Source organism: Solea solea, chromosome 12 (genome assembly GCF_958295425.1).
Source record: "Solea solea chromosome 12, fSolSol10.1, whole genome shotgun sequence".
Classification (NCBI taxonomy): Eukaryota; Metazoa; Chordata; class Actinopteri; order Pleuronectiformes; family Soleidae; genus Solea; species Solea solea.
In genome coordinates this window covers 17,317,712-17,606,069 of record NC_081145.1, presented here as the reverse complement: position 1 = coordinate 17,606,069, position 288,358 = coordinate 17,317,712, and the positions used below count along the sequence as shown (strand labels likewise).

Sequence of the window (288,358 nt, the reverse complement as noted above, 5' to 3'; positions counted from 1 at the left end):
AAAACGGCTTGTATGTGCCGCTGGAAAAATGATCCGCAGTTACTATTTTCAGTTATGATCACTTTATTTGATCATTTTTAAAAACATAATGTACATGAGCTGAAATAAAAACATATTGCTAATATGACTGTCATGTAATATACAAGCTGAGGCCTCTTTAAACTGTTTGTAGTTAACAGTGTATAGTTAATGTAAATGAGCTTAATTGGCTTTAGTGTGGATGAAATCAGGATGCTGTAGACTGCTGTAGCATTAACGTGACTCTCACACATGTTCTGTTTTGACTCCACAGGCTGTCGATGCAGTCGGAGAGATCCTCTTGTCGCTCAGTTATTTGCCAACAGCAGAGCGCCTCACTGTGGTCGTGGCCAAGTCCAAGAATCTAGTGTGGACCAATGGCAAGAACACTGCAGGTCTGGGACATGACTGTTTGCTGTGTGTGTGTGTGTGTGTGTGTCTGTTTGTCATAGTTGAACTATGCACTGTACCGGTCTGTTTGTTGTCTGTCAGCCAGGAGGTTCAAATGGTGGTGACCGTCACCTTTAAGAATCTTAACTCCTATTCTGAAGCCTCCAAAATAGCAGTGTTGAGGTTTTGCAAGCAGAGGTTCAGAGGCGTAGCCTGCACCCAGGTTCCTATTGGCTGATACCAGCTGTCAATCACACTGATGTTTGCTCATTACTTTATCGACTGTTTCCCTCAAAATGGGAACATAATCATGTGCTATTGACAGAAACACCCGAAAATAGCAATTGGGACTATTAACTTCTCAGGAAAATGTTTACTGACGTTATAAAGCAAGTGGGAAGTAGGTTCATTTTCCCCATAGACTTCCATTTAAACAGAGTTGCCCACTGGTTACTGTCCCTTATATTATGTATGTTCTATGATAGCAAGTCTTAGTACATCCAGAACAACATAATGGCAAATAAATGACTTGTGTGTGTTTATAATTGCACACGTGGAAGTTTGCTTTTATGTCGTCCTTAAATTCACTGTTTCTCATTCACAGATCCATTTGTCAAAGTGTATCTCCTGCAAGACGGCAGGAAAATCAGCAAGAAGAAAACGTCCACCAAGAGGGACGACACAAACCCCATTTTCAACGAAGCCATGATCTTCTCTGTGCCGTCCACTGTCCTGCAGGTGACACTTGGGAGTATTTAGGTCCTTCAAGGATTGGTCCACAATGAGGGAATGATGAGACTGAAAACATGTACAGTCACTAGGGCAATTTAGGTCAAGGAGAAAGATAAATAGTCATCTGGGGAGGTGAAGAAGTGAGGAAACGCTATCATGGAGCTCACAAACAGCTGCGAGGGAAAACGGGAGGAAAAAGAATTTCATAAAATGAAATAGATGAGTTCTCAATGCATAAAAGTAACTAAGTAAATAAATAGATCAAAAAGGGTATGATGAACTAGAACATGATAAAACAAATAGGTGCAGTGAAATAGAAATTAAAAATTCAGTAAAAAGAAAATAACGATAGAATAGAATAAAAAAGGTTCAAAAAGGTTAACATTTTCTGCTGCGCTCGTGTCCTCCTGTTCCAAAGATGAGCACCGTAATCACCAAATGTTTTACGTCTAACTTTGGGAATAATTAAAAGGCTGCTACCTGAAGACCGGGGGGTTCGTGAAGGTTCATACTGTAAGAGCAAATGATAAACCATTAAGAGCTTTAAAAAAACCAATAAAATAATGTTAAAATCGATTGTAAAAGAAATGTGATACTGAGCAATATTTCTTCTCGTAAGCAGCAGCAGTACTCACAGTTTATCATTATTATTATTATTATTATTATTATTATTATTATTAAAGCAGAACAGATGCACAGTTTTATGTTTGCATTAGGTCAGTTGCAGTTACATTGTGTTTGCCACACAAGGTTGTAAATGTTTTTATTGTCCGATCAGGATTTTGGTACTAGTCTCTTGTAAAAGAGATACGGTCTCTTAAGAGACGTAAGTAAATGTTAATTCAACATAAATGTCACATATCAATACAATAGATACCCAAATAATAATATGGATATACAAGTAGTAATACCTTGTTCGGTCCGGATGTTCACAGTGTCACACAGTCTTAACATGCTGAGGTATAAATCATCTTAAACATACATTAAAATTACTGGAATTGTACTTCAGGTCATAAACTAAAGTTTGGTCACATAGAAATGGTGATAGTGATATGGGGATAATGAAGTGATCTCATATTATTCTTAATGGGAATGAAGGGTTGTAACAAATGTCAACAACCAGTGGTTATTGAGATGTTACTCTGGACCAAGGTTTTTGGACTGACGCACAGGCAGACAGTGCCATATACACACTCACACTCCCAGTGTGGATTAAAAATACAAAATAACGAAGTCATCAAAATCCTTCTGCAGTGTTAAAGTGCTTTAAGTGTTTTAAAGGCATAAATCAGTCGATGGGAATGTTTAAAGTACAAAAGCTGTGATTGCTATTCCACTCCTAGGTGTTTAGAAAGTGGGCCAACCAGTAATAAAGTTTAATGTGAATGAAAGGTAATGAGGCTAAAATACCAAAGCAGTAAAGAAAATAGCAAATGTTCTTATTGAACATTGTCCATTAAAGTGATTGCATTCAAAATATTGTACTGTTAAAAAAAATGCTGAGTCATGGTTGCTCAGCATGTTATATAACCATGTGGTGCTGTTTGCAGGAACTGTCCCTGAGGGTGACGGTGGCAGAGGCCACAGATGACGGTAGGGGCGAGAACCTGGGTCACGTGATCATCGGCCCTGAGGCCAGCGGGATGGGCATTACCCACTGGAACCAGATGTTGGCCACTCTGAGGAAGCCCGTGTCCATGTGGCACCCGCTGCGCAGGATCTAGTCCAGTCAGGCCTCGAACACGTCACGTGTGTCTCAAGTAAAACTTTCTCTCCTTCGCGTTCCTATCAGCTGTCCCCTAACGCGGCCTCATGCTCAAGTCTATCCTATTGTTTTCCTTTGACAGGAGTTTATATTGCTCTTTACAGGAGGACACAGTGTGTGTGGTCTATAATCTAGTGTTGTTTTCTTTTTTGGGTAACAAAAAAAGAGACATGTTATATTGATGTGAAGGGGGAGGAGAAAGTGTTTGACCCCAATCTGGCATGTATCTGGATCTGTTATACATTTAAATCCTGTCTTTTATTTGGCTTCATTCTGGCTCAGATTCACCAAGGCTGACGCTGGTACTGTAGGAGAAACTACCTGAAAGACAGAAAGAAGGTAACGCAATGTACAACTTATATAGTAGTATGTAGTCATCCTTTTATATTGAGATTTGGACTGATAACAAATTATTTCTCAAAAGGCTTGATCAGAAATGATAGTTTGGACACTGAAGTTAGGTTTCATAAATAAAAGATAAGCACCCCCCCTTTCTGCATGGTGCCTACTCTGGTCGTTTATAGTTGTGTAGAGAATGAAAGACTGGATGGAGGGATGAGATTGCTGCCCTTTGTGGAAAAACTGTCTTTTCAAACTGTCACTTGATTGCGTCAAGTTAAGTAAGCTCTATTGGCTGCGTCATTTGTTAACAGTGAGACCGACAAATAATAGTGGTTTTGTTTAGTATTTATTGTGCTTTTGGAAAAAAAAAATCCAGGTTCTCTTATCCAGGTGAAATAATTGTAATTTGTAGCAGTTGTTACAGGGTGGCCAAATTGGAATTAATCAGCATATTAATGTCATGTCTCTGTTCTATTTTTTTTTTAACCATAATTGATGCAATACTATTTGCATATGCATATTTAACAGTGTAAATAGTGTAATTCAACGACAGTCTGCTCATTGACATTTTTTTTCCTCTGAATTCTTGGTGCAAATCACGTGTTTCATAGTATGACACTTTAATAATAAACTCCAAGTTCATTTACTTGACACTCTATTTAATGCCAATAGCATTGCTGATCACTGAACTATTATAAAAACACCTCTGGGAATTTAACTTGTGATGTAAAGTATACTAACCCCTTTGGAAGGGTTTAAACTTTGCTTTTATGGCAGAGAAAACACCTTAATATTCTTTTTCAACAGGCCCTTGTCACACTTAAACGTCCTCTTAGCAGTGAGCGGATTCTTGGTTGTTAGTGTGTAAAATTAAGATAATGTGACAAGAGTCTTGCAGAATTCAGAATGTCATGGTGAATTTTTATGTCTCAGATATTCTTTAAAACATTGTGCAATAGTGCTGTTTTGTTGTGACTTTTGAATGTGGATTATTACGTGAAATATTGCTATCTCTAAACGCATCATCAGCCTCACGCATCGTCGTTGTTGTTGTTCTTTTCAGCAGAGCCTGCTCTACATACTTGGGTCATGTTGGGACCACGTTCTTCACCTCACTTTGAAAATCAGTCCAAAAATAACACACCCGTAGTCATATAACAGACCATTTTTCCTACTGTGCCAAATAATGAAGCAATATTTTCATTTACAATCAGCATTTGCATTCAAAGTCAACAAAGCTGTAGCCTACATTCAACCATGCATGAAGTTATTTAGCACTCGATGTGAATGTGCCTCAAGAATACATTGTATTGTGTGAATGCTGTTTGAAATAAAAGCAATTCAACAGTAACTGTCGTGATTCTTGTTGGAGGGGAGAGAAATATAAAGATGATTCCCTCTGACATTATTTCTCTACATCATGAAAGCCATCTTGAAGTGAGTAACTCAAACATATAGTCTATAAAATATGATGGCAATAAAGAATCTATCTGAAAAAAGTACATTTCCTTATCCCACCCTGTCCCTCTCTAGGTTTTGGTATACATGATTTAAGGGTTATGTCACCATCTAGGACTAAGTAGGAGACTGCCAAGCTCCAGACTCCCAATAGTGGTAGGTTTAATTAAAGTTTTAATATTATTTTTAGAATTTTGTGTTGTTTTCATCATTAACTCGTATTAAGGTTGTGCAGTAGTTCAAAACTTTGAGTCGAGGCTTAACGACACATTCTACATGTGATTCGCAATACTGGGTCGTTTGAGAATCGCTGTTGTGGAGAAAACAGAATAGCACTTAAATAATTCTACAACATTGCATCACGTAAAAACAATTGACGATCTTGGTGCTTCGTCCTCACAAAAGTAGGTCAGCTCCTCTTTTCAGCCAATCACAGGACAGAGGTGCCAACAGAGGGGCGGGGCCTCGCCAAGCTAAGTCACTGGGACAGACTGCTAACAATATTCCCCCCGACTCAAGAACCTATTCCAGACGTGCGCTGTCACCGAGCTGTCGAGATGGCCGACAATAGAGATAAAACCACCGATCAAATGAAGATGTGGAAGGCGACCAGAACCTCCCAGGTGTGAATTTATCCTTCCGCTAGTGCAGAGTCTGTGCTGCACAGCTCTGTCCTTCGAGGGGGGAATGGGTGAGATTCAGTGGGTCGTTTGAGGTAAACAAGCTAAAGTTGAAGCTAGCCTGACTGACAGGCAAGCACTAGCAAAACGTTCACTAACGTTACAGGATAAATTCATATATGCTAACATTGACTGTTTATTTGTGGGTAAAAACAACAACAACGTGCGTGTTCATTATGTAAGTAATACAATATTTCAGGGATATGAAGGAGGACATTTGAACATTTGGACAGGCTGAACTTCGACCTGGTTCGTTATATAACCACCAGAGAAAACAACCGGGGTCATTAAGTCACGTCCAGTTTAACCACTTCATGTTCATTTGAAATTTCTACTTATTATTACTTTTTCCAAGTGTATTGTTTGTGCAGCTGTGCTCAACACCTGCTGTGTTCTGCATGTTGCCTTCAACTCTACTGCGAAACAGACTGCACCGTAATAACAAAAAGTCCACGTTATTTGAAGGTATAGTTAATGTGAACTAGGATTATCATTTGAGAGTCTTTTCATGCTTGATGCAGATCTTTAGAAATCATTGATTTAATTTTTTATGCCCATATGTTTTATCCTTGTGATCAAATATAACATTTACAGGAATAAGCGGTGCTCAAATTTACTTAACCTGACACTTACTGCAACACACTTGTGCTCCAGAATGTTCTCTAATCTGCACTACAGTGCACTTGTTAAGCCACAGTTGCAGTAGTGTGCACACCAAAAACAAGCCTATACAGTAATAGTGCTGTATAAATATTAAGTAGTGATACAAGGGTGTAAATACTAAGTAAAATGAACGAATAAATAACATTTACCAGTTTTTATGAAGTTTCTGAGAACTCTTCTATCTCTACCTCACCTCCCTCATTTCCTCTTCTTTCCCCCATTTTTCCTTTCAGCCCAAGGGAGGGGAGGCAGATGGCTACACATCTTTGAGTTAATTTCTTCCAGAGATTTCTTCCTGTTAAAGGGGAGTTTTTAATCTCAAACTGATACGGAGTGGTTGCTCTCTGTATGAACTGTTGGGTTTTCTCCTCTTGAGATCATGTCAGAAGATAGTCACCATGTTTGCCAAAAAATGTAAAAAGTATTATTAGCAGTCTTACAAACAACATAACACCTTATTTGCATAATGAATCAAAAGAGGTGATTTGTTCAGCCCAGGATTTGTGAAAATTATGTCAACGATGTATCTTGTGTAAGGCAAGTGAATTTGTTTGTGGTGTTTTTTTGTTTTTGTTTTTTCAATGCTGATGATAACACCAGCGGCCAGACACACTGACGACAGGGGCTGGTCATCCCGTTGGGGACAAGCTGAACCTGCAGACAGCAGGGCCCAGGGGACCTCTGCTTGTCCAAGATGTGGTCTTCACAGATGAGATGGCCCACTTTGACAGGGAACGGATCCCAGAGAGAGTGGTGCATGCCAAGGGTGCAGGTGAGTGTGCAGTAGTCGGCTTCAATAGGCAGAGATCGATCATTACTACTGTAGCGTTTTGTTTGCAAGAAGAATATTGTTGTTTCTTTCATCTCCACCTTCAGTAAACACTGATGATGCTAGATAAGTGGACCTAACCTCCAGGCCAATTTACAAAATAATAATACAGTGTATTATTACAGTGTACACTGTAGTAATACCCTGAGTAATCGTACTGGATTTGCTTGTCTGTATAAGGATAAAAGTTCACTGTCAATGTTTTTTTAATTTCCCAGAGGGAACCTCCCAAAGGGATTAATAAACTTGTCTGTCTGTTTATGACTGGCTTTGTTTTGTACCTTTTGAGGTATTCTGGTTCAATATCCAGCCCTATTGCTTCTAATCTGAAACTATAACTGCTTTGTATCATGATTAAGCATTTGTAGGGTAAGACGTTAAACACCCTTGGTAGTAGTTTCACTTATTTAATATTTGTAAGAACAAGAAGTTGCTGCTAGCTCAGTATTTTGTATGTGCTGCAACAGTTTGTTTTCATTAGCCTGGTGACACAAAGTATTACCCATTCATGCAGAGATATAGGCTACAAATATTTAAACCAGACCTGTCTTCAGTGATATAAACAAAGAAGCCTGTATTCTATTTCCTCCATGATGCAGGGGCGTTTGGCTACTTTGAGGTGACGCATGACATCTCCCGCTACTGCAAGGCCAAGGTGTTTGAGCATCCCGGCAAGGTCACACCTGTCGCTGTCCGCTTCTCCACTGTGGGTAAGAATAACCTTATTGTTTGTCAGAAGTCAGATCATATACAGTATGTCATATTTGTTTTTGCTAATGTTTACTGCAGTCGTGAAACCATGTGATGTGGAAAGTGTTAAAAGATTTAAATATTTGTGTTGGTTAAGGCTGTTTACATTCACCTCCTGGGTTATTTGATCATAATTTGCAGCTCTGAATACATCATAAGCACACTTATGGCACTTTTCCACTATACAGTTCCAGTGTACTCGGTTTGGTATCGTTTTCCATTACTACAGTACCTCCGGGTTGCCTGGTATATAAAGTATGCTGCTGGTTATATATTTCTATTACTGTGAACAGTGCCACATCCTGCCGAAATGGCATTGTTCTGGTTGTGTAATGTCTGTTGTCCAGTTATTGCGTGAAAGGGAGAAATACAGAGTGGAAGAGAGCAGAGTTATGGTGTGCCGGCTCTGTAATTCTTCTCTGGGTTTACTAATTACTGAGATTGCAACTACAACCTTGTTTTCATTTACTTTCAGCTGGGGAATCGGGATCAGCAGACACTGTGCGGGATCCCAGAGGCTTTGCCGTCAAGTTTTACACTGATGATGGAAACTGGGACCTGACGGGCAACAACACCCCCATTTTCTTTATCCGGGATGCCATGCTGGTGAGTGAGCACAAGATATCTGGAAGCCAGGAATAATTTTTCTTTCAGTAGTTTATTAACACAGTGTCTTGTGTTTTTCCTCTATAACATGCAAATGAATATAGGAGAAATGTATCTTTACATTTCACAGCATTTTCTGACTGTAAATCAAGTTTGAAACATATTGTGCTGACATATCACTTTGAACTCTTGCAGTTCCCATCTTTCATCCACTCCCAGAAGCGAAATCCACAAACCCACATGAAAGATCCCGACATGGTGTGGGACTTCTGGAGCCTGAGGCCTGAGAGTCTACATCAGGTAGCTGCTGCTGCTGCTGCTGCTGCTGCTGAGCCTGTGGCTGTTCTTGCAGACCATGGAATATTAAGAAAGACATGACACAAGTTTGTCTTCTGTCCTCTGTCCTCTGTCCCTTGTGCAGGTGTCTTTCCTTTTCAGTGATCGAGGTTTGCCTGACGGCTACCGTCACATGAACGGCTACGGCTCGCACACCTTCAAAATGGTCAATGCTCAGGGAGAATGTGTCTACTGCAAGTTCCACTTCAAGGTCAGTTGAGCCTCAGTTAACTTTGTGCCTCCTGGGATTTCGCAGTTGTCTAATTATGTTTCGTTTTGTGTGGGTTTTTTTTTAAGCCGGATCAAGGAATAAAGAATATGTCAGTGGAGGAGGCAGAACAGCTGGCATCCAGCAACCCAGATTATGCTATTGGAGACCTGTTTAATGCCATTGCCAATGGCAACTTCCCGTCCTGGTCCTTTTTCATCCAGGTCATGACCTTTGAGCAAGCTGAGAAGTTCCAGTTCAACCCCTTCGATCTTACCAAGGTACAACAACTCCCAGGGTTATAAAGCTATAAAAACCTGTGGTTATAAAAACACACATTATGCAATCAGATCATGATCTTTCCCTCATGTGTTTCTTGCATTAAAATGTTAATGATAAAAAGTGTGTTTGTTGGTTCAAAGTATGTATAGCATATTTTACTGAGACTTGCATCAGGTGTGATCAATCAGTTTGAATGTTAAATTATGATTATTGATACAAAAGTGAAATTAGAAAGGTTTTTCTACATCAAATGCAAATGCTATGTTTTGTTTTAGTATTTTTTTTCTTCATATTTTTCAGCTAATGGAGTTTTCTCTTTCAGGTTTGGTCCCATAAAGAATACCCTTTGATCCCCGTGGGCAAACTTGTTCTCAACAGGAACCCAGTGAACTATTTTGCAGAGGTGGAGCAGCTGGCCTTTGACCCAAGTAACATGCCACCAGGCATTGAGCCAAGCCCCGACAAAATGCTTCAGGTATGTTGCAGATGATGCTAAGTGACCAGATGTGTCTATATCTGTCGTTTACTGCCCTCATTTCACCTGTAGTGACAATGCAATGGACAACAAAACACTAACTCTAAATGTGTTTTTTGTGATTGTTAAAATTGGCACCTTGTTTCATTAGTTGGAACAATATATACTGTTATGTTTTGATCACCACAAATGACCAATTCCATGTTACCTGTGTAATTTATTAAATTAATGTTCAGCCATCTCGGTGAGGTAATTCCATACCACCGACGATGTGGATTGTTATCTCCATATTTGAAAAACTGCATCTTTCTATGAAGGTTTGCTTTTCACCCTGCCATCCACTGGTGTTACAAAACAATCGTGGAAACTGCCCTTTAATGTGAAGTGTTTGTTTGGCAGCACAGAGACCCCCCCCCCATTCACCACTGCTCTGTTCTCTAGGGTCGACTCTTCTCCTACCCGGACACACATCGACACAGACTGGGTGCCAACTACCTTCAGATCCCAGTCAACTGCCCCTTCAGAACCCGCGTGGCCAACTACCAGCGTGACGGCCCGATGTGTATGTTTGACAACCAAGGTAAGCTGTCGTCCACACTGTGTTTCTTTGTGCAGATATTAATGAGATGCTTAATTCTTAATTTTAGACAAATATAATTACTTTATTGTGCTCATATGTTTTAAACCAGTGGTTGTTAAACTTTTTGCCACCTGGGAAAACATTGAACTCTGGAAGTAACGCCATTATCACATTAAAATACAGTGGTGTAAATTGACCGAGCAAAAGTTAGCTATGGACTTTTCTCAGGAACCAGATTTATTCCCAATAAGATTATTTTGCTCTCTAAATTGGCCATAGGCGTGAATATGAGAGTGAATGGTTGCTCGTCTGTGTATGTTGCCCTGCGATGAACTGGCAACGTGCCATAATGGACGGACATTACAGATTTCAATCTGGTCCTTGCTCTGTCTGGTCTCTAGGTGGTGCTCCAAACTACTTTCCCAACAGCTTCAGTGCCCCAGAGACTCAGCCTCAGTGTGTGGAATCCAAGTTCAGCGTAACTTCAGATGTTGGTCGTTACAACAGTGGAGATGAAGATAATGTTACACAGGTAAATACGCCTCCACACTATTTTAATGACTTTTGAATTCAGAGATGCCAACATAAATGATCCAACCCAACTCGCGTCTCATCCATACAACTGTCCAAACTGTTTAACTTTTCATAATCACTCTCTGAATTATTTGTTGTTGTTATCATGGATCTGTTATTCTGTTTCTGTTCATTTTTACAGAAGTTTTAATATAGGTTTATTTTTTATTTTTTTGCAACTCATTTAAAAATTCAGCAGGCAGCTGTTTTTGTCAGAATGCTTGTGTCAGACACACTGTTACGTTTCCTGTCTGTAACTAAAACTAGAGTAAAGGAAGAAGACACGTGACTCTAAATAAATACTAGTATTACTTCGTTTTGCTGCTAAATGCTGATATGTTACCTATAATAGTTCAATGGTTTGTTGGCCAAAGATAGCCTCATTGGCTTTTGTTGGTCAGTCAGTCAGTCATCATCTACCGCTTTATCCTCCACCAGAGGGTCGCGGGGGTGCTGTGCCAATCTCAGCTACATCGGGCGATAGGGGGGGTACACCCTGGACAGTGGCTTTTGTTGGTGTAATCAAATAATAGTTGTCTCTGTGCTCGATTGCAGGTTCGTGCCTTCTACACCCAGGTGTTGAACGAGGAGGAGCGTCAGAGACTTTGCCAGAACATGGCTGGGGCACTGAAGGGGGCCCAGCTCTTCATCCAGAAGCGCATGGTGAGTCCAAACCAAGTGACCACTGAAGTTCACTATCATCGGTCCTGCACAAGAGGAGATGATAAACAAAACCTTCAGTGAAAAGTGATTTTGGCATGTAGTAGTTTTTTACACACTTTCATATTTCATTGTTCTGCAGGTGGAGAACTTGAAGGCTGTCCATCCTGACTATGGAAACAGAGTTCAGACCCTTCTCAACAAGTATAATGCAGAGAGTCAGAAGGTAAGCACAGATCCAGTCCAGTTGAACATAAAGTTTCCAACCAGTGTCAAGTGGTAGTGCTCATCTCCTCCACATCATGTCATAAAATGTCCTAAGACGTCAATCGAGATATTCTTGGAACTTCAAACACTGATGCTATTTCATAGACCGCTAGTCCATCGACCAGGTGTCTTTCAATCACGTAATAATCGATTGACAACTTTATTCATTCATCTCTCTATTCCACTTTGTCTTCCTCAGAACTCTGTGCATGTGTACAGCCGCCCAGGAGCCTCAGCCATCCCTGCAGCCTCCAAGATGTGATGCCTTAAATTTCTATAAAGATAATTTCTCTAATATGTGCAAGTGTGATGACCAACTGCTACTATCAGTGACAAGATTTCTCAACAAGATTTAAACATAAACCTTGTATTGTCAAGGTTGGGCTAAGTTCATTTTCAGTTCAGTCCAGTTGATTTTTTTTTATTCAACAAGCTTCTGGAATAGGTTCTCATTTTGACCAATTACTGTTTTGTTTGTACTGCTTAACATTTGCCACTAAAATCTTTCAAAGTAATGAATATATATTGATTGGGTGACATAACATTAATCAATCCTAACTACTGTGGAGTATTATGAGGATTATTTGTTTCCATTTCCTCAGGATGCGTCTAAACGACTCTGTTTATGATTCACTCCTTCATTTGACATGTTTAATGAATACAAATACACCGTCATTCCAATTTAAATCTGCTACTAAAAGAAACTGATATTGTCATATCATGTTGTTTAAATTTTGAATCAGGACTCAATTTATTAATTCAGATTAGTAACTTGGCAGTGGTTAACTTTTACATTTATTTGTTGAGAATGTCCGCTAGGGTTTTTCAACATGAGGTGTTTTCTCACAGCTAAAACCTCTGTGCCTTTTTTTTGTGTATAAGCTTCAAAATACAGATGACTCACCTGAAATAATCTGTTGTGAAGTTCTGTGAACATACAGTTTGAGGATTATATTGGCAGTTAATCAAGCATTGCAATTCATTTCTGATGTGAGATATTTACTGCTTAAAATGCCGTCCTGTTATGCTGTGTAACCCTAAAGAAACCATATTATGCATGAGAGGAGAATGAAATTGATGCCATCGATCACTTTTATCTTGAAGTAAACTGAAAATTCTTCCCAGAATCATGCAAACATATTACAGTCAAATTCTGTTTCATTGTAAAATAGCACTTTTTCATCTTTTTCTGATGATAATCTTCTGCTTTTTTTAAATTTATGTTGAAGTTGCAAAATATGTTTATTTTCTGTCTGCATTAATGAAAACAAAATGAATGTTATGAGCAGCTTTCATTTGCCTCATGTTTCTGTTCCAGTTGTCCCTTCAGAGCAGGTTTGCACTGCCACGACTGTTTGACATGGATAAAAAAATGAAAAACGTAGTTGAGCTTCAGGTTTCTCACGATAACGACAAAACGTAAGCGGCTCTGTGGTGGACACACGGTGGCCTGTGGGTTCCTGAATTGACACTTATGCAGTTTCTTAGTACACACGCTTATCTCTGTTACTGATGTACCCTGGTCTACATTATCAGTTCTAACCTCTCAATCTATCTCGACCATTCATGACAGTAAAAACGGTTATCTGTTTTACTTTTTGGCTGCCTTACAAATATTGAAGTACACATCTAGGTTTCCATTTCGTTGGATAAGGGGTGGAGAGAGCGACTTTAGACTCGAGGCTTCTACACCTTTATATAAACACACACTTGTTAAGTAAGTTTCTAAGTTTTTAAGAGGTTATTCTCCGTGCTATTTGATCCATATCTCAGTCTATTTTGTAACTACAAAGCTCAATCTACTCCTACACACGTTCAATGTTGTGCTGGGGACATTTTTCCCTCGCGTTAAACACAAAACAATGCCTACGTAAACGTCGATGCCAATTCTTCTGAGAAATGTTCCCTCGTCCATAGCTGTGTTGCTACATATAACATTTAATGAACTGATGTCGAACGTAGCAGAGTGGCGCAGCGGAAGCGTGCTGGGCCCATAACCCAGAGGTCGATGGATCGAAACCATCCTCTGCTAACGGTCATTTTCTTCCTTTTTATTTGAGAGTACAAAATTAACAAAAACTAACCCTGACAATTTATAATATTATGCGTGCTTCTTTGCGTCCGTACTAAGTATTATTCACATTTGCCCCACATTTTAGACACACCTTTTTTCACATCCTCGATTTATTAGATTGGTGTTGTTTTACTGCTTTTTTTTTTTTTTTTTTTTTGCCAGTGTTGCACACTCCGAGATGTGTTTGTGTTTCCATCTTTTCAACAGGAACTATGGAACGTCGAACTCGTCGGTGGGGGAACTTCCGGTTCTGCAACGCAGCATATGTTTGTTGCAAGATATAAAACATTAAGACCGTTATGAATGCTGAAGGGTCCCGCGAGCCATCATTTCAGCAGCCATTTGAACAGGTAGTTGTAGCACTGTTGTTGTCTTTCCTGGTATATCCATGAGATCCAAACAAACTACTGCACAAAACGTAACCAAACATCTGGCCTGAAATCTCAAGTCCTCTCTGGAGTGGAAACACTACAACTCCCCAAAGTCATCCCCGCATGACTCTGCCTGGCTGGAAGAGTAGAGTAATGCTGGCACCTAAACAAATGTTTGTTTTACTTTTGACTATTTTTGACTGCTTTAAAATATAAAACTTCCCTGAAGAGAGTTGAACATGTGTAGAGCATTAGATTCCAATGATGTCTTCATACTGTTAGTTTTGTCAGACCTACAGTCCTAACCCCTAAGATATATTCCAATTATATTATCAAAGACATTGTTGGTTAATTAAAGGTCCAGTGTATAACAATTGGGAGGAACAGGAAGTGAATATACCCCTGTGAGGATGTTTGATGTTTCCGTCGCCTTAGAATATGCCTTTCATATGTATTTTAGGCAACCATTTTGTGCCTACAGGTTTCTACAACAGCGCAAATGGACAAATCAGCCTGAGTGGTGTTTTTTGTGTTTTGAAGCAGAAGCTTACAGTGAAGAATGACATACTTTCTGGTATGCGAAGGCCACCATAGTTCCCTCAACTTGAGGCAAGGATGGAGGGGTAAGTGAAATACTTTTCCATTTGTTATAATCTGTAGTCTCACTAGTGATTTGTGACCTAGTGTAAAACATATAGAACATGTTTTATAACAACATTGGACACTGCGTCGACACCACACGACATCACACCAAGAAAGCTGAGGTGAAGAGACTGTGTTGCTCCCATACATCTATTTGCTGTCTCTTTTTCTGGCTTAACTCTCCTACAGATTTTTGTGTCTCTGTATCTCTATTTCAGTCTCTCTGTCTCTCTCAGGCCTCACCACATAATGACAGACCTTCTGTATATTAAAGGACCCTGCCCATGCGTCCTCTCCCGGGCCACCTCCCTCTCCATGGGCCTTTATAAGCCTGTCGTACATTGGCGGTGCCACTAATTTCTATCGAGGGACCATACACTCGTGTCTACGGGACCTGTCGCTTTGCAAAGTCGTCAACTCATCCTCAGCAGGAAGACACCTGATCAAAAAATAGCCATGGACAACCATTCGTACAACTTCCCCTCCGACTGCACCCCGCTCACTAACTGCAAATCTGCCCGTAAACCGGGTGGATCCACCGTGGTGAACATGGGCAACGCTGGCAAGAATCCTCCACGGGACTATCTGGTGTGGTCACTGTGCAACACACTGTATGTTAACTTCTGCTGCCTGGGATTCATGGCTCTTATCTACTCCATCAAGGTGAGTTCTTTGTTTTGACTTTTGTATTTCAAGTTTGAGGTGAACATGAAGTGCTCAACTTCTGTTTCATTGAGACGTCCAAGCAATGATGAAGAAGCTCTTTATGTATGTGATTCATTAAATAACCCAATCAACACAATGGTTTAGCCCGCAATAGCAAAAATATTAATAGAATTATTTTATTTCAGCAGCAGTTGCTATTTTAAAATCATTTGTTCAAATGCAATTCAGTGCATATGTTTTGAAATGGCCACTATAATGCAATCTATTCAGCAACTCTATTGATACTAAAGTCTCCTGTAATGTGAGCCAAGCACCAGTAGACAAGAGATGGGAAGGAAAGCCGAAAAACTATTGACATGGGTCAAAGCTATTTTAGGTAAAGCGTTGGGTGAAGTACAGAGAGTTTTAAAACACAATAAGTGGGACACTGATATTAGTTCTTGGCCAATGTCAACAAATAATTGGCATGGCTGCGTTTGGAGTTGAGCAACAGGTAGAGTGATGCCATATAACGGGGTCATATGGTGTTTGCTTTATCGGGTAAACGCTTAGTCTTTGTTGTAAAATGTTTAGATGGCGCACACACACACACACACATACACACAGTCGAAGGTTGGTGTGCCCTTCACCACAGGAATGGGGTTGTGCTGAAACAAGGAAGAACTGCAAAACAATAACCTTTCTCCCTGGAAAAACAGACAAAAAAAGATCCGTGAAAGTGCTATGTGGAAATCAGGATGAGACAAACTGCAGGATTATAAGATTCATTTATTTTTTATCTTTTATTTCTGTCTGCATAGTCAACTCTGAAACACAGGCCATGTTCTGGCTCAACACTCAAATTAAAGACATGGACTGGCTGCTTGTCTGGGGAGTTAAATACGGTGTAATTGGCATCTTCCTAATAGGCAAGTACACATGGGAAATTAGAGAGTGCTACTGGAAGATTTAGCCTGCTCTGTTCCAAAATAAACAGATAGACTTAGCTGCTCAAGGATTTTATATCTCTCCCACTGTGCACAGCCTGGAGGACTCAAGGGCAAGTCACAAACAAAAAACATGTATGTCTTTACATCTGATCTTTTGGCAAAGGTTTCACGGCAGTGTTTTCTACTCAAAACACTGAGTTTTCCAATAAGTTCCCGCAGATCATTTCCCCTGAGAACACTTTTACAAAATGTTTTCCTCACTGAGTCAAGTTTGGCTCCTTGTTTGGTTCACTGACCTTAGTCCTCCAGTGATAACAGGAGGCAGCTTCTTCATACTGTACCACACACACACACATGGATATAAACACAAACTTACTGTGTTTTTGTACATTTTTACCTTGAAATTATTGTAAAAATTGACTTTTTGTCCCCTCTGTGTGTGTGTAGGCCAGGGACCAGAAAACTCAGGGTAACCTGCAGCTGGCCCAGGAGTGTTCCGACAAGGCGAAGTGGTATAACATCCTGGCAGCCGGGTGGAACATGCTGATTCCACTGCTGGTCGTCGTTCTTCTCGTCCTCCTGCTCGTCCACTTGGGCTCATCCCAGGGCTCTTTCGACTTCCTCGGCGAGGACGGCTTTCAAAACTTCATGAAACTTTTCAGCTGGTAGAAAAATAACAACCCCCAACCCCACCGCACATCTAGTCTCAAAGTTAACCCATTCACACTCACCGTCAGGGAAGGGCATTTGATGAGATTCAGCAGATAAGGTGTGAGTCTGAGTGCTCCTTTCCTGTATGAAATTCAGAGCCTGTCCTGATTTGCTCAGCATTAAAATGATCCTTATCGGTAAAAGGAAACTAAACTTGAATTGTCTATGGTCAAAAAATGACCAATAATGACGGTCTTATTAGATATCAAAGGCTCAAAGTAACAGGGGATTTAACCTGTATTTGAGTTTTCCCAAAAATTGAAAAAAAATGACCTCAAATGAATAATGTAACTTAACGTTTTATGGGGGGAAAAAACAATTAACAGCTTTATACTTTATTATTATTATTATTATCATTCATAATTTGTATAGTGAGGGGGGGGAAAGCAAAAACATCAGTATCACTGCATCATCCCACATTATCGTGTCAGTATTAAAAGCTTTCACCTGTCGGTCTGGACAGTTGAGGTGTGAAGTGAAAGTTGGTGAAAGAACGAAGATAAAAGAAAGGGAGTAAAGAAAGGAAGAGTGGGAGCTGAGGCTAAGACAGCGACGATGCAGTTACTTTGGTCAAATGCCTTGTTATTTATTGTATTTATGATCACCGGAGATTTTGATGACAGCTGGAATTTCCTCGAGTCCGCAGAGATAGAGGAAAGAAGAGAGGACCGCGCAGCAAAAGTCTGAATACCGCAACGATCAGAAGCCACTTTACAAAAGGACAATCAACATTCACCTCTCATTGATAGTCCTTCACTTTTTTTTTCTTTCATCAACTTTTAAAATTTGTATTACTGTTACAACATTAGTTACATCTATATTATGTCGTTATTTGTGTATTTCTATCAGTATTGTTGTTGTTTTAGTGTAGATTCTACATCATTTTCATGCCTAAATAAACCAGATACTGTGAACGCAGTACTGAAAAACAACCATACCCTTATTTTTTCCCCCTATATTTTATGTTTATACTAACTTGACTAAACATCTATCTCTTGGTAAACACAGGGGAGGAAACGACGTTCAAACGGCTCGTGTGGTTCTGCTGCAGCACCTACACCCAGCTTCAAAGTCATCATTTGGGGTTTCATAGGTTTGACTTTTGGGTGGTGTCTGACAACCATGGCATGACTGCTTTCATCGCAGCTGTGTGAGCCTGCTGCTGTACCCGCTATACACAGAACATGCCATTTTAGGAAATAGCATGTGCCCTGTGCTCTGTTATAAAGCAGGGCCGCCCAGGCAGACCACTACAGAGGAGGTACCAGCAACATGAAGGACTGGATGGTTCACTTCCACCCAATCTGCTCTCAGTCTGTAAGGTATCATCACAGACTGGGTGGCGTGGATTTTAGTCTATCACAGGTGCACTCTCTCGGCTACGTTATCAGGTAAACCGGTTCAACTGGTTGTTCATGCAAATATCAAATTGCACGGCAGTGACTCGAGTGCGTTTAGTTGGAGTTCACAGTGAGCATTGCGATGAGGAAGAAAGGTGATTTAAGTGACTTTGAACACGGTTGTTAGTGTCAAGTTAGTTTTCAGAAGTTGGATTTTAACAGAAACAACAGAGAATGGTCCTAAAAAAAAGAGAAAACATGTTCTTTGGGCTAAAATGTGTCATTGTTGGTGCTGGAGGTCAGAAAGTGTGCACATTGTTTCAATATGAGGCTAGAGTAACGCACAGGTGTACACAATAAACTGTGAGTTTAATTTATTTTTTATTTAAGTGCAAGTCTAATTTATAAAGTATCTTGCAAGTTGCAACATGGAATTCAAGGAGGGTGTATGAGAAGAGAAGGATTCAAGCAGGTACATGCCTGAAAATACACTGACTGAGCTGCTCTTGGGCAATCCAGAAACTAAGTCTGAACATTAAATTCCCTCCAAGCTCTCCTGCTCTCCTCTCTTTGATGACTTGAGTCTCGCTCCTCCTGTCATCCCACCCTCTGCACTGCCATTACATTAGCAGCCTCTCCTTTGCTCGCAACTTTATTTATACTCGGCCCAAATCACAGCCTCGCGCTTCCAACTTTCTATTTTCCTCCTGTGGTCAGAGAGAAATACTCACAGATGTCTGAACCATGGAGAATTACAGGCTATAGCACTGCAGAGGGAGGGAGGGAGAGAGGGAGGGAGGGGGCGCTAACTCCTCACTGAGACCTGGGGAAGCAACAGGGAGACGCACTTAAAAGACACATGCAAAAAAAATCCTATTTATTTTTGCACTTGTTCAACAGTTTCAAGTTTAACTAACTGTTGCGTAACATGTGTATGATACAGAACACAAACAATTCTGATGAAAGTTCCGCTTGATTTCGTTGTTTTTCACTGTGTTTTACACAGACTTTCAGGGCCGTCTTTTAAAGGCAACGGCTGCAATGTGATCTAATCATCCGCTCGCACCCTGGAGCAGAAACTATTAATGACTAGTCACATTTCCTTGTCTCCGCTATCTTCTGCCCTGCACTGTTTACTTCCGACATGTTTCACGAGCTGAAAAATAACGTTCACTGTCCCGTCTGGCATTTTACACTGTCATCAGTGAGCTGAATCAGTCACTCTGTTACACTGAGGAGCACAATGCCTCTTTTCATTCCATTCATTGTTGGCAGTGAAGAAATGGCAGGAAAAACAGCGTCAGATCATTTATCTATCTTCTGAGCATTCCTGAGCACAAGGGAAGTCACAGCTGAGGATATTCTGTCGTGATTGGCCTCTAAATTTAGTCATTGTGTTCTACGTGCTGCACTCAAGCGCTCCATGTCATTACAGTAGAGCAACGATACCATAAAAGAAGCAGCTCTTTTGTAATGTGACAGATTGTGGTGAGCTGGTTCCTGTGCCCTTTGGTCTCATTGTATTGCACCAGAGTGGATATTAGGGGGGGAGGGGTTATAAAACAGCTGTAAATGTTTTCTTGCTGTGATTTAGTTGTTTACTAAGTCATGCTGAACTGTTTTGTAACCAGCAGAAAGGAATGAAGCTTAAATGAATTTGTATCTTCTGTCTCTGAATGAGAGCTCTCACACATGTGAGCTCTATGTGCTGCGCAACCTTACATAAGACAGCCAACATCTGGACTCCATTATTGAATTCCTACCACCTGAACAGAGTCTGCATGGAACGTTTTTATATGGTTTAAACCCGGTGTATTCAAATGGCGGCCCGTGGGCCACATGCGGAGCATAGCCAGCTTCTTAGTGGCCCAGCCTGTGGTTCCCCAAGAAAGAAACACTTTTCATTGTCCCTTAAAGGCATTTTGAGGTGTTTGTGGGTCATAAATGGCGTATGTTTATCTTATTTCAAAGAGAAACAAATGCTTATATTGTGCACCTTTTAGGACGTATGACCAAAATATTTGTATTACTCGTGACTTTTATTGTTTTTTAAATGCACTTTTTTCGAGCCCCGGTTGGAACAAGGGCCTTTCTGCATGGAGTTTGCATGTTCTCCCCGTGTGTGCGTGGGTTCTCTCCGGGTACTCCGGCTTCCTCCCACAGTCCAAAAACATGCAATGTGGGGATAGGTAAATTGGACACTCCAAATTGACCATAGGAGTGAGTGTGAGAGTGAATGGTTGTTTGTCTCTATCTGTGTGTGTCCCTGCGATGGACTGGCGAACTGTCCAGGGTGTACCCCGCCTATCGCCCGATGTAGCTGAGATTGGCACAGCACCCCCCACGACCCTCTGGTGGAGGATAAAGCGGTAGATGATGACTGACTGACTGACTTTTTTAAGTGCTACTGAGTTTAGAATTGAATATTTCTGGTTTAAACTTTACTGGGGAGCATGTGCCTGGGGGAAAGCCTGGCCCCTAGTGGCCTTCTCTGGAATTCCATCAGACCAAATATGATTTCCTGACACTGATCTTTCTATTGTTCAAAAAACACAACAAGACGAAAACATACACATGAAAACAATTGTTATTTCTTTTGATCTCTTTTTAATAACTGCCTTCTTCTTAAAAAAAGAAGCAACTCTCACGTGTCGTTTTATTGCAAAGGTTCACGTGATCTAAAACAGATGCTCTTGTGTTCTTTTTTTGTTCTTTAAGTCTCTGTCACAGATCAAGTTTCACAAGAGGGAGCAACGTGACCTCTTCCTGTTCATGTGTTGTGTAACAGTCTAATTTGTTTGTGTTTCTCACAAACACTCGTGACTTGAGATATGTATCAGACGGTGTCTGCAGTAGTCACTTTCTTATTCACCATTCAGATACTAATTAAGTTTAAATTACACTGAAAGTTAATTTAGTGAACCTGAAGTATAGGATAATAAAGGAAAAATAATCATTTGATGACTAAAAAAAGCATATCCTTAGAAGAGAGTGGTATTTTACAGGGGGAGGGGGGCTCAGTCTAAAAAGGTCGACTGTGTTGCAGCAACATGAAAAGTTTACATAACTTCAGGGAGCATACACTTCCCCAGACAAGAACCGACCTATGTGAAGGAGCAGCAGAGGAACTCCTCCTCCTTCCATGATCAGGTTTTTATCGTCTGACACGCCCACAGCGGCTGTGGATCATATACCTGGTAAACTTGGCAACACTGGGGCGTTTCCAAAACGCTGCAACAGAACCCGAAAAACGAGTGGGTGGAGTCACGAAAAGATCATTGACACCAGCTGCAGATCAGTAACTTCCACAGGCGAGATCACTCACTACAGTACCGACCACAATCTCAGACTCAGGGGCGAGACAACAGGACAATCATCATCATGACCAGGTAAAAAAAACCAAAAAAAACAACACTCTTTCACCTTTAAGCAACTCCTGCACCAGTAAAGCCACTTGTTTTTGAGCTGCATGGTGAGAAAGTGAAACAGAAACCTGTGACTTCATGGTATGGATGAAACGCATAGACACATTTGACTGCAGGCGGGTCCCCTGGTGTCTCTGATGAGGGGCAAAACTATTTGACTTTGCCACTCTTTTGTCTTTAAGTGACACTTTGGAACTCTGGCCCCCAGGACTTCTCCCTGATAACGTGCGTTGATTGAATCATTTAAGTCACTACAAGTTGTGGAGAATGTCTGCTTCTTTGTGCGCACACTCGTGCCTTTGTGCGCCACTTTTAGTTTAGTGTGACGCTTTTCATTTTCAAAGAGCAGAGGGGAAACAGTCTGAGACAGGCTTCACGAGAGCAGAGTCTTGCAGATATCATATCACATAATCTGAATGAATATAAAAGTCAATCAGGATTAAACACTATGGTGTGCCACAGTAGTCAGGTCTCAGACTGCCACATCACACACGTTATTGAAGAGGACAACACTGGAGGACGTGCACATATTTACTTTGAGTGTTTTCCAACTTCTGCAAACCCTGTATCTGTTGACTGGTTCACATTATCTATATCTATATATCTATATTATCTATTTACATCATAACATGCAGCAATAATAATATAATGGATAATTGATAATAAGACCAGTGTTTAACTGTAAACTGAACAAAGCAAGGCTGTTTATAATTAGGTAAGGCAGTTTCGGGCACAGTGGTGTCACTTTTCTCAAATGGAAGTAGTGCTCCCAGTGCAGAGGGGGTGTGGTTTTTGGTTGTACATGATGTTCTTTAGTGTTCTCTCTCCCCACGTATCATTTAATAATCATTTTCTTCATGAAAAATGCTTGGATGGACTTTCACTCATTGAGGTTGGAGCTTAGTTTAATGTTTCCAACAGAAATGTCTGGTTTTTGACTTTGGCTCTCAAGATTTATCATCATGTGTGACAGTGGGGGCTTCTTTTCTCACAAACAAACCAACGCTTTTTTTTAGAAGAAGCGAGAATCATAATAGGTTTGATACTGAATGTAGTTGTCGCATGACACCGTCACTCCCACAGACAAGTTCCTCACTTCTGATGTACTCACAGATTGTGAGTGAAGCTGCACAGAGCAGATACTTTGAAAAGGAAGTCAAGGGGCCGGCGTGCCGGCAGCCCCACGCTGGATCCAATTATGGTACATTCCAAAAGTTACAACACCAAGTCCTCCAGTCACCACCAAATACCAGAAAGCTCTAAGAAGTAAACATGGGGGAGTGTAGCAGACACGAGGAGCATGAGAACGTGCGGAACATCGCACCCTCAACTACACAAAGTGTAAAATATAAGCATGACATACTTTGGATAACTTATACCAGGGTATGTTTCGCTGAATCTCACCAATTGTGAAGGAAGAAAAGCCTGACTCAGACATGATGTCCTGCCAGAAGGATTTCAGTCTACTGAAAGTACAATTTCCATAAATAGAATCTTTTGTTCTTCGTCTTCTTCTTCCATTCATCTCTAGCAGGCTGTACACTGAGCGGTGTGCTGCCCTCCACAGTTCTTCCTTCCTCCAGTTCATCCGCTTTGGCATTAACACCTTTTAATTCCGGAGAAGGCTGCAGAGAATCAAAGGCAATGGAATGTAATTGGCTTTGATTCTTTCATTTTTTCCTCTTCCTTTCCGTCTTCTCTCTGTGTCTGTCTTCTCTCCATCTCTGTGTTTATTTATAATAATTCATAACGTTCGGCGTTCCTTCTTGCTGTTCTTCGTCTAATAAGAATAATAATTTGTGACTGGCAGCACTCTGAGAGGTGTAACGCTGCCCTCCACAGTTCAAAGTGCTTCATCACAGCTCAGAGTGCTGTCTCCTCCTCGCCTCTTTTCAGCCGTTTTTCAACAATTCATACGTAAACAACAAAGTAGATCACACAGATCAAAGGCAACAGCATGAGCGCTCATTGCTGACTGTAAGGAAAAACACACACAGACAGATATTTATGGTCTAGTTAACCAACTCTTTTTAGTTTGAGCTTTGTTTGTCGTTTTGTTATTACTCAGCTATCTGCTGATCTGTTCAAGTATCTTTCCTCGGGAGGGATGTTCCTCTACAAGAGTAAATAATTATGTCCAGCTTTAATACAGTTGCAGAATTGATGGTTCCCAGATATGTAAAAAGACACCGCGAGTGATCGCACCCTGAGGGAAGATTCCCGTGTTATCCAGCAAACACATGGCAGTCCGACGCAAGCTGTAAATGTCTCTCCATGTCTTTCCGACTCCAGCTAGTATCGTTCTGAAACACTGAAGGCCTCACCTGAACTTTATAAAGTGATGCTCATTCAACACGTCCTCTCTGCAGGTGTCTGATCAGCCATTTGGAGGTGCAAGGCTTCATTGAGCGATGCATGACGGCCGTGGGCACCAAGGCACACCATGCTCACAGCCTGGCAGAGGTGCTGGTGGAAGGAGACCACAGAGGCCACTACAGCCACGGACTTAACAGAATGGGTTAGTGGGTGTTTTTTTTTTTCTATCTTCAAGGTTTAAAGTGGTGACACAGCTGTGCCTGACGCTTCTTTGTGCTCTTTTTGACAGACATGTACGTGAAGGACATTCAGATGGGAATCTGTGCCAAGGACGGTGAGCCGGAGGTGGAGAAGGAGAGTGTAGCCACGGCACTGGTTGATGGGAAGAACCTCCTGGGTCCAGTGGTGGGAAACTTCTGTATGAATCTGGCTATTAAGAAGGCCAAAGAAGTTGGCATTGGTTGGGTGGTGGCACACGGTGAGTCGCTTAATGTGGTTTGATGTAGGATTGCATGTTCTCTCTCCCTCTCACAGTTCAAAAACATGAAGATTAAGTTAATTGGACGCACTAAAGGAGTAGGAGAGAAAGGTTGTTTATCTCTGTGTATGAATGTATGAATAATACCGCTTTTCCACTACATGGTCCCGGCACGACTTGACTCAACTCGCACGTTGCTTTTCCATTTTTTTTTTTTTTTAGTACCTGTTCTTGCGAGGTTGCAGGCGATACTATGCGTGACTGTCCACTGATTGGTCTCGTCCAGTGACGACTTTCATCGTCACTGGAAGAGGCATGAGCACGACGTCCGACACAAGAATCAAGCCGAACAATTCCGAAATGTAAATCAATTTAAAAGACTTACAAGTGCAGAAAACTTGTGTTAATCGCCAACATTTAGCACGGAAATGTCTAAAATCTCAATATTTCACAGAGGAGTCCGGCGTATTTAGAGACAGCACTGCTGAAAGCCTGCAACCGCGATCCTGCCGCTGTATTTCAGTTCAGTGACCGACGGAGTCTGTGCTCCGGGCATGCAGGAAGTACTGAACAAATCTTTTTGATTAACTGATTCTAATGATTCCGTTACACTGAAAACAACTGCTTATAAAACGAAGTCACAGCAGTTTCATGCAGCCGTGCTGTGATGACCACGCCCACATCGAGGAAGAACTGTATTGTAATGGAAAACCAACCAAACCGCATAGAGTCGAGGCGAGCTGAGGCGAGTCGTGCCTGGACCATGTAGTGGAAAAGTGGTGTGCAGTACTGCTTATTTTGTAGGATTATATTATTTATTAAGAGTGAATGTTTCACACTTGTATTGCACTAACACAACTAGCCTGTATTTAATCAGACTGAGCCCCTCAGTTATCGTAAAGGAATGATTTATTGTTTAAAGGTTAATGTGTTTAAAACTGACACGGGTCAATTTTCATTTTGTGGAAATACACCCAATATTGATATAACATTGGCACTTTTCTGTTTTTAGGTTCCAATCATTATGGTATTGCTGGATACTACTCCATGCAAGCTCTGAAGGAAAACATGATTGTGAGTGAAACGTATATCTGTCTACTTTACATTTAAAATGTTTACCCTACTGCTGTTGATGACGAAAGATCTGAAGATGCTTCTCTGCTTCACTAACAAAGACGTGGCTCAAACTAAGGTTAGCCAAGGTGATGTAGGAGGGATGGATTGATGCTGTAAGGGCCAGTGGATGATAGTGTGAAGGATAAAGGTAGGAATCAGGCTTTTATCAGCCGGTGGGGGAACAACTTTTATGACCTAGATAGATGACGTTTTACAACCCACTGTTCGGCAACAGTAAAACAGTCGACTGGTTTTAATGTTTATTTTGGGTGTGTGTCGCACCATGCGGTCATGGAGGATATTTGAACGACCAAGATGTATACTTTTAAACGACGTTACAGATGATAAGAATGAACTTTTAAAACAGGGCTAGTGGATGTGTATGGTTGAGTTATCGATTGTCCCTCTTTGCTTCCTGGATGTGTCAGAAATACTTCGCTCGCAGGACAGGAGATCTTTCTGATCAGTGTTAAAACGTAACCTGCTTCTGAGACTAATGTTCTTGGTGATTTGATTGGTTGCCTCTTTTTCTTTTATTATAATTCCCAGGAGACTATTATAGTATTATACTGAGTTGAACTTAGGACAGAATAGAACAGATTAAATCTTTATTGTCCACAGAGGTGGGAAATTGTATTTGACTCACCAATTACAGATGACAAAACGATACGGATTACACTAAAAACAAGGCCCAAAACCACAATAAACACATTACAATTATTTAAAATAAGAGTCAAAATGTAAAAGTAGAGCAGATACTTGTTTACTAAGACAGTGGTTTGCCCTGTTGGTGAGGCCAGATACAAATAAAGTTTTGGATTCCGTCTCGTCTTGATTTAATTGAACTAGTGAAACAGCAGCCAGAGCCCTCAGCACTGCACTGACTGGTGCTCTCATCGTTTATTCACAATTCTTTTTTAATCTCCCAAAAGGGGGCAGAAAAGGTTTTGGAACCCCTGGACTAAGGTATGAGGTATATAAAGGTATGTTTTTGGAATGGTTGTTTGTTTTTGTTGCTGCATTTGAGGTTCAAGAGGGTCGCGATACACAGAAGGTAGCGACCTCTTCAGCGTAGGATGGCAACTGGCTGCATCTTGTCGGACCATTAATGCTCCTTCATTGCGGCTGGTTTGATGCCTGGCTACATTTTTGCTGATAAAAAATTGAAATCATTGCTTGCTTGCTTCCATGAGAATCTTTTTCGTGTGTTTTCGGAGTCGCTGTATTTAAGAATGATCTCACGGGGCACAAACTTCCAAGGAAATCCTTGTCCATCGTTAATGCACATGTGTGCTACAGCAAATGTGTCGGAGGTCAAAAGAAGAAAAAAACAAAACAGACGAGGAGTAAATTGCAGATGTGGTTTTAGATTCTTATTTTCAGTTGAGCTTTTTCCAAGCTCCAATGCAAACAAATTCATATTGTACATGATATTAACAAAACAAATATGACTTCATAATACGCTGTTTATAAATGATGTTTTCCTAACATTGATCTGACCCCCTACAGGGCATGTCATTTACCAACACATCCCCACTGGTGGTTCCCACACGTGGTAAAGCGGTAAATGTGTTACTTATTCAATAAAACATAATGTACCCTCACGTCTCATAGGAGTTTATCCCTCTCGTAGTGTGGAAAGTGTTTGATTTTAATATACAACATATCGTTGACCTGCTGTTTGTAGTGCACTTTGGGCACCAACCCCATCAGTGTGGCAGCTCCTGCTAAGGATGGAGACAGCTTTGTTCTGGACATGGCCACATCAGCAGTGGCTCTTGGAAAGGTGAGACAATGGGGTCGAATGTGGGTTGGTTTATTTTTAACATCCATATGTTTGTCAAGTTAAACCTTTCCGAATTTGATATTCACACACCATTTTACTACATGTGGTCAGGTGGAGCTGCACGACCGGCGTGGAGACACCATTCCTGAGGGCTGGGGCTGTGATGCTGAGGGAAAGCTGACAACTGATCCTAAGAGAGTCCTCAGTGGAGGAGGACTGTTGCCCATCGGCGGCAGTGAAGCCACAGGTCAGAAACCAGGGGATTCAACTTGTGGCTTTTATCTCTGAGAATCAGATGATCATGTTTCAGCTCACGTGACCATTTAAATAAGAAAGCATTGCCCTTATCTGTGCTGCAGTTACATTTCAGACTAATCATGCTGCTCTTTCCTCACACTTGCTTTGTGTAACGATGAAAGGAGCGATTGCATAATTAGTAATTATCACACTGGCTGATCTGCAATCTGTACATAGTATGTGTGAGTGGGATGGCGCACCTTTAGAGAGGGCTCTGTCCGAGTTTAGTCTGTTGAAGGCAAACGTCTTATACACATATTTTACCTTATTTATATGTAATTGCCACTCAAGTACATTTCTCTCATGCTTCTTGTAGGAGGATACAAAGGCTACGGTTTGGGAATGATGGTGGAGATGTTCTGTGGGATCTTGGCTGGTGCCAACTACAGCAAACATGTCCGCACGTGGAAAGTAACAGACCAGGTTGCTAACCTGGTATGTTTGTTTTGTATTTTATCTTTTTGATGATGTTGTGTCTTATTATTTTTGACTATGTGGTGGCTTATTTTCATACTTTGTCTGAGAATTAGAAGCAACTGAAAAAAAATTGGTTGAAAATGACTTAATAGCTGCAAACAACCACATGAGGGCCACAGGGGGGCGCCGTTGCTAATCCAAACAGGTCACCAGGGCATCACAGGGCCACATAGAGACAAACAACCATCCACTCTCACACTCACACTTCCAATTTAGAGTGTCCAATTTGCCTAATCCAGTTTGTTTATATGTGATTAGAAAATGATTCTCAATTGTATTTTAGTCTAACATAGAATCACATTTCTGCGTTTTTCATAATAGATTTTCTTTGAGGCTGAGTTGCCCTAAACCAGGCATGTCCAACGTCCGGCCCCTCAGTGAGATTTTGAACGGCCTGCAGCTTTGGTTTTAAAATGTATTATTTATGGCCAGGGAGGGATCGCACACATGTTACCCCCCATTAGCTCAGCTGGTAAGGAGTTGCACTTTGAACCCAGAGTACTGGGTTGGAAACTGACCTGTGACTCATCTCATATTATGTTATTTGACTCCAGATGTGAAAGAAGGGCAATTTTTTCTCACTCCTGCGTGGCTTCGATTTAGTTACTTTTCCTTTTAAAAATTAAATTGCGACAATGAAAATTCTTTTTTTTATAAAACAGTGCATTTGTATGTTAATGTTTCTGTTAAAAAAAAATCTGAAATGACCATTGGACGCTGGAAATCTTCTAAACATCCTGACAATATCTTTTGAGTAGACTCATGTACAGTGGAGTTGCTTCACTTTAATTGGATGAGCTGAATCAAGCAGAATCCTGGTGATGGCTATAAAGAAAAGTGAAAAGTGGCCGTATGTACAGCGTGTCGTTGATGTCGTTTTCAGGGACAGTGCTTTGTGGCAATCAACCCGGAGAACTTTGCTGGCGGTTTCAATGACAGGATGTCAGACTTGATGTCCATCCACAGAGGAATGGAACCTGTGAGTAGATCCTTGTGCTGCAAAGTTACTACACATTTGATTGATCAAAGAAAGAAAGAAAGAAAGAAAGAAAGAAGGAGACAGGTGTGGTTTACTATTACAAACACAATGGAAGTGCAAGAGCAAGGTTTGTCCTTCTGTTCTCACAGGTTGACTCTGACAGTCCCGTTTTGGCTGCTGGAGACCCGGAGAGGACGAACATGAAGAAGTGTGAAGAAATGGGTGGGATTCCCTACCACATTAATGTTGTCAAGTACATGGTAAGACTTCAACCAATGAACAGTGTTGCATTATTTATTAGATTATAGATTATTTATTATTATTAAGTTAAATTAGTTTTTAATTTAGTTTTAATAGTTTTTAATAATTTCACTAATACTTCAAAAGAAAAGCCTGTCAGATTGTGCTGTCATGATTTCATTTCATGCATTTTTATGTCTGCAGAACAACTGTGCTGAGAAAATTGGGGTCAGCCCACTGCTGCCATGTGATAAGCTCGTCCCCGTGTAATCAGTCCTGTCACACGTTCCTTGACACGGGCACTATGGTTCATCCTGAAGCTTCACAGACTGAGCAGGAGCAGCCTGGAGGTGCTGCTTTCTTATTACGACAGCATTTTATTCATTTTAACTATGCACTTTTAGTTTTCAGGTTTCCATGGTAAAATTGTGTTCAAATATAACTGTAATCCTATGAAACGCAACAACGGAAACTATCAAAGGTCGGGGTTTATTTGAAAAGGTCAGGAGATGCTTCATCTACAAACATCTGCATTTAAACGGGTTTTCAAGTTGCTCTGACTTTGGTAGGGAGAGACGCACAATCTCTGTCTCAAGTGCTTCCTAAGCAGCTTTATGACTTTAAGAACACCTGAGCAGTGATGCTTAACAATGAACAGTCGGATAGTTACCTGTTGATAATTGATTTTATTTTTCTCCAGTTTTTACACAGTGAAATTTTGTTACTTTACAGTGTGAGTGATCGAAAATGAAAAGCCATTTAAGGCATGAAAGCAATCGTCTGAGGGACCATGTTTTGCTATTTACGTTCCAGAATCCAGATTTTCATTGTATTCTACGGTCATCATAAAGCATGATTTGTGCCTCATTAAAACAACAACATATCAACCAAATCTGGTTTCTCTGGCTTCATGTATCACTGACTTTTCCATCTTTGTCCATGAATAATATTCACTCGTCCATACAATCGACCATTGAATCATTATCTTAAATAAACTTTTTATCATCCTCCCATACTTTGGACTGATATTAAGTTATATATTGTACATTATGTTATGATTTAGGGCTGAACAATGAATTGAAATTTTATTGAAATGGGAATACAGCAATTTGTAAATCACAAGAGGTGCAATATTTCTTAAAGACAAAATGTGTGTCAGAATATAATTTTAGGTTAATTATTGTCTTGATCTGTACAAAAGAGAACATCGTTGTTTCTCACAGATCTACACAAATATCACACAGTAATTATACCTTTTTCCAATGCTAATGAGAATAATGATGTAAAAATGACCATTGAGACTTTATAGTTTATTAAAGGTTAAATATTTTAATGCCAAAGCTCAGGTTGAAATGAAATCAGTTTATTTTAACAATGCAATGCAACAGTAATGTAGCACAAAGACCGGTGTATTGTTGTTGAGTCTGTATTTTACACCACTAGAGGGAGACAAACTCAGTGAATTTCTTGAGACGACTTTCGATGTTACATTGTGTTTCTGCAGTGTTGGAGTCACTGGCTGCAGAAAAATAGTTTCTGCTTCAGGTTTAACAAACTCACGCGCCAACTCTGTGTGCTGATGAACTATGAGATCGAGAATCATAGTTCAATCAGTTCAATCAACAATGAGGACGTTGTCAATTTAAAATGAAGCCATCAATGGTAGATAGATAGACTATTTTATCCTATCGCGAAATATTTGCACATTTACAGTATTTTATGCTGTTGTTAATGTTCTCAGTACAACACAAGAACACGCCTGGCTTAAAACACGACCATTAAACTGCTGTTCTTCATCCTTATATTTATTTCAAATTTGTATTGTGTATATTCTCTGCTTTCATTTTTCATCCGTTATACCGTTCCATAATTTAACCCCCAAGATTAAAACACACATACCTTTTAAAGTTGTCCTGGCAACGCTGCATTTTTAAAATATATCCCACTTGTCTCTCTGAAAACAACGTCTTTATTTTATTAGGAAGTAAATTATTTCTTTGCGCTGTTTTAAACTGAGTCAGATCTGGAAATTTTAGAGCTTGTATTTTTACAAGTTCATTTGTGTGCTCTCTATATCCTGCGTTATTTATTCGTCTGATTTTCCTTTTCTGTATTATATATATATATATATATATATATATATATATGTATATATATATATATATATGTATATATATATATATGTATATATATATATATATATATATATATAGGTTATAGAAAGGTTATAAGATAATGGTGTAAATTCATCCTGAAAAATAATAGCTTTTTTCCTTATTCTTGCCAAGACATGAAGAAAGAGCATCTTCTTAGAATGAAAATGACAGCTGATCCTATGAAATGAGTTCTATCTGTATGTGTACCATGTGTGCGTACGTCCATATAATATAACGTGTGAGTCTGGCTCATGCTCTGTATGAATGTGTTGTGTCTTACATTAATCTTCATGCTGATGAGTCACTCAAATCCACTGCTGTTTATATCACCCCGTTCTTTTTGTAATCGTCTGCAGGACAACAGCTCTCCTCCACTGTTAGGATCAATTTATAGATTTAATAGCTCATTCTGTAAATGACTGGAGGAAAAAGCTTCTCTCAGAGACACAAAGGCAGACTGGGCAGTGACAGATGCCCAGATCAGGACCTTAATCTTCCATGCCAAAAGTCCTGGCACCAGTCCCCGGACCCTGGATGTCTCGTTAACACTCGATGGGCTGCAGACAATAGAAGAGAAATCAACAAATCAATGGGCTTTCAGTCCCACTGGGGAAGGGAAAAGGTGGAGTAGGAGGGGGGGCTAAGTGAGTGCAGGGCTGGGCTGAGCTGGGCTGGCCTGGGCTGGGTCAGGTCTATAAAGGAGATGCATGGGGATTATGTTTTCTGCTGGGGGGGGGGGGGGGGGGGGGGGGGGAGGAGGTAGGTGTGTGCTTGGGTGGAGGGCTCCATCAAGTCCAAGGATTAAGAGGACGATTCAAACTTGTTATTGGGGGCAGACTGAGGTGTGTGTGCATGGGTGGTGGGGGTCTAATCTTTGGCCCAGTGCCCTCGTGTGGATTAAACGAGGGCCCCAAAGAACCTTGAGTGTACGGCCGATGGCTAGGATTAAGTAGGTTCAAACAGGTGTTTTCTTTTGTGGTGCTGAGGAAGATCTGTCCATCATCCACAAATCCAGCAAATCATGAGACTTGCTTCAGAGAGCGGTTTTGTGTGTGTGTACAGTCGATGAACAAAATGCAGCAAATGAGTCGGATGAATGATAAAGCAGTTTTTTATGTTTGTTTTTTTGAGAAGGGGACATCCTTTATGCAGCTGATCCTGTTGTTCTGCATTCAAATGTGTACGGAGTTATAAAAATAAAAAAAACCCCACATGGATTCAGATGTTGTCAGATTGGTTTCTGGTTTGTGGAAATAAATCAGATATGAATCAAATATGTCTGAGCAATCTAAGCGGACACATCAGATATTCCCCCTGTCAATGCGATTTGTGTGTCCTTCAAAATGAGATGATGACTTTCTTTCAACTGGCGCAACAGAGGACAAGGGCTCCTGCTGAGGTTTCTACACTTCATAATAACACCACTGTCACTTCCATTCCGGCAACTAAGCATTTTCACGTTGTCTCCCCAAGTGTTAACCACTGTAAATGTAGATTTCAGACATGGGTGACTTTTGAAAGGCAGTGTAAGCAGGCCCTCCTCCCAAATAAGTAAATAAATATATATATTTACAGTAAACATTAGAATTGAGCATCAATATGTGATTGTGAAGCAGCGACTGTGCAGGGATCCACTGTGGGAGAGATTAGTGGAAAGAAGCACTTTCATACTGTAGGCGGATCAGATAAGACAAGCTTAGGAGTCACAGAGCTCGTCATTAACTGCTTCAGCTAAGAATTAGGAATACACACACACACACACACACACACACACACACTGCAGGCAGGTCTGTGAATAGGTAGGTCACAAGACATGTGTGGACACATGACAGGGAGTGTGTAAGTGTCTAAATGCTCTCAGTACAATATAATACAACTTTAAACAGAGGTGATACTACAGTTTACTGTCTTGTGTGACAAAGGTGGCCCTGAGCACACGAGATAAAATAAACATGAACACAGCAGTCATCACAGTGACTTAAACATACATAATCATAGCGTGAAAAAAATGATCTTGTTCCCATAAGACAAAAATATCCCTCCTTTAGACTGCAGTGTCTTATAACTGTAGTGAAAAAGTAGTGACAGAATTCATTCATTAAGAAACAGAAGAAGAAGTGAACTCTAATTTACTGTCCGATAAACTAATTTGGTTAATGGTGCTGTGTAACTGTGTGTGATGACAGACAGAAGGAGGAGTGGAGTGATGGAGAGAGTGGGAGGAGACTCACTAAAGCTCTGCTGCTGTCCTGCTGGGTCTTTAATGAGGTGGAGTAACTTCCTGGTTTGTTCCTTCCAGCTGTTGTCCCCACAAAGCCAAAATATTTGGTCTTGGCTCTTGGCTCCCATGCGCTCGGGCAAAACCATACCTCCAAATGTCTGAGTGAACACGTAAAGATGAAAGCAAAGCATCTGGTGCCTTGTTCTCTCCAACTGCTCGGGAATGCAAATGTCCCTCCATCTGTTGCCTCCCCCCTCCCTCGTTATTGGTTTGGGGTAATATTCAGATGATGACAATGGAAAAGTAGTCAATATTGTCTATTATCTTTGCCTCTCCTGCTTGTGTTTTTCGCCCACCGGTTTGGTCGCCTTTGTTATTCATTGAATTTATTGACATATTGTAACAAAACACTATTTAATAGTTTCTTCAATGAGCCCCAGCTATGTAACAAGGCACTTTATTGTAGTAGTAGGAGCAGCATTTGTACTAGTATTTGTAGTAGTTCTTAATTCAGTCACCTTCAGAAATGATTCAGTCACACAAATACAAACAGCGTAGATACACAGATTCTTGTTGTAGAATATAGAATACATCTTTATTGTCCAATGAGGTGGAAAATTGTCTTTGGCTCACCAATTAAAGACGACAAAAACAACACTGATTAAACCAAGAACAAGACCTAAAATCTAAAAGCACATTAAAATGATTTAAAATAACAGTACCTTTTAAAAACAAGATTAAAAGGTGAAAACTAAAAGCAGTTTAAGTGAATGTCTGTGGTTTGGTCACTGCGTTGAATTAAGGATATTGATGGCGTTTGGGACACAGGATTTTTTTGAAAACACCTTTGGCCAAAGGGAAACACAGTAAAATAGCAAAAGTGCATGTGAGCAGTCAGCCAAGATTTTTCCCGGCTTCTTCCTCATCCTTTATTACTGCAATGGTAATACTGTGTAGGCAAGTATACGTCTGACAATATGATGTGACACTGTAACTGATCACTGATCAATGCTTTATCAGCTAAAGATACAACTATGTAAATGATATAGAGTAACATTAGGCTGTCAGTCTTGGGAAAAATAGCAGAAGTCATTTATCATACAGTGAATTAGCAGTAAAAACATTGAAGAAGGGAAAGTTGCTGCATGTGGAAGATTGTTGGTCTTGCTGATTACTATCATCTACATTATAGAATAAACTTTGTTCATTTTCCGTCCATCCAATAAAGCAACACATTGTAACATTACTGCAACATCAGGCTTCCTCCATCACCTACACACCTGTCACACAGCCGTGAGTAAGACAGTTGATGTGTAGTCTGGAGTGTGAGGAAGACCTCATGGTTAATCTCACGCTGCTGTGGTCCTACATATGGTAAGAGGAGAACAAATAAGAAGCACAGCTCAGACAGGAAGATGACATCTAACGCCACGTCTTTGCAGGGATCACTTTGAGGTGATGAGTGGATTTGTAGTTTCTCTTGTGTGGTTTGCACACCTCTGGATATCATGGCCACCGGCCTCTGTCTCTTACACCCACATGCCAACAGGCAGTGGAGGTGTTGCATGTTTTTTTGTCTTTGGGAGGTCTTACTGACACTTCGACATTTGTATTCACCGCCATAATCCTGCATCCACTCACTTCTGTCACTTTCTCCGCTTCCCACTAATTCCCGTCGTGAACTTCTGTTTGATTTTCCTCGTGACATTTAAACTTCAATTCCAAGTAGGAATTCATGTCTAAATAAAAAAAAAGATCTTAATTTTCGTCATTTTCACTCATACATTTGACATCCGTTGTGTTGTTTACCGAGAGGCTACAGTGTAAAACCTTTGTTTTAGGATCACAAGGATTAGAGCGATGCCAATGTGAAGGTAGGCGTGGCTGGCAGGCGGCTGCAGGAGGAAGTGAAGGTGTGTGGATGCATCGTTAAACTGACACAGCTGGGGCTTGTTACTAATCGTTTGCTTGAAAATGCAGCCACGTGGCAGTTTCCCTGTGTTGCTTTTTTGTTTTTTCATGAGTGCCGAACAGTGTATGTTTCTGTTGATTGATAAAAAGGGATTTTTGTCCTGTCAGACTTGTAGGGGCAAGCGTCAACTTAATTCCAAAGCCACTCAAGGTCATTAGCTGTAGGCAGGTTCCTATGGGCTCGACACTGACACGGTCACATGACACTGTAACAAGAAAGACCTGCTGCAGCCAGAACAAGCATCAGTCAAAGTAAACTCAACAGAAGATACATGGATTAAAGAGCCTCATCGTTTACTGAACAGGACCATTTTTCCACAAACAAAGAACAATTCCAACAATAATAATTTTCAATAATTTTACAATAATTTTCAGTCGCTGTGCCAAGACTGTGGAACAATCTTCCACAGTATGTTAGACACGCCCCTTCACTGTCCACTTTTAAAACACATCTTAAAACCCATTTTTATGCTTTCAACCCAGTATGAGACGTTGGGTTTTATCTTTTTATAGTTTTATTGTATGACTTTTTCATTTGTGTTTTTAGTAATACTTTCTTTGTTTTATTGTTTTTAGTTTTATTTTATTTATCTTATTTATCTCTGTTGTACAGCACTTTGTTTCAGCTGTTGTTGTTTTATTAAGTGCTTTATAAATAAAGTTAGATTGGAATTCCACAAACTCTGGATTTTTCCTTAGTTTTAGTTTTTATTCCGTTTGGAGATTTTGTTTTTAAAATTAGTTTTAATTCGTTTTTAGAGAGGGTTTGCTAGTTTGAATGCTAAGTTTTAGTTCACTTTTTTATTAGTATTTGTGTTTAGTGTGTTTTGTAATATCGATCATTTGCCAGGTGCAAGATTTGAAGTATTGTGTCTCAAATACAATCTTCTACAATCTTTGAAAATAAATACACTACAATCCAAAAGGATTATGTCTAAAATGAATTTACAAAGGCAAAACTAAGCACATTTTCACTACAATTTTAATTTTTATAAACACACAATTCACTTTCAGTTAGTTACGTTTTTTTTTTAATTTCAGTTAACAAATATGTAGTTTAGTTTTTGGTACACACTGAAGGCGTAATGTCACATCCTGCTCTGGCAGACGAGGATGACCACAAAACTCTGTACAAAGTACAGCGTGCCTACAAATGCAGTGTGCATGGAAATAGACGAGCACACACACAGTATCTGAAAAAGAATAAACGACAGTGCTATGGTGAAAACATCAGATTCCCTAACAGGTTGCGGTTATGCACTGGCAGAGTTAACCCACACTTCCTGTCAGCAGCCAGCAGCTCCTGACAGTAGTGGGGATTTTGTCACTTAAAGGTGACGAAGACAACTTCAACCTCACAGCTACAGCGACAGGAAGTGGCAAAAGACACAGCAGCATCACAGAGCACCATGGTGCCGTGACTTTCCTGATCTCCTTGATGGCATTTGACAGGATCCTGCTGTGTCTGTTATGAGGTGACAGGTACGACACCAGGCGACAAACGGTCGTGATCTGATGCATTCAACTGTAATTATTTTGCAATCATCTGTCGTCAGCAGCAGCAGCAGCAGCAGCAGCAGCCAGCTGCCTTGTTGGAGAAGAGAAGAGAGAAAAGAGAAAATCCACAAGCTGCAACAAATGACATCCGTTGCATCAATACTTCTCCATAAAACCCACCCTGAAAACTACAAAACACAACAATAATCTTTAATTGAGAAGCTAATCTTAGATTATCTTTTAATCACCAGCGGATACAGACAATACTGCACCAGTGACATTTACACTTGATAGACAAAAACTCTTTTGAGGCACAAAAATACCCTTTAAAAGCACACCTGAAAAGGGGAACTCCTATTTATATCAAGAGCAGAGTCAGCTCCACAGACAGCCATTTTTGACAAGAGTTGTGTAATTGTCCATGGTTCTAAAGAATAAATGTACTTTGTAAACAGGAGGCACGGGTTTTCAATGAAGTGTGGATTAGGAAAGCAGGGAGGATCCAGTTAAAGGCAGCATTGAATTGTATTATAGCTAATGTAGTACTTTAGTTTAGAATATCCCAACTACTCAGTAATAATCCTTTAAAACCTCAATATGGCTTTTCTCTTTGTTGAGGTTTGATGTTTAACTTTCCCTCCGGTGTCCACACCAATTCCTCCCTAATATAGACAAAAGTTAATCCTACTGTTTCTAAAAAATATTTAATATTTCTAAAAAAACTCATTTTAACAGTTGTTAGTAAAACATACTGTTGGATTAAATAGTTCAAGACAAGAAAGTATAAAATATATAAAAGTAATGACTGAGTCAAATATAATATTGTTCACATCAAACAACATGGAAAAGAATCAGTAGGTTGACTTCAAAGCCTGGTAAGCTTTTGATCACTGACACTGGACCAAACAAAGAGTCATATTTCCGCCCTTTCCTTTCAAATGACAGCCATTTTCCTTTTTTGCTTAGGGGTCTAAAAGCCTCTTTTACCCCCGGAATAAAGGTGTTACACGTGCCATTGTGATCTGGTTCGTTTCTCCCCTTCGGGCAAAAGGAGCCTTCATCTACAGTAGAGAGGATTAGTGTGTGTGGGCCCCGGCATAAAACCGACCCTAATCACACGCACACAAGCAACCCCCAACACACAGGAAGCTCTGCTCTCCATTAGTGAGAGCAGCTGCTGCTCAGTTTACAGTCGCTAGTAAGAAGTCAGAGAGTTGCTGATGTGTGACAACAGCTCACAGGTGACAGGTGATGGAGGGAGTAGCTCACCTTTCTCTGTGGTAACTCACACAGGGTAAGTTTAGGGGCTCCTGGGCCAGTGCCCGGGGGCCTCTGTGATGGATGGGTGCAGCTGAGACAGCCATATTTGGCTGATCTCAGATCTGATGGTTTGGTGTTGGGTGATCCTGAGTGCACCCCGACCCTCTGTAGTCTGAATTCTCTGGTTATTGTACTCACCCGGTGAAAAGTAGAATCAGAACAAAGAATCACAGGGCAGTGCGTAAACTTTGTGTTTGATACAGATATCTGCTGACAGGTCAGAAAAGTGGACTTGGGGGTGTCAAACTCATTTTAGTTCAGGGGCCACATACAGCACAATTTGCCTTTAAGTAGGCCAGAGCAGTAAAATAATAGCATAAACACTGATCGAACAACAAGAACTCCGAATTTGTTTGCTTTGTTTTACATTTAATGAAGTATCTTTTTACAAAACAAGTGCAATTTCAACAATATTATGCCAAAGTTTACCATCTACACATCACAGTGGATCTATAAAGGCACAAACATTTAGTCGCAGATATCTGGAAGTGAAAAATATAGTATTTCACATTATGATTAGATTCTAATTCATAACAAATTCCTCCTGTGGGCCCGATTGGACCCTCTGGTGGGCCGGTGCTGGCCCGCAGGCCGTATGTTTGACACCCCTGGTCTAAATGATTCTTTTAGAGGCTGATGTTTGCTATGTTTTACCTGAAAGGATAACAAATAATAAATGAGATTACAGTTAGATGCCTACAGGATAAGCAGAGATGGCTGTGCGTTTACTCAAAAACCCAAGTTTGTACCATTTAATTACTGATATTTTGGAATTTTTATACTTAAGAATTCCAAGCTGTGAGTGTGTGTTTCACAGAAGAGAACTCACAGGGTGATATAATGTTATTACACTGGAATTTTCCAGTAAAAAAAAATGGACATGGCGCCATTGACGTCAGAGAGAAAATGAAATTACGCCCTAATGTTAATGATGTAATTTTGTTACATTAAATTAAACCGTAACTTCATTTGGCATCAGCTGGACAGATGGCCATATCAACAATGAGGACCATCAGTCTCCCACTATAGTGGCACGTTGCTGTGTTCCTGCAGCTCCAAGCCCATCATCACACTTCCCATCCATTATCCATCTGCTTGTGCTGGTTTGGTCTCACAAATGTGTCTCGTCTATCTAGAAAACAGAAACTCTGTATAGGACACGTGATTAAGGTGCTCCTTAAAATGAATCCCTGTTTCAGTTGGTTTGTTGCTTTTCATTTTGTTTGTAAAGCCACTTCTTTCCGCGTGAGCAGATAAGAAAGTTCCATCTCTACTCACAGACACAATCCATGATACGTCGATGGTTTAATCCAAAGTAGCGTCAAGCATACAAAACGAAGCAAAACAAAAAGCTCCATTGGACATGTACAGTCGAGCTAAAATGACAGTATTTAAATATTAGGCTCTTACATTTATGGCCTCTAGTTGGATGGCAAGTAGACATTCAACTACGTAATAAATAAGAATCCACTTGTCCCAAATCATGTTAAGTTTCTTTTAAATATAGCCTTCATACATTACTTGACATTACAAGTATTGTATTGCTCTTCTTGTCATAGTGAAGAGATAAATCAACACGCTGATCATCTCACCTGGGCTGTGGTAAGAGAGGGTGATTTCCTTGTATAGTAATTTAATACAGAGAATGAATTAAACACTTTTTTCTCTCTCTCTCTCTCTCTCACACACACACACACACACACTTTCCCCAGTAGAATGCAGGAGGAGCACAGGCTTTAAATGTGTCTCATGGTCATTCAGATCAACTGGAGACACTCAGGACTTGGTCAGGCCACACGTAGCACAACGCTGTCCTTTTGAAATACACCGAGACCTTTAATCTAGATCTTTATAGCGATTAGTTCCATGTAAATTCAAGCCTTGCGGGTTTATTAGTTGCAGCCCAGTGGTCAGAGGTCAAAGGGGACACACTATGCATTTCCAGGCTTGTTTTGTCTGGGTATGTGGTGATGGGGTGTTTGGAGAGGGTCAGCTGGTTCATACATTGACACTACATTGCACCACCTCCTCTCCATCCTCAGCCAACCACCGCGGTGAGGAAGTCCCCGGTCTGTTTGGTGCGATCATCAGGACAGCTGGTGCCTCGGCAGCTGCACGGCTGCGGGGTGGCTGGGAAAAAGCCCATCCCTGGTGAACCCAAGAGGGGCTTCTGCATCTGCTCAGCTGTCGACCCGCCCACCCCCACCTCTCTTCCTCCGTATCTCCCCATGCCCCCCATACTCCATCAGCTGAGTGCAGCAGAGGAGACAGCTGGCCAGTGCTGCCACTGAGAGAAGAGGGCGGAGGGTGTGTGTGTGTCTCTGTTTGTGTGTATTGCATTGAGTGAGAACTGACCGAGCAGAAATGACATCACAGCAAAGGAGATGCATTTAAACACATGCTCGCATATACACACTGTTTTGATCCTGCTCATTGGCTGCTGTGCTGTGGTATCAGCCTCTAAATGCCTTTATTTTAACACACATGGCCGAACTGGGAGTTTTCTTCTTGTCGTCATTATCAACATCATCCACTGATGAATAGGCCCTAACAAGGTTCATATATACCCACCCATCCATCTTCTACCACTTTGTCCTCCTCATGAGGGTCTTGCCCCAGTATTTTAAATTAGGTAGGATTAACAAATGGAGCAATGGCTAATAAATAAACGCAAACTCTTTGCTTTGGTTTGTCATGTAGCTGCTGCTGTACAGTATCATGTGTGTATATGTGGATCAATGCTTTAGGCAAATCCAAACATTCGCGTTTGTTTTGCCAGAACACGGCCTCTAACCTCAACAACCACACTATCTGTATACAGTACACAGCATACAGCTTTATAAGTCATGACCAATGGAAGTGTCTCCTGAAATGGTGCCCTTGAGGTGGCAGGTGTGTCAGTTCCTTTTGTTGTCATGGTAAAATAATTAACATTGAATGGAATGGCACAAAAACAATTTGTTTCCAGAATGAGTTGTAAAACCCCACTTGGTCGTCACGGTTACAAAAGCCTAATGAGGACACGGTAAATGTTTTGGAATGGTCATAAATAAAAGAAACAGTAATGACTGCTGGGTTTTTAAAAAAAAAGAAAAAAAAGGTGAACAAACAGCAGTGTCCTGTGTCAACGTCCTGTGTCCTGTGTCCTGTGTGCAGGACATGAATCAGCACTCGCTGACTCTGTACTACAACCAGTAGACAGTGTAGTGGATGACGGGGGAGGGGCAGAGGCTGTGTTGTTGTGTGTGTGTGTGTGTGTTTGGGGGGAAGGGGGAGTCTGGGGAGTTAAATGAGCAGAAGTTGATGGGTGAGGTGGGGGGAGGGGGGAAGGAGGTGATTGTACTAGAAAGCAGAGTTCCTTTGTCCTCAGAAAGTCCAGCCACGCAGAGGTCAGGAGCGAACCTCATTTCAAGAGAGAGGTAAAGAAAGGACGAGAGGTCGGTGTCACACTGAGTGCAGTTACCTTGTGGGTATTGTAAAAAAAAAAATCGACCTTAGAAAAAAAAGGATTTGAATGTCTGAAGATTAAAAAAATATTTATTCATAGTGGGACATACAGTTTGAAATGAGTTTTGGCATGGAATTAGGAATTTTTTTTTTAGGATCAGACAAGATGGTAAATGATGATAAAACAAATAATCCCTCTAAAAAAATTATGAGATTAAAGATTAAGACAATTCATTATCAAAAGGAATCATCACAAATTTTTCTTTATCATCCCAATCTCGGGAATAAAAGTGAATGAGCCGGTCAATGCTGAAAATAACTGTTTCTCATGAGCACAGGAAATTATGATCGTTCTTAATTTGTGATGATGAAGGAGGAAATAATAATTAAACTCGGGTTTAACTTAAAAATAAAAAAATAAAATCTTTTCCCTGGGGGAGTTGAAAAGGGGATGGGGAGGCAGAGGTGGAGGATGGGGGCAATACATATCCATCTGTCTGGGGAAATAAAGTGAGATCAGTTCATCTCCACTGTCATCCAGCTACAGTTTCACCTAAGTGGTCACAGGCCATCTGCTCCGAGCATTAAAGGTCGCTGGTGACCATTGATCCCTTATTGATTCGATCAATTGTTTAATGACCACCAAGGTCAATTAATTAACCATTTGCCGGGTGTTTTAATTGCCCTGGGCTAATTTAATCCTCTGATTAATTCTGGGTCCCTGACGGTAAAAAATTGACCTCATTGTCAATGGTGGGATTAAGAGCACAACAATAGATGACAGATGAGTGACAGAGCCGCGGAGTGGCTTTGGAAAGCTTTGCTGATGTTTGTATTGTAGATCTTAATGAGCATATTGTATTGTTGGTCTGTGATGATGAACTCACCATATTGATGTAATTTATTCCAGACTGCCAATGGAGCATATTGTACAATTTCATGTTATTTCTGTGAGGTCAAACTTGTCAAAGAGGTTTAACATTCATATTACAAAAAATGTGACAATGAAACTGTTTATGCAAATACAAAACTCCATGAGGTCTGTGTGAGTGTTAAGAAGTTTGACTTCATCTGACCAATTATGGTAACATTATAAACTACATACAATGGCCTGCCCTGCAACACAGTGGCCCCTATGATAAGTTTGATGATGTAAAGAATGTGGTTATTTTGTCAGTCCAGTTTAATTGAGTTCAGTTTAGGTTTACTACCAGACTCAAAGTCGAATATGACACAGGCAGAAATACAAGGAACAAAATGCATGCATAAAACATGCATAGAATAAGATAAAACATGTGTGACTGTTAACACAGCACTAAACCTGTGAGACCATGGTTCATTTCACTTTTCTCTGCATGGTTGGTTGTAATCTGTCTGATAATCTCAGAGTTAAGGGTCTAATGTGTAAAATTGAGGTGAATTTTCATTTGGCATCAATGTAAGTACAAATATTTATACTTCATTTGTGTGTACAATCACCTTGTATTGTGTGAACTGTATGTTCATTTCCCCAGAATTAAGCTTTCAGGATCAGGAACTGAGTCAGCTCATTTTGGACAACCCACAATGAACAAACTAAACATCTTGTGTTTTAATGCAAACTGAAGGCTGAACACATTTAAAAGGGACAGATGAGGTGAGGAATATTTAGCCGTCTATGTACATGTAATTTCACCAGTAAATGTCACAAAATTATACACACTTTATCTTTTTTAATGTGTCCTGTCCCTTTTGACTTTGTTTTTAAAAAATCCCCAAAATGAATGTATATTGAACCAAATGCAACCAACTCACATCTCATCTTTATTCTCATTGCCACACTGCTAACACCCACCACCACCACCCGCAGCACTGGTAGCACCTCTATTTGTGTTTGTCAGGTGTCAGTTCTTTCCAGTCGATTCCTACTTAATCTCAGTGTTTGGCGACATCTCTGTCACTTTGTGTTTGTTATCAAATACAGACTTCTTTTTATCAGACCCCGAGGCCCGGCGGGAAACTTCCACACTCAGTGTTTCACTGTGCGTATAAGATTGCCTAAGTCTGTGTGTGTGTGTATTCTCTCAGCCATGCTCAAATAAAAACAATAAGTTGCAATTTCTTCGGAACAGAGCTGACGGATGATTATCAGCACATTTCTTGTGTTTGATTATAGATTTATTCTGTCAGGATTATTTCTATGACCCAACATTCACATATATGTATATATGTATATATATACATATATATATATATATATACATACATAGACATATATATGTATATATATATATATATACATATACATAGACATATAGATATATATATATGTAATAATGTTGCATTGTTGCTGTTTTAGTGAGTTTATCTTTTTAAAATAGCCTCACTAAAGTTTAGTGACTTCAGCTTTGCTGAGTGTCAGTTGAGAGGAGTGATGCATTGTTTCATAAAAAAAGAGAGATAATTAACAGGTCCAAATCCTTTTTGTTTTATTTCTGTCTCCCAATTTTTTTTCATGGTTTTTATATCGTTCATTTCTTAAAAAATATTGTGATACTTCATGCATTAATATCCATGAATTATCTAAGGTTGTAAGAAAATGGTGAACCCTGTAACCTGGTTACTTTCTACATTATCTTTTCCTTTGAGTCTATGCTGTATGTTAATGTTTTTAAGCAATTTTTTTCTTTTATTATCTCAAATGTCAAATGTTTCCCCAGACTGGAAAACACAAGTTTATTATAATAAAAATGTTGACGTCTACATGCATTGACCACAGTCACCAGCAGGGGGCGATGTTAGCCTGTTAGAAGGCTTGGTGAACTGGATTGCTCCTATATGACTAAGACCAAATTCTTGATCTGTGGAGAATTGATCTTTATGCCAGTCAACATTCACTACAGTAGAGAAACATGTCATTTTAGCTTATCAGTCCGCTGAGTCATGTGTCAACAGAAGCATAAAGAACAATCTTACATCTGTAGCTCATCAGTAAGGTTGGATACAGACATTGCACTGATGAATACTTTGCAGTTGTTAATAAAAGTTGCTAAACATATATTAATGTTATTTTCCGTTATTATTGCAGCTCCCTTTTTCCATATAGTTCTAGTTATGCACCAAAACACCAAAGCAAATGTCTTTTGCAAACAATAAACTGCAATATTTGTATCTTGTTGTGTGTCAAACCAGTGTTTTAACACAAAATGATAGATTACATTCACAAGAGGTGGCGAAAGAAAACTAATTATACATAACTGTGTGCGAAAGTCTGAGGCTGAGGTTTGTTGTTTTGGCAGTGCTTTAGTGACCATACAGTGTCAATATTTCTCAATTATTTAATCCCTAATTCATGGAACACATCCAGAAAATACAGGGAACGTGTATGCAATTTTCAAATTACACTTTGAGGGGAAAAAAACAGCTTCTACAAGTTAAAGTGTCAAGTGTAAGTGTGACTTACACTTACACGTCAATAACAACACAACCCTGGAGCCATAATTAATGTTATTGGTGAAACCTGTGTTTGTTTTACTATTTGCCAACAAAATATCTATTATGCCACGTTTATTCAAGACATGCTTGAGCATTTGATACATGTTTTGAGAGTTTACTAATATAGAAGACCAACTTTCAGTCGCAGAGTTTGACTGACATAAAACAACAGAGCTGCTGGTGCCCTAAGACTTTTGCACAGTACTGTGACTAATATCATAATGAATATTTGTCATGACGTCAGTGATTAACATAACTTGTTTCTCATTGCAGTGAACCAAGAGCTTTTCCTCCCCGAAAATCTCATCAAATCATTTCACACTTAGCCGTGTCTGTCTTAACATATGAGCAGGTTACACACGAGCCACAGTGCAGCCTCACATCCTTGGACAGGGTCTCCCTGGCTGCTCCAAAGTCGAGGCTCCATTTTTATAGACTGGTATTCATGTGACCTTTTATTTTTATTTATCAATCTTAATCTTGACCCTTTATGTTTGATTGTTTTTTTTTAAATTATTGTATACTTTTAAACCTTTATTTATTGACTGTTCGAGTTGTTTTAAACCCTTATAAATACCAGTTTTAGTACCAGTAGAACACTTTTATTTGTTGTTGTTGTTCCTGTTCATTGATGCTTGTCGATTATCTTGTTTGGCTTCATATTACCATGTTTTTAAAAGGTGCTATGCAAATAAAGTCATCATTATAATTATTATGTAAATACACACACACAGGTTTGCTCAGCTGTTTTTCTCAGGCCTTCCATTCATTTGGGCAGCCTAAACAAACCTTAACCTAACCACAATTGAACTCCTCGCCCTAAATTTAACCAGTGCCTCAGACACATGCACGAGCGCACACACACACACACACACACACTCACTCACACAGAGCCCACCAGAGGTCAGCCACACCCTTGTTGGAGAGAACTAGCTCTTTGTGTGTGTGTGTGTGTGGATTGGTGGATGGTGTCGATGAAAAGCCACTCTGTGTAAAGTGGTGACTGTGCTTTTTTGATCACATGTTTCAAACCTGGTGTAAGGTAATGGGGTTCATTTCCTGGAATGATTGTGTGTGTATGACAGACGATGACCATCAGACGGCGGCAGTGTGTGTGTCTTTCCCATTGACTTTGTGCACAGTTCCTGGCCTCATAGCCAATGTAGTCACTAAGGCCTTGTTTAGTCTGCCGCCCAAAATCAGATTTTGAAGCATAATCCAGATTGTATCCAGCTTGATTTTTTTGGCAGTCTAAACAGCTAAAAAAACACATCCGGAGGTTGTTTTCGAATGCATTTTTTTACAGATCCGTTTCAATCTGAACATCTTGGTCTCTCACATAGGATTCCAATGTGTCTTCTGCCAGGATTCCACTGAATGTGTACCCATCGTGTAGCGTCTCCGTTGTGACATCAGAAGTGATACGTACCCACTTTAGTTGATGTGTCTGCTTCCTCTGACTCTGTTTGCGTTGCGTACCTGCTCCGTCGTTCGTCTGTTGTTCTGACAAATTATGCTACCCATCGATATGTGCTCTTTAGCTGTTCTTCCATCCATCGATCCATCTTCTACCACTTTGTCCCCCACATGAGGGTCACGGGGGGCGCTGTGCTGACATTGGGCGATAGGTGGGGTGCACTCTGGACAATTCGCCAGTCTGTCACAGGGTCACAGATAGAGACAACCATCCACTCTCACACTCACGATCACTTTAGACCAATTTACCTAATTGCATGTTTTTTGGACTGTGGGAAGAAACCAGACAACCCAGGGACAACATGCAGAAAGGCCCTGGTCTTCTTGCGGCTAAGGCAAGAGTGCTAAGCACTACACCAACAGTGTGGCACTCTTTACCAGTTCTGCACATGATAATTGTAATCCATTATAATAGAATTTTACACACTGCCCATCTAGTGACTATTATGTCATACACAGTGATTGTGTAGCTACTGGGAGCAATATATTTGATAGGGGATATTGATCTATCAAGATAAGCTACCCCTGAAATTGTTATTCAAAATAATATCAGTATCAAAACATGCTCTCTGTATTCTTATACTACAACCCAAAACACACAAATAACCATGTCACAAAACGGTGAGAGTCATACATTATAACTATAGAATGAGCAGCATATCTCCACAGAACACGTCAGTCCTTTCCTGCCGCAGAAAAATACGCAAATGTTCTATTTTTGACAGATGACAGAGCACATTAAAACGCTTCAAATCAGCAGAATTCAGCGGGACAGCAAGTCAAACACCGGTACAACATCCGTCCGTGTATTTTCAGAATAAAAGCCTCCGTCTTCACGCATATGGTGGAACCCACTTCCTTCGCAGCGCGACTCGAATGACAACAACAATGACGTAGATCAGGAGAGACGGAAGTTCATCGGAGGCGCGAAAAACGTTCGACAGAGTGGAAGACAGTAGTTTAAAAATCAGAAGAAAGTTTCACATAACCATTTAGGACAGAAGCAGACCCAGTCATCCATTCTGTTTATTTCATTAGACGACTTGTTTTTCCAGGGCCTGGCCTGCAACTTTTGAAATCCATGTGGAAGACGAGACTAGACAATGTCAATATGGACCCATGCTAATTAAAATGTAAACAGTTGGTCAGGAAGATCAAATTCTGATCGTATATGCTTACAAATCTTTGACACATTGACACTATCATGTTGCTATCCTTTTGTGAGAAGACAGACTACCGCCACCTGTTGGTAAGTAAAGTAAAGCAATTTCCTTTCACGCAGACACACATGCTACACATGTGCTGGTTGTTCTATGGCTGTTATCAATGTAGTGTGTGCCATAACACATGCTGAACTAAAGCAATAACATGGTTGGTTGCCATTTGTTGTCATCAGGTGTTTTGTGACTGTGGCCTAGTTGTGTGAGTGTGTGTGTTTGAGGGCTTGGACTTGATTTGATGTTATCATTATATTAGAATCTGAACTGGGTCACGGTTCGACTCAGCATTGTGAGTTTAAACAAAACTAGTTGTGATGGCTATAATTGGAATATTTATTAATATTCCAATTATAGTATTTAATTTATAATATTTTTTCCTACCTCTATGAATGTCTGATGTAATATTGATTAGCGTCTCCTCTCAACTGCTGCATAACCAAAACGATATAATCAGTTTAATGAAAATCTGTGTACAGATTACTGTTATATTCAATAATTTTCCACCATTGTTGTCCTTAAAAGAAATGTTTCTTACAATCCCAAGCAGTCGGCTGTTATTTGTTACTCTCTATGTTCAGCTCAGCTGCCGAGCAATGACAAAAAGACCTTCAAAGGAACTGTGTTTTATTTTTCCATAAAGATTTACCAAAAATAATGTTTGCTCCTTATGCACAGCTGTCACTGAAAATCATGGAAACCTGGGGACAGTTTCTCATTAGTTACAGACACTAGAGGACACCATGTGGGGACAGTAAAAGTCCGCCCCCCCAACACCCACACAATACAAACACACACACATACGTCTGTGTGTCAGTGTCACTACAACTTAGGTGGTCACGGAGGACTGAGGGGATGAGTTACGTTCAGGGTTCTGGGTGGTGATGGTCACTCTGTTTTTTTCCCCTTCCACCTATTGTTCCCACCTAAGGTAAAACCAACAAACAAATAATTTGGAATCACAAAATGCATCCAAAAATGTAGACTGTTGTCAAGGAAATGTCCAAAACTGACACATACAGTTAATGTGTGTGTGTGTGTGTTGAGCAGATTCCTGGAGGGTTGCTGCTTCACAGATCTGTGCACTTTCCTGTTAACAAGCAGAAGGTCAAATGCTCCCTCGTATGGTGTCACAGCTGCATTCATAGCACTGCAGTGTGTTTGTGCGTGTGTTCATCACAGCCTAGTTTTTCTGGAAAAGTGACATGTTATAAAGTGCTCTTCTTCAGGTAAAATGTCCTTCCAGTGATAATTATCCGGCACCACCTGGCCGTACTTGCCTCCAGTCTTCTTGACACACACACATATTTTTCATTCCCCAGAGTAATGGCTGCCTCGGGCTGCTTTTACTTCTAAACTTTTACTCACTCTCTGTAATTGCCTTTTTTTTTAAAAAAAAAAAAAAAATATATATATATTTCTTGTCTTTCCAGACTCCTTTGTTGATTACTCACTCTCTCCCGTGATCTTTCTCTTTTTTTCTTCTCTGTCTCTCTCTGACGCACACACAGATGTCCACATGATGTGACCTCTTTGACCTTCAGCTCACAAACCACACCTGTTAGCTAAACCTCCAGTGTTAAACATTTCGACGCAGACATGATCTAAACACAGACGATTTTCTCACAAGGCAAAAAATATCTGGATCACAACTTTTTTTACACTAAAATCTGAAAAGATCTCTAAAGTGTCCATCAACATTTCAAGTTCTGACCTGTTCTGTATTATTATTATTATAATTTTTTTTACTAGCCCACTTCCACTTTCTCTGGAAACTGAAGGTAGTTTGCTTTTAATCATTTCTATATGTGTACCGAATCTAGGAATAGTTGCATAAAACCCCATGAATAAACGTAAATATCCTTCAGGGTGATACTTGGACATTACCATAAAAATAAAACAGTACTGTTACCAAGCCCATGTATTATGAAGTAAATAATAATAATAATAGTAGTACTACATCAAATTTCTAAAGCGCTTTTCCGGACACTCAAATACGCTTAACAGAATAAGAAAAGAAAAGAGTAAAAAGAAATAGATGAATGAATGACTGTTGAAGCTATGGGAATGCCAGTTTGGAGAGATCGGTCTTGATCAGTGATTTGAAAGTCTGTAATGAGTCAGACTTCCTGATGTGTTGAGGGAGGGGCAGTGGCTGCGAAGGCTCGGTCCCCCAAGTTTTGGTGCTTGGTTCTGGTGATGGGGGTCAGGAGGTTGGAGTCAGCAGATCAGAGACGACGAGTGGGGGAATGGTGGTGGAGGAGGTCAGTGAGATAAGAGGGTGCAAGGTTATTTTAAAGTTGTAGGTCACATAAGATACATCTAGAGTAAAATCGCAGAGGCAGAGCTAATTGAATATTTAGTTGTTTCAACTTCTTCGTCTGGTCAAATGCCCATGTCTTTCAAACGTGACACTCCCAATTTCTCGTGCAACACTGTCTCTTTGTTGTAAATTTCTCTAAGCCCAACATAACTCAGCAGTAATCACCCCGAGGCTATTTCCTTTAGACGTGACAAAGATCCACCAGAGCTGCGGAACAAATCTTATAATTGACCCTTTACTTTATTAACATGTTCCATGATGGATGTTAGGTCATACGTACTGCATGACCACTCGATGCCTTGATGTACAAAAAAAACAGGTGAGGCAAACGATGTCTCAAGCATAAAGCAAGAAGGCATTTCCTCTGTCAAGTATAGTTACTCTCCAGCTTTGGGAATCATGCTACCATCAAGTTAAACTATGGCTGCCATATATAGGAATCAAGGATGTGCTGATACACGGTAATAACATGTACCATGTATACTCCTTTTTCCCCCTTGCATCCAAAAAAAAAGAAGTGCTCAGTGATGGAGGAAAATCTCCCTCCCTCTTCTTAACACGTCTGTGTGTGATTTACCAAACCATCTTGTTTAGAGGGAACATGGGTACTGATGTCTTCGAATTGGTGCGGTGATTTGTTGTGTACAACATGGGATGTCACTTATCTCTTACATAATTTAGCTTTAATTACAGTGTTGGAGGAATCCCACACAAACTAGATTCAGCAGTGCAGCAGTGAATCACTGTGACATTTATGAGTGAACTCGACAATGGAGCAGTGCAGTTGTCGGATTATTATTAGAACGTCTGTGTCGTAACTCAAGTATAAATTCTTTCAACTGCCCCTGACTCAGCCTGGAGATACCTGCGTGTCAATAGACACTTTTGCACCAAAGTTACTTTTATGTTCTATGGGAATTTGGGGGAAATTCCACCCTTTTTTGGCATGTCCACGGTGCACAGGAACTCCCATTTTGAAGCCTCAAGATCCGTGATTTGAACAGCACAATGTTTTTCAACCAGAGGTGGACAGAGGTCACCTGAAACCAAGCACCTAGCTCACAGTAACATAGGAAAAAATGTTTACTCATGTGAGAAATCAAGTGAGAAGTAGGCTCAGTTTCCATAGACTGAACAGTGGTGTCGTCCTTAACGGCTTCTCAATGTTTTGACTTCCTGGTTAGCTTCAACACACAGACCGGAAAGGCACCATCAACTTTTGTGACTATGCTGAAAACTATGCCATGGAGGTGCAAAAATGTCTCTGATGACTTCTTTGACACTGAAAGGCAGTCGACCAACTGTTACGCCCTGATTATTGTAAAATAAGCAGTTTAATACGCCTATATTATGATATATATTAAAAAAAGTTTTTGCTTTTTTATGTGTTGTTTGTTGTTTTTTTGAGAGCAGTCTGACCATAAATGGCACAGAAACACATTTTTACTTAAATACAGTGCACCTTTTGTGTGTATTCCCCCCACACTGCCATGCCTACCAGTCCTGTATTTATGATACTGTATTTATAAGTGTGAAATATGCAACTTTCCATGTCCCTGCTAAGCTCCTGCCAGGCTGCTGTCACTGCATGTGTTTGCACCTGTGTTGGCAGTGGACACCGTGCTTGATCCATGGCTGCCACTCTGCCTGGCAGGACCTGCAGAGACATCCTGTCCTCCTGCCACATCCGTGCCGGAATGGTGCCACCCTGCCTCTGCCTCTTTTCACCTGACGGCACAATCTATGAGGGCTTTCATGTCTACTGGGCCATGTCATGGGTTTAGCCATGAGTTCATTTCCCAAGCTGGGTAAGGGATGTTTAAATTGGCTCTGCCATCTAATAACTTCACTGAAGTGGAGGTGATGATGACATGTTTATACACGGCCGGATTCAAGGAAGTGCGGACTCCACACAAGCGTGTATTTGCTGCAAGTGCTAATATGGACATTATTAAAGGAGTTTGCTCATTCTTAAATACTGTGAGCTGAGTTTGTTTTCTTGTGAGAAATGGATGGATAGGAGAGAGTGTTTGTGTTATTTAAGGGTAGCATGGCAAGCACTGTGTCCGTGCCTAGCTAAAAGACTTAAAGAGTGATGTCATGTCATGTGTAGCAAATGTGTGAATAGCAGGGGACAAGGGTTGTGTTTTGTGCCCTGCAATTACACACACACACACACACAAAGAAAGAAAGTTTCCCTCCAATTTCCCCCTTTCTTCCCGGCATCTCCTAGTTTGTTCAAAGGTTTCAGACAGGATTAGTCAGTGGTAAGTGACATCAGGCTTGAAATGTGGACATTGAACTCTGCAGTCAGCGTAACACAGGCACACACACACACACAAAATGGTGAGTCATGCTTGTGCAGCAATGCCACAGAGGCAAAGAAAAATGACATCATCTTAAAGTGTTTGTGTGTGTGTGTGTGTGTGTGCAGGAGGGGGGTGGGTGAGGCTATTGATAGGTGTAGGCTGGTGTGTGTGAGTATGTGTGTGTGAGTGAGTGTGATCTTGTGTTTGTTGCCTCTTTAGAACCTTTTCTGGCATAATCGCTGACCCTGTCAGGACCAGTTGTCCTCTTGGAGACCAAAACCTGGAGACCTTGTGAGGTCATCTCCGAGGAACTGGTAAAGTTTAGGTCTTGTGGTTAGATTAAGGTGAGGGACATCTCTTTGCTTAGGCTGTCCAAAGGCATGGATGTCAGAGTCCTTAAAAGGATAGCTGTGTGAACCTGTGTGTGTGTGTGTGCGTGTGCATAGCTTTTAATCTTAGTCTTGTGCTTGTATATGACCATGTGAGTATGATTCAGAAGCTGCTCGTTGCTGGGCAGAAGCAGAAGCAGACTCTGACTCACTGTCTGTGTCCATGAGGTGACTTTCCAGGTCTGTCTCTCTTTTTCCCGCCAAAATCTCCCCCGCTGTTTGTTTCTCTCCCACCAACACCCCCCCACCCCCCCGCTTGTGTCCTGCTCTCCTTCTCTTATATCCCCCTGCCCTCCCTCTGCTCCTCCTCTTCTCTCCTTAGGCCTCATTCTATCATTTCTGACCTCTGACCTCCTGCCCCTGTTGACTCAAGAAGCCAAGAGAAGCCACTGAGCTCATCATGCCTATAGGACATGTAGAGTAAAGCTTGGAGAGAATGTGTGTGCGTGTGCGTGTGCGTGTAAGCAAGATTGAAGGACACTGTTTCTTACAATGAAAAATAAAGAAATTAGAATAAGCCTCAGACATGATACTATTATTTCAGTAATTAATAAGGTTTTGAAAGATCTTGTGTGTGTGATCAGCTCATTTTGACTTCATATTTTAATCTGTTCCAATTCATTGTAAATGGCTTTGTGTTACTAGTTTCATGTTTGTCAAATAATTGACCTTTAAATAAATATTAGTTTATGGTTTACAGCCAGAATACATCTCTGATAAGCTACCATGTTATAAACCAGCCAAACCCCTGTCTACAACAGGTTTACAACTATTTTAGTTGTTCAGGTGTATCTTATCGCCTCATGTGAGCTTCTTTGCCTTTTATTTATTGTGTCTTTCTTTCTTTATTACTCAGTACAGCACTTCGATCCACTGTGGTTGTTTTAAAGGGCTTTACAAATGAAGTTGGAATCAGAACTAATCACGGAGAGTCATTGTTCAGTTTATATTCTCCAAACAGAGAACTGCAACTCTGCTGTAACTCGAAGACTCGGATCATGCTTTTCATACATTCATTTCAACATGTCTACAGAGGTTCACCTGACTTAAATTTCATCATCCGGTCATTTCCGTTTCTGTATGGATAAGGTCATAGGGATTTGTTGACTTGAGTAGTACCTCAAGTGATCGTTCTTCGTCGCTGCTGACAGGACTCCCACGTGGACATGAAGTGTGGGTGTGGAGATATTTCTGAGAAAACCACGTGATAAATGAGCCAACATAAAGAGTGTTCCCATGCAACACATTTGCATTTGTTTGACATCATACTGTCTCGTGTTCCACAACAATACCAGCAACAACAGTGTTGATTTCCAGGTCAGGAGTCATATATCCAGCATATACATTTCATTTGTGCAACACAAACACAGTCACACAAAAGCTGAGATTACATCACAGTTTCTGATCATTTTGAAGGTCAAACAGAGTGAAGTACCATATAAAGTTATATCATGGCCGTCTAATTTCTTGTGTCCTGAATTACAAGTTGCCATTTAACCGGAACCATAACATTTTCAAAACAAAAGGGGGCAGATAAATATCTAATCTTCATATTACGAATTCATTTGAAAGCTGAAAACATTCAAACACATTCTGAAGCGTACACTGTCAATTTCACACAATCGCAGGCTCAGACACTGATAATGGCTTTGACCACACATACAAGTATGCACACACACACACACACACACACAAGTTTGCAAAGCGATTCTTTGTCCTAAACTTTACCAGATCCTCAGACATGAGGTTCTGCCTCATTAGGACCAGGTTTTGGTCTCCATGAGGACTACTGGTCCTGAAACGATCAGTGATTATGCCAGAAATTGTTCTAAATAGGTAAACAAAAAATACAAGCAGACACACACACACACACACACTGAGCAGCACTTCTCAGAGCAAACATACATTATTGTCCAGGCCTCTCACTTCTTAACAACTACTCTTTGCTAGTTTGAAAGTTCAATGAATAATCTTGACCTCCACGGTTCACGAAAGACGCACAAGTGCCAGTCATATGATGCCATCGGGGTCAAAGGGCAGGACTGCGTTGCCTACACAGCCAGACGGGCTAAAGCCTTGGAACAAACCTCAGCTTTATTCTGGTCAAACCGACCTACTGGTCCAGTTACTGGATTGTAAAGAAACAAAGAAGCTGGAGCCAGAAGCATAAAATTGACCGTTTTCTTCATAACTGTCGTGTAAAGCTTTCCCTCTGCAATACAATTCAGTTCAATGTTATTTGTATCGTGCCAATTCCTATATACATTATCTCAAGGCACTTCACATAGTAAGGTCAAGACCTTACAATTATTTTTATTATTATTATTATTATCATTCTGAACCAACTGAAGACAATGTAATGACTTTTTTCCAGAGGTAATAAAGACGGGACGTTTCATTATGTTGGCTGACTTACAGATGAGTCAAATGACAAATCTGAGTCAACAAAAGAAAGAAAAGATTCCTTACAGTAGAATTGGAGGCCGTGGTAATGCCATCCAGGGTGACTAAACGTTGCGTTTAGGTGTCGAGAACCTTCACCTCAGCCACCTTTGTTCTCTGTGTAGCCTAAAAATGGTTTTGTGAGAGGATTATCAAAGCAGATTTGTGACCTGCTGTGACCCAGTGGAACGTGGTGTATATATAATTATGCAATTTCACATGGGTTTGGAGTCAGTGGGTCACATGACGCGCAGGCAGATTAGGTTAAATACAAAAACATGTGAGGCTAAAAAGTTAATATATTAAAAAGCACTGAAATCCAATATAAGGAGGTATGTACTGGGCAATAAGAAGCACCCAGTCGATACTGACTTTTGAAATTTTTTGCAGTTGATATGACATAAAAAACTGATTTTAGCGTCAGTTGAACAAAGCAATTAATTGTAGTTTTTAATACACTTGTTATAATTTGAACTACATCACATTAAAAGTGATTTATGTATTTTATCACAGTGTGTAGACATTGTATTTATATGTGTTTTGAACCTCAGCTATAGCCCTTTGTCAACGACTGAGCAAATATCTCAAACTGTGGAAGTTTTTCTTTAAAAATCCTCATTATCTGAGTGATGCGAACTAAACAAATAACCCAGCTCATTTAAAAACAAGCACCAAAAAACAAGCTGTTTCTGGACAGCACATCATAGCGGTTTTAACCTACGATCAGTCCCCGCTAAAGTGGCTCAAATAAGCATGTAAAATTCACCGAGCAACTTTGAGATAAGCCTTTTACACCTTTTGGACTTCTATACTTGACCGGTCGACCTCATGTAATGCACTGTGATGCTGCTTAAACAAACACACACTGAGAGAGGTGAAGAGTAAAATGAAAGACAACATAATTTTAACATCAAAAATCACTGTGTGCATGAATAAAAAAGGTAAGAGAGACGGACCTGGAGAGAAATCTAACAGTAAGACACAGACAGAAATGACGTGGCGATGGAGGGGGAGAAGGGTGTGTCTCTGCCCTCTCCTCACACAAAGTCCCTTTGTCTTCTGAGCCCTGCACACGTCAACAATGGCTCTGAGTGACAGACAGCTCCCAAAATCCTCAGGGTCCGCAATGGTGCCTTTGTTGCCCCAGCTCGTATTGTGGTGGACAAAGAGTGCGCTGCAAGTGGCAGTGTGGGGGGAGGCAACTTTGAAAGTGTTACTTTACACTGCTAGAATTTGGTCAATAGAGAAAGAGAAGAAAAACAAATGCGGAAAGTTGCACTGATTGGGTTGTTGGATCACGCAATGAGACTAGAAGAGGAGGATGGCTCAAACTGAGGAATCATAGGAGAAGCAGTGGTTTGAAGATTAGGAGAATGTGGCTGTGTAACACTGGCAGTGTGTATAAGTTGTATAATAGAAATGTCATTGTTTCCCTTAAGTTTGGTGCTAAACAATTGAGAAGTAGGACTGTAAATACGGAAAATCTGCAATTGTTTTCATTGTACTGGTGCTTTTGGAGCCCTAAAGTGCTCTTTTTGGAAAACAAATCCCAAAGTGCAAATATTTCAAAATGCCACCCTTGTGTTTTCATGTACATAACCAATACACGACTTTGGTAAAACCATGTTCTTCTTTTTGTGTTTGTGTTCGTAGTGTGCGCAGCATGCCCCACGTCTATTTTTAGGGAGTTTCTGTGGCAGCATCACAGCGCCACATACGGGCCTGGCATATATACTACAGCATTTAGAGTCATTTTTGGGGGTTTGTGTATATGAAGACATTTCTTGAAGCAATGCCTTTATTTCATAAAAAAGATCAGAGAGGGAAAGTTCTGTTTCTTTGTGGATAAGGCACCTCTATTTTTCAATTAATGTAGGAAATGATGAACGGTCGATATTCAGCGGTGATAACGATAATCACAATAATAACAACAATAATGACAGCTGATTGTCAGAAAATACCATAGATTTCCCTCTGTAAGAGTTGCCCCTGTAGTAACCTGGTGCGTTCATCACGGTGACTTGTCTAGACTTGTCAGAAAGCAGCTTTATCTTTTCTCCCACATGACAAAACCACACTGTTGTTTTCCCTTTTCAGGCTAATTAGACTCACTATCAGAACACAGTGGTCATGTACCAATTGGACTGATAACACTGATAACACTTAGATTTGTTGCCGTTGTGGCAGAGCACAGATTATTCATCATTCCTATAGAAACATGAGGTCCAGCATCAGATGGTTCACAGGTCACAGGTGTGCATGTGCATGTGTGTGTGTGTGTGTGTGGCCTTGATACCAAAGAAGACTTGTTGGGAATGAACTCAGCAGAAACGAATTTCTCCGAGGCACTTTTAAGCATCGTATTTATGACTGTTACCTCTGCCAAAGAGGTTATGTTTCCACTTGTGTCAGCTTGTTGGTTTATTTTTGGCAGGATTAAGCTTGGTGGAGATATGGGGCCTGGGTCGAAGCCATTAAAACGTCGTATTTTACGACATGTTAATCTTTATTTGTGATCCGATTTTCACGCATCATGAAAGTGACTGTGACGATGCGTTAGTGTAATACCAGCTGTAATTTGTACGTGCTCGAGTCTCTTGTGCAAAATCAGCGTCTCATTCAGTTTAGTTTAAAGTGTGATTGACCGGTCAGGTCACATGAAAGCCGCTTGCAAAAACAACGACACTGAACACCGCTGCTGTAGCTCAAACCTGATCCACTTTTGCCAGTATGAGAGTGAAAGTTTGTCAAATAACAATTCATTTGTTTACTCTTACAGTACATTACAGTACAGGGGTGTTTGTTTTGTTGAGCAGTGTGTGTCTTTATTGTTTTTTTATATTCCCCTTGAGGGACAATAAAGCTCTAAACCTATATACTGTACTTTAATAGACTGTACTCATGATTTTATGCAAACAGGAGATTTATGGGTCTTATTTGACATCTACATGCTGAATACTAGAGCTTAACATTCCAGTGCTAAAGTGAGTTCCTGTGACGTCACAGTCATGACAGATGACTTGCATAAAGTCACAGTGTGAGAATTTGATATAATGCAGGTCAGGAACGCCTCCCAATGTACTCACTCCCTGAGGGAGGAAGGTCAGGTCTATGAGCAGACAAATTTGTAGCAACCATCTGCCAAAGGGTGTGGATTCGTTTTCCCTTAGGATCACATCCCGTACGCCCTCACACACACACATGCCCACTGACTCTACGTGGATGAGTGAAACTACAAAGTGCGTGTGTTGGTGCGTGGGGGACAACTTGGTAACTCCAGAGCTCATCTTTTGATAGTAGTCAGTAAACCGTGACACAGCTGGCCAACGAAATCCAGTGCCCCCGCCCTAGTCTTAGGCAACTCACTGATCCTGGGGTCCGCCTGGGCAAAGTCCTCCTGTCAGATGTGGCCCAGCCGAGTGTGGCGGAGCTTGCCTGGTTTAACGCAGCAGGCAGCAGCGGAGGCTATTGTGCATGATCTTGCAGCGCAGCAGGTATCCGGCAGAAGCCGCATGGTGGGAGCCTTTGAAGAGAAGCCAACAGAGGCCAAGTTTGTGGGGATAGTTGGGATGTACAGAAGAGAAAAGGAAGAGGCAGGGGGCTGAGGGGGCAGCCCCCAGAGCAGCAGTTAAATTAAGATATTTAATACCTCAGAGAGGCCCTGCTTTGACTTTTTGAAGGAACATGAGGATGAAAAAAGGAGGCCAGACAGCTGATTGTACACACCAAATCGAGAGAGGACAGGGAATTAAAGAAGGTGGGGAGAGGAAGCAAAGAAGACAAATGAGCAGAGTAGCATGCATTGTATATTGCGAGTATAGCCATTATTTTTGCATTGCAAATAAGCAATTAACCAGCTGTCAACTGTGTAAACTGACTTGCCCATGTGTACACGGATGAACTGACAAATACAAGGGCTGAATTTACAAATTGAGAGTAAGTGAGACAAACTATGTTGCTGAGCTGCTAATTGCATCAACTTTACAGACCCAGTCCATTTACTAAATTAGGAAAATAATTGTGGTTGTGATTTGAAAACTACTGCCGAGCAATCCCAGTCTACACTCAAACACACAACATGACACTGCTGGGACAGAGTCTGGGCTGAAAGGGCCTTGTTGTCTTGTGCCGTGGGCAGAATTTTCAATCTATGACCAGTCTTGATGTGCAATATGGGACAGGAGCAGGGCATTGTGCCCCCAGCGCCAACCCTCCTCCATATTCATACACCTAGGGCGGAATCTGATAAACGTAGGCTTAGGGCAACCGATTGTTTCACATGGGAAAAGCAGCAAATTGTTTGGCGTCACGGCCAAACAATGCTTCAGCTATGAGAACATGGAAAGACACTGCTGAATTTAAAATTCTGTCCGTGATATTTTGCTGTTGAGAGTGTAACCATCACAGTTGAGGGTGGATATATCCATGTGAATGCATCGTAAAAAGGCTCCGCTTTTAATCATAATCCACCTCGTCAAAATATATTGTTCCCTGTTTCCTTATGCTAAACATTCTGCTGTAGAATACACATGTTAGAATTCTCACCAATGGTAATGGCTGTAATGGCGTATTTCCACTGGCTCTACTCGCCTCGGCACGATTTAGGTTGCATCTCCACTACAATTAAAAGTACCTACTCAACGTGGGTGGAGGCATCACTGCACGGCTGCGTGAAACTGCGATGACTTCATTTTATACGCGAGACACACACACAGAAAAACGAGTGACTAGTGACTTTACACCAGACTCCTGGTAGTTGTTGGAGGTTAACCCACGTTTTTAGTACAGACTCCTACTCCACAGACAACAGCTAAAGGGTCTGTGATGCCGCTCTTGATCAACGGTTCTTTCCCTAAATACACCAGACTGTTAAATATAGAGATTTCCCTGGTAGTTGTTGAAGATTAACCCACATTTTTAGGATTGTTAAGTAGTTGTAACTGATCTACTGTTCAGCTTGATTTGTGTGTGGGACGTCTCTTCCTGCGACGACACTCTGGCCAGTCAGTGGCCGGCAGTCTGACCAATCATCGCATAGTACCTACTCAGCACGCTTTTGGAACCTCGCCGCAGCAGGAACTAAAAATAGTACCTGGTACCAGGTACCAGGTGATGATTGGAGGAACTGTCTGAAAGGCGGAGCCGGTTTTTGACTGACATCGTTGCAGAAGCATACACGACAGTGGAGCCTTTTCTGCCTCAGTCCTGTGTGGATTTTGTGAGAGAAGTCTGTAGTCAAATAGCTAGTTGTTGTGTGTTATTTGCTCTAAGATATAGACCATTTTCATCTGTACATATACAGTGCAAATAAAAACACTATTATAGCATTTGATTTTTACATAATTATCACATTTCCTTGTCCTAGATGTTGGTTTGCAGAATTTATTGAAGAACTTATGTATAAATGACTGGGCCTGAAATGAGCTTCCCCTGTTTCAAAGACCAGCAACTGCCACCAAACATCTGCTTGTTTAAACCATAACACAAGAATTAAGCTTAAAGTTACTGTGGTACACAACAAAATAAAAAAAAGCTAGAGTCATGGAAATGTTTTGTATTGTAGACAGAAGCAGCATATTGGGAGCCCTAAAAAAAAATATCTCAAAACGCCACACTTGCATTTTCGTGTATATAACCAATACACTGCTTTGGGAACATGATGATGTCATAGCCTCACATCTCTCTTGCTCACTGTCCTCTTATTCTTGTATTTGGAGACCTTGCACTTGATTGTGTCTGATTTGAGGGAATTGTGTCCTCACTGACAGTGTCAAGTGACCTAATACATGCTATACAGCCTTGTTTTCAGCGTCTACCTTGCAAGTTTGGACTAACTAAAAGCAGCCCCCTGAAGCAGACATAACCTATTTATCACCTTGAGAATCTAAATGGCCTGGTTAACCGAGGATCCCATTACTGGTTCTGCTGCAACTCTCACTTTCCTCCCTGTAGTCGAACTTTGATTTGTTACCTGGTAACATGTTTCCCCAAGGCAAGCATTCCCCCATATCATTTCTCATGTGGTTATCAGGACAATGTGCACTATGTTTACAGTTTTACAGCTTTCAGGAGCAGAGGCGAGAGGGTGGCCAAAAACCACTTAAGGAAAGTTGGTCCACACCTTGTCAGTCTGTAGTGAAAAGTCTTTTAATCTCTATTTTAAGAGACATTGCGTACAAAACACAATGCGACGGCATTGTTAACACAACAAACAAAACTGGCTGACACACACACACGTGCACACTTGCTGGAATTTTTGCTAACAAAATGTGCGACTTCGGTCAAAACAAGCAGCAGGTAGAACGTCTTACATAAAATGCCTTTATTATCACCAAACTACCTGTCCCTAATTCGTCAAGATGCAGGAGAGATATTGCAAACCTGAATGGCCTTGTGTCCCATTGTGGTTTTGGCTGCTGAATTCTTTCATTGTGGGACTAATGGAGGAAGAGATAAGATTTTTTGTGCTGTTAAACACTGCAGTCCCCCTGGCTCCAGCACTTGCGGCTGGCCAATGGGATGTCTGGCTGGAAGCAGGGAGGTGTAGGGTTACGAGGCTATGTGAACAATGGGCTGAGTGCCTGAGTCAGCACTATCTCTCTGCTTCACTCTTCTCGGTACTTGCTCTTTTTTTTTCCCTCCAACAAATCTGGCGAACCAATGGCTGCTTTGTGCCGTGGAGGGAGAATACACACACTTATGCTTACACACACACACACACACACCACACAGAGGGAGAGAGAGAGAGAAGGAAGTCAGAGGAGGTTGGGAGAACTGCGAGAGTGGAAAAAAAAAAGCTGTACAGATGTGGACCGACCAGACTTTTCACTGTCTGGTTTAGGCCTGGGTCATACTTTCTCTGGACCTTGTCCACAGAGAGCTGCTGCACCTTTTTCTTTTGCACAAACCCTGAGATTGTTAAGAGAGCGCTGAGTTTGACAGAAGGGCTGAGCTGAGATATGTAAAAGTTTAACAACAACTGTAGCATTGTCGTCGGTCGCCATGGAACTTTTGTCTGTTGTGTGTTGTGTGTTGTGTTTCCTGTTTTCAGATGTATTATTTTCCAATATAAAACTGACCATGACTCACCAGGGAAAAGAGACAAAAGGCAGACTCCCAGTACTGACAATAGAAAAAGAGTCAATGACTTTGTCCTAAGAGGTTTAACCAGCATTTTAAAAGCCTGCTTTTGTCCTCTAATTTAGATAAACGATATCTGGCATGATATATGTGTTCAATTACTGTGCAATTTAACATCAATATGAATATTAGGATAATAGTGTGTGTGTGAATTAGGACCCATCTTATGTGGGTGGAGGACTAAAGGTAATCCTAATCAATCCAACAGGTAAACAGTTTAAATAACAAATGTACTGCATATGAACCAGAGGATAGAGTACTCAAGTAACAAGTATCTTGTTTAAGGTTCAAGGTTGGGGTTCTTTTTTGTGTCGTGCAAAAAGGACAAGGGGACACAAATCTCACATGATTTCTTTTTAATTAAAGGCAAACCTTTACAAATTCAAGTGCCGACAAAATAAAATATGTCAACACGTAATGTGTCAGTCAAAATGGGTCGAAGGTCACAAATGCTTTAACTTTCTCACTCACTCAGGGACCTTAATTAGCATATATTCACCTGTCCTCATTATTCACTGCCAAAATTTCCGGTGCATGAATAATTTATTTTAAAAATTACTTTACAAAGTACACAAAAAACCTACTCAATTACAGTAACGCGAGTACATGTAATTCATTACTTTCCACCTCTGATATGAACATTGTGAGTCTTAGCTGATAAGAAGAGAGAAAGCACTCCGAGAGCACAGACCTCCACCGAGGCTGCTCATTTTCTCACACAGACAGTACAGTCAGTACCACACCACCACAGTCTTATAATTGTGTCATTGTCCCAAGAAAATTCGATCAAAATCTCATAACTCTTTGAGCTATGCCACTCACAAATACACAAACACTGACAAAGACAAAGATAGGATTACACTAATTGTGAAGATGAACACATCCTAACATGATGGCAGTCACAAACAATAGAGCGAGCTTTCAACTCATTGTCGTTGCACTGGAACAATCCGTCTGTCCGCTGTCCGACCCAGAGCACCTGGCAGGAATCAGGTCGAGTTTCTGAGATGGAAAAAAATCCACCGTGCTTGCACAATAATGTTTGACTATTTAAAACCCATAAGTGGCGATACTTCAAGGTTAGAGATACAGTTACCAAGTTTAAAGGCATCTCTCCAAAAATCTGTGCACACCATCTGCTACTGAATGTAAACCAAGCTTCAATATCCAGTGTCTCCTAACAGTAAGATGAGTCGGCAAAGGTTAACAAAACAAATCTGAACTGCCCCTCAACAAAAGATACAATGATGTATCAATGTATGGTTATGTGCTCTTTGTTGTGTCCCTGCCACATGTCCATAACCTTTCCATTTGACGATGGTCTGAATTCTATATACAATAAAACGTCTCAGCTATAGATTTAGTTTAATTCTTTGACTACAAAATAATCTAAACACCCGTCCATGGAAACTTCAAATCACCAACCTATTGAGGGCTGATTCAAAATCACACTGCAAGATGATAGACGATCAGGGTTAAAGGCCAAATGAAGTCCAACACCAATGTGGACCTGCATGTTGCGTGTCTGTAAACAAATGTTTAGGGTGTACGCTTTGGCAGCACATTTCTCATTTCACTTTCTCTTAAATACACACATTTCTAATATTACTGGCTCAGTGTAACCTAACCATGGACGGTGAGATGGATCGTGCTGTGGTTCTGTATGTGCTGCACCAGCTGTACATGTTAATCGTGATAGAAATTAGATCGAGCATGGCTCCTGTGGAAGACGGGTCAAAAACAGGTGAGGAAATTTACAGTAGGTACATGCGCAGAACACCAAGTCCAACTCCAGTGTGACTAAACGTATACATACAGGAGTAATTGGACTATGAACCCCATTATCCAGGTATGTTAGTCCGACTAAGACTAGCTTGATTATAGTCGGACTAACGTTACCAAAATATTGTCTTCGTTCGACTTTTCCTTCGCATGTGGTGTGAGTGTTCAGGTGCATATAAAAGTTCACCACTAATTATAAATAACCTTTTGTTACGAATTTGAGGTAAGATCTAAAACTCAAACAACAGTACTGTGAAATCAAGGCTTTATCTTATCACCTTTTTTTAATATATAAGCCAACATCATTTTTAAGCTTCAAACATTCAACCAATTTAGTGCTCCAGAGCTCTGGTGGTGTAGACAGCGGACGTAACTGTAGCAGATGTGATGTGTGTCATGTTTGAGACGATTAAGTCTCAAGGATTCTTGGCTCCATGAATCTCTGAAGGTGCCAAACAATGAGTCGGGTAAAAGTGCTTTTACACAGTGACAATTTCTGTAAATCACATGTTCAATTACAGCAAATCAGTCTTTATTTTGTTCCATTTGTGTTGCTTATCAAACTAGGTATGAAATAATTTAATATTAGTAATACAGTGCCGTTAAAAAACAACACAAACACAAAAGAATGAACAGAAGGGATAAGAAGAGATAAGAGATTGTTCCTGTGTTTTTGTCTGTCTGTCTCCTAACTCGTTGATGCTTTGCTATCTGTGGAGCCAGCACTGGTCTACTCTCATTACCTCCATCACTAAATGTTCTATCTTACACACACACACACACACACACACGCACATTACTCTTGCCTGTCATCCTAAATGAGTGCCATAAAGCAGACAGGGGGACGGCACCAGGCCTCCCTGAGGGCCGCTGGTGCCTCCTGACACGGATTGTTGCCTCATCCTGACTGAGAATGCCTTGTTCAAACGCTGGCTGTTTATGGCAGGTGATACAAAGGGGAAAGGTCAGATTCTGGGGCAGAGGGAGATTTTCTCTTGGTCAGTAGGAAGTAAGGAGCTGACAGGCCAGTAAATAGTATGAGATGGATGTGGAGGATTGCAATAAACCCGCTTGTCTCTCAGGTGTAGAAATGAAACTTTAGTTGTTAGAGTTATATTTGCATGGAATTGTTAAAGATGCATAGATGTATTGTCTGGTGAGTATAAAACACACAAGCTGCAGGTAACAATTCGGCACAAAAGTTCAGTCTTGACCATGGAAATTTATTTTCGGAAAGTAAAGTAATGTATTTTTTAGAAAGGTTCTACTAGAAAACAATTGTTTTGTACTTTTTGTATTTGTTACATTTAAAAGGCAAAAATAATTTATCATTGATCCACAGCAAAGAATGAGTTACTGATTAAAATTGTTTTATGGCATATGTTATAATTGAAAAGTAATGAAGACAGTAAAAGTTTACATGGCACGAAAGATTAGTTTTGATGATAATAAAAAGAATGTGGGAAAGGCAACATACCATCAAGAATTTCAGAAGTAGAAAATAGGAAAAGTGAATCAAAAGCATACTGTTTGACTTCTTTATTATATTTCCTATCATTCCCTCCCTTCATTCTGGGGGAACAAGGACAACAGAGATAGGATACGAGTTCTCCTCCTGACCCTGGAGTTGCAGACGGTATGAGCACTGGAATTCACCACTACATGATAATGTGTGGTCAAACACACTGTACATGTCAGGTAATACCTCATGGTCTGTGCATGGTGTCCTGGTACAGGGGACAGTGGTACATTTGTTCAAGCGTTCACCTCGTGACCTTCCTTCACCTGCGTTTGGGGGAGTCATAAACTATATGAGATTAAATGTGTAAAACTATAAGCAAAAGCATGTCATATCAAAACAAACACACGAGCGTTGTCATGAAAACAGACGTGTATTATTATGTATACATCAAGCTATTTACAAGTCGCAGAACGACTAAGAGAGTTTGGCTTCAGCCTCGAACTATACTTTTCTGGTCCTAGATAAGAAGAGCAGCTCATTTCAGGTCATCCATGAGAGGAGGGCCCTGGCCAAACTATCGGCCATCATGGACAACACCTCACACCCTCTACACACGGTTCGTTGGGGCCTTACGCAGCTCCTTCAGTCAGAGACTGATGCACCCTAAGTGCAGGACAGAGCGCCTCCGCAGGTCATTCATTCCAACTGCAGTACGACTCTACAACAACAGTGTATAAATATTATAACGATGTTTATGTCCCTGTTGTTATCACGTTTCATTTTTGGTTTACACTCATTGTACATTTTTACCACCGAGAGGAACTGCACCTTATTACATATGTATATTTATATTTATATATATATATATGTAAATAATTTCCTTCCTACTTGTATTACTTACTTGTATATTGTTTGTTTGTTTATTATCTATTGTTGAGCTGCTGTAACGCCGTTTTCTCTCCACTGTGAGATAAATAAAGCTATCTTATCTTATCTTATTTCTCGCTGCCTACACTGCTGTGTAAACAGGAAATCAGCTTTCAAAAAACGCACACGTCACAGGTTATGAATACCTTACGACAGGGGGACGTTCACATGCTCTTGTCTCATGGACACGGTTGACATTTGAACACGGCATATTTATACACGGGGTGCAGCGGTTGCGATGACACACAAATGCAACAGCTGGTACTTTCCACCAAAACAGAGGCCCCCACACAACACAACACCCCCTCTGTTATATACAGTATTTACATGGTTGCCGTGCGAATCCTGACGTCTTGTAAGGCAAAGAAATGTTACGCATTGGACTTAAAGTCAGTGTTATAAAGAGACATCGTTTCACACAGACATTTATTCAGCTTGGCAAAGTGTGAACTTTTTGAGGCTTAAGACTTGGTTTATCAGATAGGGTCAGGAATAAGTTAGGGTTAAGCATTTAGTTGTGAAGGTTAAGGTTAGGATGAGGGGCTAGGGAAGGCATTACATCTGTCCTACAAGTGTCCTCACTAAAAAAGCCATATAAGATGGTGTGTGTGTGTGCGTGTATTTACAAATGGTGTGTCATGTCACCTGTGTGGTGTGGACTGATGTTGGCTCAGTGTTGAGTGAGATGTCGACAGTAACACAGGGGTTTTAGTTTAGTTTTTGTGGCTTCGTCGTTTCTCAGACATTTGCTTAGTGGTCTGTAAACACTGGAGGTGTGTGTGTATGTGTGTGTGTGTGTGTGTGGAAGATCCCCCACCTTTATGTCCAGTTGAATGTGCCCAACACTGAATCTGTCAGACTTGTATTGTTGCCACGTTTATCCCAATGATTTCTAAAGTCATGTTAATGAATGAAATAACAAATAATGGATTTATCCAAAGCACAAACCACAAAAGAAGAAAATAAAGCAGTGAAAGTAAGACTTGTACACAACTTATTATAAATTTCACTTGGTTTTAACATCATGATGACACGTTTAAGCCAAAAAGATCCACTTTTTCAGCGTTTACAATAAATAAAAACGAGCGACCAGCCACTCGCCTCCGTGTATTTTCACGTAACATTTGCTACACATATGTGAGTGTGTGTGCATATCTATTCTGCCTACCAGTCCCTGAGCACTAAAGCATTACACTTGTGTACACATTGGCCAAGTGCCAAGCGGCCAACGCCTTGGAGAACAGACTGGGCAGTGTGCGAGCCCACAAGAAGAGTGTGTGTGCATGTGTGTTGAGTGTGTGCAACTTGTGGAAAGGAAGTCAGATGGAGAGTTTGCACAGGTGTGTGAGGGCTGAGCGAGCACACTCGCGTGTGTGTCTGTGTGTGCACGCGCGCGGGTGTGCGAGCGAGCGAGTGAGTGCGTTTGAGGTCTTGCAGCCAAGGAGCCAAGGTTGCCCTTTGAAACTCCCATGTAATGCTCTTTCTCCTTCCATCTTTGAACATATCCCATGCAGAGGACCTGTGTGTTGAATATAAAGTTTCAAAGAAAGAAGTCTTTGTATGTTTCAGCAGCTGCGTGGGTCTCCCTGTACTCTGGTTACTCTTGGACTGTCACGTTCAAGCAGAAATTCAAGGTGAAGTTGAGGGAGGCGAGCGGGAAATAATTCCTCAGGTTATATGGCTAAGGTCCATTTTAAAATGCAAAAATGCACTAATTCTACATTAAGGTTTGTACTTACCTTCACCAAGGAGGCAATGTGATAAAATGTTCTGGGTATGTAGGTAATAGCTCAAAGGAGAAATCATCCAGATACAGAAACTCAGTGGCCTTGGTGGAGGTTTGCACTGAACGCTTTCTCTAGTTGATAAGGAAACTACAGACTATTAGTGCTCATTTCATGTAGAATCCAACCAACCTTGCTGACAAGGTCTTGTCAGTAAAGCCTTATCTTTGGAAATGCAAATTTCAAATCAAATCAAATCAAATCACAATTGTGGGTGTAGAATAAGCTTTTTCCTCAGCGTCTGCATCTCTGGTGTAGTGCTGCCACACCAAAACCAGAGAAAAAGATGTTGAGCATGCACATGCGGTGTGTGCACTGTGTACGAACAAGTATACATAATGTATACAGTAACAGAAAGAGAGACAGAATGAAGAAAGCCAGGGCACCTACTTTTGTTTTGATAAATATTGTCTTAAAATGAACAGAGAGAGGTGGGAAAATGTCGTCTTCGTTTTCCCAAAGTAGTTGGTTGTCTACGTGAAAATGCAAGGGAGGCGTTTTGAGCTTTTTCCACTCTGGGACCTGGGAAAAAATAGCATTTCAGGGCTCCTAAAATGCTATTTCCGTGTGAATAAAAAACATTTGCTGATTCACCTAGATTTGTTTTCGTGTGAACAGCCCCTTAAGCACACAGTTGAAAACACATCAATTGTTTGAAAGTCTTATCTCTCCGGTCCGTAAATTGAGCAGGGATAATCCTCTGTAAGAGGTTTGAAGCACTTCACAAATACAGTTTCACCAGCCTGATCTGTCACAGCGTTTCATGTCACTCTAATGAAGTGTGCACTAACAGGAATACTGTGGCGGTTTCTTTTCTCCGTCTTTGTTGTTTGTTCAAGGGTAGTTATCTTTTTTTTTAATTGTGTTAAATAGTAATCTCTACCGTTGTTAATACCTTTTGTATAATTTGATATTAACCATAGAGGATTTGTTGTGATTGCTTTTTAATTTAACTTTTTTGTTGGTATTATTTTTGCCACAGTGACATTTTGTTGTTGTTGTTGTAGCCCCCTTAAAATTGCAATGAGGTTGAGGTGAGGTTGTTGGGCCAAACATGTTATATGGATAATAACTTTTATTATCTTGTATTATGTTGATTTAAATTTACCCTGATTCAGTTTTTTTGCCAGCTGTGTTTTAATCCATATACTGTACATACAGTACGTTACCACGGTGATGAATATCAGCAAGGTTCTGATGTGGCCGACTTGTCATTTCGAGTAATGCTCTAGATGCATAGAGAAGACTGCACATCTGTGGGTACTGGCAGACTTCTTCTTATGACCTCAAGCAAGTTTTCATGGTTACTGTGTCTTCTGACCAAAGCAAGAGTGTGCCACTGGACTGGAAAATGTTGTACTACACGTATGATGCCCGGTTGGCGTGTGCAGTCCACGTGTCATCAAACTGTCCCCGCAGACCAATGTGGAAATGGGTGGATGACGAACTTTACTTCATGCAGAGCCTAGTGAACCTCTGCGAGTAAAACATGAAAACAAAGAGATAAAAACTAGTGTATGTTTAAAATAAGTTACTTAAAAATAAGAACAGTGGGGCGTTCACTCTGATTGGACATAGATAAACACCACTAGTCACATTGGTTCCCTATTGGACTGGAACGGTTTGGTAGAGTATGGTAAGGTATACATTTTTTGGGTTTCCATTAGGAATAGTACCAAAATAACCGGCCCCAACCATTCCATTTTTCGGTACCTGTCCATGGCAGTACCAGAGTAATGGTATGGTACAGTCAGCTCCACCCATGACAGTCAGCTGATTGGGCGACAGAAAAGCTACATATCTCGCCGACACGGCCATCAGGCACAGTGAACACCCCACCTACCATGCAACCCTGACCGAGGGCTTCACCATCCTACACCGTAGCTAACAAACTGAACTGTACCATGATGTGAACCTGGCTTATTGGTCTCTTGGCCGCTGGGATGCAGTTTTTGATTCATGCAGCAAAAGTGCTGAACTATTGTCACCAAAACAACACAGTGAGTTTTACTCAGATGTGTGGAGCCGTTAATGTCAGTCCACCTATGTTATTAGTATACGCAAAGCACGTTGTTGCCGGGGCCTTTGCTGGTTCACACATTTCGTATATTATTGTGAAAATGTACCATTTACTTCTGCAATTGTGTGTTGATACACAGAAATGAGCCGTTTTCACATTGTCATCATGGCAGCCTTTGTTTTGCATTCTTCATAAATAAAACAGAATTTATTATAACACACTAAATTAATCTCTGGTGATTTCAAGGAGGAGTTTTCCGGCCAAATTGTCACCGATGTGGTATCAGCCTTAAATCTCTGCACGTAATGGAGAATGCTCGCCATCTCTGGCTGCCACCGCAGATGCAACTGATAAATCTTCTCTTTCATTGTACATTTTCCTAGCCACCGCTAATGCATCTGTAACTAAAGCTCAGACGCTATTGAAATATTATAGAGAAACTTTATACAGCTAACCTTTTACTTTAGTTTCTTTGAAAGAGTAAAGACAGGGAGAAAGGAATAACGAGGGGTCTAAGATGACAACAGAAGAATGGGTTTGAGCGAAAGCCTGTAAAAAAAAAAAAAACAGCTGCTGGTTTTGTTTTGGGAACCAACATCATCACCGTACACATATACACACCCATGCACTAACACCCCAACAGAGCCAAGTCACGCAAAAGGAAAGAAAACGCTCTTCTCACGCACCTTCCCCACCCACTCCTTCCAAAAACAAAAGCCAATCACTCAGAGTTTGCATTCACACTGAAGTACACACACAAAATACTTAAGGCCCTCTTGTCTTGCCACTCAAACACTAAGACATTTTCTTTGTTTTGCGTTGTGTACAAATGCACACACGAACTCGAGCAGCCCTCCCTCCCACAAACACAGACACAAGAACATCAACAAATAAACACTTACTCTTGTTCTTCCATTCACTGACTCATTTCAAATGAGAGCCAGGAACTGCGAAGGAAAGCTTAAACATACAAACCCGTCCCACTCACATCCCATCCTACACATTTAAATGATCGCATGATATTTGCTGCTTCTCGGGCCGCAGCGTATTGAACATTACCCGATTGCCTTTCTTCGCAAAAGCTACAATCGTTTCATACACGTAGTGTAAAGTGTTTTGTGTTTGCGTGTAGGTGCCAAGGGCTGAACCAGGGCCCGGTGCCAGCATGGATAAAGAGCAGATGGCGACCCTGACAGGACAGAAAACCTCCAGTTCCCACAATCTCCTGTTCCATTCAGCCCTCACTGTTATACTTCTTAATGGCAGCATGGCATGTGTGACAGGGATAGCTTAGATTTATACTTGAATGCAAAGACGTTTATAAGACAGAAATAAGGGGGGGGGGGGACAGAAACTGCTGTCTGCTCTGTTGTGCGTTCTATTTCTATTCATGAGGTGAATGTACATGATAAGGGAACTGAGCAGTCATGCCCGGTCAGTTACTGCGGGGAAACGGTGCTTTGTGACGACAGAATGAGCCCTTGATATAACAGATAAAACACAATGATGAGCCAAAAACGAACCTTGTTAGGCAACAACATGGTTGTCCACCGACCACTGGTACATGTCAGTGTAGTTTGCCAGACTAAGGCCCGTTGACCTCTATCCTCCGTCTGTGTGTTCTTCTTGGAGTGTGAGTACGACGGCACCTTGGTCTCCATATCTAGGATTGACACAGTTAGACAAACATAAATGTATTTTGACTCATCTGATTCTTCACATAATTTGTGTTCCTATAAAGTGTTTTCGATTTTCCTAGGATATTTCCTGGATATTTTTCCCTCAACACATTTTGTGATGTGGCCAGAGCAAATAAACAAGTATAATAACACTAGTAACACCCATACATTGTGCTAATGTTTGCACGACTGAATTATATGTGTTGGAAATTGGAATGGAAAGCTGAAACAAACAAAAATGTGTTTGGTTTCTCGAGGTGTACCACTGTGTAATTAACTAGTGGTACTTCTAAATAATCATGTCAAAAAGAGTTTATCAGAATAAAAGACAAGCGTACCAAACATGTTTTGTTTTATGTATTCTGTCATGTTGTAGAATGACCATCGAAATACTGAACCCCACAAGCAGAATATTTTTAGACATGATGATTTAACACACCACACAGTGGCTGCTGTTCAGCAACAAGCATATACACCCTGAATGAATGATAAGCTTCAGTCTAAACTCAAAACAGAGATTCTTATCTCCTGATATGGGAAGTTACTTTAAGCAGCAGCTGTGCTTTTTTTGCATTATACTGCAAGTGTGATACTACTGCGAACTGACCCTGTTTTCACTATAGGTCTCACCAAAAAAAGAGATTTTAAAAAACAAGGTCCCTTCTCAGTGTAATAAAGGAGAAAATAAACATAGGCTCGCATATTCAAGTGTTCATATAAACAAACACACTTGTAAATGATATACAGGATGCAATCATCCATTTATTACTCTCTCATTACTCTCTCTCTCTCTCTCTCACCCACGCATGATGTGTCATGGTTTCCATGACTTCAGAGGACACTACATTGACATACATTCATTTCCTGGAGACTCACTCTAACCATAACCATAACTACTACTGTCCTCACCCTAACCCTAACCTCATCCTCACCATACAACATGTAATCATTTACATTATGGGGACTTTTCTCGTCCCCATAAGGAAGACAAGTCCCCATAATGTGACTGTATAAACAGATTGGAGTCATGAGGACCCGAGTAATACCTGGAAAACACACGCGCACACACACCCTTGTCTTAAATCATGTGGATATTTCTTCAATATAATTCTAATATCATTTTAATGCAGAACAATTGTGTTTTGCGCTGTTTTGCAGTTTGTCCACACAAACACAAACGTGTCCGTGCGTCAGAGACATTGCCATGAAATGTATCTACAAGACAAAATCACGTATGTTTGAGCACAGAGAGCAAAGAACAAAGAAACAAAGCTCTTGAGACAAAAAGGAGATTAAAAAGAGAAAGACAGATGGCCACGTACTGTATTACCCATACAAGCCGTGATAAACAATAAAACCATAGGCTCTTGGCATGAGGAATACCTAAAGTATTTGATTTGATGCCCCTGCTTAGGTCGGCATTTGGTTGCGTTCTCCACCCTTTGCTCCCCATCTGGCCTCCATTGTCTGGTAGCCCTGAGCGACAGGTGGTATTGTTCCCACGGAGACAGTTGCCGTGGTGGCACACTCCTCAGGGTGTAGCCTGTCCACGCACACATTCTCCAGCGACTTTGCGAACCTGCTTCCTGTGTGTTTTCCTGCCAGACAGAAGGAGTCGCGCCAGGAAGTGCTCTGTCTCACCAGGTCACGTTGCCTCTCCTCAGGCTCACAGGTGTCTCCCTCGTGAAGTTTCCCATGTGAAACAGACGTGGCTGGATATGAACATGTTGTCACTGGTTTCCTGTAATTATCATACAATCATTGTCTGCCGCTTTATCCTCCGCATGAGGGTCCCGGGGCCACTGGAGCCGATCCCAGCTGACACAGTGGCGAACGGAGGGGGTGCACGCTGGACAGGTCGCCAGTCCATCACAGGACCGGCACATAGAGACAAACAACATCACTCACACCTACAGTCAATTTAGAGCATCCAATCGACCTCTGCGAACTCCACTCAGAGAGGCCCTAAGCGGCAACCTTTGTGCTGCGAGGCAACAGTACTAGCCACATGCTCCGCCGTGTCACCCCCTAGAAACATTTCTTGAATAAGGAATGGGGGTTGAATGGGGATGCATTGCCTAGGTGGGGACTCGACTTTGACCTGGTGGACAAGCAAACCCCCCAGTTACAAGCCAAGTTCCCTTTCCTCTTTTCCATGGGCTGCCTGCAATTATCATTCAACTTTAACACAATCTTTGTGAGATTTGTTGTTTTGTAGGCAAAGTCCTGCTCTACAAGCCAAGTTCCCTTTCCACTTGGCCATGGTCACACAATGACTGAAACAACACATTTCATCAATGTACCTTTGAGAAAGAGGACGGATGTTAATTGTTTTACTTGAAGTGTGGATTTGGATAACATAACCAGCCATATATCTCTCACTACATTTAGTGCACGTGGAATTAGAAAAAAACAAACAATTATTGTGTTTGTCCAACTAAAGCCGGACTAAATACATGTAAATGTGTATTGCACAAAATCTAATCTCACCCAGATAATGTGACTGGGAGTCAAGCTACTTCTGCAGGTACAGTATACATTCATTCAGAGCACAGAGCTGGCCTGTGTGCATGCGCCACAGTTCCAACCTAACACCTGCAAATAATAGTATAAGGAGATTGATTTTACACACTCTCAGCTTAAAGCATTGGATAAGTTAATGGATGTAGGAAGACCTGGAATGGCACGGAACATGGTAACAACTGCCTTATACTAACAAGCTGAATGAGGGTCGAAAAAATCATTAAAATGCACTGACTGTTTTTAAAGTGATGATTAATACACCTACACTGCACCACTTCTCTGTAAGACAATACAGAGAATGTAATGGATCATTCAAAACTAACATTAAAAAAAAAATCTTAGGAGTCCTTAAAATAATAGCTGTGTAAACCTGTGTGTGTGTTTGCTGGTGTTGGAACCAGATTGACTTTGGGCCATCACTGCTCATTAGGATAATGACTGTGGGATCTGGCAGGTGCCCAAAATTATTGGGAGGGATGATTGGAGGAAGGGGGGGGGGGGGGGGGGGGGGTGAGTGAGTGACAAGTAATGCCTGGGGGTTTGGAGGAGGAATCGTTGGAATCGAATTTCATCTCACCCACTGTTGGTCGAAAACAAAGACCACAGATCAGCATAAACTGTGAAGTACAAAGGGGGAAGAATAACACATCACAAACTGGAGGACAGTTTTCTCCTCTTCAAGCTCATGCTGCAGTATCTGTGATGACAGTTTATGCATATCTTTATGTATGTACAGTATATATACACTGTATATTATACAACTGTATAATGTTTTTAACACTTGAATTTAAGTTTAAAGGTAATTAACTTGGACCAAATGCCCTGTGTGAATTCATATCAATATGATTTTGAATGAATACAAAAAGATTGGAGCTGTTTGAGACAATTTAAGTAGTTTTGATTGTTTCTAAAAAGCCGATGATAACGCAGTTATCTGTGAGCTCTGTTACGATATTGGCTGTCACAAAGTTATTGTATATAAACACTGATATACACATACACATTCACACACAGCTATCCTTTTAAGGATTCTTGATTGACTGCCATTCATTTGTTCCTCAGAAATCAGGTTTTGCCTCATGAGGACCAGGTTTTGATCTCCATGAGGTCTACTGGTCCTGACAAGGTCCTAACAAGTACATGCACACACACACACACACAGTCTTGCTTAAATAAACAGACAGACAATCAGCTGCTCTGCTAAAGTCCAAACAAGACGGATAAACGTGAAACTCTAGTTGTCTCCTCCATGTCTTTGATGCGGTTGTGTGTCGGCTCAGACGCTGGTGTGAGGTATTATGTTTGTCACCAAATCCTTCACCCGGCCAGATCAAGGGCATTTCGACACATACTCAAACATAGCACATGTCTGCGGACAGAAGGATTATCTGTTTGTAAATGTTAAGGTCAGAGTGAGGGAGCAGCTCAGATCAATGAGATACACAAAGAGGTTTTAAGAGTTTTCTGATTACTTCTGATTAAGATGTGTGTTTCATTCAGGAACAATGCTGCCATGTCATGATCCTGCTGAACAGTGAAAACTAATTTTGTGTCTTCACATTAACTATAACTAATCTTAATGAGCCAGATTTGCTTTTCTGTATTTTTTTTTTTATCTAAATGCCACACAAATGTGTGTCTCACGCCAACATGGGTTCTGCTTTAACCTGCCTCAGCTGCAGGCTTAATCAAACACATATACATTAAATAAGTACCTGGTACCAGGTACTTTTTTTTAGTACCTGGTACCTGCTTTAGTAGACTGCCGGCCACTGATTGGTCAGATTGCCGTCACATGAAGAGACGTCTGACTGTAGATCTAAGAAGAAGAAAAAGACGTAACAATCCTAAAAACGTGGGTTAATCTCCAACAATTACCAGATAAATGTCTCAAAACTCAATATTTAACAGAGGAGTCTGGTGTATTTAGCGACAGCACTGCATCTCAAACCCTGTCCCTGTATTTCAGTCCAGTGACTGTGTCAGATGGAGTCTGGGCTCCGGTCATGGAGGAAGTACTGAACAAATCTTTTAATTAACTGATTCTAATGATTCAGTTACACTCAAAACAACTGCTTTTCAAGTCACTAGTCACTCGTTTGTGTGCGTGTAAAACAAAGTCACCGCAGTTTCATGGAGCCGTGCAGTTCTGACTCCGCCCACATTGAGAAGGTACTATTTTTGTAGTGGAAAACCAACCTAAACCGTGCCGTGGTGAGGTGAGTCAAGGCGACGTGGGACCATAGTGGAAAAGCGCCATTAGTGTTTGGACTTCTCCCTGTGATCTCATAAACATTATAGCAGTCTTTCAAATTCATTGTTACTCTATGTGGCTTCCTTCCATTTCATTTCATTATCAAATTAGTGAAATGCTGCTTAAAGGAGGAAGATTGTTCCATCTCCACAGAGGACTTGAAACTCTCTTAGGCCCAGGAGCCACGGTCCTGACGGTGGGCCATCAGGCAGACGATGACTATTAATAGCCCTTTTTGAGGCTCTTGGTCCCTCTTGCCCTAATTTGGTCAGATGGGCAGTCTTGGTCCTAATGATTCTGAGTGTCTTCCAAAGATATTGAGAACAAGCCTTTGTCGCCAATAACAACATTTAGAGCAAAGAGGATGGACCTGTGATCACAAGCCAGAGGAGCAGAGATCTGGATTTTTGAAGGAGAGAGAGTTTCTGAATCAGTTATTTAGAGTTAAAAATTGCAAATACCTTGCAAGGCGTGTTTTCACGTCATCATTATAGATTATTGAGTATAGGCTATAGGGTAATAAAAGCAATATAGTGTCAATATAAATGTGTATATATATATATATATCTTGGAAGTTAAGATAATATGAAGGTGTTCCACTGCCAGAGAACATTTTGTTTGTGCATAGAGAGCATGAAGTTCTTTAAAAAGAATGAAAAGTCGAGCAGATAAGTGTGGGAAGATGCCATGTGAAACCATTTAATCCACAGCCGCTGTTATTGTATCGGAGCACAGATCACAGATCCCCCCCCCCCTTCCGCCCCATACCTAAATAATAATGTATATGAAAGGATGGCGAGCATTTTGAGTGGCGAGTGAGGGAACGCAGCTCACCTGCTGTTCTCCAATCGAGCTGGAGGAAAGTGATCTGTGCTTGGAAACAAAGAGCAGAGAACAGAAAGGTTCAATCCATTAGCAGGTTAATGCAGTGTGTGTGTGTGTGTGTGTGTGTGTGTGCGCATGAGAGATGGTGCATGTTGTTGTGTGCTTGTCCAAGGCAGAATGTGAGGTTATGGGTGGGAGCCTTTTCTTCACACAAGTCAGAAAAAAAACCCTTCTTGTCTAACACACCTCCCTCTGAGAGAACAGTGGAGAGGCTTCCCAGGAGAGCTGACCTCTCTCCGCCAGTGGGAACCTATTTGTCTCCTTCACTCTTTCTCTGCCTGCCTCTGAAAGGAGGATGCTTTAACCTACACTATACTAACTTGAGGTCGTCTTGAGTTTCACTTTTTACCAGAGTCCCATGAGGATGTTCCCAGCTTTCTCAGGTTGAGGAAAACATGACAACATTTTCTTAACAAAATGAGCAGGACAGAAAGCAGTCTGACGTATAAGGAAGGACATGGGGATAAAACGCAGAGAAGCATTACTATAGGAACAGGCAATAGAACCACTTAATGAACTGTGGGAATAAAAACAGCTCACTTTAAAAGCATTTAACTGTATTGAACAAGTGTAAATGTGAGGTTTTTCTTTTAACTTCAGAGGTGTTTATTTATTGCTCCTGAGGGTCTTATTAACACCACCTCAGATGTGATGAAGCATAAGGAAAATGAAGTTTGTACTCACCCTGTTATGCTTGCAAAGAGCTGTATTAATGATGTGCATTGCATCGTAATAACATAGTTTGTGTATTGGGGTTGAGGTTATTGTCATTTTTCTTCTACTATAAAGTGCCATTACAGTATAATCACTTAATAGTTATTATAGTTATATAGTATTTATTTCACATAATGTTATTTTTAGTCAGCAGTGTTTATAGTCTTTATAGTGTGTATACTAAAACCCTCCTTAATTATAATAATCAAAACTGTGGGCCTTGTTCTGCCACCATTGTTCTCACATTCACAGCTACATAATCTCATGAACACGTGTTATATCCATGCTATAATGTTTATAATCTGCATCTATATCAGTACACCTCAAAATATCTCATGACCTTTTAATGAGAGCTGGCACATGTGTGTTGAGGAAGCTGGTTTCTCTTTGTTCACTTGCTTTCAGTGCAAACTGCCAGAGAAACAGAAATCGCGAAAAGTGGGAGGAAGGATTTTTTTGTAACTGAAAGTTTTGACGGAGCATTTTGTTCACAGCTGCTAGTGACGTTGTGGCTAATAACCAGTCAAGAGGTAAATGTGGGTAAATGCATCATTATTTTTGTAAAGGTCTCTGTTTTTTTTTTTTGCCCATCAAAACTAAAACACAGTTTCTGATTTTTAAGCATATTTTAGAGCAGAATTAATTTATTTTTAAATGAAAACATTTAGATACAGACACACCCCCAACCTGCAGATCTCCTTATTTAAAGAGAAAAAGTGAGGAAAAAAAAGTAAAACTGGGAACTAAAGAATACGACTATTGTCACTCTGTCCCTAGAGAGGTCCTCTAGTCATATCCCTGCCACAGACAGGAAGTCACACATAATGTTGCCCAAACTGAAAGATACCAAGGTTTCCCTGAAGGAAACCTAAAACTCCAGGACACCGGATCACTGAGGGGGCCGGGGCCTCCTTCTCTATATCTGTAGGCACAATAGAACCTGCTGCACTAAGTACTATTCACCGCAGGTAAGAGATATAGGGCCAAAAGTGTGCTGAATAAGGGAGACAGAAAGTATCCACTGGTCTTTATTCTGGGGAGTTTATGTAATGAAAAAGGAGGAGAGCATAAAAACAGCAGTGTCACTTTCACCTACAGGTGACATCACTGGATAACGGACACCCTAAACTGTGCCAAGGGATGTTACTAACTATCTGTGGTTCTGTAGGTGTTTCCATGCACAGTTTAGTTGCTCTGTCATTCAGTTGGACTGCTGTCCTTGTCCACGTATGCAAGCGCTGCAGCAGAATCCATTTATTGAATGAAATGTGTGTCCCTCCGCTGGATTATGTGATGTTTGACTCGTGTGACTATAGGCCAGTTTGGGTCCAGTCGAATGCGTACATGCGATAATGGATGTGGATCATGAATTTCACACTGGTGGCCTTACATTTCCCACTTGAGATCACTAAAAACATGATGGCAGAAGCGGATGCTTTGTTCTGTGTTGTATTCATAAATAGGAATAAACTAATATCACATAAAACTTGATCAGTAATTGGCGGGATATTACAGTGCGTGTATACATTGTACAAATCAATTTCTCACCCCTGCCAGTTTTTTGAGCAATGGGTTCTTCCGGTTTACGTGACATTAGAAAAAGAAACTTAATTATCATGTTAGTCCAACTAAAATCGGACTTTCAAAATGTGAAATTGTACTAAATTAAATTTCTCAGGGTCAACCCCCAACCGAGTGTGTCTGCGGTTGTCAGACTGATGTGTAAGGTCACAGTGTACAGTCTTCTTATGTAGACTATAACTCATTATGTGTAAACTATAGCTAAACAAAAAGGAGAAACGATTATGACCAGTATACGTTGCCCAGTCAGGACAAACACTGAAAATGTTGGATGGCTTTCTTTGTTGGCAGACTATGTTTATAAGTAGACTTATACCTTATGTATTTAATATTTGTTTTTGTCAATCATCACTGCTTCCTCCTGCCAACTTTATTTTAACTATGTACGTCTCTCCTTACCTGTCATCCTTGTTTTTTTTCTCTTGCTCACTGTGTGTTTTGGAAGTGAATCAATTGCCTGAAGTCCACATGAGACTGAGACTGTGTTTATTCTTGTAGAGCCTCGGGTGATACAGCTGCTCTGGATATTAACTGAGCAACGTCTTGAACTGTGTAATGCCTCACACCTAAAAATCCATTGTTGATGGATGGGACTCGGGTGTAATTCCGTGGGGATTACAATCCCTCAGACTTGTGCCTATTTCGTACGACTGTTTCTCCGAGAATCTGATGAGAATGTAGATCAAATTGTGCCGCAAGTGTCTCAACATCTGAGCCTACCAGCGAAGTGTGCAAAAATCTCAATGCTATTGAAGTTGAAAACTGCCTGAAGCTTCAAATCACAGAGCGCGTGACCGTGAAAACGAGAGAAAATCAAGCTGCCGCATGATCTCTTTTCATTCTACTGTCAATTTTCTTTTTCTAGGTGTTTTAAGGACATTTGAAGTTGATGCAGGCTTACAGCAAAATGTTCACTCAAACATACACACACACACACACAGAGCAGGAAAAATCCCCCACACACAGCCTTCCCCCTCCTTCCACCTCTAGTCATAACTTTAATTGAAGCCTCATGCCAGCAATTGCTGCATTTGACTTTATTGCCTAAATTCAGCAAATGATTTTAATGAGCAGGGGACACAGAGGCTGATGGTTGCGAGCACTTTAAAACTACTGTTTTAGTGGCCACTTGATTCAAAACAAATGTGTACACTTAGCTTATCCTGCAGATAAATTCACTGAACAAGGTCAAACTCTAAAACGCCTCTCTGAAACATTTTCAGCTTGCCAGACAAGCATACAGTATATATACTCTTTATTTTAATATTTGACATATTTTGAGCTCTTTATTGCAATCGTGTCAGAGAAAAAAAATAAAAATAATTCAGAGCAACTGAAAATATCTTTTGATACTTCAAGGCCAATGTCTTTTGAATCTCTTTGCCAAACCAACCTCAAAGAAACAAAATTGCTGCTTTGGGGAGGCTGGTGGAACATGAAGCACATTTTGCCCCAGGGCAGCTCTGTCTGGGGAGGGTTCCTCTCTGGCTCCAGTGGTTTAGAGTTAGTCCTCAGCCATATGTGGTGAGATGCATGTGATCAGTTCCACTTTAGTTCTGTATGTGATGGTGAACGAGCTGACACACTGATGCCAGTCTGGCAGAAGAAGCGCGCTCCTCGTACGTGTGTCTTTGTTCTTCTCCTGGAAAGATAAACTAGTGTTTCACCTCTGACATGTGTGCACTTGGTGATAAGATACCAATTAACATGTAGTGCCTTGTGTGGGCCCGTTCACACGAAACGGAGGCCGCGTGAGGGCACGTTTTTCGACTTCTCATCCACACATGTTTTGGGAGACCTAACATTTTTGGAAAACATCTAAAAAAAATATGTCACCTTGTGTTTTTGCTGTTTGTTTGGTCTGTTCCCTTTATGATCATTTTTATGGTCTCCATACTGTTTGTACTACAGCGTTTAAAGTCATTTGGGGGTTTTTTTCTTGTGTGGGTGAAGCATTTCTTAAAACAGTGTTTATGGAATACTTTTTAAGAACGAAATAGATGAAGATCATTCGTTTACAGGCCTTACATTTGCACAAAAACAAAGATGTACATGTATTCATTGACTAACAACAGTTCCTTTATATACGGAATGAAGAACAAACCTTTTCTGGCAAACAAGATTCTAAATAGTGAGTGAATCTGGCTGACGTTTATTAAGAACTCCCCCCTCATTCAACCTTCTTCTCGCAGTTAACTGCTCGGAACAGTGTCAAAAAAGCAGAGGGTGGATGCCTTTGACCCAGAGTGATAGTTACTTATGTAATGACTAGGCTCTGCACAGTGAGTGGGGGAGCAGCACCAATAGAGGTCAGTCTATAATTAGCAGCTTTTGACAGGTCAAATTCGAGGAGGACGGAAGTGTGGCTGCAGTCTAATTAGATTTGGAGTAGGTGGAGGAAGGGAAGCACACTAAGTATATGGAAGGTTTGGTTCCAACCACACGTTACATTTTTGCTGTTGATGTCCCGATCTTTCACATCTCTTCAGCTCTCTTCAGTTTGTGAGTGGCCGGGAAAAGTAACAAGCATGGACGGTTCCTTCGTTTGCTTTGAGCATCTCAGATGTATTCCTCTCCGCCAATCTCCTAATTTGACTCACCCGCAAATCACAAAGTCCAGAATAAGCTAATTTTGTTTCTGCAGTCAAGTTGGCAGCACTGTTGTTTCCTTGGAATATATGAAATCGTGAAAAGAGCACATGATAGCCCGACTTGTGAATGAATACAAATTCATCAGCCATTTAAAATTCCCTGCTTCTGTGTTCCAGCATCCCTTCCTTTGCATTTATGTATTAAAATAACTAATATAACATTTCAACCACTGCTCAGCATGGTCCTCCACTTTGATCGACTGTGAATGACTCCACAAAAACAGTAAAAGTGAGTTTAAAATGAAAGTTACGCATGGGGTTCTATGAATCCTGGGTGACCGCCAGAGCATCCTCGTAGTCTTGCAAGACGATTCTGAAGGTACTGATCCTGTGGTGACACCGGAAGATAAGCCTTCTCTCCGGTCCACATGTGAGTCCGGTCATATCCAGTGCTTAAAGTACCAGTAAGGATGAATTGGAACACTATTTGACCATGTGATCAGCACTTCTGATGGAGTAAACCAGCGCCTTAAGAGCTGGAAAAAGAAATATATAAATATTTCCTGAAAGACAAAGAAATCAGATTCAGGTTTACCTCACTTTAATACATACAAGAGTGAAATTCAACATTGCCCTACTTAACTTCAGCATTAACCACAGTTGTAAGCTGACAATAGATCATAATCACTGTATTAATGTGTGTCTACAGCATGTTGTCTAATCTACCGGTGCCACTTTTAAGCCTATTTCACGTACACAATTTTCCCCCTGATAATCTGCTTTCAGATGAGTTTTGCAAGTAGCCGTAAGGAGGTACAGCAGAAAACCCAAACAGGAAAACCATTGTTTATCAGAGATAAGAAGAGCAAACAAACGAAAGAAAGTGACAGAGATCACACACACAAACGTTTGGTAGAAGTTCAGTCGTCGACCTTAATTACCCCGAGTTTTGTGCGTCACGAAAGCTCCTCCAGGTGAAAGATCACGCAGCGTGTGAAGTGTAAACTCACAGATGCACAGCCGTCCCCCAGCTCTGAAAGTCATGTAGTGTGAAATTGGCTTTAGGAGACTGTTTTACTGTTGTAACCTGTTCAAAAAAAGAAGAAGAAGACAAAAACCGGATCCTCTTGCCAAAACCATATCTGTGCTTATGTCCTTTGCACTGTATCTGTTACAAATAATCTCCTCTGACATGTTATCTTCTCCCCCCCCCCCCCCCCCCCTGTCTGCAATGTGGTGATAAATGTTATCTTGGCGTGTGCAGCAGGAGGGTTGCAGAAGTAGACGGAAGGTTTGGTTGTCTCAGAGCCCTAAAACTAGTGCAGCATAAACTCTATGTGTGTGTGTGTGTGTGTGTAAACATTCTCCTTTATGAGTATAGTGCGGCTTTGTATTGAAGATAGAATCTGGCAATACGATGCATATCCCACTACAAGTGCGATATGTTGCAATATACTGGGATATCAGCAATATGTAGGCAATATATGGAAATAAAAATAACAATAGATGTGTAAACAATATAAGGCTTTCTTTGTTTTGTGAGTTGAGTGCAAGGAGGAGGAGGAGTGAAAATGCCCACTGCCAACTAGTGGTCTGAGACTTAAATACAACAAAACACAGTCGGCAAAACCACTGTCAGGAATATTTCCACATTGATACAGTCCTTCAGACACTCGACACCGTGTCAAGCCGTGAAATTCTGCAATATTTTCAGCCCTAATGTGCAGTCTGTAGAAGCCTGTTTTTTTGCACAAGCACCAAATAGTGATAGGGAATTTGACCTCTGCATTTAACCCGTCCTTATTATACACCCGTAGTGAGCCGGTGCAGGAGCAATGGGGGATGGAATGGGGTGCCTTGCTCAGGGGCACCCCAGCTCTTGGCTCTTTCTGGGATTGACCTGTGACCTTCCAGTTATGAGCCCCATTCCTTTCCTCTTGGCCCTGGGCTGCTGCCCAAAGACAAGGTTGAGTAGCAAAAAACGTTATCAATCAGAATGATTGTGTTCTAGGTGTGTTGTTAGTAACAGATTTCACTTCACAAGTAGTTTGACTCCTAATATGAGAGTTATAGAAAAGGCCCATAAATCTGGGTGTGAACCTTTGGGTGTTTTTTTTCTTCCTCTCACTCCGTACCAAGTACTGACTGACACAGAAGGCAGCTGCTGCATCCTTCCACTCACACACACCTGCACACTCACTCCCACAGAGCACGCCAACACACACACACACACCGACTCCACCCTTTCATTCATCACCTTTACCGGGGGCACGTGTGGATGCAGACCAACAGAGACATGTCTGGACGTCTGGAAGCTGCGTGACTCACTCAAAGAGCTTCAGCGTCAAGCTGATTGTCTGCTGACTTCACCCAGGAGTGTAGATCTGGAGGCTTTGTTTAGGCTGCGATGCATCACACAGCTGCACGTGAGCTGAGGCGGCAGACGCACACACACGCGCACACACACACACACACAGTCAGCTTTGCAGCATGAACCTCGTTGATGGATTGTTGAAAATATTAGCCATTTTAATAGCACTCGATCGTAGGCGGGGCTGAGATAAGAAGAAGAGGAAGTGTCTGGATATCTTATCTTACTGTTATAATGAAAACACATGAAATGAGAATTTATTTGGGAAGTATGTGTCTGGAAAAGGGAAAACTCAAAGATACTGTCACGCAGACCTTAGTTACAAAGTGGTAAATTCAACACGTCTCTAATAGTTCTTTCTTCCTGTAGCCAGTGGGTGAATCACCTGATTTATGAGGCTTGGCCATGACTAAGAGAGTCTTCTTGTTTCCTACATACAGGGGTTTGCTCACCTGTGACATCATCCTTGTATTGTTTAGAGCTCAAAGAACAGATGTGCCTTATTTCATGCTGTATGTACAGTATAGTAGCTGAAGATACAGTCACACTAGTCACTCACTCAGTTCTGATGGTCTGAACAAGAGCTTTGACCAAATGCTGCACATTTTGTAAACACATACTACAGATTAGCATGTTTTTTTGTTTTTTTTAAGAAAGAAAGAAAGAAAGAAAAGACCCTCACCCCCATCCTCATATGTACACATATTGTGTCAAGGGTGTAGGGGGGGGGAAAAGTGGAAAGTGTCTAAAAGCTCTAAAGTGGTGTTTTTGCTGATGGCCCTTGAAAGATCTGGGCTGAACCATTTTGAATAAATATCTAATCGTGATGATTTTGACTGAAATTACGATTGCAGTATGATTTGCGATATGAGTGAATGGTAATTTTTACATCATTATTCATATTTTCATCTAAATCACATATTCAATATATATACTCCATATTTGCAGTAGGCCGTATTGCATTTTCAAAATTTTTATTGTATAGAGTTTGAAATTGTTTAATTTGTCCTATTACTCTTCATCATTTCTTGCTTTGTGTTTACATTTGTCATTAGGTTTATGTTTGGTGACTTGCTCTGAAGAGCGTGTGTGCCAGTTGCTTACAGGGACCATATGTAAGATAAACAAATAGAGCTACTGCAATCTGATTATAAACCATATAAACTATGCTCTCACAGGTCAATCATTATAGAGAATGATTTGATACTGGTTTCATGATGATATGGGGGAAGGGGGATTGTTCAGCAGGTGAAGATTTACTTTAACCAATGACATATTCGAGTAGTAATCATTTTTAATTGCTGGGGGATCCCAGAAGACAGGAAATAGAGGTTTGGGACAGACAGGAGCTCACAGGAGCCACTGGTTTATTGAAGGCCTCTTATTAGCCCGATCCTAATCACTTGGCGAGGCTTGCACTCAGCTGGAGGCTGCATGTATATGAATTTGCAGACTATGGAACAGTGGCTGCCCCGTGGGTAGAGGCCTGCCCACCCGTGGTCCTTCCAAGTGCTGCTATTTAGGGGGTTTCTGTCTGCTCTGGGAGGTTATTAATGTGGAAGTGGGGTCGGGCCAGAGTTGGGGCCACACTGCCGGATAATTGAGGTCCTTGTTGAGGTGGTCACGTTGTACAGAGTGTAGGGTTTAAATTGCAGACCCTGGCGTTTCTCAGTAAAAAGGAGTCTGTGATTGTAATTATTTGATAGTCCCCTCATTTGACTGAGTTACAGTCCTCGGCGGAGTTGTATACTTCTGATCCACAGCTGCTGTGCTGCACAGTGTCTCTTTTGTTTTCATTATCGTCTGGGGTCATGACATTATTAATGACGCTTGCAAACCTTTAAGTGACATGAGCTATAATATGGATTTGCTGTGTTGTGAAGTAAAAAGGCTCCTCTGTGTATGGAGAAAGCACTCCTGAGAAGACAATCACTTGTTGTTTAATCGTGCTACCACTTCAGTTTAATAGTGTTGTTTAAATGCTGAACAACTGTCAGTTTTCAGTTGTGTCAGTCAGCGGTGATCATTGAAACCAAATTTTACATTATTGTGGCTCGTGAATACATTGATCAGCATTCATTATCAAACTGCTGAGCACGTTGGTAGAATGATACAGAAGTATAATAAGTGTAATTTTATTTGTATAATTACACAGAATTGTTGTTAATTCAATTGTCCCCCCGACCTACTTCCAGATAATATGTGGAAAAGTTGTTTATTCCTATGTTTTTTTGTCTTCTGTGTTAGATATACATGTGTTGAGAGGGGCACCATGTATAAAAATGTACTTTACTGCAGATTTTTTTTAGCTCTTATACCTAAATCAACTTAAATGCAGACATTAGACACCAACGGCTGCTTACTTTTGAAGGTTACTGATCATTAATACTTACGGAAGCGCATTGCATACACTTGTAGTAATTTTTTTTTGATTTACTGCATCATTTTTAAGGACTTTGCGGTTGTTCTGAAGGAAAGCCCATGCAGTTGGACAGATATGCATGCTCCAGGTCCATGAGAGTCACTTGCAGGTTGGAGGTTCTCATGAGAGTTTGAAGTATCACGATAATTCAGAAAAAAAAATATTCCGAAAAACAGGGGGAAAAAAGTGGCTCAGAAAAGCACAAAAAAACATTAGACAAAAAACTGAAAATTAGTCAGAAAAAGAATAAAATTGATTTAATTAACTAAAAAATTACTCCATCAATTACTCAATATTTTTTTTTTTTTTTTTCAAATGAATGCAATGCGCTTCCGTAAATACTAAACTAATATAGTTGATATTTAATTCCAATGTGTAGTAAGTAATCACATACTTGAGCATTTCCATGGGCGGGTCATTTGCTCAGGCCAGATTGCTTAGCCTATGAAAATAAAGTACTCCAGCTCTTTGGAGAGTCTCTTGTGGTTCCTGCTCGGGTATTTTTAGGTCCTAAAAGCACCGTTGAGATCAGGTAAAAAAAAAAAGGAGCTGTTGACACGACTATTCTCAGCTACCAGGTGTTTATCATGTGTAAATACTCATTTGTGTGTGCCATGTGTTTTTTTGTATACACCCACTGTCAGCTTTGGGGTTTGTGTATTTACATTCTGCAATGCGCTTCCGTAAATACTAAACTAATATAGTTGATATTTAATTCCAATGTGTAGTAAGTAATCACATACTTGAGCATTTCCATGGGCGGGTCATTTGCTCAGGCCAGATTGCTTAGCCTATGAAAATAAAGTACTCCAGCTCTTTGGAGAGTCTCTTGTGGTTCCTGCTCGGGTATTTTTAGGTCCTAAAAGCACCGTTGAGATCAGGTAAAAAAAAAAAGGAGCTGTTGACACGACTATTCTCAGCTACCAGGTGTTTATCATGTGTAAATACTCATTTGTGTGTGCCATGTGTTTTTTTGTATACACCCACTGTCAGCTTTGGGGTTTGTGTATTTACATTCTGTGAATATGCGGCATACTTTAAAATGTGTAACCAGGCTGTCTCATGTGCTGCTTGTGCACTTAGTTCACCGGGCTTCTCAAAATAGCTCGGGCCCCCGGTATGATTGTGTGTTTACGCATGACGGACACTTCTGAAAAACTGGGGGATTGCTAGCCTGGCAGCGCGAGCTGTCTCAAAGCCAAACCTCCAACTCAATGTGTGGTTAGCCTGCATGACTATACTTAGCGTCCTGCACCCTGTGTGCAGCTATGTGTGGCTGTGCTGTGGGGTCCCTTAGGTAGAGACAAGGGGATGACTGTGTCCAGCTCTGCGTATTAATTCTCTCGAGGCGGGGGCTGTGGCTAACGGTTAAAACTAACCACAGCTAAATTGAGCTGTTTGTAAGTCTTTGCACAGAACATTTTAGTGTAAGATATGTGTGTTAAACTGTCTGCTCAGTTCAAAACTGTAGTAAAGTCACTGAGAGAGAGCGAGAGAGAGAGAGAGAGTGGGCGAATCCACTGTGTGTTTGTGTATTTACAGCCCACTCGGACAGGAGTGAATGTGGCACTGGCGTCGTATAGCATCATAAGGGTAATTTGACTGAAAAACCTTCAGTAAATCCATAATCTTCATAAAAAAGTAAGTTACCAGATGTTGGGGAGGATTTGCAACTTAAAGGAGAATGCTACAATAATGGAGGTTTGATGAAAATGAAGGTGGATGATATGCAGGGAGTTAGAGGAATTCAAATCTGACAAATCTCACCCACTTTCAAAAGGTAATTCCACGTTATTATCATTTATTAGAACAGTTTAGACTCATGGCTACAGCTGGAGTTACGCTCAGCCAAAGGATTTGGCACCGCAATACAGGCTCAGGTTAAACATCTGTAGCTTGTGTGTGTGTGTGTGAGAGAGAGAGAATGACCTTAAGAGAGAGTAGAGTGTGTGTGAGGACAATGGCATGCCTTAACTACAGTACAAAATGTTCTGGATTCAGGAGGACTGGCGCAAGACCAAGTCTCTGGACTGGAGTAACCTCAGTCTCTCTGCTCTATTACTCCTCATATCTCCTAACTGGCCTGCATTAGCGCACATACCGAGCTTAAGCACCACAGAGGTACAGAAACACGTACACACAAACTGATAAGTAAATGAGGGGGGGGGGATTCCTAAATGAAATCCCCTCTGAAAAAAGGTTCATGAAGAAGCCTAATTCAGACGAGTCTGATTTGTCTGCACAGACAACAGAAGACACACTTTTTCAACTCTTTTAACTGCCACACGTATATTTCACTATTATCAAATTCGTTCCAAGTGAATTATGGCTCTGACCTTTGTACTCTTTATTATTGACGCTCTGTCTGTCGTGCTGCTGATGCAGAAAGTCTGTACGGTCTCACTCGCTGTCTTCCCTTTATTTTTCTTCTCACAGTATTGTGTCAGTATATTCTATATTTACACCGTTTATGTACAGAAAAAAATGAACTGTCATCAACTCACGTACTCACTGTGAGTTCTGCAGTCCGTCTCATATCAGTACATGGGGCAGCGCTCTCTCTCTCTCTCTCTCTCTCTCGCTCGCTCGCTCTCTCTCTCTCTCTCTCTCTCTCTCTCTCTCTCTCCCTCTCTCTCTCTTGCTCTCTCTTCTGACACGTTTTCAACATGCTCTGTGTGATGGTGCATTCCTGTACGATGCAATCAGGCTCTGATTATTCATAAGCCTTGGGTGTTCTACTGAACTAAAATTAGATTTAGACTCATAAGGCAGCTCAGGACGACGTGAGACTCCCTGTGTCCGGCACCATTACAATGGAGTGCCGACAGGAACATGCAAGTACATATGAGGGATGCTTAATTATTAGCTGGTGAATGTGTTTCAGGCAGTGATGGATGTTGAGGTCTAGACACTGGGGGATCATGTGGGCCAAGTAATAACCCTGCCTCCTCCTCCTCCTCCTCTGTTACCTTTAACTGAGGTCTGGCACATTCTTTGGACTGAACAACGTATGTTCACGGGAAGCCAAAGCACCTCCCGACTCCGCATGGTTCCTATTTTTCTGAGCCAGCAGGAAGGCACTGATTTTCACCACTGCCATGTTTTCACGTGGTGTTTGCCTGTAGGTGATGGTATGATGTGAATTTCCATTTTTGTACTACTAGTACAAATACTTAAAGTGTTTGTCATCAAAGCACCCACAGCAAAATGTCAAGAGGTCACAGAGGTCACAAGTTCTTGGAATACTGTAGCACAAAGTGTTCAATGCACGACATCCTAACGAAATCCAGACAGCAGCAAGGATTGAGTGGACACACTAAAGTAGAGATTTAAGATTCTGCTGCATTTAAAAAGCTGCAAAGATGCTACGTCCATATCCTTGTTTCCATCAAGTCATACAGGCCAGTTCACTGCACCGCGGTACAGTTTTGGAACAGTAAATTCTCATCTCGCTTGCACTTCCAGTGTGGGACGTGTCAGCCAGATGGCGATAGCTGCCTCAGCGTGACATCATACCACCATGACACAGTGTAGCCCGACAATAAATTAACCCTCTGAACTGAAACGAAATGCACTGCTTTGGACAACAGGACATTTAAAGAGCTGAAAGCATGGAGCAGCGAGTATACAGGATATGACAGATGTATTAAACAGAATAAGTCATGATAAGAAGTTTTACCAAGATCAAAAGTTCATGTGAAAACCATGTCAAGACAAATAAAATTGAAATCTCAACCATATTCTCTGAAAGACATTTACCGGAATACTGTAAGAACTTTGCTCATAAGTAAAACTTCATTAATCAAACAGCAACAGAGCCATTGTTTCTCAAACTAAGGACGAGTGGGACTTTTTTTTATATCTCCACCATTTACAGTCCCAGTGATTAAGCCTGGAATAATCCCCACAATATGTCAATTTTCTCCTGACAGCATCCACATGCAGACAGATTTTTGTGAAAGACAAAAAAAAAATAAAATGGAAGTGTTCATCCCACTGGAGCCACTTTGGATGCAAGCCTCCATAACCTCTCTCCTGTTTCGGCGGAGCACTGACTCGGCCTGCTGTGCTGCACCAGGCTGTCGTGGAATTTTCATTATTTTCAAAGAGGCTGCTCCTTCTTGGGTGGTCCTCTCCATGTGCCGGGCCCCAGAAGTGTAAATATATGTGTGTGTGTGTGTGTACATGAGTTAGTGACTTGTTGCTTGCACATTTTGTGTATAATTTTTTTTTTGCCCACGTGGCTTTGCAAGTGTGCGTTTTTGCCCCAAACTGCACAAGTCACGGATTCCCTCCTTCCCCGTGTAATTAGCCATGCCTGCATTCTCTATGTGGGTGATCATTTAAAGTGGGCAGGAGCCAAAGCGCTTTGGACACAGCAGTGACAAACAGAAATACCAACACAGAGAATTAACTGAATCAATGAGAGAGAGAGAAATACACAAAATGTTCCTGTTTTTCATGAGATTAAAAAAATAACAACAAGCAGACATATAAACAGCCCTTCCACAAAAGCTTCAGAGGATAATTACTCAGTCCTAAATCAGGAATTGAAGTGAAAATCTTCACATCTATAAAGAAAAAGCCGTTCGCTCTCTTCACAGTGAGTACAAAAATGTGGAAATTCTCCTTCGTGTACAGTCAGTAGCTTATTTAGTGGAATTATTTCAAGTAACTCAATAATGAAAGCATATTTGCTTGATTTTCAACAGACTGTGCCTTTCAATGACAAATTTCCCCAAACTTGGAATGAATTACATTTTTCCATGAAATGTCAAGACAAATATTTTGGAAAAGATTTGGAAAATTAGGGACATGCCCAGCTAAATAATATAATGCCTTATTCTATAAAGAGTTTAAGCAGCACAAATCTTACTCGCTGCACATGACCAGGTAGTCTGTACCTGGTCATGTGCAGAACTTTCTTTTTTCTTTTTTTTCCTACCAGATGTTGGACATGAGCTGCTGCAAAAGTGCTGCAGAAAAATAAAACTCTGTTTGTGGAAAATACTTTTGCTGTACACATTTCCAATGAGCATTCACCACAGCTTGATTCAGAACACAACCAAAATTTAAATACTTGTGGTTGTCTCAAACAAGAGACGCCTGTTTGGAAACCGTAAGAAAGAAAGAAAGAAAGAAAGAAAGAAATTAAGAAAGGAAGAAGGAAAGGAAGAAAGGAAGAGTCATTACTTAGTAGAATATTTTAATTTTGATTGGTTGTCTGTTATTTCTGTATAACAAACCACTGCTTTATATAATATAACACGCTGTTGCTCGGACTGTTCTGATCGTACAAAAGAACACAAATCATTTGGCCAAAGAAAGTCTAGTATATGTGTCGACTTGGTGTTAGACACCATGTGGCAAAAACCAGGGGCCTTGAAGTCGCCTCCACTCTGTGTCTGGGTCCTGCATCATCCTGTCATGTTTTTGTTGTTTTCTCCACAATTACAGTCTCTCTGTGCAGCATCCCTTACTTATTTTCAAACGTCTAGTCTTTATTCTTTTCCTTTTCCAGGGCAGATTTCTGTATTTGTTGTGACTCCCCTTTAGGATCGCTGACTTGGCTCAAAATGACAACTGTGAAGTTGTAGTCTTTGTAGTCACCAGCTATGCGTACAACTTTTTTCATAATGTTGAAGACTTGACCGCAAAGACGTTGACCTATAAACACTTACCCCCTGCAGGGGGGGAATGCAAGGAATGCGATGCATGAAGTAAAAAACTGCATGTATACAGTAAGGACTGATAAAGATTGTTTTTATTGTGCATTAGAGAAACTTGTGAGAAAGAAATATTGACGTATTGCGTGAAAAAGTGTAAATGCAAGTGAGTCAGATTCAGCAAATAAAGGATGACGTTCACAAATCACACGATTAAAACATCACTCGAGCTTCTGCATTTCACTACGCTGGGAAAAAAATTGAGGCACGTATAAACTTGACACACGACACACAACATTCTTCAACATATTGCAAAAAGCAAATATGACTACAACATTTTTGTCTGTGGTAAACCTGGGCTTTAAATTTGGAGGAGTAAATCAATTTACTGGCTGTGTGTACGTCTGACTCCGCCTCTGTAGGTGGCGCTGTATCTCTCTATAAGCTAGTGCATGTTGAATCAGTTTCCTGTTGACCTTTGACGTCACAGGAAAACAAACGTGAACGCCGAGATGGACGGTGAGATAGATAATACTGTGGCTCTAGAAGTTTGGTACCTGCTGTTGATGTTAATCGTGATACAAATTAGACGAGCACGGCTCGTGTGGTTGCTGGGTTGTCTGAAGAAAGATGCCGCCGCAGTTTATACGTTGTCTACTTCTACTTCCGGGTCAAAGACCGTGGAGGAAATTTTGGTACACACACAACACCAAGTCCAACTCCAGTCCGACTAAGCGTATACAGTATATGCAGGAGTAATCGGACTATGACTCACACTTTCCAGGTATGTTAGTCGGACTAAGTCCAGCTCGAGTTTAGTCCGACTAATGTGTTAACATACCAAATTATTGTCTAAAATCAGTCTTTTAACATGCATTTAAACACACACTAAAGGCCATTCTATACTGTCTGCCCTCTGTGTGTGCTTACAAAAACGACATCCCATGTCAGTCATTCCTGAGTCAAGGCAGTCATAAATAATAGGCTGAATGCAGATGTCTGCAACTCTGAAAGTAGAATGAACAGACTGAGTCAGGTGTTTATTGACTGTGTTCAGTAGAAACATGTAGTTTCGTCTTTGCAGGCTCTTGGGCAATTTTTTTTTTCTTTCTCAGACTGCTAATTCCAAGTACTGGAAGGGGCATACCGTGTGTGTGTGTGTGTATTAGTTTGTCCTTGTTTGTGTGAACATGCCTCTTTCTCTTCCCCACTGGCATGAACAATAGCCTGTGGGGAAGTCCTGAGGTGCAGCCAAAGCCGGGAACAATGCGAGAGGCGTCGCGTGCCTCAGCAGGACGTTTCGTTTTCGTGCGCGTACCCTGGACGTCGAGGACGTAGAGACCCGACTAGAACCAGGTGAAATGCCTGGCATGCCTCAGTCTCAGCTGGCTTCCTGCAATGGCAAACATTCTCAAATAAAGGGAGAAATTGTAGGATTATTTTCACTCTCCAGAGGAGTGGAAGAATGAAAGAGCCAGCAGTGCTGATTGGACCAGAACCACGACTAACTTTCTCACTTTCATTTCCCCATTGAAAGTGAAGGATGATTTGGGAAAAGAAACAACTAAACACGTGTGTGTATACTTGTATTTGTTGCGTCTATAGGATCTTTTCTGGCATAAACACTGACCTTGTCAGGACCAGTAGTCCTCATGGACACCAAAACCTGGTCCTAATGATGCAGGACCTAATTTCTGAGGAACTGGATAAGTTTACATTTAAATTGTGGAAAGGTTAAGGTTAAGGATATTAAGGATAACACTTTGTCTTTCTGTCCAAATGAATGGAAGTCAATGCATGTCCTTAAAAGGGTGTGTGTTTGTGTGTGTGTGTGTTTGCGTGTGTGTGTGTGTTCGTTTTTGCAATTAATGTTGGATTTGAATTTCAAAGGAAAAACGTCAAGCTAGCGACTTGAAAATAATAAATCAATTCATTCATTTGCATCACGAAATTGAGTCAAGTTAATCTGCATGTTATTGGCATCCTTCCTTTGAATCAGAGCCACAGATTTTATCCAACCGCCTCTTTTTTTCCCATCGGATTTCGGCAAAGCTCTGCACAGATTGTAAAAAGGTGCTCTGGGACGTGTTTAGTCCTTCTGTCCCGGCGTCCTTGCGTCCTGTCCTTTGTGTGAAATGACATTAAGGACACCAAATTATTGTCTAAAATCAGACTTTTAACATGCACGTAAACACACACTAAAGGCCATTCTATACTGTCTGCCCTCTGTGTGTGCTTACTAAAATGACGTCCCATGTCAGTCTGGTGTTCCTGAGTCAAGGCAGTCATAAATAATAGGCTGAATGCAGACGTCTGCAACTCTGAAAGTAGAATGAACAGACTGAGTCAGGTGTTTATTGACTGTATTCAGTAGAAACATGTAGTTTCGTCTTTGCAGGCTCTTGGGTAATTTTTTTTTTCTTTCTCAGACTGCTAATTCCAAGTACTGGAAGGGGCATACCGTGTGTGTGTGTGTGTGTGTATTAGTTTGTCCTTGTTTGTGTGAACATGCCTCTTTCTCTTCCCCACTGGCATGAACAATAGCCTGTGGGGAAGTCCTGAGGTGCAGCCAAAGCCGGGAACAATGCGAGAGGCGTCGCGTGCCTCAGCAGGACGATTCGTTTTCGTGCGCGTACCCTGGACGTCGAGGACGTCGAGACCCGACTAGAACCAGGTGAAATGTCTGGCATGCCTCAGTCTCAGCTGGCTTCCTGCAATGGCAAACATTCCCAAATAAAGGGAGAAAGTGTAGGATTATTTTCACTCTCCAGAGGAGTGGAAGAATGAAAGAGCCAGCAGTGCTGATTGGACCAGAACCACGACTAACTTTCTCACTTTCATTTCCCCATGGAAGGTGAAGGGGTGGTGGTGACAGGCTGAGACTAAAGCATGTGCTCTCTCAGAAGCACTATGTCATTATTTGTCTTCGGTTACGTCTGCAAATGAATTGTCAAAGAAAACAGATTAGAAGTAAAACACCACCTAACTGTAACAAAAAAAAATGTTGTCCTGTGACAGTGATGTAGTACAGGTAAAAGTGAATGTTATACATTTCCACTGATCTGTTAACTGTGTGTTTTAGTCACTGATTCATCAGCTCTGCTTTCTGGGGGAGTCGTAAAAAGGATGTGGGCAGCAACAAGTAGGCTATTGTCTTGGAGAATTAATTGCCCCAAAATAAACACACACAGACATAAATCTCGCCTCAGTCAACAGTACGAAAAACAGGGGAGGATATTGGGACGGCTGAGGAAGTACCAGTGACAAGTGTGAGGTTATAATGTTGGTATATTCACCTGCATGCATGTGATTGGATGAGATATAAAACATTCAGGGAATTTTCTGTTTTTAACAAACTATTTTGAAGCCTTTTCCCCAGTTAAATTTTCCCCTTTCTTAAATCCAAACTAAATACCCTGTAATGGCAAAGAAAAAATAGGTATATGTATTAAAAATGGCAATACGGAAATATTTAATGTGTACCACAACGCAGCTATTCTTATCCTAACTCAAACCTTAACCTAACCACAATTCAAATCTTTGCGCTAAACTTATCCTCATCATTAGGACCAGGTTTTGGTCTCCGTGACGACGACTCTCCATGTCAAAGTCTGTGTTTATGGCAGAAAAGGTCCTAAAGAGGTAAAAAAAAAAGTACTCACAAAACCTCCCCAAACCACCGCTTTGCTGATTTGACATATACACCTCAGACAAGTCAGGACACATCGCTCTGTTCACTTTCTCTTTTTGGCTCCACATCATGCCCCAGATTTCAAAATCATTCACACTGAGGGAGAAAGTGGATGATTTGGGAAAAGAAACAACTCAACAAGCTCCCATTTATCTTCTTTTTCTCTATACGTGTGTGTGTGTATACTTGCATTTGTTGCGTCTATAGGATCTTTTCTGACCTTGTCAGGACCAGTAGTCCTCATGGACACCAAAACCTGGTCCTAATGATGCAGAACCTAATTTCTGAGGAACTGGATAAGTTTACATTTAAATTGTGGAAAGGTTAAGGTTAAGGATATTACGGATAACACTTTGTTATTCTGTCCAAATGAATGGAAGTCATTGCATGTCCTTAAAAGTGTGTGTGTGTGTTCATTTTTGCAATTAATGTTGGATTTGAATTTCAAAGGAAAAACGTCAAGCTAGCGACTTGCAAATAATAAATCAATTCATTCATTTGCATCACGAAATTGAGTCAAGTTAATCTGCATGTTATTGGCATCCTTCCTTTGAATCAGAGCCACAGATTTTATCCAACCGCCTCTTTTTGTCCCATCAGATTTCGGCAAAGCTCTGCACAGATTGTAAAAAGGTGCTCTGGGACGTGTTTAGTCCTTCTGTCCCGGCGTCCTTGCGTCCTGTCCTTTGTGTGAAATCTCACTTGATCACGGTCATTGATTGCTCTTAATCACTGCTATTGCTTTCATTTCATTACATGACCACCTCTGCAGTACTAATGATATACACAATGCCATCTGTTCAGAGCACGGGACAGATCTGGTTATCAGCACATTATTCCCAGTAGACCTGTCCATACGAGCTGTTTGACCAGTGACAAGCTGCCCCTGCCCTCCAGCTCATTACTACTGTGTTCCATCGTGTGTGTGCGTGTTTTATAGTAAAGCATCAAAGTGAAGCACTCAGCATGTTTCCATTCATAGTTAAATTGGACTATTGATGCAGCTTGACAAATTCAATCATTCAACTGGACTGTTGTCCTTGTCCCATTGTGCGAGCACTTGTGTGGAATCAATTAATTGACCAGTTTGAGTCTTCCTACCATCCTTCTTCTTCTTTTTCCTCTTTCGGCTTCTCCCTTTAGCGGTCACCACAGCGGATCATTTACCTCCATCTTGCCCTATCCTTTGTTTCCTCCTCTGTTAAACCAAATGTCCTCATGTCCTCCTTCACAACATCTATAAACCTTCTCTGAGGTCTTCTCTGTTTTCCTCCTGTCCTGCAGCAATGTAATCCAATATAATCACTATTCCTCCTCTGCACGTAACCAAACCATATCTATATGCTAATTTCTCATCCTGTCCATCCTGGTCTCCCAACGGAAATCTCAATATCTCAGAATCTTTTAGACAGTGCCACTGTCTCCAAGCCATTCATCACAACGGGTCTCACTTCCATCTTGTCGACCTTCCCTTTCACTTTTGCTTCTATCCTTCTGTCAACACTCTGTTCTCCACCCTCTCCACGCTGCCTACACTCTCCTTTTCACCTCTCTTGTGCAGTGTTTAAATATATGATATTTTCAGGGTTAAATCGGCAGTCAGGCTTCGAGGGGCGGGAATAACTATGATTCGAGACTTCAAATTGTAGAGGGTGTCAGTTGCCAGAATTTATTAGGAGAAGAAGACCTGTGAGTTGTGTGGGCTTGGCCATCGTTTCATTTCACGCAGCACATGACTTCCGTTTCCTCCTTATAGTGAGCAGTTGAAGGAATCATCTCCTTCATTGGCTACACACTTAGGAGGATCCAGCCCCTGGACTGAGATACAGCTATAATCCCTACATTTAAAGTCCTTACTTTCACCTCCACACTCCTACCCTTCCTTCTGTCCCGCCACCTGCTGACAGGTTGCCCCCCCCACCTCACCCCACCCCCCCATTGTTTCTTCCTTTGTCTTCTGCCAACAGTTGCACAATTTCCATTGGCACCCTGTTGGTCAATAGCACCGATGGCGGTCGATGTTTAACCCAGGCCTCGACCGATCTGGTATGGCAGCATTGTTTTTAGTGATCCGCATATTTGATTTGGCAAAGGTTTCACTGCCGGCTGCCCTTCCTGACACAACCCTCTCCATTTATCTAGGCTGGAGGTGGCTGGGTTCTTCCTACCATCCATGAACTTTAAAATATCCAATTCTTTAAATTGACAGAGAATGAAAAAAAAATCAGTAAACGTACTGACTGACATGCACACACAGTGACCAAACTCCAATGTGGGTGGTGGACAAAAGGACAAAGCAAAAACAAAAGACGGGGATGAGCAGCTGTATTGTCATTGAGCACTGAGCACACTGGACTGAAAATAGGTGGTGGCCTCACACATTTACAGCCAGGAGAGAAGGCCTTTTACTGTGTGGTAACTGAGCACCAACAGATGTGTTTACACAGCCTTTATTACCTGTCATTATTGAGCTGTCGACATGCGAGTGTGGAAACAAATGGAAGGTTTACCTCAGAGATACACAGAACGTGAATGCAGAGGTTTGTGACAAGATGGATTTGATTATTTTTTTCTTTTTTCTTTAAAAGAAAAACATGCCTTCAAGTGAAAACCCTCGCTGTTTCGTGAGATAACCTTATCATCGAATCACATCTTAAATCATCCATAAAAAGATTGATGTATTAACTCCCCGTTTGTGTCGTCAGTAGTGAAGTTTAGGACAAGTTTAGTCTAGCACCTTGACACACAGAATGAATGCAGAGCTTTTAAATTCAAGAAATGAAGTGAAGGTGTTGAGAGGCTGAGAAAAATTGAAATGAAATGTAATACACATCCTGTTACCGTGAATGAATCAAAGCACTTAGTTCATCTCTCTCAATAACAACAAACTCAGCTTTGCAGAAATGGTTTTTTTTCTGCTTCATTAGATTGACGTGTGTGTTTACTATGAAAAATAGATTCTTTGTTAGGTAAAGGTGCTGAACATACTCGCGGAAGGAAAAGGAAAAAAATTCTAATTCCCAGTGTAAACACAAATGTTGTTCAATGAATTTGCAGGCCACATCTCTTTTCCCTTGTTATTTTTAAATGCAGATCGAAAGATACACGGATGGATGGATGGATAAGATAGAACCCAGGTCCTCTTTCTTGCCAAAACTGATTTTTAACTCTCCTGTTTCTCCATCCAAAAGAAACACAACATTTTGCTTAATATGTATAAAAATCCATGAGGAAATAAAGGAAACAAAGATGTTTATGGGGCATTATGCATCACACATTAGTCAGGGGGAAAGGCTTACGTTTTCTGCATGTACTTAAAAACTAAAAAGTGGATATTTTACATGAAACAGCCACAACCATGCAACTTGTTTTTGTGTATATTAAACAATACCCTTTGTGATCTGCGACAATTTTAAAGGAGAACATATTGGATGGAAGGATTTACACACAGGTTGCTGGTTGGAGCAATGTACGTGTCAGATGTGAGGAGGACTACATTTTTATTACTCCACAATTTGGAAAAAAACTGGTTTCATGACTAAATTACTAATAATAGCTAACCTGGCAGAATGAGGTTGTGTAAGCAACAGTAAAGGTCAGGGGGAAGCAAAACAAAATTGCAAAAAAGGGAATATAAAAATAGCTGTGATGAGAGAAGTGAGAGTGTGACTGTGAGTTTATAAAGGAACTAAATGACACTGTTGCAACTGCTGCTAACACAACAGTTTCCCTGTCCGCTAAATATACTTTTTATCCAATCCTCTATAAAGCAAATTTTTTTTGTTTGTTCAATATTCAAATCAGACATCATCATCATCATCATCATCTGCCCCGCAAAGACTCCAAGTGTCTGTTTGTTTCTGGCTGCAGCCTCAGCTTTGCTAAGGTCTACAGCTGCAGGCTGTAGTGTATTGTGCAGACCACTGCAATTATAGCAGAGCATGTCCGCCAAGCAAACAGCTACAGTGGACACTCCGGGAGTGTGTGTGTGTGTGTAGTACTGTTACATTGTGTGTGTGTGTGTGTGTGTGTATGTGTAGTTATGGACAGCTGCCAGTGGACGGAGAGCACAGTGAGGGAGGGGGGCGGGGCTGGTTGGATATCACTGTTTGCTCTGGCGCGGTGCCAAAAGACTCCTCTGTTTTTCTCAGCTGGCGATAATAAATGGAGAAGAGAGAGTCTAAGACTGACCAAAAGGGAGACAAAAAGAAAGATGGAACGAGATAAGGAAAAGAGAAGAGGCAGAGAGACAGGGGGAGGAAAAGGAGACAGGGGAAGAAAGAAAATGAAGAATTAGACATGAAAAGTAAAGGACAGGGGGAACAACAAGGGGACGGAACAGGGGAACCAGGTGGAGGAAAAGCGGAAGATCTCAAGCTGATGTGGAAGATCAGTGAGAAAACGGAAAACACTGCTGTAGTAGTGTAGATTGTATACAGATAAGCCACAGATAATTTAAGTCATTATTTGTACCAGACATGGGATTACTATGTCACTCCACAGTAATCCCTCTCAGTACTCAGTACGTTTACATGCACAGCTGAATCGAGCTAAGGCCGTAGTCTGACTAAGACGGGGAATCAGACAGCAAAACTAGTGCGTATTGAATGAGTTTCTTGTCGACCGTTACGTCACAGAAATACAAAGAGTGAACAGTGAACGCCAAGTCTGACTCTAGTCTGACTAAGCGTATACATGCAGGAGTAATCAGACTATGAATGGCATTGTCCAGATATGTTAGTCTGACTAAGACTAGCTGGATTTTAGTCGAACTGTGTTGTCGTAACATTAAAAAAAAATGAATTAATGTCTTAGTCTGACTAAAATCGGACTTTTAACATGCATGTAAATGCACTGACTGCTTCTGATTGTCCCACTATTGCATTTGAAGTTGCTTGTCTTGTTGTTGTTATTATTATTATAATAATATTATTATTAATAAACACATGGCATGTCACAGCAGTGCTGGCGACAGTGCTGGCAGAGCTTTCAGTGACTGTACATTGAATACATACTTTAGTTTGAAGATTTGGTTTGAAATATTTGTTTATGAACGTAATGGACGTTGTGATTTTCAAGCAGCACGTGTGTGTGTGTGTGTGTGTGTGTGTGTGTGTGTGTGTGTGTTAAATATTAGGTGGCAGAAATGCAGCGTATACATGCGTACATACAGTACATGGCTGCGACTGTTGCACTTACACTGCTAATAAGAAACACACAGTAGCAAGGTAGCATGTTAGAATCATGTTCACTCATCAGGTTGTACAGCTGTTACCGTCATAAAGAATTACAGCAACAGAGCCCCGTACATTACCTCCTCTCTCTTGCTCTTACACACACACACACACACACTAGACCCATCAACCCATTTGTGACTTTGATCATAGCAACCACAAGTCCTGCCAGGGCGGTGTTTATAGTGTGTAGTTGTCGCCTCTGTGTGACTTTAGTGTGGGGGAGATGGGTGTGGCACTGAGTGAGTCGACTTTCAACTTCATAAAGAGCAGCCAGGCACAATTAGTCGTGTTTTTACACTCTGGCCGTGCTACGCAGCAGCCCCTGGCCTTTTCATGTAGCCTCCTGTCTGCTAAAAGGGAAAAAAAAAAAAAAAAAAAAAGGAGGTGTGGGGGGTGTTTGAAGCAGCTGGATCAGTTAGTAATATGGGGAACCACATCTGACATAGGCCTCAGTACTCATGGCAGATCCCTGCACAGATGTGACGTTGTGGAAAGATGAAAGAGTTTCGTAGACGAGACTTCTTTTTTTTTTTGTCTGTCTGAGGAAACATAGTGTGGAAGTTTGATTCCATGACGGGGAGCTTGGTGGAAAAAGATAAAAGCGTTGAGGATAATTTTAAGCATAATGACTTGATAAAACAGACCCTGGCTTGTCAGAGTGTTTGTTGTTGTTCTGTTTGAAGTTCACTGTTGACGATAACGGCGCTCTCTGATCACACAACCTCCGTATTGAACAGCTCATTAGGGCCATCTGATAAAAAAAAAACAAAAAAAAACAACATCAACACAAAAAGTCTGATTTTTGTTTTAATAACAAGAGATTAACACGTAATCACACAATCTGCCAGTGGTTTGCTTATTTTCTCTTGCCTCCCCTCCTGGCTCTCAGTGGCGCATATGTCTCTTGAGGATGACAGTGTCTGACTCGGGGGATTTAAAATCTTAATGCTCTCCTGGTTTGCTGGGTGCTTTGATCAAAGGGCTAAAGATCCACTTGGATGCAGCAGAAGCAGGGATTGAATGAGGTTGTCAGCAAGTGACTTGATGGGAAAAGGCCAAACACGTACTGTGTCCGTGCCTATAGTTCACTGACGGGATCGCTGTTCAACCGCCTAACAATGCTACTGTCTAATGAACCGGATTCAAAGCAGAAACTCAACGCGTGACATGGTGAAGATGACCTGCTGGGGTTTAAACCGAGCGTCAGAATGGGGGGGGAATCATTGAAGGAACTTGCAGGGTTATTGGTGCCAGACGGCCTGTTCTCACACACACATCTGTCTCAGGGGTAGATCTGCTGATCTCTAGGCAGAATATGCCCCATTAATGTCAGAGATCAGAGGAAAAGGGCCAGACTAATGCAACATCATAGAAAGGCAAGAGTAACTCACAACAGTAGATCAAATAACTGCATGTTACAACCCAGATATGCACATACAGAAATATATATAAAAATGTTGGTGTTTTACGTCAACCTTTTTGAGGGGTTCGGATTAATTAATCGAGTTGGTATGGCCTGTATACTGCTGCACTTTACTTTATTATATCTCTCTTTTAATTACCTCCTTTTAAGAGTTTTATCTATGCTGCTATCTTGACCAGGACTCCCTGTATGAAGAGATCTTGTGTCTCAATGGGACTTTCCTGGCAAAATAAAAGAGAAATAAAATTTGAAAAAATCAATTTAATTATTTTATACTTTCATAAGGTAATATTCAACCAAATGAAAAATTAGTACAATCTACATCCTTTCTCGTCTTAAAGCTACACATATGGTTAAAGTAAAGTTAGTAGTTAGTACAGAACAATAACCCAGTTCAAAATATGATGCTGCAATTTGACAGTTATTTTATGTTTATCTTTTTTTAATCTTATTATACTGTAACCATGACAACAGACTCCCTCGTCCTTAGTCTGCTTATCCCTCTAATAGTGCGTCAAAGACCCTGGTGAACCTACAGTTTACAGTCTAAAGACACTTTTTGTTGCTTTGTTTGCTGAGCTGCAACTAACGATTATTTTCAGTGTTTGTCAAACCTGGAAATGATGTTCTTGAATGTCTTGTTTTGTCCACAAACCAAAATGATTCACGTTGAATGATTTCTTTGTAATATGGAGCAAAGAAACAAAGAAAATATTCTCATTTAAGAGGCTGAAACCATCAGAAATCTTGTTCTAATACTGAAAAAAAGCTTCAACCAATTAGCAAAAGAGTTGACGGTTAATTTATTAATCGATTGATAATTGATAAATCGAGTAATATAATATTTTGCCCGTTTATGTTTTCACATACTGAACAGAACCAACACACAATTAACTGGACGGCCCGGGTGAAACCAGACGTCTGTCATCCATCCTTCCTTCTGCTGCTTCAACTTCTCACAACAGTCACATGGGGGCATACTTGAACCGACAGGCTGCTCTTTCTCACTCTGGCCTGTTGTGACACACACACACGTGCACACACACGCACCTTCACTCACATGGAGGGCTTTGACATTCACTGTCATACAGTGGGGACAACACAACCACCCCCACCCCACCCCCTTTGAAAATACACAATCACCATTCACTCTGCAAAATCCATACACGCCATGTCCTGTCTGCTTGGTTACACTTCATTCACACACACACTTGCTCGCACACGTGCACTCTGACACACACACACACACACACACACACGTACACCACAGAGGGCCCCTCGTTTTATTGCCCCTCCATTTTGCCGGTGCCATTTGTTCCACACCTTTGTCAGTGGCTGAGGAAAGGCTGCACGGAGCTGGTGGTGCTGTGGGGCCTCACGATAGAAGTGCTTGTCCTGACTTGTTGAAGACGGATGTCATGACCCGAGACTTAAGTAAGCATTTATCCGTCAGAAGTAATCCTTTTTTCAACAAAAGGAAAGTTCGATGAATCTTGCGTTACAACGGGGAGGCTGTGACAACACAAAAAGACGAAACGACTTTGAACTCATCCCACTGAAGCAGTTCCTGAGAGCGTCATTACACGCTTTTTTTGTCTGAAACAAAGCCTGAAATTACACACCAAGACCACATTAAATCAGGTGTACCGGCACTTATCTAGTTTTACATTCAGTGTTTGACCAAGGGCACTTTGCCTGGAGGAGATGAGAGTCAAACCGCCAACCATTAGATTGGTGCTCCCTCCTTAGTCACAGCTGCCGGGTTTTGCTAAAACAAAAACATACACTTGACCTGTTTGAGAGTTGGTGCATTGTACATAAAGTTTAAAGGCAGGTGTGTATTTTTTTACATTACGAATCAGTGATTCCATAATAGCCTCGCAGCATATTTGGGATCTGAGAGAGAATGTTGTCTGTTTACAGCCTCATAAGCTTACGGTTCTTTACTCTCCATGCAGCTACTTTTCAGTCCTTCGGCACGTTCAAAAACCTGCCTGTGCTGCAAAAAAAACTAAAAAAATGAAAGAGTCGGACAATAAACACAATAAAACGGCAAAACATATATAACATGTGAATGAAACTCAGCAATCCTGTCTTCTGAAGCATAAAGCTGTAAATGCTGCTTGTCTTTCAAAAAGGCCCAGAGGTGGAAATCACACATTACTTGACTAATTCACACCAGAATTAAATTCAGTTTAGTAATTTAGTGAATAAAAATGAATCACAGCTCATGACATAAGTTGACAGTTGACCAGGTTTGCAGTTATCAAAATGAGATTAATTTAGCCCTTGTTGTCTCTGAGGTCGTAGACTCTGAAATGCAGCTGCGCCGATAGCGGTGCTGATTCAGCGCTGAAATCTGCTGACTCAGTCGCTGTTGGTGGAGCTTCACAACAGTGGTTTGTATGGAACTCCTCCACAGATTGAGATTTTCATTTATGGCCCAGGGTGCAGACATCACACCAATGAATGCATGACCGCATCAGTGAGGCCAGTACACCAACTGTGCTTCTTACATGTCTGTCACTGCACGTGTTCTGCTGAGCCACCACTGCATTTCAAGCAAGGGAGACACACGATAAGAGATTGAAGTGATTAGACCAGTGCAACCACAGCGAACAGAGCGTTTGAATCCTTCACACGCGCAAACATGCGCCCCCATTTCCATTGCCGTCTCTTTTGTTATCCTTTTCACTCTCCGCTTGTAAAGAAAAAAGAAACTGCATTAATTGTTTTCAGAGTGTACACATGCAGGCACGAGCGGGGAGGACCACACACCAGCAGGGACACGAGCACATGTGGTGAACACACACACCTGAGCCACACTTGACTCAGTGGGTGGTGGAGAACTCGCCGCAGTTGGCCTCTTTAAACAGATCAGCAGGCTGGAGACACGGGCACACTGTTTAATGAGGGGCTTTGAGAGTGAGAGTTAAAAGTCGGCCTCCATTGCCTTCACCGTCTGTGTTCTTGCATCACTTTGTCCAGCGGGAAACGTGTAGTTTATACAAAATGATCATACAGTATTGTAGATATATATATAAAGCCTTTTTATTTCACTGTTCTCATGCATTACTCATATAAGTTCATATGAGCAATGCTCACTAATGATTTATATGGAAAAGACCAGGCAAAGCAATGATTCCTGCAGGTTGTACTGTATAGACTGAACGTAGTGACCCTTGGCTATAAAGACATGTAAGCTGTCTTTGTCCCACAGAGACAGGGGGGTTTGTATTTGTATGAAATCGTACACAAACAGTATATGAAAAAGAGTTGTCGGGCAAATTGCAATTCTGGAAATGCACTTATTTTAATTCCGGTGCTCTGCAACCATTAAGCCCTAAAAATGTGTTGTTTACAGGCGTGACATCATTTCATCGCGTCTTCTAAAAAGTTTCTGGTTGAATTTCTGCAAAAACTTGCTCTCAGGTTGGTTTTATGATAACTAAATGATGTCACCTGTTAAAACTCTCATTTGTTGGTTTTAAATTGACTATTTAGTTTGTTTTTTCGTTTGCTTTGAAAGAGTGGTTTTCTCTGAGAAGTACTGAAATGAATGTGAGAGTTCACATAAGCATGATAGGGACAAAAATCTGCTCCCCAAATCTCATTTTCTTTACCTTGGGATATTTTCCTCTGCCCTTGGGTCTCTGACATTCATTTTAACAACTATCCAAGAAATGTGTAACATGTCTTTGGTTAATTATAACATGTTTGTGAACCACTTCAACACAGAATTTACAATAAAATAATGTGAACAGAAAAATTCTGAGGTTTTCAAATTTTTATTAATTCTGACAAGATCTCAGTTCATGTGAAGGACAAATGAAGTTGGTCAGTCAGGGAAACAGAAGTGTCGTCAGTGTCAGTAGACATATCTTATCTTAACAAGACATTTGTCATGATGGATTCATATATGGATGGAAATGCTGCTCCTTCATTCCTGTGACTTCCTCCTCATTTATTCTGAATCACATCAACTCCCCTGACTGGAACAGTGCAATTTTCATTAGCTTTTTTAACCACTTGAAGGTAAGAAAAAAAAAGGGTGGGGGGTGTTAATTTTTGGGGGGACAGACAGGAAAAGGGGGTGCCCACGGTGTCTGGGAGCAGATGGCATGCTTCTCCCTCTCTCTCTTTCTGGTGACGTCCGCTGGGAATTGGAGAGGCCTTTAAGCATTCCTTTAGAGGCCAAAGACAGATAAGTGAGTTATGCAGTTCACCACCATCTGGGCTCAGACGGTGCCTGGCCTGCAGCTGACAAGTGTGTGCGTGTATGTGTAAACTATAGTAATAGTAAAAGGGAGGGGTATGGGCTCATGTTTCCATAGCGATAGGAGCTTGATTGAGGTCGGTGCGCTGCACACAGCCCTCCGCCCTGGTGCTGTGTCGTCATTGTTAACTCTTTGAGAATGTATTTTCTTTTTCTTTTCTCTTTTTTCGTCCGCCATCATTGTTGACAAATTTCGGGGCCATTCTTGTGCAGCTGACAGTGTCTTCATGGAACACAGCATCTGTTGTGAGACGGAGGGTGGGAGCGAGGGATGATGGCCAGGAGATGTTAGGTTTGCCAATTTCCCTATTCCCATCGCTGGAGGCTTTGTGCGCGCCGCAAGATGCCGTGTTGCACTGCCAATTCTGATTTGCACTTGACCTGCTGCCTATCTGCCTGTTGTTATTGATGTTTAAGTCTTTTGTTCCGCTCGGGGACGACACTGTGCCAATCTGTGTGTTTTTTTGTTTTTTTTACAAGGAAAACTTTGAATACTGTGTTTTATCCTGTAGCTGCATTATACTGAACATTAGCGTCATAGTCAGCAACACAGTTCACACCTGCTGCTCACTGTGTAGAGCCACTAACCCTAAAACAGCCACTATGATTTTACTCTGAGGCCATTTATATCAATGGCTTCAACTTCCCTCTTTGATAGGCAAATGTTGTTGTTTGTTTCTTAACTTTACAACACGGTATTTATTAAGTAGTAGCTTCTAAGAGTCTTACAGTGACAAATTGTGGGGGGAAAAAGTTCCTTTTATGAGATATTTAGGTTTGAGACGAAGAAGTTCCAAATGTATTTAAATATTATGGGTTAAAACAAAGAAATGCCACAAACTGGTGTTATTTCCTTTGATTTAAAAATGTGTCTACAGTGCAACACAAGATATTATATGACCCTTCAGTTTCAACATAAATGTATGTAATTAAGTTGTTAAAGTATTCATAATAAGTCAATGTCCATGCAATTCCCTAAACAATGTATTTCTTATTTACATACATACATGTGGATAATTAAATGTCACCATGCGGTCACTTTTACTGCATTTGTACCATAACAGTCAGTTAGCTACTGCTGCTAAAAGAGCTTATTCTGCATGTTGCCTTGTTGTGGACTTTCCTTTTGATGCTCTGTTGTTGTACAGTACCACCTCTATGAATTTAATCCGTTGCGCAAACCTTTGGCACGTTGATTTCCATTTGCACAATATAGGTTGAATTCCCACTGTGCAAGCACAAAAACCCAAAACACACACACAGACACAGTTTCCCTCTCCCTCGCACTTTTTTCCTCAAAGCGCCGCCACATCACCTGCTTTCCCTCCTGCGCCAACTCTCCGTCCATTCATCTATCCGTCCATAAACATTGTATGTGTATGTGTGCACGCATGCATGTGTGTTTTGCCTAAGAAAGGTTTTCCTGCTGTGTAATTGCAAGCTGCATATCAGCCCCATTGGTGTTGCCCTGTGTGGAGACTAAAAGATGTTGCTAATCTGTCAAAAGAAAAGAGCAGGTCAAGCAGCCAGCAGTGGCTGAATTCAACCCCAGGACCACAGTCACAAATTAAGACAGGCTGACAAGGCCCCGTGGCATTCTGGGTATTGTTGTGAGCTGCCAACAGGACTCTTTAAGCTCCTGGCGCTGTGTGAAAGCACGGCCGAGGAAAGGTAAAGTTTAGTTGTGGCTTGGTGACCCAGGAGTATGGCCATAGCGGAGCTTTATTGTAATTGTTATAAGAGCAAACAGTGACGTTACAGAGCTCTGCACCCTTGCACGACACATTAACCAACGAGGAAACACAGCAAAGTGCTTATATGTGAGCAGGTAACGTGTTAAATATGATGAATTCTGCTGCTATGACATCATGGAGTCATGACATAATTCAAACATAACAGAATAAAATAGAAATATACATCACCACCAGACCCTCAAACAGTGCATTCACACACACACACACACACACACACACACACACACATGTATCAGCAGCATGTGAAGGATGTGGCGGGACCAAACCTGGACAACCATGGAACAACTTTCTAAACAAAGTAAAAAAAAAAAATATCATTTTTGATGACTTTGATAAGTGTGATAGCGTGACCACGATTACAGTTCCCGTGCAAAAGACAGCAGTGAAAATAAGTGAAAATAATGCTAACAAAAGCAGCCGAGCGCTAGCAGGATGAACCGGAGCTCTGCCACTCATTGGTGCTTTGCTGTCTGATGAATGATGGCCCTTTGTTGTGCGTCTCATAAAGGGTTACGTGGACATCCCCTTTCATACGACCTGGCGAGCAAATGTGAGGCGTGAATAACATTAGTCCGAGTCAGTGCACCCATAGCAGTGTAGCCAGCCCTGAAAACACAGCCTGCTAACCCTCCTCCACAAGTTTTATGAGCCAAAATGATTGAAGGCGAAGAAGACTGCGCTGCCAGCGGAGAGGGATGGAGAGCAGAGGAGCGAGAAGTGGAGGTGTCAGAGATGGATGGATGGACAGATAAAACAGAGACAGCAGCCGCTCAACAGAGGACATGCATCCCATGCAAGGAGGGATGTGAGAGGGAACAGGTTTGGCTTAGAGGGACTGAAAAGGATCCAGACAAAGGGAGAGTGCAGAAGAATGGAGGTGGAGGACTCTGGCTGTCAGGACTGGCGCTGGGATAGAGTTAGATCTCATTTCTCAAGTGTCATCGCACTATCTGTGTCTCCTCCTCTCTCCTCTCTGTCCAATTACTCTCACAATGACGGCGGCCCCCTTCCTGTAGAGCCACATATGGTTCTCTGGTTGTAAAGCTATCACTCTTGAGTCAAGCTATGCAGTTTTTGATAGGTACAGTATGTGTGAAAGCCAGAGGGCAGACTGGTGTGTGACAGTGTGTGAGATGGTGGTGCTGCTGCTGCTGCTGCTGCTGCTAATGCTGCGTCCTCCTGACTCCACATCATCTCCTCTGAATGCTTTTAAATAAATTCTGAGTCACTGAAGGTCAATAACAAACAGGAGCGGACAGGAGAAGTTACACAAATATCTCTTTTTTTTATGTAGACAGAACTGAGTCCACTTTTTTTTTACATTTACAAGAAGGAACTTAACCTTTTATTCTTAAGAGCTCTGCTTGAGTTTTTCTAATGCCGAAAGAGAGGAGACATTTCACAGCTGCACAGCACCTTTACATTTCTCTACATTTGGAATTCCCCAGAGTCTGTGGTGTGCAGGCATCCACTGATTGCATTGCTTTACTGGCTGCATACATATGTCTGCTGTGGGACAGCAATGCTCATCAAACACACACACACACACACACACACACAGAGAGAGAGAGGGATGATGGGAATCTATTGAGAATGCCTCATGGCGAGACAAGTGTTTAGTAAGAGTGCAGGTCGGGGTCAGCCTTAGGATCAATTAGAATGAAAATCACTGTCTTTCTGGGGGCTTGTTCACATGGTCCTTCAGCTGATGTTTGTTTAGTGCTGAGTAGGATGAGTGTAGGGTTATGTTGATGTGTGACGTCATACCCAACATGCACCAAAAATTAAACATGAATTTATTTGATTCCTACATAGAATAACCCCTGTCATTGTTCTAACTTATACTGTTTTTAATTCCTTACCAGGTTCTTCAGTTCATTTATGTCATGTCGAACATGCTGTGACAGAGGCTCTCTTGAGGAGCGAACATGACTACGGATGACAAAAAGATAGTAAATCTGTCAGTAAATAGTCAATAATATTCATATTTGAATAGATTCAGGACATTACTGGCACCAAAGTGTGATCTTGTCATCTTCTCAGTTCTATATTGCGGCACCTTACAATGGAAAAATGCCCTGTTTTAGACGTTTTCTATTTCTTTTCAAATGTGGACAACTGTCAGCGGACTGAGTTCAACTGAATAGACTGGATTTCTCTTCATGTCCAACAAAGATAAAAGAAAAAGATAAAAAAGATAAAAAGTAGATTCTCTTGCCAAATGATACAATGATTGCTTGCGAATGTTTAAGAAAACCTCTGCAACGTTACAGCAGGTCAACAGTGCAGGATTATGACAATTTGTCAAATAAAATGTGCTTTTAAATCAACCTAAGCAAAGTGACACAAATCCAGCAGGCCTCTTCATTTAGACTAACCATATTCTGGAAGATGTATTTGCCTAATTCTGCTGTAACAGTGCAGACTTTGTGCCTCTCTCCATCTCCTTGTGAAACGTTGTGAAGGCCCTGATCTTTTTTCCGTGGACAGTTGAATTAAAATCCCTTGATGCATGGGGACAGCAAAGTGAATTAGAAGTTTAGAAGTTGAAGTGGGAGCCCCCCACACTCCCACCGCCAAGCAACACACAAACACACCAGGTCCCCAGGACCAAAGTTGTGAGGAGAAACAGAAAGGAGGTATTTGAAAAGCTGCCACGAGTTCCCTGTCATGCCGCCTCCTGCGTGGATTGAGTCGTGCGCTTTGTTGTCCATGGGCATGAATACTGAGTGGATGTAAGAAGAAAAAGGCCCGTGAGGCGGGGGGTGGAGGGAGGTGGAGCAAACAGGCCTGTGTGTGGAGGAACCCAAACCAATAAGTTTTGTTGTAGGTCCGTATACAGTTTGATAATCCTCTTCTGTAGCCTTTTCGTGCGCCTTATTACGCATTCTGCGCCAAAGCTCTGGTGTTACAACGACTTCAGTTACGTACTGACGCGTCGCGTGGTGACTTTATCGTCATCATCACCGCGTGTCATTATTATTATATTATATAATTATGGAATTATGAATACATTGTTATATACTGTCATTGTATTTATAGGACTGACGTATGTAATGCGCACAAACGTTTACTTTCTTTAACATGACTTCGTGACTTCATGAATTTAATCACTTCATCATTGATTAACGCGTTTTATTATTATAGGAAATTTACAGACACACACACACACACACACACACACACATATAAAGACAAAAGAAGAGGGAGGGTCCCTCTCCACCGGATACAATCACATTCACCTTTATGCAAACGCGTGGGTCTCTGTCTGCGGACTCACTCAAACCCTGAAGTGGAGTGGGAGTGGGGGGTTGGGCTGACGAGGGCGACGCAGGTGTCCCACAACCTAACGACCGTCCGTCCCACCAAAACATTCACACATACATACACACACACACTGACATCCACACTCTAACGTTCACCATCCTGAAGAAAAACACCGCAGCAGCAGTGATTACTGAACTTTCACAGTTTTGATCAGGGGATGAATTTACTCCGATTTTTTATAACAGTGAAATTAAAAAAGGGAAAGAAAAAAAAGAGACATTGAGGAGATTTTTGGGGTGATGCGTAAAGTGGCTCAGCAGGTCCGTGCGCAATAACACATCATCATCCACAAATAAACAAATATAGTGGGGGAGTTCCTGCTTATTTTTCAGTTAAAACTCATCTTATTAATTGAATTAACCTGCTTCGAGATTAAATATATATATATACGGAGAGAGAGAGAGAAAAATACACATTATTTACAGCAAACGCGATACAGGCCCGTGTCTGCAGTTGTCAATAATTCCTGGAGAGTTTTGATCTGCAGCTCCAAAACACACAAATCTGAATCCAGGCCTTCCATTCGTCACGCTATAGATTTTTAAAGAAGAGGTCTTTTTTTAGGAGGGGGGTAAAGAGGGTCAGGGAGCTTTAACTCGGTGACAAAGACTCATTTGCAGGTCAATGCGATGGCACACTCGCCTCTCCTCTCGATCCAGCTCTCCTTTGTTCCCTGTCGCCTGCGCTGATGCCAGATGGTCATGGAAAATGCTAATTCCCCTTGGCTGATTTTCCGTCTTTGTATATTTAATTGTAGTCTTAGCAGACTGCCCCATTAATTGTGTGTTTTTAGTATTTTTTTTTACCTCCAGAAATGATATTTCTAGTTGCAATATTTGCGTGAAACCCACAGGCCTGTGGCGACATAAATGCGTATGTGTTTATTTTCACTTCAGTCCCAAAAAAGAGCAACATTTTATTTGCATTTAATGCAGAAACGTTTGACTAAAATCATTGAAGTTGCTCAAAATTGTAATTGTCGTTGTAGCAACTGAAACATCTGCCTTTTTTGATGCAAACCATAATATCAAATTGAAGTTTATAGTGAACATTTTTCTTTGTTTTGCAAATTTTACCTGATTAAATCAACCTGATGATGACAGTATAAAATATTTGAAACCATTGTATTAAATTGTATATTGCATATAAGTAATATGTGACTGGTGAAGGTGTAATTTGACTAAAGAACTATAATTTTCTTGGTGATTGAGGCCTTGGCATAGAGGCTCCTGTGTAGACACTGATGAAACTGCAGATAGGCCTAAAGGTCAGATGGGAGACTGAAGGGCCCATGAGGCTGATTGTCTCCATCAGCAGCAGCTGCCTGTTTGGTTATATTCTCCTGCAGTATAGGCTTGTTAATGGGGTCTGCATGTTAGCTGTCATCTCTTTCCTTTATGTCCGTCATATCGCAGCCTTGAATTAAGCAACAATGGCGTCCATTTAAACTTTAAAACCCCACCCAGCCACTAAATGTTAAGTCCTTGGCTTATTTGACTGTTGTTGTTTTTTTTATTTGTAGACAAACTCCGTTTAGTATGCATGATGAGTCAGATTAAATTGATTTAATGTTTGTAACAAGACAAACCTTTTTAATTGATGTTATTTTTTGAGATGCTCAGCTTTCCATTGAAATGTGTCTTAACCCATAACCTCTCCCTCAATGGCTCAAATTCAACACCTTTTTGATGAAATTAATGCGATTTTTGGTCCATTTATGAGACAAATTCTATATAGTTGCACAGCTGTAGAGACAAATAAAGGAGGATGACCTCTTTAACTCTGATGGGGACTGTGTCCAGTCTCCAACATAGAGGCTACTTCATTAAAGTAACACATGAACAGCTGTTGTCTTTAACATGTAAACTATTGAGAATTTAAAACTACACTGAAAGGCCTCGCAGCTCCCCGTGGGCATATGGGCGTTAATTAGCTGGATATAGCCATAGATTAATTATAATATTTTTTCGCCCATTGGTATCAATAGAGCAGCCAGACAAAGTGTCCTTTGTTCTCTGGTGCAGGACATTCTGTGGCTGACTGAATAGGTCTTGGCTATGTCTACATGGATTTGCCATATGGCAACAAAAAGGAAAGAATAGAGCCAGCAAGTGCTTTGTGTTGGAAATCAGAACAAGCCCGTCAGCGCTTATGGCTGCGCAGAGCTGACAAAGTCACCCTGGCCATCAAAAGTCTCCATTTTCATCAAAACATGCATGTCATATAGTCACGGCTTTTCATACGTGCAGAGAAACTTATGGAAAATGATGAGCTGTGTTGTTGTTGTTTGTCCCTGCTGCGCCTCGACAGTGAGTGCAGGCCCAGCGTGCATTCAAATGCTTCTTTCATTTAATGGTAAACTTGCAAGTATGACCTGTTCAATGGTTTGTTTCAATAGACAAGGACAATTACAAAGACTAGTAGTTTTCTTTTCCCAGCTCTGGCAGGTGGCCTCCACGCCCGGTGTATCCACGGCGGGGTAAACAGTGAGTGTGAGTGGGTCTATAGAGAGGCTTGTTGAGTGCGGGTAGATGTGGGGGTGTCTTCGTGGTGGACAAAGCGGAGATCCAAAGGCAGCTGCTGCTTCTTTAAAGGAGCGAGAGGGCCTTTAAATCCCAGCCTATACCCCACAGCTGCCATGCTGCCCAAGGCTGCGTGCTTGAATGTGTTATAGGCCGCGTAAGGTAAGAGAGCCCGTGTGCAGACAGAGACATGCAGGACACAATGGAAAGGGACCTGCGTCCACGAGAAGACAGTGCAGGGTCATGACACTGTGTGGATCATCAGTGGTACTTGAATAAACCCAAATAATCATTTTAAATTATTTAACCTATTTTAAATATATATGTAAATGTAAAAAATATCCTTTCCCAAATAAGAGTTTTTGTGGTTTGGAAGAAAAAAAAACCTGACTTAAATTAAAACACACCAAGTTAAAGTTGAAGTGAAAAATATTTTTTTATTCCCATCTTTTGCAAGACATTATTAGGGCACTTGTAGGTACGAAAAAACACAGAAAAACAACGTCAACAACAACGGCTCAGAAACACAAAGAAACCTACTTTTTCAAGTGTGGACTATGGGTAAGCTACATGATTGCAAAAATCACATTCAAAAATGTAAATAATAAAATTAAAATAAAATAAGAAATAGAATATGCCCTTTGGCTAAATCAACAAGGCATTCGACAAATATAAGGAAACATAAATAAATTATAAGTTAGAATAGTCTTAAAAAATATACATTTACAGAAACCAACAAAAGAAATAAACATTTGTATACTATTGTCTCTATAAAGCTGTACACTTTTGGCCAGTGTAGACATTTATTTAAGTAATTTAGGATTGCACAGATGTTAAAACATTTAACACTGTCGAGTGGCTGTATGCAAAAGCAATAATGAATGCTACATTTGTACTGGATAGATGTCATTCGGCTGAGTTCGCCCTCTTCTCCTCCTCCTCCACCCCAAACCGTTCGGTCCTGAGAGTCTGCTCCGGTGCTGAGGCTCCGCTCTGCCGAGCCGCAGCAGCCGAGCGGCGGGGCTCCGTCCTCCCCGCATCTTCCTCCGCGTCCTCCTCTCCAGCGTCAGAGAAGCGGGGGATGGGGGGGACAAAACATCTTCACCTTCTTCCCAAATTGCGTAAAGGCAAAGTAGTGCAACGACGACAAGAGAAAAAACCTGGAGGAGAAAATAAAAAAGAAAGAAAAACGGTGAGTCTCATTACTGCAGAAGCGACGAGTGCGAAGAAAGACGAGTGCGAGCTTTTCCACAGAAAACAGGAAATGTAACCTCAGCAGCAGGCGTCACCCTTTACCCGAGCCTTTTCCCGCCACACGGTGACGCACGTCCCCCTCCCCCAACCACTGGTGTTACTACAGCTACTACTATCACTACTACTGCGATTTCACCATCACACACTCTCCCCACCCCCCTCCCCTCTCTCTCCGTGATAAGCCTGCCTTTAATCCTTTAACACACATATCTCAGAAAAACAAAAAACACAAGTGACTTAATTCTAATGCAGCGTTGTAACAATGTAATTACTCAACAGTCTAAGTACATCAAAGTAGCGCGACAGGAATACATTTATAACATTTGACGTGTTGTTTAAAAAAAACAAAATCTCAATTTACCTCTTTCAACGGATTCTCTTTCGTGGGGTCTGTTCCACGGGGATTGGAGATTTGGAGAGATGACAGCCACTCGTGTCAGCTTTTCTGTCAGCTCTCTTTCGTTTCACAAAAAAGTCTGAAGAGGGGATAGATAGAAAAGGGAAAAGGAATTAGCACATATATATATATATCGTGGATCTACGTGTGCGTAAAATACGCACAAGAACGCCACAGATACTGTGGTCATTTGGACCAAAGCAGAGCGCTGCCAAACACACAAGGGAACCCACAGTGTCACAGCGTGTGAAACAAATGTCACGTATTTACCTGTGATGTGCGTGTTGTTGTCAGCGCTGGGCGACCTCTTGCGTCGCACACACGGGACGAGTCTGTGATTCGTCTTCCCTGAGTTGAGCTTGTCTGTGCGGTTCTCCTGGTTGACCTTCACCTGGCAGGGAGCGCTGCCGCTGCTGTCTGGCACCACCAGGCGCTCCAGCACATCCATGAGCGGCGTCTCCGGCGCAGGAGCAGGCTCCGAGGAAGGCGCCTGCGTTTTGACGGGCGTCGCGGGGACCCGGCTCCTGTCGTTTTGTACAGAGTCCTGATAAAACTCCGGGGTCTTATCCACGGGCACCTCTTCCCACTCGTAATCCCCGTCCAGCGGGGTGTTGGCCTCGAAATTAAAATTCCACCTCTGCTGGTCGCGCTCGGAAATCTCCAGCATCCTGGCTTTCATGTCCCGGTTCAGCTCGTCGTGATCCACGGGTCCGAAGAGGTTGCGACAGACGCTCGTGCGTCTGTGGAGAGGGAAGGTCCTCCTGGCCACCAGCCTCTCCAGCGCACTGCACGATAACTGGACGTTGGACATCTCCAAATCTTTTTTCTTTTTCTCCCCCAAACAAGCTCCCAAAAAAGCGCAGAAGATACTCGACGCGGGTGTTTATTCCTGGTGAGAGTGTGTCAGGTGTTGTTGTGATAGTGTCTCCTCGCTGTCGCGTCTCTTCCCACCTCACAGATCGGTTTAAATGTACCTTCGTGCCGAGACGTCGAGTATATAACCTCAGTGCGAGTCCTCTGTCACGGCAGCTACCTCGCACAGCTTCCTCATTGGCTGCCTTAAGTCCAACCCCCTCCAGTAACGCACACATACACGCATACACACACACACATCCCCCACCCTGATTTCCCGTCGCTCCTCTCTCTCTCTCTCTCTCTCTGCGCTGAACACGGAGCAGAGCGCAGGTTTGTTTTTTTTCTGCTGCGATAACCCTGATCACACTTTCCTGATGTCAGCGTGAAATGTGTCGCTGTTACACTTTTTGGCCTCGCCCGTGGACACTTGGCACACACCAACCCCTGTATCCATTGTCGGACACGGAGTTTTGTGTGTCCCCTTCCCCCCCTGTGCGTCCGATAATGGCCCTAAGGTTGATTTATTTCACTGTGTCGCAAGAGGAGTCTGAATAGTTTTTACAAGCGAGTCAACTCTGTTTGTTGTTGATTGTGACGTTAGAATGAAAAGAGCGAGGAAAGCTTTCTCTGAGCCGGTAAATTGCCCGATGTTTGACCCCCTCGAGCTTCACACACGCTCGCCCTCAACAGTCCAAACACACACTCCCTGCTTTTCTTCTCTCACAACAATAACAATAAGCTCCTCGGGTCATATAGTATGTGCACCCAGCGGGCTGCGAGGAGGAGAGCTGCTATACGTCATCGACGTGAACCATACAATAATACATACAAAATAATTCATTGACGTGAATGAAAAGTTGAAGAGTTCTCACACCACATCCTTTTATTATTTTCTTCACTGACCATCAGTTACAAGTTTCTCAAGTGAATTAAAAAAAGCAGTGTAAATCATAATAAAACTGGTCAAAAACATTGACTTTCTCTTGGACCAGTACGTAGTGCTCCTGCATGGCGAGGAGGACTAAGAGACAATGAGACCTGGTCCTAATGATGCAGAACCTAATTACCGAGACTCTAGTTTAAGTCAGGATCGGGATGTGAATTGTGGTCGCGACAAGACTGGGTTAAGATATTAACTGGTCAGTGCCTGTGTCCTGACCAGAGGAGCTGCGCACAATCTCTCTCTCCCACTCTCTCTGCCTGTCTCTCTCTCTCTGTGTGTGTGTGTGTGTGTGTGTGTGTGTGTGTCTTTGTGAGGACCAAAAATCGTAAAAACCATAGAGTGGGGAAAGTAAGGACATCACAACATTAAAGTGCTTTTTCGGGGTTAAGACCTGTTTTTATGGCTTAGGTTTGGGTTAAGGTAAAGGTAAGGGTTAGACACCTGGTTAAGGTTAAGATAAGGGGTTAGGGAATGCATTATCTCCATGAGGGTGCGCTCTTCGAATGCTGCGCAAATCTGTGTGTGTGTGTGTGTGTGTGTGTGTGTGTTACTTGCGGAGTCGCCAGTCCGCTGCCAGTGAGGACAGACAACGCCTTGGATTGGATTGATCAGTGTACAGTGCCCCCGTGTGGCTGAGAGCTGCCACTGCAGTAAGAGATCATAAAATGTGCTTTGTCATTTCATCAACACAGTCAGATAAATATTTGTTATCTCAGTTATCACAGCAAACGCTGTCATGTTGGTTGGCACGTGATGCTGATCGACTACAGGAAACTGCACATACAAAAATATATGAGTGACACATGAAAATCTAACTTTGATTGTTATTTTATTTAGTGTATTTGTTTGTTTTTTGGCCTGTGTCAGCAGGGACTGGGTTAGTTACTCCCATGACCCTCATGTGGAGGACAGAAGATGAATGAAGATGAAGATATTTGTTTTTTACATGAGTTATTTTTTCTGTTCAAGTCTCTTCTCTTTGTATGTGCTGATGTGCACTAATCTCCACTCCTCTGAATGACAGTATTTCATTGCATCAAATTCTACAGATCAATTATTTGTTTGAATAAAAAAAAGATATTTAAAGAGTTAGTTTCACATTGGTAAAGCAGCAACTCAGGAAAATGTTTAATTGAATAAATAATCTTTCACTTCTGTCAGTTGACACTTGGCCTAACAATGCATGTGAGGACCTTTGACCTTCGTGTGTCATGTGACACTGAGATGTCATCTGAGGATCATGTAGGTTGATGCAACAGTTTCATGTGAGTTAAAGTGTGAGAACACCTGGGGAGGCAGTGGCATTGTTAACAGTCCTGTGTCAGGTCATACGCTCTCTGTCCTTTCCTTTAGTTACACTGCTAATGCGTCCACATGAGCCATATCCCGAGGTGGAACACAGTTTCTAAACATGCACGGAATCGGTTTTTGGTCAGAGTCCGGAAAACTTTTTTATGTCTTTAAATCATGAGTAAGAACTGGCTGACCTGGGAGTGTCATGCTACAAATAATCACCTCCTTTCCATGCAACTGTAAGAATATGAAGAGACAGAAGTTTTTTAAGAAGAAAGACTCTGATCTGTGACGGGGAGCTTTGAACTTTGTAGAGCGTGTACAAAGCACTAAAACTGATGAAAACACGATTAACTTTTACTTTTACACGTGATTGTGATTTTCTTTTAATCTTTGTAATGAATGTTAACCTGTTTTATAGATTGTTTTGTTCATTAAAACTGGGAAAACGAGATCCAAGTTGAGTAGAGCTTTGATTAATGCTTCCTCTGATTGATCATTGTAGTGATCATTGTGATCAGAAACATGAAACTGAATGATTCCCTTCTCATATGTAAGAGAGTTGGGTGATGTCTTGGCTCCCTCTAGTGGTGAAATAAACATTCTTAATTGTTGATTTTGTCATGAGCCTAGTGTATGTAGACAATTCATTACATTCTTTACATTATGTGAATGTAAAAGTGACTAAATATCACGGTACTGAATGCATTTTAGATCATGATGAACTGTTTGATTACAACAGGGCTTTTGTTTTCATCATTTACATAAAACTCTGTCCAGACGCCAAGTAATCTCTCACATCTTTCTGATTAGTTTCAAACTGCTTGGGGTTTACAAAAGGATATTATCAGCTCATGTCTGAAGGGGAACAAATGGCCGAGGAGAAAGTCTGTATTCGTGATTTCTAAAGAGGAAGATACTATCTCACAGATTTCATCAGAACAGCAGGTACGGTCAGTCACTCTCTGAGATGCACTCCCACCCATTCCTCAGAAAAGTGCAGCAGCATGTGCCTTTCATCACACACACACACACACACACACACACACACACACACACACTTTTACAGTAATGGAAACATCCTAAGGGCTAAATGTGTGTTAAAGAGACCCAGGCTCTCCAGACTCTTACGTGGATCAATAGAGCAAAGTACAAGAACAGGTCCGTACAGTTTGTATTTGAAGGTGATGCCCTCAGTGTGCACTCCATACAAAGTCAATAATGTGTTATATAATATTATAAAATGTTTGCATTTTCAGATGTGTTTGAATTAGAAAGGCATCAATTCATTTTCAGTAGTCTATTTATAGTAGTAGCATATTCATATGCAATCCAATGCTTTGTTTCCAGGTGTCATGACAAAGATCAGTGTGTGCATTTCTAATGTAGTGTAGAGTTTGAGCCACAGTGTAAATAATAAATATGGGCATTGTTTTCTGCAGGAATCATCTGAAGAGACACCAAAGCTTTCAGTACAAATCATGTTGCAATTGTATTTAGCCACTTATTTACACCGTCTCTCTCTTTAGTGTTTTGTGGTCTTCTTTGTTATGGCTGCTGTCGGCTGGTGGTGCTGGTTGTTTTTCACCTAAGACGGCTTCAACTAAAGGGTCATTTCCTGGGTGTGCCGTGCACCCCCACTGAGACCACTCATCTGAACAAACTCGTCCTTTTGATGTTACACAGGGGCTGCAGGCCACACCACAGGAATAAATGGTTATTCCATCCCGCAAACCAACATGACACCCATAAAACAGTTTTCTCTACATGTTGCCTTCAAGCTTAAAATCAGCCATTGTTGAACCCACCATTGTGGAGCAATTTCCTAGTTGAGTTAGCCGCTGTTTCATCCACTCCACCAAATTATATGCGTCATCAGAAACAGGACATCTTTCAAACAGCAACAGACAGGGCACACACTATGGCACACTTTTTATAGGAAAAAAATGAAAACCTAACCCTAACCCTAGGAAGTAATTGTTGAACTTTGTTTCTTACAACTAAAACATGCACAGTAATGAGATGCACGTTTTAAGGAATATGTTCTATACAGCTAAAATAACTCTTATAATACCCATAATAAACAAAATGATTATAGGTGATAAAATGACAGTCATGCATTGCTACAAGATAAGATTTTTCAGCTTTGTACTTTTGTCTTACTGGTCTGTGAACTTGATTTTACTGTAACTCTGCTCTTCATTACTTTGGTAGTCATTTATTGTCTCTAAAGTTCAGACTTGCAATGTCCTTTCTTTCCAATGATGGGATCTAAGTAGGTACTGCATGTGTAAAGCTCTGGATCAGAGCTTTCAATAAATCAAAAGAAAAAGAGCTTTCTGTCCAATCAAAAAATACTTGTTGATTTAAAACAATGAATGGCTTCAGGGGGACAATCAATCAAGGGTTGTCTGTTTGAATGTGAATACTTGCCATGCAGTCAAACACTGTAAAAAAAAAAAAACAAGGCTTTGACAAATACTCAAAGCCTGGGGCGACGCCTGACATTTATTTACCCTAACCTTATTGATTTACCCAGTTACAAAACCCCTCTACCCACACTGTCCACTGGCTGTTTTGGCGCAGTTTGCCTCATCCACGCCTGTGGAGAGTGTTGCCTTTGGCTGCGGACACACACACACACACATGCACACACCAGTAGCACTTGGTTATCATTCCCTTCCTTTGCTTTTTGACAAAATAAATTAAAAGGGGACAGTTCATCACGAATGGCAACACATGTCAAATTAGGAAAAAACATTATGAAGACGGTAAGTCATTATATTCTTTCTACATATGTATTTTAGGCAGTGGCTGAAAAACATAATGAATCCTGTAGTAGCAGCAAAAACTAATGTTAGATTTGCATATTTACAAATGTAAATACAACCGATGTTTCCCTGCTTGTTGACATATGGATGCATTAACAAGACTAAATGAATGCAACCAGGATGCTGTTTTCAGTAATTAGTACTGACTGACCACAGGACATGATCTCCCAATGTGAAACTTAGCTTTGCACGACCGTAAGATAAATTTAGTGCCATAAAAAGGACAATTTCTATGGTTGAGTATGATATCAATACAGATGAGCTCTCCTTTGTACTTTTGTCCTGGGGCCTGTAACTTTGATTGAACGAGATTAAATATGGTTTTGCCATGTGCTGTCAGCTGAGTGTGTGGGGACTTAACTGGGACTGCTTCTACAAAAATTACTTTAACCTCACTAACGAATAACATGGTGGTATAACATAGCTTAACTCAAAACTTTATTTTTCCTTTTATGATCGCATTGTTTTTCCTTTGATGATCAAACATTGCTTTTTCCTTTTATGATCATCCTTTTTCTTTTATGATCAAACATTTCTTTTTTCCTGTAAACTATTATTAGCGAATGCCCTTAATCTCATTAACATCACCATTCATTTGCATATTCATTAACATGATTACAGCCATACAACAAAGGGTTAAACTGAGTGGCGAGTATGACAATTGACTGGATCTTTGTGAAAATAAACTTAAAGGTAATATATGAACAAATTGTTCAAAAAACACTTAGCTGCTACGATTCTTGTCATACAACAGAGAGTGGATTTAACTCTTTAAACCTAGATTGCATAATCTGCAACAAAAAGCATTCATAATGGTTAAAACAATATAAGGATGTGGACTTTAGACAACAGACATGTATATGTATATATTCACTGTACATACTGTATATACACTGTATATATTCCAGTAACTGTCTGTCACTTTTTTTCTATATTGCACTTTCAGTAGTTTATTATTTATTAAATTTCTCCACTGCAGTAAATAATAATAATAATAACTAATAAAGGACTCTCTTATCTTGTCTTATCTTATCTTTAATAACTGTAGGTGACTGAAATTGCTTGCATTAAATTCTTTTTCACTTCTGAATGTGACTCTATACATATGTGCAATATTTTTCATTGAGTTTATGAAATTAAATATATACCCAAATGTTGGTTAAATCAACTGCTGCATATAGCATTAGGGTATTTTCTATGTGAAATTTTCATCAGTTTGTCATCATTCTGTCTTCTGACGTCAGATGTGTCAATATGCGGAAGTGACGACACAAAAATGTCTGAAAACATGTTTTTAGGACACTTATGATTACCATGTTTTTTATCGCACACCCCAATAAATACCCCACTCTTGTAGGATTATATGTAGTCTGTTTGCTATTACGTTGGGCTTTTTAAAACTTAACTTCCAGTTGTTGTTATAAACAAAGCGTTTAAACGGATCATCTTGACTGAGCTGAACCCGCCAGATAGGTCATGTTGTCGGATTAGCAAAGCACCGTATAGCATAGCACAGTAGCTGGTGCAAAACGTCCGGCATTATTTCACAATATTTCCACTTGAACGTAAGACTGCCGGGGTGCGCTTTAATTTGAAAGAACCAGACCGGATATGGTATTTGATGGCGTATTATCGTGACTGTTGGCGACGCGTGTCCATGTGAAATGTGTCTGGGGTGTACGGAGCAGGCTGTACTGTGTGGAGTTGTTTTGTTACGACGGGAGAGACACGCTGTACACAGTGCAGTCGCTAAATTATATTGCTTCATAATTAATTAGCAAACGAATTCCTCAGCGTTGTTGCACCGATGTAGCGTTAGCAGCAGCTCCTGAACTCATCACTCATTAATCCAATATAAAACCAGCTGGTAAGTAATGCTAGCTTAATTTCAACTACGCCAAGACACTCTTCTGTCACACTAACGGCCAAAGTGGGTTTCGGAGTTTTGGTGACCTTTATGGAAGTTAATGTTTAGCAAGCTCTCACACTGTGTTAAAGTAGCAGCGTTAGCATGGTGAAGTAGTCACAGAAGCCCTTGTGGCTCATGAGGTTAGCCAGGTTGTCTCAATTTCTCGCAGTTGAGTCACTGTGTGCGCGCCGAACACCTGACACCTATGTGTTTATTTTAATGTGGTAACGTGGTCGCCATAGCTGGTACATAACAGTGTGCAGCTTTTTTGGTTTTGTAGAAATGCGTTGTTGTGAGTAGGCGGTGTCAGGGAAGGAGTATCACTCTGTATGTGCATGTCTGTCTGTGTTTTGTACTGTGTCTATGCAGAACACTGCTTGCTGGGTGGTGCTCGGTAGTAATAAAACAGCACGACGTGATTTTCAGGTTATTATCTCCGCCCTCGTCTTCATTACGTTCATTTCCTCCGACCACCTCAGGATGCTGACAGTCACTTGGGTGGGGCTGCCGCGGATGACGATCCTCGGGAGCAGAGCTCAGGGATAAATGAGATTATTTTGAATACCCAGGGCGGTGAAGACATGACCAAGCCCGAAGCGAAGAGAAGCGGCGTGGCCGCAGTGAACGTCGCCGGGAAGTGCGCCACAGCCGCAGAGCAGGTCAACAACGGCTTGGCTGATCCGGACTGTCCGGGTCAGAGCGTACCGTCCAAAGCCAAGGTGATGAAGCAGACCTCCAAAGAGAGCCTGCAACGCAGGAATACCGAGTGTGAGGTCTATGACGACGGGACCAACACCTTTTTCTGGTGAGTACTCCTTTTGCAATGTCCACAGTTTTAATGTCAAATGCTGAGCACTCATCCTCTGAAGTGATAGGATTGTTTCTCACTCCACGCAAGAAGATTTAGTGTCCCTGCAGAAGCATGCGCATGTGTGTACAGGTCTCAAGGTGAAATGAAACACAGGCCCAGAGACATCCTGAAACATAGTATCTCCATCTTGGCACCAGGATGAACAGAGTGAGAGGGCTTAACTTTTTTTTTATATATATATATATATATATATATATATATATATATATATATATATATATATATATATACATTTATTTAACACAGAGCAGTGTCAGAAATAAATAAATAACATTCTACTGCTGTTAAATACTTATCAATACGAGTATAGGGTTCTGACAATGTGACTAGATAGTAAATTGATATACGAGTCATAAAGTGGAAAAAACACTGCACACCGAAATGATTGAATACAACCAAGTAAAGTCATTCCAGTGTGTGTTGTTTTTCTCACTTTTTTAGCATTTATGAATGACTGTCACATCCACTAAGATCTAATGTGGATCTTTCTCAGTTGAGACTTTTTTACAGACAAGTCAACCTCTCCCCTGCTCTGTTCAATTACAACAGCATGGTCCATTAGTCATACAGACCTCATCCAATAATTTTGTGGTTCTCAATATTTTTCTATAGATGCATAGAGCTTAAACAGAGGGTTCATACAAAAAATCCAATTGAGGTCTTTATCTCATGTCAAATCTATAGTGATATACAGAGGATAGCTGAGGGATCACCAGGAGTTATTCCATAACATGTTCATTTCAGAGTTTCATGAATATTAACACAATGTTCAAAAAATCACAAAAAAGCATTTCTGTGCATTTCCACCCATTGCTGAGATAAGCAGTAGGTGGTGCAAATTTACAAAAAAAAGGTATGAATAAATGACATGCGTGCGCACACACACAGGGAGTTGACCTGTATGTTCCATGTGTATTCAGGTGAGGGCATGAGGTTAATCTGGAAGAGCAACATTCTCTTCTGCAGTCTTTAATTTGTTGCTGCCGTGGCCCTGCGTTCAACCTGTTGCTCCAGGAATATTTAAGCCTGATTAAGTGTGCATGGGTAATGTGTGTCTTACCTCACTGTGCTTAAAGCAGATGGCATTAAAAATCGACTAAGCTATCCAATGACTGAAAGTTGAAGAGCCTGGTTCATTCGGAGAGAAGCCTTGATAATGAGTTTTTTCATTACTTTGTAAGAGCTTTGGAATCCAGCCTTGTTTCCTGTTATTGTAATGCTGAAGGTCAAGATACTTTTGTCAATTGAAATTACTGAAGTAGAAGCATCCTGAAGTATAGAGGCAAAACTGCATAATACAAAAATGTATTGTACTCAGTATACACCAAAATCTGCATGTAAACACAAGTTCTTTAAACTCAGGAAACCCCAGTTGTTTGACAATAAGATCCTTGTTTTCCTGTGTAATGTTTAATGTCACAAATAAAATATGTTGCTTTTGTCTTTTCAAACTCACTGCCAATTTAACAATAACTGAGCAGAGATAGTTGTAGAATCACAAGGTCAACAGCCAATTTTTGTTGCCTCCATGATCTGTGCCATACTGTTGCACCAAGACTAGAGCTGATAAAAACCCCATGACTATTGCAGAGTTGGACTCAGAAATGGCAATTGTCTCTTTTCACACGCACAAAAGCCAGAAGATAGTTGGTGTTTGGTGTAATGATGATCATATATTTAAATAGGTGCATGTTAAACAGTATTTTTTTTCTAAACATAATTGCAATGTGCACAATTTTAGGAGCTGTATTGTTTATTTCTGTTCCTTGTGTCTCTCTTACTCTCAGACCCACTTATTGTATTTATTAACTGGTTATTGTCAACATGTTCCTCATTGTGTTTGAACAATCAACAAGATGTGTACCACCATGTTTCCTTGCTAACCACAAAGTGTTTTGTAATGAATGCCTCAGGTCAAACACATCTGTTTAATTTCTTTCAGACATGAAATTACTAACCTCTTAATCACAAAAAAGCAAGCCATACCTTGGTAAATATGTAACTTTAGGCTGACCACATTAGGGGTGAAGGACATCTAATAGTGTATAATGTTCACAGGAAATTTAAAGTTTGCAGCATGGATAATTAAAAAGTAATGAAGTACAGAACTTTGCAATTCGTTAGCAACTTGTTTATTTGGACCATTTTTTTTAAAGCCCCTAACTCTAATTAAGTAAATCACATTCAAGCTGAATATTATACATAATAACTGTGGGGTACTGAACCACCTCATTATTTCAGTCCTACTGTCAAGCTATCGCTAAAATACATATACTCCAGTTGGTCAAGGACTGACATGAACCAGTAGCTTGTTTTATCTGGACGCCCAGCATCAATCTCAGTGGTAAATTTTAGTCTAATCCTGTCCTGGGTTTCAGTTGCACCAAGCTGGTATTTCCACTGTGTCTTTTCACTCCCACTGGTGTTGTATGGTTGTCAGGCAACAGAGACACCAGGTCCTCCCCTGTGTCCCCTGCCAAACAGGTTGGATGAGGAGGTGCAACTGGGAAAGGATGCTAATAACACCTTATGTGACATCTCGTCTCTCTCAAACCATGAGCCACAACACAGGCCGAAGGGTTGACTTTGTCTGTGTTTTTAGATACAGTCTCACATATTATGTTTAAGGTCCCATTGACCTTGATTGCTGTCCCATAACTAAAGTCATCTGCTTTTCTTTATTTTCTTTAATGAGAGTAAACATGAACTGTGTTGCTGAAACAACACCAGCACTGCATTGTCAATCTCTGAAGGGTTGCTAGCTGTTTCAGGTATTCCTCATTGACATTGCTTTATGTTTATACATTGCTTTGATGGTTAGGTGTGTTGATAGGAACAAACATTATTTTTCCATATTTATTGTTAAATGAATTGTTTGGCCAACTTAAAGTCCAATTTCTTTTTATCTTTAGCTTTACAGTATGCATGTATGGTAATGATATTTGCCTTATCTTAACCAGAGTTTGAACCTGATAATCAGTATTACTCAATTTCTAGCTTTTAGCTTATCCCAGTTGTGTCAGCATTAATTGATTAACAAGAAACTGCAGGACAGAGTTTTAGGTTTAAAACATGTGACTTACTTAACACAAAAGAGTTTATTCAACAAGGTTAATATGTTCAGCACATGACATGTTGGAAAGAAGTATTTTTTCACCAAAAATTTAGGAAGTTGGGCAACTGTTTAAACTTTAAAACTTGCAAGTGAAACCACTTAAGTTTCTTCACAGCAGCATAGCTTGTATCACTTATTGTGGCACCTTGGTATATTGTGAGGTTAGTTGACACTGTTTGTATTAGCTTCACCTAATCACAGTTCTGTTTGGTGTCAGTCAGTGTGTTGTGAGGTCAGTGAAGAGTTTTTTGCAGCCTGTATACCCTGAACAAACAGGGAACAGGTCAGACCTGGAATAGGTCAGACTTTAAAAGTGATGGGATTGTCCTTGACTGTTGATTTATGTCAACTCTGTTCTTTTCATCCCTTTAAACCTTGTATAAAACTTAACACTGACTCTCCCAATGCTCATTTTTCACTCGTCATAAAGTCCAGTAACTACCACTATCATTGAGGGCTGGATTCAAAAAACTGATTCTGCTCAGAAGGACAGTCTAGTCACTGTTATCTTTTTCTGATTAGCTAATTTGGAACTTGAACAGGCATTTCAACTTTGAGTTATCGCCTATGACTGCACTGTGTGGTCCGATTTAAGTACAAAAGTGAACTCATGTAACTACTTGGGGGTCAGTATTAAATGTAGATATTAATATCCCAGATTTTGATCTAAATTTTGTACACATCTTTTTCAAAACCAAGCATATTGGGATGGAAAATTAAACATTTCAAAATGAATCAATATCAAATTCACATTTTGAATCTGAATGAAATGGATTCATGAAATCAGTAGTGATACTCATATGTCTTGTGTCTGCAATGGTAATGATACAAGCTTTAGTTTCTGAGTTAAATGACTATGCAGTGACACTGAGGTTGAGCAGATAAATACCCAGTGCTGATGGTCACCATGATGTGGTTTCCACGCCGCCCTCCATGCCACACAGACTCTAATTAGTTTCTGCTACAGTGAAAAATCTATACATTTTTCACTGACTAATTGATCTGCTCTGCTCCCTTTCAGGGACAGTGCAGCTGGAACATTAACAAACCTTATCAGAACAGCCTGAAATTATTGTTTTACTTTACTAGAAAACATGATGTCAATAAAGTGGGCATCTACAGACTCGAGTTAATACAGTGTTTTTTTCCATACCGGCTCTGATCAGTAGGAAGGAAAACATGACACCCAGCTGAATGCTGCAGTTTTTTCTTCTTCTTTATTTTGGCTGTCTAGATAGTGCTGTTTAAGCAGCTATCAGTTGCTGCTGCTGTGTTTTGAGAGAGGGACTGAAGTGAAGGATACAAAAGACATTGTCACTGGTCTCCACTGTGCTTTTGTCTGGTGTGTTGTGTTTCCCACTTCTGATGTGTTGGTTTTTGGTGACATTGAACACGACGCATCAAGGACAAACTCCTATCGGCAAAGGGGATTGTAACAATTTTTGCTATTTGAGTGCCTTATCTTTTACCCACTTTCTGACTGAGAAATCCTGAGGCCATTTATTTATATTTGAGCTTTTGAGTTGCAGACTATCAGCAAGTTGTTCTACAACTTGTCCCTGAATTGAGATAAAGCCCACAGATAGCATGGGTTTATCTGAACAATAGTGGGAAACTGTTGTATGACAAAGGCCAAGGCTCGTCACCTACAACTGAGTGATCTGGGTGGAACGGTATGAGCCTATGACAAACATCACAACCTTCAACCTTGAAGCACAACTTGCAAACCAATGTATATAAATCTTCTCATTAAACTCATTTCAGAGTTGGGCAGGTCATCAAAAACATGGCATCACAAACTAGTTCTGACTTCTCTCCTGATCTCCTGGTGTCACCAGAGTTTAGGACGATGTTGAACTGAGAACTGACTTCCTTTTTAATCCTTTTTTTTCTGTTTGTTTTTACTTGAACCTTTTGTTTCTATTTAAGTAGCCCATTTTCCCAGCAGAAATATCTAAGTCATCTGCTCTACTTTCCTAGGGAAACTCACAATTATTTTCTTTATTGATTTTTTTCGCCCCAACTTTTCTTGTTTTAAAATATCTCCTCTTTCTTTTAAGGCGGGCTCATACTCTGACAGTGCTGTTCATACTGACTTGTGCTCTGGTCTACGTCACCCTATTGGAAGAGACCCCCCAGGACACGGCTTACAACACTAAAAGGTCAGTAGCCTACACTATATATTTCTTCTGTGTCCCTACAGAATCCAGCACACAGCCAAAACAAGGACCACTTTATCCATTATGTTGTGATTGATTATGATATAATCATTTTAGTTGCAGTTCTGCTTCAAAGAAAATCTTTTTGTGTCTTCACTTTCTATATTTTTATCTATAACAAGTGTTAGAACCACTTTATCATCTACTTCTGTCTGAGAAATCTGCTGGTGCCATTTTATTTGCCTTTTTGGTTTGTATCTGTTTGTCGATCTTTTGCAGGTCATGTCAAAGTAAGAATACAAGGTTACATCACTAAAGTAGCCAATAAGCACAGCCACTTTTAGTGATGTTTACCAGCATTTGGCATCAAGGCAAGTGAGCACACGGGTGAGGGGTGTGAGTCATCATTTCAAATTGAATCACTTCATTTTCATTTGAATTCACCTTAAGTCCATTTGGCAGTCTCTCAATGCCGTGTGTAGCTTGTCACGGAAAACTTAAATCCTGATGACAGTGAAACAGTTTTTTTTTTTTATCAAAAAAAGAGAAAATGTGCAAGACAGATTTCCTTGCTTGGTTATATCAGGAATGGCCAGAGGGGAAGTTAGTGGTGTTACTGATGACCTCTTAGTAATGTGAAGAACTGTAATGTGTTGCATTAAGTTATGAACTATCCCTATCCATATTCACTTATTGATGTAAATCTATTGTTAGAAATGCTGGTGTTTGTGGATGGTTGAAGCAGTATAAAAGCACTTTGTTTGTTCTTAGTATTAGCATTACTGTACAATGCTATGTGGTATTAACAGTTTAGGTGCAGCAATACTGGACAGGTGTGGTAAACAGAGAACTGAGTTTGGTTTAGTGACTGAATGAAATATGTTTATTTTAATCTGCTTTTATTTAGTTGGGCTGTATGTTTGGGGGGTTTTAATGTCACAAACAAGCTGCATAGTGCATACATTTGTGTGTGTGTGTGCTGTGGAATTGTGCTTAGTAGGATTTGCTGCAGTCAGCGCAGTCTGGCTCATTGGGATAAAGAGCATAGAGCTTCTTCCTGGCAGTAATACTCACACTCATTTTGGAAACATTGGACTAATCCCTTCCCACAGTCACACTAGTTCACACACATGCATGATATAACTGAACTTTTGATACACAGTTTTACTCTTTGAATTACACTTTTTTTTTACCCTCTCACACCCATACAGCTAAAAACACACACTCATCCTGACATACTCGTTGGCAAACACACATTTTCTGCACATGTAAGAGGTCAGGGAAGCATTCTCCTTGTCTCCTGGTTTTCTGGTCTCAGCACATGTCATTGGGTTTTATTATGCCCCATGTATAAAATGGAGAGGTAATGTAATTGTCCTTGGTCACCTGCTGAGACAAATGATGTCCCGTTATGTTCCTTGGTAAGTTTGGACAATCGACAATGCACATCTCTGAGAAAATGGATGGTTAGATGAATGTTTGAGCTTTGTGAGTGTTTTCAGTCCACAGAAAAAACTAAATAGTTAAATATATTTCTTTCTGTCTACTCTTTCAGGGGGATTATAGCCAGCATCCTGGTATTTCTCTGTTTCGGAGTAACACAAGCCAAAGATGGACCATTCACTAGACCACATCCAGGTAAGATGAGTGCTTTTATCACATAAACTAAAATGGTACAGTAAATGGACTGCTTCTTCTTAACCACTCAAAGTTGTTACAGTGCGTCTCCTCCATCCATCTCTCACACACATCTGTACAGGGGTGACTGTGAAGTGGTGTCTTCTGAGTTCTGATATTTTGTTTTTATTGAAAAAAATGTTGTTTTTTTACCTGCATTTCTTGTATAATTTCTCTTCTATAATAATATGATAATGTGGGGCATGACTACACACTATAAATTAATGATATGTACAGTTCACTTCTTAAAAGTAGTTTTCTCTGAAGACTCTATTCATATTCTATTCAAGGGCTATTCATGCAAGAGACTTACTGAAAAGTAGGAGGCTAGATAAAAGGGTGTGGAGGACATATGCAGACACGTTCTGAATATTGTCAGTTGTTAGAGGCGTGAAAGGACACACAATCATTTGGGCCACTGTTGTTGCATTACTTGAGTGAAAGACAAGAGGGTTCTGTTTTTGTATGTTTGTTGAGTGACTGCGTCATACACCCTCGCTGAACCAGCCTGGTAGGTTATTTTCAATGTTGTTCAGGTTGTTGTATTCCAAGCAGAAGCTCCACAGGTTTCTAACCTGGAAAAAGCTTGTACAACATTTACATCAGTAATATTTACTATATTATTGGAGACTTTATCATATTTTGATATTAATTTAGATGTAATGAATGAGGCATTTATGTGTAAACTTTACCGCTCAGAATAAAATTGTCATGAAGTACTAGAAAAAGACAATGAAGTCATATCAATTCGCTGAATTTCTTTTTATATTTTGACCCATTTGTTGACCGTGAATCATTACAACCACCTTCTTTCACTCTGCAGCTTACTGGAGGTTCTGGCTTTGTGTCTCTGTCGTCTATGAGCTCTTCCTCATCTTCATCCTGTTCCAGGTGAGTCCACTGATGATGCTGATGCCATGATTGGTTGGAACCCTTAACTATTATAAGGACATGTATACATCAAAATAAGCACCATGCGAAAGTGGAGTTTCAAAGAAAAACATATGAATCTGTGAGTCTGCTACAAGGTATGCATGTCTTTGTCAGGTGTTGTTGTGGTGATGCAGTTCTGCAAAGCACCACAGCTCTGCTTTTCTGCTATGATATGCCCCTACGCCATTAAAATGGCTGTCACTGAGCCTGCACCAAAAGCTTGAGCATTACACAACTGCGAAATCTCACCATTTGAATAGTTAAGCCATCTGTTCTCATGAATTGTGTACGGAGTTTTTTTTAAATGCAATTTGCCAAAAACATTAGAGAATTATCTTGTGCTACTAACTGCACAATTATGTGATGAAATGAATGTAGAGTGTTTTCATGAAAGTAGTTGGAACTGATTGTACCAACACTGAAAAGGTCATAGTTGGTCCATAGTTAAATCTTATTATTTATTTATTTTTACTGTTTTGTTAAATCATGGTTGAATCATATGAAACCACTTTTCAGGAAGAATGAAATGCTGACGGTCTCTACTTCTCTAAACTCTGTTATCTAGACGGTGCATGATGGACGACATTTCATGAAGTACATTGACCCCAAATTGGGGGTGCCTCTCCCAGAGCGCGGCTATGGAGGAAACTGCCTCATCTATGACCCCGGCAACACCACTGACCCCTTCCACAACATCTGGGTAAGAGACTTTATTTTTTAAATTTCATTCACACTGTTTCACAATATTCTGCGGAAAATTACCGGGTAAGAACGATGTTTCCTAACTTAAAAAAAAACTTTGACCTGGACTAGCTATTTACCGTTTACAAATAGCACTGATATGGAAATGACCCAGATTTCAGATCCGTGATAAAGAAGCACACAATGTGCACACATTCTTCTGCACCACTAAAAAGTGTGAGAATCCTTCTCATCCTCCTCTAATCTCTCACTCTTTTTTTTTCTTAGTTTTTACTGTGTCTCCTTTACATTTCTTCTATCCTTTCTCTCATGAATTCTTACCCCAGCACACAGTTTGTGTGCCTGCTTGTAGACTGGCTCCAGAGAGTTGTGTCTGATGCAAATTATAGGCCTTCTTTCCTCCCTGGAGAGACTAGTGTCTTCTGCTGCTGCTTCTGCTGCTGCCATGACCCGGTCTTTACTGTTGGCCTAGTTCCAGCCTCAGTGTGGGTCAAACCAGCACATTTGCCACTAAATTGCAGCCAGTCCGTGTGAAAATACCTTTTGAAAATATGACCAGATGTTTAGAAACAGATCATATGAAAATAAAACAGATTTATTTACCCCTGTTAAAGAACATAATAAACTTCAATGTGCTAGGTTGCTAACAGGAAAAACAACTGTATAAAAATATGATCAACTATAATCAAACTGCTTTTAAATTTTATTTTTGTGATTTTATGATGTGATTTCCTGTCAAGTTGTGTCCTGTTCATTGACCCAGTACAAATTGTGCTCATTTCCTTATGGGACTTTATGTGACTCACTTCAGATAATTACAATTTCCATCATTGTATTATTGTATTCAGATAGTAATAAAAAATGCAAAATTATCCCACAATACAAGGGATGTAGTTTTGTTTGATTTCTGCGTAAAGAATTACTAAAATCAATTTAGTGATTGGCAGAAAACTGATTGATTGATTGATTGATAAACACATTGTTCCAGGCTAAGTTAATTACAGACTATCATGTCATGCTGCATATGACATCTATCACTTGCAGTGTCACCTTGTGCAGGCTCAAGTGTTGCTTGAGCCTTGCTTGAGGAAGAACAAACACTGAATTTATTTTAGGATATAAAGAGCAGTAGTTTAACAACGATTACTCGTTGTTGAGAACAAGTGAATATAAAGTGTTGGTTTGTTTGAACAGGACAAGATGGACGGATTTGTTCCAGCTCACTTCCTGGGATGGTATATCAAGGTAAGTGTGGAGAAGATTGCAGTGCACACTGAAGGAACTTGAGCTTTTCATTTGTTTTATCATTAAATCACCTGAGCAAGTGACGTATATTGATAGCGTGAGTCCATATCTAAAATAGATACCAAATAAAATGATAATCACAAGAAATTGTCTTGACACTTGCATAGTCCATACTCAAAAGTCAGTGTCAGATCATTTGGGGATGTTAAAATGGAGCCGAAGTTTCTGCACATGTATTATTACAATATTGGAATATTGTTTATTTATTTTCACACAAAGATGGGGAAGAGTTGAATGTGTCTCAATTAGGGATGCACCGATATGACTATTTCCACCGATACCGATATCCGATATTAATATTGCTGCTATGGCCGATAACCGATATTTACCGATATCGATATATGTTTTTAAAAAAAAGTTTCTGAGATGATAAAAGTTTGTACAGAATGAAAATCATGCAAGCTGAATTTTTGAATGTCTTTCTTTATTTTCAAAACATGTTTTACATCCAAATAACAAGCTCACATAAGACACAAGTAACCAACTACAAGTAAAGGTTTTTAGAAACCTTTACCACTTGTAGCAAGTGTGTAACTAAATTAAAGTACAGTTTAACTCCCTCAACTCCTGTGAGAAAGTTTGGATCATAAATTACAAACATGAACATAAATAAAAATAATACCCTGCCAAAGTTACTGTAACCGAGATAAGGGCGTCTATACTGGGTACGTAAATAAAGTCAACAACCCTTCCTCCCGGCAACAACAACCGCGCCACTTCCCTTCACAATAAAACTACACAACAGATATGAGAAACAATACCTGACAAGCTCTACTAAGAGCTGCCATAATTAAAAAAAACATGTTAAAATACTTTATCAAACTTGCCAGTATTCATGGCAACCAGATATTTATTCAATTGCAAAACATCGGAAAAGTAGCGCCGACTTGGCAGGTTGTTGCGGGGTTCAATATGCGCTATCAACCGTCGGAACCCTCGGCTGGTCGTCAAGAGCAATCATTTCCATTACCTTGATCGTTATTGCCCTGGCCACTGTCTTCCTTTGGTCGAGTCCCAGCTGCGCTGCTTTCTTTTTGTCTGCTGCCTAATGTTACTAGCGTTAGCTTCCTGTCGTTGTTTGTGTACTTCTGGGTGGCGGTTTTTCAAATGACATGATCAAATTTGTGGTATTGAATGACTTGACGCGGAACCCTCCTCGCATTACCTCGACTTTGCAAGTGTTGCATAATGCTTTTCGCGTATCTTCTATGGACACCCTGAAAAATCGCCCACACCGCTGACATTCTCTCTCCTCCACACACACACACACACACACACCTTGTGCTGCGCTTGCATCACTGACGCTGTCCCCTTCCCGACACACATACACAAACAGCAATTAGACGGGTATAAACATCGGTTGTTAAAATCGGCGCAGTTTTACTCATTGCACCGATGCCGATATGTAAAAAAATGACGAACATCGGCCGATACCAATATTAATGCCGATATATCGTGCATCCCTAGTCTCAATTTCAACTCACTGATCAGTAAAAATCTGTCCTTTAAAACTCTTGTTACCGTCTGATAATTAGCATCTTAACCATTCTGCATTTTCCAGCACTGTAAAACATTGTCTCTTTATTCTCATCCTCTTCTTCACCCTCCGTTTCTGCTCTGTTTTGTTCCTCAGACTCTGGTGATCCGGGATTGGTGGATGTGTATGATAATCAGTGTCATGTTCGAGTTCTTGGAGTACAGCCTGGAGCATCAGTTACCTAACTTCTCAGAGTGCTGGTGGGACCATGTACGTAATATACTCCTGATCTTCTTTGCTGAGATGCTCCTGTAACTCATACTTTCACGTTGTCTTAGTTAAGACAGTGTTACAGTTCCTTTGTATACATGCAGTAGTAGCATCTGGGTGTGTTAGTCTGACTTCGACAGATTCCTTTTAGTACAAGTTCAGTCGGACTAACACAATAATTATATATTTTCTTAAAGTGATGCACACACACTGACTGGCTAAGTTTGGCATGTTCTCAGTCTTGTGTAAAATGGCGATTCATTTGAGCCCATTATGGGAAAATGCACCAAGAGGATGGAAACATGTTCACATGATGATGTTGACCAGCTTTACCTGTTGGGGGGGAAAACAGTAGACTGTAAAAGCGCAGTAATTTGTCGTCATTGTCATTGGTAAGTAAGGGCTGTTACTTAAGTTATTACACAAACAGCTGCATATTGACAGTACATATGGACTAGATTACAAGTGTATAGGCTGCTCATACAGTGTAAGTATAATAATATCTTCCTTATGTCATGTCAGTTTTATGCGATAATATATTTGCATCAGTGCATCATGGTTGTGTATTCTGTGTTTTACTTATTTTTTTTGTTTCTCCAGTGGATCATGGATGTGCTGGTGTGTAATGGTCTGGGGATTTACTGTGGTATGAAGACACTGGCCTGGTTGTCAATGAAGCCCTACCAGTGGCAGGGCCTGTGGAACATTCCTACATACAAGTACGATTCTCCTCACTAAACACTTAATTACCCAGCGTTTGGTATCTTTCATAAAATTGAAGCCATGCATTTTATGCAAATTATACTGTTAAAGTTTTTTGAATAAATACATTTTAATTTCCATGTATTTTCTATACTGTGTGACAAATACAAGTTGTATACTGAGGTATAATTACGGAAACGTGTGTGTTCTTTGACTCTATATTTTCCATGTGCCTCGCAGGGGGAAGATAAAGCGCATAGCATTCCAGTTTACCCCCTACAGTTGGGTGAAGTTTGAGTGGAAGCCTGCTTCTAACCTTCGTCGTTGGCTCACTGTGTTGGGCATAATCTTTGTGGTAAGAAACACCCTGTATTTTATTGACATATTTGCCACAATATTAGTATGTATCCTCATCCTGTTGGTACTCAATAAAGACTGATTCACTCACAATGAGTCCACGCATTGCTCAAAATTCTTTATCCAAATTTTCCTTTGTTAGAGAGTGAGAAGCCGAAACAAACAAAACAAAACCATCACAACACCTCTCCCCTGTTTTATATCCCCTGCATAATTAATTCCGGGCATATACAAGTTCATTGACAAATTAAAAATGACAACTACAAGTTGTCATAGGGCAAACCAATACATCATTACTCAAACTATCAATAATAGTGTTTTTTTTACTCAACAACTTTATTTTTCCATATTATACCATAGGTGAATACATGATTTATCAATAACCCACAAATGTGTGTTTGTTATTTTTTTCTTCTGTCCTCCTTCAGTTCCTCCTGGCAGAACTTAACACCTTCTACCTGAAGTTTGTGTTGTGGATGCCTCCTGAACACTACCTGGTGCTGCTCCGCCTGGTCTTCTTTGTTAATGTGGGAGGCGTGGCCATGAGGGAGATCTATGACTTCATTGGCGACCCGTGAGTAGTTGGTCATGCATGTAAATTGACTGAAGGAGGATGTGGGGTTTTAGCTGGGCCTCGAGGCTGATCACATATACACGTCGAATGAGTAACACTCCGCATCTGGGACAGTGATTCATGCAATATTTTGCATGAAGAATCTTCCCTCTACATAAGGCACCATGGTACTGCAGGTTTACAGTCATACAAACCAGGCTTGACCAGAGTGTTTGCAGCTGACTTTGGTTCTGTCACATTTTGTTTTAATCTGTTATTTCACACTCAAGAATACAAGAAAATTGAGTGAAAAAGAAGTTATCACAATGCAATTACCAGCATGTCATCAGTGGCACCTTAATGATCTTACTGTAGTGTAAGGACATGGATGGAAACTGATGTATGAATACAGTTCCATTAGTTCCTTGTTGGCTCTTTATTGAGTATAAACATGTTGTTGCTTACAGACTTGGTGTCTTGTTTGAATAAGTAGAGCCTTTATTTCTCACATCATTAAATGAGAGAGAGAAAAAAAGAAGCATCATTCCAGTTATATCACTCTTGCATAACAATGCCTTATGTAACTTTTCCCATCAGGAAATTCCACAAGAAGCTTGGCCAGCAGGCTTGGCTGGTGGTAGCCATCACAGTGACGGAGTTCCTCATCGTGGTCAAGTACGACCCAAACACCATCATGTTGCCTATCCCCTTCTTCATTATGCAGTGCTGGTTTTTAGGGATCCTCCTCATCGTCACCTGGACTCTGTGGCGCTTTTTTATCCGGTAAGATATAGAGTGGGTTGCTGGGTACAGGTACAGCTGAGCAGTGTTGTTTTGCTTCATGCATGTTAAGCTTCCTGTCTGTTTTCTTCCCCTCCCTCAAACCTCATACTCCTCAAAACATGCAGTAATGTCTCTGTTCAGTGAGGTAGGTGCTGTGAGTGAGGGAAGTGTTTGCTCGGTCCACACCCTTCCCTCAGCAGTGTTGTGCTTGTTTTTTCCTCTCACCACTGTTCTGAACCACATGTGTAATCAGAGGATCTTCTTGACACTTGAGCCTGATTTATATTCTGTTACTCAACACTTTCTAAGTGTGTGGTTACTATGGAGATGCCTGAATTTTTTTAGCTGAAGCATACATTGAAAAAGTTGCATGACTCTTTCAGTTTTGTCACTTATGAGAAGTGTGGAGGATAAATGATGTCACTCCACCTGGATCCCTCTCCTGAGCCCTGCACGACACTCACTATTTTCTGTTGTTGTGGATTCATCATCTTATTTATCATGATTTCCTTTTTTAATCTCGGCTGCACGGGAGTGAAGGGATTCAGATTAGATTAGATTTTATTGATCCCTCACCTGGGAAATCCACCTGTTAAAACACCATAAAGTTCTGAGGTAGATGAGTGACTAATTCAAAACAGAGAATATAATAAGCAAGAATATAAGATTTTAACTGCAGTGACCAGAACATAGTTGGTCAAACCTGGATGAAATCTGATTGTATTTGCACATACATTTCAGGAATTGGTTACAGATGAGTCTTCATTGCCTGAAAATGGTCATCCATGGCAGCCTATTAACTATAATTTTGTTTAATATACTATAATGTAATAATAATATAAGTAACAGTAAGTAATTTCATTTTCACTGATGGTCTCCCTCATCCAAGTTGTCCAGCTGCAGGAAACTAAAATCATCTGCTTCTGTGGGCAGAATGAAATCAGTGGAAATGGAGAAAAATTAGAGGTCGACTAATTTGGCCAATTATCTTTTTTCCTTCATCCAAGTATAATAAGAAAAGATACACAAAATAGCTAAATAAACATGTCTGTGTCTTAAATAAATATAAACTACATTAAGTACAGTGTGAAACAGGTCATTTAAAAAGTGTGTTTTATTGATCTTAGCTGTATTTATCAAGAAAAAAAAGTATGTAAACCTGCATCAATGATACTTAGCCATGTTAATTAAATAATAATCAGCTGGCAGATTATTTGAAAAAGGCAATTGGTTTCGTTCAGATACTTATTAGCAACAAGATTTGTTGTGTTGTGCTGGAAAACAAAGATAGCACAAAGTCTGCGATGACTGTAACACATTCGAGAAGTCAAATGTGGAACAGAAACTGACTTAGAAGAAGTTTTTCCTGTGGTTGATTTTCTATTAACTGCATCTTTTTTTTTTTTCACCCTCCCAGTGACATCACACTACGCTACAAAGAGACACGTCGACGCAAACAGGAAGTGCCTGCTGACTGGGACCGCCCTGTGGGCAACGGCAGCACCGCCGCCCCATCTGGGCGCAGCAAACTCAACGGCAGCTCCGAGACGGTGCGGCAGAGGAAGTCGTGAAGGCCCGGGCGGTGGATCGATCAGCAGCTGCTGAGGGGGAGCGAGAGCGAGAGAGAGAGAGGACACGGTTTAAAAAGGGGTGGGGCGGGAATCAGACGAATGAATGAAGGAGCATCGAGACAAAGGGACACACAGAGACGTGCAGACGGACTAGTATTCGCTGTGTACGCAGTTTTCTGTGCCTACATGAACCAAGTAGTCATTCAACAGAGGAGAGGGTGGAAGCAGGGGCAACTTTCATTTGTTGCGTTGTTCTAGTTATTGTCGTACTACAGGGATTTACCTCATACTATTTTTAAGAACATTAATGCAGTTAATACAGGTGACATGTTTATTTATACATGATAAATGATGCGGGTGGGAAAACAAAACAAAAAAGCTAAATCAAAGAGACAGAGTGGTGGAAGGAGTGTTTTTTTTTTTTTTTTTTAGATGAAGAGTGAAGTAGGTAAACTCAACCAGTAACTGCTAACTGACGGTAACTCTTTTCTCTCATCTGCACTGAGTAGTATAGAAATGCAGCCATGCGTCAGTGTAAATAGGCTTTGTTCTGTGTTGTGCGGATGAGAGGAAGGAGAGTATTTGGAGCAGTTTGTGTAGATGTAATGACTGATTCATTGTCCACTGCTATGCAGTCTTCAGCATCCATAGGTTATTTTTTGGCCACACATTGTTGCCGGGCGGCAGTAGAACTGAAGCTCGGTTATTCACGACACATTTCTGTTACGTATAGTGAAAAAAAATATTACACTTTAGATTATTTTGATTCGTGAGAGTCTTATACAGTTTGTAGAGCTTTTTCTCTTTAGTTTTGTCCCATTTTTTTTGGTGCATTGTGTACACGTTTTTGACAATGTCAGCTCTTTTTTTTTTATTATTTACTGTTCAGATTTTCTGATTCCTGGAGGCACTGCTGTGTAACTGCTGTGGATCGTCCCTCAGTCACAGGGAGGAGTGGTAAACCGGTCAAAGCCGTTCTCCCACTGTCACACTTTTCTCTTAAAAAGAACAAGTTGTAAAAAAAAAATGAAAACAAATCAAGATGTACCATTTCCTATTTAACTTCTGATGCTTATACATAGTATATGAGATATGGTTTGGGGTATTTTAAGTAGATGTTTTGTTATCACTGTTTCTATTTATTTAGGGTAAATCAATTTTGGACACTACTTTTTTTTTTTTGTGAAATGTGGTCCTGAGAAATCTGCAGCGCTCTTTAACAAACAGATCCATGACAATCACACTTGTCCTCTGATGGAGACACGTTGGCTCACATGCAGAAACAGAACTGCAGCTGAGGCTCGGCTGAACTCTTGTCCCGTTCGGTCTCATCAGGATGTCAATTTATTAATCAGATGTTTGATTGTTTTATTTTATTCCAGTTAACTCTGAATTTTTATGCTCGCTCATGCCCGATTTAGCTGAAACTCATGAGATCACACTTTACTTTGAGAGGGAGAAACGAGGACTCACTGCAGTGTGTCTTTGTATTGAGGTTTGGGAAGAAGACCAACCTTTCCACACCTTTGTGGTGGGAGGAGGGAGGTGATGCCATATTAAACATGCAATCAGCCAAAGCTTTGATTTCATTCTTGCTAAAGCCATAGATGCCACCCGGACTCACCCACGCCGCTCAGACTAATGTTAAACCTCATTTAGATTCCTTTTAATTTCATTTAAAGCAGAATTTCAAAGCCATTCTTGTCAGCCACAATAAAAGAGTGTAATGTTCCAGTCGGACATCAACACCTGGAGGTCAGACCGTCGAAAACTCCCCAGCTGCCTTGTTTCTTTAACACTGTCTTTTTCTTTTAATCAATTATTAATTGTAGAACTTAAACCTTTTAGTTATTTAATTCAGTACAAACTTAATCTGTAACTACGATTGATACTCGGTTAGTTGTTTCAGTAAGTGTTTATCAGTTGTGATCGTGAACTGTAGAACAGACGTCGATTTATAAATTGTTGGACCTACAATAACCATTTTTTATCTCTCTAGTTACGGAAGGTTTATCAAAACAGTTGATGTCGTCGTTAGTTGTAGTCGGCAATAAATATCATAGGATACGACAAACTAAACTTTACATAAAAAAGAAAACCTAACAAACAAACCCAGCGCTGTCACTGAACAAAACACCACTGCATTCCAATTTTTCTGAATGTTCAGTTTCCAGAAAAGCATATGATTTTTGCACTCTTCACGTCTCGTCACTGTCAAACAGGGATGCAACGATCAATCAAATTATTAATCGATTGGTAAATGAATCTGCAATAATTTTTGATTATTGATTGATTGTTTTTTGTTTTTTTTTTTTTAATGTGAATATTTTCTGGTTTCTTTGTCCATATGACAAATAAATAATTAAAACTGAATAAGTTTGGGAAACACTGATCGACATTTTATGGACCAAACGACTAATTGATTGTTGGAGAAAGTAATCAACAGTTGAATTGATTCTGAAAAAGGATATTTAGTTGCAGCACTACTTTTGTTGGAAACTCATTTTGTCCCAGTGACACAGCTGATGTTGACACCTGTGACCCTTAACGTTAAAGCTCCCCGTCGTTATCTTGGCCGGCGTATAAAGAGGATACTGTTGTCATTTTCTTGTGAATGTAGTCCGCAGAGTCTTCTGTTCAAATGAGAGAGGGTGCGTTGTTTATGCAAACACCATTTTCACTTGTATCCAGGCTGTATCTGTCCACATACTCCACCCTGCTTTTTGAAAACACAGATCGCTGGTGCAAAGTTAAAACCTTAGCAACCTCTCGCTGATGTATGAAGTTGTGTGCTTGTTTCTGTGATGTCCTGATTCAGTTGCGTGGGAACTTTTAGAATATCTGAGAAATTTAGCTTCTAATTTTTTCAATCCTTTATTAATGAAAGCATTTTAAAACATGGGCTAGGTACTCACTGTGCACTCGTGTTACATAACATATCTTGGATTGGAAAAAATAGTTTCACAGACTGAACTCATCAATGACATGTTGAATGAAATGGAAATTGGCCAAAAGAAAAAGATTATTCAGGACCTTTTCTGAGTGTGTGTGGAGATTCAGTGTAGTTTTACTTGCAGACACATGGGGGCGGTAGATTTTTTGTTCTTGTCTCTCTGTCAACGATCACTGGTAAACCTGAAGTAAAAGCCATTTCCAACAAGGTCTGTGTATATGTGAACATGTTAAAGATCATAAAACTGAGAAATGCTGCTGCACCACATAATTTTATAATGTTTTCAATAAAATCTAATTGAAACTTGTACTCACTGAGTCCGTCTGTATCCCTTTAGAAAAAGAAAAGACAACACTAAGTAACATGTATGGGGGATTTAGTGGCAGATATTGAAAAGTATAATCACTTTAAAATAACTTGTTCTTCATAGACAACATTAAAGCAAGTGTGGTTTTATGGTATATACTGTATCACACTGACGTCCAAAATCTGTCATAGGTTAGTATGTCGTCCAAAATCAGTCAAAAAAGTCATAGGTTAGTATGTCGTCTGAAATATGACAAAAAAGTCATAGGTTAGTATGTCGTCCAAAATCAGTCAAAAAAGTCATAGGTTAGTATGTCGTCCAAAATGTGAGAAAAAAGTCATAGGTTAGTATGTCGTCCAAAATCAGTCAAAAAAGTCATAGGTTAGTATGTCGATCAAAATATGACAAAAAAGTCATAGGTTAGTATGTCGATCAAAATGTGACAAAAAAGCCAAAGGTTAGTATGTCGTCCAAAATCAGTCAAAAAAGTCATAGGTTAGTATGTCGTCTGAAATATGACAAAAAAGTCATAGGTTAGTATGTCGTCCAAAATCAGTCAAAAAAGTCATAGGTTAGTATGTCGTCTGAAATGTGACAAAAAAGTCATAGGTTAGTATGCCGTCCAAAATGTGACAAAAAAGTCATAGGTTAGTATGTCGTCCAAAATGTGACAAAAAAGCCATAGGTTAGTATGTCGATCAAAATATGACAAAAAACTCATAGGTTAGTATGTCGATCAAAATGTGACAAAAAAGTCATAGGTTAGTATGTCGTCTGAAATATGACAAAAAAGTCATAGGTTAGTATGTCGTCCAAAATGTGAGAAAAAAGTCATAGGTTAGTATGTCGTCCAAAATGAGACAAAAAAGTCATAGGTTAGTATGTCGTCCAAAATCAGTCAAAAAAGTCATAGGTTAGTATGTCGTCCAAAATCAGTCAAAAAAGTCATAGGTTAGTATGTCGTCTGAAATATGACAAAAAACTCATAGGTTAGTATGTCGTCCAAAATCAGTCAAAAAACTCATAGGTTAGTATGTCGTCCAAAATGTGACAAAAAAGTCATAGGTTAGTACGTCGTCCAAAATGTGACAAAAAAGTCATAGGTTAGTATGTCGTCCAAAATCAGTCAAAAAAGTCATAGGTTAGTATGTCGTCCAAAATGTGACAAAAAAGCCATAGGTAAGTATGTCGTCCAAAATCAGTCAAAAAAGTCATAGGTTAGTATGTCGATCAAAATGTGACGAAAAAGTCATAGGTTAGTATGTCGTCCAAAATCAGTCAAAAAAGTCATAGGTTAGTATGTCGTCCAAAATGTGACAAAAAAGCCATAGGTAAGTATGTCGTCCAAAATCAGTCAAAAAAGTCATAGGTTAGTATGTCGTCCAAAATCAGTCAGAAAAGTCATAGGTTAGTATGAGTCCAAAAACAGTCAAAAATGTCATAGGTTAGTATGTCGTCCAAAATCAGTCAAAAAAGTCATAGGTTAGTATGTCGTCCAAAATCAGTCAAAAAAGTCATAGGTTAGTATGCCGTCCAAAATCAGTCAAAAAAGTCATAGGTTAGTATGTCGATCAAAATGTGACAAAAAAGTCATAGGTTAGTATGTTGTTCAAAATGTGACAAAAAAGTCATAGGTTAGTATGTCGTCCAAAATCAGTCAAAAAAGTCATAGGTTAGTATGTCGTCCAAAATCAGTCAAAAAAGTCATAGGTAAGTATGTCGTCCAAAATGTGACAATAAAGCCATAGGTTAGTATGTCGATCAAAATGTAACAAAAAAGTCATAGGTTAGTATGTTGTCCAAAATCAGTCAAAAAAGTCATAGGTTAGTATGTCGTCCAAAATCAGTCAAAAAAGTCATAGGTAAGTATGTCGTCTGAAATATGACAAAAAAGTCATAGGTTAGTATGTCGTCCAAAATGTGACAAAAGTCATAGGTTAGTATGTCGTCCAACATGTGACAAAAAAGTCATAGGTTAGTATGTCGTCCAAAATCAGTCAAAAAAGTCATAGGTTAATATGTCGTCCAAAATCAGTCAAAAAAGTCATACGTTAGTATGTCGTCTGAAATATGACAAAAAAGTCATAGGTTAGTATGTCATCCAAAATCAGTCAAAAAAGTCATAGGTTAGTATGTCGTCTGAAATATGACAAAAAAGTCATAGGTTAGTATGTCGTCCAAAATCAGTCAAAAAAGTCATAGGTTAGTATGTCGTCCAAAATGTGACAAAAAAGTCATAGGTTAGTATGTTGTTCAAAATATGACAAAAAAGTCATAGGTTAGTATGTCGTCTGAAATATGACAAAAAACTCATAGGTTAGTATGTCGTCCAAAATCAGTCAAAAAACTCATAGGTTAGTATGTCGTCCAAAATGTGACAAAAAAGTCATTGGTTAGTATGTCGTCCAAAATCAGTCAAAAAAGTCATAGGTTAGTATGTCGTCCAAAATGTGACAAAAAAGCCATTGGTAAGTATGTCGTCCAAAATCAGTCAAAAAAGTCATAGGTTAGTATGTCGATCAAAATGTGACGAAAAAGTCATAGGTTAGTATGTCGTCCAAAATCAGTCAAAAAAGTCATAGGTTAGTATGTCGTCCAAAATGTGACAAAAAAGCCATAGGTAAGTATGTCGTCCAAAATCAGTCAAAAAAGTCATAGGTTAGTATGTTGTCCAAAATCAGTTAGAAAAGTCATAGGTTAGTATGTCGTCCAAAAACAGTCAAAAATGTCATAGGTTAGTATGTCGTCCAAAATCAGTCAAAAAAGTCATAGGTTAGTATGTCGTCCAAAATCAGTCAAAAAAGTCATAGGTTAGTATGCCGTCCAAAAACAGTCAAAAATGTCATAGGTTAGTATGTCGTCCAAAATTAGTCAAAAAAGTCATAGGTTAGTATGTCGTCCAAAATCAGTCAAAAAAGTCATAGGTTAGTATGTCGTTCAAAATATGACAAAAAAGTCATAGGTTAGTATGTCATCTGAAATATGACAAAAAAGTCATAGGTTAGTATGTCGTCCGAAATGTGACAAAAAAGTCATAGGTTAGTATGTCGTCCAAAATCAGTCAAAAAAGTCATAGGTTAGTATGTCGTTCAAAATATGACAAAAAAGTCATAGGTTAGTATGTCGATCAAAATGTGACAAAAAAGTCATAGGTTAGTATGTCTTCCAAAATGTGACAAAAAAGTCATAGGTAAGTATGTCGATCAAAATGTGACAAAAAAGTCATAGGTTAGTATGTCGTCTGAAATATAACAAAAAAGTCATAGGTTAGTATGTCGTCCAAAATGTGACAAAAAAGTCATAGGTTAGTATGTCGTCTGAAATATGACAAAAAAGTCATAGGTTAGTATGTCGTCCAAAATCAGTCAAAAAAGTCATAGGTTAGTATGTCGTCTGAAATGTGACAAAAAAGTCATAGGTTAGTATGTCGTCCAAAATGTGACAAAAAAGTCATAGGTTAGTATGTCGTCCAAAATGTGACAAAAAAGCCATAGGTTAGTATGTCGATCAAAATATGACAAAAAACTCATAGGTTAGTATGTCGTTCAAAATGTGACAAAAAAGTCATAGGTTAGTATGTCGTCTGAAATATGACAAAAAAGTCATAGGTTAGTATGTCGTCCAAAATGTGAGAAAAAAGTCATAGGTTAGTATGTCGTCCAAAATGAGACAAAAAAGTCATAGGTTAGTATGTCGTCCAAAATCAGTCAAAAAAGTCATAGGTTAGTATGTCGTCCAAAATCAGTCAAAAAAGTCATAGGTTAGTATGTCGTCTGAAATATGACAAAAAAGTCATAGGTTAGTATGTCGTCCAAAATCAGTCAAAAAAGTCATAGGTTAGTATGTCTTCCAAAATGTGACAAAAAAGTCATAGGTTAGTATGTTGTTCAAAATATGACAAAAAAGTCATAGGTTAGTATGTCGTCTGAAATATGACAAAAAACTCATAGGTTAGTATGTCGTCCAAAATCAGTCAAAAAACTCATAGGTTAGTATGTCGTCCAAAATGTGACAAAAAAGTCATTGGTTAGTATGTCGTCCAAAATCAGTCAAAAAAGTCATAGGTTAGTATGTCGTCCAAAATGTGACAAAAAAGCCATTGGTAAGTATGTCGTCCAAAATCAGTCAAAAAAGTCATAGGTTAGTATGTCGATCAAAATGTGACGAAAAAGTCATAGGTTAGTATGTCGTCTGAAATATGACAAAAAAGTCATAGGTTAGTATGTCGTCCAAAATGTGAGAAAAAAGTCATAGGTTAGTATGTCGTCCAAAATGAGACAAAAAAGTCATAGGTTAGTATGTCGTCCAAAATCAGTCAAAAAAGTCATAGGTTAGTATGTCGTCCAAAATCAGTCAAAAAAGTCATAGGTTAGTATGTCGTCTGAAATATGACAAAAAACTCATAGGTTAGTATGTCGTCCAAAATCAGTCAAAAAACTCATAGGTTAGTATGTCGTCCAAAATGTGACAAAAAAGTCATAGGTTAGTACGTCGTCCAAAATGTGACAAAAAAGTCATAGGTTAGTATGTCGTCCAAAATCAGTCAAAAAAGTCATAGGTTAGTATGTCGTCCAAAATGTGACAAAAAAGCCATAGGTAAGTATGTCGTCCAAAATCAGTCAAAAAAGTCATAGGTTAGTATGTCGATCAAAATGTGACGAAAAAGTCATAGGTTAGTATGTCGTCCAAAATCAGTCAAAAAAGTCATAGGTTAGTATGTCGTCCAAAATGTGACAAAAAAGCCATAGGTAAGTATGTCGTCCAAAATCAGTCAAAAAAGTCATAGGTTAGTATGTCGTCCAAAATCAGTCAGAAAAGTCATAGGTTAGTATGAGTCCAAAAACAGTCAAAAATGTCATAGGTTAGTATGTCGTCCAAAATCAGTCAAAAAAGTCATAGGTTAGTATGTCGTCCAAAATCAGTCAAAAAAGTCATAGGTTAGTATGCCGTCCAAAATCAGTCAAAAAAGTCATAGGTTAGTATGTCGATCAAAATGTGACAAAAAAGTCATAGGTTAGTATGTTGTTCAAAATGTGACAAAAAAGTCATAGGTTAGTATGTCGTCCAAAATCAGTCAAAAAAGTCATAGGTTAGTATGTCGTCCAAAATCAGTCAAAAAAGTCATAGGTAAGTATGTCGTCCAAAATGTGACAATAAAGCCATAGGTTAGTATGTCGATCAAAATGTAACAAAAAAGTCATAGGTTAGTATGTTGTCCAAAATCAGTCAAAAAAGTCATAGGTTAGTATGTCGTCCAAAATCAGTCAAAAAAGTCATAGGTAAGTATGTCGTCTGAAATATGACAAAAAAGTCATAGGTTAGTATGTCGTCCAAAATGTGACAAAAGTCATAGGTTAGTATGTCGTCCAACATGTGACAAAAAAGTCATAGGTTAGTATGTCGTCCAAAATCAGTCAAAAAAGTCATAGGTTAATATGTCGTCCAAAATCAGTCAAAAAAGTCATACGTTAGTATGTCGTCTGAAATATGACAAAAAAGTCATAGGTTAGTATGTCATCCAAAATCAGTCAAAAAAGTCATAGGTTAGTATGTCGTCTGAAATATGACAAAAAAGTCATAGGTTAGTATGTCGTCCAAAATCAGTCAAAAAAGTCATAGGTTAGTATGTCGTCCAAAATGTGACAAAAAAGTCATAGGTTAGTATGTTGTTCAAAATATGACAAAAAAGTCATAGGTTAGTATGTCGTCTGAAATATGACAAAAAACTCATAGGTTAGTATGTCGTCCAAAATCAGTCAAAAAACTCATAGGTTAGTATGTCGTCCAAAATGTGACAAAAAAGTCATTGGTTAGTATGTCGTCCAAAATCAGTCAAAAAAGTCATAGGTTAGTATGTCGTCCAAAATGTGACAAAAAAGCCATTGGTAAGTATGTCGTCCAAAATCAGTCAAAAAAGTCATAGGTTAGTATGTCGATCAAAATGTGACGAAAAAGTCATAGGTTAGTATGTCGTCCAAAATCAGTCAAAAAAGTCATAGGTTAGTATGTCGTCCAAAATGTGACAAAAAAGCCATAGGTAAGTATGTCGTCCAAAATCAGTCAAAAAAGTCATAGGTTAGTATGTTGTCCAAAATCAGTTAGAAAAGTCATAGGTTAGTATGTCGTCCAAAAACAGTCAAAAATGTCATAGGTTAGTATGTCGTCCAAAATCAGTCAAAAAAGTCATAGGTTAGTATGTCGTCCAAAATCAGTCAAAAAAGTCATAGGTTAGTATGCCGTCCAAAAACAGTCAAAAATGTCATAGGTTAGTATGTCGTCCAAAATTAGTCAAAAAAGTCATAGGTTAGTATGTCGTCCAAAATCAGTCAAAAAAGTCATAGGTTAGTATGTCGTTCAAAATATGACAAAAAAGTCATAGGTTAGTATGTCATCTGAAATATGACAAAAAAGTCATAGGTTAGTATGTCGTCCGAAATGTGACAAAAAAGTCATAGGTTAGTATGTCGTCCAAAATCAGTCAAAAAAGTCATAGGTTAGTATGTCGTTCAAAATATGACAAAAAAGTCATAGGTTAGTATGTCGATCAAAATGTGACAAAAAAGTCATAGGTTAGTATGTCTTCCAAAATGTGACAAAAAAGTCATAGGTAAGTATGTCGATCAAAATGTGACAAAAAAGTCATAGGTTAGTATGTCGTCTGAAATATAACAAAAAAGTCATAGGTTAGTATGTCGTCCAAAATGTGACAAAAAAGTCATAGGTTAGTATGTCGTCTGAAATATGACAAAAAAGTCATAGGTTAGTATGTCGTCCAAAATCAGTCAAAAAAGTCATAGGTTAGTATGTCGTCTGAAATGTGACAAAAAAGTCATAGGTTAGTATGTCGTCCAAAATGTGACAAAAAAGTCATAGGTTAGTATGTCGTCCAAAATGTGACAAAAAAGCCATAGGTTAGTATGTCGATCAAAATATGACAAAAAACTCATAGGTTAGTATGTCGTTCAAAATGTGACAAAAAAGTCATAGGTTAGTATGTCGTCTGAAATATGACAAAAAAGTCATAGGTTAGTATGTCGTCCAAAATGTGAGAAAAAAGTCATAGGTTAGTATGTCGTCCAAAATGAGACAAAAAAGTCATAGGTTAGTATGTCGTCCAAAATCAGTCAAAAAAGTCATAGGTTAGTATGTCGTCCAAAATCAGTCAAAAAAGTCATAGGTTAGTATGTCGTCTGAAATATGACAAAAAAGTCATAGGTTAGTATGTCGTCCAAAATCAGTCAAAAAAGTCATAGGTTAGTATGTCTTCCAAAATGTGACAAAAAAGTCATAGGTTAGTATGTTGTTCAAAATATGACAAAAAAGTCATAGGTTAGTATGTCGTCTGAAATATGACAAAAAACTCATAGGTTAGTATGTCGTCCAAAATCAGTCAAAAAACTCATAGGTTAGTATGTCGTCCAAAATGTGACAAAAAAGTCATTGGTTAGTATGTCGTCCAAAATCAGTCAAAAAAGTCATAGGTTAGTATGTCGTCCAAAATGTGACAAAAAAGCCATTGGTAAGTATGTCGTCCAAAATCAGTCAAAAAAGTCATAGGTTAGTATGTCGATCAAAATGTGACGAAAAAGTCATAGGTTAGTATGTCGTCCAAAATCAGTCAAAAAAGTCATAGGTTAGTATGTCGTCCAAAATGTGACAAAAAAGCCATAGGTAAGTATGTCGTCCAAAATCAGTCAAAAAAGTCATAGGTTAGTATGTTGTCCAAAATCAGTTAGAAAAGTCATAGGTTAGTATGTCGTCCAAAAACAGTCAAAAATGTCATAGGTTAGTATGTCGTCCAAAATCAGTCAAAAAAGTCATAGGTTAGTATGTCGTCCAAAATCAGTCAAAAAAGTCATAGGTTAGTATGCCGTCCAAAAACAGTCAAAAATGTCATAGGTTAGTATGTCGTCCAAAATTAGTCAAAAAAGTCATAGGTTAGTATGTCGTCCAAAATCAGTCAAAAAAGTCATAGGTTAGTATGTCGTTCAAAATATGACAAAAAAGTCATAGGTTAGTATGTCATCTGAAATATGACAAAAAAGTCATAGGTTAGTATGTCGTCCGAAATGTGACAAAAAAGTCATAGGTTAGTATGTCGTCCAAAATCAGTCAAAAAAGTCATAGGTTAGTATGTCGTTCAAAATATGACAAAAAAGTCATAGGTTAGTATGTCGATCAAAATGTGACAAAAAAGTCATAGGTTAGTATGTCTTCCAAAATGTGACAAAAAAGTCATAGGTAAGTATGTCGATCAAAATGTGACAAAAAAGTCATAGGTTAGTATGTCGTCTGAAATATGACAAAAAAGTCATAGGTTAGTATGTCGTCCAAAATGTGACAAAAAAGTCATAGGTTAGTATGTCGTCTGAAATATGACAAAAAAGTCATAGGTTAGTATGTCGTCCAAAATCAGTCAAAAAAGTCATAGGTTAGTATGTCGTCTGAAATCAGTCAAAAAAGTCATAGGTTAGTATGTCGTCCAAAATCAGTCAAAAAAGTCATAGGTTAATATGACGTCCAAAATCAGTCAAAAAAGTCATAGGTTAGTATGTTGTCCAAATATGACAAAAAAGTCATAGGTTAGTATGTTGTCCAAATATGACAAAAAAGTCATAGGTTAGTATGTCGTCCAAAATCAGTCAAAAAACTCATAGGTTAGTATGTCGTCCGAAATGTGACAAAAAAGTCATAGGTTAGTATGTCGTCCAAAATCAGTCAAAAAAGTCATAGGTTAGTATGTTGTTCAAAATATTACAAAAAAGTCATAGGTTAGTATGCTGTCCGAAATGTGACAAAAAAGTCATAGGTTAGTATGTCGTCCAAAATGTGACAAAAAAGTCATAGGTTAGTATGTCGTCCAAAATCAGTCAAAAAAGTCATACATTAGTATGTTGTTCAAAATATGACAAAAAAGTCATAGGTTAGTATGTCGTCCAAAATCAGTCAAAAATGTCATAGGTTAGTATGTCGTCCAAAATCAGTCAAAAAAGTCATAGGTTAGTATGTCGTCCAAAATCAGTCAAAAAAGTCATAGGTTAGTATGCCGTCCAAAATCAGTCAAAAAAGTCATAGGTTAGTATGTCGATCAAAATGTGACAAAAAAGTCATAGGTTAGTATGTTGTTCAAAATGTGACAAAAAAGTCATAGGTTAGTATGTCGTCCAAAATCAGTCAAAAAAGTCATAGGTTAGTATGTCGTCCAAAATCAGTCAAAAAAGTCATAGGTAAGTATGTCGTCCAAAATGTGACAATAAAGCCATAGGTTAGTATGTCGATCAAAATGTGACAAAAAAGTCATAGGTTAGTATGTTGTCCAAAATCAGTCAAAAAAGTCATAGGTTAGTATGTCGTCCAAAATCAGTCAAAAAAGTCATAGGTAAGAATGTCGTCTGAAATATGACAAAAAAGTCATAGGTTAGTATGTCGTCCAAAATGTGACAAAAGTCATAGGTTAGTATGTCGTCCAACATGTGACAAAAAAGTCATAGGTTAGTATGTCGTCCAAAATCAGTCAAAAAAGTCATAGGTTAATATGTCGTCCAAAATCAGTCAAAAAAGTCATACGTTAGTATGTTGTTCAAAATATGACAAAAAAGTCATAGGTTAGTATGTCGTCTGAAATATGACAAAAAACTCATAGGTTAGTATGTCGTCCAAAATCAGTCAAAAAAGTCATAGGTTAGTATGTCGTCTGAAATGTGACAAAAAAGTCATAGGTTAGTATGTCGTCCAAAATGTGACAAAAAAGTCATAGGTTAGTATGTCGTCCAAAATGTGACAAAAAAGCCATAGGTTAGTATGTCGATCAAAATATGACAAAAAACTCATAGGTTAGTATGTCGATCAAAATGTGACAAAAAAGTCATAGGTTAGTATGTCGTCTGAAATATGACAAAAAAGTCATAGGTTAGTATGTCGTCCAAAATGTGAGAAAAAAGTCATAGGTTAGTATGTCGTCCAAAATGAGACAAAAAAGTCATAGGTTAGTATGTCGTCCAAAATCAGTCAAAAAAGTCATAGGTTAGTATGTCATCCAAAATCAGTCAAAAAAGTCATAGGTTAGTATGTCGTCTGAAATATGACAAAAAAGTCATAGGTTAGTATGTCGTCCAAAATCAGTCAAAAAAGTCATAGGTTAGTATGTCGTCCAAAATGTGACAAAAAAGTCATAGGTTAGTATGTCGTCCGAAATGTGACAAAAGTCATAGGTTAGTATGTCGTCCAACATGTGACAAAAAAGTCATAGGTTAGTATGTCGTCCAAAATCAGTCAAAAAAGTCATAGGTTAATATGTCGTCCAAAATCAGTCAAAAAAGTCATACGTTAGTATGTTGTTTAAAATATGACAAAAAAGTCATAGGCTAGTATGTCGTCTGAAATATGACAAAAAAGTCAGAGGTTAGTATGTCGTCTGAAATATGACAAAAAAGTCATAGGTTAGTATGTCGTCCAAAATGTGACAAAAAAGTCATAGGTTAGTATGTCGTCCAAAATGTGACAAAAAAGCCATAGGTTAGTATGTCGTCTGAAATATGACAAAAAAGTCATAGGTTAGTATGTCGTCCAAAATGTGACAAAAAAGCCATAGGTTAGTATGTCGTCCGAAATATGACAAAAAAGTCATAGGTTAGTATGTCGTCCAAAATGTGACAAAAAAGTCATAGGTTAGTATGTCGTCCAAAATCAGTCAAAAAAGTCATAGGTTAGTATGTCGTCCGAAATGTGACAAAAAAGTCATAGGTTAGTATGTCGTCTGAAATATGACATAAAAGTCATAGGTTAGTATGTCGTCCAAAATCAGTCAAAAAAGTCATAGGTTAGTATGTCGTCCAAAATCAGTCAAAAAAGTCATAGGTTAGTATGTCGTCCAAAATGTGACAAAAAAGTCATAGGTTAGTATGTTGTCCAAAATGTGACAAAAAAGCCATAGGTTAGTTTGTCGATCAAAATATGACAAAAAAGTCATAGGTTAGTATGTTGATCAAAATGTGACAAAAAAGTCATAGGTTAGTATGTCTTCTGAAATATGACAAAAAAGTCATAGGTTAGTATGTCGTCCAAAATCAGTCAAAAAAGTCATAGGTTAGTATGTCATCTGAAATATGACAAAAAAGTCATAGGTTAGTATGTCGTCTGAAATATAACAAAAAAGTCATAGGTTAGTATGTCGTCCGAAATGTGACAAAAAAAGTCATAGGTTAGTATGTTGTCCACAATATGACATAGTCGGTCATCATCTACCGCTTTATCCTCCACCAGAGGGTCGCAGGGGTCAGCTACATCGGGCAATAGGTGGGGTACAGTTAGCCAGTCCATCGCAGGGCCACACACAGATTGAGACAAACAACCGTTCACTCTCACAGAGAGAACCCAAGCACACAAAGGGAGAACATGCAAACTCCATGCAGAAAAGCCCTTGTTCCAACCAGGCCTCGAACCCGGGTTTTCTCGCTGCAAGGCAAGAGTGCTATCCACTACAAAAACAGTCAAAAAAGTCATAGGTATGTCGTCCGAAATGTTACAAAAAAGTCATAGGTTAGGATGTCGTTCGAAATGTGACAAAAAAGTCATAGGTTAGTATGTCGTCCCAAAATCAGTCAAAAAAGACAGGTTAGTATGTCGTCTGAAATATGACAAAAAAGTCATAGGTTAGTATGTCGTCCAAAATCAGTCAAAAAGGTCATAGGTGAGTATGTCAATCAAAATATGACAAAAAAGTCATAGGTTAGTATGTCGATCAAAATGTGACAAAAAAGTCATAGGTTAGTATGTCGTCCAAAATATGACAAAAAAGTCATAGGTTAGTATGTCGTCTGAAATATGACAAAAAAGTTATAGGTTAGTATGTCGTCCAAAATGTGACAAAAAAGTCATAGGTTAGTATGTCATCCAAAATCAGTCAAAAAAGCCATAGGTTAGTATGTCGATCAAAATGTGACAAAAAAGTCATAGGTTAGTATGTCGTCCAAAATCAGTCAAAAAAGTCTTAGGTTAGTATGTCGTCCAAAATGTGACAAAAAAGCCATAGGTTAGTATGTCGTCTGAAATATGACAAAAAAGTCATAGGTTAGTATGTCGTCCAAAATGTGACAAAAAAGCCATAGGTTAGTATGTCGTCCAAAATCAGTCAAAAAAGTCATAGGTTAGTATGTCGTCCAAAATGTGACAAAAAAGCCATAGGTTAGTATGTCGTCCGAAATATGACAAAAAAGTCATAGGTTAGTATGTCGTCCAAAATGTGACAAAAAAGCCATAGGTTAGTATGTCGTCTGAAATATGACAAAAAAGTCATAGGTTAGTATGTCGTCCGAAATGTGACAAAAAAGTCATAGGTTAGTATGTCGTCTGAAATATGACAAAAAAGTCATAGGTTAGTATGTCGTCCGAAATGTGACAAAAAAGTCATAGGTTAGTATGTCGTCTGAAATATGACAAAAAAGTCATAGGTTAGTATGTTGTCCAAAATGTGACAAAAAAGTCATAGGTTAGTACGCGTCCAAAATGTGATAAAAAAGTCATAGGTTAGTATGTTGTCCAAAATGTGACAAAAAAGCCATAGGTTAGTATGTCGATCAAAATATGACAAAAAAGTCATAGGTTAGTATGTCGATCAAAATGTGACAAAAAAGTCATAGGTTAGTATGTCGTCTGAAATGTGACAAAAAAGTCATAGGTTAGTATGTCATCTGAAATATGACAAAAAAGTCATAGGCTAGTATGTCGTCTGAAATATGACAAAAAGTCATAGGTTAGTATGTCGTCCAAAATCAGTCAAAAAAGTCATAGGTTAGTATGTTGTTCAAAATATGACAAAAAAGTCATAGGCTAGTATGTCGTCTGAAATATGACAAAAAAGTCATAGGTTAGTATGTCGTCTGAAATATGACAAAAAAGTCATAGGTTAGTATGTCGTCCGAAATGTGACAAAAAAGTCATAGGTTAGTATGTCGTCCAAAAACAGTCAAAAAAGTCATAGGTTAGTATGTCGTCCAAAAACAGTCAAAAAAGTCATAGGTTAGTATGTCATCCAAAATCAGTCAAAAAAGTCATAGTTTAGTATGTCGTTCAAAATATGACAAAAAAGTCATAGGTTAGTATGTCGTCCAAAATGTGACAAAAAGCCATAGGTTAGTATGTCGTCCAAAATCAGTCAAAAAAGTCATAGGTTAGTTTGTCGTCCAAAATGTGACCAAAAGGTCATAGGTTAGTATGTCGTCCAAAATCAGTCAAAAAAGTCATAGGTTAGTATGTCGTCCAAAATCAGTCAAAAAAGTCATAGGTTAGTATGTCGTCCAAAATCAGTCAAAAAAGTCATACGTTAGTATGTTGTTCAAAATATGACAAAAAAGTCATAGGTTAGTATGTCGTCTGAAGTATGACAAAAAAGTCATAGGTTAGTATGTCGTCCAAATTCAGTCAAAAAAGTCATAGGTTAGTATGTCGTCTGAAATATGACAAAAAAGTCATAGGTTAGTATGTCGTCTGAAATATGACAAAAAAGTCATAGGTTAGTATGTCGTCCAAAATCAGTCAAAAAAGTCATAGGTTAGTATGTCGTCTGAAATCAGTCAAAAAGTCATAGGTTAGTATGTCGTCCAAAATCAGTCAAAAAAGTCATAGGTTAGTATGTCGTCCAAAATCAGTCAAAAAAGTCATAGGTTAGTATGTCGTCCAAAATCAGTCAAAAAAGTCATAGGTTAGTATGTTGTTCAAAATATTACAAAAAAGTCATAGGTTAGTATGCTGTCCGAAATGTGACAAAAAAGTCATAGGTTAGTATGTCGTCCAAAATGTGACAAAAAAGTCATAGGTTAGTATGTCGTCCGAAATGTGACAAAAAAGTCATAGGTTAGTATGTCGTCCAAAATCAGTCAAAAAAGTCATACATTAGTATGTTGTTCAAAATATGACAAAAAAGTCATAGGTTAGTATGTCGTCCAAAATCAGTCAAAAAAGTCATACGTTAGTATGTTGTTCAAAATATGACAAAAAAGTCATAGGTTAGTATGTTGTCCAAAATCAGTCAAAAAAGTCATAGGTTAGTATGTTGTTCAAAATATTACAAAAAAGTCATAGGTTAGTATGTCGTCCAAAATCAGTCAAAAAAGTCATAGGTTAGTATGTCGTCCAAAATCAGTCAAAAAAGTCATAGGTTAGTATGTTGTTCAAAATATTACAAAAAAGTCATAGGTTAGTATGCTGTCCGAAATGTGACAAAAAAGTCATAGGTTAGTATGTCGTCCAAAATCTGTCAAAAAAGTCATAGGTTAGTATGTTGTTCAAAATATGACAAAAAAATCATAGCTTAGTATGTCGTTCAAAATATTACAAAAAAGTCATAGGTTAGTATGCTGTCCGAAATGTGACAAAAAAGTCATAGGTTAGTATGTCGTCCAAAATCTGTCAAAAAAGTCATAGGTTAGTATGTTGTTCAAAATATGACAAAAAAATCATAGCTTAGTATGTCGTTCAAAATATGACAATAAAGTCATAGGTTAGTATGCCGTCCGAAATGTGACAAAAAAGTCATAGGTTAGTATGTCGCCCAAAATCAGTCAAAAAAGTCATAGGTTAGTATGTTGTTCAAAATATTACAAAAAAGTCATAGGTTAGTATGTCGTCCAAAATCAGTCAAAAAAGTCATAGGTTAGTATGTTGTCCAAAATGTGACAAAAAAGCCATAGGTTAGTACTGTATGTCGATCAAAATATGACAAAAAAGTCATAGGTTAGTATGTCGATCAAAATGTGACAAAAAAGTCATAGGTTAGTATGTCGTCCAAAATGTGACAAAAAAGTCATAGGTTAGTATGTTGTCCAAAATGTGACAAAAAAGCCATAGGTTAGTACTGTATGTCGATCAAAATATGACAAAAAAGTCATAGGTTAGTATGTCGATCAAAATGTGACAAAAAAGTCATAGGTTAGTATGTCGTCCGAAATGTGACAAAAAAGTCATAGGTTAGTATGTCGTCCAAAATCAGTCAAAAAAGTCATACATTAGTATGTTGTTCAAAATATGACAAAAAAGTCATAGGTTAGTATGTCGTCCAAAATCAGTCAAAAAAGTCATACGTTAGTATGTTGTTCAAAATATGACAAAAAAGTCATAGGTTAGTATGTTGTCCAAAATCAGTCAAAAAAGTCATAGGTTAGTATGTTGTTCAAAATATTACAAAAAAGTCATAGGTTAGTATGTCGTCCAAAATCAGTCAAAAAAGTCATAGGTTAGTATGTCGTCCAAAATCAGTCAAAAAAGTCATAGGTTAGTATGTTGTTCAAAATATTACAAAAAAGTCATAGGTTAGTATGCTGTCCGAAATGTGACAAAAAAGTCATAGGTTAGTATGTCGTCCAAAATCTGTCAAAAAAGTCATAGGTTAGTATGTTGTTCAAAATATGACAAAAAAATCATAGCTTAGTATGTCGTTCAAAATATTACAAAAAAGTCATAGGTTAGTATGCTGTCCGAAATGTGACAAAAAAGTCATAGGTTAGTATGTCGTCCAAAATCTGTCAAAAAAGTCATAGGTTAGTATGTTGTTCAAAATATGACAAAAAAATCATAGCTTAGTATGTCGTTCAAAATATGACAATAAAGTCATAGGTTAGTATGCCGTCCGAAATGTGACAAAAAAGTCATAGGTTAGTATGTTGTTCAAAATATTACAAAAAAGTCATAGGTTAGTATGCTGTCCGAAATGTGACAAAAAAGTCATAGGTTAGTATGTCGTCCAAAATCAGTCAAAAAAGTCATAGGTTAGTATGTTGTTCAAAATATTACAAAAAAGTCATAGGTTAGTATGTCGTCCAAAATCAGTCAAAAAAGTCATAGGTTAGTATGTCGTCCAAAATCAGTCAAAAAAGTCATAGGTTAGTATGTTGTTCAAAATATTACAAAAAAGTCATAGGTTAGTATGCTGTCCGAAATGTGACAAAAAAGTCATAGGTTAGTATGTTGTCCAAAATCTGTCAAAAAAGTCATAGGTTAGTATGTTGTTCAAAATATTACAAAAAAGTCATAGGTTAGTATGTCGTCCAAAATCAGTCAAAAAAGTCATAGGTTAGTATGCCGTCCGAAATGTGACAAAAAAGTCATAGGTTAGTATGTCGTCCAAAATGTGACAAAAAAGTCATAGGTTAGTATGTTGTCCAAAATGTGACAAAAAAGCCATAGGTTAGTACTGTATGTCGATCAAAATATGACAAAAAAGTCATAGGTTAGTATGTCGATCAAAATGTGACAAAAAAGTCATAGGTTAGTATGTCGTCCAAAATCAGTCAAAAAAGTCATAGGTTAGTATGTCGTCCGAAATATGACAAAAAAGTCATAGGTTAGTATGTCGTCCAAAATGTGACAAAAAAGCCATAGGTTAGTATGTCGTCCAAAATCAGTCAAAAAAGTCATAGGTTAGTATGTCGTCCAAAATCAGTCAAAAAAGTCATAGGTTAGTATGTCGATCAAAATGTGACAAAAAAGTCATAGGTTAGTATGTCGATCAAAATGTGACAAAAAAGTCATAGGTTAGTATGTCGTCCAAAATCAGTCAAAAAAGCCATAGGTTAGTATGTCGTCCAAAATCAGTCAAAAAAGTCATAGGTTAGTATGTCGATCAAAATGTGACAAAAAAGTCATAGGTTAGTATGTCGATCAAAATGTGACAAAAAAGTCATAGGTTAGTATGTCGTCCAAAATCAGTCAAAAAAGTCATAGGTTAGTATGTCGTCCGAAATGTGACAAAAAAAGTCATAGGTTAGTATGTTGTCCACAATATGACATAGTCGGTAATCATCTACCGCTTTATCCTCCACCAGAGGGTCGCAGGGGTCAGCTACATCAGGCAATAGGTGGGGTACAGTTAGCCAGTCCATCGCAGGGCCACACACAGATAAAGACAAACAACCATTCATTCTCACAGAGAGAACCCACGCACACAAGCGGAGAACATGCAAACTCCATGCAGAAAAGCCCTTGTTCCAACCAGGGCTCGAACCCGGGTTTTCTCGCTGCAAGGCAAGAGTGCTATCCACTACACCACCATATGTTGCCTAAAAACAGTCAAAAAAGTCATAGGTATGTCGTCCGAAATGTTACAAAAAAGTCATAGGTTAGTATGTCGTCCAAAATCAGTCAAAAAAGTCATAGGTTAGTATGTTGTTCAAAATATTACAAAAAAGTCATAGGTTAGTATGCTGTCCGAAATCTGTCAAAAAAGTCATAGCTTAGTATGTTGTTCAAAATATGACAAAAAAATCATAGCTTAGTATGTCGTTCAAAATATGACAAAAAAGTCATAGGTTAGTATGTCGATCAAAATGTGACAAAAAAGTCATAGGTTAGTATGTCGTCCAAAATCAGTCAAAAAAGTCATAGGTTAGTATGTTGTTCAAAATATTACAAAATAGTCATAGGTTAGTATGTTGTTCAAAATATGACAAAAAAATCATAGCTTAGTATGTCGTTCAAAATATGACAAAAAAGTCATAGGTTAGTATGTCGTCCAAAATCAGTCAAAAAAGTCTTATGTAGGGTAAGATAACATGTAACATAACATATCTTGGATTGGAAAAAATGGTTTCACAGACTGAACTCATCAATGACATTGAGTCTTTACTCTCCAGTTATACTTGCAGACACATGGGGGCAGTAGATTATTTGTTGTTGTCTCTCTGTCAACATCACTGGTAAACCTGAAGTAAAAGCCATTTCCAACAAGGTCTGTGTAAATGTAAAGATAATAAAACTGAGAAATGCTGCTGCAAAGCATAATTTTATAATGTTTTCAATAAAATCTAATTGAAACTTGTACTAACTGAGTCTGTCTGTATCCCTTTAGAAAAAGAAAAGACAACACTAAATTACATGTATGGGGGATTTAGTGGCAGATATTGAAATGTATAATCACTTTAAAATAATTTGTTCTTCATAGACAACATTAAGGCAAGTGTGGTTTTATGGTGGCACCGCGTTGGCTGAGTGGAAAAACCAGCTTGAGAGGGTGAGCTTTGTGTTTTCAAGACTAACTTCCTAATCTGGTAAGCAAAGGTCACTGTGGTTCCTTGTGCTCGAGGAAAGGGAGAGATTAGCAGAGGAATCCTCCATTTTATACAATCTACACTCCATTAGATGTCACTAGTTCTAGCACCTTTAAATTTAAAAATACTCTTTATCTGCATAGTGTGACACCCTATATACTGTATCAAGTGTTTCTTTTTATTTTCTGACGCGTTCTACCTCTTCTTTCTCCAAAACACAAAAGACAAGAAAAGTTGCTCATCAGTCTTGGTTCTGACCAAGATTCATTGCTTTATTGTGAAACTATTTGAAAAATGCTTCGACCATGCTCACTGAAAGAACGACAAAAGACACTTTAATGGATTTCAGAGGATCAGTTCATTCAAGTTAGACTTTTTTTTTATACTCTGTCCAACTTTACAAAAGGAACGGTCTGAAAATACAAGGAATTATGAAGGGAAGTAACACAGTTCTTCAATAGTTCATCCAGGAAACTTTCAAAAATGATTCAAATAAAAAGCATTTTCCCAGCACACACAACTTAACTATCTCATCATTCAATCATTTATCTCCTGTCTAACTTGTTTCATTTAGCGTGTGGTTTCCCAGAAGAATTACAAAATGTCAAGGGAGTGCATAGAAAATTACACTCAAAAACTTTGAGCAAAGTACAAAGGAGCTTTCGAACAAATATGTCACTTTTCAAAAACATAAAACATTTTTTTGCTAAGAATATAATTTATGCCTGAGATCTTCCTCTGAAATCTACCATAGCCGCTTTGGTTTTTAAGAGATAAGGTCATTCTTGTGAGCTTGGATGTTCTTTGGTGGTAAAAAAAAAAAAGGCACCATGCAAATGATTAACATTAAATTCAGTTCAGTGCAAAAATGTGCAAAGTTGTAAATGTGTTCAGTCTCACATCGACATGTTTGACAGGGCTTTCTGAATGGAAATTTAAAAACGTTAAAAAGACAACCTTTGAAAAATCATCAGTAACTGATTCGTTTTGCAGTAACTATTAAAAGGACACTGGTTATTGGCATGTTTATAACAGAGTTGCTGCCTCCTATGATTTTAGAGTGTATTTAGTGTTTTCTGCTGTTCACAGTTCTAAGATCTGACCAGTTTAAAGCCTTGGCCAGTGTCCAGTATCGCCGGTGGAAACCAGTTGAGTTTGACTCTCTTGATGCAACGAAGGCAGATGCTGCAGACCCACAGCAAGTTCATGCTGCCGCACCACAACGCACACTGAACCACCGGGTAGGTCATCCGAGGATAGTACATGCTCCAGTGGTTGGTGACATCACTCTGGCTCGGCAGGTGCAGTGTGTAGTCGCTCCAGTGTTTGGAGATGCCGTACGCGGCGGAAACCGCCCTGCCCCTCTCTGACCACAGCACGCCGCTGTCCGTGTTGCAGTTGTACTCCACCCACTGAGCGGTGAAGTCTCCGAGCTGCGGCGGATCCTGCAGCTCGACGTCCGTCACTCTGGCGAGCGTGGCTCCCTGCACAGCCACGTATGGACCCTCCACGTTCCTGATCTCCTTCACCCAGGCTGAGGAGTTGTCACAGTCGAGCACCAGAATGAGGCGCGAACAGAAGCTGGCGTTCTTCTCCCTCCACCACTCCAGGATGTGGTCCAGACGGAGAGTGTCTCCTCCTGATGAGCACGGAGACAAACACATTGCACCTCACTATATGATTATGTGTTTTAATATAATCAAGATAATGTTTCCCAGCCACATAACAACCGGACAAATCAAACACAGTTTGTCTGTATCTGCAGGAGATTTCAGCCAAATCTGGATTCAAATCTGCTCATTAGTATATATGTGACTATTTCATTGGCCTAGTTTTAAACAGGAAACATCTGTTTTCAACTTCCTGTTAAAGAACTGTTCCTCATTTTATTATTATTATTTTTTAAAACATAGTTAAATGAAGTTTGGGTCGAGGTTTAAGATCTGAAAATAATGAAGAAAAATCTGTTCTTGTCCAAAAAATGTCACTTAAACATATTTAAATGTAATAACCTTTAGCTACCAATACATTCAGTGAGAGAGCAAGTTTAGACCGAGTACAGCGGCTGCAAACTTCACCCAAAACATCCTTAGACTTGATTTAGTTCCAATGTCCCCATGTCTTAGTGCAGATCCTTATTATACAAGAGGAATATCCATTACATTTTGGGAATAAAAAGTGAGCAAAAATTACATTTAGAGTTAGTTACAAACAGAAACCAAAAATAATTCACTACATAATGCAACTAAATAACTATGTAAGGCTGAACTTGAATGTGAAAAACTAACATTTCAATGTATCAACACCTCCAAACTGATTCCCCTCTCACCTGCCAGCGCCCACTCTCCAGTTCTGTGGGTGTGGCCACTGTAGAAGATCACGTAGGTGTCGTGACGAGGCCCGTCTGCAGTGCGGAGCTCCAGGAAGGACTTGATCTTGGACTGCAGAGCCTCCAGAGCCACACCACTGGTGGAATAGTCGCAGCCGAAAGTTTCGATCAGGTGGTGGGCGAAGAAGCGCTGCACGCTGTTCAACATGCTTGTGGAGCGTTGGTTCAGCACCTGCACCTGGTCTGGAGGCAGCAGCATGGGCTGACCATCAGGACTACAAGACAAACGCAGGGGTTACAGTGAACAAGTCATGTCTGAAAAGCACAAAATATTGTTTGGAAGCTGGGGAGTGTTTTAATGCCAGTGAATCAAAGCACTTCTTTAATAGTTTCCTGCTGTGTCAGAGTAACACATTGCTTAGTACCTGCAGTAGTTGGTGGGGATGACCAGCGCGTAGCCAACACAGGTTCCTCCCAGGCTGTTACCCAGCTCATGGAAAAGTCCATGGAACAGAGACTCCAGAGGCAGGACGAGCAGAAACATGCTGACAAAGATGCTGCTGGAGGCCTGCAGAGCACACACGAGTGAGTCAAACACACATACGGTGAAAATCTATAACACCAGCAGAACAGGATCCTCAATGCAACCATTTTCTCAAATTCCAATTACAATGAGAATATTGATTTCTGCAAAAATGGCAGCTATTAATTAAATGTTGGCACTGAATTTATTCAACCATGATACAAATGGTTGGTTATTAGAGGGACAATCTTGTAAATAGTGCCCAATTGATTGTGAATGGGCAGTGCCTGTGACCACTTGTTATTATTGTATATGTTATGAGCTAAGACAAATTGCATGAGAGGATGGAGCTGTGGTACCATAAAAACAAACATTACCCCACACTCCACAAATTACGTTGGACTTCTGCAACTTGAAAATTACATTTTGATGCTTGTTGTGTCTGCAGCAAGAATCCTCTCTTGAAAATGCCACCATACTGTTCTATAGTAGTAGTAGTACAGTATATTGTGATTGCTTTTTGCAATATAACATTTTAAAGCCAATGTTTAGTTATGTACTTATTCTTTCATAGATTGAAAATTCTCTGAAGTGGTATGAAGCTCTTACTATATGATGTCTCCATGCAAAGTGTCTGTTGTCCTGCTGCCCTTACCTGCCAGCAAAGTGCAGCAACAGCAACAGTTGTCACCAGCGTGAAGAGCAGCAGGCGTTCAGAGATGAGGCAAAAGTGTCTCATGCCCTTTGAGGCCATGATCTTGTCCAGTCGGCTGACCCCCAACCCCTGGGACAAGCAGAGTCGCTGGCAGTCACTGAGCTTAGTGTGAAAGCCCCATATGGTGATGATGAACACCAAGTGGCAGATGGACCAGAAGAGTATACACACTAAAAAGCCTGGGATCATCAGGTACCACTGGTCCAGGTCTGTCAGCTTCCGAGAGGCCAGGGTGATAAAGGTCGCTTCCACCACCAGCAGAGGGAGGAGAGACAGGCGGCGCAACAGGCCCCGCCACACAAGGAAAGGCTGCCAGCGCTCAGTAACAGAGAGGCCGCTGAAGTAGACGTCCAGCAGAGGGTCACAGATGAGCTGGCTGAAGAAGCAGGCGAGTGCAAATGGGTTGATGGTGATTTTCAGAGAGTTGAAGAACAGCACGGCTGTGATGATGGCAAAGCACACCAGGTTGGGAAGAGCTAGGACCGCCTTCATCCGGAGGGCAACCATGACGGCAGCCAGTGCCACCAGCAGCACCATCACGCTCAGGGACTTCTGAAGGAGCAGTGCCATGCTGGCGATGGCAAAGCCTGCCAACTCCAGTCGCTCTGCCGAGGTGAGGAAGGCAGGACGGTACCTGACATTAAGTATGAGACGACATGAAGATTTCCTGTCATGACTATGCTGACCAGTATAACTGTGACTCAATACTATTGAGATCACTGTGAAAGTATGCTTTGAAAGTTTTTTTTAAGATTCTTAAGCAAAGACAGGCAAAGCATTGTTTGTATTCAACTTTTTGCTGATTAGTGAAGCATGCAATAAAGAGGATGTATATATTGAATCTGATTTTAGATTTTTATGTGTCAGATCCAGTGATTTTGACCTGACTGATACCAATTCACATCCCTAATACTAAATCAATCTGTATAAGTTTTATGTAATCACCTTGCATTTTTGTAACTATCAATATTATTATCGCCATATTATTTAAGAATTACTTTTTGAACATCTTATCTTAAAGTGATAGGATAGGAACTTAACAATCAAGATATGTCATCTTTGAACACGTCGAACTGTGAAGCAGATGAGCTCCGGCAGCAGAAAACCGAAGGAAAACTTTAGAGTACCTAATAAAGTGACCGGTGAGTGTCCCATCCCTACCTGGCACATCCCAGCAATCTCTCCAGCAGCGCCCACAGCGTCCTCAGGGCCACACTCGCCAGCAGCATGTAGTTGGCAGCCTGCTCTTTCACGTCGCCCTGAAGCGCAGGACTGTTGAGCAGGCAAAGCAGACCCAGCAGAAACCCGAACCACAGGTGCAGGAGACAGAGGCTGACCCGCTCCATGCTGAAGTAATAGTACAGTACACTCGCTATTCCCAGGACGAGCAGAGCCAGCACGAAAATGACGAGGAGGGTGGACTCGGCTGTCTTCTCCCAGCGGACGTAGAGCCCCAGACACAGGGCGAGCAGCAGGTTGAGACCGGACAGGTAACCCAGCCACCGCACCGATGACCACATGCTCACCTCTCCGTTGACCTCGTCCAGCCGGGTCATCGCAGCGTGAATGCAATGGCTGACAAAGTAGCGTAAGAAACGACACATCGTGGCATAAACACCGACTGTCCGAAGACAAAACCAGTCACTTTAGTGAGTTACAGCGAATCTGTTGTCCGGCGTGACATCTGAAATCCCGCAACACACCCGCACCAAAGTTAAGCTGCTAAGTGATTAGCTTAGCTTCCGTTAGCTATCAACGGCGCATCTTCGCACCGGTCGCAGTTATTTAAATATACATTTACATCTTATAAGGTTGTTGTTTCACTTTTCCTTCTCTACACGTGGCAAAACTACAATTCGAGGCGCCCCGAGAGGAGCTGTCAGGAAGTGGAGAAGCACTAACTCAAAAAGTTTGTCACGTCAAAAGTTTTAAGTCAGAGAACAGACGCCATGACTCTAGTTCCGACTACGGCGAGTGAAGAGGGTCAATAGGACTCCGCTAGCGTATGATACATTACGTCTGATATACAACTACGAAAACCAGACAGAAAATGCCCATAAAGACACCAACTGATTCAAAAGGTAACTTGAGTGAGTTGGATTTTTTTTAGTTTTATTCATTTTGACCTATGAAGCCAACTCACTGTATTTTCATCTGTGGACAAAGATGATGTACTAACAATGTACTAACTAACAATGTACTAATCTTGGTAATACTAGTGTTATTAATGTGTTCTGCTTGATATTTTCAGTGTTTCAAAAGACTTGACAATCAAAGTGGATGGTTGCATTAAAAAGTAAAAGCACAACACACACAGACAACTCAGAGACACTTTACATTTACATTCATTTATAAAAGAGAAACACAACCATACTACAAGAACACATTGTTCTGCGGTGTTGAAAACCTTGATAATGAAGATGAACCATCTCATGCAAATTTGTCATAAGGAAACACTGGAAGACAGATGCACCAATCAGTCACAAACTCCCTTCTGAAGAATCTGAATATGTACTCGTATGTTACTGTTGAATGTTTGTGTTGTTTTTTTCTGTCAAAACAGAGATACATGTGTATTGCTGGAAAATGATATAGGAATGATGGAAACACACTGCATCACATCGACACTGGAGATGATTCTTGTTAACCAGGAGTATGACAAACCAACTTAATAGTTTGTATTTACTGTTTGGCCAAAGACGCTGGATACTGGTTATTAAAAGTATGAATTTATTTTTCTTCAGGGTTATTAAAGTCTGCTTGCAAAGTAAATGTGAACAAAGAAGGCACGTTAGACTTACTGGTCTTATGTAATGGGCTCATCGTGTTGGTTCTAAAAATGTCCTCATAGGAAAATAATTACATTTTGTGACACCCTTTGGGATCAATCATAAAGTGCCACAGGCAAAAAACAACAACACATCAAGTAAATTCACTCCTCCATTCACACTAACAAACCCAACCACACCCACACACGTGGCCTGTTCAGGAACAGGCGGGAACATACACAAACGTTTCACCAGGTAGTGTCTTAAGATAAAACCTCCTCTCACGGAATACAGTTATCTTTAAATCTGCTTGTTTGCTATTGCTAAAATCTACAGTATCTTACCTGTTTCAGAGTTTCTGTCTGACACAATAAATTAGTGCAAATATCTTCAGTCAAAGTGAAGTTTCCGACACAGATCTGTATAGTTTGAGGCAGAGTGCTTACAATATTTCAACATCAAAGTTACAAAACTGTGTCAAAGGATACTCGTGCTGGAAAATCAGTTTGATATGGGTCACTTACTTGCAGTGTTGTACTGTTTCTCTGTGTGAGAATACAAAATGTACTGGAAATCTGACAGGAGATAATTCATCAGTAATATTTGTGAGGACAATGAGAGGAGGAAAAAAAAGTGTAACACCTAGTTTGAAACATTCGTACCTTGTTATAGAATGAGTAAACACAGTTACAGTTTCACATTAGTAAACCTATTAATACTCCTACTGTATGGTTCTGAAAATGTTTAAAATGCTACAAATACCACTTTCTTGTAAAAGATCCACAAATCAGAGGATACCACTTTAAAATGGCATTGCCACTTTTTACACTGGACAACACCAATGCTTCGACTGTTGATAATATAGATTTATCAAGGTATTTACTCCTTTTTAATCTTGGAAAACTAAATGCACATCAAGAATTTTCAGTCTAGCTGCATGACTGTGACAGAAGCAAGCACACCAAAATCGGCCAGTCTATCTCAGTCTTTCCAGTGCAATCGAACTCCTACCAGACTGCTCAGGTTGCTGTATTTGGCATTTATACTTTACAGCCTGCCACACTAGCTTATTCAAATAGAGACCAAGTTAAGTTGTACACAAGCTGACTTTTGTTACTAAGAGCTGATTTGGAAGATGGAGTGGAAATAAAGGAGCAGGGACTTATGATATCTTAGGGGAAGTCACTTTCCAACTCTTATAAAAGCTAACTATTTATCAAAATATATCCATCTTTGTGTGCATGTACTTTGAAATGTGTGTATATGAGAAAGTAATCTGTAAACTTCTCTCTTTCACACTGTGCAAACTGCATCAAAGGAGAGGGAGGATAAAGAGAAGGAGAATGCAGCAGGTTAAATTTGGCAGCGCAGCAGTTGAAGGGGAGTTGACAGTTATGGGGGTGGGGAAGTGTGGGGGTGTTAGCTGGTGATTTAGCCTAGCTCTGAAGCAGAATGGGGTCCTCTAGCTCATGAAAGCCAGGTACCGAGCTGCTCTGGCTCTCCCCGGAATCTGAATCATAGGGTGTGTCAGGTAGCTCCGTGAAGCCCCAAGCCAGCTGGTCATCCTCATACTCGGAGCGCACCTGCATGGGTACGTCAGCGCAGTCTTCCTCCTCGTTGGAGTGGAAGTCCTGAGGGATGTAGAGCATTTCAGGGTAGTTGCGTGACACCAGATCACTGGTGGTGGCCAGAGAAACCTTGCGGAATGCAATGAGATGCATGTGGGAATATTTGACGTATTTGTAGCGCTTGAAGCCAAGCGACTCCACGGCTACACGCCAGCTCCGCATCATGAGGGCGTGGCGGTTTTGATGTGATGAGTCAGGCGTGATGATAAGCAGTAGGCCGTGCAACTCAAGTAGCTCGTGAGCTTTCTTGCAGCAGATCCAGCGCTGGTATGGCGAGGGGAAATAGGAGAGAAGCAGTGAGAAGACCACCACATTGAAAAGCTGTGCTGGCAGAGCATCGATGGGGTTGTAGAGCTGGCGGAGGAAAGCTTCAACTGCATCTCCTGCCAGCTGGAGAGGCTGCTGGAGCTGAAGGTTGAGGAAGTCACACTTGTACACACTCTGTAGGAGAGCAAATGCAAGAAACCTGCGTTGACAAAGGTTTACATCTTTTCTTTCCTGCTACCAGTGTCACTCCACTTTTTTTTTTTTTCCACTACTTGCAGTTGCAGAATGTGCATCGCTTCTGCTTTCTGCTAAATCTGTTCACACATACTGCCAAACCACAACACTGATAATCCTGCATGAGTCATTTCTGCTTCAACTTTAGCTTTGGAGGACCAGCACTTAGACAGCAGGCAGGAAAACCTAAAACATTTCTGTTTGTGTCAAGTATATTAAATATGCTGTGACTGAATAAACTAACAGTCATACCTCAACTGCAGGCACAATGTCAATACCAACTGTGAGGAATTCATCAAACTTCAAGAAAGGGTTGAAGCAGCTTCCCACATCAAGAAGACGCATTTTCCCCAGATGAGAAATTGAACTGTAAAACAAATGTTAGCAAGTGTTAACTGCAGCAAAACTTCCCTGCACATGATGTGCTTAACTCTTAGTTTATTTAGAGTTTTACATCCAGTGGGATCTCTTATTTGAAAGACAAAAATAATGAATTGGTAGTTGAATAAGTGACTTTCTGTTTACTTCATGTTACATGTGGTTCATTTAATGAAACAAACATATACAGATGCTTAAAGTGAGAAAAAGAGGACGAGAGGATTTTGAGATTTGAGCACAAGATAAGCACATCATACAAAACGTTTAAAATGGAAACAATGAATGCGTGTGTCACAGCAGTCATGAGTTGTGTTTGTGTTCTGCAGCAAATCAAGATATTGACTGATAGAAACCACAACACTTAAATGGAGATTGACACACATCTGCAAGGTTTTAAACATTTTAAAAAGGCATTTAAAAAATTAAACAAAAACCAAACCCTAAAATTATTTTATCCCTGTTCTGCTAAACAGTTTCAAGAATGTTTTCTTTTTCATTTACTTAACTACATTTTGTGAATCTTGATATTCAAATTTACATTCTACTTCTTGGCAGCATAACCTTGAAGACACAAGTACTGATAAATATTCTGGGCACAGAATATTTATTATATATTAAGGATGCAATGCACTGGTAAAATGGATGTATGGTATATAATTGCTCCATGGTGCTTTTCACTGCTGTGTATATATATATATATATATATATATATATATATATATATATATATATAAAAACCAAAACAAGCACATTTTTAATTTGATGTTCAGTGTAATATGTTGGGGTTTCATTGATGTCAGATTTTGCATTTTTTATTACTGCCTCCTACTACTAAAGCAACATATGTCAATGTATGTAAACTGCAAGAACTGTATACAATGAAGACTCTACTGCATTTAATTTCAATTGTATATATTCCTGAAGTACATAAATGCTGAACCTACCTTGGGATGGTTCTGTAAGGTTGGGTATTTACAGATGCTGCAGTCACCGCCATGGCAATCTTGGCACTTTTCTCATCCTTTTCTAACATTCTTTTCTTCCCTCCATCCAAAAAATACTCTTGACAAATGCTACAGAAGTGACATAAAATCATGAAATTTCACCTCACAATAGGTTTCGATGAATCACAAAACTGCAGCTGAAAGTCATTACAAAGCACTGAAGAAAGAAAACAGTCTTACCTGCGACACCATTCAATCCGTCCTTCTCCTTCACAGTTTTTGGTCCAGTGGTTGTCAGCGAGATTCTTCATGGCCAGTGCGTACTCACTCAGTGTCTGCTCATCCTCACAGTGCTCTCGCCAAATCTTGTCAAAGTCGCCCACTGAGGGAACAAAAAAGTTAAAATAGAAATGATGAATTCCAGTTCACAACATAAGAGGAACAAATACTTTCAACATTAAATCAAGCTACTGGTAACATCTACTTTTTTGTCTTAAATGTGGTCATCCAACTCTGTGACAAAACATAATTTATTCCTCTGGAAAAAGAGGAAAATCAGCCCCAGTTACTGCTGAATTTCCAATGTGTTCATTCGTCCCTGCCAGCACAGAAGTGGATCTGTTTCTCTAAAAATCTGCCTCAAACGGTAATTTCACAGTAATAACGGTGTCCACGAAAATTCTTTCAGCACATCTTCACAGCTACCCAGACGTTTAAGCCTGTAGCACAGACAAACAAACTGATAATCCCATGACGACAAGGGTAAACTCTCGATCAGATTTGCAGAAATGAAAAGGACAAGGGGAGTGGTGGTGAACAGCAGCACTCTGAAAGCATGACCACAATGATTCAATGCCAAGCCTACCAGATCATGCTTTACTTATTAACCAATCATGAGGTCTGTTAGCAGGGCAACTTCTCTGAACTGTTCCAGCCTCCAAAACAACCCACTATTCTCTCTCACGCTCAATAACTAATACTTACAAAACATGATTTGATCCAAAATATATTTAAAGCATTCTAGTCATGGTCATTTGTTGCTTTTAAGGTGAAAAAGTACATCAGAGCTACAAAACACAACAGTTTGATGTCACCTCTTATGCCTTAGTTACTATACAACTGATACAAGAGAATGTGACCACATTTGCTTACAACTCTATAATGCTGATTTAAATATTTTCTACGGTTTGCCGTAAGTCTCCAAGGAGTCAAATAAATAAATGTATGTTTTGAATTAAGAGGCAGTGAAATGTACAAAGAACCTCAATGAGCAATGAATCTTAAAGTGTAATAAACATGTTGCTGCAAAGTGCCATGCTGTTGTTCTGCTTGAATCATATAAGAACCATAAATGAATGTCAAACAGAAAGATTTTGTGTTTGCTCCAACATAGTTTCCAGCATATTTGTGCATTTCCTCGGAAAATGAGAGTGCAGCATCAGCCGCAGCAAGAAGCCTGTGTGCAAGGGCATTGTATCAAGTTTGAGCAATTAATGCAATGACACTAATTCAGGGTTTTCCCACCAGTAAGAAAAATAAGAGAATCTTGCTTAAATTAAATCTTTCTGTTCCTATTGGTCTTAACGCTTTTATTATTTTAATGTTTCTGTTGGTTTTAAGTTGGTCTTAGTGTTTTCTTATGTTGTTTTATGTCTAATTGTACAGCACTGGTCAACTGTTTTGTTTTTAAATGTGCTTTATAATTAAATTTGGATTGGAATTTGGAAATAATTGTTAGAATTGTGTGTATATAATTCCTCATTATGAAATTGTTTCATATATCAGCCACTGACTGGGTTAGGGTTAGCTCCGATTTCTGGGTTAGGGTTAGCTCCGATTTCTTAAGATAAGCTTGTTCAATTGTTCATCAAAAGACGACAGACATCATGTTTAATGTTACATTGCAAGATTAAATTACTTTACATTTTTAGAACCTTTTCAGTGCACTGTGTGTGTGTGTTTTTCATAATGAGAACAAATGTTTCAGGGTACGACCCAACTGGCTGACATACAGTAAATTCTTTTTTCACATGTAATTGTACATTTGGTTTTTGACTGCTCCTTCTATGAAACAACAACCTCTAGATACTTGGTGGCAATGAGCCTTTTTTCTTTTTACATAATTTGTATTAAATTACATATGTGTCACTTGTCAGTACACTGGTTTGAAAGAGTGATAAGATGTTTACTGTTGAGATACAGGATTACAGTTAGCAGCAGCATCAGCATCAGCATTTGTGGTGGATTTAAGGGCCTCGTTCGCTGAATGAATGTAGTGTCCTCCTCTCTACTGTCCACAGCAGCCACCCTCAACCCTCAACACAAGACCAAAGGTCAGCTGTGAGCACAAAGAGCTGTTTAACGACACTACTGTAACGGAGACGGTTATAGTGTTCGTGAGTGCTAGCCACTCGGCAGCAGGGCCACAGACACAGGCTGGCAGGCAGGCAGGTAGGAAGGAAGGAAGGAAGGAAGGGCCCGCTGAAGCAGCTTACCCTCTCTATATTTCCTGCGCAGTTTTCTGTGGACGTTCTTCACGACCCCTGACAACTTCTCCTGCTCCCTCTTGAATGGTGCTTCCCCGGGGATAGGCACGTAAAATAGCTCAGGATAGTTTTCTGTCTCCCCGGTCTCGACATTGTCGCTGGGGTCCATAGCACCGAACCGCACCGGGACGCTGATGCCTCTGCCAGTTGTTGCCCCCCTTTCCAAGCTCCAACCCGACCGGCGAACCGGCTCACTGGCCAACAAAGCGATAGCTGATTGGTGGAGTCTAACAGGCACGTGACGCAAGTGACAGCCTGTCGTCCAATCACAGCCCAGAACACGTACTCAAGTCGAAGTGTGCTTTGTGTTGCGTTTAAAGGAATCCTGTAAATCTCACGAGTTATCAATAACGTGAGCACTCACCGGTCACTTTAGGATTTTTCGCCCCCTGTTTTACCGCTTGTTAATGCAGATATTTAACGCAATTCAATGCATCAAAATTATGACGAAAGGGCATTCAAGTAATGTGCTATGGTTGCTGGTGCCACATGAGCTGGGTATTTCAGAAACTGCTGCTCATTACAACCACAGTATGCACAAGGCCATCTCTGAACTTACAGCTCGTTGAACTTTTGCAAATATATATTGCTATATGAGCAGAAAATCACTAACACTTTGTTAGATGTACCTTATACCTTGTACCTAAAAGGGCTACTTGAGTAAAAGTATTTTCACAGACGTTGAAGTCACGTTTTTATAATATTACTTTAGTTAAAGTATTTGACAATTACTGTAATCTTCTGATATAAAATGTATTTACGTTTTAGAAGTAAAAGTATTAAAAAAGTGAGGCATTAGGATTGAGCCGGTCGAGCGAGTTGTCTTTCAACTGTAAGGTTATGGGTTCAATTCCTGGCTCTGCTAGTCTATGTGTCTATGTGTTGAACAAGACACTTAAACCCATGTTGAAGTGTGTGAATGGCTGAATGGCAAAACTGTATTGTAAAGCAGCTTATCAAGACTAGAAACGCTCTATATAAATACAGACCATTACCAACTCTTCTTCTGATTTTATTTGGTAGTAACAAGTAACAAAGATAGTTACAGGAAATGTAGTGGAGTAAAAGTAAAGGTCTCTAGAAATATAAATAAAGTTAAGTACAGATATATGAATTTTGTTCTTATGTACAGTAACAAAGTATTTTGTACTTTGTATTACAACAACTGGCCAATACAATGCAAAAGTGGCCAGCATGTGTATTTGCACACACACCCATGCAAAAGCCAGCCTATCTATGTTTATTTGTCTCCTTGTAATATACTTTAATCCAAAAAGGTGCCCATACAACTTCCCAAAAAACAGTGATTTTTCTTAGATGCTGCAATGTCAAAAATACCTTTGGCTAACAAATGGGATAAGAGGATTAGGCCCAGAAATGGAATGTATGTATTGCACAACAGATTTGAGTGAGTGCAACTTTACACGAAACAGGATGTTATGTTCTGTACAGGAGGCTACTGAACATCAGAATGTCATCAGAATGATGCCGTAAATTTAAGGGTCAACAACCTACAGGGTTATGTGATATGTAGCCAAATAAACTCCGAAAATATTAATTGTTATATAACTAACAAATAACAGGGTAATTTCTTGCTTAATGAAAGTATTAAAATCATACAATGAGGCAGGTAGAAGTTAGAGTTATTGTGTCTCATCTGATACTCCTATTTAAAGCATCACAGTTTATAGAGACAGAAACAGTAGAGAGGTCAAATGCAGGACTGAAGTCACTTCATATAAAACAAGAATCAACTCTGTTACTGATGGCTACTGGAACAATAAATGATGACTGGCATGTTCAGGATTACTCCCCCTTTAAACATACTCTGTGTGTCTAAAATGTTACTGTGTTTTTTTTAGCTGTGTTCTGGCAAAAGAGAGTGAGGTAATCCTCATAGGCGGCTGTCCTGGAATCTGCCAGCGAGTACATCACTGCAGCTGTGTTCTGCTGAAAGCCAGAGTTCAAACCGGGAGGAGGGCACTATGTGCTGTAGATACAAGGTTAAACTCTGGTTAAACTCTACTCACTTATTCTGAGACAGACATTGCACGCTCAGAGGAGAATTCCGCTTCACTAGATTTACTGTTGTGAATTAACACGCAAGTCAGCATGTGAGACTTGGCTTGGCTCATGTTTCATCCTCTGTTTGGAACAAGTCCATCTTGGGAAGAAGCCTGACATTCTTTCCCAGAGAAAGACAAGGAAAGAAGGATGGAACAAGATGAGGAATAACTCAGAGAAAACAATGTCTCTCTACTCTGTCCCAAGAGATGTTTGTTCATTAATGCTAACTTTCAGGCTGCACCTCAACACCCCCGCACATCTATTGTAAATGGTATGCAAACACAGGTTATTCGTGTTCCTCAGTTTGATGGCAGAAATGATAAGTGGTGATAAGTGATTTGATCAGAATGTAGACTGAGATAAAAAAAAAAAAACATTTCCACACACCAGAAACACAAATAAGAGTCGGAATAGTCTGATCAGAATCTGGTTTCAGTGTTTTTATAGAGATTCTGAGCTGTGACCACAGATCTCTCATAAAAAGTTACTACTGAGATATTTTCTTCACAATTCTAAAAATGACATTGACATTCAGCCACCAAAATCTAGTTTTTCCATTTTTCCTGAGATTTAAAATTGCAAAATGTAATCAATTCATCCATGAGTCCAAAACTGAAAGGAATCCATCAGGTCATTCCTGAAACACTGTGTTAACAAGAATGAGACAGACTACCAGGAAAAATATACTGCCTCTGGCAACAGTCACTGTCATGGAGTCATTATTAAAGTCACTCAACACATTTGTTTGTCTACAGTTCAATTTATTCATTCCAGTCTTAGGAAAATGAAGTGTAACCTCACACACAAACACTCCGGTGAGTCGATGCCAAGCTTTATCTACATCAGAGAGTTAACCTCCTCTCATAGGGAATACAGACCATTCATTCTACCATAATATACTTTAAATCAGTGCTTCTCAAACCTTTTGTACCACCTGAGAAAATATTGACCTCTGGAAGAAACACCATAATCACCAACGTTAAAATACAGTGGTGTAACTAGGCCGAGCAAAGTCAGTTTTGTTACTTATTTCATTTTCTGGTTAAAATTCCTCAGCTCCACTCTGATCACATACTCTGGTGTATATACAGTAGATCAGTATTTCTGTAGTACCACCAGAGGAAGCTTGCGTACCACAGTTTGAGAACCATTGCTTTAAATCAATGCCCATTATTATATGCTATTGTTCTCTTTAGACCATTATTAATTACTAGAAAACCATAGAAGTCTGTGTTAAATATTTTCACAACTAAAACTGATATATTTCATTTACGATTTCAAAAAATGATTTCATTCCATTCTGCTGTTGTTCTTGGATGGCTGTTGCTCTCGTTGACAGTAGAGCCAGACTATTGATATCAAGTAGAGCACAAAACAGGCAAGAAAATCATAGTGGCATGCCACGACTAGAAACGCCACTAACAGTGTAGTGTATAACAAAGTTTTGGAAACATTGCTGCAGGAAAAAGTCTCTTTCCACCATGACACATCGCTACTGTTGCTTTCCTGTCCACTTGACACTGATGGCGCTGCAGGTGCAGGTGCAGGTGCAGGTGCAGGTTGGAACTCTGCTGGGTTCAGGTCTTCATGGTTGTCCTGAAAGCCGCCGAAGTGTGGTTCTTCATCCAGAGACTCGCAGATGGAAGGCATGGGCGTGGGCAGTGACTTCCTCCTGCTTATAGAGCCCCTTTTGCCCGCACTAAACCCTGTGTCGTTGTCTTTAGTGGCCTGAGCCCCAGTGTGAACAGCCCTCAGACAGTGCATGTACAACTCCACCTCATCGTCTGAGTCGGACTCCGATGATGCGCTGTTATGGTTTGTTTGGTCACTTTCAGGTTCATCTGTGACAGAGCACAAGTCTCCCTGTGATCGGTCATGTGTAACATCCTCGCTGCTTTGAAAATCCTCCTCGTTGTAAAGATCGATTTCAGGTGGAATGTGTGCATTTACCCTCTCCCTGTCTCTGCCAGTTACTCTCTTCTTCTGAACACTGTTCATCATAGGAGATAAAGCATCCTCACCGTTGTTTTGTGTAATGTCTAAACTCCCTTCGAAACACCTCACCTCATCTCCCCTGTCATCTGTTGTTATGCCGACTGACTCCGCATTTACATCGCCTGAGTCTCCTGCTTCATCACCAATGATCTCCTCATCTTCTGTCTTTTCTTCTCTTGTTTTTATCTCTTCTTCTATCACTATCTTCTTTACCTCTTGGACACTGGTTTGACCATCCTCCCCAGCTGTTGTTACCGTCTGTGTGGCTTGAACATATTCTATACCACCCACAGCCTCCAACGTTTCTTCCTCTTCAGCTCTTGAAGAGGACAGAACTCCCTTGTCCTCTAACATCACAGCATCTTCAGCCGTGCCATCATACACTCCTGCAGCTGTGAGAGCCTCACACACTTCTCCGTGTGTTTTCCCTCTTTCTTTTTCTAATGTCGTACCTATCACTGTGTCCTCTAACTGCCCTCCTTGATCTGCTTCAGTGTCTGATCTCATTGCCTCGAGTAAGATAGTCCTCTCCTCCTCATCAACCATCATTTCCCACTTTTTTACATCAGTAGTGTCTGCTAAAGTAACATGCTCCTGTTTTAAAAACGCTGATCTTGGTTCATCTATTAAAGAGTCTTCATCTTTCAACTTCACAAACATGTCATCATCACATGTTGCCTCATCACTAACCTCAGTTTCAGCCGAATTTTGAGATTCATCTTCATGGTTAGTCATCTTATTTTGTTCTTCCACATAACTAGTTTCGTTCTTAGTTTCCTGACATGACCCAGGTGTGGAGAAATCTGAACGATGTATTTGATCAGAATTCAAATCATATGAAGCTTCTAAAAGGTTATCCAACTTTGGAGATGAATTGGTTATTGATTCTGTATCATCTTTGCCAATATCAGCCTCTGAGTTTGACTCATTTACACACTGACAGTCATATTCTCCACCGCTCCTGGTTTCTTGGTGTGTCTCACTGCTAGCATGCTCCTGCTGAGTGAACGATGGTCCTATAGTGGGCCTGACTTGTTGAGATTCAGTTGGTAAAACAGTTTCATTTATATTAGTTTCAATTTTTCTTTCTGCTGTAGTTTGGTTCTGGAAGTCACAAGGTTTGGTATCCCCCCGGGATTTTCCCCGCAGATGTAACCTCCGAGGGGGTATTTGTGCACTCAGTGTATCAGTGCTTAAAATGTTTCCACAGTGTTGATGTACTTCTGTATCTCCAGATACAATGATTGGGTCTTCAGCTGTATTTGTGCATGTGTGGTCTGACTGTATAATCTGAGCTGGAGGATCCAGGACATCTTCTGCCATCACGCTGTCACTTCTCTGTTCCTCCACATTGGAGGGACTTTGGTTTGATTCTTGAGCGTTCATCACATTTCCCTGAACTGTGTCATGTCCAACACCAGTTGAACCAGTACAGCAACTCTCTTTTCTCCGATCGCCAGTACTCAGTGTGACCCTTACAGGACTTCCCCTGTCAGCTGTGCTTTGTCTTTCACTTCCCTCTCTGCCAAGCATCTGATGATACAGAGGAGCCACCACAGTTCCGAATGTGAAACGGTTGTTCTGACCAACGGGGTTCTCGCTGATCTCTGATGAAGTAACACTGTCAACTGGATCAGGTGCAGTGTTGTTCACAGGTCCATGACATGTGTTTTGCATCTGACTTTCCTCCTCAGCTCCGAAGACAGACATGGTTACATTTTGCCGCTCGGCATGAGTACGCTGGTCATTTAAACGCAGTGGGTTGTCTGGGATTTCTGTGACACTCACACCTCCTGTGGCCAAGTCATCCATTTCGTTGCTCTCACACTTCTCCGGTTCATTGGAAGCTGTGTTGTGACTTGCCTGCAAAAAGTCACGTGGAACGTCAACAAGGGATTTGCGGACTCCCATGGAGTTGGAAGCAAATGAAGAAACGTCTGATTTACTGTTCTCCTCAGAAAATGGTGGCACATTTGAGTGCTCCTCCTGTGGCTTTTCTTCTTGTGCTGTCTGCTTTACTTCTGGAGGTGTTTCATCTCTTTCAGTGTCACTCCCTTCTTTACTTCTTTGAGCAAAATGGTCCCTCACCCGGGCTAACCGTGCGGCCTTTCTGGCCCTTCGTCGGCTGATGAATGGTCTATTTTCAGTCTGTCCAATGAACAGAAGCAATAAATAAATGTCAGCCTGATCACATAATAGTTATGCGATTATGTTATGAAGTATTACATTATAATAAAAAGGGGGGTGGGGTGACGTTAAAGGTTCCAAGTCACGCGGGGGACATCCTGGGATTAGTGTACGCCACAGCAATTTTAATTAAAGTGAATAAAATTGTATCAAATTAGCATGCAATATAAAATATGAGATGAGGGAGAAGGTGCAAACAGCATAATGTCCTGCACGTGCACAGTACTCAGTGTTACACTGGTGCTATTGAAACTGCATGTGACCTTTACAAAAATGCACCTGGGCTCATGTTGCCATTCTTTCCGTCAATAACACCCTGGTCTCTTTCAGTTCCCTTTTATAGCCAATAGTATATCAAATCTCTGGTTAAGTGCAGTGTTAAAATGCAGTGTTTAGCAGGATTTAGGTGTGTGATGATAAACTATGTAGGTTTTCAATCCCGGGACTCTTTTTTTTACTCACCTCTAATTTCTGTTCACCTTCTGCAGTTGTTATGGACCGATCATCTGAGCTTTGACTGGCTTTCATAGAGTTCACTTCCTCACCAAGTTTCAATTCATCTGGAGAAAAAATAATGAATATAAATTTTGCAGCTGCACTTTTGCAGGTGTATTTCTCTAAAGTTCACATTTATTCATGTATTTATGTATTTCACAAGCAGCAACATTCATTTTCACCTGCTGAGATACTTTCCTGTGATGATGCATCTGAGCCGGAAATGTTTTCCTCAGAGGGGTAGATCTGACTGTGAAGTATATAAAATTGTGATGAGTCAGACTTCATTTATAGCTCTGGCTCATACACTATGATCATACACTAGCTCTGTCTACACACTAATACATGTACACTTCAGCTGCAAGCTATTTTGAAATGATTTGCTTAAATCTTAAAAATACTAAACAAGTCCTCATGAACCTAAACAAATCTAATATGCATAGATCTACCCGAATCTACCTACATTATCCTTTGCTCTATCATAATACATAATATATTAAAGCTTTAATTAAATAACACAATTAAAACAATCATTGTAAAAGTGACTTTTTATCTACACCGGGTTCAAGAATACTCTTCCATCTGTGATGTCCATAACTAAACTGATCATCAACCATCATTATTGACCTTTTTAAAAATTATTGTTAGTAAGAAAATGCCACACAGATCTTCACCTGACAGCCTTGAGGCAGCCTTTTTTGCTCTCATTGTCCTTCTGTGGTCCGTCTTTCATTTTCTGGTGACAGAACAGCACGTAATTCCTGTGGTTATTGTTAGCCCAGAATGTCCCCACAGGAGTTTCATACCGCAGACAAAAGTCAACTCTGATACCCTGCTCGCCAAGGGGGGGCACTAATGTTAGCATAAATGAGAAACAGTCCATCAGACCATCACTGGAACCAGGGTTGTACTCTGCCAGCAGGTCAAAGTGGCTGGACCAGGCATCCAAAGTGGTTCGGACATAAACTGTCTTACTGAAGGAGATGTTGAGGACACGGATCACACCTTTCAGTATTGTGGTCCCTGGAAGTAACTCAATTGACTCCAACTCCACTTTCTGGTCTCGCACTTTGACGAGCAACTTCTCGGTAGGTAAGGGAAGAGTGAAGGTGAGAGGAGACAGGTAGTATTCCTTGGCCTCATTACTGTCGCCCTCAGATGAATGAAGTTTGGGAACAGCCCATGTGTCAAACTCCTTCACTTGTACCAAACTGAGGCCTTTGGCGTCTGCAAAGGACACTCTCCTTGAGCTGCAATAGGGAGGATCAGGTCCTGAGTCATCGTCGCTGATAGAGCTCTTTCTCCGTGGTTGAGGTGAAAATCTGGGCCTGATGCCGATAACCACTTCACCCTCATCCTCGTCAAAATCCGAGTAGCTGAGGCCCGGTACTTCCAGGAGGTTACAGGCCATGGAAAGTCTTGGTTGTCCCACACACTCCATGGGGCTCTTGGTGAAGGGAGTCAGCGGGAAATGAGCTGCAGTGATTCTGCTTCTGGCAACTGACATTCAACATGCTCTGACTTAACAGATGGCGTCGAGTTACAGATGACTTTGTTGCAAGGGCCAACACTATAAATAGGTGTGAGGGGACTAAAACTATGTATACTGATCCAAGCTAACCCTAACCCTACAATATAGATCAAATATGATCTAATTTCCTTACTGCAAAACTATCCCAAAAGCTCATCTGTTTTGTTTAACTGCAGCAATTGCTCTCTGAGGAGTTATAATGACATTTGCGCTATAGGAATGGGATTTCCCAAGGCTGCTGTTTTGTTTCTTTTTTGCCTAAAATTGACCACATGAGGTCTAAAGCAAGAGGAATGGCCCTTACATACTGCTTACCTCCAAAATCATTTCCCTTGACCGACCATTAACACCCTGATGCAATGACTGCGAAAGCCTGACATTGTAAAGAACCACAACATCCTCACATAAGTATGCTCTTTTATCGGCGTATTCCATATCAAGACTTAACTGTGGGTTCAAGAATTACATAGTTCCCAGTTGTGCAACTATGTGTTTGTATTAACTTCCTGTGTTTATCTCACAGCTGTGACAGAGTGGCATGTCAAGCCCATAGCCATGACCAAAGTGGTCAATTCTTAATCTCGCTGACCAAATAAAATAGATATTTCAAAAATGAGTAATAGTGTTGTGTCTTAACTGAAGAATGGTGACCCCCTCACGCCCCGACTTGGATATGAATAGTATAAAAGCATGGAAACACCTTCAGGTACGATAATAACTTAGTCCAGCATCGTGTCAAAGGAACACGGGATCTGACACAGACTTGAAAATAAACCATGAAGACAGAGAAAGTTAGAACAAGTCAACATCTGATGGAGAATTCATATGGGCAAGAACAAAAAGAAGCATGTGACTCGAAGACATTGCAGTGCAGCAGAGAATTAACTGAACGAGAAATGCCTGCAGTCCTCACTAACCCAATCCATCTTCCAGCTAACACGAGGAGCTGCTCAGACAATCCCTCTCCTGAGGATGCACATCTCCTCTCAAAGCCCTCGCTCTCCTATATTGCCCTCATCGCCAAAGTCATATTGTCCTCCCCCTCCCAGAAACTCAGCCTGGCGTCCATCTACGCAGCAATGGAGGAGCAGTTTCCTCACCTGAGGAGCCGTGGTCCGGGCTGGAAGAACAGTGTCCGGCACAACCTGTCTGTAAATGACTGCTTTGTGAAGGTGAGTCACTGTGAGGACGGTCGAGGTCATCACTGGGGTGTCCACCGAGATTACCTGAGAGACTTTGAGCAAGGGAACTACAAGCAGAACAGGAAGGCCAGAGGAAGGAGGGAGAGGGAGCGACATAACAAAGTAATGGCACAGTATGTGGTGTGGATGAAGAGCAGCAGCTTCCTGAGAACGCTCTGTGAGAGTAGATCTTTGGGTTGGGTGGAGCCATCATGCCCTCTGCAGGAACCATGGAGGTATCAGATGATTCCTTTGGAGTGGACTCAGCCGTGCTATCTGCCTTTTACTCAAATGCGTAGTGTTGCAGCTGGGGCGATGCACGGCATTCAACCTCTGAATACCAGGCTGCACCATGAAGACACAAATAACCCTGATGTGTAAAGAGTCACATGACAGCATGACAGCAATTTTCCTGGATACGGCTGTATGACATAAAACCACATTTGCACAATTTGCACATCCACCACTGGAGGAGAAATTATCATATCAATCATCAAGGAGACTCTTTCTTTTGAAAATGAAGGTCTAGTAGTACACAGGATGTTTACTTCTTTCTCTTCTTCTTCTCCCACACACTTCAGAACAGATACGTACTAGTCCAGTAGGTGGCAGAAAGTTACCTTGGTAACAGAATCTACATCTGAATCAAGTCCTTGAATCTGATGTTTGTCCTCACCTGTCATTTGTGTGGATGCATAAATAAATACGCAGCTCCTAACCTTTGACATGTTATAGTCTACGTCATTTCTCTGTATGCTATTTCCTGTTCCTTGTGTCACAGCATGAAATAAATACTACAATAAAAAAAAACATGTAAAATATGAAATGACGGATTCAAGGTTTTTGTTTCTTCTCTCTCTCTCTCTTTCTTGATGTTACAACAGCCTGACCTTTGCTTCATGTGTCATCTGTAAAACATATTTTGTAATAAAAAAAAAAAGAAACTGCTATATGTGATGTGACAAAGCTGGCAACGAATACAAGAAGAAAAACAATAATTCATTATTCAACAGAAAGAACAACACTAAACAAGCATGACTAGGTTAAGGGATACCAAATGAACATTTGCACTCTGGTATCAACTGCATTTACCGGCAAATGAAACCACTGTTGTTTGTTCTTCATAGATGCACTGATGTATCGTTCAAGTAAACATGCAACTGTAAATAGCTCTTTGATAACACTCTGACAATCTCTCGACGCCGAGCGCTTTTTGTTGTTTAAAATCTAAATAAAGTCACAGACAACTATACTTGTCTTCTCTCAAAGGGGCCTTGCTTTTCACCATTAAAGACAATAAGTTATGTTTAAAGATTGATTTTTTTTTAGGTTTCATTATTAGATTGTGTACGAATAGGAATAGCAACAAAGAAAAGTCAGAAAGGTAACTGAAAATCACAGGATCATGTTTTGTTTATTTAACATCTGTCTTTTGCTCTATGCAATATTGATGTGGCTTTGTTTTACCACACAAATAATCAATTTGTAACCATTGTGTCTGTGAAGGTTCTCAGTCATCAAGGTCATATTATTGCTTCGAGCAAGTCCACTTACTGAAGATTTGTAAGCATCATTTTTTCACATAACGTAGTAATCGACTGCTTCTCCTGATTCTGTCTACTTTACTGACTGATGTGGTGACTCCTCCCTCTCAGGTAGACGCACCCCTGTAGCTGATATCTCCCATCCTCACTCCAAACTGCATGACAAGGAGACATCAACTCTGCCCGGCTGCTTTGACTTTGACTATTCACCTGAATGGTATGTACCTTTATTTATATCCTATGAAAACACAAAGCTCTCTTGTTATTACCATGTAATCAGATTTTCATCTTGTCTAGTTTGACTTCTTTTTATGCTCACTTTTAGATAGAATAGGTTGTATTCCATAGCTCCTGCCCCATGTTTTCATTTGTTTTTCTTCTGTCCATCTAACACACGCGATAGTATTTTTTAAATACACAAACTTCTGGTCTTTCTTGCTGTGTTTAGCAGGGATGCAGAACTGTAATCAACAGAATCTCACAGCTTATTTAGTGTTGCATAATATTGTTGTAGGACCTGCACTAAGATGCCTGAGTCTCCTCTCAGTCCCTCGGCAGCCCGTCAAACCTCCGCCAGCAGCCTGCTCACTCACACAGACGCTGGCACCGGAGAGAGAGCAGCTAATGGGACCTCCTGCAGTGGAGTGAGCGGTGAAAACTGGCAAACTCTCCATAATAAACAGGTACCTCCATCCTCCTCCTCTTCCTCTTATTTCTTTGACTATTCTTCTCCTCATCATAAGTGGGGAGTAGAATATATATTCTCTCTCGTCAAGTCAGCTCCACATCGGAAGTCAGTTTCATATGAAGACATGGTGACATGCAGAAGTCGGGTTGTACTTAATTATTAGTTTGTGAGTTCGACTCAGGGAGGAATAATTGTCTACAGCCTTAACAGATGCAAGAGAAAGGCAGAGACGCATGACCCAACATTGTTTTATGGTTGTCTGTCACGATTTCATCACAGGGAGTCTTAATTTAGGAGATCAATGAAAGAACCACATCATGAATACCTGCTTCTCATCTCTCGTCAGTTTGATCCTGACCTTTTCTCTTAATTCACTGTGAAAATGTGGACTTGTAAAGGCCTTCATCTACAATGAATTTTAACAACATAACAAATACAATAAAAAAACTGCAAAGCGTCACAGGCATTTTAAGAATGTTACATATAAATATATATGCATATAAATTGCAGAAAATGCTTTATAAAAATGTTGTGTATCTCATTAAACTTAATTTTCTGTTGATTAGCTGAGTAAAAAATTCCAAATTATATAAATTTTATACAGGATGTTTGAACGTTTGACTGACAAGTGTGATAATAAGGGATTTACCTAAATGACAAACTTGAGTTGTCACACGGTTTCTTCTTTCATCAAAGAGATAAAGTAAGCCTTTATATATGTTCAACACATTATAGCTTGTTATTAGTGAGTAATTATACTGTAGCAAATAATAATACAATCAGAGATATTCATCATTAAAAAAAATGGTAAAACTGATAAAATAATACAAAAATGAATGATCACCAAATAGAAATAGTTTTGTTTTTAAGTATAATTTCTAATGCAATAATATGTGTAAATTTAGTTAGTTTCTAAATGCAATGATGGTTATTTGCTGCTGTGTCAGTTAAAGCTCCAGAGGAGACACAGTCTCACAGTCAGTGCAGACCAGTTATTATTCTGTGAGTGTTTGCCTTTATTAATACCCATACACTTCTATTAAGAGTCACAACAAGCATGTAATTGTGTTGCTAATTAACTGGTCAGCCTCGATCTCCCATCTCATTTAGGGTCAATGACACAATCCAACATTATGATGTTCACAAAAGGTTGACAGCACTGTTTTGTAATTGGATTGGAAAGATTTCTATCAGAAGGTTATTACTGTTTAACGCTTCACACTCGCCTCCTGTCTCCTGTGCTTGACTTTTGTCGTCCCGTAACATTTTATCCCATCCCCGTCCTCCTCTGAAAGGTGTTTCTGGCCATGATGGCACCTCAGCAGTTACAGCAGCTTCTGTCCCCCAACCAACTGCAGGCTCTGATCCAGCAGAAGCAACAGTCACTCCTGCTACAGCAGGTAAATTAACGCAATACTGAAAATAAGAATTAGTGCTACAAATACTTATTGGATAGAAATAAGACTGACCAAAGGAACATATGTAACAAATTGCAATTTTTAAAAGGAATTAATGTAATATGAAGTTGATGGTATATGGTCATAAATTAAAACATTAACTCAAGATGTAAGGTCATTAACAAATGGCTTCTTAAAGCAAAGCTAATGGTAAAAAGCAAAGAAAGAGAGTTTAGTAACCTACTTCCATGTTAGATATTTATTTTTGTGGCTATATTTTAACATTTTTTTAAAATGTTAAATAAATAATATAATATAATAATATAATAAATAATGGTCCAACTCCATTTTTTTCCAGCAACATCTGAAATTGCTCTACAAGACGCAACAACAGATTCAGCTGCTTCAACAGCAGCCCAGCAAGAAAGTCAAGGAGGTAAGCAATGGTTTGTGGTTATGTGATGATAGTAATAATGAAATCACATTATATTCTAGACATAATGGGGAAAGACAGGCAGACATAAACCTATTATAAACTGTATATACTGGATATAAATGAAACAATGGTGGTGATCTTTTACTTCATAAGAAATAACATGTGTATGTGCTCAGTCAGTCCAGACTAATACTCAACAATATAGTTCTTACTCGCCCTCTCCAGTTCTCTGCGCAGCAGCTCATGTTCCAGCAGTTCCTTCAGCTTCTTCAGCTCCAGCAGCAGCAGCAGCAGCAGCAGCTCCTCCAGGTGCAGAGACCAGCCCTGTCCTCTCCTGCTGTCTGTCCAGGTCACTCATCTTCACATTTACCACCAACGTTTCACATGTCCTACATGTTAGAGACTGCGTCTGTTAAGTATTGTGATGTAAAAGTATTTGTTTCATATCAATCCTTTGCACACATTCGACATGTTGTAGCAGGAAAAGCAAAGAAGTGAACTGATCTCATTGACCGTGGCTGTGTTCAGTTAGAGTAAGTCAAAACAGAGTGGCATTGAACCGGCATTTACGCCTATCGTTTTGAATGTAATAAATCAGAATTGCTGCTTATTCAAGCACAGAATAACACTATTATTGTATATCAAATGTATGTATGAACATGCACATGCACCAGTCGTTTAATTATAAAACTGCAATAAAGGCAAAATATCAAAACGAATTGTAAAAGTAAAAGAATCCACTTAAAGTTAAGTCAAATTACTTAACATTTTAACTGTAATAAGGTGTGAACAGAAAGTCAACCTGTAAACAGCAGCGTCTTGATCAACATGTAAAATAACAAACTTCTAATGTCCTGTGTGTCTCCTTGTGCGTTAGTTGGCTTCAACCCAGCAGAGATTCAGCAGCTATGGAAAGAGCTCACAAATGGAGAAAGTGACGATAAAGCGGCTGCTGAGAGCAATCACGAGTTTCCTGCTAACAGTTTCATGTCAACACAAGTCACAGCGAGACCGACCAGTGACCTGCAGTCGTCTTCTTCTCTCAGGGCAGAGCGGTAAGACACATTAGCTCGAGCTGAAATAAAAAAAACACATAAACACCAAAGACTTGTCATCTGTCAACATTTTCTTTCTCTCAAGGGAAAGTGTTTTCACTTTAAATTCCCTTTGGGACCGTATGTTTTCTTTTGTTTGTTTGGTGTGTGTTTTGCCACCTGAGCTGGTGAAGCAAAGACTGAAATAAGTTTACATGAGTACATGTCTTAAATCAAAAGTCTTTGATTATTCCATTTATTTTTCAATGCTCCCTTCCATTTCCCTCTGACATTTTTCCCACCACACAAAAAGGAAAAGAAAACATCTTTAATGTGCTTTGTTGCTGATGTTTGTAATTATGACAAAAATGTCTCTCTTCACCTCTTTCCTCTAGTGCTGATTACGCTGCTTTGCACGTCCTCTACAACCACGGTGTGTGCCACTGGCCCGGATGTGAATCAGTCTGTGAGAACTTGTACCAGTTTTTCAAGTAGGTTTTTGACTACAATTGTTTTGGTAAAGTTCACGTATGATGAGTCTGTTATTGATCTGGAAAATATATCTCAAAGTCAAACAACCTTGTGATGATTTGGATTTTTCTTTGTTGTTGTTGTTGTTGCTTATCTCCGTGACTAAATAATACATGGATGAGACACAATTCTTATCCGAAAACATAAGAGAGGCACAAACTGGGAATAAATAGTTTGTAGCTCTGCAGTATTGAGGAGAACAGCTGTAATGGGTTTGATGCACAGTGACTACAAGAAAAGGGACAAGTGCATGTTTCTGTGTGAGCAGATTTTGAGTGGAGCGTTCCTTTAATGCACCTGTGTGTGTGTCTGTGTGTGTTCCAGACACATTGGCAGTGAACACACTCTGGACGACAGAAGCACGGCCCAGTGCAGAGTCCAGATGCAGGTGGTTCAGCAGCTTGAGCTTCAGGTAGGCATGAGATGGTGCACCTTAGTCTCTCCTCATATTTATAGTGGAAGTAATATGTCACCTGCCCGTGATCCAACAGCTCTGCAAAGAACGCCAGCGCCTGCGAGCGATGACGTCTCACCTGCATCTGCCGTCTTTAGAAGCTCAGTCGCCACAGACAGACGCAGACGCAGACGCTGACCCTCATGGTCCACAGGTAGATTGTGAGGCCGTGAAGTGTGAGGCATTTTAAAGCAAAACACCAAATAGCTATCTATCTATCTATCTATCTATCTATCTATTTCTGTCCATCCGTCCATCTACCTACCTAACTAACTACATTGGAGTAAAAAGACCAAGTATATCATGGCAAACTTGTCTCCATCAGCACCGATGATGATACAGCCAGCCAAAATAAAGTCATTAGAGTGACATGATTTCAACATACACGACATGACGATGAGAAACATCTGAAGTTGCTCAGACCTGTGCAGAATGTAAAAGCTTTAGGTTTTACACTTGGACTGTCATATTCTCCTACAGCTAGTCCTACAGCTGCATTCTGACATCAGGCGGCTGCCATTGTGTTTCCATATCAAGGCAGTTATGCTCTGATGAAGCGGAAGCTAATCATGTGTTAATCTCGCAAATATTGCCCCATAATCACAACACTCGCCAAACAATTTCACCCTATAATTAACAATAATTTGCCTCCCTCCTCGTGTGATATTAGTGGAATCACCTCTGAGGAGGTGAATCAAATCGCTCTGTTACACTGAACAGCTCGCAGTCTGTTTTGTTTCTCTGTCAGTCTTTGTTAACGCGCGTCGTCCGCCTGTGTTGCTCTCAGCTCAGTTCAGTCACCAGCGACCTGCCCTCGCTGAGCCCATCACGCTTGGCACAACCGCTGGCTCCTTCCCAGGAGTGTGAGGAGAATTCACCCACTCATACAGAATGTGCCAGCGCCATAAGACATTGTCAACACCCTTTAGTCCACTCACTGCCCTCAGGTAACTATACCGTATCTATAGAAAATAAGGGACTCACTTCTCTGCTTACCACTTACATATATTATCTTCATTCAGAAAATGAATATGAGCTCTACAAGAACAACGACATCAGGCCACCTTTCACCTACGCAACACTGATCAGACAGGTAAACGATCTTTCATGCAAAACTAACAAACCCGACTGAGGGAGCATGTGTGTGTATACAGCAGCATTGCAGGGGCGTCACTTCAGAAACCTTACCTGAGTGATTCTTTGTCTTTTCAGTCATATTCCATTTATTGTTCTGAAATATAAAAATAAAAAGTTGATTGATTCTGGTGACAATACAAAGGCAGTTCCTTTTATTAGGGGTGAAACAGTCAAGACAGTAATTTGATATTGTCACATGTGATGTGCTCTCCGTCTGCAGGCTATTACAGAAGCACCAGACATGCAGCTAACGCTCAACGAGATTTACAACTGGTTCACACGGACGTTCGCTTATTTCAGACGCAACGCTGCCACGTGGAAGGTATGGCATCACGCCCAAATATAACATATATATAATTCAGTGCGACGGACACCTGATGTATGCAGCATGTATTCAGTCACACGTCTATCTGCCTTCCTTCTGATTTTCTCCGGATCAGAACGCCGTACGCCACAACCTGAGTCTGCACAAGTGCTTCGTGCGTGTGGAGAACGTGAAAGGTGCTGTGTGGACAGTGGATGAGTCGGAATATCAGAAGAGGAGATCCCAGAAAATCACAGGGTACAGCAGACAAACATACACTATACTGTACTATGGCAATAAAAAAACTATTTCATCACTTCCAAAACAATAAGTGATGCATCCAGGTGTAAAAATATCCTGGATACTTATATATCTTATTCTAATTTATTCTATTGTGATTTGATTTGATTTGATTGTGTTTGAATTTCCCCATGTGTGGGATCAATAAAATCTAATTAAAAAAAAATTAAAAATTATTTTAGATACTTTATTAATCCCCTTAGGGAATAAAGTGGATAGGATAATTAATCTAATCCTATCCACCTTTATTTGTAAAACACTTTAAAACAAAGTGCTGTACAGAATAATAAATAAAAGACACAATAAATAAAAATGCATAGAAGCTCAACATCTAAAGCAACTTCAATAAATGAAAAGATATAAGAACGTGGATAAAAAAACACAATAAAAACAGATAAATAAATAAAATTAAATTAAATGGCAATAACTTGAACAATTTAAACATTATCAAAGGCCAATGAAAAGAGAATCTAATATAATCTAATCTAGACGTGCAAAGACAGAAACATCTTCTTCTTTAGACTCTTATCTGTTTTAATATGGTGTTTTTAAACAAGATGTGGTTTTGATAATATAGTAATAAATCCAGTAAAATATGAGACACCATTAGACTAAATGAAAACGCACATGTGTTTGTGGGATTTTGTTGTTGCCCTGTCCAGTGTTTAATTTCTACATCTACAGAGCTGCAATTTCTGTTTCAAATTATAGTCCTCAGTAAATGATTGATAAAATAATTATGACCAGATTAACTATGGCAAGAGTTTTCAGGCTCTTATATGAGGGAGGTCTGGTCCTGATTCTTCATCATAACACACCTTGCCTCAAACTGTTGGACTGAGTCAGGGATTATGTCTATTTTAAAGCCACTGTAACCACTTTGTTTCCTCAGGAGTCCTTCACTGATCAAAAAAGTGTCCTCTAACATCGCCAGTTTACAGGTGAGCGTGTGAGGTCGAGTGTCGCCTCCTGGTTAAAGAGTTTGTTGAACCGTGGCAATAGTTTTCCACTTCTGATTCCCTCTGTAGACGGCACTGACGGAGGCTTCACTGCCACGACTCAATCAGAGTGTAAGCAGAAACGCCAAGAGTCAAAGTCGGGAAAGCAACAGCTACAGACTTCAGCAGTGAGTTGTGCTTATTTTATTTTATTCTTTTATTTTTTATTGCCAATCTCAAGGCTTGCGCTGTTATCAGCTCTGTTTAAATGGAAGGATACAAGAAATAGAGACATAGTAAAATACAAATAGGCTATATTAAGAATATAAATAAAAGTGAAGAAACATTATTAAAATTGAAAAGTGTGTTTTTTTGCAGGTCACTGTTCCTTAAAGATGAAGCGATGAACCTCACTGGCCATGAATCTCAGTGGCCGCCGATAAAAGTTGCCGCTGTGCGCCAGGACGTGACCGAAGCTTACGGAGAGCACATGTTTGACCTCGAATGACCTCCAAGAGTGGAAATGTCTGACAAAAGCAGCAAGGGAAGCCTTCGTTGAGTGTTCGGGGGATGTAGGACCATACAGTTGTGACTTTATTTAATATACATCTTACTGTGGTTCTAACTGTGGCCTGTGACTCTCATCAAAATGAGTATTTTAAGCTGTAGAGCGTAACTTTTAAATACAAGTAAATGTCTGTTACATTCAAACTAATGTCAAATGAATTCAAACAATGCTGGAAACACAGAGAAGAGAACGCTGCTGCTCAAAAACCACCCCAGTCCTTCAGCAATGTTATGGTATAAATAGCTTTGTTTGAGCAAAAACACAGAAACATTCAGTTATTTTCACTTTTTCGAGTCTAACACTGCCTGTTGTTTCCTGTTCACCCAGTACTTTTTCAATCAGTCTGAGGCCTTTTTTATTTTCAAAAGACAAAACATGAGATTTAATGCAATTAAGTGTTGGTAGTCTAGTGATATTCGATCTACATTTTTCTGTACTCACCATCAAGAAAATAGCATCATGATGTCAAAACACAATGGAGATGTTTGTCATCGTTCTGGTTACAAACACACGTGCAGTCCGAGTAGTTTCTCCTTGTGTTTTCTCTGTAAATAGAAATATAATGATCTGTGCGGTATTAAGATAATGTTCCTTTTTATAGACATTAAGCAAAGTTTTTATGCTTTCGTGTACATATAAAACAGCACTCGTGTTTTTTATTCGTGGTTGTATAACATATTTATTATGATGAACGACTGTTCCATAATTCCTCTTTTATAAACATTTAGGTTAAAAAACAGTTTAAATCCATGCTGAGTGAATACACTCAACAACCTGTATCGTGTTCTGTCCAGTGCATCCCATCACAGTGAATAAACGTGTCTCAACTAGTTTAATGTTTACTTTATTATTATGAAACTTGCAACATAAATAGATGTGATGTTTTTTTTAACTGTACGGTCAGACCGTGTGATCTTTAGTTAAGTTTATTTAAAAATAAAAAAAAGAAGCTTCATGTTCATAATCAATGCTCCCAACATGAAGCACAAATAAGGTTAAATTCAAAGTGTGTGAAAGGACAATAATCAGACAATCGTCGGTATTTCCATTCCATTTCAGTTCTAAAATCTATTTACATTAGATTTATGATAATCTCAATGTGTATTTATGGATGTTTCATTGGTAAAAAAACAAGTTTCCATCAAATTATTCACGGTCTGTTCAATTTCTGACATCAAGTGTATCAAAATATTAGATTAATAATAAATCCCATGGACAAACAGTCTCACCTGAATTGTTTTGCCTGACGCACTGATGAGCCCTGTGAAGTGAAGCCGCTACGATCCCCTTCATAACACAATAAAAAGAACAAAAGGCCTCAGATTCTTCAGCGCCTGTGTTTTGACTAATGTCAGTAATTGTCTTTGCTGATAACACGATCGTTTTTAGGTTTGCTGTTGCCTCTCAGGGCTTCCTTTGATTCACTGTCAGCCCATTAGATGACACTTTCCCACTGATTGCCTGTACAAGCTGTGTTTACTGACGGCGAAGTTAGCGCGGTGCTCGACAACTTCAACAGCCTCACTCCTGTGTTGCTTTGATGTGCCATAATACTCACTGTGAGGCGGGCGAGTCAACATGTTTTTCAGTGCCGCTCTCCTGACAGCACTTAAGTCAACAGCCCCTCCGCGAGGTAGGTCTTCGTTCACCTTCTCATCAACACGCAACAGTGATGCTGTCAGTGATCAGCTCGTGCACTTCACTGTCCCCATCTGTGGGGAAATCAAGACAAGATGTGAATCAAGATGAACAGTAAAAAATTTTTTTTTTTTACAAAATAAGTTTTAAAATTCAACATTAGGGATGGGTTTGCATCAACTGAATCACATAAAAACAAGAATAAAGTGTTTATAAATCTGCATACGTTAACTGTAGCGAGTGATTATTTGACCGACTATCATTTTTTCAGACTATTCTCCTCTGACCTCAACGTGAAAATGACAGGGTTTTATGCTCATCAGGTTGCTGTCGCTGATGCTCAACTCTTGAACAGGTTACCGCGTAATTTTGTTTAATCACTGAACTGGAAGTTTTTAAAAGTAAACTTAAAACACATTTATTCAGAATGGCTTTTGAAATTCTTAGGTTAAGGTTAGGGTCAAGGTTATAATAGGTTTTAGCCAACAGACTAAAGACACACATAAACATAAAAACATAGATGATAATAATAATTAATAACACTCATGAGACCAGGAGTCAAAATAATAATAAAAAACTCAATAAAAGACTAGAGGTTTGATTCACATAGATGAACCAACTCAACCCAATTAACTACATAACATAATGTTATATTTACCTTGCATAGCTTTATGTTCCACATTGTAAACAAAAACAAAAAACATTTAATTATGAATGAAAAGGCTGTCTCAATTAAAAAAGAACTTTCAAAATTGATATTCATATGAACCCAAAATAATTATGAATGAAATGAATTAAACAAATGAATTGTAGTTGGTTTTGTAAACATACAATTCAGTTTAAGTTTGTTATCTTTTTTTTTTTTTAACCTCTAGTATTTGTTTTTATTTCAGTGAACGAAAATGTTTTGTTTCAATTTCAATTTTTGTTAGTTTTCATTCACTATAATAACCTTGGTTAGGGTCAGGCCAGTAGCAGTTATGGTTAAGGTTAGAGTAAGTAAGTAAATCAAAGTCAATGCAGTGTCCTCTGAAGTCATGGAAACCTGTGTGTGTGTGTGTGTGTGAGCATAAGAGGGCGAGAGAGTTTGCATTTATGGAGCCGACACACTTATGAGGTATGTGTCTCTGTTGTGTGAGGAGACTAAAAGCAGAACACGGAGGGCGACTTATAGTCACACAGTTCGACCGTGGCTCTGTCTCTGCAGCTCGTTTGAAACAACCACACAACACATCCGCTGAGAAAGGGAGTGCGGCCCCCGAACAACAACAAAACACACACCCACACGAACAGCTCACAGTCTCCTGAGCGGTGACTCAGGCCAGCATGTTGGGTGTTTCCTGACCTTCTGGTGTGGACAGAAGCAGGAGGATGGAGACGGTGACTGGCTAAACAATGTGTAGCAGAGATGCTGAGCAGTCATGAGTGTCAGACATGCTGCCTGGAGACCATTTACCTGTGGAGGACAAGGAAGACCAAGGCAACCAGACTAAAGGTCAGTCTACTTCACTGATAATCTCACCATTTAACCAATGAGCAAAGACGATGTAGAATTAATAAAGGTTTTAGGGTGTTTTTGAGAGACAGCTCCTCCTCCTCCTCAGTGGAGGATCACTCTGAGATTTCAAACAACATTCCAAATACTGAATTAATAGACTTTTTCGTTGTAAGTAAAGCGTCTTTATATTTCTACGTTTGTCTCCAGGTTGTGCGTCTTTAGAGGAAATCCTTCCAGTGCGTGACCCTGTGTGCAGGGGAAATACCGTCCCCACTGACCTCATCATCAGTGAGTCCAAACAATACAGTGATCAAAACTGAATACAAAAAACAAGTCTGTTATGTCAGTGAAGTGAAGATGAGTTAGTAAAAGGGTTTGCAAACTAAAGTGGGCATTTATAACTCAACTAAAATTAAATTTCATTATCACTTTATGTTCATTTTCACATTATTTTGAATGTGATGTGTCGTACACTGCTGAAGTAACATCGGCCTGGATTGTCATTATATTCTGTCTTTTATAAAACATCAATGCATATTTATCATAATTTATCATAACAATCTATTTTGTCATGTTGATAATCCAAACTTTCTTCAGTTGTTTGTCTGGCTGACTGTCATTAAATGTACATCAGAATTTAGGTTCTGAGTAAAACTATTACACACATATGTTAAATTTTAATCACTAAAGAGCCTCCACACTGTTCCTGTGCAATAATCATGATTTTAAACTCTTTTTGTCCTTAGCTCAGCCTGTAGCTGCCTCACAGGGGGCAGGGGAGCTCACGTTAACTTCCTGCCCACAATGTGGGCTCGCAGTCCCAGACCAAAGACTCCTGCCGGATCCCCAGGGCCAGAGCAAACCGCAGAACTCCACTTCATCAGTGTACAGCAACAGCAGCAGGAAGAGCAGGAAGAGCAGAAGCACACACACACCTGCAGCCACACCAAGTGGTAAGCACAGTCATGTGATTAACTTTCACAATTAAATACCGCAACACACTATGACCTGACAGGAGAGCAGCCATAAGATAAGATTCTGTGTCTGTAGTTGTTTCTGTATCAGAAATTCCATTACTCAGTATTTTCCAACTATGGCCTGAGGAACAGATAATTAATACAGCTGCTGAAAATGTTTTTTTTTTTTTTTTTTTTTTAACAATCAAACAAAGGGCAGCAACAAGGCCCCTTCCTGTTGCACTGGAACACATTTGCTACAGTACACTTGTGTACACCCTTAAGAAATGAAGAAGAATTGAATGGGTAGTATTTTGTGAGTTAATCCCCAATAACCCTTTATAATTAGGTTTCGAGAACAAGTGCGTAGAACCCTATTGAAACTGTAGGAGTAATTCTTCTACTACTTCTTCTGACAGCAAATCACATTATTGAGGCCCTGAACATGCCCCAAAACTCACCAATTCTTGCATTAAACAACGAAACTCATAACTTTCTGATGGTCTGATATCAACCAAATTTGCGATGATCGATGATGGGCCATTGCTGGAGATGTCTATGCAAAAACTCTCAAGTTTGAAAACATCGCCTCCTGGTGGTGGCAGAAAATAAACAAAAAAAGGTTCCTTTATGATTTCGGGAATAACTTTTACAGAGATTATTGCATCAAACTGAAAACTGGTGAAAAGACTCAAAACACATGGTAGGTAATGTGTGCTGAATATAAATGGAAGATCGTATAACGGTGTTGCCATAGCAACAGTACAAACTGCTACAACTTCGCGAATCAAGGTTCTATCTGAACCGAACTTGCTAGGATTGATGATACTCCAGCCCTGAAGAAGTCTATATGAAAATATTCAATTTCGAAAACACTTCCACCAATAATTGGAGTAGTAATACAATCGTGATCTTAAAAGCGTCTTAAAACTAGAAGATCTGGTGAATATAAAAGTAAAACATTTTGACATCTATGATTATACAGGACCAGTAGGTTTGAGTTTTCTGGTTAAGATCAACTGAAAACTTGGAGCAGTGTCAAAAGGTGCCAAGTCTACAGTAACAGGTCAGTGCAAATCGTATTAAAAGAATTCAACATCTTTAAGTTCAAAGCACAAACTTGTCAAAATAACAATCATCACAGAATCACTGAAAAAATACAAGTCAACCATAAAGAACCGTTAAGAACAAAAGTTTTACTTGATATAAAGAAGGCAATAAATACAAGTTTTCAATGTCAAACATTACAGTGTGGTGTACATGTACAGTGTTTTGTCATGTGTGGTTGTGGGTCAGTGGGGATGGGGGGGGAGGTTAAAGTCCATTTGTTGGGCAGAGTGACATAGCAGCCAGAGGCATGTGTATAGTTTGGCAAGGTCCAACATCTAACAAAAAAAAAAAATAAGAGTCAGCACACTTTAGTATAAAGTAAATATGGATTAAACATATTGAGTACCATCTGAAAGAACGTACCTGAAGACATCACGTGGAAAACAGGCGTCATCGTAGAAGGGTCGGTTCATCTTGGGCGAGGTCATCACCACAGCCATCCAGGATGGGACTTCTCCAGGTCATGGTGTCCATCATGGACTACAGACACTTGTTCGCCGAAATAGCGAGTGTATGGTGAGGTGTTAACCCTAATGCTCTATCACAAATCCCACTTTGGGCAAGCCATAAAGTCCTATCATTTCAACCAGCTGCCAGCTTTGCAAATAAGAGGCCACTTGTGTTTACACGTTTACATGATCACTGTAAACCACAAAGCTCCAGACACCAAGTCAATCCAAGAAACAAATCAAATAATGAAAAATAAATTAAAAAGCTGCAGCTGCTCACTCTTGCTACAAGAGGGTATTTGCACAACAGTCTTTAACATGAAGCCAAAATTTGTTTGATTTTCTAAACATCATGACTCCTGGAATTCAGCCCACAGAACAAAGGTTTTATTTCAAGAGAGACAAAAAGTTTGAACATTTGGTGCAACTTTCACTTAAATAATCCGAGTTGTCTCTCTGCCAGGTTTGTGTCCTCCTAAAGAAAAGAAACGCGCTCTAAACCTGCAACCTACAATCTCATTTATGAAAGAAACTATGCAGGATAGCCCTGCATCCCTAAGGCGAGTAACGCATAGTTTTGCAGGGGAAGATGAAAATCCCCTGCTGGGAGGCCTCCCAACATGACGCGCAAAAAGACTATGAACACAAAAAGGTTCAACTCCTTTAGAGGGAAATAAACTTGGCAGAGGGAGACAAGTCAGCATTAATATTAAATTAATGGGTCAGTGGGGATAGGGGGGGTTAAAGTCCATTTAAAAAAAAAAATCTCGGTGACCATGTCCTGTTGGGCAGAGTGACGTAGCAGCCATTGAGGCATGTGTACAGTTTGGCAAGGTCCAACATCTAACAAAAATAAATAAAAAATAAGAGTCAGCACACTTTGGTATTAGTATCAGTAAATATAAATGAAACATATCGAGTACCATCTGAAAGAACGTACCTGAAGACATCCCGTGGAAAAGAGGCGTCATCGTAGAAGGGTCGGTTCATCTTGGACGAAGTCCTCGTCATAGAAGGGTCGGTTCATCTTGGGCAAAGTCCTCGTCATAGAAGGGTCGGTTCATCTTGGGCGAGGTCCTTGTCATAGAAGGGTCGGTTCATCTTGGGCGAAGTCCTCGTCATAGAAGGGTCGGTTCATCTTGGGCGAAGTCCTCATCATAGAAGGGTTGGTTCATCTTGGGCGAGGTGATCACCGCAGCCACCCAGGACGGGACTTCTCCAGGTCGTGGTGTCCAACATGGAGTCCTCTGATCAAGGAATGTGCTGCAGCCTTCATCTCTTCAAAACAAGGAAGAATTTGATAAGTCACAAGAAAAAAAAAAAAAAAAAAAAAGTAGACAAATGACAAATCCTCAGGTAGCTCACCTGGTCAAGTGTGACAGGTCCTTACATCCAGTCAGAACTCACCGATGGATGCCCTCCCTAACCTATACCCTTTCCTGTTCTACACTGACAGTTACAAGCAATCTTTGCCAGCCATTTGGGAAGATGCTAGCCCCAATGTCTTTGTTGGCTGCATAAAAAACTGTAAATTTCCCAGTTGCCCAGACAAACGTTCCTTCTGATTCTGTAGCCCCAGCACAAAAAGGTCCTCTGCTAAAACCCTCATTTTGCTAAGCATGAAATCAATTCCACTTTCCTGTCCTCAGATCTCATTTTCTCTCCCTGCAGCCTTTTAACAGCCATTGCTGTTGTAACATCTGCAAGAGGCAGCAGTTTCACAATTCAGAGCTTCTCATGTGTTTAGCAAGATGTGGGACCAGAGTATTGACAAAGCAGACACCTGAAAATGCTTGACCCCAATTTAAACAAATGCTTCACCATCTACAAGTGATGTGATGTGATTTACACTACAAACCTGTCCATTCCAATCCTTTGTTTCGGAGGAAGATACGTGCATATCATGACAAGCCGAGTCACAAAATCAGATGGATCCTTGTCTGATTTTGGAAACTGCACAGCCATGGTATGCCACTCAGTCAGGATCCGTGGCCAGATTTCCTCACACAAAGAGAAGAAGGGGAAAGACGAAATGCCTTACCATGTTACGAGTCGACTCAATTTACCTTGTTCTCTGTTGTGTGAAGAAGACCCAGCTCATAAAATCTTGACTGATTTAAAAATTGAGCAATTAAATAACTCAAACATCGATGCTGTTGGGTCATGCAGAGAGCTTACGATCTTTTGCATGGTTTCCCAAACATTTAGAGGTCAGGTTACTGACCCCAAGAATGTCAAATTCAATGATTTTCTGTCCTAAACTGATGAACCATTTGGGTAAATTAGATCAAGCATTTACAAGGTGTTCACATTGTTAGTAGTCTAATGACACTTCTTACCCAACACATGAAGACGCAGTGAATCAGGATACGGCTACCTTTATCAGATGCAACAGCAGCAGTGGGTGGTGGAAGGCTGCAGGGAGAGAAAAAATTGATATGGAGACAAGTTGGAGGAATCATTTAATGCATAGCTCAACAAGAGTTAAAGCAGAGAGAAACCACTTTAAGGGCAAGTCTACAAAAATCAGAGGAGGAACTTCGCCAACACATCTAAGAGATAGCAGTTTCTCATGCAACCAACCAAGACATTGGGATTAAGCATCTTCCTAATGACTCTACAAGCTGCCTAAATTGTGAAATTTGAAAGAAAGTCATGGGTAATAACGGACTACAGACACTTGTTCGCTGAAATAGCAAGTGTATGGTGAGGTGTTAACCCTATGCTCTATCAAAAATCCCACTTTGGGCAAGCCATAAAGTCCTATCATTACAACCAGCTGCCAGCTTCGCAAATAAGAGGCAAAAGACCACTTGTGTTTACACGTTTACATGTTCACTGTTAACCACAAAGCTCCAGACACCAGACTCCAGTCAATCCAAGAAAATAAATCAAATAACGAAAAATAAATTAAAAAGCTGCAGCTGCTCACTCCTGCTATAAAAGGGTATTTGCACAACAGTCTTTAACATTAAGCCAAATTCTGTCTGATTTTTGCCTGAATTCAGCCCACAGAATAAAAGTTTAATCGTAGAAGGGTATAAAAGTCATTGTATCGAAAGATAAAAAGTTCGATAATTTGGCTCACTTAAATAATCCGAGTTGTCTCTCTGCCAGGTTTGTGTCCTCCTAAAGAAAAGAAACGCGCTCTAAACCTGCAACCTACAATCTAATTTTTGAAAGAAACTATGCAGGATAGCCCTGCATCCCTAAGGCGAGTAACACATAGTTTTGCAGGGGAAGATAAAAATCCCCTGCTGGGAGGCCTCCCAACATGACACGCAAAAAGACTATGAACACAAAAAGGTTCAACTCCTTTAGAGGGAAATAAACTTGGCAGAGTGAGACAAGTCAGCATTAATATTGAATTCGATTTCAGTTAGTGACTACAAAGGCTGATGGCAGTGCGTAAAGTTTAAGACTTAAATGGATATCAAAAGTGTGCCAACAAATGCCAGATTTAAAGTATATCATAACATTATCCATGGGCTAAATAACACCTACAATCTAATGTGACTACACTTGCATATAAATCAAAAGTTTAGCTTCAAATCAGGAACCACTTATCTTATCAAAGCAATTACCAGTTGAGAATAAAGGAAGACCTGGTATAGCTCATCATAATCAATTACTAAATTTTTACAGCACTTTGAAAGAACTTTAGACAAGCTACAGTAAACTTTGATGCATTTACTACATGATTCATCAGCTTCCACGTTTGTCAACAGTCCAAGTTGCAGCAATGATAACTGAGATTCAAGACCAAAATTAAATTTTTAAATTAAAGTCATTTCAAAATAAGGTACCATATTTTCCTGCAGAAATCAGATGCCTCAAAACTAATCAACTTTAAAATCATCCATTTAAGTTGAGACTAAAAAAAGTGACTAAATCCAACACACAGGACAGACAGACGGATACCACACACACAGGACAGATGGATACCATACACACACACACACACAGGACAGACAGACGGATACCACACACACACGGAAAACGTAGTAGGAAAAACAGATCAGAAATTATAGACTGGCATAAACACCAAGACCAAGTACAGTCATGACACAGTGGCCATGAAGAATCAAGATTCAGATCAGAGCAGGTATAGTAATGGCACAGCGGCCAAGCAAGAAAGAAAAACTGCACTCACCATTTGAAATTTTACCTCAACTAAAACGCAATCTAATTAAGATGGACATGCAGTGATGTCGGTGCTCCTCTTGACTGATGCTAGAAGAAAAGTACAGGTTAGTTCACTTACTGTGCATGGACGCGGAAGGCACCCATGTTTGCCTATGTAAAATGACTATACGCGCAAGGCCAGACGTACAATAACACAAGTAGACGATGAAGGCGCGGGCACAGTTAGCGATCATGGCCTACTTGCATTAAGGGACGTATGGCCATACAAAGGCAATGGCAGGGCTGCCATCAAAAGCCAGGTACTGTGTTTGTAGATCACCAGGATCTATTTTAACGTCCTAGGGCTAATGGTAGATTAATGGCCACGATGGAAAAGAGAGGAGAAAAAAAAAAGGCACAGCGGCCAAGAAGTCTAAGCCTTGTGACAGAGTGTACAAGGCACAACATTAATTTTATTCCTACCATCTAGCTTTAACTGTACACCAACATCCATTTAAACCTCATTTAAGATCTGGTCCTCCAACATCACTATATTTTAGTGCTAAAGAAAACAGTTCAAGTTGATTTTTTTTTCCCTTTTAGAAGTGAGGAAAGGCACGAGGAGGGCCAGGACAGATCGACACGGCGGCCGGAAGAGCGATGGCCCGCGGCCTGCGTGTGACTTACCGTCTTAAGAATCAGTTGGAAAGAAAAAGTAGTTAAGGGCAGTGGCAAGAAAACGCCTCCATAGAGAGGCGTGTTCTTACCTTTGCATGTAAATTGTCAGTGTGATTCGGTAGTTAGCTGTGGGCAGCTAGACTTGCAAGTCAGTTGCCGACACCTAAGTACGTTCACTTTCAAAAAACACAACACACAAGTTTTCTTTTATTTCCCTACTCTGCAAAATAAATAAAAAAATATGGACTCACCCTTTGTAGACAGACCTAAAAAGGAAATGTTAGTGCATTATAACTTATCAAGCATCTAAGTCCTTCAAGACACCATATCTACTTTAATGTGAACTGCTGAACATAATCATATTCTCAGACCATCTTAATTATTCAATCCAGGCATCTCAGTCACACACAACCCGTTCATTCAGAGAGAGAATTTCAACCACTCCATCAGTCACCTCATTCTTTCAAATCACTCGCTCAGCAGTTCCACAAAACTATAACCAACAAGGACCAGATCAGACCACCCAATAAAGTGGACAGGAACATACAAAACCAACCTGTGGCAAATGCTCCATGTACTACCCTCAGCTATTTGACAGATGGAAAGCAGGAGAATAAATAGAACGTGGCCATGTTGGACAATGCAGAGAGATGTAGGCACAGCGGCCAAGAAAGAGTGGGGACACTGCGGCCACCCAGAATTAAATCATGACGCCTACTGTTTGACGATCTTCATGAAGATCAACCTGGGGAAAAAAAAAAAAAAAAGTTTGAGTCCAGTCTCCAGCCTTGACAATGTTCAAGTTCATACTGTTACAGGTGTTAAATAACTAGGTAAGATGTTCTACAATGTGTTTGTATAAGGTACAGACATGGTTCACCCAGCCTGAGATATAAAGACTCACTTTCAGTGAAACATTGCTGCCAGCACAAATTCTATTCTAACAGTGAAACAAAGAAATTAACATAATCACAAGTGATGTAGAATAAAGTTGATTAAGATTCAAGGAATGCCTTTAAGTTCAAGTATAGAAATGTCAGTAGCCACACTCTTTAAAAACATAAAAAACGTATATTATACATGTGTGATTAAATGATTATGATGTATTGCCATCAGTTAAATACATTATGAAAATTAGCCATAACATTTTCAATGATGTAGTAAATTATCTCTAAAGGTGTCACTCACCTTTTTTTGACAGCCTCAGGCTTTTGTATATGGCGGGTCCGACCAGGTCTCCGTGAGCAGGAAGCAGGTTGTTCCTTTAAAAAAAAAAAAATGTTTGTATTTTAATGACTACATTTAAAGTTCAGACTTATAAAAGACATGTATATCTGTTTTTAAACATTTAACATAAAAAAAAAATATTTCCAGTTTAAAACTCAATAGTAATGACCATGAGTGGAACAGTGAGTTAACATAGCACAGCAGCCATTTTAACTTGTTTTTAGTCTTGTTTTGTCTATTTTGATAATGGATTGGTTTAAGTGTTTGAGTTTCAGATTTTTTTTTATTTGGTTAAATGTGAATATTTCCTTATTTACTCTATTCAAGCAATCGTTGAAACCAAATAATTTAAACATTAACAATATAATAATTACACATGAAAATACTGTATATAAATAATTAATTCATAATTATTACTTGTTAAACTAAACATGTAATAATTCCAATTATTGGATTATATTATTACTATTCCTATTATAAAACTATACATATATCTCATGCCATTCTGTAGTTTTAGTAGCCCATATATTGATTTAACATAAATACCGTGTGTGTGTGTGTGTGTGTGTATTCATTGCACCTTTCTGTTCTGTTTAATGTTATCTGAAGCCCATGGTTATAATTATTCATAAATATGCAGTGTCATAATAACTACATCTCTGACGTTTATAACAAACCAAACCGTTTGAATATCCGTAGAAAATTGAGCAAGTTATGGTTATTTAAAAAGTCCATGTACCACTACAACACATGTTATGGGTGAACGAGCTGACTGTGGCAAGACGGCCGCCCTGTGCGGACGTTCGACACTCCGCTGTAAGATATCTACCTTTATATATACTATATATACACTATATATATACCCAGTGCATCCTAGAGATGTTTCTCGCACAGGTAGTCACCATTAAGATAACTTGACAAAAGTTACTCACCATTCTGGACAGGCCACAAATCTGGACCAGGTCGAACACGCCATCCTCAAGCGGCTAAGTGCGAGCTGATGCACGCGGCAGCCTTTTCGGCGTCTGACGTCACCGCCGCGGTAGTTTTCTCTTTTTTTCTCTTCTATTTTTGAAGTTCCCTCGTTCTTTTTTGAGGTTTTATGGCGGTTGGTGCATTACCGCCAAACGTTCCTCCTCCCGGAACAGTTTCAGTAGTTAAGCAGCAACACTTTTTTCGTGTCTTTTTTTTTCGTTCCACAGCTCGTGCAGCTTCTCTTCAAAGTAACATCACGGAAGTGATGGCTGGAGGAAGATTAAATAGGAAGAGGAGGAGAAAGCAATCAGCGGCCATCAGCTGATTGAAAAACACCTGCGTGAAGACGAGCAGGTTTTATGGCGGTTGGCAAACGATTTGGTGCACTACCGCCACCATCTGGTACGGAGTGAGGATCGAAATGTTGATCTAACTGAATTATTACTTAAAAGTAAAAATAATAAAATAAATAATTATATATATATATATATATATATATATATATATATATGTATATGTATATACATATATATACATATACATATATATATACATATACATATATGTATATATATATATAATGTATATATATATAGAGAGAGAGAGAGAGAGAGAGCGAGAGAGAGAGATATACATACTACAAAACACAAAAAACCCCAACCTATGCATACATATACATACACCTATTCATACATACACACACACACACATCCTCAACTTTGTGCTTTTAAGAAACTGAAGTAATATCTTGTAACATTCACTCCGGTTCTTCTGCAATACATCTACCAACTCCAATTCCTCATCAATGTCTCTCAACTTTTTAATCATTACTTCTCTCTCCCTTTGGTATTTCTGACATTGTGTTATAACATGATGAATGGATTCCTCCTGCCCACAGTGATCACATCTGTCTGTATTGTGTTTACTGATGAGAAATAATGTGTTGTTCAATCCTGTATGGCCAAATCTGATCCTCGATATTATATTTTCCTCTTTCCTGCTTCTTTCCGTGTGCCTAGCCACTCCCACTTTTCTTTGGATACTGTAAAACCATCTTCCTTTCCTCTCCTCCTCGGGAAGTGTTTCGCATTTCATAATTTTGTTTTCGAAAATGTAAATTTGTTTCATCTTTTGTTAATTAATTGGATTCATAAAAGTGTTTCACGTTTTGTAATAACTTCCAGGCCACCGTAGTTTCCCCCATAGTGCAACCGCATGCAGCTGTCTTCCTTTACTAACACTATGTAGCTGTTGTGCTTCCACCTTCCTCAATCATTTTACAATAGTACAATAGTACAGAAAAAGAGAGACTTGTGTGGAGCTAATAGGCTGAATCACCATTGTGTGAAGTTGCGTACAAATCGAGAGAGTAAATGAAGTTTTACATTCTTTTACTAAAGCAGGTGTAAAAACTCTTATATTCAAATGAATATTCTGTTTCTAGTTTTCTATAAGAGGATCTCTTAAAAAGTTTTGCCTTCAAACTGCTGCACTTTCTCCCAGTTATATCAAAGCGTGTGGCGCACCGCTCTTTGTTTATCATTGTGTTCGTGTTGTTATCGCTATGAAGTTAGGCAGTAAATCAATACAGTGGCCACACATAATGCATCCTTTTCATCTACACACAGGTATTAGCATGATTTATGTGTGGGGGGGTGGATCATTTGAGCGGCTAAGCAGAAAAAAGCTGAACCCCACTCCCCGGGGAATCCCACCGTCTCCTTTTCATTTACGTCCGTGAATAAACAGGATAAAACAGCTCAATTTGCATGAGCTCACTGACTATCTGGTGGGGATGAAAACAGTAGCTGAGTAATAACACAATGGTGTAGCATGATGAGAGATGCACAAAACCACACAGCAGCGAGGTTAATATATGCAACTTCATCTGCACCTAATTTGAGCTGTAGACCAATTATCATGTGACAGCTTCTTCCTGGATGTTGTTCATCACCAGCAGGCCCCTGTGGCCTTTTTTTGTTTTCCCTGGAGGACTCAACAAACCTCTGTGATTAAGTAAACACAATCACACTTGATCACTGCAGCACAATAGTCTTCTAAGCCTTTTAAGTTGCAGTCGGCACAACATGCAAACACGAGCGAGATTAATTTCGGGGTTAATAGAGTTGTTAATCCCCATTTTGTGACGCGTATGACAGGCTTTAAGAGTACAGCGGCTTATTTCTGTCTCGTTCTTTTTTTTGCAGACTCTTGTTTCCAGCTGTTGCTGGCCTGCCTGTCGTGCCAGTGCTCTGTCGTGCTCTTGAGCCTGTTGGAGGCCTGCTCCTCCTGCCTGAACGCCCTCTGCTCCTCCTGCTGTAACGCCTGCGACCGCTGCTGCTCCGCTGTCCAGGAGGCGCCCATGGAGGAGTTCAACTGCCACACGCACTGCCACTCGGTCCTGTTCGAGTCCTGCTGCGAGCCAACAGAGTGTCTCGAGCTTTGTGTGGACTGCTGCGAGATCTGCCATCGCACGTAGGAGACAGTAGATGGGAGTCAGGCCTGAGGATTGACTAAGGAAAAAGAGGGAAAAAGGAAAGGATCTTTATTGTCATTATAGCTACAACCGAAAGTACAAGGTCAGGGGGAGCGTTGATCAGACTGAGCGCGCCGCCACAATTAAGGGGCCAATCTGACCAAATGTGTCTAACATTCATACATGTTTACACACACAGACAACAAGCCAACTCCACACAGAGAGGTCCCCAGACGGGGAATTGAATCCAGCACCTTCATGCTGTGAGGCGAAAGCGCTAACCGCCATGCCACATTATCGACTCATCCATGGAGCAAGAACAACATGTGATTCACAAGTTCCATAAGGATGTTGCGTCTGCCCACATGTCATCCTGTGTGGATCCTGTGTTGTGACCTTCACATTCTATGTTTTGCTGCTAATTTCCTACTTACTTACCCACAGGATTAAGGGGGCGATTCAACTTCAGTGAAGGGAACATTCGTGTCACACTTTTATTCACTTTCCGAGACATAAATAAGAAGAAACTGGAACATGAGCTAAGGGGCCATTAGCCTATGTTAGCATAATACATTACATTACATGTCATTTAGCAGACGCTTTTATCCAAAGCGACTTACAACGGAATTGAGTACAAGCTAAGCTAAGCTAACTTTGACGGGTAACAAGGTTAGCTTAGCTCATGCATCGTCTTACATTTGTATTTTAGTGTGTAACATCTAGAAGGGGTTTGTTTGCAGGTATTTGTCATGTTTGTATAAATGTACAATCAATTTCAAATAAAACTTGTCAGTTTCTTGTAGAGTTTTAAATGTATCACCTAACATCAGAAATGTGTTCTCACTCGATAACAAACTAAAGGAGTTAACCTCGTCAGTGTCAGCAGGCCAAAAATCAAACGGTCCTTGTGATTGGCTGTTTTGAGGTGTGAATTAAGTCACAACCGGAGACTGAGCTCATTCCCTGAAGAAGAAGAAGAAGGTGAAGAGGAAGACAGGGCTGACGTGTGTGTTGTTGTGTGAGTGCGTCCACTTTGTGTTTTGAGCAGTTGTTGTGTTTGTCGAACAAACAAACTAAAAACCCAGCATAGAAAGACCCACAGACATGTACAAGCTACAGAACCTTCAAGATTCAAGGCCTTATTCCATGGAAACACGTCATTGTTTGTACATTAAAGTTCATTAAATGACTTTTACGCAAAGACCCAGCACCAGAGTGCTGCCTCTGCCTCTTTGCTCACTTCTGTTTGGGTTCTCAGCTGAGGAAACAGGCCTGACAGAAAAAGGCTGTCAGCTCCCTCTTGAATCGCTTTTCATATTTGTCATGAAAAGCACTTAGAAGATCAAAGGATGCTTATTCTTTCCAGATCTTGGAAGATTGAAGCGGCCTCTTTTGAAGTCCTCAAGCAGTGAGGCGACAGCAGAGCGGCACAGAGTAAACAGCCAAAAATAAAACAAAGGCGGCGTTAAAGACAACGCTGTCAATCCGTCCGGAAAGAGCCAAGAGGCTCATTTAAATCATGTTAGAGTGAGTAAATCGAATTGAAATCTCTCCTTTAGCCCACAACACATTTGGATTCTGCTCGTGACAGGAAACATCGGCGGTGTCTAATTTAGAGCGTGGCGAGCAGACGCCAACAAATAATAAACACTCAGGTTTGTTCCACTTGTCCCCCTCAATTTGTTCTACCCTTTACCCACAACTGATGTCTACCTCCACACATCACGACCGGCTGATATTGTCACAGTGATTCCTACATCTGTTTCAGCCACACACATTATTACTGAAATAAATAGTTTTATATAAAACGCCTTCTACAGGTTTAAGTGTGTCAAGTTTTTAGTGCGTCCCCTAATTAATGTTACTGGTAAAAGCTGTGTTTGTTGTACAATTTCATGTTGAAAAATATCTGCTGTGAAAAAGGTCTGTTAGGCCAGATTTATTAAAGACATGCTTGAGCATTAGATTAACATGTTGTAAGAGTTTAACTCATTGACATCTTGTGAATATATAAGAGCAACTTTCAGCCAATCCAAACGCAAATGAATAACTTGAAAAATGGGCTTTTAAAACAAACTGAAGGTAAATTTGGAAAAAAAATAAGGTTTCTGAAACTTGTGTTTGATTAACTGACCTGAACATGAATCAATAATTATGTCATTAAATGAAATGACCAAATAATCCCCTAAAACTTTCTTTGATGTGTTTATAGACTGATATATATATATATATATATATATATATATTTTTTAACATATCATCTTGCTAATTACATGTTGTCTTTTAAAATATACTGTGCATTCGTTACGGATAAATCTGGAAAATTAATCAATTTATTGTATTTGCAGCTGTTTTTGGTGTAGAAATGTAAATCAAATGGGGGAATGAAAAATTAACCATAACGGAAATTATTTACAAACTCCAGCATCAGAAGTAGTACGTTGTAATTCTAAATTTAACTGGTATATTATGAGCTGGTTTATACCATTTATAAATAAATACACCAACCAAACCTGACGCACTGTACTGCAGCTTTAATAAACAAACACATTTCCAGGTAACTTTTTGAATCATGTTGAGCAGAGAAATCAATGGGCCATGTTTTTTAAAAAAGCTGCTTTTAAGACGTTCCTTTTTCATGTCACGCTGTCATTGGAGTTGGAGTCAAAGTTTGCAAAAATGTACATACGTGACATTGTTTTAACTTTTAAAAACACAACAAACACCTCCTTTTTCTGAAGTGGACAGGCACACTTGTATAACAAACACTGACTGGGCATCACAGATAAAGGACAACCTGGTAAGGAGCGGTTGGTCGTGAACCCCGAAAACAACCCCTTTCAACAAATTCAGAATCTGTCTAGTTGCATTCTTATTCTACTCTGTATTTTTAACAGTGCTGTGTGTGGATGCTGGAGCTGTTAATTTCCCCGAGGGAACCTCCCAAAGGGATTAATAAAGTCGTCTGTCTGTCTGTCTGTCTTGCCTTCCTCCAAAGTGTTATGACAATAGCTGTAACCTCCTCAGTCAAAACAAGGTGTATGTGTAAGTGTATGAAGAGGCATCCGTGGATAAAAGGCGGGGAAAATAATAACACATAATAGTCAGTCTGTCAGATGTGCCCATCTGCTGTAAAGGAAACAAAAATAAATGTAACCAGATTTGAATATCTTCCATTTGAGGCTGACGCAGTGAGGATGGATCAAAGAGAGGAGAGACACATGAGAGGAGGGCAAGTCATTAACACACCGTCTCATTTTAATAAGTGAGGGGAATGGTTTCTAAACCACAGCATACAATCAAGTTTAATGTGTTTGGAGTGTGAGAGGAGGAGGACGAGGGATAAAGTCAGGTATATCAAAACATAACTAATGAGGGTTGGGCTAAAAATGGGTGTGCATGAAATATTGATGACAGGCTGCATTTTTATCTTGAATATAAGACACATCCAAGTAAGTTCTGCGCACAATAACTGCATTTCTTGGCAGGAAAGTAACTAACCAACACAGAGCATCATTCCTGGCTCATTTGCAATATTCATGACCTTAATTTTATGACACACTAATAATTCATGTTATATCATTTAGGTGGTTGTGGTCAAGTGGGAATTTTGCCCTGTGATAAACTGTTTTGGGGATTAAACATCTCATTGGATTTCAGTCATTTGGAATTTTCCATTTACTAAGTGTCAACCGGTTGCGACGTCACCAAAAGTTTGAACTACCGCATTGAAGCTCAGAGATTTGCGATTTTAATAAGGTCAGCTGCAAAAAAAAAATGTATTATGTGCTTTTGCAGAAGAGCTGAAAGTAGAGATTGAGACTATTAACTCATCAGGAAAATATTTACTGATGTAAACCAAGTGAGAAGAAGAAGAAGCTCATTTTCAAATACTTCAATTCAAATGGAGTTCTTTTTGAAACCAGTGAAGATGCCCCCCAGTGGCTGTTCAATATATTCTTATTTCTAATAATTATAATTATTAAAAAACTATAATTCCTTCCCTGCCCTGTTGGGATACAAGGCTGCAGTTTTCAAAAGACAGGAAAAAACTAAAACACTACAGTAATTAGCAAAATTTGGAGTCAAAAATATTGATTTTAATGAATTGGAAGATTCTGAAACCAAAATAAAAAGTAGCTATTAGTACTAAACAAACGGCCGATAGAATAGACCATGGTAAATTCTGAAGAGAAAACTGGGACCATCGTTTTCTACACGTTTATTTACAGTTTTAGAGTCTTCTGTAGTGTACAAGCGTCATTAAGGTTTTCTCCTGCTTTATTACAATATTTACGATATGAAAACAAGTGTTCTTGGATTTGGTGGCCCTAAAAAAGAAAGCACAGTAAGCCATCCTGTTTCATTTGCCAGAGAGTAATCCAGCTCGTCTCGTTCAAGTATATTACAGTCATTTAAAAACAACAACAACAACAAAAGAATAAATAAAATAAAATAATCATTGTAACAATAAGTCTGATAAAGAACAACCAAGACAGATATTGAACCATTTGATGGCACAGACCTAATGTCATATCTTGGCAAAAAAATGTATAAAAGATACATACGCCAAATACTTATTAATATACCAATATTCACAAACAAAAACTCCATTGTGTGATTCTGTATATACAGTATATATTCCAACAATAGAAACAAAACAGTTTCGGATTTAACAGATTTAGCGAGAAGGAACAAATATTTTCAAGGTTCTCTCTAATTGTACCCATCGATAATGCAACATATTATTATTATTATATGACTCGTGCCCTTTGTTCCTGAGTGGTTAAGTGCAATGTGCATTATTTTTCTTTCATAGAGTCTTAAGTAAATTCGTATAAAATTATCATGTGGTTCTGGCCTAAAAATATGAAGCTTTAATGGCTGAAATAGAAAATGTAGAGTATTACAGGAGCAGCAGTGATGTGTGTTGTCAGTCAGATCATATTGTTCTTCTTCAGTACCTCCAAGTACTGCTGCGTCGCCCTGCTGACGGGGTCCAGCTCCACCCTGGAGACCGAGCCCACCGGAGACAGACGCGCAGAAGCAGCGTCCAGCTCTGCTGAGGCTGAGGACCAGAGAGAGAGAGAGAGACTTTTATACCATCCATTTCATCAAAACTGCCAAGAAATGTGTCAGCAGTGACCTCACCATTGTCTAGTTCTTTAGATATGTTTCTATCCAGCTCACTCTGCATCTGGAAAAACAAAATAAAGTTGTGGATTGAAATGAGCCAACATAAAAACTATATTTACAGATTATAAATAATAATAAAAAAAAAAAGATGCAGCCATGGAGCATCACCACCAAACACCACACTAAGACCACACATTTAATGACACACAGTACTTTAACCGTAAGAATAAATCAATAAAAAAAAGAATAAATCACTGCAGGAAAATCCAGGCGTTTATGTGAAACACAGCAGGACATGCCAGGCGTCAGTGCAGAGTCACTGCAGGCTTTTTGATGTTGTTTTTTTAAATCTCATTGCAAGTATGGTCAACTGAAGTCATGTGCCTCCATAAATTATTCAGTAATGCCTATGATGAATGACTTTTTTGGTGAATATATATGGATGGATCTTACATTACAGAAACGCATTCTTGATAACTAACATGTAAAACCATGAAGGTATGCAGCTGTTGTTAAGTACTGAGCTACACACACACTCAAGCGAAGCTTACATGCTTATGCATGCATCATGTGCAAAAGGAGACATGGAAATCTCTGGATGGTTCAATTACTCTGTGTTTCTTATGAAAAGTAGATCACAAAATAAAATTACATACATCTTTTTTGTATCCATGCTAAAGAGGGGACGATACCACTTTTTTGTGCCCAATACTGATATCACATTCTCGAGTATCTACAGATACTGGTATTAGTCCGATACAGTCATTTTAGACACAACACACTTGTGCGGAGTCATTTCAAAGACATAATTCTCCAACTGTGTAACAAATATTCAAACAGGCCAAACATGACTCAGCTAAAATGCTTTTGTTCATTTTTACAGTTTTAGGACTTTTAATATATAGGATTTTTGGTCAGCTTTTCACGGACCAGTATTGGTCAGTGAAATTGGTCTTTTTTTCTTACCTTTAGAAAATGAATCTGAATCTGTGAGGCATACTTGAACCAATATTTGTAATTAAATATTTCATGTGGTTTAAAACCAAATTTAAAAAAGTCATTATGAAGGAAATAGCTCTACAATATAGTAAACTGCTTTAACCAACAAAATCAAATGATAGCTCAGTTAAAAAACTTGCCAACTTTTTCCAGTAAAGAACACAGTTTGAATGTGAACGTAGATATACTGTAAATGTGAACCGACCAGCAAAGTGAAGGGAGAGGCAGCCAGTCACACACTGAGCTAAACACGTCTACACACCTGATTATGAGTCTGGCTGAAGAAAGGACAGATGAGAGACAGACTTTTCTGCTAGAAGCTAAAAGAGTGAGAAATAGAAGAGAGGTTAGAAGTAAAGTCCTTTTACCATAAAGAATGGAGAGAGAGAGCGAGAGCGAGGGAGAGTGAAGAAGAAGCCACAGTGGAGGAGGAAGTGAGGAAAACTTAAAATTAGAAAGCAACCCTGGTTTCAAATAGAGGGAGAGGCATTAAGGGAACTTTGAAAACCACTACATCAACTTTAAACACCTCCTTCTTTTTCTTACTGCAATATTTGATGTGTAACGTGTCAAAAAGCCACAGATCAATCAGTCTAAGCAGTTTTAACAACACATTAAGTGCTCTATAAAAAGCAACATCTTTGAACAAATCATCACCGGTTAGATAAAATCACTGCTGACAACCATGATGCAGTGGAAATGGCCGAACCTTATTCAGAGTGACTGAGTGTGTCGGGTCACGACTTGTACAGACCTTTGCCAGATAGTCCTCCACTCTGTTGTTCTGCCCCTCAGTTACAGGGTTGAGAAGGGAGAGACCCAAGCCCAGGCTTCTGTTGAGCGAGACCCCCAAATTTCCCGATGAAGCCAAGGCGCCCACGTCCAGCGAGGTACTTCCGAGGCTACCGTTGGCAATGCTGCTAGTGATAAAAGACCTGCTGCGCTCGTTGAGCAACTTGGAATTGGCTTCTGCAAGACGAGTGTTGGCCCTGCAAATGGAAAACATAGCAAGAGATAACACAGGGATGTGTTCTGTTGATCTTCATCAAAACAAGCTGTAGTAACATTAAATCAGTGACTAATGTCAGTGTTTATGTTCTAAAATATATCGACAGACGTTGTTGGAACTGAAGTAAGATCAAGTTGGTCTCACCTGTCCAGTTTGGCAGCCAGTGACTTGCGCAGGCGCAGCTCCTCTGTATAAAGCTGCCGATATCGCTCCAGCTCGGTGCGCGTGGAGTCTCTTTGGTTAAGGCTGTCTAGCTGTGTGGTGCGGGACCGGCCCAGTTCTGCATCCAGCTCCCGGATCTTCTGCTCCAGCTGAGAGCGCAGGTTAGCCTCATTTGCTGCTTTTAACTGATCCAGTGATTCTTGAGAAGCTGCTTGGGACTGGGAGACAAACGGATGCATTCAGACTCCATCAGACTGAAGGAGGTTTGCATATAGTAGACCCATTTGCAACATGCAGTACATTTCCTTGCACAGTTCGAATTAGAATGAGTTATTTCTGCACACACACATATTAGCGAAAGAGAATTTGACCTCTGCATTTAACCCATCTACATTACACAGCAGTAGTGAACACACACAGAAGCTGGGCACGGGAGCAGAGGGCAGCACATATCTGCACCTGGGGAGCAAATGGAGGACTGGGTGCCTTGCCCAAGGGCATCCCAGCCCATAACCTGTCCTAGGATTTGAACCGGCAACCCTGCGGTTACAAACCTAATTGTTTGTCTCCTTGCCAAATATGTACGAGCATGAATTTTGCAAAGTGTTATCCCTGTTGCGTTATTCTTGTATTATTTCTGGGCTTAAGATAGGGGACGGGAACTGTGACGCACCCAGGTCAGCTCGAGTCCGACTGAAGGTATACATGCAGTAATAATTCGACTCCAAAACACATTATCTGGGTGTGTGAGTCTGACTTTGAGAAATTTGATTTAGTACAATTTCAGCACAATTTTACACATTAAAATTATAAAAGATTGGTTTTGAACTAACACAATAATTCCATTTTTGAACATTAGCTTGAAAAGGATGCTGTGAAAACATGTGATGCTCAGTGCAACTGGAATCATATACACAACAAAACTGCCCAACTACAATTTGTACCTGTAGGAAGAGGTTGACCTGCTCCAGTTTCTGTTGTATCTCATGTCTGGCTTTCTCCTCTATTTCACGACGATACTGCTCAGCCTGGCTCTGCTCCATCTGAGCACCCTCAATTCTGCGTCTCAGGTCCAACACCTCCTCCTCCAGCTGCCTCTTACTCTTCTCCAACTGGTCACTACTGTGGCTGAAGCTCTTCAGTGAGGCCAGCTGATCCTTGAGGTCCCTGTTCGTCTTCTCTAGCTGGCTGCAGCGAGACACTTCCTTCTCCAGCTGCACCTGCAGGTCATCCACCTTAGACAGAAAATGTGTTTGAGTGTCTTAAAGACTGTGTGTGTGGTGTACAACACTTCATCCAAGGGTTTAAAGGAGACAAACGTTTATCAATCATAATTCTGTGTCATTCAGGCAAACCTTTTCTCTCATTCTTCCGAAGCCGCCTTCAGCCCGACTGTGTCTGCCCATGTCCATCCGCAGACTGCTCATTGGAGAGCCAAACTCCGCTCCACCAGCATCCTGATCGCGCAGTTTCTTCTTGGCATTCTTCAGTAGAGTACGCAGCCTTAAACATACATGCACAAAAAAGTTCCGGTTTAGAATAAACCAGTCACAATAAAGTAATCATATACAATATCGGAAAATTAGGAAAAGTCACTGCCACAGGTGAGGAGAGAGTGAGGAGGAGGAGGATGGGAGTCACCTGTACATTTCTTTTTGAAGGTCAGTGTTTCTCTTCATCTCCTGATCCAGGCGAGCGTCTATGGATTTTTTCTGCTCCGCTATTTTCTTGGCTTTCTTCTTTTCGATTTCCACCTAGGCATTATGCGATAATGACCAGGATATCATTTATCATATTAAGTGTATATATATTTACCTGCACACATGTAGAGAAGATGTGTATGATCACCTGAGTGTTCAGTTCTCCTCTTTCCTTTTCAAGCTCTGCAAAGCGCAGACCTAACTTAGAGCGACTCTTAAGCTCCTCCTCCCACAAGGCCTGAGAGTCCTGAGCTGTGTGAGACAAAACGTTGTGCTTCTGGACCTAAAAACAGAAAGGCCATATGTATTTGTTTTTATTAGCATCGTGACTATAATAAATAACTTTTCTTAATTGTGAAAAATAACACGTCATGTTTGGTCCACAAATCACACATTAACACAGCCCTTTAAATAACATTGAACGATTCCAGTGTTGTTTCAATAATAAAATGTCAGAGAATGAAAACAAACAAACAGAATGTGTCACTGACCTCTCTACTTAGTTGGTCTTCTAAACTCATCTTACTGCTTTGGAGGTTTGTGACCAAGTCCTCCAAATGACCTCTGACCTGAAGAAATAAGAATTTTCTTTTAAAAGTTTATAAACTAAAAAAAGGGTCTTTTTGTTTGGCCTGCTCCCATTTTATATTTTTTTCTTGTCCTTATAGAAAGGTAAGAGACACTTAAGAAGTAAATAAAAACATGCATCATGCAGCATGAGATTAAGGAGGAGTGAAAGAACCCACATACCAAAATCAGGCTAAAGGGAAACGACACCTTTTGATTTCACTGAGAAACACCCAAACCTACACAAAGCCATTACTGTTGTATATTGAATCTTGTGTTATAAGCCCTGATGCCCAATTGCTTTTCATCTAAAACACAGTATGATTCTTTTTTCTAAAAACAAATAAATAAATAAATAAAATTAGCGGTAAATGCACACAGAGAGCCTAAATTCACAATACCAACCCCGCCTCCAGGTGAGCAGTCAGACAGCTGGAAGAGATTGGATACCGTATGACTTCATAATTTTCACTCAGCTATTTTAGTGCAACAACAATGAGACATTGTAAGATACTTTTAATTCACAAAGAAGAAGACATGGCACAAGCAGGATCCTGTGAAAAACGAGCACGGACAAATCACTCACCATTGCAGCTTCCTGAGCTCCTTTCTGAAGTGACTCAATTTTGTTGGACTGTTGTTTTGCAGCTGCTTCCAGCCTGGCATTCTCGATCTCGAGCCTGACAGGACATTAGAATCAAGAATCTTTATTGTCATTATGAGGACATGATGAAATTTTGCAGCGACTCCCAGCTTAAAGGCACACACAAAAACAAAAACTAACAAAAGCAGTTAAATAAGACACAACAAAATGTAAAACTTCAAGTAAGTAAAGACTCACTTACATATACACTCTGTACCAAGCATTTATATACTACACATATGTATGTTTTTTTAAATATAAATATTAATGTGCTTTAAGTACACTTATTTTACCTGCTTTCATTTTGATTGAATAAAGTCATTGATCCTTCAGTCCAATGTGTGTGTGAGAGTGTGTTGTGTGTAAATACCTCTGCACAGCATCCTCCAGCTGTTTGATGGTGGTGTCTGTTGCAGCTGAGGCTGACAGCGCCTCCTGGAGTTTCTGAGCAGCAGTGGTGAGTTCCTTTTCCCGATCATCCAGACTGCTCTTTAGACCGTTAATTCGTCTTTCAGCCTGCACATAGTTGTCTTCACTTTCCTCCAGCTACAGACAGACACAAAGTCCACCTCATCAACTGATAACAGTGCTAAAAAATAATGATAATAACTCATCTTTGCACAGCAAGTTTTGGTGTTGTGGTGAGGACATTCTGCCACAAGGTGTCACTCCTCTCTGCCATTACCTTTCCTTTAAGCCTGTCCATGTCTTTGAGGAGCCGAGTCTTCTCCTCCTCCAGGTCACTGCGATAGCGTGTGTTGACCTCCAGAGAGGCTTCACTCATTGACAGCTTTTTAAGAGAATCAGCTAGCTCCTGCTGAAGCTGCCTTAGGTTAGTCTGTGCTCAGAAACAATCCAAAGACATCACAGATTAGATTAGATGTAATGCATGATCATTGACTGGCATGAAGAAGAAAGATCTAAGTACTGTATATCTGAAGGGATTTTTTTACCCTCCAGTCCTAATCTTACCTCTCTTTCATTCTTCTCTTCCTCCAACCTGTAGATCTGATCTCGGAGGTCAGCAGCCTTACTGGCAAGCTCCTTATTTCTCTCGTCCACGAGCTGCACCCTCTCTTCAGAGTCAGAGCGCAGCTTGGACAAGATGTCGCTGAAGCGCTCTTGGGCATCCGTCACAGCTCGCTCCTTTGCAACACCTTTGTTCTGCGACTCCTCGAGCTGTTGCCGTAATAACATAACCTCACTTTGGGCTTGGGCTAGTCGCTCCTGGGAGGCCTCTTGACGAGCTTTGGCACGGCTGACCTGCTCCCTCTCGGCATGTAGAGCGGTTTCCAGCTCTTTGGCATGTGCAGCTGCCTGGTCCTTCTCACGCTGGAGCACATCCAGCAAAAGGCCCTTCTCTGTCAGTTGCAGGGTGACACGATGAACTTCATTCTCCATACTGTTTACACTAGCTTCTGCTTTGGCCAGCTTCTGGGACAGACTGCTGACTGTCTCACGCTGACTAGTTGCTTCACCTGTGGAAAAACTTGTTAAATAAGACTGAGGACAAAAGTTTCACAGGACAATACAAATGTAATTCAATCCACTAAAGCCAATGCAGACCACAGCAGATCTAGAAGACATAGAGCACTTGCACTCTTCCAACAGTGTCAGTGGCATGAGAAAGTGAATGTTAAAATGTGGAGTTTGTAAATGTCCAGCTATTTTACCCACTACTAACCTGTGGATCTGTCTTTCAGACGTTGATGTTCCTCTTTCTCCCGGAGCAGAGCTTTCTCTGCGTCTGCATGAGCTGCCAGACAGCGCTCAGCCTCCATTACTGCTCCAGCCAGGCGGGTACGAGTAGATTCCACCTCCACCTCCAGTGTTTCACGAGTCTGACGCTCATTTTCAAGGCGGGTTGTCGTCATAGCTAACTCAGACTTTAGCGTGGTCATCTGGTTGTTGCAGTTGAAGATAGTTTGGGTGAATGTTTCGCTGTTGAGTTTGAAATCTCGCCGGACATCTTCTAGCTGCTCCTTGAGGACTTCGTTCTCCTCCACAATGTGGCTCTCTTTGAGACTGCTGTTGGCCTGCGAACGCTCTAGGTCTGCCCTGAGGATGGTCAGCTGTTCCTGTAAGGCAGCAGTCTGTTGTAGCAACTCCCTCTCTCTGTCACTGGCCTCAGTGAGCTGAGATAATGCCTATTATGAACAACAGCACACACACAAAAAGGTAAAGGCCGACTTGAGTTGGCAGGTTATCATCAGAGTTGTATCAGAATTTCACATTTACTAATATGAATCTTCCATTTCTAAAATATACCACAGCGACTACCGGGATCACCTCATAGCTCTTGCTTTTATTCCTCTTGTTCTCCTCCTCCATCTCCTGCTGCTTACGGAGATGACTGCTGAGCAGATTCTCCTGCAGAGTCCTTGCACTGCGTTCCTGAGCCAGCAGTCTCTGGGTTTCACTGTGATCCTCTTCAAGCTGGGTGGTTAACATATAAATGCACTGATGTAACAATAACATACTGTGTAGGAACACCGAACAAAAACTACTACACAAACAAACAACTAATGTACCTGCTTTATGTTGTTGACCAGCGTCCTCATCTCCAGCTCCATGTTCCTGAGAGTGAGCTCCACCTTCTGTTTCTCCTGAACCTCTGTCTGATGCTGCTCCTCTATCTTCCTCAGCTTATCTTTGATGGTGTTGTACATCATGGTAGCATTGCGACGGTTTTCCTGCTCCTGTCTGAGCTGAAATCTACGCAAAGTGTCAGGAATCAATAAGGTAAGTCAAAGGAGGCAAACATGGGTATGGATGGACACAAATAAAAAGAAAGACAATAGCAAGGAATGTGGACTGACTAGCTTTCAAGTAAAGGAACTGATTCTCACTTGAGGTTCGTGACTTCAGTTTGCAATTCCAGCTGGTTGCGCTCCAAGGCAGACTTAACATCTTTAACTTCCTCGAGAGAGCTTTTCAGCTCTGCTCTCTCCACTTCCAGCTGGCTCACCTTGTCGGTCAGGTACCCATGGCGACTCCTTGCTTTTTGGATGGAGCGCTCATATTCATGAAAAATGTTCTGGAGCTTCACCATGCTCCTGGAATCTGTGAGATTAAATATTAGCATTTAAAAGGACCATTCCAAGTCTCACCATTTCATGAGCAGAAAGCAGATCTTGCTTTCAAAGTACGAGTACTGCAAAATACATGAATGAATTCACAACAAGGTGTACAAACAATCACATCATTTTTTGAATTAGCATTTAAATCAGGTGAATCTGTACCTAAAGTAGCCGAGTCCAGCTTCTGAATGAGGACAGATGCATGTCGATAGCCTGAAGTGGGAGAGTCTATGTCATCTGTGGCTGTGTCTGAAGACTGAGTCAGTTCATCAAAGTCTTCTGCAAACTCCGCTTCCTCCTGGCCCTGAACATGAAAAAAAAAATGTGGTCTTGTTATTTTTCTGCTTCCCATTATGCATTGTTAAACAAAGCTAGAGGCCACTTAAAAGCACAAGTGGAGTTTTACCTCATTTTTCTGTTGTCCACTGTTTGGAAACCTGAGCCAAACAAACACAGATGGAAGAAAAACGGGGTTATCAGCAAAACTAATGTTTATCCAGTTGGATTACAGAGCGGCTGAAGTATGATGGTATAATGCAGTATACAGTTCTAGTTTTGGAGAAATCAATGAATAGTCATGCAACTATATAGGGAGACAAAAAGTATGAATTAATACAGATTGTACACTAATAATCTCCACCAACAATAGTGTAAATGTCTGTTCAGAATGAATGCAAAGATATTTTTTTCAAACCGTGGTACATTTTAGCAAATTGACCACCGAGGAGTTTCAGAGGTCTACTAACCCTTTTTTTTTTTTACACCTTTACCTTTTACTCTTATTTATATGTCCATTAAAACAAGTATAGTAAGTATTAGATATGCAAAAAATGATCTGTTCAGCATGAAAAATGTTAGACAGATGACTTAACAATTGCCTGCCCTCCAGTAGTTTTCTCTTCTCAACAAATAGTTTCTTTCCACTTTTTCACTTCACTTTGCATTGAGTCTGTACACACCTTTCAGGTTAGTGAAAAAGGGGTTCAACCGATACACATAAGCGGCATACTGCATATATACCTTCCTTCATCGTCCGACAAATCACTTAAAGTGCTATCGTCAAACACAGAGAGAGGGTCTCCATTAACATGGGTGTTAGTCTGAGGGGCTCTGCGGCGCCGGGCCCCTCTGACCAGCTCCAGCTTTACGGTCTCTACAGTTTGTCCCTCCAGTTTGTTGTTACCGTGGCTCTGCTGGAGTGGGAGATGCGAGAACACTGGTGCCCCATTGGTGCTATAAAGAGCAATAAATCTGATAGTGAGTGAGGGAGGGAGGGAGTTGTGACAGCTACTCTTTGGGCACTTTGGGGTAAAAATGAAGAAAGATCATTAAATACATTAGGATTGGATATAAAGCATATCAACAAGCATTGACACATCGACTCTACATGACTTCTACATGAGTACATTATATTACACACCTACTGTATATACCAAGGGCTCATATTGCCCCTCAGTATCAGAGGTATGACATGTAACAAGTAATGACAAGTAATGTGGCTGAATAGGAGTAATGCAAAGTAGATACAATCAGAATTGGACATCTAGGAGAGAGGTATGGCTGTTTTGTTCTGCAATTATAAGAGCAACATTTGCTCATGGCCAATAAATGTACAACATGTGGCGAACACATACCTTTTGGTGTCTGCAGGCTGCTGTTTCTGGTGAATTGCTCCAGCTGGGCTCGACACGCATCCTATCCTGCTCTCAAGTTTCTCAGTACCGGCTTTCTCCAATGTCGTTCCACCAGAATCCCAGGAAGCACTGGATTTTTGTACCTCCACGGAAGTCTGTGTCACCTCTTTGCCAACCTGGAAAAACAGAGGCAAACATTTGACAGCTGAACTTGTAATGTTCATCCTCACTGAAACAAATTGGGGCCAGCCTATTTTACAATGCAATTTGTGCGTGTACTTGTACACTTTGTCATATATAATTCAGTGTCAACCCTGCTTTCTGAGACCTAACACCTTAGTGTGGTTACTGTATTTAACATAGTATTTCCAGTTAATTACTAAGACACGCAATTCCATACACTGCAATGCAGTGACATTCTCAAAAACTAAACTGAAAAACGGTTTAGATAGTCTGATTTGAATGGCTTGACTTCAACACTACTATGTAATATTAAATGTTGCCATCTCTGTGAATTTAAAAGCCAAATTCTTTAGCAAAGAGTCTTTTTAAAATGTACTTTCTTGACATTTTACATCGACCTCCAAACACTCAAAAGACCGGTAAAACAAAACAATGCATTCCAGAGACAGGAGATACCTGCACTTATAACTATTTAGTTACGCACAACATGCGTTAAAACAAAAATCCATCAATTGAAATGTCATCACAACTGCACTTCTTTCAAAGGCAAAGAAGGCATCACCTAGCCAGAGAGTCTGTGCAAGGTAAAGATGCATGCAAAGTCCATGCATAATGAAAAGTAAGTCACTCATAAGAAACACAGTTAAAAATGCAAAACAATTTTATAAATTCTCGATAGGCAAAGCTGTAGAGAGAAAGCAAGATCAGTTCTACTTGAAATCAAACCTAAAACAAACCAAAAAAAATGAACACACAAATGACAATGACAAGACGACGATGAATATTCATACAAACAGAAATAATGTAAGTTTGAGGATAATGTACAGCCAGTCTGGCCCCTTTGAAATGGTAAAGGAAACAAAAAGTACACAAAAGGAAAAAGAAAAAGTGAAACAGAGACAATCTAGCGAGGACTATAGGAGAGGCGGCCATCTTCTACCTCTTTCTGTAGCTGGGCCTTTTTCTTTCTCCAAATCCAGGAAGACACCCTTCAGCATCCCTACCTTATGTTTAAACCTTTCCATGTCCTCTTCAAGCTCCTCATCAGAAACTCCTGGGATAGATGTCACATATCTGCTTGGAATGCGGGGGCAAGACTTGGTGGCCTCCCCAGGATCCTCCTCTGAACTTGCATTGGACATCTCAGCTTCATATTGAGCAGCAATTTGGTCGTCCGTCTGTTGCTGGTGGAACAACCCAAGTTTGGTGTTGTCTTTTAATGAACTAGAATCAACATCAGAGGTGGGTATGATGGGACTGTCGGTAAAAGTTGTGCTGGCATGATCTTTGGGAGTGGAGAAGTTTGGTGAAGGAGACCTGCACTTCTCCAGATCATCAGTAAGACCTTGTTTTTGATGTGTGATGCCATGATTGGCGGGCAGCTGAGTGACCTGCATCTTGTCATCACACACAGAGTTGTCAGCTGACTCTGTCAGAGAGTCTTCCAGCCCAGACTCCCTCTGCTCAGGTATGGTGAGGAGGACAGTACTCCTTGCTCTAGCTGTGGGACGCACAATGATGTCGCCCTCCTCATCACTTGATGTGTCTTCTGAAGATGTAGATTCAGCTGTAGCCTGTTTATCTTCTGCAACATCTTCTGCTGAACATCGTGACTTAAGCAGCTCTCCAAACTTCTCTTTCAATTCCCCAGCAACATTCTTGAATGTGGATTTTACTTCCTGTTTCTCCACCTCCACCCAGAGCTTCTCGTAACGTTTCTCCCACGGGATGTCGTCATTATTTTTACCCTGCTCTTCAGAACTGTGTTGATCTCTACCTTGTTCTCCTCTGTCAGTCCCCACAAGGCCAGATGGCTGTGGATCATTTAGATCTACTTCACATGTATCTCCTGCATCATCTTTCTTCTTTGATGGCATGAGTGGGCAAGAAAAACACAACACAGACAAAACACAAATGCAAAAGCCAAGTTTTGATTTTAAATTAAACACACAATACTGACACAAAAAATGCGAAAACAAATAGACATTTCATTGCCAATCACAGCTTATTTTAGTAAATTACTTTTTCATTATGAAATACAAAAGCCAACCAAATGATAAAACATATAATTTAAACATCAAAAAGTATTACAAGGAAGATATATGATACAAGTCATAGCTTATTTGGCAATGACCAGATTCAGTGTGGATTGAAGATGTTAAGATTGTTGTAAACATGGTACATTCTGGATATTTCTCACCTTATTCAGAGGCTCGTCTGGTTGGCTGTTACTTTTACTGCCTTTTGCCATTGACGAGAGCTCAGGAAAACCTAAGGAGACAAAGTGTGATTAGCAGACAGCATGTGTGCACAGAGGCTGAAGAAACTGGGAGCCTTACCTTGTATAGTCACGACCTGAAGCTCAGTGGTGTTTTGCAGCTGATTGTCAAATTTGGTTGTACTAGAGGCGGATGGTGAATTATCTGGTTCCCAATCTGATTCTGAGTAGTCCAAGAAAAATGATAAATGATATGCTAAAATGCTTGGTCTCAACAAAAATTAAAAACAGCAACACACTGAAAATGTACCTTCTTCACCCTCTGGTTTCTGAAGAACCATCTTTCTCGCTCGAGGTTGAGGTTGAGGTAAGATTTGTGGGGATGTGCTCGGCAATCTCGTGTCAGAGTTGATGCTCCTCTGCGGTGTCAAGGGTGTTGCAGGTGAAGCATCTTCATCCCGTCTCTTAACAGATGAAGTGGGGCTTTCTGGAAACTCATCGAGTCCAGGGGAGGCCATTTTGCGGCCAGGCAGTGTTCTTTTACTGGTTGTACTGGCTGAGTCCCAATCCGATGCATCTGTAACATTAACAGAAGAATATTTAGGTAAATTGATATGATGACGATGAATGTTGCTGAAAATAGAAGGCCAAAATGTCTTTCTCTCCCTATAAATATGTGTGTATGTGTACATATGTAAATACTGTAAATGTACCTTCAAGATCGTCGACATTTCCCAGACCAAGTTCCTCCATTAGGTCTGTAAATGAGAAACAAAGTCGTAAGACAAAGTGCTCTTTTTCAGATAACTTTAGCAATTCTAATTGTCTTATTTACCTCTCTTTTGGTCAGTGTCCTCTGTAAGTTTGTTCAAAACACGAAGTGTCTCCCATGTTGCCTTCTCAGTCTGGTAGACAGGAAATTTATTATAAATTTCATTCCAACAGGACACATTTTTTTTTGTTTTATCTTGTATGCCATTTATTTACTGAACCTACCACTTTCTGTGGAGTGTCATCTTTAGCATTAGGTTCCATTTTATTATCACCATTTCCAACTGCAATAGAAGAAAAACACGTTTGTTATCATTGAGACAACACAATTAACTGCTGCTGCAAGAAATAAAACAATTATCCGGTGATACTGGGTGAGTCTGCATTCCCATGCAAATGTGCTGATGGTTAATCAACATAAAGAAAACATGGTTTGGCACCAGACAAACTTTTGGACCCCATTCTGGTCTTATTGGGACACAAGTTCAGCATCAGCCAAGAATGCTGACAAGCCACTTAACAATATAAAGGGAGACAAAAAAAGAATGCAAGAACCTTAAACCAAAACAGAACCTGTGACCCTTTAAGTTCCAAATTTGGGAAAAATGGGGTAGCAGGAGGGATGCAGTAGTGTATGCTGCATGCATTTTCTTTCGATGATCATGAAGTGATGGTCAGGCCTCTGGTATGGTTGACATGCTGTTCCTCAAACCTGTGTGAGTCAAGGCATACATTTACCCTGTCCCTGGCTGCCTCTTGGCCTGTCTACACTCCTCCGAGGCACTAGAACTGCCGTCTTATTGCCTCCTTCTCCTCTTAAAAAAGAGGGAATATAAAACAAGTCTACAAGAGAAATGCAACATATTGTTCGAAAGGCTGTTTTATAATCCATTACAAATACTAAATAATATGTATGCTGAAAACAGAAAGCTTGAAATATTTCTCACTGATCAAATTAATGCATGCATTTATGCATTTTAAACATGTATTTTGATTACATAAGGTAAATTTCTGCAGCATGAAATGGGGCCTGGAATGATTTGATTCCTTTAAAACAAAAAAGAGTATCAATAAATAAAATACACCTTTAGTCACTTGTTCAGCAACAGGCGCCTCCTCTTGATCCTGAGTGTGTGTGGAGTGTTTTTCTGGCATACCAGGATTTTCACAATGGGACTTCAAAGAGAAAATCAATATGTGAGAATGAGTACGACAGACTTAATCCTTCATGCTTTTCAAAAGTGGGACGTCACTATACCTCAGAGTCCCAAGAATATTGCTCTTCCTCTCCCTTCTCTAGACCCAGCTCAGACAAGAAATCTGCTTAAAAGATTCAAAATAATTGAGGTGAAACAACTGAGTTGTAAGAAGTAGTGCAATACAACACAGGATAACACAGACAAGAGCAGCCAGGACTGTATTCACTTTCCTTAGTTTTCTTTCTTCTTTTTTTTTTACCATGTGACCACAGTAGTTCTTGACAGTCATCCACACCAACACAGTAGTTTGGTGCCAACATGCATTGATGCCCAAGAGCACAGACAATTCTAATACATTTAAAATCATATACTTTTATAACAAAGGAAAGTAGAAACAATATACTATGTTACTGTAATGCTACAATATTTGTTGTTGCTATGTTATTCAGGGTAGCCACAGCAGCTAAGAGTGGGCAGAATTGTAAATTAAGTAAGAGACAGTGAATACCACACGCTGAGATCACAGAATTGTCAATTATGCAATGATAAATGATCTGCCATTAACCTCTTTTCTTATCTTTAGGGACTTCTGTCTCAGGAACACTTGAAGTGGCATCAAGTGACTCTCCACTCTCTGCAGGCTGATCATTTTCATCCGAGATTTCTCCTTCCTCCTCCTCATCTCTCGCTAGCTCATTGTCATCGTCGTCGTCATCATCAACGTCGTCATCGTCATCATCATCATCATCGTCCTCAGTGGAATCTTCTCTCTGCATAAAAAGAAAATAGTCTTAATAGTCATGTTTAAATAACACAAACATGCATCTCTGATGAACAGAAATCTCTAGTTATACTGAGAACAAAATTATACAAATCAATACAAATGTGATGTAAGTTTAGGCCTCTTAGACAACAACATTTCACAACAAAAAAGTGCTGCTGTACAACTAAAATGTACTCGTTGTGGTCCAGTTTTACCTGAGAGACCGGGTCTTCAATGTATTTCTTTGACTGTGGGTTTTTCCCTGCTTCATCAGGTGAGTCTATATCCACACTGTCAATGTCAGTCTGGAGTAACACTACTTTAGATAACTTGTTACCATCTGTATTATGGCATCGACCAATAACGACATCTTCTTTGGTGGGTGGGCTTTGCTGATTGTGTTCTTCATTAAATTTCTGTGGTGAGACACTCCCATGGGGAGCAGTGGCACTTTTATTTTCTAAAGGAATATTTGCTGTTAATCTAGCTGTGTGTTCATCTGCTGATTTGTCGTTTCCATCGATCATGACATCAGAATAATTTCCTTCTTCACATTCTTCGACTGTGGCACTGTTGAGATCACACTGCACATTTTCTTTTCTGCCGTCTGAAACTTCACTTGTCTCATCATCATTGCTACGATCGCCTCTTTCATAACCGACCTGATTTTCTTCCATTTTACCTTCAGTATAGTTCCTAATAATAGAATCATCATCTTCATAAATATCATTGGCTCTAGATTCGATGTCTGAAGTCTTGTTCATTGCACTTGCGTGTCTTGATTTTGGTGACCTCAAACTGGCAATGTCAGCACTGTCTGCAACTTCAACATCCTCTCCATCCATTTTCTTCAGTTTTTCCGACTCATCACTTTCATATTCATCATCCCAGCTACTATCATCACTTTGCTCATTTTCAAGAATTTGATTAATAGGGGTGTTTTCAACACCAGGTTCTAGTGACAGTGCAGGGGACGGATCACTGGCCTCTTTCTCATGATTTTCTTCAACTTCTCCCTGGCAGTAACTGGAAAAGTGCTGCTCTCCCATCGGAGTTAATTTTACATTTATTTTAGAACCTGGTGAAACCACTTCACCTTTGATGAAGGTGCCCTTATCATTTTCATCAAATTCAGAAGTAGAGTCCCAATCTTCATGGTCTTCATTTGGTTGAGGTAATGTGCTTTTCTCCTGCAGTGATGCTGCTTCTTGTTGGGAGTCTGATGCTTGAACATCACTTTTCTGATCAAATGTCACCTCCTTTACCTCATGTTCTTTGAAAGGGTCAGTGTCACTGTCCTCTAATGAAGAACCCCAGGATGACCTGCGTTTCCCCTCTTTGGGGACAGTACTATCTTCAGCATCATTTACACGGTTGGTATTTTCTGCACTAAAATCTGGCAACGCATTTTTTGGATTGGCAAGTAATTTGTTGCAACCGAATGCCCTTGTTTGATTACCTTCGTCATCATCACTGTCCTTCCATACTGTATCATTGTTTTGTTTAATGCTCCAGGAGTCGTCATCTTCATCAAGATCCTTTTCAATTTCTTTATCCGACCTTTCCTCAGTCTTGGCTATTTCACCTGTTGGACCTAGGTGAGAATTTATACTGTGGTCTTTTGGCTTGTTCTTTGCAAGGCTGTCCTCTTCATCAGAAAACTTAGATTCGACCCTAATGGCTGACACAACACAGTCATCCTCAACATTTAATGTTGGCAGAGCATAGTTTGCTGTTCCAGCTGGATGGACAAGGGCATCATAGGGAGTGTCTGATTGGGCAACCACCTCTGAGGCATATGTATTACCAGGAGTAGTTCCTGCATTGTGATGGATGTCAGTGCCAGGTATGTTTTGAGTATCAGTGGCATCTGTAATCTTGGGAGCAGCAGTGACCAAATGTTTTTGAGTGTCTTCATATTCAGAAGTATTGGCCTCTGCAGAAGCCACATCCTCCTCCTCACATTCTTCCTCTTCTTCACTTTCTTCATCTTCGTCTTCTTCATCATCTTCTTCGTCTTCATCATCATCTTCTTCGTCTTCATCATCATCTTCTTCATCTCCATCATCATCATCTCCATCATCATCTTCCTCCTCCTCCTCCTCCTCCTCTTCTTCTCCAACTTCATCCTCAGAATCTTCTGCTTCTGGGCTTCCCTCCTGAGAGTGTGATCTTGCTTTACTGCTTGACGGCTGCTCAGAGTCTTTGCTTTTCCCCTGCTCAGCTACCATGTCTGCTTGTGTTGGATGTTAAGAAAAAAAGAGAGAAAACAAATGTCACATGTCTTAACACAAATATTTTACCTCTCGGGAGCTAGGACGAGGGGTGGAAGTCATCTGGGGTGGTTTAGCAAGGAAGGAAATGGGAGCAGGATCTACTGGTTGCTGAAGAGCGTTCCTGGATGTCAAAGTCTGTTCAAAGGACGGGATTCTCTGGACTCTACTTTCACACTCTGGTTCAGATTCTGTACAGCTCAAGGATCTATCAGCCAGTGCTGGAGCTACAGGGTAGGCAGGGATAAAAGATTACTACCAAAAAAAACATACTAAATTGATCAATAGTTACACTTAATCCTGAGGAATTCTCAGTACCTTCTCCTTTTTTAGATGCAATCATTTTACTTAGGTTTACTTTCTGTGGTTTCTGAAAGACAGCAAATCAAATGAAGGTAAAAGTCACAGCATTTCAGAATTAAAAGAAGAATAAGGTGAAAAAAGTGGCACCAACCTTTTTGTTTAAAATCAATTCATCATCTTCAGACGAAGGCCATTCATCAGTGCCACTTTTTGAAACCCTGAGGAGGGAATTAAAACAATTTAAGACGGGAGGTCAATTTTTTGTAGTATGTTGCAGATTGCAAGTAGATCACTGTGCTCACCGACTTAGTGACTCTGACTGAGAATTGTCTTCAAAGTCTGCAACAAAGCAGAGGAACCTGAATCACAATCAACTTCATGACAACACAATGACATATTTTAGGATCAAAACTATCAAACTGCATCATCTTGAGAGCATCTAAATCTTAAAAAGCAGAAAAGTCCTAGGGCTCAAAGCTCTACAATCTAGGCAGCCTAGCAAAATGCATTTCCTAAAGACAAACATATCCATGCTTCTTAATAACCATTTGTGATCTTCACTGGCAAGAAAACTGACAGCCTTTGAGTAACAAAACTCATCTAAACAAAGTAATACCTCCCCCTGCTTGATTTGCTCCATGCTCTAGATCCAGTCAAGTGGTTATGCATGCGGAGTAAATGAAATAATCAAAGTCAATATTAAATAGACGCATTCATTATATTCTCATGCGACCAACATTTGTTGTTATGAGATGAAAATGCATATCCCTACCGTCTTTGTCAATGGCTGGTCCTCCCAAAGAGAAGCCTGCTTCAACATCATGGAAAGGACTGCCCGACAGCATTTTTTTCTTCTTTTTACTTGGGCCTTGATGTGACAGGGAGGGCCCACAGGTTCTCTGAGTGCCGTGCTCGATGATCAGGAGGGAACACCTAAAAAAAAAACAGGGGCATTGATGTGCTGCTGGGATTTCAGGTGTGCAAATAAGACGTGAGAATAAACAGTGATCCCAAAGAAAGCTGTTATTCTCTCTTAGCCATAGGCTTCAGTGGTTTGACTCAGTTCAATATTAAACTTACACAGCACAAATGCTCTAACAATTACAGGTGATATGCCAACCTAAGAATAAATGTATACATTCATTCAGTATCTTCCACTTTTTATCCTCCAGATGAGGGTCGCGGGGCCGCTGGAGCCAATCCCAGCTGACATAGAACAAGAGGCGGGATACACCCTGGACAAATCCATCGCAGGGCCAAAACATAGAGACAAACTGCCATTCACTCTCACACCTACAGCCAATTTAGTGTGTCCAATTAACCTCTGCAGAAAAATCCACACACATAGAAAGAATATGCAAACTCCATGCAGAAAGCGACCTTGTTCCGACCAGGTCTCTTTGCTTCGACGACTCCACCATGCAGCCCGTAAGAAAACAAATCTAAGTAAATAACAACTTACGGATGATGTCCGTTCATTACTGCGTAGTCATCAGCTGACCATCCTTTGGAATCCTTTAGCGTTACATCTGGGTTAAACCGCAAAAGTAGCCGCAACATACCGATTTGTCCATTGCCAGCAGCAATCATTAATGGAGACCTGCAGGGAAAAATAATAACAAAAAACCCAACTGTGAACTTGGGACCATCTTGCAATTGGTAAACACTAGCAATGATAATGGCAACCAAAATGCTGATGTTACAACGCATCAGTATTTGTAAGCCATTCAGTAATTTCATGAGCACATAAATGACAAATTATAATGAAATTCTGCCTTCATTATAATTGTATTATTTAGTTATGACTAAATGTGCCCACAGATAGTCATGTAATTTATTCCTAAATAAATATGTCTACATTACCTTTGGCCTTGGTCCATACAATTCACATCAGCAGTCTCCTTGAGGAGAAATTCAGCCATCTCAATATGGTCCTCACGGACAGCCACAGTCAGGGGTGTAAATCCCTCCTTTAAAAAGGCTTACAGTCAGTAACCTCATACAAAGGATAGGCGTCATGCCTATCTTTCTCACAGTAAGCATATTTAACTTTCAATGGAAGGAAAGGAATAGGTGTGCTTACTAAAATATTATTGTTATGGTGTGCTATGCCATGCCTGATTAAGCACAATAATATTTGTGAAGAAAACCCCAAAAGAGTCCATGAAGTTCTCATGAACTACCACAGACTCCAAGCTGGAACAGCAAATATATCTGACATCATGGTACTAACTTTGTATTGACTGAGAAATATGATAAAGTACACGGTGGAAGGGACTCACCTTGTTTGTGGCATTGATGTTAGCCTCATGCTGTAGCAGCAGGATAGCAATAGATAGGGATGGGATGTTTGCTGCCAAGTGTAGAGCTGTATTGCTATTGATGTCCACCAGGTTAGGGTCAGCATGATTCTCCAGCAGTATGCTCAAACATCGCTCATGCTGACCCTGCACTGCCTGAAATTGTCAAAAAATAATTGTTATAGACTTATGATGTGATTTAAGAAGTTTACATAAATTAAGAGTCATTTTTAAGTCTCGTCATCTCGGGTTACCTTCATTAAGGCAGATCTATTCTGATTGTCACATAGGTTAAGCTTGGCTTTGCTTTCAACGAGGAACTGCACCACATCCACATGTCCACTGGCACAGGCAATATGAAGAGCAGTTCTGCAAAGGAGAGAGTTTCTTAATATGTAAGTGTCCATGTTCTTAATAAAGCATTTCCATTTTATACGATCTTACATCCAAAGAATAACATTTCTTGAAGTTTAATTGCATTTCTGATACTGACATAATACAGCATAGACTATATATCAATGATTTTCAGACCACAGTTATTATTATTATTATACTGTATTATATTCATTTGATAGATACATGGCATACAGTAAGAACATATATTCCATTTACTTGCAAACCTTAAGAGATGATTTGTGAGATTTCATGACATTCAATACTTATATTGTAATTACAAACAGCATTGTTTTATGATGCATTTGCTTTTAAAATAGAGTGATGATGATGAATAATATTTCACTGAGAGAACTTGAGCTCCTGTTTTTTGTTACCTTATTTAAAGCTGTTCTGTGATGTGCCTCATGCACCGACACTTACACTGCACAGTTAGTTCTAATTGTAAATGTTAACTTGAGCCTACCATGAAACATAAGCAGAGAAAAAGGCACAACGTGGTTTTGTGCACTTCACTTGCACATTTAAAACGCCTGCTAGTTTGCTGTAGCCAGCAATTATACCAAAAGATTACACTACTGTCGTACTACAATATATCCCAAACTGCATATGATTTATGATACACAAAAGCCACGACATGTGAGACTTTTGTAAGTAAACATATGAATATAGATTTAATGTGATTTCAAAACCTTGAGAATTACCTAAATCTCCATTTGTAAAGCTGTGCTCTTCTGAATGACTTGGATTAAGTATCTAATTGTGACTTTTGATTTGTGGTACCAGTTTTATAAGTCAAGATTCAGTTCAACATTTACCCAGTAGTAAATGTAAAACATTATGCCGAATTAACACTTAAAAATATCAAGGCCCTGTGATGGACTGGCGACCTGTCCAGGTTGTACACCCACCCTATGTCAGCTGGTATTAGCACCAGCTCCCCCCACGACCCTCATGTGGAGGATAAAGTGGTAGAAGATGAATAGATGACTGTTGTACATATGAACTAGTGTAAAATAAATTGTTGTGACAATATTCACATCCTGTGTGTATTCCTCCTGCACATTTTAAGCACAATTAATTAATCCTATAAAGAGGAATTTTGATGACATAACTTGCTTTCATGCCACTCACCTGTTCTCCTTGTCAAGTTGATTGATGTCATTCTTTTTAGCAAGCTGCCTCAACTTTGCCACATCGCCCACTGAGGCGGCCTTGTGAACCTTCCCGAGGTCCTTTTCTTTCAGGTCATATCCAAGGGAAAGCACGCTCCCACTGTCAGGGGTACCAGACGAGTGTTTTTTCTTCTTGGTGAAGCTGAATATCTTCTTCATTGTATGCAGCAGCAGCACGGCATTGTTTTTTGCACCGTCACTACCTGCCACCCATCGGTTGCTGGAGGATCACCGCAGGTGGCTCTCCCATCCCTAAAAATAATACGTGCAAAGCGGATTAAGAACCTTTAAAGCCGGCGTGCAGAGAACACTGTGGTTTGCTACATATAGGATGTAATGAAGTACCAGAAATACTGTTTATCAGTAAGTGATGTAAAGTCTGCTTCACCACATGCAAGACACGGCATTCGGATACAGATGCAGAAAAGCATGAGGCAAAATGTCGAGTATCTTATTACTTAACAACACAGCGTTAGGTGACAGTAAACACAGCTGTCATGCTAACAGTAGGCTACACGGAGCCCATGCTTAGCGTTTGACCATACCTTACGTAGGGCGTCTGTCCTCTCTGGGTTTGACGAAGCACGCTAGTGTTTCATTAACTAATCGATTTAAGGTGTATGTAGAACCGGACACGACTACATTAGCTAACAACACCCAGTGTTCTTTACATGAGCGCAGGGCCACATCTTGTGGTGCGTTACTATGGTAACTGGTTGTACAAATGATAGGTTAACGTAACTATCACAGGTTATCCAAATTGCTAATGTTAAGATTTATATAAATACATAGTTTAGTGTCAAATTCATGCGTACATACAAAATAAACAAAAACAAATACAAATTTTGGTCAGCGAAAAAAATTACTTAGAGATTATTTGTTGCCTAGCAACATTACGTACCTTCAGTTGGCTCCGTGCTGCGCCTCCCACGTCGTCAATTCACAAATGATACCATACCGCCACATTTAAACCGGGTTTGTTACACTGAGGAGATTCTCGCTGCAGCGCTCAAACAGGGGATAGTTTGTAAAGGTCAATTTATCCAAAGATACTTGTTTTGCTCCTTTCACAAACGTGCAGGAGTAGTTAGCTAACGCTAACCTCGGTGAAACCAAACTTAGCTTTGCTTACCTATTGCTAATTAGCAAACGTCAGAAAAGTTCAGGTGGCTGTGACGTAACACGGGAATAATGTTACGAAGCCTGCACCGGCATGATGCTAACCTAGTTTACACAAGCCTTTGAACTAGCACTAAACACAGTGGTCCGCTAAACCACTAACCTGTTGATTTTTAGGAGTCAGAGCTAAAGCTAACATGTAGCTTGCTCCCGTGAAAAACCTGCTGGCTGATTGGTTTTCAAGCAACCAATCAGAGATTAGTCTGCGCTCGCGTCTGCTTTGACTGACCAATAGGCGGCTTCGGTGTGTGCAAAGATTGGTTTACGTGTCACGGAGGGACTACAGTGCTATTCAGCGATGTTACAAATTCACCACTTGATGGTGACATTTATCGTAGAATAGAAATATGTGGCGTAGCAGCAAACAAACTGCACACATACGTGCAACTCTCTGTACATATTCATTGTTTTATGCACACATTTTCATGTACATTCCACTTTTACTCTCATTGGAGTGTGGCCAATATATTTGATTCTAATATTTAATATTTAATATTAACTTTGAAATACAATTTGCTTTGCTGCAGCTTTCACACAACATTCCACACATTTCAGTTTACAATCCCAATTCACATTACACAAAAGCTGGCACCACTTCACTTCAAACTGTAGATTCCTGCAATTGTTGATTGTTTTACTTTGATAAATAGCTCACAGTGCATTTTTGATTTATTTTGGGGTGGCACTTAATGCACTTTTAAAATAATTTCACAATGACAACAATGTACTGAATTTAATCTAATCTATAAAAATGTGCAATTATCAACTGACCTGCCTACAAAATACTGAATCTCCCAAGTCCTCCAATTACAGCCCTGACTGAACGAATACATGGCAAGACAGTAATGGTGTTGTTGTTGTTGTTGTTGTTGTTGTGTGTAGGGAAATTCCTTCTCTGCATTTAACCCATCTTCTACCACAAATCTTCCTAGAATTAGGGGCCAATGTGACTGGTTAATGTGACTGCTTTGCATGTCTAGTTGCAAAAGTCAAACAAAGGCTGACCATGTCTAACCATGAGTCATAGCAGGCTGTTGAGTGAGAGCTTTTTTTCAGGTGTCATAAATCGGAGCAATAATTACAATTTTAGTGGAAATTAGCACAGTGACAAAAATGATTTCATGGTCATTAAGTCCTTCCACCTCCATTAGAACATAGCTGCACAAACAGGCATCCCACTGCAGCACAATAGCACAGCGACATAATGTGTCAGAAGTCTAATGTTATGAAATCACATTACCATTGTGTTGAACAGAGAAATAATTGATATTGTGAGTTACACTTCCAAAAGAGTGCTTTCGATTAGACAAAGAAGACGAAGAGATAGAAGTAAATGCAATAATATTACTGCATAATTAAAAAGAAAAAGAAATGCTATTTTATTAGACATGTTTCTCATATTTCTATTTCTAATAGAAACCAGATTATGTTGTTCAAACACATACACGTCCATTTTATTTCTATAGCCCAAATTCATGAATCACACTTTGCCTTGGTGGACTTTAAGATCTGTACATGTAGTGACATCCTCTGTCCTTAGACCCTCAGTTTGAGTAACAAACAACCATCGAAATAAACACATTTTTCAGGAAAAACACTGGGCACAGTGTGATGAACCAGCCAGTTATTAGAGGCGATATCTGGGGTCAACACTTAATAACCACCTGTGCCTCTGATGTCACCAATTTCTCGAAGCTGGGATATTTTGACCTTTTAGATGTTATTAATTTCATGTTGCACGTGTTTTGTGACGTCAAAGTTGTCATCACTAATCTCCCAAAAGCTTAGTTGTATTGTGTAGACTTTTTACAGTTGAGTATAGATGTATAGAAATAATGTCTCATTGAACGAACGTCTCTATTATAACAAGCAACTATCCCATTTGAGGCTAAGTATTCCACTCTGTGGAGTAGAGTTTTTGTGTGTGTGTTTAGGATGTATTCAAATAATCATAATAACGAGACATTTGCACCATTATTTCAAAATAAAAAAAACAAATATTACACTTAAGTAATGAAAACCCCCACAAACTGAATGCTTGCTAAAAACCCATGACTGAGATATTAAGAGTAGCCTTGAGCATCAGCCTGCGACTGTTTGACATTATGTGTCACTCTGTAATATGGGTTTGTGTAAAGAATGACTCTCATCCTTCAGTGGACTGAATCCACCATCCTGTTTGTTGCCTGAGACTTGTCTTTTCTAAACGTTTTATAAAATGTTTATCTCATTCTAATACATAACTAATGTTAAATGTTTTTGTTTTTTTACTATTTCAATCATATTCATTTTTTCAAGGTCTGTAATGCGATTGAAACTATCACTTAAATAATTGCTTTCAAGGTTCAAGGTTCAAGGTTCAAGGTTTTTATTTGCCATTTGTGCTTAAACAGACAGTCCAGGCACATTGGAAATCTTGTGCGGGTTCTACGAGTCAGTAGTACGAAACATAAACACACTTAAGGATAAATATAAATATAAAAGTATAAAAGTAATAATAAAAAAATGTCGAAGATGTGGGGAAATAAAAAATAAAGAAATATACAGTTATACAGCAGATTATGGGGTGTATTGCACATTTCTGACATTGCACATTTATCAGGGAGGGAATATTGCACATAATAATACACATGGTTAGGTGAGGTAGTGTCTGGTAATTTACAGAGAGTTCAGTGGTTTTGATTTGCCATCAGTCTGACTGTGGCCGGGAAAAAACTGTTAAAAAAGCGAGTTCTGTGTGTTTTGATGCTGTCCGCTCTGCTGTGCCTCAGGTTGTACTTGCAGCGTTTGTGTTTGAGCAGAGTGTGAGCGGGGTGGAGTGAGTCTCTGATGATTCCCTCTGCTCTTTTCCTACAACGCTGCGTATACATGGAGTCCATGGTAGGAAGTTTTGTCCCAATAATCCTTTCCCCAGTCTTTATGACTCTCTGCAGGGCCTTCCTCTCTGCCTGTGTGGTGTTCCCGTACCAGACAGTGATGCCTGCGGTGAGGATGCTCTCTATCAGTCCTCTGTAGGCCAGGGTGAGAGGGCGGTGGTTCAGTCCAGCTTTCCTGAGCAGCCTGATGAAGTACATTCTTTGCTGGGCTTTTTTCACTGTGGCTGTGGTGTTACAAGCCCAGCTCAGGTCAGATGTTACCTGCAGTCCCAGGAACCTGTAGCTGTCTGTCCTCTCCACCTCAGTCCCGCTAATGAATAGAGGCTGTAGAGGGGGGGGTTTCTTCCTGAAGTCCAGGATTAATTCCTTTCAATGGAATATTTAACTCAATTGATGATAATCTTTTATAATCTACAGTTTAACAACAGCCAGGCTGTGAGTTGAGGCTGTATTTATGCACTATACTTATACTTGGCTTATACTGGCTTGAGCTAAATGTCAGCATGCTAATGTGAATTCCATGCACACAATCTAATCACAGAATACTAATAAGGTTATAAAAAATGTTGTTGACAAAAGCAGAATGATAACAAAAAAAAAACATCAAAAGTTGTGCATTTGGACCTGATTAAATTGACCTTGCGTTGACACTTTCAGATGATCACAAAATGTGTACATCTCATCCCTTTGGTTGGCATAAATGTATGTATATAAATGTATTTTATGACCTTTTATGACCTTTTATTGAAGTTTCAGCATGGTTCAAAGGAAGATATGGCCGGTGCTGATCTGCACTTCACACAATTGATTCAACCACCAGTAAATGAAATGTGGTTTATCTGACAGCCTTAACACAGAAAAACATTAATGTAATATGGTTCCATCCTGTTCACAATGTGGGGTTGCTTTCTTGTCTAAACAGTAGTGACCTGGTGGATCCATTTCCTGCCAAACTGTTTCTCAGGAGCTTATCTTCACCTCATAAACATGGTCCCTCTATAAGACCTGCTAAAGATGTTAGTCTTTACGGTGGCTTTGAGCCTCGGGTGTGGGGAGGAGAATAACACCAGTGTCTTGGTCATTTTTGGAGGATTGTCCATGATTGCATATAAAAACATTAATAATAAACTCATAGTTTCAATAATGAGCCATTTTCAATACTAACCATTACAAAATCAATGACTGCTTCATATGCCGACACATTTTTCTCCTTTATAGTAACTTGGTCTCGTGTTTCCCGGTAAACCTAGAGCATGTTTTCATAAGTCACATGATCGTTATGTGTCTTGCGATTCAATCATCACTGACTTGACGAAATGCCAGCAAGGGCTGACTTGCGAGCAAGGGCCATGGATTTCCTTTGGGTCAGAATCAAAGGGTTGAAAGAAGGAAGTCAATTGGGCTTTCAAGTTGTACTGCTGTAAATAGATGATCCCTTGTAACAATAATAATTTGAATCTAAAGAGACTTTATGGATTGATGTGGAGGAGGAATGGTGGTACAGTAGCTAGGATTGTAGCCTCACTTGAAAAAAGGTCACTGGTTTGGATCCTGGTTCGACCACAGGCCTTTCCATGGAGTTTGCCTGTTCTCCTTGTTCTCCTTGGTATGTGGTGTCACGTCCTGCCCTGCCTCACACCCCAACCAGGTGCTAGATGCATTTTAAATGCGACATGCCCGACCACAAAGGTCTTCTTGGGGGGTAAAACATCCCTGCGGTGTGAATGCACACAGTATATGTAATGTTTCCTATTTCGAGTGGAAAACTCGTGTGGTGGAAACGCACTTAAAGATGTCTTTTATCAGCTATTCTTCCAGGAGCTGATGTCATCCATCTTGGAAAGCCATTAATTGGAAAGGCGGCTTTAAAGTGAAGGCCACTCCATTTTTAGCTCTGAATGAGGGCACACATTGAGGAAATGGATGTAGAAATATCCCCTTCCACTAATTGTTTCTTGTTGCTCTCCCCCATGACTCCAAAAATGTATAGAAGGATATACTATGAATACTCATGTATACAATATATGGGGAAATTCAGGGCAAACATTCATCTGCAGGGCAAGCTGGTTATAAAATAACCGCTACAAGAGAAAAGTTACATTGACATTTGCTTAATTGCATTTTTTTTCAGCACCATAATGGGCCTTAAGTGAACCTCGTCCCGGTGTTATAGACTTGCCACATATAAAGTGGTCTGTTGACTTAACATGAGGAATGAGGGAAGACTTCTGAGTGGAGTGTCCAACAATCTGGACTCATTCCAGCACTTTAAGTGGCCCTTCAACTGCTTTGGGCTCTGTGACCTCATTCACCAAAACAACATTCAGAGGTGAGTTTGGAGGTTATTTCTCTTATATGTGACTGCCTCCACAGCTGACATCCTCTGACCCATTGTGAACTGACCGTATTTTTTCGCTTCTCTGGGCCCGTCCCTTAATTTGTTTATTGACTTTATTTCATGTCACACCAGTGAGCATATGCCATTGATTCATTTTGCTCCCCTCAAAACTCTGCAAGTTAGCTGAGTACTTTTACTGAAAATGTTTCTGTTTCATATAATTATCTGATTCCGTTCATTGGAATTGTCTTTAACCAACATACTGTATGTTGGAATAAAGATTATCACAACCCCCTTTGATGACGCCCTGTCTTCATATTAAACCAAACTATACTTTTAAGTCTGTTAATAACAAAAATGATCTATGTTTAATAACATGACAGTGTGTAGCACATCATACACACTGGGTAGCTGTGGAGCACATAGTCAGGTGGTGAGATAAGGGTTGTCTTACAGTAAACTGATGTATTATTTCCCAAAACCTCTTCACCATGATTTGTATTTCTGAGAAACGTGTCAGCATGGAGGGTTTGTGCAGGTCTGTAGAGAAAAACAGGTTAAAAAAACAATAATTACCAAATAAAACATAAGAAATTGTGCACAAGTTCAAGTAAAAGTGTGGTTACTTCTCATTTGTATTAATAAAGAAAACATATTTGCTAGAAACTAACAAATACCCACATTTCTATTCATCTGCCTTCCAATACTTCCTATATATTCTACATCATATAACTGTTAATAAATAGTGACTATGGTTTTCCAAGCTTACAATAATCTAGTAGTTTCAAATGTGCTATTTTGTTTTTTAAGAATTCATGGAAGCTGGGTTTGATTTCTTACATTCCGTCGAACATGCTCTGATTTCTAATGCAGGTGTCTGGTGAATTATCTCGACATGAAGGACTTTCTTTCTTTCTTGCCAGAGTGCTCGAAACAAAAGGCTTTCAAACTGCAGGCAAGTCCCAGTGTGACCTGTTTAATTTCCGAGCAAAGCTGTTATTCTCATACATAGGATTATGATTAATAAAAAATAAAAAAATAAAAGTGTAAGCCTGCGTGTGAGTGTGAATTTGATAGGAAATGATTGAAATTTGTGATGAAACCAAAATTATTGTTCAGGATATGTGAAGATTTAATGCATTTTATTCAATATTTCATAAATTGAATCTGTAATGTCAGTGGAAAAACCCTGGGCATGGGGAAATCCTGCAAATTATGTTTGAACTTCAGCTCGACAGAAGGCTTGGTTTTACAAGCAGGACATCACACAACAAACAATTGTGTTCACAAGGGACAATTTCTTTTTATTTTCACGCATTCACTTCCTCTCGCGTGGAGACAAAGATGAACAGTCGTGCACATTCCTGTTGCTTTAATAGAAAATAAGAAAAGTTAAAGGTTAAAGATGTAACGTGACACAAAAAACACAACCCTTAGTCCCGTCACAGTCGTTTGACATTTAACATCTCACTATTTATAATTTTTTTTTCCAAAAGAAAACAGAAGAAGCACACTCAAATAACATAAACATTCATATAAAACAATAATCATACGTGCACTCAGACCTTTTTTTCTGACCTCTGTCCTATCCATTAACATGGAGGAAGCATGATTTTTGACACACAGCCAACTGCAGTCAGCCAGTGTAGAGCAATAAAGGAAGTTGTCATGTTGTCCGTCATTGTCAGCATTATTTTTGAACTTTCCTCATGCACACGTATGTTTTTTTAATCACCTTCTTTTTATTGATTTTTTTCAAATGCAAAGACAACGTAACAACATAAAAAAGCAGAGAGAGGGGGGAAAAAAGAGGAAGAAAAACACATTAGAAGGTCTGGCTTGGCATATCCTCACTGAGTCAATACAATTCTATACAAAGGTCTTGTTCTTACATCCTGTCACTGACATGTAATTATTGTCAATTCTTTCCATTTCCCATAGCACTTCTCTTCTTGAGTTCTTATCCTGTGGGTTAATAATTCCACATCATATATTTCAGCTTTGCGATCGCCTGTTTGCAGGCTGCCAAAAGATACATTCACATATTTATTTAAGATAAGAGGGATGCTCTTTTCTTTGATTTTCTGATCACCTCTGATGAAATCCGAGACTGCTATATGTCCTAACTACTGAGAGATAAAAATAAATGCAACTGAGTAACACTCATGCAGAGACAGGCTTGAAGGTTGGACAACTGGTCGTGCTGGCGTGGACTGAAATGGTGTCATGCAAAAATGATGTTTACAACATGTGTTCCAGGGTTAGCTGTCTCAGGAGTGATGATGGGAACCAGTAGCTGCTATGTTGGGTGGCATGAGGTGTTGCCTGTGGAATGCAGGCAGTGTATTTAAATATTTTGAAGAGACGACTCATCTCGTGAACGTCCTGACCGAAAAACCTGCTCTTTTATACTGTGCACAAAATCTTAATTGGTTGGAATATTTGTGAGGTCATTCCCTGAGCTAATGTGTGAATATATTCCTTAGATTCAAGATTTCCCTGTGAAACCTCATGCATTGTGTTCATACTCTGTCTCCAGAGAGACAATTATGTCTATACTGGAGAAATATTGCAAGATCATGAGATATGTGTGTGTGTAAACTCAATTAATCAGGACACAAAACGTATAAGCTTGAAGCACAAGGTTCATTATTCTGGAGATTTGTCCATACCATATGATATATTATTTTTTTTTTTTTTTGGTAACCTTTTGTTCCAAGCACTATTTGTACATTTCTGCTAACACGCTGAGGTTGAGTTCTCATCCAGCATCTATGACAAATGGGGTTAAAAGCATGTGATGTGGTCAAAATCTCTAGAATACATTGTCCTGGCTGTGAGAAAAAGAAAATCGTGGGCAGTTGGCTGTTTTTGTAACCTTACTGTAACCTCACTGTGTAAAAAACAACAACAACAACAGTGTGTCAGACTGGGTCATCTTCATCGTTGCAACATGAGTAAAATACAAAGTGTCCAAAAACTCCTGAAAGTGTCTCCCTGAATGTAATTGATGTTACGCAACGATCACAACAGGTGACTGATCGTTTCGTCACACCATCACCACTTCACACAAACACGATCTCTTGCCGACTCCTTACAGCTGCCACTGGGGTGACCTCGACTAAGTCAAGATGGATCTCATTCCTTCCGCCTCTGCATGTTTAGGAGATTACTTTTGCCTCATATGTAGCATTTCCATCATCTCTAGTCTTGCCTTTGGGGGGGAAGCACATGATTGTTAGAAAATTAAACTGACCGCTTTTTTGTTTTCCTTTGACTAACTTCACCCCCATAACTTCCCATTCTGGTATTTTTCAGAATGGGAAAACATGCACTGATGCCTGACAGACGCATGGTGGCCTGCATGAATGAGGCAGGGAAAAGGTGGAATATAGTAACACGAGCAAAGCCAGCTGGAGCACATGTCCGAATCCACGGGAGCATGAGGCAAAAAAAAAAAAGATCCTGGGTTTATTTTTCCAGAACATAAATAGGCTTTTTCAGTTGAGTCTAACAAAAAAATATTCCTCTCATGCTGTGAAAAAGCTCAGTCAAATCAATCAATACATCACTGGCATGTAAACGCTGGTATGTGCTTGTTTATAGGCACCGTGCATTGATGGTGTGGTGTTCAATTTAAGAGGCACTCATGGGTTCAGTGAGCGAGGTCACAAGCATGGCTGTACATTTTACCACCAAGCAGGGACCCCAGGGAAAGGAAATCATCCCTGTCTTTTGGACTCTTCGGTTGATAAACAAGAGTCATTAGTTGGAACATCTGGAAAGGATTTACATGTTTCTCATCGTCTGCTGGGAACCTTGGCTTGCAGTCAGAAAAGAACACAACAATAGCCCGAGTCACATCAGCTGAGAATTCAAATTGTGGGAAGTAGTGTATTGGCGTGCAATTACTTGATAGAATCATTAATGTTTAATGAGTCAACACAGGCCTTGAGAAAATATGTCAAGTACAACAGAGCAGCAGGGTCTCACAGGAGTTACAGGGACCCTCAGTGAACATGATAAATGAGGACTCGGGCTTTTGAACACCTCATTTAACAACAGATCAATTTGCTCATGTTTCTCATTTTCGTTTGTTTTCTCAAGTCAGATAATAAACATTTATTGCTTAGAGGATGGTGAAAAATATAAAAGGAAATGTAAATTTGAGAGGAACTGAATAATAACAAGATTAGTTGTCATTGTTCCTTAAAAGGCTATAAAGAAAAGAGAAGAAACAACAAACTGCTTTTGGGAAGGATTTGCCACATGATAAGGTACAACGACGGAAAGTTACAGCGCATGTCAAGTCGCGTTTATTTACACAGCGCACTTACTTCAAAATTAAAATGCATATTTCCATACGGGCCAGAAAACACAAAGGCCTGCATGACATCCATGATGTGTTTGGCTGAGGAATGTAATTGCATGCACACGGTCCAACAAACGTGCAAACACTGTAAATCCTTGGCACCCTAAATCACGTCTATTACAAACTTAAAGATGTCCAACTGTTTCCACCTGTTGTGCACTAGCGTTCGGAGAATCATTCATTGCAGTAATCCTGGCGTAGTAAAGGAGATGTTCAGCCTCAAATGTTCTAATTGGAGGTCAGTTTGCATGTGTCTGCCAGTAAGGGATTAAAATCCGAACATATGGAGGAGGAAAGGACACGGTTAGCAGATGGAAACCCTGCATTTGGACGATTGATGGTTGATTTAAACATTTAAAGTAACTCATGGTACAGCAACAACCGTTTACTAAGATCCTTGCAAGTGAAACACATAGTTATGAATACAAACTGGATACCTTTTTCTGAGGCCATGTTGCTAACATTTTCACAACCGTCACGCGTCGACATCGATTACACACTGACTCAGCTCTGATAGACCTCACTTGCTTCTGCACTAAAGCTTAACTTCACAGTCATGATCTCACTGAGGATTTTTTGTTTTCCCAGTATTATCTGACAGACTGTGAATGAGATTGTGATGGAATGCTGTGGGGAGCTTGGGGAGGCTAATGTGACAGCAACAATCAGAAGTTCCCTGATTGTCAGTTGTAATCCCATCTGACGAGTACTGCTAGTGTGCGGACGCCTTTGTGTTTTCACTCATGTCAGCATACTTGTGTGCATGAGACAATTGTTTGAGTTAGGGCTCAGATCAATCACACACGACTGACGCAAAGTGTCTTAAAGCAGCAACAGTTTTAAAGACGCTGCAACAAGGATGCAGGCACGTATCGACACAGCTTCAGTGATAACAGAGGAGTGACAACAATACGGTGAATATGTGACACAAGTTATTGTAAAGATGTGCACGGCACAGTACGTGCAGAGATTCTCCTCATCACACATTATATATATTAGAAAATAGTGGCCGAGAACATACAAAAATGTACAAATGTGTCAGGAATTATGGAGTAAAGCGTGAAAAGAGTTTCTCTCCAGTCTTCTGTTGAAGACTTTTTAGACTCAATGATGCACAGCATTGAACCCGAATTGACTCATGAGTAACGACACCTGCTTTGGTTTACTTTTGGCCCTTGGTTTGCTCGCTTGCTGAGATGTATTTGTCCCTGGATACAAAAACACATAAAAGTGCCAGTAAAGAAATGGAGGACAGAAGAAGAAGAACAGACAGATCAAACCTCTGCAGTGAGGCTGCAAATACCACATCATACAGTAGGAGAGAAAAGGAGGGAGATGGCGGGACTGTAGCAAAACTATAGTGCTGCGTTTGTGTACAACAAGCTCTATGTGTATTGAAGGAATGATTTTAACCCTTTCAACACAGAGCATTTGGCTGCTTTTTTTTTTACATTACTATGTCTAAACATACAATATATACAGAGGCTATACGAATGTGCAATATAGAACTCTTCTATCCTTTTTTTCAGCACAATCTAGGCAATCAAAAAAATTCATTTTCACCAACCATATAAAACCACCTGAGCAAAAAATGTTTAAAATTGGATTGAATTTCTGAAATCAGATCTGATCTCACAGATCTGTGCCACGTGAGTACTCAGGGTTAAACCTGAGTGTTTACATAAATATTCTGTACAAACACTGATGAACAGCGATATTCACCTGCTTAGGTCCCCAATAAACTGTGTGTATGTGTGTGTGCACCAGTTGCTGAATTTGACATGATTTCAAATCCAATTTGTTTAACGCCTCAAATTTGGCAAAGTAGTGAGATGACAAAGTCAGAGTAAATATCGTTTTTTCATCACATTTCACGCACTTTAAACAGAATTAACATACTTGAAGCCTCTCACGTCTCACAGCAAATGCCCATCTGTGCTGTACATTGTTTTATCTCTTGTCCTATCACTGATCTTCTTTGCCTGTTTTTTCCCCTCTTGTGAGGTAGAGTTGTTTCTGTCACTGGCTTTTTCCAGAAACCTGCCATTTCCATCTGTGGCAATAAATACCAGGAGAGTGCTACTCTCCTCTCTTGTTTCATAATGGGTAATGCAGTTCTTTTGTGCTGTCAATCGAGCTGGGATTTGTCCCGGTGGCCCAGAGAATAACATAGTGAAAGCAAGATATATAAGAGGACCAAACTAAGTTTGAATTGTGTCATTTTTTCCTTTGAACCAGTTTTTGCATCAAAATGACAGAGTTGTTGTGTCTGCTTTAAGTATAGGATGATATATAAAGACATTTGGGGAAAAAAAAGCAATAGAAAAATCAAATATCTTCTCATTTTTATGTTTTCTTGTACTGCAAAAGTGCCGCACACATTCTACTAGACATAAATGCATATCTGCAGGTCTACTGCGTGAGACAGGACTGCTAATTGCTCAGTGTGATGTTGTTTCACATGTATTTGCGTTTTGAGTGATATTACAGGGGCTTTTTCACACATTAATGACTAACCCTTCTACATTAAAATGTCTATGTGCAATATGTTCTTGGAGCCATAAGATAAATGATTTGGCAATTAGGAAAGGAAAGTCTGAGGCACATACACGTGGACATGCGATCCCTCGTGTCTTCCTGCATTTTGCTTTCTAAATCTCCTTACCATGACGTATGGAGGCTGCATTTGTGGTTAGCGCAGCGAAATGACTATATCATCTGAATTTAGTACTGGGTCTAATGGCATGGAAAAGTAAAACCTGTTTTTCCCTTTGTTTTTATTTCAGCGAGAACATCAAAATGACTCCCCTGTTTCCAGATCATAAAAAAATAAGCCAGGTGAAGTGCACAAATATGCAGAACTTTTAAATTGTGCCAATTAAAATGTGCTTGAATAATATTTCATATGCTTTGAACAGCCACACCGTTGGTGTAGTGGTTAGCACTCTTGCCTTTGCAGCAAGTTCGAGGCCCGGTTGGGACAAGGGCCTTTCTGCATGGAGTTTGCTTCCACCCACAGCCCAAAAACATGCAATATGGGGATATTAGGCATATTGGTCACTCTAAATTGACCATAGGTGTGAGAGTGAATGGTTGTTTGTCTCTATATGTGGCCCTGCGATGGACTGAGAGTGGCACAGCACCCCCTGTGACCCTCCCGTGGAGGATGAAGCGGTAGAAAATGGATGGATGCTTTGAATAACATAAGATGGATGCACCATATGTTCAGCTTCTGATGTGATGAGGCTTTCTGTATTTTTAAACAACAAAAGGAGGCAGTGCACAGGAGGCTCAGTAGCTTTTACAGAGCCTGTTACTGTACGATCTTAAGCCATAATGCAAACCCTTTTATCAGAACCAGAACAAGCCTTCTCGCCATGTTGTTTTATTATCAGAGGCTTCTTCAGAGGCATTTTGCACTTTGACCTGGAAAATCAAGTGAGTTGTGAGTTGTGAGTTGGATTTTTTCGACTTGCCCTTTCACTTGAGATTCAATTTTACATTGGTTCATAACTTCCACGACATTTTAATGTGTTAAAACCTCACAGTGGGCTCTCCAGAATATACAATGCCTCCAGTAAAATAAACATTTAGAGATTAAACTGTAGGGCAGGCTAGGGTCGCTGTTGTGGTTAAATCCAGGGAAACGGGAGATGTGGTTTATGTCAATAACAAGTGAAGATCAGATATGACAGGATGGGTTGAACAATCAGTCATGTGATTGCTCCTGAAGTCGACTATGATTGGGTTAATTTAGTAATGAAATGAAAAATTGGACGTTTATTGTTCGGGCCACAAAGTAGGCAGAGATAATATTCTGTAAAGCTTTGTTCTCATAGATACAAGTCTTATGCTCTTCTTTAGGTAAAAGGCCTGTACTTTTATAGCCCTTTTCTAGTCTTTGATGACCACTCAGTTTTCAGCCATTAACTTACACTTTCATACAGAGCATCTATGTGCAGCACTGTGTTTCTATATCACTCATCTTTCACATCCATTCACACACTGCCGGCACAGCCTGCAGGAGCAGCGTAAGGATTTAATGGGCTTAATCGGAGGAAATGTGGACCTATAATCTTCAATACTGTTTGCTCACATGTATGGTGTCTGAAGAACATAAAAAAGTGGGTTTATATATATGCAAGAGCTGCTTTTTAAGAGAAACATTTCGTGAGGTATGCACACATGAGGCTACTGTCCCATGGACTTGAGTTGGGGGCCTCTTTTTACCACTAATAACACTGACAGCTTGACAAACTGTGTGTCAACAGCGCAGGCACAGCATGAGACTGATGGGCATCAGCACTTTTCCAGAAAGAAAGAAAGAAAGAAAGAAAGATAGAAAGAAAGAAAGAACCAAAATAGATGAGCGTTTTTCATGGCACAAAACACTGGTCAACTCATAACACTGTCAACTCAAATTTACTATAATGGCCTCCTCTCTTCTAGGGAGGCTCTCCTTTGGCACCAGGGTTTGCTCCTATTCAGTCATGAGAGCATTAGTGTGATGGGGTGCTAATGCTGTGTGATAAGGCCTGGCTCACCATCGACATTCCAGTTCATCTCAAACGTGTCGGACAGTGTTCCATCTGTTATCTATACCTGCTGGTTGACCTTTGCAGACCCCACTATACAGAGACATATACAGAGAGACGGTTCACATTGTTATCCATGAACATGAACACAACCAGCCGGTATAGCTTCATATCCAGAGCCTTGCTTGGTTTTATTTATATATACAAACACAACAGACAATCCAGGATGAGTGCAGCCACAGTGCATTTAAGGAAAGGCCATTTGCATGAGTTGGAGTTTGAATGATAAAACTGCACCCGATTCTGGGTAGAAAAACAACACATTCACTGAGTGATTGCAGACCTGGAAATTCTGTTCCGACTGTTGTTAATTCAAACAGTATGTTTGCATGTTAGTAATTAACAATAATTACAGGTGCTCATGCCAAACAATGTTCTAGCTGTGTGAAATGTTTGCCATGCAAAGTAAAACACAAAGACACAAGTGTAGAATGGTTCTTTCTGTTGCCACTCACAGTTCCACAGAGGATGGTGAGTAAATAAATAAAAGCACAGGCGGCTCAGGAATGGCAAAAAAAAAAAAATTATAAAGGCATGTCACTGTAGAATTCACGAAGGAGTAGCTTCCAGCAGTAACCGGCTGCTAGGAGCTGAGGGGGAGAGTCAGACTGCCTCAATTTTTAAACTGGAGGAAATACAATGAATTATTCAACGGAAAAAAAAGTTCTCATTCAGAGCCAGCACTGAAACTATTAAAGAAACAACAAACACATCATGGGTAACTGTCTATGAAGTGGTGACAGATGCAGAGCAGAGGTCCCGAACATGTGGCTTCATCCACACTGACTCACTCATTTATTGAAGGACATACTGTAGGCAAGAAAAACTTTAGCAGGAAGAACCAAAGTCGAAGCCTCAGTGACCACAGACAAAGGGAATCAATACAGTGGTCAATAACCCCAAATTTACATCTGAGCATGTAAGCAACAGGATGCCAATAGATCACACTGACTCGGTGTTCAGCCTCTGCTGAAGCTTTCTCTGACTCACTGACGTGAGAAATGCAAATGCCCGACATGTTGGTGCTTTCCATTTATGCCCGGGAAACGCAGCGAGGCACTGTCACAATAAGGTCACCTTTCGTGTTGAAACCGCCTGCTGTAAGCTCTGTGGTTTAACCACTGGTGTGTGTTTTAGTGTTATTGATTGTAACATATCTGCGAGTCCAGGAGCGTCATGAGTCACAAGAGGAGATGATTAAATACGATTTCAGCACAACCACGTTCACAGTTTACAGGCTATCTCCGAATTTGCACATGAACAGAGAGAGCTTTGGATTGTTTGTTTGGTTGATGGTAGGGATGGCTCAATGCCACGTTTTTCTTATCCGACCGATGTCACTGCCTGGAGTGCTTACCCCCTACGTCAGTCTGATAAGTCTGTTAACAACGTTACACACATCTGTTTGGCTTTTTTTTCTTCTATTATCTCAAAAGGAGTCTGTATGTAGCTCACATGATCACTGCAGTCATGTGCATCACTTTCATTCTGGTCATATAATGATGGATATCAAATTTAGTGACCACTGCTGGACTGATGCCATTACTGAATATCATATTGGCTCCATAGATGAGAATGGTGTATTTGTCTCTCCATCCTCCTCCTTTTGTCGCTCAGTTTAAGGGTGAAAGCTCTACTTTATGCTGTTACACTTCACAGAAACAAATCCTCTCCTCTGGTACTCTGTGGCAGTTGTCACCTCTTTGTTCTCTTTTGGGTTTGATCACGCTCTCGTCTCGCAATGCAACCCAGTTTGTTTTAGTCTTGCAGTTCCAAAGTCCCTTTGTCCTCAGAGACAACAACATACACTTCCTCCCTCCCACGGGGTCTCTGGAGTCAATCACATCTTTCAGACTTTCCCCTATATGTCCATAGTCTTGAAGCCATGTTATCATTTCCCCTCATCATACTGTCTGCATTCAATCGAATCATAAGGTCTCCTTCGCATGACGTCGACTGCAATGGCCAGTAGGATAATAGCTGACACAAAAGACACAAGCAAGTCTAACAAGTTGGTTTTAAGAACATTTCACGACTTAGTCATTCATTCTCTTGGGAATATAATGCGAAACATGTCTTTTCTATGTTATAGATACAACAGTGATACATGTTGTTAATGTGTGTGACATACATTTACCGCATTTGTCAATTTAAATGGGTGTTTTTATACCATAACAACCTCTATTTTGCCTTTCTATGCCAACTGTATAAACAGTACAATAAACATTAGTCGTTGCAAATCCTTTGCTATTTGAAGTCACAGGCCTCAAGAGATTCTTGATTTCCTCCTTAATTTGATTTACTTGACCTTTACTCCAGCCATTGGGAACATTTTCTGTCTCCACTCTGGTCTTCAGCTTCACATTTTGACTAAGGTCAGTGGTTGTTTTTGTGTTAAGGGACATTGTCCTAAAACTAAGGTCATCAACATGAATGTGCAGCGAATGAATGTTAAATTAAAGCTAAAAGTCGACACTGGATGAAAACATCCATACATGCACTTCCTCCACATGAGGGTCGTGAGGGGGTACTGTGCCTGCATCTCAGACAGTTCGCCAGTCCATCACAGGGCACATATCAAGACAAACAATCATCCTATACGGTCAATTTAGAATGTCCAATTGACCTAATCCCCATATTGCATGTTTTTTGACTGTGGAAGAAAATCGCAGAATCCCAAAGGAAACTCACGCACACACAAGGAGAACATGCAAGCTCCAATATAGAAGCCTTTGTTCCGACCGGGTCTTCTTGCTGCAAAGACAAGAGTACTGAAAACATTGAAATTGATTCTCAATAATGGATTCATCTGGAAGGCTGCTGATGTAACAAAAAGTCTCATTACATAACACCAGCATTGTCAGTCAGACCAAGAGAATGTGGTCCAATGACATCATATTGACTAACCTATCAATCTGTCAACAGTGCATTATACTGCCAAAGTAAGGAGCAATTTATATTCTAGCTGGGTTTTTACCACAGGCCTTAGTTTAACATTATATTATACATTTTAGTAAGTATTAGAAATGAATCATTGTGATGATGAGACTTTTTCTTAATGAACAAAATCCCATTATCTTTCCGAGCAGCTCGAGTGGGATACAGACATCTAAATTTGACCGACGGACAAATTTATGATCTGTCAGGTTCTTGCAAAATAGCTGAATATTGTGAATAACAATTCCAGAAACTTGGCGAGGACATTTACGTCAGCGGTCCATGGAAATGCCTCCCTATTTTGGTATCGGTTCACCACTAACGACGAGAGCAGAAGAGATAAAAGCAGGAACACCTGTGTGCTATTAGACTTTGAAAGTAGCCAGTACGATACACACTTTGTCCTTTGAGACGCCGTGCGAGTGAATACAGGCAACTGTGTGTAAAACAGCAAGTATGTTAACTCACATCATGTGTTCATCACTGCCTCCAGCTGAATTCATTTCTGGCAACCCACTGCCAACCTCCTGTCACTGTCTTCACTTGGCCTATCTGCAGGATTCTTGTTTCAAATTGTGTTGTGCAACATCAACAGAGAGCTCAGGATGTAATCAGCAAACCAGCTCTTTAAACAGATTAAATCTCTTGTTACTGTAGCCTACTGCTTTTTGCCCAAATAGCATTCAATTATCATATAAATTAGGACTCTTGAAAGTGATGGGCATGAACTCTCCCTGATGAAAGCTTCTATACTCGCTTGATTCAATGTTGAGGACAGCTGCTGCTCCCTTCAAGGTAGCTCATTTGAAATGATGCTTGATTTGAAGAGGCAGGGATTAAAGAGGGATTATGGATGAAGAGAATGGCCTGACAGGTTGGTGTCAATTTCAACATCCAAGTCATGTTTCCACTTCCACCTTTCATGTGACAATAACATACAGCCGCATATCATCAGGCTTGTATTAAGTGCACAGTGATGTTAATAGTACAGTATAGTGCTATTGTACAAATTGTAACGTACCATTCCAAGCTCAAATAAAAGAAGACATAGAGAGAAGGCAACAGCAGAAGATACAAGAGTTACTACTTTTATTTCTTAGCATCTGGCAAGGATTTTTTTTTTTACTTGCTTGAGAGTCTTTATGGAAAAAATGAACAAACACTCAAATATTTGTTTTAAACAGCCAAATGTGATTTGACTGACAAACGGATGCAACCTTACGTGAGCTCAGATATGATATTTGCCAATACACTTAGACAACAGTGGAAAAAAAGATTGTCAGCTTGCCTCTTCCTTTGGTCTTTTGTTAACAATAAAAACAATAAGAACTTTTTTTGAAGATTGATGAGAATTTGGCCCTTTTGAAGTAAAAGTCTGGTTTTGATGAAGCGTCCTGTTTATTGATTAGAAAATGTACCCAACTTTGCCTGCTGTTTAATGAGAATATAACAAAACAAAAAAAATGCCCCCAAAAAGGTCTAATCTTAAATAGTCGGAGGCTGCAATTAATTATCCTTGTACAATTGGAGTAAACAAAAAAGCACTTGTTTATTGTTTGTCCTTGATCACCAACAATGACGCAATCATTGTTAAACTCACTGTCATGTTCTTGTCTCCGGGAAACAAATCACATATCATGTGTCCAGAAATACCAGGACTCAAGCAGACATTTCTGATTTCCTGTTGGGTCTCTGCTGTACAATATTTCAAGCGTTCTCATCAGCATTGTGAAAATGATGACTTTCGTGCAGCCCACAATGCCAGACACCTGTTGATTTTGTTGCAACGCAGGGGTCAATGAAATAATAGATTGCTTCATGTCTTTTTAAAGACTTTTATTTCTGGTGCACATGTGTTAGTACTTACGAAATATTTTAAATGTCCCAGACTAAAAAGGGATTTTTTTTTAGACCACGGCAGGAGGCATTTAAACGTGCACTGAAAATAAACAAACAACAATCAAGACCATTTCCTTAGTTTAAGAGATCTTTAAATGTTATTTTTATTTTTCTGATCATGTCAGGAAGTCATGCAACGCAGTGGAACCGAAGCTGAAATCCCATTTCACCCCTTGCCCCTACCACGTAGCCCTACCCCTCCATTTTGCACCTACATATGCTGATGTAGGGCAGGTGTACCTTTGTGACCCAAAAATGGCTCCTGTGACCCATCTATGGGTCCTGAGCCAGTGTCTATGAGTGACAGGCATAGGGTGTCCCAATATTTGTTGAGTTAGGGTGAAATGTGAGGGCTAATAAGTCCTTTTTCAGGGGTGCACTGCAAACAGAGGGCTATGACAGTTTTACAAGATTAACCAAATCCAAGGGAACTAATGCCAGTGTCATAAAACTAACATTGGCTTGGCAAGTTGTGTCGCTTGAGCGATCAACCACAACAAAATGGCATGAAGAATTTCTAGGCAAAATAGATGTTGTGTCTGCTTTACGTGATGTTGTCCCACATTCTTTAAGGGATGTGTCATTTTTGTAATCCTTGTAACTACCCATTTAGCAAGGGTTTCGGTAGTTAGGGGAAGGTGTAGTGGTAAAAATGAGAAATGGGATGAGGCGTGCCACTTCAGCAGGTTGGTTGCTTTAATTGGTTGATTTCCCGTCGGAAAGTTTGAGCCTTTTACCAAACAGTACTGTCCTTTCATGCAGTCACTTAGTTACCAAGGGAATTTGTTGTCGCCCCCCCACACACACATTTTTAATGTAGTTAATTCTATTAAGACCAAACCTCAAAGATGTATTGAGAATCAAAGTCATGTTTATCTAATTTGATTACATTTTGACAAACGCCATCCCATGCATCTCAGTTTTTTGGTGTTGTTTTTTTTTTATGACCTGACGATTAATGCTGTTAGTGTTGAAGTAGAAGAAAAAAATTAAAAGTTAACATGCTCATGTTATGTGAGACATGACGATAGTCCAGGCAGGTCAGCTGAAAGACTTTACTATTCCCATTTAAGCTAAGATACATGTTTCAACCTCTGCTACCCTCTTGGTGTGTAAAATACTCTCAGGAATGTATAGAGGGAATTGCGTAGCTATAAATTGCGGCAGCTGCACATGTGCTCACTGACATGTATGTAACTCAGTGATGTTTATTTGTGTGGTAAGTAGATAAGCAGATACGCTGATCCAGACACGCCGATGATGCATGTCTGGTCCAAACTGCAGTCATAACAATGCTTTCCAAAGCTTTTGTAAAGTGATCATTGCTATCTCACACACACACACACACACACACAGAGGTTTGTGCAGCTATTTTTTATGGGACTATGCATTGACTTCCTGTCTTTTGAACAGCCTAACCAAAGCCATCACTGACTGTAATCAGTAACTCACAAATTAGGTTCTGCTTCATTAGCACCGGGCTTTAGATCCAGTGAGGACTGCTGGTCCTGATAAGTGTTATGACCCTCGAGAGGCAACATAAACTTACACACACACACACACACACACACAAAGGCACAGCAGGTCTCCAGTTAACTCCATTCCAATAGGTTACTCCCTGCATAACACGATGTCTCACACAGGCATGTGTGACAAACTGTTATATGAATACCACTGGATGATAAATATGCATGTCTGAGTGTCTGAGTTCAGCTCTTCATACTGAACTCACATGCCAAACATTCACCGCACAGCTTCCACATAGAGGCTCTGAATGTATCTTCCCATATAGGAGGTTTGTCATCGCCACGCGACTCCCTGCTGCGTGAACATGAAGAGGAAACTTGTCGAGAGTGATGAGGTCGAAGCCTGAAAATGAAAGCTCTACATATTATTCGGTAATCCGTTCCATATGAGAAAAACTGACTAAACGAACTACATTGTAACCTTTAATGTAAACCCTGAATGTATTACTCGGGTATTACAATACATGTTTTCTACAGATTTAAGTGGAAATGGGTTCCTAAAGCTGGTGCATGTACGTTTTTAACGCAGACTTTTACATTTTTTTATGCAAATTTCTCCAAATTATTATATTTTAGGTGCTGTAGTCCTTGTAGTTGTTATATTGTAATGTGCCCTCAACTGCAGGACATTCAGCCGGAGACGTCGTGGCACTTTTAAGCGTTTTATCTATCTGTCCTGCAGTCCTTAAGGCACCTTCAGCTGACCTGTTTTAAAATGAGGCAAATAATCCCGTGTTCTCTGTGTATTCCTCATGTCAACAATGACTGTCATGTTGTATTTGCACAGGATATATGCCAATGAAGAAAATGGGAACACTGAGCAAACAGGACACAGGCATGTTTATCGGTTTCCATTATTACCTTGCTGATCTACGTAAGTGGACCGTAGTTTACGTGTGAGTGAGTGCTGCTTCCAAACACAGTGTTCAACTCAATGGGAAATTAAACATTCTCTGTATGCTAACATTAACCCTCATCCTCTACAGGCACAAGTTATCGTTTGGTGTTGTGTCTCAGTGTGAGACAATGCCCTGGACAATAAACCAGCACATTAACCAGAATAACTAGTATTTCTTTCCCAGCGTTATATAAAGATCGGTGCAGCATTATTGTATGTAACTGTATGATTGCATGAGAAGAAAATGGATGGGAGCATAACACTTGGTCAGGAATCTGTCGTCACTTGTAGTTTTAGTTGTTTTTATTCATTTATGTAGCTTCATGATAAGGGGATAATACTGTTGTAAAACTCTTTTCTTCAACTCCTTCTACCTGGTTTGTTTTCTAAGCCTCACCAGTGCAGAACGTGTACTGTTACAGGCAACCAGGTTTCCTGAATAAGTGAGAGGTTTCTTTGATTTCATAAAAATGACAAGCACAGTGTGTGTGTGTGTGTTTTTCTACCCAAAAAATGTGCAAAGCTATCTTCGAAGCGACATTTTGACCTGGGGAGGGGGGGCTTTGTGTGTGTGTGTGTGTGTGTGTATGTGCAGAGCTCCACTCTGCACATACACCCCAAACTCCACACACTAAATATTCCAAAGAAAATAAACGATATTTATGTCAAATTAAAAATGAACTTGCAGTGCTCCTCAAACGCTGCTCATTCTATTATCCATCATACGAGCAAATATCCTGAAAAAAAACTGGACGAAGGACCTGTGCATTGACATGAAAAGTAAATATTAGCTGTGATATACATACCGTGTTTGTCAAGGGATTTGATATGATAATGCAGTCTTATCATCGTATGTACACACATGATAAATAATACCTCATTGTGAATCTGTTTGGCCGCACATTAAAATAAAGAGCTATCACTTCAACTCCTTTTAAAAACATTGCGCAATGTGCTGTACTTACAGCACTACAGTCAATAATGCTGTCATACACGGGCTAGGCTTCGGATGTCTGTGTCTGAATGTCTCAGCGCCAGCAACATCCAATTATTGTGTACAAAAGATCTCATGAATGTCTTGAGGGATTCCTTTTCAAACTTGGCACAAACATTGACTCGGACCCAAGGATTATTAGATTTAGTCAGTGATAGGTTAAGCTCACAAACGTTTCTTAAAAGCCGAGCATGAAGGAAATGTGGACGGATGTTTGAAAACAGAGCTGTGGAGGTAACGTTGGAGTCTGTGCATGGAAAACATTTCGGTCATTGGAGACATACAACCACTCGGGAGTGATTCTAATTAAAATGTTTAAAGCAGTAACATGTAAAAGGGAAATCACTCTGCTTAGCAGCAAAATGCAACAACAAACAATTTGCACCGATAGCCACGATGAATTGTTCCTTCTCTTATGCCTGGTTTCCACTACATGGTCCCAGCTCACCTCCACTCACCTGTTTTTTTTTTTTTTCCCATGTTATACATGATGCACACAAACGAGTGACTAGTGACTTGTAAAGCAGTTGTTTTCAGTGTAACTGAATCATTAGAATCAGTTAATTAAAAAGATTAGTTCAGTACTTCCTGCATGACCGGAGCACAGACTCCGTCCGACACAGTCACTGGACTGAACTACAGCGGCAGGGTTTGTGATGCGTCACAGGCTTTCAGCAGTGCTGTCGCTAAATACACCAGACTCCTCTGTTAAGTGATGAGATTTTAGATTTTTCTTGGTAATTGTTGGAGATGAACCCACGTTGTTTTAACTGATCTACAGTTCGGCATTGTTCGGCTTGATTCTTGTGTCGGACGTCTTGCTCACGCCTCTTCCTGTGACGGCACTCTGGCCAATCAGTGGCTGGCAGTCTGACATAGTCATGCATAGTATCAGCTCAGCTCACTTGGAAGCAGGTACTATCGCTAATGGAAACGCAAACTAACCATGTCGTGCCGAGGCGAGGCGAGGTGTGCCGTGCTAGTGGAAAAGGGGCTTTAAAGTCACCCCACCACCACCACTCTTTTTCTTTTGGCTATAGCTTGTGTGATGATAGAAAATGTCAGATATTTCAGTGTGGTGCACGCAAAGGTTTGGCTGCCAACTACAGAGCTCAGAGAAAGCACAAGCATGAAAAACCAGTGAACAGATCACTACTCCATGAGTAAACAGATAGGTGTCAATGCTCAGTCATGCTATAGCATACAGAGCAAATGATCAATGATCCATGTCTATACAAACAGATACATACAATATAACAGCACTATTAATCACGACAACTGGCAAACCAGATCACACGTCTGCCACAGTTTGAGAGGACAATAAAATGAGTCTCAGTTCACGCACAAACACAGACAAAGGGGGGAAAAAAACACAGCAACCGAGACTGTGGATTTACGTTCTGCAAGTGGACGTGATGACAGAAAAAGCTGAGTCAAACTCCATTTCTCATCCTCCTGGCGTAGACACTGTGGCTAAAACTAACCTGTAGACACAGATTCACAAACAGATCCATTCTGTTCCACCGTCTCTTCCATCCCGATTACCAATCTTCTCGTCCAAATGCTGTCACAATAGCTAAAAACCTCAGTCATAGCCACGATAATGATAATAAAAAAAAAAGGTTTGAAGTCAACACGCTGTAGACGTTTTTGAAACTCGGTTATACTGTTTATGTAGAAACTATACCTGGTCATTTCTCTGTCCACAGAAAAAAAAAAAAGCCATGAACTTTTCTGTGGTTAATAGCTTAATAGTTTTCTAAACTGAGTTTGGTCCAGATTATGTGCAAACCTCCAATGTTAAACCTCAAACAGGTGTGGTTTACATTGGAGTGGTCCAACTGATGAGTCAAAGAGCGGAAAATTCAAAGCAGGTGAAGTCATTTTCAAACTTTTGGCAAGTTTGAAAATCATTTATTTCAATTACTGCCAAGGTTTTGTTCTTGGTAATTTATTACTAATATTTAAAGCAAGATGACCCTTCAGTGTCTTTCCCCTCACTGTAAACTTGAGACTAAATATTTTACATTCCAAAAGTGCAACGAAGATGTGGTTAAGTCTGTATGATGGAGGTGTTTTTAAATAGTAGGAGGGAGTCATATAAGTACATGATCTATGTGTTGCTGTCTCGCGTTGCTGTAATTGAGTAGGGTTTTTGTGTACTTGTACTTTATAAAGTCATTTTTAAAAATGTGTAGTTTTACTTTTACTTAAGTATGTTTTTTTTGGAAGTGCTGTACTTCACAACATTTGAAGTCACATTCTTTACTGAGCAAAAAAATGTTGAAATGTAAAAATCTCGCACCAGAAACTCTGGCAGTAAATGATGAGAACAGGTGAATTGACACTAATTAAGGTCCCTGAGTGAGTGGGAAAGCTAAAACATATTGACTGATACATTATGTGTATTTATTCATTTATTTTGTCAGCACTTTAATTTGTAAAGGTTTGCCTTTAATTAAAAACAGTTAATGGTTATTTGGTGTCCCCTTTTCCTTTTTGTACAACACAAGAAAGAACCCCAACCTTGTTAAAAAAAGTAACTAAGTAACTTTTACTCTGAGTACATTTTAAATAAGCTACTTTTTTACTTTCATTTGAGTAAATTTTTAGACCAGTACAAAAATAGTGGTACTTTTACTTGAGTAGAATAGTTCAGTACTCTTTCCACCTCTGATAAAATCAATCAAAATATGTAAGAAAAATGTCCATGCATCATGATTTCTTTGTTTTTGTTATTCTGATCAGATGTTTGCTTGATTACAGTTGATCTTTTTGTAATGAATGTGTTTGCATAGTTTTCAACTTTTTGCATAGTTGGATTCTTTCTTTCCTGAGCATGGATTTGCTGTATTGTTTGTTTACTTTTTTTAATCTGCGTTAAATGTGGACACCAGGAACAGTAGCTGTTGTCATAGTTTCCTAGCTAATGAGGATCCTAATAAACTAATAAAACTAACATGGTGAGAATATCAGTGTATCAGGTGTAATAAGTGATAAAGTGTACGACATCCTTCATGCTTAGTACTCTTGTAGTCCGGCTGCATTAAGAGAGCAGCAGATGATGGTCTACATTACATTGTTGGAGCTACTTTCCTCTTTACCCTGAGGCACTTGTTCAGTTATTTCACTGGAAGATTAGAAGTGGTCACAGAACACTGAACAGAAACTTAGTTTTCTACCGGTAGTGGCCAGAGCTTTTCTATGTATTGTTTTGTTTGTTTCTCTGTGTAATGGTTTTAAGAATCTCGTATGTGACCAACAGTCAGAGGAGAGGTGACAGAGTTTAAATTGTTTTTTAACGTCCGCTCGGAAAGGAACGCGGTTTTAATGAATATAATTATCCCCAGTTTTCCTGTACCTCGCAGATATTAAAATCGCCCTGGGTCACTGACAGAGAAAGGCCTCACTTATTGGGTTAGGGTCACTTCTCTTGAAGATGGAAAGCCTGAGCTCACCACACAGATTGAACATCATGGTCTTTCCTCCAGAACCTCTGCCTGCAGCTGTGGAGGTACCACGAGTCCAAACTAAATTAAAACCAGAATCAATTTTGTCACAGAAAAAAAAAAAAAAAGATAATGGCATATGATGCAACCTTTATAAAGATTGTGAAATATTTTTCAAAGGATCAAAAATAACTTTCATCAACTCGGTAAGGGACAGTATCTTTTTTACTATTTAGAATCTGGGAGTAGGGAAGAAATACTGTGAATCCTAATCAGCAGCCAAACAAATGTGATTATGTGATTACTATATGAGGGATTTTTTATTATTATTTAAAAAAAGAAAAAAAAAGAAAAATGAATGAAAGAAAAACAGAAATAAAAATTGTTTTTAATTTAGTTAGGACTCGTGGTACCTCTGTCTGTTGAAAATAGATGAAATATTAATAACCCTGGGACATATTGGACCAAATGTCATACTCCACATTTACACTGCATAGAAACATGGATTGTTATTGATGCCACAGTTACTGGAGTTTTTTTTATGGGCAAATCATTTCTGACTACTTTCATAAAGTAAATGTCACAATTTCCATTTCCATAATATGTATCCCAGGTTAGGTGGCATGTTGAAGCACACAAACCTGGCAAACAGGCTGAGGCATGCAGGATTAAGGTGATGAAACTTGGTATGCACAAGAGTAAATATTGTATCGATGTACAGTACTTGTGGTATTTTGGAATTATAGCTACTTCCCAGTGCAGTGCTCAGTGCAGCTGAGCGTTTTGCTTTTCCATCCATTCAACACAATATAAAAACTAATGTAAATCAAATCTGTGAACCTGTTAAGAACAAAATGTCATTCCTCACCATAAAAGGCATCACAGGAATACAGTGAAAATGACCATGGTGTTGGATAAACACCTCTCTGACATTATACTCAGATTAGGATTTACTGGAAGTTTTTGTTGCTGTGTCCAACTTTGAGATTAAATGTTTCTTATACTCTTATGTAATGAATCATACACTGAGGAAACACTTACTGCCGAGACACTGGGGCTTCTCTAACATCTCCGTTACTGTATACACCTGTATTGTCTTCTCTTTAGATAATGGAGCCAGTGAACTCAGTCGAGACCACTGACATGACTGTTGTCCCACCGTCTCCACCTTCTCATGTTCCTCCAACACTGAGGGATGGGGAGCGTCTGTATTAGCTAGCGGACTCCCTCCATCATCAACCACTTGGAGTCCTGTGGCTTGCGGGTCTGCTACCAAGAGCGTGACTTCACCCCTGCATGCAAAGTGCTGGAGAACATGTCTGAGTGCATCCAGGGGAGCCAGAAGGTGCTGCTGGTTCTCAGTCCAGAGTTTGTGAGGAGCCGCTGGTCCGGCACCAGAATCTATCCGGTGTATGGAACGTTTTCAGAGAAAGTTGGCAATGCCGATGATATGTTTCAAAGGGCTCTGATCTTCTTCTCATCAGGTTACGCCTGCAGCCTCGCCAACAGACAGTTTCTGCTTCTGTCAGTATGTCTCACAGTAGCTGAGCAGAGGAGAATGACTGTAAAAGTAAAAACTATCCAAATACATTGATTCTTCTATAGTTGAATTGCCTGTTTTAAAAAGCTGGTTTACAGGCCATAGCTGCATTATACTGATGTACCTGCAACCATACAGCATGTGCAGTGAATGAGTGAAAGAGGCATTTAAAGGCAAAGTTTCTGTAGTTGTGTTAAAGGCCCCGTCACACTGACCAGAAATGACTCTGTCTCTTTAAGACTCCTGCAACGGAAACAGAGCGTTTTAAACTTCCTGTGTTTACTAAGCTCACAGTGCGCTTGGTCTTCTTTGTCAGTAAGTATGAGGGCACATTGTTGTTCATTTAAAGTGATCTTGGATTTTATTCACAAACAATAAAACATTGTCAGGGTTCATTATCATCATTATCATCATTCATGGTAGATATGAAGGCTGAAACGTCTCTATGACTTGGTACTTTACTTTTGTACTTGTATCTGTTATACTTTATTCTGTATTTTATATGTCAGTGCAACAACTACATGTGAAGTAAGTCTACTACTGGAAGCTACGGTAGGTCTTTTGGGTGTTTCTCAGTTTCATGTGGTTGTTGCTTTCTGTTTCTGTCAGCATTCAAGTCCACATTAAAAAACAATGGTGCATCCATGAAAAGACAAGCTTGTTTCAACACATTCCCTACTACAATAAAATGTGTGATTCAAGGTAACATTTCAGTGTAACTTGGAGTCACATCCAATCTTGAAGCATTAAAACTGAGTATAGCTTATTGTGTTTATGATGATTCTTGGGCCAAAAATAATGAAAGTAAAATCCATGATGACATGTAATTCTTTTTAACTTTAGTTTTGACAGATAATGGAGCCAGTGAACTCAGATGAGACCGCTGACAGTCAGTTTGTTGTCCCACCATCTCCACCTTCTCATGTTCCTCCTACACTGAGGGACGGGGAGTGTTTCCATGTCTTCATTAGCTACAGCAGCACTGACTACCAGTGGACTCACGCCATCATCAACCACCTGGAGTCCTGTGGCTTGCATGTCTGCTACCATGAGCGTGACTTCACCCCTGGGCGCACAGTGTTGGAGAACATGTCTGAGTGCATCCAGGAGAGCCAGAAGGTGCTGCTGGTTCTCAGTCCAGAGTTTGTGAGGAGCCGCTGGTGTCTCCTGGAGGCCAACATGTCTCTGTTCAGAGACTGCCTAGAGAGGAAACCCATTGTCCCAGTGTTGCTGCAGCCAGGAGTATCAGTTCCTCTCCACCTCTGCCACCTCACCTATCTGGAGGCAAATGATCCTGACTTAATGAACAAGCTGCTCAAGGTTCTCTGCACCCCCAACAAGCAGCTCCAAGGCTCTACTGTGGTGCCTTTCCAGCCTCCCTCTATCTACAATGGGAAGGCCCTGCAGCCATTGACTGCTGTCAATGATGAGGCGCTCAATGCATGGGATTCAGGACGGTTCAGTGACATGGAGGTGCCAGAACAACTGCGACTGGTCATTGAGGACCAGGAGAGATACAGGACAGCTGTGCAGATGATCAACAATGTCTCTCAAAACTGGTTGCGACCACTCTGGCTTAGAGTACTGATGTACATTGGTGGTGTGATAGCATTCTTAGTGTTGGTTGCTTCATGTATATTTACAGTCGCAGTCATAAGTAGTCAGTTTTTGTTCAAACCTGAAAAAGGACCTATGGGATTATGGTGGCTCAGTCTCATTGTTCCGTTCATTGTTCCAATTGGGCTACTTATTCATCTCAGTCTTTGGAAGAATGTTGATGAAAAGTACATTGTGAGGAAGATGCAGAAAGCTGTAGGTCAGGCAAACACGGTCCTTTCTAAGGAGAAGGTGTTAATAGGCTGTCGGTCCAATTCCAAACTCTATCTGGTGTATGTTTCTCTGGAGGGATGCAAACAAGAGGTCGCAAACACATTTTCAGACGAGGATGGCAATGCTGATGATATGTTTCAAAGAGCTCTGATTTTCTTCTCATCAGGCTACGCCTGCAGCCTTGCCAAGAGACACTTCCCTTTTCCCCAGCCCAGCTCCACTGGTCACCTAGAGGGAGGGGTGTGTTTCTGTCAGTATGTCTCACAGCAGCTGAGCAGAGGAGAATGGACATAGGAGTATGTAAAATATGCTGTGCAATTCACTATATGTAGAATTCAACATTCATACATGTCCACAATCCTTTCACAGACCATAACAAAGCACACTGCCAAAAGTAGAACAGAGGTAGAGCAGTGTTTTGCAGTTTCAACTTCTTGACATTATCTCTGTTTCTTATACTCTTCATCATTTTTGGTTTGATTTCCATGTGTTGTGGACAGTTGTGATCGTGCATTACTGTGTACAGTATGTTTCCTTATCATTTGTAAACAGCACTGTGTCTCTGTCTGTATGTCTTCCAGCAGCGGTGAACAGAGAATAATAAGATGTAATGTGATATATGGAAATGAGTGTTGTTGTCCTTGGATTCTTTTTATTAATTTACAGTGTATTCAAATTTCCAAATAATAATTTCGCTAATACACACTTTGCCGTTCATTTTATTTTGTAAACCTTTATTGACAAAACAGTGACATGTTGTAAAAGTGATTTTGCCTTCTGTGTCGTGCATTCAGTCTTGCTTACTGTCATCATTTTCAGACATTAATGTCCTGACCCAATAAAATGTGTATCTTTTAAGAATTAAAGGTGATTTGCTTTGTCATTGGTTTCAGTGACTTAAAAATGCTGAAGTAATGGCTAAATGTTTTACCACTGATCACAAAAGAAGAACCGATATTCAGCTTCAATCCACAGTGTGGTGCAATGGCTAGCTGCAGGATTTCCCCTTGTGCCTATATTGGTTTTCTCTATTCTGGTTTCCTCCAACAAGACACTCACTCATCTTCTGCCGCTTTATCCTCCACATGAGGGTGGACATGCTGGTGACAATCCCAGCTGACACAGGGCAAAAGGCGATGTAGACCCTGGACAAGTCACCAGTCCATCACAGGGCTCCCTCAAAACATTCAGATTTAAATATTTCATGAACTCATATGTTGGAAAACCCGAGCTCATATCCCTCCATCCCCTCTCCTGTCATATGCTGTCCTCTTTGTATGAGTCCACATGGTGTGTTCATAGACACATGACTAACTTTTTCACTTTTCACTATTTATTCAACAAGCGAAAGAGAAGAATTAGTGGAATTCTTGAGGGGAGGAAATCAGATGATGATGAGCTCACCCAGGGTGCTTTTCTGATACTGGAAACATTTATCCTGGCAGGAAGCACTAACACAAGTAATTAATTCAGTAAGTGATTCTTTAGTTAATGTTTGCACTCAGAACGCATAATCTGGTCTACACTATGGTCTAAACTGACAATAGTGCCAAGAAAGGATTTTGAACTTAACTGTATATGTTGAAAATCTAGAAGCTAAGCAGTTTTGTACTTATCTGACCACAGAACTCATTTCCACTGATCATGCCCAGAGAACTCAGTGGGATTTCTGTGCACATTTGATGTATGGCTTCCTCACTATATTACACAGACAATTATTTTCCAAAGTGCTTATATGAGCTGATGTGGTTATGTCCATCATGGTAGAAGGACCATTTCTAATAAAATACCGCTAAAGGGCTCAATGCTCTCATACATTCAGCAGCAGTTTCTGGCTTTGGCTTTTAAGATTCCCGCTGACTTCTTAAATCCTGAAAATCGGTTTTGAATTAATGCATGACAGGTCTTTAATGCCAGATGTTACTTATTCATAAAATGGCCAGCTAAGCAATAAAGAGGGATTAAGTGTGGACTACTTATGTCTTCATTAAATCTATAGCATAGCAGTGGCAGATGACACGATATTAATCTGACTTGTTTTATATACTATGTAATTATACTGTAAGCCCATACCTGCGTTTAAAACAGATAAAATCTTTTTTTTTCCTTTTTGGACAGAATTTTGTCAACCTTTTCCACTGATGCCATCTTATCTACAGCAAAGACCTGTTTAAGATGTGGTTGCCCCCATGTACCACACAAGAAAGATCAATATTTGCTGTTCTTTATGACATTCAGTTACGGGATTCAGGATATGAAACAGAGACATGACACTGTTGCCTGAGGGTCATGTAGCAACAAAACCCAACAAACAGTAAAAAGGCACTGCTGGGAATATCAATCAGACCAAGATTGCACATCACTGGGGTGACACCTGGGTCACTCTGTACGCATTCAATTCTCAGTGTGCCTGATGAGAGGTGGAAATGTGCTCTTACTGCTGCAGTTCCATTAACTGAATTAGGGTGGGTTAAGTGTACGTGTTTCAGATAAAAAGGCAAAAAAAAAAAAAAAAAAGTAGAGTGTGGCAGCCTAATTGCACATAAGCAGGAGCCATAACAAGAACATATGTAAATTCTCAACGTTGCTTTCCCTGCTCATTTGGCTCAGTCACCTCCACTTCAGTCTTTACACACACTTTATTTGTATCTATGTACATGTAAAATGTGTCATGAGACATGAGCTTATTTCCTGAGCCACATTTAAGGAGGCGTGACTGCAATCACATCACCGTAGTGTAAACACCTCTTGTTCCATGCACAATGAGCTTTAGGGTGCCGGACTGCATATATTAGCCCTCAAAACCTTCCTAATACTGTTAACACCGTGACATGTTATGAATTTTAAATGGAGTTAATTAAAGCATTCCCTGGGCATGAGGGCTACTATGGAGACATGAAAGGGGGGAAATAAGTGGTTGTGAAATGGCTGCATTGCTGAACTGGTTACGATTACTGACAGCAGAAAATGACTTGATTGACCGATTTTCTTGGTTTGCATAGAGTATTCACACAGTATGACAAATTCCACCTCAACAGAGATTCATACAGTAGCTATAGATAGCTCAAATTTTTGCACCACAACACCAGTATTTTTTTAAATAATTTTCACATCCTGTAGTGGCATGGTGGATTAGTGGTTAGCACTGTTACCTCCTGGTCTGGGACCTTTCTGTGTGGAGTTTGCATGTTCTCCCCAGGCTGATGAATGTTAGACACAGGTTGGTCCATTGTGGTCGCACTCAGTCGCAGCGGCTCTGATCAACCCTCCATCTGACCTTGTAATTTGGTTGTGCAGTTTCGGTTGTATAATGACAATAAATATCCATTGCATGCTTTCCTTTCCTTTCCTTACAGTAGCCAGCTAAAGTGGACAGAAGACAAACCCATCTTCAGAACAAATTCAGATTCACCGGTATGGTGCAGGGACAATTAAAAGACACACATATTTTTTCATTGTGAGGCATTTGAAACTAAATGAATTCTCTTATTAGGATGGTGTGCTTTCCATGGGGCAGATAAAACCTAATATTTCACAAGTATCTGTGAAGAGCCTGTGAATGTGCGAACAGTGCTCAGTCAAAACAAAACGTGATTATTTAACAAGGAGCCTCTCAAGTGAGTGGCAAACTTCAGGAACTCTTGATAATCAGCAAGCTTTAGTTTACTCTATTTGGGCTAAGCTAAGCAGTATAGCTTCATATTTTATAGTTGTCTTTATCTATAATCTCTGCAAGAAGTGAAAATATTGAAAATAAATATAATTTTAACACTGCATTATTAATTAAAAAAATGTTTTTTCCATATAGGCTACATATACTGTATAGTTTGGATACAGAAAAGTAGGGAATGCATAATAGCTTCTTGCTCTGTCTTCTGATTTGTCTACCTCATAGCTAAATATTATACACCAGACGCATCCTATTTATCTATTATACATTTTAAATTCTGAATGGCACATTGATTGACAAAGATGTGTTGCATTGACATATAGCTTTTGAAACAGTGGCCTATTTAAGGACCAGGTAAATCAGGTAAAGACACACAAGGGTAAATATTTGTCATATTAAAATCAATCAGAGCTGAAATCATGTGTTATATGTGAGTGAATCATGTGTGAAGTAATTAGATAGAAATGTCAGGAAATTGATTTTCGACTGCTGCTTCGTGTCAAATATGCAATGTATCCCTGCATTGATTATTTGCTTCAGTGGAGATTCTCTCCAGGGGGGATTCTGCTGACAGCACGTCATGTAGCGAGTGGAGAATGATGTGCTAAAGCTAATCCAAAGAGACTTACATGTCAATATGACAGACAGATGTCATGTTCACTGATCATGTGCTTTAGAGACAGTAATCAGCCCACTATTTTTTATGTAAAGCAAACTTGGTGAAATGTGTGGGTTTGGAGGGAAAAGAGAGTTAAGTTGAAGCTGCAGTGCAGGACCTTGTTATTGATCTTATTATGACGTTACTGTGTGTGGACTTTGTGAACCAGTGGTGATTGCTCTGAAACAGGTAAGCTGGGTAAGCTTCCTAAAATGTCATAGTCAAACATGTATGTAACTGTGTTGTCTTTACATTTCAATACTAAACTTGCGCTAGAGTGTGTCACTAGTTTGTGCAGAATAAGCTGTTTGTCACGGATGACAGATCGTCTTACGTGATTTTCGTATTCCCGTAGCTGCCTCCGCATTAAACTCAGCTTCAACTGTTCTCTATGGGACGACACAGAATAGGGTTTTTTCATTGCGGCGAGCTTGGCAGTGATCAATGGACAAATGTGGCAAAATCATCACTTCCATGGAAGCTCAGCTTCTTTCGGAGACAATGGAGCAGTGAGGGCGGGCGCCGATGCTGGGCTTCTGCATAAAGATTGGAGGAACAGTCAGAAAGGCGGAACCAGCTTTTTGATTGACAGCATTGCAGAAACAAACACGACTGTGGAGCCTTTTCTGCTACAGTCCCATGTGGATTTTGTGAGTGAAGTCTCTAGACAAATTGCTGGTCGTTGCTCGGCGATGTAGTCCATTTTCCTTTGTACATATACACTGTAAAAAAATATATATACTATTTGACATAATTATCACGTTTCCTTGTTTTAGTTGTTTGTTTGCAGAATTTATGTAAGCATTTATGTATAAATAACAGAGCCTGAAATTAGCTTTCAAAGACCAGAAACCGCCTCTGGTGTGAACAGAAACAAAGTGACATTAACTGTATGCCAGATTCTTCATCTGAAAATGGTTTCTGTCAAGCAATACTATCAGACGTGACTGAGGATGTGCTTGTGTTTATACAGTGTATACAGTGTTTATACAGTTCGTGTTTATACAGCTAGAATTCACTTTTGTGTTTTCAGTCATACTCCAGCCTGTTTGCAGCTGTTGCCTCAGTCTGTCTTGACATTTACAAATCACTTCCTGCATGCAGAGCGGCAATGTCACCAGGTGCCACAACATCTAAACACTACTATCCTGAGGCAGTCATGTGGAGTGGATAGGCTTACATTTGGCTTCTATTTAAAAATCAAGCATTGCAGTTTTAAGTGACATCACTCAAATATGTGGCGACTGCAAACTGATTAAATGTGGCCATGACTCAATGGGGAAATTGTATTAGTATTCAAGTTTAAGGCCAAAGCCTTGATAGAAGTACAGAAGCCTTGGCCCTAAATCTACACTCCAAATAGAACCTGGCTGCATTTTATCTAAACCTGTTGTTGGGAAAATTGTAAAAGCTGGCCAGCAGGTGGGATTTGACAAAAATAAATGATAGTGACTTGAATTATGGGAAGAGCTGGATTCAATAAGGCCACAGGTGAAATATCTACGTATGAGCCAGAGCTGAGAGCGATACTAAAATCTGGGGAATCATTTAAAATGCTTTCAATCACCGCCTGCCTGCAGAAAAGCTTTTGATTATTTTATGCCACATCATTTGAATCAGGAATGTCAAGACAAACAAAATAAGTGGACACACAGTCGTGTCCACCGAGACAACAACATGAGCCACTTCAGCTGCCTGTGAAGACAAGGGGGAAATTAGGTTCAGCAATGATGGAATATGAACTGCATAATATTGAATTTTGCATGCTCACTTTGCATCATTGAATTGTGGCAGTAAAAATGAAGTACTTTTATGAATTATGCTGAATTTTTAAGATGTAAAGAGCATTCTCATTGTTGATTCCATGACCACGATTTTCCCTATGTGTAAAGTCACCAGTGTATTCAAATCAGTCAAAAATAATTCATTTTACTCTACACAAGACACACAAAACAACAATATAAAAACATACACCCAATGAAAAGACTAATTACTGAGACGGGGAGAAAAAAATGTATAAGAGATGTTAAAAAATACTGTGTGTGTATAAATATTTACTGTGTATCCATGTCTAAAGCTTCTCAGGTCAAGTTGTATTGCATGTCTCTGAAACAGGCCTATCTACTTCACATAAATCTTCATTACCCTTGTATATAATGTGCAACCTAAGGCTATAGAGCCGTATATCAAACTGTTTATACAGAGCGGAGGTCTGACAAGATACAAGCAAAGTTGGTCGAATCAACATTAAACCCCCACTGAAAAACAAGTCTCTTATCAGACTCTGAAAGAAAGCCATGTTAAAAGGTGAAGGACGGCAGCTCAGAGTCAAGCTCGGACCCTCCCCTCAACCCTGGGGAGCTTGTTTGTGCTCTAACTTAGTCGCTCACTTCGTAATTCTCAATGTCTAATTGGAATAAACGGGCACCTTTCAGCACTTGCGAGATATCAAAACGGTACCTGCCAAACACAGAAATTAGAATAATGAAGACATAATGAAAGAAATGTCTGAAGACAAACTTTATTTGTGAGAGATTGGAATGACCATCCATCACGCTGGTGCCAAACCCAGCAGACATAGGGCGAAAGGTGGGGTACACCCTGGACAGGTCGCCAGTCCATCACAGGGCCACATAGAGACAAACAACTCACACACTCACAGTCAGTGTCCGATTTGCCTAATCCCCAAATCTTTGTTCAACCGAACCCGAGTCTTCTTGCTGCAAAGGAAAGAGTGCGAACCACTGACTGTTATGACATGCTGCTTTATTTATATGTCAGATTATATTATATACCATACTGCACAGGATAAGATGATAACATCACGTCTCTGGATTATTGCTCAAATCCATGTGGATTTATTAATGTTCCATCAAAGAAAAATAAGCATTATTTATGACACTGTCTGATCCTGTCTCTAAAAAGATCTCTGTGAACCTTTTAGATTTCATCGAAGGAAAGCTGGAACGAAAAGGCCCACAATTCTTCAACTCTTGAGCGACTCACGGGCACTCGCCGTGTAAGGTGAACACAGAAGGCAAGGCAGGTTTATTTGTATAGCACAGTTCAACAGCAAGGCATTACTGTGTGTTTTACAGTAAAAAAGGAAGGGAAATACAGCAGCAGCATAAAATATATAAAATGCACAATAAAACACAATAAATATTTAAATAGAGAGGTAAAAGAAAGAGGGGACACGGATATTAAAAGTGGCAGCAGTGATAACAAGTCTATTTTTATTTAAACGCAGTGGCACACATGTAGGTTTCCAGGCTCGTCTTTCACTTGAATGAGCAGACCCGCGCTCAAATGTATCAACAACAGAAACAACTGCCACATGTAGGGACATAGAAAAATATGTTTCTTATAATAATTATCTATTAAGCGCTCCGAAAACATAATCTAATCTTCATTAGACGTTAGACGATTTGTCCCACAAGATCACGTCTACACGGTCGCTCAGATTAGTTTTCCACTTGGCATGACTTACTTCTCATCGGGTTTTCATTATCATTTTTGGGCAATCTACAGGCACACAATGTCAAAGGGCCAAATGGCAACTTTGGCTCACAGGCTCTTTGCTATTGGAATAATTCTGCGGTCGACGAGACAGAAAGGAATGATCGAACTCCCCCGGCAATAAATGAAACGTCTGTTGATGCAACATTAAGCCGAGTTGTTTCATGGCGAAGAAAACAACCTTACCATTATCACGATATTCTTCCTCCCGATTGCCAGGCCGGGCTCTGTGGTTTTAGAGAACGCAATAACGGTAAAGCTCGGGTAATGTGATGCCTTCAGCAGCTCTGAGGACTTCTGTGTGGTTACCTGGCAACTCAGCAAGTTTCATCACCGTGTCCTGCACTTTGCTGCTTCAATCACACCTCCTTATATAAAACTTTGGAAGAATGTCCACATCGTGTCAGCGGGGAACAAGAAAATATTGCTTCTTCCTTATCAACTACTGTCACCATCCCTGCTGGAATATTTGTGAAGGGGTGAAAAAATACTCCTTTGGTACAAACTATTACAAACCTTATGGTTCTGAAAATGTCATCTGTTGAATGTGCTGACTTTACGTTGACACTATTCTAACTTCCATTTGTGTTGGCGTGTGATGTCACCTGCCGGTTTGTGAACCTCAAGTTTCGCAGTCTGACTCTGGCGCAATGCTGTATCCTGTTGTTTTTATAAGCTAGCAGAGACCATCTGAATGAGAGGGTGGAGCTTAAAGTAAACACACCTGATTCCAATCATCAGCTCGTCATCAAGCTCCGCAGGAGCCTGATAACGACCCGAAAAGATTTTGAGAAAAAACTTAAGGAAAATGCAGCTACGAAAAAGAATAGGGAAACTACTCACAACTCAGAGAAGCAGTTTACTAACGTTACAGATATTTAATCAGTTATATATACGATAAAACGTGTGTGTGGGAGGGGGGAATTAACCCTGGACTGGTTCCATATTTTATAAGCCATAGCTTTTTTAAAGCACCAGTCGTACACTTGATACATATCTTTCAAGTTTAATAGACATTCTATCAACACTGGTAACGGACGTCGCACATTGTCCCACGTAGAAATTAGACTACTATAGTGGGACTACTATAGTGCTCACCCGTGTCATTCAGGAGTGAGGAAGATAACAATGGTTTATTCACAATTTCAAATTTTCATTTGCAAGCCACAAACCTTATGTTTTGGTTTTGTCTTTTAGTCTGTTGCACCACCCACAACTCGTGGCACTCCAACACTTAAACGTGTTACTGGAGCACAACATGTTGCCAACCTTAAAAAGCCTTGCTACCTGGAAAACGAGGGTCTGCGGTGGAGATGTGTTATAACACAGATGGACAGTCATATGGTGTATTCCAGGGGTCACCAACCTTTTTGAGACTGAGAGCTACCTGAAGGGTAGAGAATAACATGGAGGGCTACCATATTAACATTGTATGCAATAGTATGCAGTCAATTGCATACAGGTTTTTTTTTATAAACAATATCAATGATATTTGACTAAGTGATCATATGGATACATGCAACTTTTCATGCAACATGCACTGTTATCCTTTGAAAACAAAACATGCACAATTTCAGTTTTTATTAAACTGTCTCTCTCTCTGTCAGTCGTTCACACACAAACACACACATACTCCGTCTCAGTCAGGTCAAATCTTCATCAGCCATTAACACTGTGCAGGCACCTTATTGGCTGTTGGTGACCACTGGTGTATACTTTCATCACAGACATGGAGCCATAACAGTTTCGATAACGCCCTCTCTCTCTCGCCTCACATTGTTAGTGGATATTGAACGTATATATTGTGTTTTTACAGCCTTATTTGTCGCTTTGTGACAGTGATACATCTCCGCAGGTGTGACTCTGCTGCTGCTTGAAATAGACACAGACAGTTATGCACAGTATGTGCATAATGCATAAACACAGTATTAGTGTGGCTCCATGTTTCTCCTTGTGTGTGCGTGTGTGTAAATACTTGTACGTGTGCACAAAAATGTCCTCACTCCATATGGTTTATACAATTGTTGGTCCTCACAAAGCACAAATACAGGAACACACACACATACTTTAAAGGTCAGTGTCATAATTGAGTAGTAAAAGTCCAAAACATAACAGCTACTCCGGTCTTTTCCCATTCATCAGCATGTCACCGTAGCATTTTAGCTCAAAGCTATGCGACTCAGTCTCATCGTTGTCTGTGAGCCTATTGCTCCAAAAAGGAAAACGATGGCCCTTGTTCCTGTGTTGTGTGTGTGAGGGTATATTTACTTCCCTCTGAGGATGACGTGGAGTGTGAATACAGAGCAGTTTCCTCTGTGAACCGGATCTGTGGGTCACCATTGACGGATGAAGCGGAGTCACCAGGGGCACGGTGGCTGCTTTTTCATTCACTGTGAGCAGCCTGGGTCCCGTCAGTGTCTCCAACATGGTCCCAGCGTCACACAGATCATCACGTCCTGCATCACATTGTGCATCGAGTATAATCGTTTTTTTTCAGTACCCAAATCATGTTTCTCTTGTGTTCGCCGGCAGATGAAAAGTGACACTGGGACACGACTACGTGGGGCTGAGAATTTAAAAGCCTTTGGTCTCATCAATAAATGGTAAGACCAGTGAGACGTGATGTTTTTGAAATTTGAAACCACAAATCCCCAACTCTGATCCAGTGACCTAAAACTAAGCTTCCACAGAAAGTCCTCAAAGGTCTGAATAATACGGCTCCCTCTGTCGAACAGATACAGCCCAAATGAGCCCGACCTCCTCAGTGGGCTGTTTTTTTAAAGACTGCAGGGAAACATAAACCTTGAGTTTGTGTCGAGGGTCAACGTAAATAAAGATTTTTGGCATCAAGACAGACAGAGTGGTGTGAGATGAGATCAAAAAAGGAAATCTTGTAACAGGATGATACGATTGTGTTTAATTATGTAATTATGAGCGTAATCGTTTACCTTTCTCACTCAAAACACACTAGCCACGTTCTTGCTGAGACTGAGTGATGTGGGTTAGAATATTAAAACGTTATGGAGACTAAACCTGATTTAAAAAAAAAAAAAAAAAAGAAGGTCTGGATAAAAACAGTTTCTGAAACAACTCCATGTAGGATTAGAGCGTTTGACAACATCCTTCACCATAACCAAGCCTGGATTTGTTCCATATGAGCTAAACCTTGTGGATATGAATAAACAGACGATCTCTTGGTACACAGAACCGCACACTTACCTCAGCCTGCTCGCACGGTCTGCAGGAGACGACGCAGTGATTCAGTCACACACACGCACGCACACAATAAGAGCAAGAAGGACATAGAAGAGGATTGTTGAAAAGGCCAAGCTGGATCCCTTTTCATCCTCGTCGCAGAAAGACACCACCAAAACCAGAACTGTCTCTTCCTGTTCACCCGTACAGCACAGCTCTCTGCAGGACATCTACAGAGGTTTATATCATCTCCCCTGCACCTCATGATTCCAACACTGCCCTCCACTAATGAGCCAGAGTGGAATTCTAAGAATCTTGTCTTGGTCTATGATACATAAAACGTGTAGCTGAGGCCACCCACTACAGACAAAAACCCTAATACAGGTCACATGAAGTATATGAACTAAGAAGAACACATTAACACAGCTAAAGTTTAATACTTAAATGTATTGATGATTGACATTAAGAAGTAAACATGAGACAAGAGGGTCTCTTGGACACATGACAAGTCAGACCATACGTTTTACAATAGGCATCCTGTATAGGACAGGAAGCGTGAGGGTCTGTCTTGGATATGGTTAGTTAGGAAATATACTGTAGATGTCTCTTGTTTGACTAAATGGTGATATTGTCCAATTTAAAGATCATGGGACAGTATGGTATATCTGGACCCGACTTGTTCTTCAAGTCTGTTTGCATTATGGAAACAGGAGAAAGGCGGGGGTCGAAACATGTGATGCCTGCAAATAAGAATGCTGGAAAATCTATATAAGGTTAGTTTTGCTTTTCTGAGGCAGAATTGTTCGGAGGTTTCGGCAAGAACACGTTCTCCCGAGCTGCTGCAGAGCTTGGTTCTGACGCCTGACTTGTAACTAAATAAAATCCCTTTGTTTGGTACAAGTCCTGTGTCAGTGGGGTCTTTTCCTGCATCATCAACTCATCACCCATCGTTCATAAGAAGAAGGAAGCCTGACAAAAACGACACACACTTTTATTATTAATAGATTAACGTGGACTTTACATAGCCTGGAGGTTTATATAATATTTACTACTACTCCCTTGAGCCATTTGAATTAGTGTTACTATTATTTTACTTTAGTTTAGTTTACTTAGATAAACTGAATGTAAAAGTATGTGTGGGTTGTCCTGGTTTTCCTCAGAGCTGCTGCAGACTGAGGGCAGGAAGCTACTGTGAGTCTTCTCCCTGCTGAGCAACCTGCTAAACATTTATTAAGACCGATGCTGAAATGCCAACACCTGTTACTTCTCTGGATGCTTGCCACAATAATGACAAGGCAATGGGCGGTCCTTAGGAAGCTGCCTGCTGATTGGCTACTGAGTTTTGGAGCGACAGCTCAATGGACCGGAGGTAGTCACGGAATTTATAATTGTGAGTATCTAACGTTTGTCAGATTATAAACGTTAGATACTTACAATCATTTTATCGGATGTCGACAGGGAAAACTAGTTCCAGACGTACAGCGACACCAAGCCCCTCCAAGTAACTACTTCCTGTAGAACAAGCATGTATTTTCAGACGATAAAATACAATGTTTTTTTGAATGATTAAATCGATATTTTATTTGCTTCTTAAAAGGTGTTGTTTGAAAAAAACTGACACAAATCTAATTCCATATGTTTTAAATAAAACAAACATCTCCTAAAAGTCGACATAAAGTGTGTGAGCATGTGTGTGTGTGTGTGTTCACATACCATGTCTGATGTGTGGACTGTCTGTGCTCTAAAGAATTGATGCTCCTCCCTAAATCTATTTTTGCATTTCGAACATAATGCGTTTGTTTGGAAAAAACATGAAATAAAAAGTAGATTCATAGCCTCAGTACGTGCCAGAATTATAGATAATATTATTAATGAATTCCTTCTCTTGAGACTAAAAATGTACATAGCACTAGGCCCCACAATCATTTCTCTGACTCAAAATGAGAGCTTTTTTTTTTTTTTTTTTTTTTAAATAAATCCTGACCAGGGTCATGTAACCTTTCATCAAACACAATAATGGATGGGATCAGAGCAGAGCCCCGACTCTCCGATATAATTGGGTCATATGTGGATTCAACGGCAGCGAGATGATTGTTGCCTCCACTCCTGAGTCGTGTCAATGCCTCCGAGTTTCCCATGAGCTCTGACACACATACACACACACACACAGAGACATGAGGGAACCACCAAATGCATACACATCTGCATCAAACGATGCAGATGAACACACGCCAGATTTTCCACTGATAAATAATGTCGTCATTTTGCTGTTCACGTTGAAGGGAACTTTCTCATCAGTGACGTACACGTCTGCATATCCTCTCTTTACAATCTCACCTCGTATCCATGGCTGCATCAAGACGTGATGTGTAGGTGTGGCAAAACATTCTCTCCTCACGTTTCAATTTCAAAGATTGAGGTCTCTTCTTCTGCTTTAGATAATGTTATGATCTCTTTGTACGACAACAACAAGAACAGAAAAAGCCATAAAAGAACCTCTGCTTTGTGAGTAACACTGACAACAGCAGGGACTTCAAAGCATTTTTTCAGAGAAATATAAAGTGGCCGCTTCATTTACACAGAGAACACGACGACTGTGCCTCGAAACAGATGTTCTCGGATTTTAGAGTGCGTTGCTTCACATTGCTTTCTTATACTGTCTTATCTGTTTGGTTTTTATAAGTTTGGTCATTCTAGATAACGGATATGTCAGTAAATCACGTTATGTAGGTATGTTTCCCACATGGTTGAACAGGCAAAACTGAATTGTTTTTTTAAATAGATGTGTGATGTTCATTTATGTGATTTAAACTGGCCCTGGTGCTTAGTTTCTTATTTCATTACATTTTTAGAATAAGACGGACATGCACATCATTTGGACGGATCTTCTTTATCGGACTGACTTCCCGTCATAGATAGTCTAACCAAACAAAATGAATCCCAACTTTAAAACTCAAGTGCATAACTTTTAAATATAAATTTAATGTCCATTAGATTCAAGCCAATGTCAAATGACTTTTACACTTTAAGCCAAAGACGTTATTCTTCACGACTGAGCATCAGATTAAAATATTCAATCTTTCGAGAGTAAAGTTGTAATATTATGGGAATGAAGTCGCAATTCATCAAAAGGTCATGATATTATGAGAAAAACATTTGTAATATTATTCCATTATTATTTAATTCAAGTTATGAGTGCGTAGGTGCTTGCAGTCGACCACTACCAGCGACGATCTCCTCCAAGTTCTTGAGATTCTTTCTCCCAAACAGACTCGGTTTCTTGCACAATCTTTTGCAAAGCCCTGATGCTGATGATGATGATAATGTGGTGCTGATGTGCCAAAAGATTAAGTTTTTCCTTATTTGTGCAGCTCAAACCAAAATATAACCTCCCGAAATGTTCCGCGTTCCTCATCTTGACGCAGGTTGCAGCTCAGATTGTGCTTGAGTAATGACTTTATTCTTATATTATTACGACTTTATTCTCAAAAGATTAAGAGGGAATATTGTCCCTAATACTCCGTATAAAATATTGTTATTAATAATACACTAATTTGCCCCATACATTGTAAAGCTATAGTGCTTAACTTAAATACCTGTTACATTCAAACACTTGTCAGATGAGCTCACACAATGCTTGACTCTCTCTCACATGAGTGTTTCGCACGATAGCCGTGTTTAGATCTCATGTTGCCTGGCAACCTTCCCACACTGCACACAGGAAGTGATTTGTTATAATCAAGACAGGTGGAGGAAATGGCAAAGTTGCACTGTAGTAAAGTGAGACGATACAAAGAGGGGCCCACAAAAAAAGTTTCAACAGTGAATTCCACTGCACACAAGAACTGGTTGTTGTGTAATTTGATGGGACAAAGGTGTCGAGTCTTGACAGTGATTATTCCAGAAAATGTCCCAAACAGACGAGAAAAACAGACGTACACTTGTACACCAACCATAACTCCATGCACAACATACTAAGATCTATTGAGGAACAATGTGTTAAAGCACTCATTAAATAACCTGGCTCCAAATCCCACAGGCTAAGAAACCCGCAGCATTCACAGTGACAGATTAAAGGATATACAGTATCAACATATAGTTGACATTCAATTGAAATGAATTCCTACATTTCCAAAATCCCCAAAGCATAGGGTTTCTATCGTTTTTATAATCAATGTGTAAAAAACCACTGTTTCCAATGGATTTCTATCATATTTTGTGGAGCTTTTTCTTTCTTTTGCCCCTTCTAACACACCATGTTTTTTTCTTTTGAACAAGTATCCGAAGAAGTTAGTATCACGGAAAGGCACCGAAAGTTACCGATGCTGCGCAGTGCTTGTAAATCAGCTTTGGGGGGAAGACTGTTTTTCCAGGATCTCCAACCCAACCTTTAATGACTTAGTATTTGACTTCACAAAGCTTTCATACTTTATCTCTTAACCCTAAAACCTAAGCGTCAAAATGTCCATCTGGACTTTTGTTTTTGCTTATTTTAACCATTGATGTGCCAGAAAATGTCCTGTGAGTAAGTGTTTTTGCCCATTTTCCCAGAATAACTTACATATACCGTATCTGGCAGTATATGTTAAAATAGTGAATTAGCAATTAAAAAAATTTTTATTTAAAAAAACAAAACAAAAAGAAAACACTCTAGTTGTTCACAAACACCAGATTTAGCAAGTTAAATTTGAAATTTGAACAGTATAAAACATATTTATAATTTAAAAAAAATTAGTTTTTATCTCAATGTCAAATATCTCAAAAATATGGAATCTATATGCAGGCGCCCTTCCAACGTTTTCTCTTTCTGGCGACAAAAACGATGATTCGTCGGCTTCCTGCAACAGCGTGAGTGAAATGACCGTTATAACCACATGCAACTTCTCAGCTTTAGCACAAACCGCCGCGTAATTACGCTAAAGCAAACATGTGGTCATCAGTGATACGCTCTGTGTTAAAGGGTTAATGCCTCCAAAAAAGAGTTTGTTCTTGAAGAAGGTAAATACAATATGTATTTATATAGACGTTTAGCTTTAAGTCCTCTAATGAAGGAATTCCAAATGCAAAGACATGTGAGGAGAAGCATGAAGATGAGAGGTTAATAACCCAGTCTTAATGTGAGTGAGGAGTCTGCCTCCAGCTGAGGAAGAAACATTTAAATGATTCATTGAGAGTGCAGGAATCATTAGACACAGCCTGGCTATTTGTGTTTGATTAAATTATCCATAACAATGTTGATTGTTTCGGGAGTGAAAAGAGAAAGTCTTTGGATGAAGTGGTTATTTCATATCAAAAAAACAATATTACCATTTACAATAATGTGATGAAAAGTGCCCATTACACTGCACTCGTTCTCCCGCGCTGTTCACGTAGAATAGATCAATACAGGACCGATGAGAGACGGCGGGAAAACAAAATGAGAGTAAACCGCATCGTGTTATGATAACGTCATAAAAATGATCTCGCTTTTCAACGCCTTGAGTGGAATTAGGGTCAAATGAAATCACGCTGCAGCTCTATGAGACGTCTGTGACAAGGAGGAGGAAAATCACATTAGGTCAAGGGTGTTACAACTGTTACACAGCGGAATTTACATTTCTCCACGCTAACCTCGCATACAAACAGTGCTTTGTTGTAAATACTACGCTCATAATACAGTTCACACTGTTGAGTTCATAAAAACAAGTCCATGTATGAAGGTTTGTGATTATTTACATCATGAGCTTGTGACCCTGGAACGTTTCTCTCTGGCGTTCGTCTCTGACGAGCCTTAAACAATTCCAGTGTCGAAACCAAACACAGAAACATTTCACTTGTGTGTGTTAAACAAGTGAACAGTCGCACGAGTCGAGCTGCCACAACTGCCTCAACTCATGTGAGGGGTTTACATGGGATTGTGGGCGATAAGCATCAGTGAGGTCAGCCACTAATGCTGAGGGAGACAGTCTGGTGACCTCAAGGTTTTGGCTGAGGCTTAGGTGGTGGTGGGTGGTGGGTGCTGGGGCTTTCTTTACAGCTTTTATATGAAGAAAAACAGAGAAAAAAGGAGAAAGTTAAGGGGGGGGGGGGTCAACTACTGCTGCACAGCTGGAAGGAAATCATTCCAACAAGTCCTTAAACTTTAAGAGAATATACTGTAAGTCATAAATCATCCGTGGAAGCAGCTGATTACATTTTATTGTTAGGCAACCCACAGAAGTGTGGAGGCATGAGCGTCCTCAGGGGGTTTCTATAAAATACATATTGGGGAAGAGTTTCTTTTTGCTTCAAACTTCTCTCTAAGGTGATGCTTCTTTAGGTTATAGGCTCATAGTTTTTTGGGGGGGGGATTTTTATCTTCACACAATTCTAATTAATGTCCCTTTGTTCTTGACTTGACGCAATATTATTTTATTAAAGGAGAAAAAAAGAATTCCGACTCTGTTTCAACTCCATTGAAACAATATTAATTTATAAAAAAAAAAAAAAAGAGGAATTTAACTCAGCTGTATCCTTGAACTTCAATCGCCGCACTGTGATGAAGTAAAACAAGCTGCGTCTCAGAGGAACCATTTTTATGGCTCTTAACAAATGACTCTTTCATAATTCATGATCCAGTTCGTTTGTACGCAGCTGCTGTCCTTCGTGTTGAACGCACAGGCGAGGGAAGTTCATTGTGTTTTCTCTGTATGTCGGTTGCATAACTAATGTGTGCTTGGTATGGATTCTTCTCAAATATTAGCCTGGACACGGTGTTTACCGAGGCGGTGATTTACTGTTCTCCTGATGAGAAAGGAGGACACGTAAACCTACATATAAACTTACATAATGAATGAACGCACCGGCTTCTGCTGAGGTTCTGTTCACTCTCATAACTTTTAGCCATAAAATATGATTATGTACATAATTGAATGTTTGACATGATCTTTGCTGAAGTCCAACAGATTTGTGCTTTATTGATCGAGCAAAGAGAAACAGAGATAACTCCTGCTGCACCAGGAGGTGAACTTTACAGTTTCCCTTTTTTTATGAACTATTTTTTCACCCCTCTTTGCTCTTATATACAGCAAACATGTTTTATCAAGTAGTCGATGGCATTATATTTCAAAAGCACTCTATGCGTCGTACAGGGTGAAAGGGCAACTGAAGGGTATCGCAGTCCATGAGGTGTTGAGGATTCAAACCATGCAGCCACAATTACAGGAGAGACCACTCCTCTCAAAATAAACCACACATGAAGTCCTCTGATGAAAACTCCAGCGTGTACAAAAGTTATTTTGCATATTTCCAAAAACATTGACCCTTACTGATGTATTCCATCAGCTAGAGGAATAAGAGATGTGATAATGAACATAAAAATAAAGTCTACCCAAATCTGCACATAGTTAAATTAAAAATTGGAGCAGTAGAATTCAGTTTGAAGATAAAAAAAAAACGATATTTTAATTAAAATGTGTAATTAAGATGTTTTCCCTGTGTCCTGATAACACATGACCCCAAAAAGTAGAACAAAATGAGCAGTTCTTACAAAGCATTAAGTGTGTGACTAAAAAGGAGTAATAGCATAGAAATTATTCATATTGGTGCTTCTGGCGACCTAATATATATATATATATATATATATATATATATATATATATATATATATTCCCATGATTCCCAGGACCAGACAAATGAGCCACAGTTGAGGATGAATAGAGTTCTCATGTAATGGAGCTAACAACCAGGCCTGGAGGTGTAATAAAGGCATCGGGCGTTTCCAGCGAAACATCACAAACAGGAAATGAGGATAAACCTGGTTCCACTCCAGTGTGAAGGGAAAATCCACTGTTGGTGAACCCCTAAGGAACTAAGTAGCACAGTGGATGTGCTACTATGGAGTGTTCAAATCAGACACAGGACTGGTTCCCACACAGGGAGGTCAATCAGCTGATCAGCAAAGGGCCACAGCATCAGTCATGTCCCTTCATGTGGTTCTGGTGGGAAGAATTACAGAGACAGAATTAGACAACTTGAATACATTCTTAAGACGGTTAAACTGGACAGCAGGAAAGGGGCCCTCGTTTTGCACCGCTAAATATAAAGGGCCATCGGAAATGAAAGGGAAGAAGTAGACACAATAAAGATAGCTCTCCTCACTATCAGCATATAGATGAGATGAGCACAATTACACACAGCCAGCTGGCAGTCATGTGCACTCACAGTGGAAACTGTAGCATTGTTATGGGTCACTCACTTATAAATGCTAAGGCAAACACCTGCAGGACAAGTGAGTGGAGACTTGGAGGACGCTCCAACCAGGGACTCCCCACACTGTGACACTGCTGGGTGTTTTTTATTTTTTTTATATATATGATGTTTCACTGGTTTGAGCATCACAAATACAATTCAATTATGTCAGGGGCGTGACACAAAAAGAGCCTTTAATAAAGCAAAACAAATAGAAGGAAGTGGAGCAGAAACATGGGGAGTTCACCAGGAATACACACACAAAAACAGACTGGACTGAACTGAACTGTAACCAAAGTCTAAACCAGAACAAACCAAACCCACAAACCAAACCAAATGACCCAACGCAGACACTGGGGAGCGCAGAGACTAAATACACCGGAGACAATCAAACACAGGTGTGACACAAACGAGACACAGGTGAAACTCATTAGGGGCGGGGCAGGCAATCAGGGAAGACAGGACAGGAAGCAAAACCACACACAAGGAAACTTCAAAATAAAACAGGTTCACAACTAAAATCCACGGGTCATGACAAATTCACACAGAACATATTGGCACAGAAGCATAAATCTGTGTCTTATGTCCCAAACATTATAATTAGGTTTTCTTTTCTTTTTCTTTGTACACACCAGCAGTGAACACACACAAGCTGAGCACAGGAGAAGTGGGCAGCACTTTTCTGCACCTGGGGGGGGAATGGGCATCCCAGCACTTGACCCGTCCCAGGACTTGAACCGGCAACCCTCCGCTGTCCACGTGCTACTGTAATTCCTGATTTCAATCAGAATCTACTGATGAGCAACATTTTTTCATTTCAAACTTATCTCAACGGTCCAAATCATTCTCTGTGAATGTGCAGATTTCCATATCACACATGTGTTAATAGTGTAATAGGTATAATTATATAATTATAATTATAATTATAATAAAGTAAGGAGTTTTATGGCGATACATCTTATTTTTATATTAATCATCAAGGATCATGTGTGTCATACGAATGAATTTGAACTTTACAGTATCGCAATTATCAAATGGAATTTACAAATATTTCCGTGTGGAGGCATTACAATAAAAATAGATATTACCTTGACATTACTTTAGAAATGACACTTATTATTACATTCATATCATCTCATTACGACCAAAATATTTCCATTTTTATTTCCGAGCTCCAAACTGCAATTACAAATGTATACATAGAATCAACAAAGTTATTACCGTACGATTGGAATCTTGCGCAGCAATGTACTGTGAATCATTGTCCAGTTGAGCAGAGTAAACGTGATAAAGCCACAAGCAAAGCACATTGTTGAGGTCACATGTGAGCTCAAAAATCACGCCTTAGAAACTCTGATTAAAGCACTTGGATGCATACATATGAATATGACAACAGCCCCAGAGTGATGAAATATTCATGTGAATTTACTAATGTCAGTGGATGTGTTGACAGTGAGGTGTGTAGATGAGTAGTGAGTGATTCCAGTGAATATTTGACATGTAATGCTGTCAGCATCACTGACTGCAGGCTGCCCAACTCCAATAAAGTGGATGCTGAGATCTGAGAGTTTGATATAATGGTTAGCAAATGAGACAATAATCCAATAAAGAAAAGGCATGTTTAAATATGTTCCTTCTTAAAGTGCAGTACCTCTAAATCAAATTGTAGTTTTATGCTAAATGTGAATTTGTTTACAGAGAAAATATTAAAGGCACAAGCAACTGGCACTGACATGCAAACACCAGAGCACATTATGTAATGTGTCCCTTTGAGGGGTGTTTATAATTACAACTCGCTTCTCGCAGCTCGAATGCTCCATTCAGTTTCAATTTGGGCTTAAATAGGAACCACTGACACTGAATAAATCAAGATGATAGGTTCATCCGGCAAGCCATTTCAAATAAACATATTTTTTAAGTTATCATTGCACAAGTTTCTTTGCTCCGGGGGAGTGAAGACAAACAACATTCCTGTGTGTTGATCAATGAATTCCCAATGAAGTAAATGCAGCAGACTTCACAGAAATGTGTTGCATGTTAAATTGAGATCATGCTACATCCACTCAGCATTTGAATATGACCACTGTTCCCAACTCAACTTGGCCAACTCCCTTACAGTTTTGCAATTCTAGTTTGCGTGTCTCTGTAATACAGTGTGAGAGCTGCCATGAGGTAGGGGCTGGCTGTGCACTGCAAAAAAAAAAAAAAAAAAAAAAAAAGCAAGGGGAAAAAAAATAATTCCATGGTTATAATGTGAGCAGTGAGCAGTTTTCTGGAAAACCTGTCTTCAAACAGAGCAGTGCACACTGGAACAAATTAAATCAAATATTTCCACTTGTGTTAAAATACCCCTTTTATTCATTCCCTGCAGGACACATCCATTTGATTTGCTTTCAAACTCTGTTTTAGGTTCTACCCCCACAAGAGGTTACTTTGTGAGGCGTGTCATTTTTTGCAGTGTATCTGCTTTACGCACACGATTGTCTGCAATTTGACTTGAGTTTAAAAAGCCCATGCAGCAGCAGCCACAAGTCAGAGCACAGCGGGATCCTCTGTGTGTGCGTCAGGTAGCTCCATAAACGGATCGGAGAGGCACTTATCGCCCCCTCTGGCACTGAATCCGCTAGGGCGCACAGAGGGGCAGTGCCATGCACACTCCTGCTTATGCGTTGCTTCTAAGCGGAGGGAACCGGTCTCTGGGTTTCACTCCCACTAACGACCTAACGATGGGGGCGCTTGGGAACAACACAGTCCATCCAAATGGTTCCGATCCATTTGCGAGAAACGAGGAGGTGGCCCAAATGGAGATCATGGTCTTAAGCATCACCTTCGTGGTTGCAGTGATTGGAAATGTGAGCGTCCTCTTGGCGATGTACAACACCAAGAAGAAGATGTCGCGGATGCACCTCTTCATCAAGCACCTGAGC

At 40.1% G+C, this 288,358-nt stretch overlaps 14 protein-coding genes and 2 long non-coding RNA genes across 24 annotated transcripts in view; 9 read left to right on the top strand and 7 right to left on the bottom strand.

Moving 5' to 3' along the window:
* Window positions 1-4,598, top strand: part of syt12 (synaptotagmin XII) — a 25,427-nt gene extending 20,829 nt beyond the window's left edge. Inside the window, exons 6-8 of the mRNA XM_058646645.1 lie at window positions 293-413; window positions 1,013-1,146; window positions 2,691-4,598. Of these exons, the coding sequence (XP_058502628.1) occupies window positions 293-413; window positions 1,013-1,146; window positions 2,691-2,864 (429 nt within the window). The 3' untranslated portion in view covers window positions 2,865-4,598. The remainder of the gene's footprint in view (window positions 1-292; window positions 414-1,012; window positions 1,147-2,690) is intronic.
* A 569-nt stretch (window positions 4,599-5,167) lies between these two features.
* cat (catalase) lies at window positions 5,168-12,909 on the top strand. Its single transcript, XM_058646222.1, has 13 exons — window positions 5,168-5,328; window positions 6,649-6,820; window positions 7,477-7,587; window positions 8,103-8,233; window positions 8,429-8,533; window positions 8,655-8,780; window positions 8,867-9,058; window positions 9,382-9,534; window positions 9,976-10,114; window positions 10,516-10,646; window positions 11,243-11,350; window positions 11,490-11,573; window positions 11,814-12,909. Exons 1-13 carry the CDS (start codon window positions 5,263-5,265, stop codon window positions 11,874-11,876), a joined length of 1,581 nt encoding a protein of 526 aa, XP_058502205.1. The 5' UTR covers window positions 5,168-5,262; the 3' UTR covers window positions 11,877-12,909.
* A 1,682-nt stretch (window positions 12,910-14,591) lies between these two features.
* On the top strand, window positions 14,592-17,939 carry ifitm5 (interferon induced transmembrane protein 5). Of its 2 annotated transcripts, XM_058645370.1 has the most exons (3): window positions 14,592-14,682; window positions 14,938-15,364; window positions 16,744-17,939. In XM_058645370.1, the coding sequence occupies exons 2-3, from the start codon at window positions 15,158-15,160 to the stop codon at window positions 16,963-16,965; spliced, it is 429 nt and encodes a 142-aa protein (XP_058501353.1). In that variant the 5' UTR covers window positions 14,592-14,682; window positions 14,938-15,157; the 3' UTR covers window positions 16,966-17,939. The 2 variants fall into 2 exon arrangements, with proteins under 2 accessions (XP_058501353.1, XP_058501352.1); XM_058645369.1 differs by lacking the exon at window positions 14,592-14,682 and having other exon boundaries at window positions 14,928-15,364.
* A 3,657-nt stretch (window positions 17,940-21,596) lies between these two features.
* Window positions 21,597-30,353, top strand: LOC131469929 (uncharacterized oxidoreductase YjmC-like). Its single transcript, XM_058645368.1, has 11 exons — window positions 21,597-21,736; window positions 24,142-24,290; window positions 24,378-24,566; window positions 25,579-25,640; window positions 27,192-27,245; window positions 27,370-27,468; window positions 27,580-27,715; window positions 28,082-28,200; window positions 29,126-29,221; window positions 29,371-29,481; window positions 29,666-30,353. Exons 1-11 carry the CDS (start codon window positions 21,729-21,731, stop codon window positions 29,729-29,731), a joined length of 1,089 nt encoding a protein of 362 aa, XP_058501351.1. The 5' UTR covers window positions 21,597-21,728; the 3' UTR covers window positions 29,732-30,353.
* Window positions 30,354-116,151: 85,798 nt separating this feature from the next.
* Window positions 116,152-118,389, bottom strand: cdkn1cb (cyclin dependent kinase inhibitor 1Cb). Its single transcript, XM_058645602.1, has 3 exons — window positions 117,656-118,389; window positions 117,350-117,464; window positions 116,152-116,894 (listed from the first exon to the last, which is right to left on the bottom strand). Exons 1-2 carry the CDS (start codon window positions 118,194-118,196, stop codon window positions 117,355-117,357), a joined length of 651 nt encoding a protein of 216 aa, XP_058501585.1. The 5' UTR covers window positions 118,197-118,389; the 3' UTR covers window positions 116,152-116,894; window positions 117,350-117,354.
* Window positions 118,390-123,223: 4,834 nt separating this feature from the next.
* ptdss2 (phosphatidylserine synthase 2) lies at window positions 123,224-144,953 on the top strand. 4 transcript variants are annotated; one of them, XM_058645534.1, is made up of 13 exons: window positions 123,224-123,247; window positions 125,696-126,021; window positions 131,263-131,364; window positions 132,917-132,999; window positions 133,862-133,929; window positions 134,537-134,671; window positions 135,868-135,918; window positions 137,612-137,725; window positions 138,326-138,444; window positions 138,668-138,782; window positions 139,213-139,358; window positions 139,935-140,120; window positions 141,538-144,953. In XM_058645534.1, the coding sequence occupies exons 1-13, from the start codon at window positions 123,239-123,241 to the stop codon at window positions 141,689-141,691; spliced, it is 1,608 nt and encodes a 535-aa protein (XP_058501517.1). In that variant the 5' UTR covers window positions 123,224-123,238; the 3' UTR covers window positions 141,692-144,953. The 4 variants fall into 4 exon arrangements, with proteins under 4 accessions (XP_058501517.1, XP_058501520.1, XP_058501518.1 ...); XM_058645537.1 differs by lacking the exon at window positions 123,224-123,247 and adding an exon at window positions 124,940-125,174 and having other exon boundaries at window positions 125,786-126,021; XM_058645535.1 differs by lacking the exon at window positions 123,224-123,247 and adding an exon at window positions 124,941-125,174.
* Window positions 144,954-163,222: 18,269 nt separating this feature from the next.
* On the bottom strand, window positions 163,223-168,516 carry tmem168b (transmembrane protein 168b). Its single transcript, XM_058645641.1, has 5 exons — window positions 167,718-168,516; window positions 166,497-167,190; window positions 165,744-165,886; window positions 165,319-165,593; window positions 163,223-164,628 (listed from the first exon to the last, which is right to left on the bottom strand). The coding sequence occupies exons 1-5, from the start codon at window positions 168,158-168,160 to the stop codon at window positions 164,081-164,083; spliced, it is 2,103 nt and encodes a 700-aa protein (XP_058501624.1). The 5' UTR covers window positions 168,161-168,516; the 3' UTR covers window positions 163,223-164,080.
* Window positions 168,517-168,839: 323 nt separating this feature from the next.
* bmt2 (base methyltransferase of 25S rRNA 2 homolog) lies at window positions 168,840-175,505 on the bottom strand. The gene is made up of 5 exons (XM_058645642.1): window positions 175,271-175,505; window positions 173,016-173,157; window positions 172,776-172,904; window positions 171,706-171,820; window positions 168,840-171,393 (listed from the first exon to the last, which is right to left on the bottom strand). Exons 1-5 carry the CDS (start codon window positions 175,428-175,430, stop codon window positions 170,761-170,763), a joined length of 1,179 nt encoding a protein of 392 aa, XP_058501625.1. The 5' UTR covers window positions 175,431-175,505; the 3' UTR covers window positions 168,840-170,760.
* A 3,097-nt stretch (window positions 175,506-178,602) lies between these two features.
* On the bottom strand, window positions 178,603-183,763 carry ppp1r3ab (protein phosphatase 1, regulatory subunit 3Ab). The gene is made up of 4 exons (XM_058646637.1): window positions 182,740-183,763; window positions 182,248-182,315; window positions 182,033-182,130; window positions 178,603-181,531 (listed from the first exon to the last, which is right to left on the bottom strand). The coding sequence occupies exons 1-4, from the start codon at window positions 183,570-183,572 to the stop codon at window positions 178,679-178,681; spliced, it is 3,852 nt and encodes a 1,283-aa protein (XP_058502620.1). The 5' UTR covers window positions 183,573-183,763; the 3' UTR covers window positions 178,603-178,678.
* Window positions 183,764-186,830: 3,067 nt separating this feature from the next.
* Window positions 186,831-194,048, top strand: LOC131470009 (forkhead box protein P4-like). The gene is made up of 14 exons (XM_058645492.1): window positions 186,831-187,004; window positions 188,305-188,409; window positions 188,765-188,842; window positions 189,068-189,191; window positions 189,720-189,897; window positions 190,272-190,367; window positions 190,732-190,819; window positions 190,899-191,037; window positions 191,551-191,954; window positions 192,219-192,320; window positions 192,439-192,560; window positions 193,495-193,543; window positions 193,631-193,728; window positions 193,919-194,048. Exons 1-14 carry the CDS (start codon window positions 186,849-186,851, stop codon window positions 194,046-194,048), a joined length of 1,869 nt encoding a protein of 622 aa, XP_058501475.1. The 5' UTR covers window positions 186,831-186,848.
* Window positions 194,049-196,952: 2,904 nt separating this feature from the next.
* On the top strand, window positions 196,953-209,276 carry LOC131469614 (myoD family inhibitor domain-containing protein-like). The gene is made up of 4 exons (XM_058644776.1): window positions 196,953-197,241; window positions 197,452-197,532; window positions 197,991-198,197; window positions 208,972-209,276. The coding sequence occupies exons 1-4, from the start codon at window positions 197,181-197,183 to the stop codon at window positions 209,241-209,243; spliced, it is 621 nt and encodes a 206-aa protein (XP_058500759.1). The 5' UTR covers window positions 196,953-197,180; the 3' UTR covers window positions 209,244-209,276.
* On the bottom strand, window positions 199,377-202,840 carry LOC131469615 (uncharacterized). The gene is made up of 4 exons (XR_009241817.1): window positions 201,125-202,840; window positions 200,700-201,037; window positions 199,674-200,602; window positions 199,377-199,585 (listed from the first exon to the last, which is right to left on the bottom strand). It is a non-coding gene; the product is annotated as an uncharacterized LOC131469615 (long non-coding RNA).
* LOC131469616 (uncharacterized) lies at window positions 202,850-207,107 on the bottom strand. The gene is made up of 3 exons (XR_009241818.1): window positions 206,722-207,107; window positions 205,751-205,824; window positions 202,850-205,307 (listed from the first exon to the last, which is right to left on the bottom strand). It is a non-coding gene; the product is annotated as an uncharacterized LOC131469616 (long non-coding RNA).
* A 4,171-nt stretch (window positions 209,277-213,447) lies between the features above and the next one.
* On the bottom strand, window positions 213,448-237,079 carry si:ch211-272n13.3 (ankyrin repeat domain-containing protein 26). Of its 5 annotated transcripts, none has more exons than XM_058644771.1 (45): window positions 236,650-237,079; window positions 235,708-236,000; window positions 234,435-234,549; window positions 234,163-234,336; window positions 233,744-233,850; window positions 233,343-233,480; window positions 232,653-232,813; window positions 232,497-232,523; window positions 232,183-232,219; window positions 232,032-232,098; window positions 231,896-231,947; window positions 231,608-231,804; window positions 229,107-229,311; window positions 228,601-228,665; window positions 228,428-228,518; window positions 228,081-228,185; window positions 227,568-227,626; window positions 227,407-227,476; window positions 227,285-227,329; window positions 226,882-227,148; window positions 226,693-226,794; window positions 226,554-226,624; window positions 225,358-226,218; window positions 224,171-224,346; window positions 223,557-223,769; window positions 222,943-222,973; window positions 222,699-222,840; window positions 222,306-222,519; window positions 221,988-222,171; window positions 221,746-221,892; window positions 221,141-221,603; window positions 220,429-220,934; window positions 220,142-220,294; window positions 219,827-220,002; window positions 219,400-219,493; window positions 219,219-219,245; window positions 218,738-218,815; window positions 218,395-218,529; window positions 218,188-218,300; window positions 217,902-218,049; window positions 217,491-217,781; window positions 216,529-216,764; window positions 216,130-216,364; window positions 214,392-214,437; window positions 213,448-214,308 (listed from the first exon to the last, which is right to left on the bottom strand). In XM_058644771.1, exons 2-45 carry the CDS (start codon window positions 235,905-235,907, stop codon window positions 214,178-214,180), a joined length of 7,155 nt encoding a protein of 2,384 aa, XP_058500754.1. In that variant the 5' UTR covers window positions 235,908-236,000; window positions 236,650-237,079; the 3' UTR covers window positions 213,448-214,177. The 5 variants fall into 5 exon arrangements, with proteins under 5 accessions (XP_058500754.1, XP_058500757.1, XP_058500755.1 ...); XM_058644774.1 differs by having other exon boundaries at window positions 228,601-228,662; XM_058644773.1 differs by lacking the exon at window positions 213,448-214,308 and adding an exon at window positions 215,638-215,695.
* Window positions 237,080-264,633: 27,554 nt separating this feature from the next.
* On the top strand, window positions 264,634-267,012 carry LOC131470249 (uncharacterized). The gene is made up of 2 exons (XM_058645952.1): window positions 264,634-264,666; window positions 265,195-267,012. The coding sequence occupies exon 2, from the start codon at window positions 265,207-265,209 to the stop codon at window positions 266,473-266,475; it is 1,269 nt and encodes a 422-aa protein (XP_058501935.1). The 5' UTR covers window positions 264,634-264,666; window positions 265,195-265,206; the 3' UTR covers window positions 266,476-267,012.
* A 20,949-nt stretch (window positions 267,013-287,961) lies between these two features.
* LOC131469458 (arg8-vasotocin receptor-like) overlaps window positions 287,962-288,358 on the top strand; it is a 2,972-nt gene continuing 2,575 nt past the window's right edge. Inside the window, exon 1 of the mRNA XM_058644403.1 lies at window positions 287,962-288,358. This exon is cut by the window's right edge and continues 670 nt beyond it. Coding sequence (XP_058500386.1) covers window positions 288,080-288,358 — 279 coding nt within the window. The 5' untranslated portion in view covers window positions 287,962-288,079.

Bases quoted from the DNA above. Each gene is read 5' to 3' on its own strand.
- cat (XM_058646222.1), top strand. From the start codon at position 5,263: ATGGCCGACAATAGAGATAAAACCACCGATCAAATGAAGATGTGGAAG. The intron at 11,351-11,489 runs GTGAGTCCAAAC...ATTGTTCTGCAG, and splicing joins TCTTCATCCAGAAGCGCATG to GTGGAGAACTTGAAGGCTGT. The intron at 11,574-11,813 runs GTAAGCACAGAT...TGTCTTCCTCAG, and splicing joins ATAATGCAGAGAGTCAGAAG to AACTCTGTGCATGTGTACAG.
- ifitm5 (XM_058645370.1), top strand. From the start codon at position 15,158: ATGGACAACCATTCGTACAACTTCCCCTCCGACTGCACCCCGCTCACT. The intron at 15,365-16,743 runs GTGAGTTCTTTG...GTGTGTGTGTAG, and splicing joins CTCTTATCTACTCCATCAAG to GCCAGGGACCAGAAAACTCA.
- LOC131469929 (XM_058645368.1), top strand. The intron at 24,567-25,578 runs GTGAGTCGCTTA...TTCTGTTTTTAG, and splicing joins TGGTTGGGTGGTGGCACACG to GTTCCAATCATTATGGTATT. The intron at 29,482-29,665 runs GTAAGACTTCAA...TTATGTCTGCAG, and splicing joins TTAATGTTGTCAAGTACATG to AACAACTGTGCTGAGAAAAT.
- cdkn1cb (XM_058645602.1), bottom strand. From the start codon at position 118,196: ATGTCCAACGTCCAGTTATCGTGCAGTGCGCTGGAGAGGCTGGTGGCC. The intron at 117,465-117,655 runs GTAAATACGTGA...TCCCCTCTTCAG, and splicing joins CAACAACACGCACATCACAG to ACTTTTTTGTGAAACGAAAG.
- ptdss2 (XM_058645534.1), top strand. The intron at 133,930-134,536 runs GTGAGTCCACTG...TCTGTTATCTAG, and splicing joins TCATCTTCATCCTGTTCCAG to ACGGTGCATGATGGACGACA. The intron at 138,445-138,667 runs GTACGATTCTCC...TGTGCCTCGCAG, and splicing joins TGGAACATTCCTACATACAA to GGGGAAGATAAAGCGCATAG.
- tmem168b (XM_058645641.1), bottom strand. From the start codon at position 168,160: ATGTGTCGTTTCTTACGCTACTTTGTCAGCCATTGCATTCACGCTGCG. The intron at 165,594-165,743 runs GTACTAAGCAAT...TTTGTCTTGTAG, and splicing joins ATCCCCACCAACTACTGCAG to TCCTGATGGTCAGCCCATGC. The intron at 164,629-165,318 runs GTGAGAGGGGAA...CGTGCTCATCAG, and splicing joins TGGAGAGTGGGCGCTGGCAG to GAGGAGACACTCTCCGTCTG.
- bmt2 (XM_058645642.1), bottom strand. From the start codon at position 175,430: ATGGACCCCAGCGACAATGTCGAGACCGGGGAGACAGAAAACTATCCT. The intron at 172,905-173,015 runs GTAAGACTGTTT...TCACTTCTGTAG, and splicing joins CGGATTGAATGGTGTCGCAG to CATTTGTCAAGAGTATTTTT. The intron at 171,821-172,775 runs GTAGGTTCAGCA...TTTGTTTTACAG, and splicing joins CCTTACAGAACCATCCCAAG to TTCAATTTCTCATCTGGGGA.
- ppp1r3ab (XM_058646637.1), bottom strand. From the start codon at position 183,572: ATGTCAGTTGCCAGAAGCAGAATCACTGCAGCTCATTTCCCGCTGACT. The intron at 182,131-182,247 runs GTGAAAATGAAT...TTTTTTCTCCAG, and splicing joins ACAGGAAAGTATCTCAGCAG to ATGAATTGAAACTTGGTGAG. The intron at 181,532-182,032 runs GTGAGTAAAAAA...TTCATTGGACAG, and splicing joins AAGGTGAACAGAAATTAGAG to ACTGAAAATAGACCATTCAT.
- LOC131470009 (XM_058645492.1), top strand. From the start codon at position 186,849: ATGCCTGAGTCTCCTCTCAGTCCCTCGGCAGCCCGTCAAACCTCCGCC. The intron at 188,843-189,067 runs GTAAGCAATGGT...CGCCCTCTCCAG, and splicing joins CCAGCAAGAAAGTCAAGGAG to TTCTCTGCGCAGCAGCTCAT. The intron at 190,820-190,898 runs GTAGGCATGAGA...GTGATCCAACAG, and splicing joins TTCAGCAGCTTGAGCTTCAG to CTCTGCAAAGAACGCCAGCG.
- LOC131469614 (XM_058644776.1), top strand. From the start codon at position 197,181: ATGCTGCCTGGAGACCATTTACCTGTGGAGGACAAGGAAGACCAAGGC. The intron at 197,533-197,990 runs GTGAGTCCAAAC...TTTTGTCCTTAG, and splicing joins CCCCACTGACCTCATCATCA to CTCAGCCTGTAGCTGCCTCA. The intron at 198,198-208,971 runs GTAAGCACAGTC...TTTTTTTTGCAG, and splicing joins ACCTGCAGCCACACCAAGTG to ACTCTTGTTTCCAGCTGTTG.
- si:ch211-272n13.3 (XM_058644771.1), bottom strand. From the start codon at position 235,907: ATGAAGAAGATATTCAGCTTCACCAAGAAGAAAAAACACTCGTCTGGT. The intron at 227,330-227,406 runs GTAAATAAGACA...TCTCATTTACAG, and splicing joins GGACACTGACCAAAAGAGAG to ACCTAATGGAGGAACTTGGT. The intron at 219,494-219,826 runs GTATTTACACAC...ATGTCCTGTCAG, and splicing joins CTGGAGGATGCTGTGCAGAG to GCTCGAGATCGAGAATGCCA.
- LOC131470249 (XM_058645952.1), top strand. From the start codon at position 265,207: ATGGAGCCAGTGAACTCAGATGAGACCGCTGACAGTCAGTTTGTTGTC.